Source organism: Grus americana, chromosome 12 (assembly GCF_028858705.1).
Source record: "Grus americana isolate bGruAme1 chromosome 12, bGruAme1.mat, whole genome shotgun sequence".
NCBI classification, from domain to species: domain Eukaryota; kingdom Metazoa; phylum Chordata; class Aves; order Gruiformes; family Gruidae; genus Grus; species Grus americana.
The window spans coordinates 653,695-931,838 of record NC_072863.1 but is presented as its reverse complement, the minus strand read 5'-3'; the positions used below and the strand labels follow the sequence as shown (position 1 = coordinate 931,838).

Genomic DNA, 278,144 nt, shown 5'->3' with positions numbered 1-278,144 from the left:
GAACTCCTTGGTATCCAAAAGTTCGCACACAAAGAGGAGTACAGACACAAGGTAACGAGATGGAAAGAGGGTCCTTGGGAAAATAAAAACACAGATACCAAGGTGCAACGTGTGCTTCAAGTCTGGGCTCTGAAAAACTTCCCTCAGCCACCTGGGATGGCACAGAGATGTGCTGCTGTGTCCTTAACAGTCTCACACACAAGTGGTGGCGCTTCCAATGGCTCCAGAGAAAATGAAAGACCAGCTTGTTAGGCATTAATTTACCCATAGTGTTTGCGTAGTTCCCTTCCTGCCACAACAGAAGCTGTGACATTTGATGTCCCACGACGGACCTCGGTTGACCAGGCTTCTCTCAAAACCAAAATACCTGCAGGACTGAAAGACTTAATCCATCATCGTGCTACTTGGGATGGTGGTACGGACGGAAGAGTAAGCTTCAGAGCTGGAGCTAAGGGTGCTGACTGATGGGATCGGTTGGGTCAGGTTCCCTGGGATTTGGGAGGAAGGTTCAAAGCTGCAGTTAAAAACTGAAAGCTCCCCTTCAAAGGAATTCCTATCTGTCCCCTACTTTCTCCACCCCAAGCCTGCAGGAGATGGTTTCGTCAAGGCTGGGACAGTGGGCAGGAGTCTGATGACAGCTGCAGCCAGATGAGAAGCCCCAGGGTCCTGCAGAAACAGAAGTGCTTTTCCAGACCTTTTCAGACTCTGAGCAGTCACTAAATGACATGCCCAGGTATCAGTTTTGGGAAAGAAAAAGGATCAAAGAAGCAGAAGGAAAGCCGAGAGGTTTTTCGGCAAACAGGGAAGGGATGGTCGCACTGCCAGGCGGAGGGCAAGCTGCCTCGCACACCTCTCGCTGCGGACCGCAGCTCGGGGACTCAGCTGGGCTCGGGGCTGTGGTGTGCTGGGCAAACCCCGGCTGCTCCCCACCCGAGTGCCAAAGCAGCTGGTATGAAAGCACCAGGCACGCGTGGGCTCACCGTTCCCGAGCCTGGCTGCACGTTGGGGGATCTGGATCTCACGCTGGACTTGGCTCCCCTTGTCCTGGCCCGGTAGATCACGGTGATGCTCCGTGTCACGGTGCAGAGAGGAGGGGTCTTCGATGGCATCTCGGTGGCAGAGGTGTTCCCCCACCACATGCTGATGTGGTAGCGGGTCCCACACTGACGCTGCATCTCTGGGGCTGGAGAGATGCTTTTCCTGGCGCTCGTACTCCACCCCAGCCTGTGACCGAAGGGAGGTAACAACCACCTGCGAAACAAAGAGCATTGCTCCCGCTATTTCTGTGCGGTACCCAGCACACGGGCTCGCCACCCTGCTTTGCCACGCTACAGATATAAATGTTTAATAACCAATAGCACAACACTGGCTGGGTGGTGACATACATCAAACCACGAGGCAAACACCAGGCTGTTCCTGAGCGGTGAAAAGCTGCTTCCCTCTGCATCACTTACTGCTTTAATGGATATGGCAAATAAGTCACACCCGACAAGTATAAAAATGGCATTTCCCCTCTGTGCTCTCACTGGGAGGCCAGAGACAGCAGCTCTGACATCACAGCTAATGAAATCAATTTTGCTTTGCGAGGAGGACCAGGTGCTGCCCCACGTGCCGGGCTGTGTAAGGGGAGTCCCGGTCACACGTGGGCAGTGGGACAGGGCTGAAGGTGCGTGCCAGCCCTGCTTCACCCCTTTTCCACCAGCAGCTCACTCCACCGCTCCCCCCCCCCCCCCATTCTTTTTCCATTTGTTTGTTCATTCCTTCTTTATTCTCTGCAATTGTCCTTAATGGAAACAGCATCTCAGCAGAAGTCACCCTGCAGGAAAGCTATAGCACAGAGGGATTTTTGTAGATGGCTTTAATAAAAACATTGAAGGTCTGTTGTTGTTATAGTGCTGTGTGATCCATTAAGTCTATTAAATACAACAGAGGGAAACTGTGAAAAAAGCCAGAGGAGGCCATGATGTCACGAAAAACAAATGAGACGGGGCTGCTTTCCTGGTCTCCTCCCGTTTGATGGTACCACCACTCTGCCCTGCGCTTCGCTGGCCGTGCCAGTGGAGCACGGACCTGCATTTGCTTGCCCTTCATTTGCCACGTGTGCAGGCGTGTGTGTGCTTGGGTTCCCATAAACGTGTAGTTTCTAGATATTAAATCCAGAGGATATTAAAGCCGAGGGCCCCAGGAGATCTGCTCTTCCCTCCTGTATACAGCCTCCTCTGCAGCCCACGTGTGCTGGGTAATTGTAAGCGCGTGTGTGTGTGTGTGCACAGGTGTCTCTGGGTGTACGTATGCTGCCGGTTTTGGTGGCCCACATCAGAAACGGTGACCGGCTGTGCTCTCTGCCCCATAAAACACTCATCAGTTGCAGCCAGAGATGACCCGACCATACGTGTTCCTCCTCTGCCAAAGCTCAGGTCTGACTGCCAGCTTCAGCCTGGAGCCTAAACCAGGCTGAAATCCAGCCGTCAGCTCAAGGACAGACTTCCTGTCCCACTCAGGACAAAGTGGCCATGAAGAGGTGCACAGAGGCAAGTTTTCATTGCTGGGAGCTGGCTGCCTGGTGTGAAATGCCTTCTGCAAAGAGGAGCGGCGGAAGGTTTGGCATCACCACCAAACCTCGCTCGATGACTGCACTGATTAACGACTGTCTGGAAAGTGCTTGGAGATCCTCTGGTGGAAGAGTATATGGATTGCATTTGTATTTAGCTCTTTATCTTTTGCATGCCTCGTGCATCCTAGCTAACGTTGCTCTGATCTAAGCCTTTGTTCGTAGCGAAGGGGTTCAGCGAAGGCCGAGGGTAGGGGGCAGGGAGGCCGGAGGTCCGTGCCGTGCTGTTCACCCACAGGGCAGGTAGAAGGTGCATGGCACGAAGGACTGAAACATCCCACTTGCGTTAGTATGTAGCCATCGTGCGTACAACCAGACGACAGCCTGGGAAAATGATCTGGAGGCACACTGCTCCGCGAGCCCAAGGCAAACGGCGGCCGGGCTGGAGCCAGCCCCCCCCGTGAAAAACAAGCCCGGGCCCCCGGCAGCTTCGGGGAGCGCCAGCAGCGGGCAGGCATTCCAGCAATTCCCTGCGCAAACAACACGGGATAATCCATCTATTCTGTTTATTTGCACAAGATAATATTTTGTTGACGTTCGAGAACCTTTTTCCTCTATTCCCCGTTCCCTGGTGTTGCTATAAAACGTTAGCCCCCTGGTCTCACAGCGGCCCTCCGAGTGTCCAACCAGGACGGCTGATGAGACCTGGACAGCAGCATCCAGGAGCGGCTGCAGAGGCGGCCACGCTGCGTTTCGAGCCCAGGCACGCTGAGCAGGGAGACCTGCTGCCGCCACGTCCCCGGCCACCCTCGCCCACCCGCAGCATCCCGTCATCTCTGCAGCGATGCCCTGCCCCAGTGCCGCGCTCCCCCGTGATCACCGCCCGAGCGATGCCCCGGCCCCGCTGCCCGGGCTGCACGCCGCTCGCCAGCCCCTTCTCCCCCACGCCCGCAGCCCGCCTGCCCTCCCGGGGAGAGACCTTTGTTGATATTACGGCTGCTAGACGAAAGTACGGGGCCCGACCAAAGTGCATCCAGAGCAGCGTGATGCTCCCAGCCACGGCCAGATGTGGTTTCTCAAGGAAGAGCACAAGAAATAAGTCATACAGTGATTTTATCCCTTGTGTATCCTCCCACGTTCTGCCAGGCCATGGTTTATGCTTCTGGAGTTGTTTAATAACCCCTCTTGGACCTGCCTTCAAAGAAGGCATCTAATCCCTTCTGGAAACCTTTTAATGCCTTTGGCTACTACACTGCTTTGTGGCAATGAATTACTATGTGACCGGCCAGTCCTTTCTCATCGCCAGGCTTTCTGGCCATTTACCGTCCGCGATGACTTACGAAGGGTACGCGGGCTTTCAACAGAACCCCCGAAACTCTTATCCCCGTGCATCCGCTGCTCCAGTCACCAGCTTCTGTAACCGTACCCAGTGGCTGTGGCACTCGGGAAGCTATAGCCAACGTTTGGGAACAAAGCGGCAGAGAAAGTCTCGGTATGCAGGCTCCGGCATAGAAACAATTTGTAATTCCGCCGCTGTTATTGTCCGGGTACACCAGGGAAACATCGCGTTCCCAGGAAGCTGTGCCACGATGTATTCACAAATATCAGCTTGGGCTTTTCAAGTAAAAAGAAGTAAAAGTAAATATTTCAAAACAATGGATGTTCAAAACCTGCAATGCAAGCTCGGAAGCCTACTGATCAGACCGTGATTTTAAATGCACACGCACAAGGAATTAGACAAAGCGACCCTTCTTGGCTTTATTGGTTGTGCCTTTTTTGCTTGTTTTTCTCCTTAGGAGGGTTTTTTTAGCAGCCGTGCTTTCGTCAGTACAGCGACAGGCCACGAGACGTCGGGACGTGCGGCGTGACTCGCCGACGTTAGCGTGAGATGTTCGCTGAGAATCCAAACCGATTCACTTCCTGACTTCTCAGGGCTTCGGCTCTTAACCACAGCGGTAAATGGCTGTCAGCGTTGTTATCTGAACGTGGCGCAGAAAGCTGTCCTCGCTCCCCAGGCCTGGCTGCAGGGTAGCTGCAGACACACACACCACTCGCCGTTCGAGTACTTCAAGGAAACGTTGCCCAGCCTATTTTTACTCGGTAAATTGAAAGGCTGGGGTGTCTAATTTTGTGCTAAATATACCCCGAGCAGAGCCCAGGGACGAAGGGGCAGGGCTGTGCCGCAGCCGCAGCGCCCGGCTCCGCTCCCACCGGACCGCAGCATCCCCCGCGGGATGCTCCGGGGGCTCGGCTCCCACAGCAACCACGGGAAGCAGAAAAAAACCCAAGAAAAATTCCAGATCGGTCTCCAGGAATCAGCCCCACGTAGCCCCTGAAAATACATTTTCGGTAGAAATATCGCTACTTCCTCCTCCTTTTTGAAGTTACCTGCAGAGCACGTCTGGCTGCCTGGCTGGGTCTTAATCCACAGATTAGGACCCTTTAAACTACAAAGTTTTTTTTCTTTTCCTTAAGCTCACTGCAGTGGACGAAATGCAGGTGTCTCCGTGCAGTTCTGACTCAAAGCTAACTCAAACAGGAGACTTCCTCGATTGCGAAAAGAGTGCTGCCAGAATTGGGTCTGAATAAAGAAGTCTGGTCTTGCAATAACAATATTCACAGCAATAGACTGCATTATATAATGTACTATAATAAAAGATATTACGGTATTACCAAGAGACGGGAATGCAGAGGGAAGGAAGGAACAGACGTGACAATGATAAATCAATCTGGAGAAGAAATACCAAACGCAATATATTCTTTGTCTCCTTTTGTTTGAGACTCTGATAGATGTTTCCAGGTTCAAATAATAGAGCTTGCAGGAACATACTTCTGCTCCTACTCTCCTACTTACGCATTAAGCTGATTTTATTAAACCACTCAGTAAACAATCATCGCAATGCATCTTTCCAATTTCCCCCTGACACGTCTCTCTCTGGCAGCTGCTGTACAGATGTCCACCGCTGCGGAACAGGAGTGGCTGCACTTATAGGTAAGATAATTCATCTTAAAATTGCTCCTGATGAAGATAATGCGGGCCTTAAGGAAGCTGATAATAAAATTGGTTCTAAAGATAGTCAATTAGGGAGCGAATGGCAAAAGAGGCGAAAGGAGACGGAGTCTCCCGGCGTGGGCTGCGGGCTGGCTGGGCTGGAGCAGGCGGGGGGCCGGGGGCAAACCCCCCGCGGTGTGCACCCCCGAACTACCGAGCGGTGCCTCCTGCCCAAGGGAAGACTCCGCCTGTCTTGGGGACTGTTTGACTGCCGTGGTTAGAAGGCAATTTAACTTTTGAGGCCTGGGTTCAGCAAGGGGCTTAATCATCGGTCTCATTTCAAACACTTAAGTAAGTCCATTGACTTCAATGATTTGCTTCAAAGGAACAACCCAGATATTTAAAGTGGCAAGCCCTGCTGAATCAGGACCTTGGCTCTCTTCCCAAGTCTTTTCAGCTGGTCTTCAAATTGACCAATTGCTTTTATGTAGGGCTTTTTTTTTGCTTTTTTTTTTTTAATCTTTGATGCTGTTAATTTACTTTTCTTATGACTTTTAACCAGAGGGAACAAGAGGACTGCGATTTCTTTTTTTTTTTTTTTTTAACTGTGGAAATTAGGAGGAAAAAATGGTGACCTGTGACTGCATCAAAAGGTATTAGGTTGTCATTTCTCATAACGTCTCCCGGAGTTTCACTTCGTCTGTCACGCTGGTCTGGCCAGGCATTTTAATATCAGCGCTAAGGAAAACGATGGCATAACTACCAGTGGTTGGAACTGCTATTTTAAGTAACGTTAATGCAACGTTACTAGAGAATTCCAGGTGGGTTTGGGGCTTCCTCGCGCTGGTTCAGGGCGATGCACGGCGTGCGGCGGGGCTGGCGGGAGGCTGCAAGCTGCCCTGCTCGGCGTGGGCAGCACTGCCTGCTGCCTGCCTGTCCCTCCTGTGCCGCACGCACGGGCGTCTTGGGGACGGCTGGTGGATGGCAGCCCGCTCGGACAGCGAAGGCGAGTTAACACAGACAGCCCTCATTTCTGTGATGGTCCTTGACCCCTGAAGGCTCTGATGAGTAATTGTGATTAACAGCCAGGGGGAAGATGACTGTAACAGACTTTTCTTTTTCCTTATTTATCTTTACAAAAAAGCAACATTTCTTCCCTTTTTTTTTTTTTTCTTTTTTTTCACGAGCTGGGGAAAATATGAATGATTGCCACAGCTCCTTGCAGCTGGTCTCCAGCGGCGATCGGTCCAGCCAGACGAGGAGCCAGAGCCCAGAGCACCGGGTCCCCGCTGAGCTGATGGTACCCACCGGCCGAGCATCCTCCAGCCAGGCCAGGGGAGGAGCAGCCGCAGCAGCGGGGAGCAGAGACGGGCCAGGGACCCGCGCCCCGCGGCAGGTCCAGCTGGGGCTCCTGGCCGCATCCTTGCGCTCCCTGGCTCGCAGGAAGCGGGAACGCTTCCCACACCTCCCCGAACACCTCGACTTACCTAGGAGTATGTCCCCCAGCTTTTCTCCTCCTCTCACAAGGAGGGAGGAGAGCAAACCTCGCAGGGACACGTGCCCCGGGACCCCTTCCCTCCACGCCGTCCCTCCGGCTCGTGCAGCGCAGTGGCCAACCACGCTCCCTTCTCCTCTCTGCTCTTTTCTCTTTCCCTCCTTCTATTTCTGTTTCCACCATGACTTCCCCTCCCTGTCACCTCTATGCATGCCCCCCCCCCCGGCTTTTTTATCTCTGGATACCAAAGAAGATTAGACTTTCTTTAATTACATATCTGTTTGTTGGTGGTGTCTCCAAGCTTCGCCTAAAAGCCGCGTTGGCTCAGATGTTATTGCGTGCAGGCTTTCTGCTTGGTTACACTTGTTTATTACTCGTTCATTAGCTTTTTTACATTGCTGGAGATCTGAGCCACTCACATGGCAAAGGAGGCTCGAAGTGACAGCAGTAAAAGCCTCTGCTAGTGAGATTATAGCTGCTTGCTGGCTCGGATGGGAGAGATGGAGAGGGCAAGGCGAGAGCACTGCCTTTGTGCTGAGCTGAAAGGCGGCTGTCAGTGTGCGTCAGGCAGCCTCCTGGAAAAAAGGAACTTTCCAAAACCCCATGAGAACTGGTTAAATTAACCCTTTCCCTGGTGGCCACCCCGAGAGGCCCCAGGCAGAGGCAGGGGAGCTCTGGGCCCCGCGCCGGGTGGTACGTGTGCGTCCATGCTTGTGCTCAGCCAAACCCTCTCCCCGCTCTTTAAGAACAGGCTTACTTTTCTCACATCAGGACAGAAACTTCAACCTCTTGCAGCGAGTCAAGCAGACAATTATCAGTCCACCATCAGAACAGCCCCTCTGCCTTGCCCTTGTGGCATCAGCTCCCCGAGCTCGCCGTACGTACACGCAGGGCACCCCGCGCCGCAGACCCCTCTGCGCTGGCCTGGTGGCCCATCCGACCCGCACCGCTGCAGCCCCCAGCGTGGTCCCTTCCTTCTTTTCTGCCCTCGTTCCTCCAAGAGCCCGTGGCAGAGGAGCAGCGAGGCGATGCTGAGCTTTGCCCCGCGCACGGCCGGGTGCTTGCCGCAGCTCCAAACAGTGGCAGTGGACAGCAACGGAGCGTGTTTCGATTAAAACCAAATTCTATTTAATTGCAGAGGAATCCTGAATTAATGCAGCAGAGGAAACTAGGTGGTGCAGAGGTCCCAATCGTCTGCTCCATGGCAGATTGTCCAAACCACCCATGGCCAGCCCAGGGACAGCCAGCTCTCTGCGCACTAGCACCCAGTGCAGAAACGCGCCCCTGCCTCGGCATCCCCCGGGCTCCCCGCAGAGCACAGCCGTGGCAAGGCAAAGCTCGTCTCTGAAGTTAGCACTCCTCTGACTCGCACCCGGGGCGTGCTGCAGCGGTGTAACTCCTTAGGACGGTCGGTGTGTTTGCAGGCAGCTCCAGCGGTCCCGTGGGCACCGGGGCAGGGGGGGGAAGAGCCCAGAGATCCCGGGCAGCGCTGCAAGCACCCGGAGCCCTGCTCCCGGGAAAGGGGCTCACTGCTACCGCGGCAGGGGTGTTTACACTTAAACCTGACAGATGGGCCTGGGCTGCGACTGTTTACACAGCATCTCCCGGAGGCAGCCAGAAGGCCCCCGCAAGCTCCCGGCAAGCGCCCGCCTCTCCGCTCCCAGCCGGGCTTCTGGGCTGAGAGCTCCGCGAGCGGGGCGGCAGCGTGACGGGGCTGGTGGTGCCCTCCAAACGCTCCCCGGCTCGTCCCTCCCCATCAAACACTGCCGGCAGCATCGCTGGGGGACTGTCAAATGTCACCGCCGCCTGCAAAGTCCCCAGCAGCCATCAGCTGGTGTACCTCCACACCCCCGGGGACGGCGGCGGAAGAAAGCCCCGGCCGGTGGGGAGCAACGCGGATCCACGGGGCCGTAACCCAGCGCTGGGGCCACGTGCTCCCTGCTCGCCGCCGGTCCCCAGTCCCCGCCGCAGCAGAGGCTCGGGAAGGCTGACTGTTGTCACACACACGACTGTTGTCACACACACGACAGTTGTCATACACGCGACTGTCACGCACACACGACTGTCACGCACATCTCGTGCCCGTCCCCGCGACAAGCCCTCTGCAAAACGCCGGCAGGCTTCTCCGTGCCCACCTGCCCGGCCAAGGACCTTTCCCTTAAGTAAAGAGAAGAAAGGTGCCACGGGCCCGCGACGACAGGCCCTGACGTTTTGTTTCCCGAAGGAGCGTTTTGCGCAGCCTCCCGCCCTTCCCCGGCAGCAGCGGCAGCAGCAGCAGCAGCTCTAATGAACGCACCCACTAATGGGCTGGAAGGGTTTTAATTGCTTCCCTGCCACCCCCGCTGCCGGAGCCGGCGCTCCGGGGCACACGCGTGAGAAAGGTTTCCTTTCACAATTTGCATTGTTCCGAAGGAAGCACATTTTTTTCCCAACTCCTAATGAATATTGCAAATTCCAAGGGCTTGAGGAGATGAATCCTGCCAGGCCGGATCGCGCTCTGCAGAAACACTTTGTCACTAGCTGTTCCCATCATGTGCTCTTTAAAAGCCCGATAAAGTCCGACTCACGATTATGGACAGCTCATGTCTTCAAAGCCCGCACCGACAGAGTCTCTGGTTTCAGGTCATGGAAATGCCACTGTCACTTCAATGTCTGAATGTCCCAAACACGTTGTCAATAGGGATGTGAAATGCCCCGAGTGCAGGGAAAGGGAGACAAAGGGAAGCGGGGCGGTCAGCTGCTCCCCAGCACGCAGCCCGCCAAGCCTCTCGCTGCCCGGCCCCAAACCGGGGCTCAGCGCTACCCAAAAAGAACAGAACCCGTCAGGCGCGAGCAGAGGTGCGTGCCCCGCCACCCAGCACAGGGAGACGGCCCAGCGCGGCTTCGCCCTCGCCCGTACTGCTCTGTGTGCTCGTGCCTGTGCACAGGCGTGTGCATGCAGGCTGCCAGCACGCATCCAGCACGCATCCAGCACACATCCAGCACGCATGCAGCACACATGCAGCACGCATCCAGCACGCATCCAGCACGCATCCAGCACACATCCAGCACGCATGCAGCACACATGCAGCACACATCCAGCACGCATGCAGCACACATCCAGCACACATCCAGCACACATCCAGCACACATGCAGCACGCATCCAGCACGCATCCAGCACGCATCCAGCACGCATGCAGCACACATGCAGCACACATGCAGCACGCATCCAGCACGCATCCAGCACGCACACAGCACGCATCCAGCACGCATCCAGCACGCACACAGCACGCATCCAGCACGCATCCAGCACGCATCCAGCACGCATGCAGCACACATGCAGCATGCATCCAGCACACATGCAGCATGCATCCAGCACGCATGCAGCACACACGCAGCACGCATCCAGCATGCATCCAGCACACATCCAGCACGCATCCAGCACGCATGCAGCATGCATCCAGCACACATCCAGCACACATCCAGCACACACGCAGCACGCATCCAGCACACGTGCAGCACGCATCCAGCACGCATGCAGCACGCATGCAGCATTTATCCAGCACACTGCCATGATGCACTGGCATTTGGAAATTTTTCTGTGTGCCAGTGTGAGCAGTGACAGTCGGAAGCCAGGGTGATGGGCAGCGTCTCGGAAGGCTGTTCAATTTGCACAGGCACGCTAATTGCCTGGGTGGGACATGAACATAAGCACAGGGGATGAGCACGTTAGTAGTAATAACAACCATCCACTTCGCACTGGAAGAACCGTTTCTACCCAAGTTAGCGTGATTTTTAAGGAAAGCCGAAATGGAGTTGGCAGCGCATCAGAGCCCTGTTAAATTAAGCGCTGGCTGACTTTGCTGCCTCGTTTTTAGCTGAACCAGACAATAAGATCGCTCCCTGTCCAGAGGTAAGCCGTTTCTCTGAAGAGAAGGGATGCGAAGGAGAAAGCCCATCGTAGCTCACATAAAGGTCAGGATTCACAGGACCGGAGCGGGGCTGTCCCAGGGTCGCTGGCGGAGCCCGAGCCGGCCGGTGCAAAGGGACAAAGGGACGGTGCCACCGTGGCACCTGGACAGCAGCGACCAGCAGCACTAAGTGAATACTTCTCTCTTTCACGGTGTCGAGACGTCGCGTTTCAGGAGAAATCACTACAGCGTTTGCCATGAGCACGTTGTGTTGTCCTCATCTCAAATACAGGGTATTTACAAACGCGCCGGGCATTAAAGTGCGCGGTACCGTACTTCACAGGGTTGGAGGATGCTCCTGTGGTGCCACTGATACTTACTAGCAAAGTCTACAAATATTTCAACAAAGTCAGTCAAACTCCGGCCCGAGAACCAAAACGTTGTGCCACTGCAGCAAGGCAGGGAAGAGCGGAGCTGCGGGGGGGTCTGTGCCTGCGTGCAGGGGGTTGCCTGTCCCCAGGTCCTCTCGCTCTTCCCTTTTTTTTGGATAATTGACACAATAATTTTCTTCTACACCTTTCTCTGTATTTTAATCACCTTTACCGTCAGGCGCTTCTCGGGTAATTTGAACTTTTCAATCTCGTTGCTGCGCGCGTTCCCCCAGCAGCCTTTCGGGCTCTGTACCAAACAAACACTAAGATTAAAGCTCATTTTTAATCTCGGGTATTTTTAGTAGTGCTTTTGCACTGCTGTTTCTTATTTCTCCTATCCATTTCATGGTAATCGCATCTCAGATAGTTTAAATGCTTTCGTTTTGCAAATGCTCTCCCAGGGAAACAGGAGACAGACAAGTTGTTTGAAAACCCTCAGCGTTATTCACTTCCCAGTTTAATTTTTTTGTTGCTGTTTTAAAACTGTCAGTGCAAAATGAACTGCAAAGGAAAGCAGCTATAGTGGTGAGGAGTAAATAATTATAAACAACAACAACAACAAAAAAAAATCCAAATTTTTCAATACAGCTGAGCACGAGAGAACTTTTCCATTCCCAGGGCCCCACTGGGCAGAGCGGGAGACGCCTGCTCAGCCCCAGCCCGGCCGGGGAAAACGCTGAAGCAGCAGCATGCCTTGACACGCGTAGCGAGCAGCAAGCTTGCATTGTTTCTGTACAAAAGGGAAATATTTCAAATGGAAAACTGTTCACAGAAGGAGATTTTTCGGCCGTTTCTGTTTGCAAGGACACCCAGGGCAGCGCGGCCGTGGCCTCTCCAGCGTGGCCGGGAGAGCTGCAGGCGCAGGAACCCCGGTGACAGGGCAAAGCAGCTCCTTAACAAATATTTGTTTGGCCATTTGAAAACATTTCTTTGAGGCATTCTAATTTTTGTACGGGGAGATTTGTAGCAAAATCCTTCATTTCAATTCTAATGCAATCAAATTTTAAGAAAGAAACAGGAATATTGGTTCCCTGGTTTGTTTGGGGTTTTTTTTAATTAAAAGAAGAAATAGAGAGTAGTAACTGTACACAGCCTCATATAAAAAGCAAATGCTTCAAGGCAATTCCCTTTGACTGAAATTAAACCAGCGATGGGTCAGTTTGCACAGAAAGGCAGCGCTGGAGCTGTCCGTTGGAAAAAAGTCCACGCGGGTTCCCAGCATCGGGGCTGTCTCCACCTGATCCCATTTTTGTCACAGGAAATTATTTTGTATTTTTCTTCACCTCTCGTGCTCGCATGAAGTGGCCAAGAGCACAAAGGGATCCCACTTGGATCATGAAGAAGTCCTTGACATCCTCGCGTTGCCTGGCAGAACAAGGTGCCGCTTTCTGCGAGGCCGCAGCAGCGCTGGGGCAAAGATGAATAATAATAGTTGTTGTTGTCGTTGTTAGTATCGGGAGCAGCAGCCAACTGCAAGGAGCGTGTATTTGTTTCGTTGTGCTCGGCATCGTGATTTATAGTGGTCTGGAGACGGAGGGGTGAGAAAAACAACTTCATTTCAGCAAGAGCTAACATCCACGGAGTGTTCCCATCAGGGCGTGGGGATGCTGCGCTGGTGCCTCCCACGGCATCCTCGGCAGCGCAGCCTCCCGCGGCCGGCCCGGAGTCCCTGGGGACACAACCCCCCCCCCCGGGCCCCGCAAGCCCCTCGCTGCGCCGCGCCGGGCTGCTCCTTTAAGCAGTAAGTAGGTCAGCGGCGGGGGTCCCGGTCCCCACGCTGACATGATCGGCGGCGATGAGGTCGCTTTCACGCTGCTCCGCTCCCACCGCGCGCTTGTCAGGAGCCATCGCTTCCGAGCCAGGGGCCACGAGCCCCGCGCCGCCCCCACGCCCCCCACCCTGGGGGTGCCGGAGCCCCCGGGGAGCGGGGTGATGGGCTGGGTGGATGCAGGGTGCTCTCCTCTCGCCAGCACGGGGGCTGCGTTACCAAACCCACCGCTCGCGGGGGTAAATCAAGCCCTTTGCTCATCTCCTTGGCCGGTGGCATCGCTTCTCCGGCGGGGCGGTTGCCAGCCATTCATCCGCTGCTTCGTCTCATTATCGCTCCTCCTCAGCCAGGGACGTGTCCTGGGTGGGAGAATTTGGGTCACTGGGTTTCACAAGCATTTCCTAGAGATGCCCCAGCACACGTTTAGCGTTTGGTGTTCGGTGCGGGACTGGCTGCCCGGCCCCGCGCCCGGCTGTCTGCATCCTCCCAGCTCCAGGCGGGTGTCACGGGGCTGCAGTGGGGTCTCGGGGAGCCCTCACGCACCCAGGGAGCGGGCAGAGAGAGGGCTGCAAGGGACAGGCAGAGCCGGGACGTTTCTAGTCTCCTCCTGTTTTCTTTTGCACAAGGCTGAATATTTTATCTGGCTGCGTGCATCGTCCCTGAACTTAAAAATAGCTGGGTTCCTTCCTGGTGGAGTGGAGCAGTTTGCTTTTTCTAGATTTATCATGCAGATTTCTCATTCCCCTCACACCCAGTAATTGCTCCCGGAGACAGAAGGGCGAGGGGAGGGTTTCGTGTGCGGATTTGCCTGTCCCTGCACACATGCACGCCATCGAGCACCAACGCACTGCTCCATGCCGACACCACCGCATCTGCGCCAACGGTGCGCAGACACGCGACTGCTGACGCAGCAGGTTTTGGCGTGTAAATGTTTGCCATCTTCGCTCTGTGAAGTTGCTCGGGTCTGACGGGGCGTTCAGCGCGTGGCACTGAAGGGGACGGTGGGTCTCAGTCCCATTCTTTAATAAAGAGGCTCCCCCGTGAGTAACCCCGCTGTGAGTAACCCAACGCACCGGCACTGCCAGGCTGTTAACGGGACACACTGCTCTGCGCTCACAGAGCAGAGAAAGGTGCAACACTCAGCTGTTAAAAATAAATGGAGTTTTGGAGATGTCTCCTGAAGTTTGGTCGATTCCCCTGATATATCCCATTCTCCTTGACTTGCAAATCAGGCTGGGATTGCAGGGGAAAAATCTTCCAACTGACATTTCAGGTATTTCTAGGAGTCATCTGTATCGCTACCCTTCTCTGAGCGTTCCTCACTGCTGTCACAAGAAGGAAGGGACCGAGCTCTTCGCAGGCGCAGCTGCAGCGCTTCGGGTCGGGGACCTGCGCTGATTAAAGCACGCCGGAGCATCTCCCTGCAGAAGAGCAGCCCTGGAGCGGTGGGCTTCTCCCCCCGCCTATTAGCTAGCTTGCACTGCTGCACGACACAGCCTCGGGACAGCACTCGCCCTAATTGCTCAGCCCGGGAAGGAGTTTCGGCTTTGCAGACAGATGAAGTTTGAGCCTTGGAGCTGCAGGCCAGGCTGGGTGTTTGAACAAAGTAGGATGTAATTTCTGTTTTCTCTCCTCGCTCGGGGAGGTCGCTGCCATCTGCGAGAGCCATCCGTGGTGATCCCGCCCAGAGGAGAGTGAGCAGCAAGCACAGACGGACTCACAGACACAAAATCTCCTTTCCCTGCTTCTGGGCAAGGGCTGGGGACGGTCACAGAACGGGGAGGAGGGGACACACCTGAGCTCGGGCAGGGGAGCAGAGCTGTCTGCCGCAGCCGCGTCCTCCCTGCCTCAGCTCCTGGCCCTGCACAGAGGCTGCCTTCGAGTCGGGGCGAGCGAGGAGCCGCAGCCGTTAGTCCACGCTGCATTTCCAGAGCGGGCGGCACCGGTACGTGCACGTGGCTCCCTGCCTGCTCCGGCGGCATTTACGGGACCATCTCGCCAGAAAATGTCGGTGAGGACAGCGGAGCAGTTTGCAGTCTGGAAGCCAGCTCTTCTGCAGTGCGTGGGGTGAAGGGACATTTTGTACCACACGCTCAGGTGCAAACTAGCACCATTTTCACTTGTGTGCTGTGAAAGCTGCTTCTAGAGCACCTACTTGGTAATGCAGAGTGTGAGCATCCCGGCTGTGCTGTTGCGGCTGCTTGGCAGCCCGGCCCATCCCCACCGCCTCGCAGGCAGTCGTGCCTCTGTGTCGCACACGCTGTGCTCTCCAGCCCTGCAGCTGCGGCGAGACAGAGATGGGTGAGGACGTGTTGATGGAAGCCCTTGCGAGGACCCACATGCAACGCCATCCCGGTAACTGGAAGCGGCATGTGCCAGACTCAGTAACCCTCTTGCTGGCTGCACCTCGCAGTCGCTGCCAGAGCTACTCTGACATTCGTTGCCCCAGCTTCTGTTTTAAAGGAATATGTTCTTCTAGCAGTGCAAAAGCCCTCTCCTGGGCTAGAAATGACGGGAAGCCTGGTCTGTAGAGGTGCCTGCGCGGGAACACTGTCCCCTTTCCCTGGAAGCTCTCAGGTCCTGCCACGTCCCGTGCATCCTAGAGGGGACGGCAGGATGGAGCCGGAGGTGCTGGGAGGAGCTGTGCAGCTACACAGCATCTTTCCTAGCTGGTTCCTGGGCATCATGGGAAGTGAAACAAGGTTTCCCTGTGCCCTCGCTGAGCCCACACCAGCACCTCCCCGGCACGTCTTCCTTGACACAAATGCAGAATTTTTCCCTGCCCCTATGGCCTCCGGTGCAGCAGCCCCAGCTGCGAGCGGAGGGGCACAGACACCTTACCCTGGCAGGGAGCAGCAGCGGGGGGGGGCCGGACCACGGTCTTCAGAGCCTGAGAGACCTGAAACTCCAGCCAGCCCCCTCCCCTTCCCTACTCCCCATGAAGTTTTTGCTCTCACAGTGCTGCAGTGCCAAATACACGTGAACCTGGGCCCCACTTGTTTACAGGCTGGTGTGACCGGCTTCCAGGGTGCGTTTATAGAGAGATCCTTGTACGTGCTGCATGTTGGTGAACTTTTCCCTTCCCCCGGCACTCCCGTCCTCCCCCCCCACGTCTCTCCACCATACGGACACAGCTGAGCAGCTACTAGATATTCAGAGCCGTGAAGGTTGATAAACAAAAGTGAGATAGGACATGGCACCAGAAAGACCTCAGCTAATGGAATTTTTAAGCTACTTAATTTGGGGGCTTGTCAACCTTGACAGCAGCCCTTTAATAAATGATGTGTTGTAATTCCCACTGAGTTCAGTAGGTGTGGGGACCAGCGCTCGGCGGAGGGGAACCCAACCGGCTGGGGACCCCCGCACACGCGTGAGCAAGCCGGGGCTGCGGGGACGATGCTGAGCCGGGGGCGGGGGGGGGCAGCTGGGTTGCAGCGGGTCTGGCTGAGCCGCGGGGCTGCCGGCAGCTCTCCCGGTGCTCCCCCCAACTGCGAGGGGAGCCGGGCCGGGGCGGGGGGGGGGACACGGCTGCTCCAGCCCGGTGTTCGGCGGGGGCGGCCTCGGTGGAGCGGCCGTCTGTGCGGCTTTGGCAGTGCTTTGGGAGCGCAAAGCAGCGGCAGAGGAGACCCCGAGGCCGCCCCCCCCTCCCGCTGAGCTGGGCTACCGCCGGCCCCGCCGCCCCCCCGGCACTGCGCCCAGGCGCTGCGAGCTCGGAGCGCATCGGCCACGGCCCCCCCGCCCGGAGCCGCGACCCCCGGCCCGCGGGGTAAATCCTGCCCCCGCCCCGCTCCGTGCTTTCCGCCGACAAAAGCCGCCGGCAGCCCCGGTGCCAAGGCGTGCGAGTGCCATCCAGTGTCTGCGGCGGGCGGCACACGGCCCGGGGGGGCGGCCGGGGGGGCGGCCGGGGGCCGTAACTCAGCGCTGGGGCTGGGGAAGCGGCCGGTGCCCGGCCCTGGGCTCCCCCGGCGGGAAGTGTGCTGGGCCGGGGACCGGGCAGGGCGGGTGGGGCCGTGGGTGGGCGGTGAGTCCCCAGCCCACGGAGGCTGCGGACCCGCGTTGTCCCCGCAGTGTCCCTGCAGAGCCCAGCCAAACCAAGGAGCCAGCAAGTCAACCCCCCCCACACCCCTCCCAGCCTGGGGTGTCCCCCAAAAGGTGCTCCGGCCATCAAGAGGGTATCAGGGCTGCCCCCGGCTGCGGGCAGACCCTCCTCACCGCAGGATGGAGGAGCAGACCCGCACCCGTGGGACGCGGGGAAGGCGTCCCCTCCTTCTGCCATGCAGCCGAGCCCACTGCCCGCAGGGACGGGAGGGACGGGGCGGGTGGGGGGCACTGGGGCGAGACCCTGCAGGCCGGGGAGGAAACGGGGCTTTTCTGGACCCTTCTGCCGGGGGCTTTGCTCCTGGCAAGACGCAGGCAGGGCTGCTTAGCTGAACACATTTAGCAGGGGATTTAATGGGTTCTGGCCGGTTCCTCATCAGTTTGTTGTGGCACATGCTTCCAGCAAGTGACTGAAAATTAGCTTCAGAGTTGCTCTAATCCGCATCTTGGCTGCACCCTGCCCTGGCAGCCCTTTCCCTCGTTCGTGCCTCGAGCCACGGTGGTGCTGCGAGCCGCACTCAGACTCACATCTGTCACACGCAAACCTGCCCATCCATCCTCCGGGCGCTGTGCCTCGCTGGACCGGGCTGGGCTGAAGGAGACAAGCGGTGGCACAGTGTGGTTGTGCAGTGACACACATCACCTCCCAACCCTGTCCGCTCTTTTGGAGGTCTTGCTCTTTATTTTGGGTCCTAAAGGCCATCTTCACTTCTGCTCCGTGGGGAATGACCCAGAACAGCTCAGTTTAACAAAGGTGAAGAGACAAGGAGTAAAGCTGGAAGCAGGAGGTCGAGCAAACCCGCTGGGAATTCCCCATGGGTTTCACTGGGGGGAGGATGCTGCAGCAGCATTTTGGGCAGAAAGCAGTGAGGGGGTAGAAAACAGCACTTGGCCCTTGCGAAGGGCAGCCACGAGCATTGCCCCAGCAGGAGCATGGGGACGAGCCTTTGACCGCTGGCGATTTGGAAACGGCAGCAGAAGCCAGAGCTCCGCACGCGCTGAAGCCGCTGGTGGAGACGCGAGGGGTTAGGCAGAAAGAACCCAGGCTGGGAAAGAGCCAGATGGCAGCGGTGGCGGGAAAGCAGATGGGAGATGTAAAACATCTTGCACATCCAAGAGTGCCGAGCCCCCTCGTCCTCCGGCTGCGTGGAGGGACACCCTGCAGCCCCGAGAGCCGGGGGCCGTGGAGCTGCCAGGGCCGGGGGCCAGCGAGGAACCTGCCCTGGGACCAGCAAGGCAGCAGCACCCAGCACAGCCTCTGTGGGTCTCCTGCCCATAGCTCCAGGCTCCTTCCAGCACCTCCGCCTCCAGCAGCCGTCCTGCTCTGCTGTGCCCTTCTGCTCGCATCTGGCTGCCCTTGGAAAGCCTCCTTCCCCTTGGAAAGCCTCTTCCCATCCCCTTCTGCAGCAGCATCGGGAGAGAGGGCAAATGCTGCTGTGCAGCAGGGACACCCAGAAGCATGGCACCCAAAACCATCCTCCTGTGCACACAGCCCTGTCCCGCAGAGCCCCAGACCCGGCTGCTGGTTGTGGCACTGTTCTCGCAGAGGCCAGAGCTGCAGGGGACGGCGCTGCCACCGCTGACCCCCCCACGCAGCCAGTCCCATGTGTGGCTGAGCATGCAGACCGATGCCCAGAGGGATTGGGAAAGGAGCCTGGCTCTGAGGGTCCACGGGCACAGAGGTGGTGGTAGGAGAAATACAAACAAGAGGCCTGGCAGAGGGAAGGGGTAGACCCGAGGAGGTGGCATAAAGCATTTAACTGCTAGGGCTGGCAAAGAATTGGCCTTGTCCCACCAAAACTCAGCCACCACCTTGCAGAACTCCACTCCAGTAAGACATAGAGGATGGGCTGGAAAAGGATCTCCTGTATCCTTGGGAATGATACCCCATCACCCAACCCTTGGGCTGCAGGATGCAGAGCTGCCAACTTCTCGTGGGTCGTTCTGTGCTTCTAGCCCTGAAGCAAAAATGTCTCCAACTAGAGGTATTCAGCAAAATTAGCTGAAAATCCTGACTAGGTGTGAGACGGCTGAAATCACATTTTAAAGCAAATTTCTCATTTCCCAAATCACTCTTGCCTGCCTCTAGAAATGTGTGCATGAGGCCCCCGGTCTTGTGGGAAGAGGGGAGTTGATGAAGAGCCAGAGGACCGGGCAGGATCAGCAGCACCGGGACCCACACCGGGCTGGGGCCGGGGCCGCGGGGCTCGGGCTGCCGGGCCAGATGGCTCCAAACGCCGCGGGGTCACACCACGCTGTGGTAGATCCTGCCCGGAGCCGAAACAGCCAGCTGAGCTGAGCACTGAATTGCACTCTCTGGAGCTTTATAGCCAGCGAAATTAATTTTTAAAAAGTCCCTCTATGATCTCCGGTATCTAGCGTTTGGCTGAGAAGTCAGATGGTCTCCAGCCGCCCGGCCCCGCGTCCAGATGGCAGGGAAAGGCAGGGGAAACCAGAGCCCGCTCCAGCCGGGGGGGGACACGGGGGGGACGGGGCTGTCGCAATTGCCAGTGCCTGCTGGGAACCCGTGGGAGAGCACGAGCGGAGCAGGACATGTGGGGAAGGACCGAGCTGCTTTGAGGGCAAACGCTCGGACAGCCCAGAGCCTGACCTGCCGCTTGGCTCCTTTGCTTTCCAGCTGTCTGGAAAGGGATCAATCCCCTCCTCGCTCCAGTCTTGCAGCAGAGAGCTGCTGCTGCGTGCATCAGGGACGGCTTTTGCATGGGAGAGCAGCACCTTGCTGGGGCGGGCAGGGGAGAAAGGAGGAGGAGGAAGAGCACCGAAGCAGAGGGAGAGCACACAGGACAGGCTCGGATAGGAGCCCGGGTGGGCAGCTGGACCTGGCAGGACAGCAAAACCCGGTGTATCGGTCACAGCCCCTGTTACCTCTGATTTCCCACGGGGCAAATAGAAATAGGGAGCCCAGGGAGCTGCAGGGCAGGCTGAGCCCCAGCAAACTCATTTCATACAAACCACCGCAGGACAGCTGGGTGCAGCTCCTTGGGAAGGGGCTGGTTAACACCGTGGTGTTCCTCGTGCTGGGGGCGTGAGACCAGGCAGGGTCTGTCGGGAAAAGGGGGAAGGCATCGGTCTGGGCTCCTCCATGCCCTGCAGCCTGCCTGCGATGCCCTCTGGATTTATCCTGGCTCCTGCACAGCCCTCCCAAGGGCGTGCTGAGCCTCCCGCTGAGCCCCCATCTCTGTCACGCTGCCCTGCACAGCAGGAACGGGCAGCAAACCTGGTCAGAGCAGGAAATTTGGGATCTGGCATCTTGCTGCCCAGGCCGGGGTACTGCCCGCTGACCCGGCAGGGAGGTGGATGCTGCTGGGTGAGGGATGCTGCAGCACACAGGGACCCCGCGGGGCTGGGGAGAGCAGCCGTGGGTGAGCCCCCGTGGACAGGAAACACTAGCACTATGCCCTTAAAAGAGATCCAAACCCCTCATTACCCATCGCCTCCAGCATCCAGTTAGGCATTTGCAAATACTTGGGACCAGGGCGGCTTAATTATCATTTCTCTGATTTCCAAGGCACAGGCACCCGGACGGCACATCGTGCATCCACAGGCTCCTCCCCGGTGCTTCTTCAGGAGCCTCACTCCCCAGTGTTTGCTTTGCAAGCTGCACCAGCTTTTCTCCTCTTCCTGCTCTTTGCCATAAACTTTCTGGAGGTGCCAGCTGGACGTTGCTCACCTTGCGGGGGGGGAAAGGCGTGCGTGGGCTCTGGTGACCCGCGGGGCTGCCCTCTGCCACGGGGGCAAAGCGGGTTTGCTGGCCCGGGCACGGGTCTGTCCGCAGCCTTCCCGTGGGTGCCCGGATGGATGGCAGGCTCGATGGGAAATGCCGGCCTCTGCTTTCCCAGCCACGGCGGGTCAGAGCACCGGGAACCGACACTTCACCAGTCCAAGCAATTACTCAGGATTTTATCATTCGAAACTAAAACCAGAGCCTATAAATAACCGGGATCTCTGTCTTAATAGCTGCATTTCAGCGTATTTTTAATTATCATTTTATGAATGGGTGCATTAGAGTATATTTAAATACTAACTTAGCCATGCTGTTAATGAGGCAGGATTGTTATAGGCCAGGTCTGGCTATATATTACGTTGGTATATACATATGCTTCGACATCACATTTAAAAATCAGCCATTTCAAGCGTAAAATTATAATTGGTTTGTCTAATAAAAGGATAAATAAATATCTATTTAACTTCATTACTGTCAAAGGCAGGAGGCTTTTCTCCATTGTCTCCTTAGGGTTTTATGGCAGAAAAGCTAATTAGCTGTAATTGGGTGGATCCGAGGCGAATGCGGCAGGCACAGCAGCGGTGCTGGCTGGGAATGGGGCAGCGGTGCCTTTCCCGGACTGGTGCCCCGCTCTCTGCGGGGACAGCCAAAAGCTCGGGGTGTTTCACTGGGCCGGCAGCGATGCTTCGCTTCGGGACTGCCCAGGGCTGGTTTTGGCACAGGGGGTTCTGGCTGCAAGGGGGGATTTCAACGCTTGCCCTGTTTTCTCCGCAGGATCTCGGGCACGAAGCCTAAAGCCTCTCTGCACCCCCGTGCCCTGGCAAAAGCAGGTGTTAGGGCAGCCTGCTCTACCTCTTTGCAGCTGCTGGAGGACCTGGGGGGGGGTCTCGCTGCCCCCCAATCCAGGCACCCCCACGCTCCAGCCCCTCGCCCCGGCTGATCACAGCTGCCTGCCTGCGGATAAAGGCGCCAGCCAAGACTCCATCGGCCAGAAGAAGGGGTTAAAATGTCCTTTTCGGACAGCTCCTGACCCCAAGGAGGAGTCGCCAGCACCCCGGAGCACCCCCCACACCCCCAGCTGACCTGCTGCACCCAGCTGCTTTGCAGCCCCTGCCTGCGCCCTCCTGCTTCTGCCCCTTCCCCTCTCCCCCGCAGCTCACGGCCCAGAAACCTCCCTCCTGGCTGTCAGGGGATGGAGGAGAGTCCTGCCGGATGGCAGAGGACCATTGTATACAGAGATGCCTGTGAGCATGTGTATAAATTTCCTTTGCATATGTTATTTGACATGAGGAGAGAGAGGAGCAGGCCTGACATCCGTAGCAAATCACCAAGCTGCCAACAAAATCTTTTCCTTTTTTTTTTTTTTAAAGAACAGGAAAAAGATGGGATTTTAATAATTGCACAGCCACCCCCTAATGATGAACGCCGGGCTGGGGGGGAGCGCGCCTGCGCGGGGGGGCATTAGCATGGAGGATGTTGTCTGGGTTTTGCTTATCAGTTCTGCTTGTTGAGCGCGTTCCAGAGATGGAAGAAACGCCAACAGACAGCGTGGAAAATTAATTTTCAATGCCTTTTATTAGCGCTTAAGCCATTCTGAGAGGATGAAATAATCCCTGTTTAGGTGGAGTGGCAAAGGTCCTGGAGGGCTGTCAGGAGGCTGAGTCACTCCACCAGCCAAAATTACCCAAATACATCTTCCCAGTCCTCCGCAGAGGCTGGAAACCTTGGGAGCCCAATGCCCCGCACCCCCTCAGCTCCCGCAGCATCCTCCTGCGCGGCCATTCGAAACGGGCAGAAAGTTTTCCTCCTGTGGAAGGGAGCGAAGAGCCTCGCCTTCCCCTTCCCACCATCCATGGCTGCGTGTCACCGCTGCCACCGCTGCCACCACCCAGCACGGTGACAAGCACCGGCACCGGGCAGGCAGGATCCGCGGTGCCGACCGCTCCAGGAGCCGGTGCAATGCCCCCGAGCAATCCTCGCAGGCGGGATGAATCCGGCCCCTCCTCACAACAGGCACCAGCTCCTGCGCCCTCGCTCGCACCAAAAGCCGACCAGAAGGGCCAGAGCCATCCCCGGGTCTGCAGGTCCTCTCCCCACGGGAGCCACGGAGGCAGACGGACAGGGCTGGGAAATTGCTGCCGCGTGTCCCCGTCCCCAGCAGCCCCAGCGTCGGCAGGGAGGGGACCCCGTCCCCATCCAGTGCTCCCAGCATGGTGGCTGCTGCCAGCGGGCTGGAGGGGCGGCTCTGCGTCGGGACACAAACCCTGCCGGTGTTTGTCCATTCGCCAGGCCCTGGTGAGAGCTTCTTCATGAGGAAGGAAAACAAATACGTCAAGGCTCAAGGAAGGGAAGGGTTTGAAGGGGAGCGGGGCAAGCCAGCAATGGGCAGTCTGTGGCTGCTAAAAATAGGTTGGTTTGCCTGGGGTGTGCTGGCGCTCGCTGGGTCATCTCACTGATGCCATCTGGCTTCATGCTCATTACAGCATCCTCGTTAGCGCGGCAGGTACCTGTCAGGGCCAGGCTCCGGAGGGGACGGCTGTGCCCCGCTGTCCCAGGCAGAGCCAGCAGCCTCGGCCAGGCGTGCAGCGTCCCCTCGCAGGGGTCCCGCCGCTCCGCAGGGCATCCTCATCGCCATGCGTGTCCGGCCGGGGAGCGAGGCAGCCGGACCGGACAGCAGCTCCACGCCGGAGGTGAGTTCAGCTCACAAACGTACCGACCTCTCCTGCCTGGGCTGAAATCCCCGCGCACGCTGCTTGCCCGAGGCTGAGCTTCCGTAGGAAAATTTCAGCCAAAACAGTCCAGCCATTTTCCGGGGTGAGTGGGAATCCTTCTTTTTTTTCTCCACATTAAAAATTGCCGTATCGGTTCACTGAGGAATTAATATGCCTCACGCTCGAGAGCTGAGGACTGCCCTGGCAGAAGGCTGCTCCGGTGTCAGAGATGCGATCCTGCGGGAAGGCCAGCATGGGTTCGGGTAATTAAAACCTGTATCATGACACACGCTCGCAAGAGGGCCGAGTTAGACCTGTACAAATGACCCCTTTTGTTCTTGTAATGTATTCCTTTCTGCCATCTACTTGCCTTTCAGTGCATGTATTAAGCACTAGTAATATATTCTCTGCCCACTTCTAATGAATATTATCTCTGTGCATGCATATGTATGTATACACATTATACACACACCAGCGTATCTCTATATAACATACATGTCTGGATATATTACACACCTGCCCCGCACCCGGGTGACCTGAAGCAGGAGAGGATCTGGCTGCACCAGCTCAGTGCCCAGCACAGGGCTGGGATCCCAGGAGCGATGCTCTGCACCTGCTCCTGCCCTCCTGGGAGCTACAGAAGGGTAAGAGCAATGTGTGTGCCCACCTCGGAGCTGCCCACCTTCCCAGCATCTCCTGTGTGCCCACCTCGGAGCTGCCCACCTTCCCAGCATCTCCTGTGTGCCCACCTTCCCCAGCATCTCCCGTGTGCCCACCTCGGAGCTGCCCACCTTCCCAGCATCTCAGCTCAGGCATTCTCCCTGGGATGCCAGAGGAGGTGGAGGTCTCTCCCCAGGAGGAAGGAAGCTCCTGAGAGCCTCTTCACATGATGAATTTTAACATTTCTTTCCACATCCAGCCCAAGCACAAATCCCTTCAAAGCACCAGCCCAGCGCAGCAGAACTAATTTGAAATGTCACCGAGGTCAAGCCCGGCTTCCCCAGCCATTAACCTGCCTCTCAAGCTACACACTCCGTGTTTATTTACATAGTCGCATATTTATTTAAGCCTCAGATCCCAGATACAGGAAGGGATGGGGGGGGGGGGGCACTTTGCTTGCAGGGCCCCGAGATCTGCTGCTGTGGGGATGGCAAGGGGTGGCTCTTCCGAGGGGATCTGTGTCCAGAGCACGATGGGGAGAACGAGGGGGGGATCTTCACTGAATTGGTTCTTCCAGCCCAGCTTTTCTTCAGTTTGTTCCTGTCCAGAAACAGAAAGCACAGCTTTTCTTTTCCAGGCGGGTCTCTCACAGGCATAAATCAGTGTGAATTTACTCTAGTCAATGATGCTGATTTACAGGAGCTTTGAGCCCCTCTGTATTTTTCAGCCTTTGCTTCTGCTCCCTGATAGATGAGTAAGCGTAGGGACCAGGGGAATGTTTCTGCAGGTGCATTTGCTGCCAAAGTTTAGTCACTTCCCTGTTTTGTGTCCTACTTCCCAACCACCCTGGTTGACCATGACACATGGAGAACATCTGGACCCAAACTCCACCTCATCCCAGTTCCTGTCTCCCTGAGCACTGTCCTTGGATTACTGCAGCCTCGTGCTACCTGCAGGTAAAATCTAAGTCCTTTTTTCCCTGCTCACCACTGCCTGCCCCTCGAAGCCCTCATGCCAGCCTCTCACATCCTCCGCCCCCCAGGGATACGGTCCCTGCTTCTCCCCTGGACCAGCCTCACTGGCGTGGATGGAGACAGCCTGATCTGCACAGGCACTGCCAGCTCATGCGCCACCATAAGCTGTTCCGTGGGAGAAGAACCTCCCGAGAGCACCAGTATCTTCCTAAACGCTTTTCCGTTGGGATGTGCCAATTAGGAGATTGAAACCTCCTGCTGAGACATGCCTGGGACCAGCTGGGACTACTTATGTGTGAGTGGGTGCAGAGCAGGTCTCTGGGAAAAGGGAGACCCAGACAGATGCTGTGGTTGCTGGAGAGGAGGGAGGCTGGGGCTGGGCTGGCTAAGCCAGCCTGGGCAGGATCAGACCCTGAGCTGCTGCGTGGGGGGAGCTGTGTAGCACCGGGGCTGCTTCCCCTCGTCCTGCTGAGCTCTGGCTCGTGTCCCGTGGGTGCTGTGCTGGGGATGAGGTGGGCTTTTCACCGTTTATTCCCTGCGTGCTCCCATGTCCTGTTACCCCCTGGAGCCCCAGGGGGTCGGGCAGGCTGGGGGAGTGCTTCCATGGGGGGGGGGGGGGGCTGTCTCCCCATCGTCCTTCCTGCTGGGCAGGAGTTTGTGTGTGTTGTGAAACACAGCATGACCTTTCTTTTTCTTTTTTTTAAGTTTTATTCTCATTGCTCGCTTGCATGTTTAATTCAAGGCTGTGGAGCTGGCTAGCCTGTGGTTTAAAAAAAAATAATTTTGAAAGCTCTGGCAGGGTATTAAAGGAGTTTGTAGTAACTTGAAATTAGTAGGACTATCTGAGACAGATGTTGTGAATGAGGGAAGAGGAGCTTACTTGCTGTGTCTCCTCTCTGCTGGTGTTTAAAAGATACTAATTTGATGCTTTTTTCTTAAAAATGGGCACCTCTGGGTTAGGATAATGAAAACCCATTTCCCTCTTATGATATTCCAGCACCACCTTCTTTTTTTTTTTTTTTTTTGCTTTCTTCCTCTTCCAGTGGGCCCTGCTCCTCACCCACGGGTGGGCACGGTGCCGGCTGCTGCTGGCTCAGCTCCTCCGCTGCGCCTGGTGCTGCCCCCCCGCCCCGTGCCCTGCTGTGTGTGTCCCCCCCACCCCAGGCCCTGTGTGTGACACAAGCGAACTCGTGGCCAGCTCCATTGCCGGCAAAGCTTTGCGCTTTGGCTTTGGTTTTGCTCGTGGGCAGGAGGGTGCCGCTCCCAGGGGAAGTTTGTTTCTTTGCTGAGTTAGTAACAGCAGCATGTGTAGGGGATGAACAGGAGGGGGAAAAAAAAAAAAAAAAAAGAAAAAAAGTGGGGCAATTCTCCTGTTTGCAAGCTGATGTCTCTGGTGCAGTCAGCAGGAGGATGGGTGGAAGGATCCTCATCGGGGGTGCAGACGCTCCGTCTTCTGCAGCAGCAGCTTTGGGAGATTGGCGCCCGGAGGAAGCGCTGGCTGCGCAGAGCATCTTCCCCTTCGCAGGCTGTGATAGCTGGCCTTCCAACGGTGCCTTGTAATGTAACCTGGCTTCGGAAGAGTGCGGAGCTGGGGAGGGGTGAGGCTCTTAACAAGGTTAACCTGCCGCTGCTCCTCATAAAGGAGGTTGTGGCGGGGCAGGCGGAGAGGAGCCTGGAGCGGCCGCGACAGCGGGGAGAGGGATATCAAACCCTACCAGAACAAAAGACAAGACAAAAGGTTTTGAGGAAAAAAAAGCTTCTCGTCAGCAAAGCTGTCAGTGGGCGAGATTAAAGAGCACCTGCCACGTTCCCCAAAGGTTGTGTTTCCGCTCTCGGAGGCGAGGCAGGAGGGAGCCGTGCGGCAGAGCTGGAAATAGCCTTGCTCGCCGGCCACGTGCCAGGGCTGAAGCAGTGATGCTCTGCCCGTGCCCTTCCCTGCGACCCCAGCGATGCCTCTGTGCAAACCAGGCCTGTGCTCCCCGCGTCCTGCTCCGCTCGTGCCTCCTCCTCCTCCGCGCTCGCAAGTTCCCTCTCATTCGGGTTTTGCAGCCCCCGGCTCCAGGGTGGGCTTCAGAGGCTGCACCCGCTCACGGCCAGCCGGGAGGGGCCTGTGCAGAGGAACCCCTGGTTCTGGACCCTGTATAAACGGCCACGGGGCCCAGCCCCACGGGTGGGAAGCTGGAGTGGCAGCCCGGACCCCCTGCTCTTGGGCGTGCGTTGCACCGCCTGGCAGGCTGGCTCTGTGGTTCGGGGTTCGTGCAGAAGGCACGGCTGCCCGTGTGCGCTGGTGTCCGCGGGGGGTTTACCCATTACTTCATCCCATCAGATGCTCCGGCGTGTCCAGAAAGGTCATGCCTTAGAGATCCTCCACCAGCTGCCTGCAAAGTCAGCCTGACATCATCATCATCAGGACAGCTGGGCTCGGGCTGCCTCGGCTTTTGCAGCTGCTCAGAGGGAGACGCTTCCTGAGGGGGGAGAGAGCATCCCCTTCCCCGTGTTACGGATAGTGGGGCACGGAGGGAGGCACGGCACGGAGCGGATCTGCAGCGCTGCAACGCCGCTCAGACACGCTCCAGGGGCCGGCTGCTCCGGTGGGAGCCGGTGCAGATGGGTCTGAGCCGCCGCTCCGGCAGCGTTTATTAAGTAAACAGGGGCTGGAGAGGACCCAGGGTCACGGGCTGGAAATGTGCAGAAGCTAATCCAGAAAGGCAAGTGTCTGTCAGCCGCTCAGGTGTTAGCAGAAGTTAATGAGAGTCTCGGTGTCTGATCTCTTGCAATCAATTCCACTTCCTATCACTCTGCGAGAGGTGAATATCCATGCTGCTGTGATGTTGTTAACTCCGGGTGACGTGCCCGCTTTCAGCTTTGATGCCAAAGGAAATTGCTGGATGACATTGCTGTGCTGCTCGAGGCAGGGCTGGGGGAGTAAGATTATTCTCCTGGATGGCCCAGCTCAAAGGGAAGGTTTCTGTTTGAGGCACAATCACCTAAGAAAACCGCTCCCTCTCCTTCCACAAAATCAAATCGCCCCTCAGTTAGGAGAAAATGTGCCAGGCGATCAGGGAAGATGGATGCAGCGAGGAACACGTGTGGTGGGGGGACGTGATGAGCTGACGGCTTGTTTACTGAGAGCAGGAGACCTGCCAATTTTTCTTGTCTGAGTGCAGGCTTGTTTACAGAGCCCTAATGCAGGGAGAGGGATCCTTGAACCCGCAGCTGCTGCCCTGGCACCGCGGAGGCCGTGCGGGGTGAGTACCTGGGGCCAGGCAGGATGCTCCTGCCTGCAGAAGGAGGGTGGGCAGGAGGGACCTTTTCGGGGGGCACTAAAGCCTCTCCCTTGCGGAAGGAGCAGCAGGACAAGGGAAGGCACATCCCTAGGTTTGCTCTTTGATTCTTTTCCTTCACTAAAGCTCTGGGATGGATTTTCATTGCTCAGCATCAGTTATTCCTTTGCCAGCCTCGAGATGGGACCCGCAGGCGCTGTGTCGCGTTTAGTTCCTATTGCCCGCTATCAAAATGGACCCAGTGGGTTCAATTCCTGCAAGTTTCCCTAAAGCTGGGGAGGGGTCACTTCGCTCCCCTTGCTGCTGGATGGCACGGGCAGAGCCGGGCAGCGGGGCGAGGGAGCGGCAAGGCACCAACACAGCCAAACCCACCGGGCGGGAGGGATGGGGATGATGCTCCTCGCTGCGAGCTGTATGCAAATGTGACGAGCGGAGGAGATGTGCAACATCGCACCCGGCTGCGGGCTCCTTCTGAAATGCAAATCCCAACAAGGGTCCCGTTGGCGCTGACAGCAGCGTCGGCGTCTGCCGGTACAAGACAGCCGTTCTGTACACAAACCAGCACCGATTTGCTCCTGGTTACAGCTGCAGGTGACACTTGTATCTTTGATCCGAGGAGGGAAAAGCAGGCAGGCGGCTCCTGAGCCCTGCAGGGGTGGCAGGGACGAGCAGGCAGAGACCACGAAGGGTTGGGGAGAACATGTCCGTGGAAATCGGTCACTCTTTGGGGCCCCACTGCAACGTAAAACTCGTGCTCGGAAGGAAACGGGGGATTGATGTCCTGTCCCCAGCCAGACTGATTAACCAAGTCTGTGTCTTGTGACCCTGTCAGGTTTTAGCTATGCCGCTTTGAGCGAAGTATTTTTACTTTAGCCTTTGAGATGTGCCGGAACACTAGCTGGAGAGAGCAGCCTCTTCTGAAGGCAGGCGACTTGGACGCGTTTGTGCCAGGGGTGTTTGACCCTTCCCTGGGGGGGTCTCAAGGACCCCGAGCGATGGAGGACTCCTCCCCACCTCTAAGGTGAGCAAAAGCATCTCCCCTCTTCACCTGGAGATGCGGAGGTCTGGAGGACGGGAGCAGCCCAGAGGTGCCCAGCGTGGCCCAGCCTGCTCCTGCCTGGGGTCGGGCAGGATCGACCTGGTGCCTGACTCCGGCCGGGGGTCCCCTGGGAGGGGGCTGCGTCCCCGTGAGCTGTCACTGGGAGGGGGCTGCGTCCCCCTGAGCTGTCGTCACTGGGAGGGCGCTGTGGCTGGGAGATGCTACAGGTGGGGCTGGGCAGCGGAGAGGGGACAAAAGCAAACTCGTGTGAAGGTGGGGGACTGCGAAAGATGCTGTAAATCAAATCACCTCTGGTGTTATCCGCAGCTCAGATGGCATCAGAAGCGATTACCGTGCCCATGAATGCTGCTTTGTTTTTCACTTTGAAAAGTAAAATTCCTGTCTCTAGAGCCAGAGATCCCAAAGGTAGCAGGAGCGTTGACTTTTTTGCTCCTAGTGGGAACAAGGTATTCTCCAAATAGCTTCAAAAGCAATGATGATGGACAATCTTGACCGTTCCCAGGAGGTTAGTGCGGGTTCTCACTCGCATCTGGTGGCAGCAGCAAATGTCTTGCAGGCAAGAAAGAGAAGGAGCATGGCTTTGCTGCCTGCCCTCCCTGTGGGGCTCTGGGGGGGTGGGCAGGCTGCGGGGGGGGAAGCTGCAGCCCAGGCTCTCTGACGTGCTGGGACAGAGGGACTGCAGCACCCGGAGCAGCCTGGGCCAGTCTCCAGCCTGGGCATAATGTCTGAAACCTCCCTGGCCTTCCCTTCAGATGCTCACTCGGGGCCCGCCCTGGATCAGTCTGCGGAGGGTTCTCCCGGAACGGTCCTTCGGGTAACGGAGTTCTCAAGGAGGTGAGGTGGTCAGAGGGAAAGGTGCTTTTCCATGAAGTGGATCCCAGAGCAGGGCTTGCCTCAGCACCTATCATATCATGCTTGATAGATAGATATTATTATATTTTTTTTTAGAATAATTAGCTCAGTTGGAAATCAGGGCTGCAGCGTTGGGAAGCCCGGGAGGGGAGTGGGGCTGAGCCTGACCCCCGTGGGTTGGCCTCTGCCGGGGCTGTCCAGCCCAGGGACTCAGCTGTGGTCCCTGCCCGTGGCACCGGGGATGTGGTCCCTGCCCGCGGGGGGACGCGGTCCCCTGCAGACTGCTGCTCTGTAACGGCCCCTCTGCCCCGGCCGGTGCCTGGGCGTTGGTCAGTGCCAGCGATGGGGCAAAACTGATGGAGGTGGAAGGTTTGGACTTGGGGGATTTTCACTGACCTGTGACCAAAAAAAAAAAAAAAAATGTTTCAGGCTAAATGTTGTCGTCTGCACTTCTCTCCTGGCAGCCCAGCCCAGCTCAGGACCAGCCAGCAGACGCCATGGTCACAGGACAAAGCATCTTCCCTAGGTCCCCCCAGCCAGGCTTGTCCATGGTGGCTCCTGATGGGGTACTCGGAGGAGCTCAGAGCTCGCGTCAAGTCCAGGTTTCTCCCCAGGGGATGTGGGAACTGCTGCATTTTGGTGCTTTCAGAAAGCTGTTGTTGTGAATCCTACTGTGTGACAGGGGACAGAGAGGAGGTGAGCGGTGTGACTGCTGGGGCTGCGGTGGCAGAAGGCACCCATCTGCAAAGTGGAGCAGAAGGAAGAAGCTGCTGCACAGCCTGAGCCTTCTGCTGCTTTAGGTGATGCTTCGGGCACCCTTGCTTTCCTGCTGCCCGCAACCCGTTTGTGTGTCAGGCCGTTGTCCTTCCTCCCACCCATGCCCGAGGAAGAGCAGGTCAGCGTTGCTGAGAGTAGTAGAGTGGCAGGGGAATTACGGGGTTTGTGCACAGCCTCCGAGCAGCTGAAGACTTTGTGCTGTGCTTTGCTTTGCTTTACCCTGCAGGGTCTTGTTCCTCTCGTAAGTGCGTGTACTTCTCGTAAGGTGCCTCGTGGCCTCAGGGCTTGGATGCTCTCACGTCTCCTGTGGCTGTGGTCTCCTCGAATGAGAGCAGTGAGGTTTGGGTTTGAGATACGCAGCAATGAGCGTCATCTCGCGCTCGCCGCTGCAAAGGAGTGTGTCCCAGGTGTTGCTGCAGACCCCCCAGCCAGACCTCCCCCTCTTTGGTTCATGTGGCGTGCCAAATCCTCTTCTCCCCTTGACGAGCGCTTGCAGACCTGCTCTGCAGAGCCCTGCGATCAGCGCCGGATGGCCCCAAATCACTCACTCGTGCTCGCCGAGTGGTTTAATGGAAATCCAGCCAAGATCATTTTTCTGTAGCCACAGGGTACGCGGTACTACCTTAGATGGCACATTTAGTTTCCGCAGGATCCAGTGAAGCCAAACAGCCCTCTGTCAGCTTTAGGAATTTATGAGACCTTTTCGTGCCTTGGGGAGCCCAGGGCCAAGCTAACACAAGAGGAAGGACCAGTGGATATAAATTACCGTTAGCCCACGCTGGCTCCATTTTACCAGCCGAGAAACCAGCCCCTGGGCTTTGTGCTCTTCGCACGGGCCACAGGTGAGCAGCGTGCGGGTCCCTGAGCGCCGGTTCTGCTTTGGGCACGTACCAGGCTAGAAGGAACGTCCGGGAAGTGTGTGTGGGAAATCTGTGTGTGTGCTCTTCACGTGCCTGTGGACGTGTGTGTTTATAAAAGTGTGTAGCAGAAGCCAATACTTGATCCAGTGCAACCTTCAAGTGTTAATCATAATAAATGGGAAAAGGAAATAATTGCTGTTAATAAAGGGGGGAGGTGTTGTTGCGCTGGTGGGGTGCGAGGTGGTGAGCCCCCCACGCGACCCCCTCCTCTCCCTCCCCAGCCCACAGCCCTCCGGGGCTGCCCCGCTGCTGCTTTCGTGGCTCTTGGGGGTCAGCAGCCCCCGTCCCGTGTTCGCCCCCCTGCCCCGGGGAGGGCTGGAGCCCCGGCGGTGGCTGCGTGGTGCCCGTCCCCGAGTAGGGACCTGTCGCTGCCCGCTGCTGCCAGCCCTCCTATGGACCCGGTGGCTCGGCAGCAAGACCAAGCACTGCCAGAGAGGGCTTAAACATCTCAGTAATTACACCAGCTCCCCGAAGACCGTGCTCTCTTGAACTATAGCCGTTACCCGATGATTCGTAAAGACTCTTCGGGGACTCGGAGAGGACCGTTCAGCCATAATTACCTTGGCTGCCTGCCACCGCCGGCCCGCCGTCGGGTGCCAGGGGACTGCACGGCATCGCTCCAATTAAGCGACGGGAAAGCGCGCGGCGTTCGCTGCTCTCCCCGTGCCGAGGTGGGGAGCGAAACGCAGCCCCGGCGTGGCCGTGCCATGGGGAAAGGGGGACCTGGAGGCTCGTTTTACGACGCGTGCCTATTCCCCGCTAACGAAACGCAAAGAGCGCCTTTTGCTTTTTCCCGTTTTGGGCCCATAAACCAGGCGCTGACAGAATTATTTGGCAGGGTGCGGGCGGCAGCCCGGGGCTGACTAGGTGGCCTTGTGATGCCGGGCTGTCCTGCCCCACGTCCCCCGCAGCTCCCCCGGTTATGGGAGTGTGGAGAGGAGGAGGGGGAAGGAAGGGTGCCTTGCTTTGCGACAGAGGGATGTATAATTTTATCACACGTTACAGCATTTTGCCCTGGCAGCTTGTCACCAGCCAGGCTGTTAAAATTCCCTTGAAAAATGAGGGATCCGTGGCAAATTACTGATTATAGGATAGGACAGGTAATCTGGCTACGTGTGATTGATCGCTTTGATACTGCAGCATTCCCTGCTCTAGAAAACCCCGGCGAGAGATGTAGAGATAGCGCCGTGCCGTATTAACCGCACGGACGGCAGTCAGCAGCACCGGCACGTGGTGACGGGGTGTTCGCAGACAGCAGCAAGACAGACAGACGGAGCACGATGCATCTGAGCCATGGCAGGCGGCTACGAGACGAGAGGACAGATGGGAGCTGATAGTTTTTAAGGGAGCTCCGGGAGTCCTCGGCACGTTTTGTTTGGAGCGTTAATCGTGCAGAAAGCTTGCCGGTTGCTGCGTCCCGCTGCCGAGCTGTGCTCAGGTTGTCCTCGGTCCTTCTGCTTGGGACAGGTACGGGGATGGAGCCTTTGGTCGCTGTGCCACGGCTCGCCGGTGCCCAAGCGCCGGGTGCCAGCAGGAGCCGTGCATTGGTCCTACCCCTTCCCCAGTGCCACATTTTGGGGGGGAGCGGGAACGGGGAATGGGGGGCAGGAGCTGCAGGGATTGCAATGCTTTTACCTGGGCCTTGCGTTACGTCCCTCCCCACCGTGGGGAAGGGGCATCGACAACAGAGCCAAATGAAACGACATCAAAAGGAAGAGCAGGCCTCTTGGAGATGTTGAAATAAGTCAGGAATAAAAGGCACTTGTGGAAATTCAGTGTGCCGTTTCATATATTTGACCACACCAATTCTTAACAAAAGAAAACCCGGGCTCATTACATAGAAACATCAAACCAGCCGAGATAATTATCTCTAATTAGTGCTAATTTAAAAGTGAGGTCTGTTCTATAGCTGAATTGTTGCATATTTCATTAGTTCATTAGATGCTGAGCAGACAACGCAGATAAGAGAATCAGTTCATTGGGATGATACAAATTTCATCCTTCCTTCACCAGAAACAGCTTGGGGGTCCATCTTCACAGCACAAATTACATGCTGGGCCACATAGCCCAAACCAACCACCCCGGATGACTCAGTGGCTCATCCTCTGGGGAGAGTTCACTGAATAATGTCTTAACTTTGCAGAAATTGAAAAAAAAAAGGGAGAGAAACAAGCAATGTAACAGTCAATGTTGTTATCTCGCTGTTTCTGCAAATATCCATCAGTTCATTCCACGCCTCTTTCAGTGCCTGGGTGGGGAAGAGAAATGTCGTGCACTTCAGATTCGTGCCCTGGCCTGGCCTCGCCATGGGAAGAAGACTTTGACCCACGTGGGTGACCCTCCAGGGTTGTGCACACCGAGGTCTGGATGAAACAGTGGGACAGGCATCCATCCTGTCTTGCTCCAGGCACCCCAAGTCTATCCGCTCTGGCCCTTTGGTTTTCGTTCCCACGGCCAGTCTTCATCACCTTTTCCATCTCTTCTTCATCACCTTTTCCATCTCTTCTTCATCACCTTTTCCATCTCTTCTTCATCACCTTTTCCATCTCTTGCCAGACCAGCTTGCACCAAAGCAGGTCCTTCCTCTGGCCACCACCAACCGCAGCCTTCAGCCGTGCCTCGCGCCCTGGTGGGAAGCCCCCCAGTGCCAGGGAGGGTCTCTCCCACGGAGAGGGGATGGGCAGCCATGAGCCTGGCTCCACGGGTTCATTTCTTCCCCGGTTCCCCTCCCCGGGGCAGGGCTTGGCAGCCACTTCTGTTACTGGGGAAACAAACAGCTGGGTTGGGAAACGTTGGATTTTCAAAGCTCTGCTCGGGCTTGCTGCGGAGCTGGATGCCGTGGGACTTGCAGTCATCCTGGAGGGATAACTCTGAGCGATACGTGCAATGAGACCAAAAAAGGACCGTGTAACAATGGAGGTTTCTAACTCAACATAATAAACATCTTTTTGTTGTTTATGTAATAAATCTAAATGCCAACTCTTCCCTGAAGAGCATCTGGAGGAGACAGTGCCGTGATGCTGACCTGTTGCACATCTTCCCCTACGAGCTCCTGGTGCAGAAGCCCCCAGGTTGACTCTGCCGGTCTTGTACCATTTACCTCCCGCACAATCCTGCCTGGCCCAGGGAAGCTGTGACTTATGAAGAGCAAAAATTGGCACTTAAATGTTGGTGTGTGAGCAGGAATAAAGCATTTGACTTTCAGATCCACTTCAAGATTGCAGGAAAATAACCCTTTCCACTGGTAAACTACACATGGGTAGGATCCTTGTGAGGCAATAAAATACCCCTGCTCATCAAACTGCAGGTTTCTAATCAGATTAACCTGACTTTATGAAGCTTTCAGCCGCAGCTGCTGGTGGAGCGAGGGCCCTGCTCAATGCGAGATGCTGCCCAGCAACAGGCAGGGGAACTTTTAATCCTCGAGAAGTTACTGAGCAGGAATACCATAACTGACAAAAGTTACTGCAGGTGTTTGAAGCTATAATTAATCTTTGAGAAAGAGAGGAAAGCTTCAGGTTCTTCGAAGGAGCAAACTTTGGAGCTTTACAGCATCTCAGAGGAGTAAATTGGACGGGATGCAATATGCAAAGGAAGAAGCGCTGCCGTGAAGTGCAGTTGCAGGGGGGTGGGTTTGGGAAATCCGGAGAGGAGACGGAGGGGAAACCCCTCCCGGGACCCTGGAGAGAAGGAACGCAGCAAACCAGCGCAGTGATGGGCAGGCGAGGTAACGACTCGATGCCGGGGGGGGCTGATGGAATCATCCGAAAGTGCAATTTATCAGCGTGCTCCAGGAGTCGGACCCAAATCCCAGCCTTGATTGTGAGGTTCCTGATACTGAAATACTGTTTATGTTCAGAAGTGCTGCTGGAGGGGCTGGACGTGCAAGACTGGAAACAGGAGGGACCCAGGTACGGTACCCAGAAGAATCAATTAGTTAATGGCTGCCGTTACAGACAGACAAGAATTGTGGAGATTTAATGAACAGTAATTTAACTTATTGATTAATCAGAAAGCTTTCCGCTCTCACTAACGCTTGCCTTATTAAGCAGGCATCTCTTTCCTGCCCAGTCCCTGCTCTCCATCGCTGCCGACTGGTGCAAAGAGCAGGAATTTGGGGAGCAGGAGCTCAGGGAACCGGCACAGCGACAGTGACTTGCCCGAGCACCCCACAACACCGTCCCGAGGGCTGCCTTGTCCCTTCTGCCTCTGAGCTTCCCCATCCGCCCCAACAGCTCACCCAGGAAACTGCTGCCTCCCCCACAGAGGTCTGCTTTACAGCACTGCCCCGGCTCACACCGGGGCTCGCCTTCACCCTCCTTTTAGAGCCCTCCAGCACCTCACCAAGCACAGCGCTAACGCGCTCCCTCGTCTTCACTCTGTGAGAAGATTCACATGTACCAAAGCACTTGATTTCACGTAATTTTACTTTAAACCTGTGTATTCTGGGGATGTAATTAGAGAAGCTGCACTCCAAGAAGCCACCACTGGTGCCCCCCCAGAGGACACAGCCCTGCCCAGCAGGTTGACAGCAAAGCCAGTAGCAAACCCCAAGATTTGGGCCTCTGGACTTTGCAACTCTACTATAAAAAAAACCAACCTCAAAGATAGTTTGGATCTGGCTGATGCTCTGCCCTACCTGAAGAGACCCGTGGCTCCCCGGTCCCCATGCTGCTGTTCTTCATCCCGGCAGTCCTGCTCCCCCCGGGGTACGGTACGGGCCCCCTGCGCACCCCCTCACTCTGTGTCTCCATCAGCTGTCACCAGAAGCAATGTTTAGATTTCATGCTCAATATTCCTGATGCAAGTCGAGCATCAAAACCTCAGCAGGGTGCCTGGGCAAATCTAAGTGAGAATATCAGAGGAATCTGTTTCTACAAAGCAAAAGAAATCAACAAAGGCTGTACTTGGGGATTTTTTTTTTTTTTTCATCCTGGACCATACACAGAAATAATAAGTTTAGACTTGGGTTTTTTTATTATTATCACCCTTCCTGATATCAATCTCTCCTTTTCATTATAATAAATATTGATTTGTGCTGTTAGAAGACAACTTCTCCTATCTGCTGCTTATCTTTCCGCAGGCGCAGCGGTGGGGACGTGGACAGCAGGATTCACCGTCCCCGGGAGCACCCGCTTTGCTGCATCCCCGCCACCCCTCCAGTGGCACTGGAGGGCCGGAGGGCCAGGAGGTTTGGGAGAGCTTAAGTTGTGTGTTGGGTTCGTCTGTATGGAGCTGGGCTGCTGAATCACGGCTGTGACCCTGCGGATCTGGAGGGATGGTTAAACCCCCCCAGAGTATTGCTTCCTTCCTTCGCTCGCAGGACAAACGCCTTTATAAACTGCTGATGATGGGTTTTCTTGTCAGTGAACATTTTCCTTCTCCAAGCATCTTTGGGGCAATGGCCTCGTTCCTTTGGTGTGTCTGTATAGTTCCCAGCACGGCTCTTGTGCCACGTTAACTATCTGCCACGTGGAATTTGTTTTGTGCCAGCAGAAGTGCGCTCAGGTTAGTATAAGAAGTGAAATAAAAATAGCTCCTTTCCCCAGAAGAGCTCTCCGGTTATACAAGATGGATAAAAACCCGGAGCGGAGGGCAGGATAACGCCAGGGGCTGGTTTGTGAAGTCAGCCCTCTGTCAGCATCCCAGCACAAGTTCAGCTGTAACACGGGTGTAGGTTTGGAAAAGGGGACAGTTGGGAGAGCCCGGAGAGAAGAGCCTTGGTGGGGAGGAAAGCATCACGCGGCTGGGAGGAGGAGGAGGAGGAGGAGGAAGAGGAGGAGGAGCTGTGCATCACTGAGCACTGGGCTCCATCTGCAGCCAGGAGGAACCTGTGCCCTGGTCCCGCGGGAGAGCCGAGGCACAGCTGGGCACCGTCCTGCCGTCCCCCACGCAAGCACCCGTAGAGCTGGTTTTAACCGGGACGCCGCGGGGGAGGACCCCCGTCACCAGGAGAATGCAGAATGCGTTCTAATGCAGAAAATGCAGCTCCAGCCCAGCAAACCCCTGCGCTGCCTTCGCCGGAGGCTGGGGAGGAGGGAGAGCAAAGAGGGGATTTCTGGCAGCGCAAAGATTTCCAGTTTTGGCTTGGCATGAGAAAAGCATTTACCCTCACACCTCAGTGCTTCCAGACTTAACCATGAGCACAGCCAAAATCATTTTCATGAGATACCGACAAGATTTACATGAATAACAATGTTTTCTTCAAATCCAGGGAGGCTTTTTTAAAGCCGGAGCCTCAGTTCAGAGCACCTGCCAGCCTCGGAGCAACCCACAGGCAATTTCTGCTGGGGAAAAACCAACAACCCTACTTGTTTCATTACCTGTCTCTGCCCTTAGGCGCTCTCAGGCTACACCTGAGCCTGGGGGGCCACAGGGAAAAAATTGTGTTGCACTTAAAAAAAAGTGATTTTTATCAGAAAGCTTTTGTTTATCAGCTTTATTAAAGTGCCATCTCCCAGAGTCGTGGGACCATGAGTTAATTCACTAAAAATACACGTTTCTCACCGTTAGAGCTGAGAAGTTAGCTGAAATGAGGAGAACCCGGCAATGTTTTTTTTGCTTCCCAGGCCCGTGCTTGGGGGAGGCTGGCTTTGGAGACCTTGCAGCCGATGGTACGAAGTTAGGCAATTGGCTTTTACTCCCAAGAAAGCTTTCGGGGGCTGCGCTGGGTGGGGGTTGGTGCTTGTCCTGCAGTCCCCAAAGGAGGGCATCACCCTGTGCCCCGGCTCGGGCAGTGCCAGCCCTCGGCGGCCGCAGGACGAGCTCCCAGCAGCCTGGGCAGAGCGGACCGGGCTGTTAACGAAGTTAATTGGAGGAGTTTTTCCCCCATGAAAGGAATTCTCTGTCGATGCATCCGACTAGGCGTCCCAGCAGGGAAGGCAGCCCCATCCCAGGGCCCCCAGCCCAGCCCCTCGCCTCCCGGACGGGCGCGGGAGCAGGATTTGTAAGCTGTTGACATGGACATCCTGCGTAGGCGATGGAGGCTTTTCTATCGGCGAGCAGACACCTCCAGCAGACGCTTTCACTAACAGATTTATTATTGCTGGTGAGGAAAACGAAACCATGTGGAGCCGGTGTGCAGAGCCCAAGGAAGAAGCTGGGCACTTGGAGGCAGATGGGAATTTCCTGAAAGGTGAATATGGCAGAGCATTAAAAGACAAATAAATAAAAAAGCCTGGCTTTATTCCTCTGTCTCAGCTGTGCTTCAGCTTGCCCCAAAGCCCAGATAACATAGGAGCCTAAGAGCTGCCGTAAAGGGCCAGCCCGGAGCTCCTCTCGGTCTAAACACCTATCCCTCCCCGCACCCGCTACCAGCGGCTGCAGGAAAGGCCCGAGACGACCCATAAAGAACATTGATGGGGCAGCCTGCACAGATGAGAGGTTTCTACCCAGCTCCAGGGAGCTGGAGGATGCTTTAGGAGCTGAGGCGGGAAGGTTTATCTCCCCGTATTTTTCTTCTGTTTGCCTCACCGGCAGTAATACGAGTGTTCCTGGTGAATCCATAGCACAACTATTCATAAGCGCCGTTATGGCTTTTTGTCTCTGAACCATTCTCGCCTGGAAGCTGCAGAAAAGCCGGATCTCACCTCGGCTCACCTCCCTGCAGCAAAACGGGGGCCAAGACCCCAGGAGGTCCCTGGCCAAAGGAGCCCCCCTCCCACCAAGCCTCCCCAGCGATGCAGACAGCCGGCCAGGGCACGGCCGCGGCCAGGAGGGTGGGCATGCCCCGTGCCCGGGTCTGAGCCTTGCAAACAGATGCTGGCTTGGCGAAGAGGAGAGCTGCCTCGTGAATTCCCCATAGCGATGGAATTTTTCCTGTGCATACTTCTCCCCGTGATCATCTCTGCTCTCGCTGCCTCTTCCCTGCCTGCCACATTGAGCCCAGATGTCTCCTTTAAAGGGGAACTGCAAAGTTTTGTTTAAAATAACACTATTTAAAAAAAAAAAAACCAACCCTTCCAAGATCCCCAGCAATTAATCAACTCTACGTGCAGGCTCCAAACTTGCAAACACATCTGAAAGCAAACTACTTGAAGTTTAGCTTCCCCCACGCTCACCTGCCAAGCCCCAGCATTACAATTTCACGTATTCCCTGCCAGAAGCTGATTGTGCCTCCGCGGAAAGCGGTGAGTCAGAGCCGTGTCCTAGCCCAGGCAAGGCTCCAAGTAGATGCAGAGGGAGGATTGCAAGGCGGGGGCTAGTCTGGTCCTGCATTCCTTCGGCACGGAGCTTTAGATGCTTAATTGAGAAAACGGCGAGAGCTGAACGTCGGGAGTGGCATAACCAGAGCCCTGCTTGCAAACCGCCGCTGTGCTTGACTGCAGGATGAATGTTAGGTGCGAACGACGAGAATTGGGTCTTTTTCCCTTACGTATCCCTAAGTCTGACGAGAAGCGGCCAAGGCAGGAGGGGGATCAGCGAGCTGGTGTGCAGTTACCAGCCAGCTCACCATTCTGCTCTTGTCCTCCCGTTACTCTGGTGGCTTCCATGGAGCAGCCCTGGTCTGCCAAGGGACTGCTCTGCCTCTCGTGTGTCCTCCCTAAAACCAGCCCTGCACACGCCGTGGGAGACAGCGGAGACCTGCGGGTGCCCGGGTCCTGCAGGGCTGCCCCAGCATCCTGGTAGGCAAGAGGCGCTTTGCTCCTCATCCTCGTCCCCAAGGGCGAAGGCCTGGGCTCACCAGCTGCGGCCCCATCTCAGCCCGGGATGGCTTCTCAAGCCCTGAATCTCTAAACAACTCCCCTCCTCCCCTGACCCGCTCCCCACCCCCCCGCCCTAAGTTTTAATTTATCAGGAGAATTATTAAAACAGCCATTTCTCAGCTGTCTAACGTTTCAAACCCCTGCTCTCATTCATCTGATAAATATTTACAGAGCTTGACATTGTCTTCAGCTCATTCCCTTCTGCGCCAAACAATTCCAAACACTCGCTTCCCTTCTCCCGCGGCTCACGGAGCAGGGCTGCCCACCCCGGCACGGCCAGACCCACGTGCCCCTGCCTGCACCCCTCCGCAGGGGCTTGACAAGGGGGCAATCACCCATCCCTCCTTCGGACTTGCCTTCCCTCCCTCTGCATGGGCTGCCAGGGCTGCAGGGGTGCCGGTTGCTTGTAGCCCCACTTCCCTGCACGGAGCACGTTCCCCCCCTCCAAAGCAAGTCCCCGTGCCTGGGCCAGCACTGGCCGCTCTGACCCCATCCAACCCCATCGGCGTCACCAGATTTGCACCATCCACCCGTCCCCGCCAGAGCCATCGCCCCGACTCGCCAGTGCCGCATCTTCCTCGGCACCGCCGGCTCCGCGGGGTCACCGCCGAGGGGGACGTTTGCTCGTGGCTGGTCTGTGTCGCAGCCGGTTCCCCGGGGAGCACGAAGCGCTGTCAGGAAGCGGGCATGCACGCCGACACCCGCAGGCGCTGGCACAGGCGTTGTGAGGATGCTGAGCTTAGCGTGCGAGCCTCTGAGCTGCCTGGCTGTTTGCAGAGGTGTCACACCGCGACAGCCGTCACCCGCTCGGCTCCGTGTGAGGTTTCATCTCGTTTCACCAACCTCTCACCACACGGGAGCTGCACCCCACAGGGGACAGCAGCAGTCTGTGTGAACCCGGGTCCAGGGGGGAGCAATGCCCCCCAGGGAGCGTTCGCACCAGCCTGCCCAGCATCTCCGCACCCCAGAGTGGGGTCCCCATGCCCGGGCTCCCCGTGTCTGTGCTCCCCGTGTCTGCTCCCCATGTCCGTGCTACCCATGTCTGTGCTCCCCGTGTCCGTGCTCCCCATGTCTGTACTCCCCATGTCTGTGCTCCCCCTGTCCGTGCTCCCCGTGTCCATGCTCCCCCTGTCTGTGCTCCCCGTGTCCGTGCTCCCCGTGTCCGTGCTCCCCGTGTCCGTGCTCCCCATGTCTGTTCTCCCCATGTCTGTGCTCCCCCTGTCCGTGCTCCCCGTGTCCGTGCTCCCCCTGTCTGTGCTCCCCGTGTCTGTGCTCCCCGTGTCTGTGCTCCCCGTGTCCGTGCTCCCCATGTCTGTGCTCCCCATGTCTGTGCTCCCCGTGTCCGTGCTCCCCATGTCGCAGCCCGGCTGCTGGTCCCCGCGGGGCAGAGACCTGCCCTCCCACCTGCCCTAGTGCAAGGAAACCAAAATCATCCCTTCGCCTTTTAGGATGGGGGGTCGCAGCCTGGCTCCGCTGCAGCCTGTCAGTCCCCTCAGCAGTGCTGGAGATGCCAGGATAAACTGGTGGGACCGTCTCTTCATCAAGCCTGTTTTTGTCTAAATACAGGATTTCATCAGAAGTGAGCACTCTTGTGGAGGCGCATTGATTTCGATGCCATTTTCAACAGGTTAGGTCAAGGATTCTGCCGTCACCTCTGAGCGGAGAGAGGGAGGCAGATGCTCACAAATCAAACCCCCAATTCTTCTGATTTGGAAATGGATGTTTCAACACCATCCCATTCTGCAAGACCTTACAGGAGGTCAGATTTTGTTCCCAGCAGAAAAAACAATCAATTTCAAGCTCTTGAAATTGTTGAGAAGCAGAATTGCCATCCCCTGCCAGTTTGCTCATAACACAATAATTTCTTTCCACATATTTTTTGGGTTAGAGAGATGAAATCTCTTCTGCTGCTGCTTCTCAGAACGTTTTCAGAGGGCCACATCTCAGGTGGGAAGTGCTGCGCGGTTGCTCAAGGAGCCTGAGGTCCCCGACGAGGGGAACATCTCCTTCAGGCTGCACAACAGATTTCTCAGGCAGGCCCAAAAATCCTGCAAGAATCCTAACAAAGCAATCAGCTGGTTTTAAAAAATGCTCTCAATTTTTAGCAAGGGGTTTTGGTGTTTTTCTTGCAAGCAGGTTGGCTGAAATTCCACTCCTTTCATTCCTGGGACCGTGCAGTGACGTCTCTGCAGAATTAGCAATAAATTTTTTCCAGCACTGACAAGCGGCTGGAACTGTACCAGGGGCTGGGACCTGCCAAGCTGCCGGTGGAATACCTGCTCCGAACACGGGGCCAGCCAAGGCAAGAGGCAGCACCCGGGCTCTGGGCTGGGCACCTCGCAGGCATCGTCCCGTGCGAGCCCCGGGGAGAGAGAACAGGGGTGGAGGAACGGGTCCTTCATCCCATACGCTCTCCTCTGCAAACGTTTGGTGGGGCTGGCTGGCCAACACAGCCATCCTCCCGCACGCTGAACCCACCCAGCTGTCGCCAGATGCACGGCCATCAGCTCATCCAGGGGATGCACCATCAGCTCATCCATAGCATCCGCCTTCAATTCATCCAGAGGATTTCCCAGCCATACACCAATCCTCTTTCCAGTGGGTCAGGGAAAAAAAGGAAGGAGAAGGAGTAGGAGAAGGAGAAAGAGAAGGAGAAGGGGAAAAAGGGAAAAGGAAAACAGGGAAAAAAGGGAAAAAAAAAAAAGGAGAGACCACCTTCTTTGAGCATCTCTTTTTCCACATGCATCTACCCAAAAGTCAGTCGACCTGCAGCAGCAACAAGGTTGTGACAGCTGGTGCAGGAGACAAAGTGCATTTACGTGAGGATTTTTTTTTTAAATGCTGGAGGCTTCAGGAGTTTGTGTTTCACTGACCAGCCCAGAGCACCAGCGTCCAAAACCCTTGAGATGCGCTGGGGGTCTTGCCGGCGTTGCTCCGAGGGACTCTCCCAGCTGGGCGCAGGACAGGGCTCTTGGACTACATCTTCCAGACTTCTGAACGGGAAGTTGGGCTGGATTTTTTTTCCAGGCATTCATGCATGGTGAATTGTTAGCTGCAAACCTTAAATTCTCTGCCTTCCCTTACAATAACTAAATAAATGCCACATGCCGGCAGTTCCCCACAGCCTGGGCATGACGCGAGTGTTCGTTACAGACTGCCTGGTACTTCTAAGTCCCTGAAAGATGGGGAATGTTGAGGGAACCCGTGACGTTTCACCCGATTTCAGGAATGTCTCCTGTTACTAGAAAAGCAGAGCGTTTTTCACAGGAAAGGATTTCCATCTTGGGGTCAGCCTTAGCTGCGCCCATTTCCAGGGGGAAGGCTGGTGCGGGGCGCCCACAAGCCCCCCCCATGCTCCCCCAATGTGGGGCTGGTTTTAGCCCTTCTTGCACCCCCCAGTCCTCTCCCTCCGCTGCCTTTCATCCCACATATAATTTCTGTGGCTGAATTAAAAATCCCCCTGCACCCTTCCTCCACCCGCTGCCCCCCCCCGCCCAGCCTGCCTGATCCCCCAACGCCAGCTGCGGGACCCCAGTACCCGGCTGGTGAGGGGGAGCCCATCTGTGGGGAGTGGGAGCTCATCTGGGGCCAGCGGTGGGAAAATTAAAAATGAATATATTTGTGACCAGGAGCGGAGCTCTGACCTCATAATAAGGGGATTAGAGGCGCTTCCCGGCAGATACGGGGGGGCCGGGGTGCTCGGCGGGGCAGCACTGCCCTCCTGCTGCATGCCCCCCCGCCCAGGGGCTGCCTGGCTTGCAGGGCTGGGGGCGGTTTGTTGCTGCTAGAGAAACCCGGGTTTGCTTTTAACGGGGCGTTGCAGAGAGCCCTGGCACGGCCCCACGCCTGCTGGGGTGCAGCTCTGCCCGGGGGGGGCTTCACACTGCAGCCGCGCTCCCCCCGCTCTTCTCTGCAGCTGAGATCCCCTCGCCCGCGCGGAGATGCCGATGCCGGGCTGCCTGCCCATCCGCACACAGCACCCTCCGGGCGTCCCAGCCCCGACCCACAGTCACGGACCACGCAGTCTGCCGCGCAGAGAACACGAGTGGGGAGCTGCACCCCCTCCATGGCCTTGACCTGCATTCCTGCCTTGTCGCCATCCCTCTCCCTCCATCCCCAGTACCTCCAGCACACCGAGCACTCGGCCGTGATACGACACAGCGCTAAAGGGATGTCTGTTGAAATGTGGCTTGGACGAGAACGGTAAAGCCGTATATCAGCATATCAGCAGCCTTTCCACCCGCCAGGCAAGGTCAAAGCTTCGCCAGCAGCCAGCGTGTTCGCGTTGCTCCTCTCCTTCCGCCCGGTGTTTGCCTGGGGTTTGCTCTGCTTCCCCTCCCAGAGCTTCTGCCGGGGCACGGGGTTTTCATCCTTCGCGGCTACTTCTGCCCCCCGATATCTGCTTGCTTCTGCAGGCAAGGGAGAAGGTAAGAGAAGCTGGAGGATTCATTCGTTAGACCTCACGCAGAAGCCAAAACCCACGACCTGGCCAGGTCAGAGGAGCAAACCGTGTCTCGGCTCAGCCCGGGCACCCCCAGGAGCCCCGCAGGGCTGGGGGCAGAGTCCCCACTCCGCAGCCCCCGGCCCCGGGCAGCCTTCGCCCGGAGGTTTGCACAAACCTGCCTCCTCGCTGCCGGCATCTCCTGCAGGCTTCGCTCCAAGGCGCGTTGTCCAACACCAGCTCCTGTCATTCCCCCGCTGTAATTAACTGCAAGTAACATGCATAACCCACTCGCTTACACTTACATCCCTCACACTTATGGCTGGCTGCGTGAAAGGCTTGCTTAGCCGCCTGATTGACATCTAACAAGACAACTGTGGAAACAAAGCCATCAATTGACACATACAGTTTTTAACTGCAGATTGGTATTTGCAGCACTAAAGTGATGTCTCATTACTCTGCTGTAGTGATCGTGTTAAATGCCAATTTAAACCCTGATCACAAAAGAGTGGAGTGCAAGATTCCAGCCTGAGGAGCGATGTATTGCAGGAAAGAAATCTGCAGTCTGCCCTCTACTCCTTGAGTGCAATGCCACGGAGAGAAATGAAAAAGGCCTTTTTGTCTCCTCACCTACCCTCCGTGGGCCAATACAGCCCCCTGCGTTAAACTCCAGGGCTTCCTCCAGTCTAAATTTAAATGGCTCAGGGTTTCCATCACTCCCCTTAGGATACTGTTCTGAAGTCTAAGGAGTTGCTCTGCTGTGTGAAGTTTCCCTGGGAGTCAACCTAAATACTTAATTTCTTCCCCCCTTTGTCCTAATTAAAGCTAGCAAAATAATGAGAACATTATTTACAAATTATTTAAAGCTAAGCTTTGCGCACAAAAATTCTGCGCAGATGGAGCGCGTTTGTGGGGAGCGCGTGCGTGCCACACGCATTATATATGACACTGGCATCGATGTATTATTCAGCCGGCCCTGTTCGAGGACCTTCCCAAACCTTTCTGTGCTTGCACCCTTCCAGCCCTTAGCCAACCCCCCCAGAGACGCCTGGTCAGCCCTCCGGAGGCTTGCCCATCGGCTCGCACACCGCGTCCCCGTGGGGCTGATGCTCCAGGGTACCACCCCGGCCAGCGGCAGGACGCACGAGCTCCTTTTCCACGCACAAAGCAGAGGTCTTGTGCGGAGCTGGTCCGTCCTGGCATGTGTCCGGAGCTCTGTCCCGTCTGCCGCTCACGCCGGCAGTGCTCCCCGGGGCACAGGGTCCCTGCCTGCCTGGCAGCCCACCACGACACTGCGCAGCAGCAGGCTGCCGGTGCGGGCAGAGCCATAACGCCGCGGGGAGCAGCGCCTCTGTCCGGAGGGTAATTTTGTCCCTGTCCTGGAAAAACGCCTTCAGAAGAGGACCGAGCAGGATATGAACGCGTTGCAATCCACCATGTGCTGCCCTTGAGCGGAGAGGGTCTGTGGAGACTTCGGTCATAAGCCCCTCTTTCAAAGGGTTTTATTACATACTTAGTCATAAAACTTTGCCTGGGGCTGACTTGGCAAACAGGGCCTCGGCCCGGAAGCTAAACCCTTTTCATTTTTTAATAACGTTTCATGAAAATCCATTTGGCCCTTTGTAACTCGGACAGGTGGGAAAACAATAGAGCTTTCTACTTCCAGCCCCTCTCGCCGGCCGGGCCGCTCGCTCAGCGGGCTGCTCCGCGCGTGCAGGGACCCCCGTGCAGCCGCAGGCGATGGTGTCACCGATGGTGTAACTGTGCTGGCTCCAGTTTGGCAAAGCCCCCCCTGGTAGTGAGAAGGATGTGAGAGCCGAACACCACATCCCGATCCCCTCTCAGTCTGCTGGGAGTTCGGGGTTGTTTATCCAACCTGGAGCTGGGTGCACGGGGCAGGATGGCTGCCGCCAGCCCAGGCGCTTCCCACACCGCCTCGCCACGGGACCCGAGCTCCCGGCACCTCCAGCACCTGCAAAGCCCCGTCCGTGCCGCTGCACCGCCCCGTGCTCGTCCCCTGGCCAGGTACCCACGTTCCCCCCGGCTCCCCCCTGCAAGCCCTGGTCTGGGCACTCACATCACCCTGGAGCCACCGTCACGAGCGCACGAGGTGCTGCAGCGTGGTCGGGAGCCTGTTCGAGGCAGACAGGTAAAACCGGAGCCCCCGCCGATCGCACCTTCCCCTCTCCTGACGGAAGTTCCTGTCTGTAACGGGGTCGGCAGCCCTGAAAAGCAGTCACAGAGGTGAGGGGCTCTCTTGGCACAGTGGAAGCTGCAACCAACACTCACCTCTCCCGGAGCTTTTGCTGTCCCCCATCCCCAGACATCCTCCCTTCCCTCCTGCCCCGAATCCAGGAGGGTGCCCGGGTGCCCTGGGCTGTGCTCATCTCCGCCCTGCCTCTGCTCGAGATGCAGCGCAGGCTGCAGATCGCTGCGACCACGTCCCCATCGTGACACCCCCCGCCTGGGCACTGCCCCCCCTGCTCCCCACGCTGCTGGGTCACCTGAGGATTGAGCTGCCCCAGGGAGGCGATGGAGGGAGAGACCTGCAGCTGCCGGCGGGCTGACATCAAGTTCAAAGACGTGTTAGATGGGTCTCTTGGCATCAGGCTCTATTTTTACAGCTTGTACGTTAATGCTACCAAAGTTTAAACAATTGCGAGGGACCAGCAGCTTTGAAGGGAAGAACATGTCAGGTTTAGCGCAGCCAGCGTGTGCTGAGCCCCGCACAGGGGGATTTCCCAAAGGCACACAAGCTCCTGGTGGGGTCCGGCAAGGGCAGAGCGGGTGGGCACGGCATGGGGACCAGGGCACGGCACGGGGACCAGGGCACAGCCGACGCGACCGGGCAGCGCAGCGGCACAGAGGGAGGGGGCGATGCCTGCTGCACGCACCCCGGGGAAAGAGGTGCAGCAGCCACGTGAGCTGAGCTGTACGGCTGCACCCCGGGAGCGGCACGGGGGGGGTACGGGAGCGCCCTGTGCCGCAGGGTGGGTGCAGCACGCGAGAGGCTGCCTGCGGACCCTGGACGGGCAGAGGGGATGAGCCCCCCCCCCCATCACCAGCTGCCACGCTGCTCTGCCTGCGTCGCCTTCAGCGCCTGCAGAATGCTGTCGCTGGAGCGCGGCTCCTTAGAGGGCTTCAGGAGCAGTTTAATACCAGATCTGTGTTTGAAAGGTTGGAGTTATGAGTCTGTCAGCATTTCCATTACAGGGCCTGATTAATTTGGGGGGATACGGGGTAGGGTTAGGAGTTGTCATTCCAGATGTGAATTTTTGTTTTAATTCCTCTAAAAAAACGGGGGGTGGGGGGGGGTTTAAATCCTTTAACTTTGTGTTTTCCCTTTCAAAGGAAAGAAAATATGTGCCGTCTGGGTCTGTTTTGTTTTTGCTACAGAGCCCCAAATGCTGTTTGCCAGGTTCACGGCCATAAGTGCTTTCATTTGAACCGGGTTCGCTCTCCATCCTTCTTTAGAGGATCACCCAGATTTCAGCCCGGGGATCCTAACCAGCGTACCAGGGGATCTGCCCAAAACCAGCCCAGACTGGTGGGAAGGAGCCGCTCAGGCCTGGTAGCAGTGGAGTGATAGCACAGCAGAGCAGCGGGTACCTTTTCCCAGCGAGTAACCCGCAACAGAGGGGTGGCAGGTTTGGGGACCCAGCTACGCTAACGAGCGGAGCGTTGGGCCAGGCTTTTGCAGCGTCCGGTATCGGTCACCTCTGCAAGAGCACGGCACGTCCCGTATCGAAGATTCGGGTCTTTGCTGAGCGGCACCTTGCCGGCATCCCCGGCTAAGCCGGCCCCACCGGGCAGCAGAGATGGGGTCGGGAGGCAGCAGTGCCCAAATGGTTGAGAAAAAACTAAACAAACTAAAACTTTTGGTTAAGGGAATGTTAAAATGTGTCCGGTTCTGACCAATGCTTTAGCATTTCTGAAAAGCAAATTTCCAGCACACCATATTCAAGATAAGAAGGGAAGTTTCCCTGGCCAGGGAAATGCAGGTTTCCCCTCCTCCGGCGGGCAGCGGGTGCTCCCGTCCCCTGCAAACTGCTAATTCCCCTGCGGCTTCTGCTGTGTTCCCCATCTCGCTCACACACCGAGTTCCTCATGTTATTTCTGTCCTATATAGGAAGCGCTTTCTGTTACCACTTATGTCTCTCATCCTCCTAAATGATCCCCGGACACCTTTCCCTTGTTTTTGCATCACAAGAAAAGATAGGGGCTAGTACACCTCATTTAAATATTTATATTCTCTGAAACGCCCTGGACGCGGTGTATCTGTGCCGCACTCCTCCTTGCCGAGCAGACCGCGGGGGTTCGTACGCAGCCTCTGGGAATGGTCTGGTCGGGTCAAAACAAGGCTCGGGAGGGCGGCTCAGCTCACCCAAGCGCCACGAAGGGGCACGTCCAGTGGATAAACTTTTTCCTGAAAAGCAGAGGAAATTGCCCAGCTGCCCCGTTCCACTGGTGTGCGGTATCACCGTCCGAGCGAAGCGCTGGAGGCCTCATTGCATAGCTACTCCAGCAAACTTGTCCCTTTATGGGTTTTCCTGGGAAAAAAGCCCTGTCCGAAGGAAGGGAAGGGGCTGAGCGGCACCTGGTCCTTCCCATTCCCGTTCCTCGCTCCCCGGGACGTGCCCTCCCCAGGGGATGCCCCGCTGTGCCTCCACGTGCCATCTGCGAGAGCCGATAGCATCCTACGGCTTTCCCATTAGCCTCCCCGCAAGAGGTACACGTTAAATCATATTTCTATCCCACCCACTGTTCTTAAGCACGTCTAATTTATTAACGCTGTCCTGTCACTTTAGTGGGAGGGCTTCTTGGTTTTCATGATTTAATCATTACGAGGACCGTAACGTTCGATGCAAGCAGTGTGCCAGAGAGATGAGAACGTGTTTTCACAGGCTGGAGAGGTGGGACAGCACGAACCTCATGAAGTTCAACAAGGCCAAGTGCAAGATCCTGCACATGGGTCAGTGCAATCCCAAGCACAGCTACAGGCTGGGTGGAGAATGGATGGAGAGCAGCCCTGAGGAGAAGGACTTGGGGTGTTGGGGGACGAGAAGCTGACCATGACCTGTCAATGAGCGCTGGCAGCCCAGAAAGCCACCCGTGTCCTGGGCTGCGTGTCCAGCAGCGTGAGCAGCAGGTCGAGGGAGGGGATTCTGCCCCTCTGCTCCGCTCTGGGGAGACCCCCCTGCAGTGCTGCGTCCAGCTCGGGGGTCCCCAGCACAAGAAGGACATGGTGCTGTTGGAGCGAGTCCAGAGGAGGCCACGGAGATGCTGCGAGGGCTGGAGCACCTCTGCTCTGGAGACCTCAGGCTGAGAGAGTTGGGCTGGTTCAGCCTGGAGAAGAGAAGGCTGCGGGGAGACCTTCGAGCCCCTTCCAGTCCCTGCAGGGGCTCCAGGAAAGCTGGAGAGGGGCTGGTGCCAAGGGCAGGGAGTGACAGGCCAAGGGGAATGGCCTGAAGCTGCAGGAGGGCAGATGGAGATGAGATGTGAGGCAGAAATCCTTCCCTGTGAGGGTGCTGAGGCCCTGGCACAGGGTGCCCAGAGAAGCTGTGGCTGCCCCTGGCTCCCTGGCAGGGTTCAAGGCCAGGTTGGATGGGGCTTTGGGCAACCTGGGCTGGTGGAGGGTGTCCCTGCCCATGGCAGGGGTGGCACTGGATGGGCTGTGAGGTCCCTGCTCACCCAAACCAGTCAGGGATTCTGGGATTCTATGTCTACTCTGACAATAAAGCAAAGGCAGAGCTTTTCGTGCACCCAGAAAAAGGGGTCTGTACCCTGTGGTGGGTGGGTTTGCCCCACGCTGCTCCGTTCTCTGTGGTCTCGTGCACGTCCGGTCCCGCTCCCCAGCCACGTGCTGGAGCGTGACTTGGAGAAAGGATCCCAGCTGCCATCCCTCCCCGCTGCTGCGGCTTTGAAAGATAATTAAGAGGTGGTGGACTCAGGATACAAGAAATGGGCACAGAGCTCTGCAAAGATAAAAACAAAAGCACCAGGATTTGCTGCAGCTGCTCAGTGAGATGCAGAGGGGGCTGTGCAATGGCAAATTTCCTTTTATTGCCATCTTTTCACTTGAAAAATCTGCCTGGCAGCTTTTCAGCTCTTTGCAGAGAGACTGTTGTTGTTGCTACTGCTGCTGCTGTTGTTGCTGCCAGGAAAAGACTTGCAAATAATCTTCCCATTAAAGCCGACTTGGTATCAAACTTGGTATCAGCATTTTTCAGGGCTGGTGCGGGGGCTGAAGGAGCTGGGCGTCAGGCGTCGAGTGGCTGCATCTGTGCCTCTCAGACCAGCGCTGTCGGCGCTGCCCGGGCTGGCAGGGACGCCGGGGAGCTGGCAGGCGAGCCCGACACCAGCCAGCCCGCCAGCGCTCGCTTTCCTTGTTCTTTCTCCTGCTGCTCGAGCTCTTCTTGAGACCTTGGAGATGTCGCCCGCTCTCCGTCCAAGGCTGGCATCCCCCACGGAGTGCCCAGCACGTGCCCGGTGTCTCTCCCCAGTGCGGGCAGATGGGTGTCTGTTACTGGGGCTCCTCTGTGAGGATCCCAGGGATGGGGATTTTCTGTTCACTGCTTAAGCGAAGGCTGAGCTCTGATTTCCAAAGCTTCTTTGTAATTGAGCTTATTTTCTTCAAGCACCCAGTCTCTGAGCAGCAGGCTCTCTCCTAGTCTGAGCTGACCTTTTCTTTCCTCTTGCAGCCTTCGGCAGAGCAAAGCAGCGGACAGAGTTCATCCCAGGTTAGGCTCTCTGGGCAGCGCTGGACACCAGCCCCTTGCATCCCACGAGTACTCCTGCCCAGTTCACATTTGACACGACAATTAAATTTCTTCCCAAGGAAATTCATGCTTCCTTAATAGGAGCAATAGATTAATTGCTGACATCAAGAAAAACTGCAGGAAAAACGCAGTTAAAGACTCAAAGTATGATCAAGGGAAAGGAAACCATTTCCGAGCACAGGGTATCTCTGGCAGGGATCTGACATTGCCCCTCACTTGGAGGCTGCGCCTTTGCCTCTGCTTACTGAAAGTCCCAGGAGCGGCCGGGCGCGGGGAGGTCTTTCCAGCAACGACCGCTGATGGATGGGGAGCTGCCGGAGGGCAGGCAGGAGGGAGAGGACGGCTCACCCTGCCACCCAGCCGGGCACGACTGCACTTGAGTGTGCCTGCGCCCGTGCCCAGGCGCTGCGGGGCTGCAGGGGCTCTTCCCCCACCTCGCTCCGGTCCCCGCTCCTTGTTCCTTGTTCCTTGTTCCTTGTTCCCTGATCCCCCGGCCCTGGTGCGGAGCGCTCAGCTGAGCTGCTCACCCTGCGGGTGCTCAGCAGCCCGTACCCCGACGCCCCAGCTCTGCTCCCTTGCAAGTGCAAAAGCAGTTCACAGGGCAGTTTTTGCAGCTTTTTAAAAATAATTCCTTTAGTCTCTATTATTTCATACAATTTAGGAGACTAACCGTGGGAATGAAATGTCCCCGGTACCCATCCTCCCCGATGCTGGCGGGACGTGGTTATAGCTAATGCCACGATCAATACATGCCTGGAAGAGAGGTTTAGCGGAGAAGTGCGGATGGGTCTCAGGATCAGCCCAGAGAGCGCAGGGAGGAGAGCATGGTGAGGGCTGGGATGAAGGATGTTTGCTCTTCACTGTGAAAATTAATACCCGGGCTCTTTGCAGAAGAGCGGGATGTGAGCAGGCAGCCGAGCACTGCAGGGTTGCCCGTAAGAGCTCCAGACCCTGCCAGGGCCACGCACCCACACCCGCATCCTCCTCCTTGGGGACAGCTGGAAGGCAAAGCGGGCGCAGATTCGGCTGGGCACCGGGGGCTACTGGGCTTCGCTGGCCCCCGTCATCCCCACGACCATGGGACCAAGGCACGATCACGACCCACACGGGGTTTTCCGATCAGGCGCTGGAAAACCCCCCTGGAAGGTGGTGCTGGGCACAGGGACACCCCCGCGCCGGTGGCTGCAGCCCCCACGGCATGGAGCAAGGCGCCAGCCTGGGCACAGGCTTAGTCAGGTCTTACGGCCTTTTTTTCCAGGAAAATACGGCAGGGAGCAGAGCAGCAAGGGGACGCAGCAAGGCTACGGCAGGGGCTGTGGATTTGCAAGCGGAGTCGTGTCAGGAGGAAGGTGCCGGGGCGGGGGGCAGGAAGGGAGAGAGGCGATCGGCAAGGCTCGCGACGGCTCCGGCACGCCGGAGCTGTTAATCCTGGCTTTACAGAGCTGAGCTTACGCACTGAGGTGACAGAGCCCTAGATAGAAAATGAAATTTCCAGCTCCTAACGCACATTTTTTCCACAGCTTTTGTGCATTTTCCCATCTCTTCTCTCCCTTTTTTCTGCTGTTTTTCCCTGCTTTTGCTGGCCAGGCCCAGAGTGTGGGGAACAGATGTAGGTGGGAAAGGGTAAAGGGGAGGGGGCTTCTGTGTGCAGATGAACTTAGTTGTGGAAATGCAGACAGCATGTGCATTCGCACGTCAGCCTGAAATAAGTGTGTGTTTTTATGTTTCCCAAATGAGGTTGGGAAGTGGACAAATAATTGTTTCAGGGTTTGCTTTCAGTTAAGTGACTTTTTTTTTTTTTTTTCCCCCTGGCAAATTCTGACAACGTGGGAAGCTGGAGCAGCCGGCCAGGTGAGAGGATGCTCAGCAAAGACCAGCACCCCAGCCCAGGATGGGCAAAACCCCACGCCAGGGTCTTCTCCAAGCCCAGCTCTCATTTCTCCTTCCATCGCTGTGGTCCCCATGGGATGGGCAGGACAGGGCAGGTCCCTCTGCCATCCCCAGCTCCCTGCTCTGCCGGCACCGCAGCGATGCCGCAGGGACCGCGGTGTGTCCTGGTGTGAGAAGGACCATCTGCCACCCCCACCTCCTCCGGGGATGTAGTTGTGACTTCCCCAGAGAAGCACCGTTAATTAGCGGGCAGCCCTCGCTGTCAGGGAGCTGCCCGCCGCGGGCAGCGCGGGGAAGAGGAGGAGGCATCAGCGAGGAAGAGAAAACGGGTCATTTTTGAAAGTGATAAATGGGAGGAAAAGAAAGTGGAAAGGCGGACAAGGGGAAGAGAAGGGAACCGATTTCCAGATAAAGTTTTCAGGACACTTAAATAAACATCTCAGCCCACGGAGCAATGGGCGGGGGATGGCAGGAGGGACGTGTGTGAGCCGGGCAACGCTGGGAGCATTTCAGCAGGACACTTCAAATAAACAGCATTTAAAAAAACATGCGTGCTCTCTCTCCCAGGGGTTTTCCTCCGAGATTCCCCCTCTGTAATTCCCACCGTGTCTCCAGCTCGGCCCGAAGCTTGTAAGCATTTCCAGTCCCGTTTTGCCCCCCAGCAAGGGGGTTCCTGGGCTGGGGGAGCCTCGCCACGGCTGTGGGGTCTCTCCCCTCTCCCAGCCCTCGTCCCCGGCGTGGGGAAGAGCGGCTGTGGGTCCCCCGGGGCCCTTCATCCCTGGAAGAGGAGTGGAGGAGGCAGAGCCGTCCCGTCCCGTCACACCCCGTTGCATGCCGCCGCCTCTTCTTCCTTTCAAGAACAAAAGAGCAAAGGGGAGAGCAGAAATTGCCGAGCCATTAAAAACAAAAATGAAAGCCCATCAATGAATTAATACGGCATTAAATGTTAATAATTAGGGGATCGTAAACATTTATGGGAACAGATTAAAGCCAAGTTCTGCTCCATTAAATTGCTCACGTGGCCTCGGCTTTCCGCCCACCTCAAGGGAGGAAGAGAGAAAACGGGGGAGGAGGTTCGCTCACGAAGGACTCCTGCTCCCCCCGTCGCATCTCCCGCCCTCGAGGTCCTCGGTTCTCCAGGGACCCCGGCAGCTCCAGCCCTGCCAGCAGCCCCGGGGACATCCCTGCCAGTGGGGACGGCGGTTCCCACGCACGATGTTCTTCTGAGCGGCCAGGCGGGATCAGCTCCGAGAGGCAGAGCCTGCGCCCACCGAGAGCCCGGCAGCTCCCGCGGTGAGCACGCCGGGATGCGGCAGCCGCTCCCTGCCACGGCAGCCGGGAAGCTCGCCTTGGAAATGGCGTGTTTGGAGCGGGGTGATAATGCCACAATTAATCATCTGCGCTGAGCCCGGTGATCCTTTTTATTTCTTTGTGTTATTTAGGAAGTGTTTGAAGTCAGGTGGTCTGAGATGATGGGGTTAAATGTGCCAGACACAGGCAGAGCATCTCCTGGGCACCTCAACTGCGTTTTCATACGTGCCCATCCCTGTTGGGGTTAATCGCCTTGTCGAGAAAACCTTGGTACAAATACACAGCGAACCGATCGTAGAGCCTTGCACCGCAAGAACGGTATTGTGCGTTTCTGCAGCAATATTTGTAAGAGTCTCTTTTTCACGTTGGTTAAGCCTATAGTGGGGCAGCTAGCGACATCCCCAGAGAAAGAGAAGACAAGTTCTTTGGGGGGGAAATCCTGCCCAGGTTTCTCCTTCTGGCTTTGCAGTGTCCCCATCCCCACTTTGCAGAAGTGGGGGGCCGGCAGTGATGCACCCCGGCCCGGCCGGCTCTGTCCCAGCGTCACGGGAAGGTCACAGCAGCCCCTGGAGAGCGGCCCGGGACAAGCTGTTACGCTGGGCACAAGCAGAGGGTGGAGGCTGGGATTTTTCTATGCCACAGAGAATAAAAATGGTTTATTTTTATCATTTAAGTCATTGTTTTCTTGAGAAAAAGTTTCTTTTTTCTCCAGTGAAGGTATTCTTAATGACCTTTTTTTTCTTCTAACCAGTTTGGTTTTTTTAAATGCCAAACCTTTTCTGAAATACCCTTTTTCAGTAAAATACTTTTTGAAGAAAGAAATGTAAGTAGAACTTAGGTCCCAGCTTGGGATGCCTGGCCCTCAGCCTGCCTCCTTCAGACCCGATTTACCTGCTCACTGCTCACCGCTTCCCCTACGAAAATAACTATTTTTTCACGCCTGTGATGGGATCACGGGAGGAACGTGAGGAATCTGCCAGGCATCCCTGCACTGCTGGGAACACGTCGCAGCCATTCCCACTCATCGTGGTGCTGCCGGAGCCAGCGCTTGGGAAGCAGCAAGCGCATCCGTGGCTCCACGATGGGTCGGTGGGAGCGGGACAGCTCTGCCCGCGTCCAGCAGCTGGGGAAGGAGGAAGGTTCCCCACACCGACACAGCTGGAAAACGTCCCGTTTTGGGGCCGCGGCCGCGCTGGCAGGATGCCGCCGCCCAGCCGGGTGGGATGCGCGGGGAGCCGGCCGCTGGGCTGCTGGAGATGGGTGGCTGGCGGCCGATTCACCGGAGCCCGGTCCTGCCCTCGGCACCCTCCTGGCAGGCAGAGCATGGGAGCGGGCAGCCAGCCCAGCCCTTTGCTTTATCCCTTGGGAAAAGCCCTAGCTGCAGCTTGCATCCCTCGCCGGGGGCAGCCCAGCCCGGTGCGGGTCTGTACGGCCATGGGCAGGCAGCATCATGGGCAGGCAGCATTGTGGGCAGGCAGGGAACGCGCACGGCCCCCCCGGAGGCCCCGCAGCCCATCCCGGTGGGATGGTGTTGTTGTTGGCCGCCCCGCGCAGCTCCGGCCGTGCTGCAGGCTGGGGCTGGGGGTCCAGCGGCAGCGGGGGCCCTTTGCAATCGAAAGCTTCCTGCTGGGGACCCTTCAAGGGCAGCCCTTGTAGCAGATCTAATTATACAAACAATTTTGTTCTGCTTCTCCAAATAAACACAGTGAGGTCTACGGGACACGGCACGATGGGAAATTAGAAACGAGAACGCTTGCTAATGGGCTCCTTAGCTGCAGGGGTAAACAGATTATTTGAAAAGGCCTCGGCCGCCCCTCCGACAGATCCACTCGCTCCTCTCCCCTCTTTCCTCCCCACCTCCTCTCTCTCCCCCCCGTCGCACCAAATATTAACAAAGCTTGCAATTTAATCAAATCTCTGAACTGTGAAAGGAGACTTCTGTAGATTCGATTTCAAGGTTTTTCCCTGTTAAGATTTGCATTGAGAAAATTAGATTAAAATCCTGCATGTAAAAGGAAAGGGGCGGGGCGGGGGGGGACAGGCATAGAAGGGAACTGGGGGAGGAGTAGAGGGGGTGAAGAGGGGCCCCAAATCTGGGCTGAATTGAGAGGTGACTGGCTATGGAGTGAGGCGGGGGACCCCCTCCCCAATACCCAAAGACCAGGGTGGGCTGAGACCCCCCCCCCGCTGCATCGCCCCCATCTGAGAGCTGCTCCAGATCAGGACCCGGGGCCCGAGGAGCCCACTTCCTCCACACCCCCCTCCTCTTGCAGACAAGGGGCTTATTTCGGGCTGGGAATGGGTGACACCAGGACGTCTCCACCAGCACCAGACTGGTGCTTTGGGTGCGGGGAACCACACGTAACACCAGGCAGCAAGCCCTGGGGACAGCCACGGACGGGTGTTACCACCCCACTGCAACACCCTGAAGGTCTGCAGCACTGGGTGTCCTCTCCCAGTGCCAGGGACAGGCGCCAGAAAATGCACCCACACCGGGAGGGTGGTCCCTTTGTGTGGGACCCTGAATTGTCCCCCGCCTGGGAAGGTCCCATGGGTGGATCACAGTAGGAAGGGTTCGATCCTGCACTGCCCGTTATTTACGGGCAGCCAGCGCCGGGGGAGCCGGGTGCCTCGGGGACACCCCACGGTGCTGTGTTTCGGGACACCCCACGCCCGTGAAGCTCAGAGGATGAGGAGGGTGTGGGAGCTGGAGCGGGGCTCGTCTGCCGGTGAAATGGGAGACGCGTGTGCCCGTGCAGTGGGACGCTCTCCCCCGGCAGCAATCCCGGGACTTGCCAGAGCTACCGCATCCTCGTGCCTGGGATGTTGTGGCTGAGCTGGGGAGACCCCGGCGCAATCCCGCAGCGGCCCCGGCTCGCGCAGGTTGTCCGCAGCCCTCCCGTCGTGTACACACACAAATGGGGTCTATCAACACCCCGTCACCAGAGGAAATCTAATTCGAGCCTGAGTCCCTCGATGGCGGCTTGGCAGGAACACGCTGTTGGCCGGGACTTTGTTTTCATTACTACTCCATGTAATTTATAATTGTATCAAAACCAAAGAACTAATTGCAGTTGCGGTCCCACTCCGTGCCTGCCTGCTGCCCGTCCCGGTCCCCGGCAGCAGCGGGATGCAGGAGGGCTCGTCCCGTGCCGGGCGAGGGACGGAGCGTGGCGGCAGGGCTGGGGCGATCCGGGCTCCCCTGCCCGCCGGGGTCGGACGCACGCCGGGATCGGGGGGTCGCACAGCACTTGAGCTGCTAATGAAGCCTCTGAGATGGGAAATTGCTGTGCTTGAATAAAAGTTTTTCTCAGCCAGCTCCACCAGTTCTGCACTTTCTGCATTCTTTTTGGTCACACCGAGATCTTTAAATTTAATTTTCTTTTTTCCAGATTAAGAACCTCCCTTTGACATTTCAACAATGAAATGCGTGGATTTTTCTCTCCAAAATCCTTCACTTTTAAAACGCCCTTCAATCCTACTTTTTAAAAACTAATGCTCCAGAACAAACCAAATATTTCCCTGCAAGTGAAATGTAACATTTCATTAAACCTGGATCAATTCCTTTTTCACTTTTTGATTCCCTAAGACCGAGCCTTTTCCAGCGACAGCTCTCACTGAGGCCCCTCCGCCCCGCCTGAAACATCGCGGCGTGGGGAGGCTCGGGGGAGCAGAAGGTACTTGGCACCCCAGGGAGCGTGAGGGGGGCAGCGGACAGGGGTCCCACTGTGCTGAGAGGGGCTGCGGCAGCGGCCGGCTCCAGGGGAGGCACGGCAGCGGCTCAGCACTGGGACACGGGTGCGGGCGCAGATTTGGGAGGAGCTGGGACCCGCTGGCCTGACGCCCACTCACCGCACAGGCAGCCTGCGTTTAAAGTTTTAAACCTCTGGTCACATGAATTCCTTTTTTTGCCTCGCTTCTTGCCCTTTATTGCTGCTAACACGTCTTCTCTCATCAATTTTGCAGAGCCTGGGATTACAGCGACGATGCGCGTTCGCTGCCACCCCAATGTCACGTCCGAGCTGGTCAGCAGCGACGCTCGCTGGTGGTGGCACCTTCCAACCCACGGCTTCCCCAGCGAGAGCTGCGCCAAAGCCGACGTTCCTCGGGGGAAGCGGAGGGAACGATGCCCCCACAAACCTGCAGGGCAGCATCTTCGATGAGGGGACCAGCCTTTCTCCTCCACCCACCAGCCAAGCCACTAAATCCAGCATTTCCAGCTTGCAGACCCCTGCGCTCGTGTTCCTTGTCTGCGGTCACCCTCCAGCACTTCCCCATCGCCTCTCCGTGTAAGGGACCCCAGGGCTGTTACACCTCGGGGCTGGAGGCGCCGGTCCTGCTCCAACAGCCAGCCCAGGGAAAGGTGCCCACGCCCCGGGCATCGCTCTCCCCTCCTGCCCTGGCAGGGGACGGCCCCGCAGCTCCGGGCACCCGCTCGGGGCCAGGGTCCCTCATCCCGTGCCCCACGCCCAGGGGAAGCAGAGATCGGGTACCGCCACCTGCACCTTCCCTCCTCCCCGCATCCCCCGGGGCACTGAGAAATGCCCAGCGGGGGGTTTCTGGTCTCGCGTGGGGTCCCGCAGCAAACCACCACCCGAAGGCAGCTGGGGGAGGTGCGGGGCTTTCCGGACACGCGTGCCAGCAAAATTCGGGGGGTGGGGGGGAAAAAGAGGGCTGAGAGAGGGAAAGAGGAGCTGTTAAAGGAAACCCAAGCTGCCGACCACGCCAGGGCGGGCGGCTGGACCCGTCTGTGTCTGGGGCTATTGAATCACGGAGCTAAGTGGTTTCCTCTCCACCTCACCGGGGAGCAGCTTTTATGTTCCACTGAAAAGGTATCCTGCTCAAACAAGCGGAGACATAATGGGGAGAGCATCCATTAAACAGAAGGAAACGAGGGCATGTTAGACATGAAATATTCATGGGGGCTCTTGCCAGCTTGTTAATGCATTTGTGTTTGCAAAATACCTCTGGCTCGGGAGCAGGGGAGGGAGGGATGCGGCAGGTCAGAGGGACCCTGGGCCGGTGTGGAGAGGGAGGCTGGAGAGAGGACAAAGGCAGTTTGTGCCTGGTGGGAGAGCGGTTCGGTCACAAAAGACCTGCTCAGTATTTGCAGAGGTAAACAGGGCAGCGAGCAGCTTCTGCTCGGTGCGTCCCAGCCCCGTCGCTGGGCTCCCTGGTGTCAGGGTGCTCGGAGCACGAGCAGCGGGCTCGGGGGGCTCAGGCTCAGCTTCCTCGGCGTTTCGGGGACAGCAGCGTCCCAGGCTCCGCTGCCTGTGCGTCCCGGAGCCTCTGCTGGGAGAACAGCCTGCCACAGAGGCTTTCCAGCATTTCCCCAGCTTCGTGCTACAGAGACCTCATTGCTTCTACAGAACTCCCTTCCGTGTATTTACTGGGACATTATGAGATACCATCAATAATTAAAAATAAACTACAATTGTCAAAATGGGCGAACAAAGTGCATCTGGTGATGAATTGCCCTGGCTATGCAAAACAGTATTTGCTCCGTTGGTTGCTAAGCTGTAGATTTCATTAACTCGCAACGGGTCTCTCAGTCATTTAGCGTAAATTAGGGAAGCTCTATTGTATTGTTCCTACTATTATTATTATTATTATTATTATTATTATTATTGTTTTGTAACACAATCTCATGGATGAATGTCACTCCCAAGAACTACATTCATTCCTCCCGAGCGACGAGCTGGCTGACAGCAGCACGATGCCATCGGGGCTGGGAAGGGTCCCAGCGGTGTCACCTCTGGGACGTGTCTCAGCGCTTTGGGAGACCCCAGGTTCTGGAGCTGCCTCCTCCCACTCGGGCACTTTGCAGGGCACAGACAGCAGCCGTACATCCTTTCCTTGCTCCTTCTATCGCCATCCCCCTACTCACCTTTCTGGGAAGGGTTTTACTCTCTAGCCAGGGACAGACGGATCATGCCACAGCAGCAAGAGCACACGCTGTTGGTATTAAACCAGGACCAGAACGGCCGGTGCTGGCACTCAGCAAAGCCGATCTCAGCTCCCCCAAGGGCTCTGTCTGCAGGTCATGTCCCCGGCTGCCAGGCTGCCCACCTCTCCTTTCACCCTGTTTCGGTGACGGCGTTTGGAGCTGGGCAAGCCCCGGTGTCCCGTGCTGCTCTGCTGCGGGGAGAGGACCCGGTCGGGGGCGACACAGGAGAGACCGGAGGGGTCTTCACACAGAACAGAGTAATTGGCCGGAGCGCCAACAGATGAGCAGGACGGGAGAAAGAGAGCACGTTTTAATGAAGAACAGTTTTTAATGATTGCTGGTTTTCACTCCTAATTAATGAAAGCAGGCTTGGGATAGCCGAGGAGGAGCGAGGCAGAAAGGAGGATTAGAGCAGCTCTGTCGCAGGCGTCGCTGAATTGGCTGGTGAAGGGGGGGCGGGGGGGTGATATCCGATGGACCTGGGCCTAGAGGAGCGTTTTGCAGCGGAAAAATTCAGCATGTAATAGAGCTGTAAAAATGTTGTTCGTGCCTTTGTAAAAATCTCTCGCTCGGAGGAAGAGGCCAGGGAGGGAGAGGGTCTCACGGAGGAGAGGGCAGGCTGGGGGCTCCCCTGGCTGAAGGCAAGGACTGGCAGACAGAGGGAGGGAGATTTTGCCTTGCACGGTGACAAATCCTTCATAAGTGTGAACTTTTCAGACCTCCAGTCCTGGGGAAATGGGACCAAAGTGCAAAGGGGAAAATGTTGATACAAATGGAGTTTGTGCTGTGCAAATACATTCTTACATTGGTATTTGGGAAATGCGATCACAGACTTGGCCAAGGAGGAATTAACAGCAGGTTCAAAGGCGGCTTGGGCTGAATATTTTGTCAGAAATTGCCTATTTCTGTAACACCCGCCTGACTTATCCTGCGGCTTTTGCCTTCTAGCCCTCCACTAATGTCCAGTCCATCGGGGCCCAAAGCCACCAGAAGCATTTCCCAGGCTCGTACCGGTGTTCGTTCTGCCAAAACCCAACCGGACAAAAACTGGAGTGATGGAAATGGCCTGTGGGGTCTCCAGGGGCTGCGAGCAGCCCCCCTCCCGGCGGGGGGAAGCCAGGCAGTCCAGCCCTGATCACCCCCAGCAGAGCTGAGGGCTTTTCGGGAAACCCAGCCTCAATCGCTTCTTGTGAGCCTGCCCTTTCCCTCAGACATAGCCGCACGCTTGGCCCGACACGTAGTTCTGGGCTATTAATCCGTCTCCCCGTTGCAAACCTCCCAGGACTTTGTTTTCTGAAGGGGAAGCGAGTTGATTATTTCAAATTGATGTTCAGGGTCATCAGCCGAGCTCCTTCCCACAGACAGTAACTCCAGCCAGCTCCCTGCTCGCTCCGTGATCTCAGACCCCATCAGCAGGATGGGCTCGTGTTTAGAGCTTCGACATCATCAGGAAGGTTTATCCCTACCCGCCACGATCTTGTGCAGCTCCCCACGGTGCAAATGAAGCTTGCTGGAACATTTATTTAAAATTTCTCTTCCTCTTTGATTCCCAATTTCAGGTCAATGAACTCTAAGTAAATTGGCCACAGGCGCCCGGCAGCCCCCGACCTGCAGCGCTGGCGAGCGCAGCCCCTGCGCCCCGCTCTGCTCCGCTGCGGCTCACCTCCTCTTCTTGCACAAGTTTATCCCGAGGAAAAAGTAAGTTCAGCAACCCCGATGTGTCTGTGGGATTTGCCTCAGCTTTTCCTTGTTCTTCATGGGAGAGAGAGGGAGATGAAACACTCTTTCCCCATGTTTTTAAGAGAATCAATTCTTTTTTTTTTCCCACTTGATATGGTCATGCGTTTCGCTCTCCCTTCTGTTTTATTTTATCCTTCAAATTATAACACTAAAATTCAGAAGGAATTTTTTGCTTGCTGTGAGAACAATGTTCCAGTTGTGCCCAAATCATGCCACAAGCACCTCCTTAGCCGCCGTCCCCCTCATTAGCGGCTTGGAGAAGACCCCGGCTGAAAGGCACTAATTGCAGCGGGGAAGCGGGCAGCCGAGCGAGAGAGCAGCAGCGGAGCAGGGAGGGGTGGCTCTCCCTGCACCCCAAAACCAGGGCTGGCCCCAGCCAGGAGAGACCTGCTCACAGGTCCCCGTGGTTCGGCGGTGCTGGGGACGTGCCTGCCCTACCAAAAGCAGGGACAAGCTGTCCCTGGTGTTAAGTGTCTTAATATGAGGGAAAAAATCTCCCCTTGAAACTCTTTGCCAGCTCCGGAGGGGAGCACCTGGGCTGGGACCCGCCGTCGCAGGGGCTGTTCGAGCAGGAGGTAACCACACACTGCGGCCAGATGTGAATCTGCTCTAATTATCTCCGGCTCATTAGCGCCAGGGCAAAGGCAGGGAGGTTTCTCCAGCGAACGGTGTTGCATCAGGAGCTCGCTGCAAGGCTTTGCCTCTCTGGACCCTCCTCGTCCTTCCTGAGTTGTGCCGCTCCGGGCATCTCCAGCCCTGGGGCTCCCCTCTGCCACAGCAGCTCATTTCCCCTGGAGTGAGGACCAGGAGGGATGGAGGAGCAGGACACCCACCTGCGGGACAGGAGTGGGACCGGCACGATGGGAAGGCAGCAGAGGACGGGCAGGATGCGGTACCCGCGCATCCTCTGTGTCCGGGGGGAACGGTGGTGCTGCAGCAGGACAAGCCTCCGCGCCATGCCTGAGCTTGAGCCCCTGCGTGGCCCTCGTGTGCACTCTCAGGGGTTGGAGACATCCAGCCCGGAGACGTGTCCCAAGCCCTCCCCTGCGAGAGGCACCAGCCTGAGACCTGGGGTGCCTGGACCCCATGGCCAGACCTGGGATGGGGGTTCACCGGGCAGAGCAGGTCCAGATGTGCCCTCACAGCTCACCCCAGTCCCACCCAGGCTCTGTTCTTCACTGCGGGGTTTATACTGTCTTCTTCTCTCTTTTCCTTATTTTTCTTTTCTTCCACTGGTATTAAGAGCCTAAAAATAGCCGTGGTTCCCATCTCAGCCGGTAATGTAAAACCAGGTTAACATAGCCGCGCCGTGGAACAGCAGCCATCTCGTTTGCTCTGAAATCAAATTTATTAAGGCATTAGTCTCTTTCGCTCTCTTTCCCCCCTCTCCTCTCATCACAGTAAGCACAGGTTCTCACACAGCCCTGGCCGCTGAAAGCGGGGGCAACGTCAGGGTGTCGGGGCTGCCGCTGGTGCAAGGGGCAGCCGCTGCCGGGGGCTCAGCGCCGGCCCCACGGGCACCCTCTGCCACGGGGGAAAAAAATAAACCAAGTGCCCCTCAGGCTGGGCAGGGGCAGAAGGCAGCCGGACCCTCCAACGGATGGGAGAGGCTGCAGACAAAACTTGCTGTGTGCTCCGACCACAGGTCGTTACAGACCAGTGGGATCCTTTATAAATTATGAACCGATATTGATTACCTTTGCCAGTAAACACAGAGTGACCTTTATTAAAAATACACGAAAAACGCACTTAGGGAAACTCGCTGACTTCTTGCTACAGACAGATTTACACAAAAAGCTGATTTGTCCCGCAACAGCCGGAAATGTGGTAAATGAGGCAAAGGGTGCTGCATCCCGCTGCCTGCTGCCCGCTGCCTGCTGCCTGCTGCCTGCTGCCCGCTGCCTGCTGCCAGCTGCCCGCTCTGCCCTGCAGCTGAGACCAGACACCGAGAGCTGAATGCGGGTCCCTCGGCCGGGGGGTGGCAGTGGCTCAAGGCACTGTGTAAATCTGGGATTTTGCCTCCGAGCTGCCCTCTGTTTGTCTGATCTCTTGGGGGTTTTGCAACAATTAATTATCTGCTATACAATAGCAAGATCATTCCTCCTGGCCAAGGTTAAACATCCCAGCGCTGCAAAATAGCATTCATGTTAGCTCGAAATAAATCTTGGTTATTCCCTAGGCAATGCTGCTGCTTCTGATTCTTTGACCATAGATTAGAGAAATGGGCAACAGCGCGGCTCCAGACCCTGGGAAGGAGATTAAGAGCTCCTCACCCCTTGGCCACCGCTCGAGCTGTGAATTACTGCCTGGGCCCCTCCTGTCAGCAAATTGCTCGTGACCCCACGGCAGTTTTTGCCAGCGTGTGACTCGGTCTGCAAGCCGTTCAACAAATCCCGGGGCTGGCAAGCTTTACTGCTGGTGGCCTTCGAGCGGTGGGCGTTGGGGCGGTGTGGCCGGGGATGTGGGCGCTGCTCCTGGGCAGATGCGAGGAAGGTGCCAGCACGGAGGAGAAGGGGCTGGTGGAGCCCCGATTGGCTCGGGCTCTCCTTCGTCAGCAGGGGAGTGATCCTGGCACCGAGATGAAATAAGCCTCTGAGGTCTAGAGGCTGCACAGAGAAAAACAAGTAGAAATGGCACTAGACACTCAGATCCCCAGAGTTAAAAGCATCTGGTTCTCTTCCCGAAGGAGAGGGGGAATCAGGCGTGTTTGCTGTCTACTGGATGGTTCATCCCGCTTGCTCTCTCGCAGGGTAATTGCCTGCATACGCAAAGTGACCGGGAGATATGTCTGTCTCTGAGCATCATTTACACACAGCACTTTTCCACGTGGGAATGTGCCCACGTGTGCACAAGTACAGGCATTTCCACAAATAAAAGCATTTTGAGCAAAACCTCTGCTTCAAGAAGTGCATGTGGGATGCTGCGCAGAGGCAGGGAAAGCCCATCCCGGGTCGGACGCGGGCAGCTCGCTGCAGGGCCCGGCTCTGGTGATGGGGGTCTCACCAGCCGGGTGGGGAGCCATGGGAACCGCGCTGCCCATGCTGAGCACCCAGCTCAGGCTCTCATGGGGCATGGGACGCGGGCTGCTGCCCCACACTACTTATGCCTTCCCATCCCGAAATCCAAAATGCCCGCCGGGCTCTATCCCCATGGCAGAGGAGCCCGTTCCATTAACCCCCTCTGGGCTTGGCCTTTTTGGGTGCTCTTCCACTGGGGCATCTCCTGGGCACCCCATGTCCGGACGTGTGGGCTCCCCTGGGGCCAAGCAAGGGCAGGAGAAAGTCTCCGTCCATGCCCTCTGATCTCAGGGGGGGCCTGCAAAGCGTGCAGGCTGCTCTGGCGGAGGTTGCCGGGGGTCGGGCTGGGCTGCTCCAGAGGATGTACGATGCTAAAAAGCCAGCGTGGACCAGGGCCAAGCGAACAAAGGTTTTATTAACTGGAGTGCATGTGGGTAAGTAGCATTGATCACCAAGTCAAGGGAAGTACATTACTCATGGCTTCTGAACAAATGCTCCTGGAGCAAATGTGTCTGACTGCTTAATTGATTTGGGATTATATTTTATTTATTTTTTTCCCTCCACTCTTTTTGGAGAGGCACGGCTAGGTGCTGAGCATCCACCACCTGCACTGTGTGCCTCGCAGGGTTCTCATATCAAAGCATCCCATTTCACATTTTCATTTCCACCTCCCTTATCACCCCCTAGCTCCCAGGAAGAGATGTGCAAGCCAAAGCCAATCTGGTAACATGTTTTGTTCCCAGAGAAAATCTGTGTTAGACTCGCCTGGAAGGGTAGCACATCCCCTACATCATTCACGTATTCCAGCTGAGCTGAGGCACAGAACAGAGCAGCCTTCCCCAGCATCACCCTCCTGACCACCACTATTTTATAATTCATGTTGGCATTACCCAAACAACGTGGCAACATAAGAGCTACGTGCTGGAGCGTGCTCCGAGGCCAGGCTGCACTGAGTCCTGGTGTCCAGCCAGGACCTGGTAGTCGACTGCATTTTTCCTGGGAGGCTGGAGTGGAGGAGCTTTTCCCCAGGCTCTCAGCAGTCCATCAGCCTGACAAGCACCACTGCATCCTCGATTACTGCTGTACACCGGGGGCCACTCCAGCCCATGCTTGTAACCCAGCCCCACAGTCCTGTCGGCAACAAAACCCATTGCACGGCCAATAAATAATTCATACCAGCAAACTGGCTCTGCTCGCTGCCACTACGTACAGCCACAGCCCGGGGTGCCAGGAGAGCCCCGGAAGGACAGAAGCATCCTTCCACACTGCGTGGATGGGACAGGGCTCCTCCGGCTGCCTCGCCACCCTGCCCTGCTGCTCCCGCTGCCTGGCGCTGCCAGGACCGCCGACCCTGTGCTCGCTAACGCTTGCCCGTCTCTGCGCGACCCTGCCTGCAAGGGCAGCTCTGCCTGGAGCCGGAGCAGCGGCCAGCAAGCTGTCTGCTCCCCGTGGGTGGCTCGTGCCGTTACCCTGGAGAAGCTGGTTAACCCACTGGATGAGGATGTTATTGCACCAAATCAGAAAGGTCAGGGTCCGCAGCAGTTGTCTCGCAGTCTGCTGCAGCGAGGCACTGTCTAACCCAGGCTGCCCTAAGGAGAGCCCTGTGCTCGGTGAAAGGCTGAAAACACAGGTTTGGAGAGGGGCCGTGTTTCTTATCTCGTGCGCCAGGTAGCCTTCAAGTAGCTCCTTCTCTTAATCCCATGACCAGAAAGAAGCATTAGGTAAAGGCCAGTGTTGACTCCAGGGCTAACCCGGGTTTCTTTCCCTGTACGCACTCCTGTCCTGCTGAGGGTCAGAAGCTGGAAGGTTTCTAACCAGCCAGTGCCGTGGGACAGCTTCCCCGGAGAGGCAGCGAGCGCACAAAATCCTCAAGTGGATCTAATATGAAATTTAATTAATTTATAAGTGGAAACACGTGCACCACCGCCTGAGGGAGCAGAGGTCTGCAGCTCATCCAGGCCTCCTGGGCCACCGCTCCTGGCCAGGGCATCCTCGGGAGAGCCCTGCATCCCAGCTCAGGATGGGGACTGGGAAGCGCGGACTGGTCCCACAAACAGACCTGCAAGTTTCCCTCACCTTTTTTTTTAAATTCTTTTTTCCCAACATCGGAGAGAAGATGGGTTTAAGGGCTTGTGGATTTTTTTCATATATAAAATTACAAAACAAAAGGTAAATATGTGTATGGTTTTAATGATCAAACATTCATTCATTTTGCACTTGGTTTTCTACCCAACACCCTAAGGAGAGATGATCTTAATAAATATGTAACACAATGATCAGTCTGTTCCCAGGAGCTTGGGCAGATGCCAATACAGGGGGCCGTGTTTGCCTCCTCACCTCTGTGACCTGCACTGCACCGGGATCTAAAATCGGGATGACGGAGGGACAATATTTGCATTTTGAGAAAATTTCCCAACTTCACAAGTTGATTGTCCTCAACTTCCTGCAGAAATCTCTTGACAGAATGGCACTGATGGCAGAAAAAACCCCCACCCTTTTCTCTAGAACCCTTGAAATGTTCCATTTTGGAGCAGTCGAAGCAGATTATGAAAGAAAACAGACTCTCCAATCACAGCCCAGGCTGGAAACAAGCGGATGCGAGCATGAAATGTGATGTGCAATGGGATGAGATAAACTCCCTATCTTGTTTTGGCCCATTATGGCATATTATTCATCAAAACACTTTGTTGAAATCAGCTAGCTCCGGGTTTTGTTAATTGTCTCTGTTTCAAAAAAATCAGACTTTGGGGAAAAAAGTGCCAAAAATAGATGTTTAACTAGCTGCAGCCAAACGGTCCTTGAGTTTAGCCTGTCAGCCCGGGTCGTTACCTCACTTATATCCCCGTGACAATTTGGGAACGGTTTCTCCGAGCCGCGAGTGGAGGGGCGGGGGCGGATAACGCGCTGTCTGGTTAAAACCTTCGGGTTCTTTTCCTGGATGGCAAGAAGCAGCCAGGGTTGAGTCCTCCTCCTGCCAGGAGCGTTATTACAACCTGCCCGGGCAAATTCTTTGCAGGGACAGAGATGATCTGCGTGTCCACAGGAGGGGGTGTGGGGGGTGTGGGGGGGTGTCCCCCGCCCTGCCCCAAAGCTGCCGGAGAGGAATGAACCCACAAACCCGAGGAGCAAACCGCGGGTGTCCGCGCAGCGAAGCGGCGATGCCTTCCCGGGGCGAGGCAAGCGAGGGCAGGGAGCGGGCAGGGAGCAGGCAGGGAGCAGGCAGGGGTCCCTGGGGTCCCGGCCCCGCAGCCCCTCCCAAACATTTCAATGTGCAATCAGGGGCAGAGGAACGAGAGCGATGTTTGAAGGCGCCGTTGATTTTCAAGTTGATTTTCAAGCACCAGTCGCAGGCTTGTTTTGTTTGGGTAAGTTGGGTGCTCCTCGAGTTTCTTAGCAACCCTAACGGGCTGATGCTCTCCGTTCCCCGGAATCGCACGCAGCAAATTAAGCCCCGGCGTTTCTATCCCACCGCCCTTTGCACACCTGCCCGGGCAGGGACGGGCAGCTCCCGCTCCCCCGCGGTGGGGTGCACGGGGAGGGACCCCCGGCATGGTGTGGGACCCCCCGCCTGTCCCTGCGCTGGGGCCAGGAACACCGAGAGGGGCCCAGGTTCCTCAGCAGTGACCTGGGGTCCCACTGCAGCCCCCCACCCATTTCCTACTCCTCCTGCTACGTCCAAGCTTGGCCTCTCTGGAGCAAGGACAACCAGGCAGGGATGTGCTTTATTTCTCACATTCCTCTATTTAAATTTTATGAATCAGTCAAAGCCACGTTTGCTGCTGTTCGTGTTTCTTTGGATCAGGCTCAGAGTGAGGAAGGGCAGCTCAGCAGTCCCCTAAAGCAGCTCAGTGGTTTTACACCACAGCAGAAAAGCCCGTCGGTGAAGGATTGTAAATTGAGTCAATTAGAGGAACCATAAAGGACAGGCCATGCTCATATTGGTGCAGCTCTGGACTTCAGAGGGTTTATACAAAATCACATATTGCCTTTGTATAATTTATTTGAAATAAAAGCATACACGGTCTACCATCTCAGATGTTTGGGGTTTCGCTCTTCTCCCCTCTAGGACAGTGGCTTCAGGCCAGCTGGTTTCCCATTCCATCTTTCATTATTTTTATTGTCCATTTCTCCCCTCTATTAAGGTCAGTCAGATCTCTGCAAAACAAGCACCGAGGGATCGTCTTTAAAGCGAGGGGGAAGTCGCTCTCCACCAAAGCCTGCTCTGTGCCCTGTGAGGGCGTTAGTTTTATCCAGCTGCCCACCTCCCTCCGTCCCTGGGGGCAGAGGAGCCACCTCGGGGCCCCAGCAAAGCCCTCCGGACACCCTCACCCCCCCCGCCCCGAGCTCCTCAAGGCGCAGTCCAAAGGCCAGATTCGTGAAACGAGAGCAAATCATGTCTTCTCCGTTAAGACTTTCCAGCAACCCCACCAAGTGTGCTGCAACAGATGCGATCTGGTGAAAGTCGTTAAACCTCCGTGATGAACCACTAATGTCCCTCATTAGCTCGTTAGCGCTTAATCACTCGACCGATTTCAAAGGGTCCAAAATCTCCCGGCTTGGCAGGGTCACCGGTTAAATCCATTTCTGCCTCTTTGTGCTCTTTCAGCCCAGGGATGCTCTGGTGCCACTACAACAGACATAAGTATTTCCAGGCTCAGTGCAGCGGGTTTGGTTACCTTTGTTCATGAAGTCATCGTGGACCCCTTTCGGTTGTGACCTTTGGGATAAACTTGGGCTTCCACGGAGGATGTGGGCCCTGGGCACGCTGGCATGTCCCTGCAGCGCTGGGGAAAGGAGATGCCAGCCCCATTCTCTGCAAGCGAGGCAGCTGGAGAGGTACAGGAGGAAAGGACCAACGGGAGTTTTTCAGGGAGAAGGACAAGCCAAAGGGTAAAAGTGCGGCGGGCAGGGCTTTATGGGAGCCATGCGGGCTCTAAGCCAGCCCCTCCAGATCTTGGCAGTGCCTTGATCCACCTTTTTGGAAACATATGTGTATGTGTTGTGAGCGTGGGCAAGGCTGCGGCGAGGGAACTCAGCCAGCCTGCATCTTTTCTGTCATCTTCTCCTGCTCCCCTCGCAGCACCGGGCAGCTCCCGAGGGCCGCTGGACGTGACGAACCGGCTGAAGCAGCGACTGCGGGATGAAGCTGGTGATCTGGTTTCAATAAAATCAGCAGATTGTTTCATGGCTGGATGGGAAAGTTGTGAGGCTCCAGGATTTGCTCCTCTGGCAGCTGGATCCTGTTTGTCCATTGCCGTCTCCCCGGACTGCAGCTCCCACCCCACCTTTCTGGAACAGGCTTCCTGGAGAGGTGGTCGATGCCCCAAGCCTGTCAGGGTTTCAGAGTCATTTGGACAATGCCCTCAATAACAGGCTTTAACTCTTGGTCAGCTCTGAAGTGGACAGGCGGTTGGACTAGATGGTTATTGTAGGTCATTCCCAACTGAAAAGATTCAATTCTGTTCTCTGGTTGTGCTGGTCGGAGCACAGCACCTGCCGTGGGACCCAGCATCCCTGAAGCACCGACCCCCTCTGGGGACACAAGACCAGAGCATAAAGCAGAAAATAACGGTCAGGTCTGAGAACTAACTGCTTCTGCTGGTCAGCAGCTTTCCAACTCTCTAGAGCAGGGTGGATGGACGAGAGTTTCCAGGGAGAACGGGGCTCCTGTGCATCACCCTCGCAGGGCATCCAGCTGACCCAGCCTGGGCGCTGGCAAATCCTCTGCCCTGCCACGGGGCAGCTCCTGCGCGGCACTGCAGATGGGAACGATGGCGAGCGCCGCACTTCAGCATGACCTGTTATCTCCGAAAAAAACATCGCTGCCTCCGAGCTCGGGGGTGTTTGTGGCGTACAGGAGGCAGAGATACAGGAGCATCTAGCAAAGCGCTTCAGCGTGCAGCTTGGATGGGGACGTTAAGCACACGCTTAAAGCTGAGCCCATGCTCCGAGGCGCTGCTCAGCCGGGGACCTGGGGTTAGCTCAGACGGAGGCAGCTGAGCGCTTTGAAATATTGGGCAGTTTTCTAGGTTGCATTTAGCCTTTCTCTGTACCTTTAAATTCCAAAAGCAATGTGCCTTCTAAGGAAAAAAACAAGCCTTTTAAAGCAGTAAACAGCTGTTTTCCCTCTTTCTATATAAGAGCAATTTTAAAAAACACTAAAAAATTTAACAACCTTTTTTTTTTTCCGAAGTTTTTTTTGTGAAGCAAGGCTATTTCAGGGGTCTGTCAAGCATAGTCGGTAACAATGTGACATATCCAGTAACGGCATCACCAATAACCAGCTTGGCCTTCCTCCCTAGCTTGGCTTTATTACAGTCCCTAAACTGGCCCGGTAGGAATTTCTGCTCTGTATTTAAATGAACTTGCAGGCAGTAAAGGAGCATGTATAAAGAAAGGGGTGAGTATTATGTCAGGTTTGTGTATTGTAACCCCTTTACTTACAGCCCCTATATCTTCTAAACTCTGGCAGGGGCAGAAGCACTAACTTATTCACTCCCACTGTCTCCATCCCCAAAGTGTGCAGTTAATCCCAAATCCGAGGCTGCAATATCAGCTTTCTGTTCTAGCCAGGACAGAAAAAAACCAGAGCAGGACAGACCAGCTGCATTTAGCGCCCCATCAGCTAAATTTCAATGAAATCATTTTGATGAATTGTTTAGCAAGGGGAAAAAAGCCCCATTAACTGTACATTTGCTGTCAATTAATAGTCTGCTTTTTTTCTCCTCTTCGGCAGGGCACTTCCGAGCTGTTTCATGGTGCAGCAGCCCAGTCCCACTGCCGTGAGCGCGGCTCCTTTGGTCGGCACCGCGGCAGTGGGTGCTGGGGATGGGGGATATGGAGAGGGATGAGCTGCAACAGGGGAGCAAGCTGCACCGGTACCACCCCGGGGAGGATGACTTCTCCGAGCCCCAAGACCTGCTCTGGAGAGACGATGGTGAAGCCGTGCCGATGCATGAGTGTGGTAAAAGCTAATGGTTCGTTCTGCTCCCAAAACCTCTGCGGGGCCGCTCCTGCTCCGGACCGGCATGGGTCTGTGGGCAGCACCCGTGAGTGGCTGCATAGTGTCAGCGGGGCAGGCGAGGCATTCCTCAGCCCCTCGGTTTTATTATTTTTAATAAATTCTCTTTTCGTGTATTTATTTTCTGTACATATCTTGTAAATATCTCTGGAATGTTATCCAAGAGGAATGTTGGCCAATATCTCCCAGAAAACAGATGCCGGAGCTGCTGTGGGGGACAGGAGCAGGGCAGTCCTGTGCACCTCGGGGTGGTGGGTGCCCGCAGGTCCAGGCTCGCCCAGTCCCGGCCAGGGCTTAAAACCAGTAGCAAACACACGTAGTAGGCAACTGCAATGAAGGAAAAGGCTTGGTAAATCACTTTCATTCATAATGACCATGTCGACATGCCCACAGGACGATTCGGGAGCGAGAGGAGGGAGCAGTCGCACAGCAGAGCCCGGCTCCCCCCGCCCCTCTCCCAGCAAGGCACGGGGTCGGCCGCGGTGTCCCCACCCTTGGTGCTCGGCAGCGCAGGCAGCCCTCGAGCAAAGAGCTTCATCGTCTGCTTTAGACCGGCTCCCGTGCTGTAGGCTGTGTTTCACAGCTTCTGGAGGAAGCCCGTATGGTTTTGAAGCCCAGAGCCTGAGGGCCCTCTCATGGAGAAGCTTACGGTACGAGTCCTTGGGCTGCCCGGCTTTATTTGAGTTAGGATGTCCTCCCTCCATTGGGACTTCCAGGATAAGTCACCCTGGGAAGAAAATGTAACATACCCGGATGGTGCTGAGGTGGGCACTCAGCCCTGACCAGCCTTGCAGCTCAGTTCAAAACTCCTCATGTGACTCTCTGACTTTTCTGTATTTAATTTTCTGTGTTTTTTTTCCTGTAATTAATAGAGAAACCTTCATCCAAGTTGAATTTGAATTTAGGAGAAACCAAAGGCTGTAAACATGGTTTCTTTCAACCCATCCGCATTACCTGGACTCAGTCCTGCTAGAGAAGGAGAGACAACCTCAGGAACATGGTTTATGTTTTACTAATTGCTTTACCTGCTTGTTGGACAGCGCAACGCCAGCTCCAGCACCTCCAGAGCAGGGCAGCTGGCGATGCAAAAGGAACAGATATTGAGTGGTAGAAGTGCTTGTGAGCCTGCAAGTTTCTCTTCTTTTCCAGCCGTGCTGACTCTTCCAACAAGCGAGATCAGCCACAGACCCGTCTCACGGCTGGCCGCCGCCGCAGCACGGGCACTGAAATTTGCTGCTTGGTGCAGCAGCTCCGTCACAGGGGACAAAAAGCCCAAACCCACCGTGACAGGCAGCTGCCCGACCCTGTGGGAGAGCAGCCCCACAGAGCTCGCTGCCTGTAACCCTTCAGCCCCAGACAGGGGGCCGAGGAAAAGCTCCTGCTCTCCTTCACCCCCCCTCCTGCGCTACACGCTATCCCCATGGCCACCGAGCTCCCCCCGCACGGCGCCTGCACCCCGTTCAGTGGCACCCGCTGTCTGAGAGGGTTGGACTCCGGGTGGACCGTTGCTTCTCAGATGTGTCCACCCATCACCCCGGCCCAGGATGGGGGGGGGCTGCGGGATGCAGGATGCTCAGAGCCAGCCGCCTCCACAGGCGCTGCCCGGTCCAGCACAGCAAAACCAGAGCGATGCAGGGACAGAGCAAGAGCCGAGCCAGGGCTGTGCTCTGCTCCAGGGGCAGGTACGAAGGCGACCAGCGCTCCCCGGGTCCCATCCTCCAAGGCTTTAGCAGGACGGAGAGAGGGAGGGAGCGGTGCGCGGGCAGGGACGGGTTGGAGGCAGATCGCTCACCTTCGGTGGTGACTTTCCATTCTTTCAAGTGTTTGGGTTTCCTGCAAATAAGCTCTGGATTTCCTGGGGCTTTTTTATTCTTCTCAAACTACCGTGGCCTCCAGCTTGTGCTGGCAGATCCCTGTGCCTGCACAAAATACCGCTGCTGTCAGCCAGGTCTCCAAGTCTGTGCAGGAATCACTACAGGTTTGGGGCTAAAAGCTTCCTTGGGGGATTTCTTGCCCTTAATTTTTGACGTGCACGCTCAGCGTAGGCTTCACCTTCAGAAGCATTTTCTCTGGGTACCCCGCGGCAGCAGCGAGCCCCTGTGCTGGCGGGCAAGAGGGGGTGCACCACCCCACTTTTGGTCCCTGGGCCACGAGGTATCAGTGCAATGAGCTGCCACAAAACCCAGTCTCTGTGTCCCCCCGAGTCACCACCTCAGCCCAGAGGAAGAAGCTAATCTGAGTCTTTGTACGAAGACGGAGTCATGCACCGCTGTGCCACATGCTTAATTATCCTGACTAGAAAGAAGAGCCCTAGTAACATTTGGTCCAAATTAATGATGGTTTGTTTTGAAATGCAAATAGTTTTTAATCAGAGGGGGAAAGGTGGAAATAGACACTACTTAGTTTCTACATTTTAATTTTTTTAATGAAGCCATGCATCTGTGTTTTTTTTAAAATATATATTTCTTTTAATATGGAGAATAACTTTTGTGTGGGCTGAATTAGCTCTAAATGAAAGCAAACAAGGCATAATTAGAAACCGGTTCACTTTTTTTCTTCTGTTTCTTTTCCCGTGTAACGGCAGCACAACAATAAGGTGTGCATCTGGGATGGGAGGGAAAGCACCCCAGGCGAGAGCGTGCCCATCCCCGGGGGTGCTGGCTGTGAGGCTGGCGCGGGAGGACGGAGGGGTGCTGCAAGGCACGGTTTGAAGCGGGACCTGGGCTGGGTTCGGAGCTGGGCAGACACCAGGACTCATCCAGCTGCTTTGAGGCTCCTGGAGGAGCAGGATACGGCCCCTCTCCCCACCGCCAGCAGCTGTGTCGCTGCCCTGGTCCCCAGCCGCCCCTGGCCGCTGGGAGATGCTTCTGCCAAGTGGAAGGAGAGGGGCTGGTTTCAGAGGCAGCTCCACGTGCGAATCTGGGAAGCTCCCATTTGGGAAGTGCATGAGTTTCTCATTTAATATGGTACCGTGCTGCATTCTTTCTCTATAAAGAGACCTCATTTAACTTTAGGCGTGTTTATACATCTAATTAAAAATTGGTCATATTTAATTGATTGCATATATCATTACTGCCGCCTCATTGCATCTGCGGGCACGGTCTAGCAGCAGCCCCAGAGCTGCTTCCCCGCTGCTCGGGCCCAGCCAGTTCCCTCCACTCGCCCTGGATTTGTTAGCAGCGCCCAGGACCTGCCTGGTGTCGCCTCCTGCTCCGCGCTCCCACCGCCCGGCTGCTGCACCCGCTGTCTGGGGAGCATCTGGGCAGCGCGGGGAGGGAAGCGCTTCGCCAGGCGCGCTGTGGCTTCCCTCCAGCACGATAGTGCACACACAAATACCACCCTGGGCTGGTGGTTTCCAAATCCCTCGGGGCTGAGGAGGAGAAAGTCGTTTTCAAGGCGAGGGAGAAGCTGGAGACCCCTCTCCCGTGTTCCTACCGCCACTGCATCTGTGCCGAGCAGGGCGCTGGGGCTGGGTCGGGGCCATGGTGCTCTGCCCGGCAGCTGCCTGCGCTCCCCATCGCCCTGTGCTTGACGCCCCGCACGGTCCCCTCCTCCTGCAAGCCCCGTGGCAAGGGACACGTGGGCTCCTTGGGGTGGGAGTCTGTCCTGCTGCAGGAGCAAGGGGCAGCACGGGCAGACAGCAGCGAGCATCTCTGGGGGACAGCCAGCACCCCGGCCTTCGACAGAGAGCCCGAGCCTTGCGTGGCACGTGCACAGCCACCTCTGCCTGCCCCGCCGTCCTCGTACACCCGGCACCCAGCACCGCGGTGCCCCGGTGGAGGGCGGCCACTGCGGCAGCTGCGGGGCACCGCTCGTCCTCGTCCCTGTCACACCTCTCCTGGGTAATTGAATCAAATTGTCAGCAAAGAGGGGATGATGATTCAGCTCCCACCAAAGGCTAGACTATTACCTAGCAGCTTAATAATGAAAACTGTCATCATTCCTGCAATAAGGAAAGATAAATAAGTTATTAAATGCAAGAGCCTGCCACCCTCCCCGGGCAGGGCACCACGCCAGAGGAATATTAACTTCTGGCCACAGCCTAGCTGTTCGGGGAACGGAGAGGAATACCCTGAGCACTCAGAGAAAGAGCTCTTTCTCCTCCAGCCGGCTTTGAAAGGGCTTCTGCTTGCTTTGTGCTGCTGCTGTGTGCTTGGCAAACCCAGAGCCACCGCTCCGCGCTCCTCCTCAAAGGCGGAAAGATAAATACTGCCCCAGAAAGGGAAACAAGTGGGGAAGACTGAGTCTGAGCAGGGGCCAGAGATGCACGTTATTCAGGCAGGTCTGGCGAGCCCCACTCGGGAGCAAGGCGCGCGTTACCCAGCGCTGTACTGAGCACCTCGGGTGGGACCCTCTGCTGCGAGACACGCGAGGAGGGACCCACACGGCATCACCTGGGGGCAGCTGCTGCGGGAGTGCGGCACGGCGAAGGGGCCGGTTCGGCACCCGCGCTGGACCCAGCTGGGCTCAGCAGTCACCGTCTCTCTCCTCTCCCTGACGGCCCCTGCCAAGCTCGCCTGGTTGTGGCTCAACTTTAGCGCCTGTCACTACGTTACAAACTGAGAGAAAAAGGTGAGAAATAGGAAAGGAAGGAGGAAAGAAGAAGTGACCTTTCTGGCCCAGCTGTATTTTACTGGGAGAAAATCCATGAGCTGTTAAATGACCCGCTGGGAACTGGAAGGAGCGAGCCCTGGTACTGCAGCTGCGTGCTGTGCGGACCCGTAGGTGCTGTTCTGCAGAGCTAGCCATAACAAATGACCTTCATAACACCTTCCCTCTAAAATTCTCCAACTTTCCCACTAATAAACAATGTGGTTGTCTAGGCAGTCCTATCGTTTTATCTAAAAATTGCTCCTTCCTTCCCTGCTGAACAGTCAAACACCTTCCACTGAGCCTACAGCGATGCATCCTCCTCTCCAGCCTTCTTCTGGGGGTGAGTCCTCCCCTGGCCTTCACCTTCTCCTGCCTCCCGACCCCTAGCCCATTGCTGATAGCTCCTAGGGGATTAAAAAGACAAATATTCGCTGATGTGGCACCACTCTCTCTGCCTGGGCTACCTCAGTGCCATTTTTAGCCTCAACACAGCCCCTGGAACGATTTTTTTTTTTTTTTTTTTTTTTTAATCACTGTGTTTACATGCACCTTCTGGAGGCTGCTAAAGTGTCCTGACAAGCCTCTGAAATCAAAGGCTTGGAGCTGCCCCAGGGGCAGGGACCAAAGAGAAACCATCACCTGGGCTCCCGCCGGGATTGCCCGGGCAGGGCTGCAGGAACACGCCTGGCGCGGGCGGGTGGGCTCCCGTCCATGCAACCCGCAGCTACCACCCGCCTTCCGCCCAACCACCCAGGGTGCCGCAGGTCCCGACACGCCGCGCTCCATTCCCACCCCGGCAGCCTGAGCCCACAGACGCCATCAGAGACCACAGGCAAGTTTCCACGCTTGGCCAGAAAAGAATCCATAAAGTTAGCGAACATCTTAAAAAATTAAGCATCTAATGAGCCCCATCCTGAAGCCAAGGGCTTGGTTCCAGCTTGGCACTGGCTCCGTACCGTGCCCTTCCCATAACGGCAGCTGAATCCCGTAACAGCCTCTCGGTGCCTTCTCTGGGGAGCGGGGCTGTGAAGATGGAGCCGGTCCCGGGACACTGCCCCTGCTTAGATGGCAAATAAAGGCACAAGGGCATTGGGGAGAAGTGGGGAAGACGTGACCCAAGCCCTCATGCTCCAGATTATCTCAGCAGAGCCCCTTGCTCTTTGGCTGCCAGAAAAATTTTACTCCCTGAATATCCATTCTCAGGTCTTGCGCTATCGATGCTTATGCTCCCTCTCCCCAGCACTTGGGAGAAGGGGTATCTCTGGGGAAGTTCATTCACCTGCACCCTCAGGCTAAAGCTAAGGGCTTGCCCGTGTTGCAGACACCTTTGTGTCGTGCATCCTCACTGCTGCAGAGCCAGGAGAGCCCCTTTCACAAACGCAGCAGCAGTGAAACCTGCAGGCAGCCCGGAGGGGACCCGAGCGCCAGGCTGACGGCAATTTGTTAAAACGCTTTGTACCTCCACGCTTTTCTTGCTGTTAACAACGCAGCATCCAGCAAGTGGATGAAAAAGACCTCGGATGCACTTGGTCTTGCAGCAGGAGGGGACAGCCTCTTCCCAACCCGCAGCGTGGGGATTTCCCTTGCGTGTCCCCCCCCAGGGCACAGCTAACCGGGGCGGTACCTCCGCTCCAGCCCCCCCTCCTTCCCATCCGTCTGCTTTGGCGTACTGCACCCTGACTCACCCCTCTTGCAGACGTCTGGGCATTCACCCCACCGCTCCCCCGCTCCGTGCTGGACCAGACCCCGTCCCAGGGTACAGACCGGCCTTGGGCTGCTCCTCTGGAGACTCCTTTCCTACAGCCTTCCTTCTGCTGGCCAGCCTTCCGCCGTTCCCTGCCCTCTACTGCTCTCCTGCCGGCCATAAAAATATATAGAATATAGAACATTATTTTATGACGTACTATAAAAAAAAAATAATCCTGGAACTACGAGACACGTGCCAAACCTCAGCAGCACATGCAGGAATGCCTTTGTTCCAGCTATTGCTGGATTGCCTGAGCATTTCCCAGCATAGTTTGAAGGCTTTTCAGGACAGGAACCTTGTTTTCTTGATTTATCTTTTTTTTTCCCTGGCACCGGGCAGCAGCAGCGGTTGGGACTATACAGAGTTGGTGATGCCATCTGTCCTTTACACACAGCCTGCCTGCGTCCCGTCTCCTGAATTGCTGCCCAGGACTGCCCAGATCAGCGGCACGCGGCGAGTTTGAAGTGTGGGTACAGACTGAGCCTGGAAGGGGGGGGGGGGGCAGGGACCCCCCATTTCTCACCGCAGATGCTGTCTTGTTTATTGCTCCTCAGATCTTGTCCCTCCTGTAAGAGCCGTCTCCCTCCTTCCCCCGGGCTGAGCCTGCCGAGAGCCGGTGGCACGGAGCCCCCCGGTGCAACGGAGCCCCCCGGTGCAACGCAGCCCTCAGCTCTTTCTAGGGTTGCGCTGAGGCGCTGGCTCCTGCGTGGCCGCTTTGGGGGACCGCAGAGCAGGGAACCATCTGCGTTTCTTATCAGGGCTCACGCCAGACCCACATATCGCCGGGGGATGCTGACCCGCACCGGTACCCACGCCCCGAGGTGCCAGCTCCACGCCCTGAGGTGCCAGCCCCTGGTCCTCGTTTCCCTTCCCTCCTGGGCTGGTGAAACTTTCTTATAAAACCTGCAAACCAAGCTCCATAAAACTCCCGATTCATTCTGCAGATATTTCCTGTGCTGGGGCTTTCAGCAGCATCTGCTGGTTTGAAGTACACTTTTTATTCGTCCTGGGGGCACCATTACTTTCTGCTTTAGCAGTTTTGCCTGCTCTGTAGTCTCTGCCAGGCTCCATCCACGGAAGAGAAAATTGGTGAAAGAATAATAATTATGATTGTTATAAATATATATTTCATTGCGGTGGCCCTTTGTGCATGTGTTCATCACTGATGAGGAGACCAGAGGGGAGAGCGGGTGATGCTCCGCTCCTAACAGGCTCCCGACGGCAGATGCCGTGTCCTCGCCCAGCCCAGCGGGCAGCTGCCCTCCTCCTCCTCCTCCTCCTCCTCCCAAGGTACCTGCCAGGACACCCCCCATCTCTTCTCCCTGGAGGGTCTCTGGCGGGTCAGAGGGACCAGAGGGGGGGAAGGAGAGAGCCGCTGAGTTGGGGATACTGGGCAAAAAGACTTGCAAAGTGGGCACGGGGAAAAAGTGCACAGTCATGTCTGCTGGAGTCTGCCTCAGTTTCTCGACGGATGTTTGCTCAGCTGAGTGGAAACAAAGGACCGATAATTTCGTCTGTAAATGATTCACATCGGCAACCAGCAGGAAATTTCTCCTCTCATCAGAGAATTATCTGAACAGGGATTTTGTGAGTGAGCGTAGAGGATCTTTCCCCTTCTCTTAGAAGGAAATCTTTTCCCCTTCTCTCACCAGATGTGGACGATCACCTTCTCTTCATGTCCTCAGCCACGCAGCCCCTGCAGACTGAGGATGCTCCCCGGGTGAGTGTCCTGGCCCCTCGCTGCCACTCAACCTTCTCCGCTTTCATTTCCTGCTGCAGAAAGGTTCAGGTATTTCCTGTAGCCACTTTAAGTTTCCTTGAGGGTTTCTTCATTTCATCCTCAATGGGATGGCCTGAAAGCAGGACAGTAGGAGTCCTGCAGAATGGAGTGCATGGGAAGGCTTTGTACAAATCACCATTTCTTGGCTAATTTTTTCACTGGCCTTTCCACTCTGAGCAGCCCTCCCCTCCTTGCAGATCAGACTAGATAATTATATGTGGTCCCTCCTGGTTTTGAAAATCAGTGAATGCAATTCCATCTGCGAGCGAGTCTAATATTACCGCTGTCAGATCTTCCCCACTCCTAGACCGCAGCTCCTGCCAGAGACTGTCCGTACCGCAGCAGCTGCCGCTGGGGCTTCGCTGGAACATACAGAGAGAATGAGCCCGTGGTGGATACTCGTAGCTAGAGCTGGAAAGTCATCTCGGAGGTACTTGCTCTTCCATAAACTCATTTGCCGTAGCTCCTCCAGAGGACCTGGAGCAGGTTGCTGTGGTTTGCCTTTGCAGCAAGACAGAGAAGAGGTGGGAGAAAACCCACACGTGCATTTTTGCCCTAATTTGCCCCTGCCCCATAGCAGCATGCAAGCTGCTCTCTGCTCCAGAGGGGTCCCACGCTGGAGCCGAGCACCCTGACCCGGCCAGCAGCACCCCCAAAAGGGCTGGCAGTGCAGGCTGGGCAGCCGCCACGCACCCTCTCTGCCAAGCACTGGTGCTGGGGAGGGGAAGGGGTGGTGCCCAGCGTGCAGCGAGGTGTCTGACAGGTGCCAAAGCCAGTTTTGGGGACTGGCACTGCCTCGGCTGGGATACGAAGGCAGAGGAGCCCGAGTGCCGCTGGGACCTGCTGTAAAACGCACCCCCTTTGGTTTCAGCGCCTTGAGGAGCAGCCATGGACTTGAGTCCTCGGGCACTAGCAAAACTTTAAAGTTGTTTTGTCCAGAGCTGATGTCAGCCCGTCACACAATGCCCCCCTCTCTTGCACCAGCCCCGCACACAGCCCCTCGGGGAGACGCCAGCAAGCTGCTCCTCCTCCGGCGCAGGAGCGGGGGCCCCTGGAGCTGCCGCTGCCCGTGCAGCTCCCCGCCGGGCACTTGCCAGCGCAGGCTGTCCCCTTCAGGGCTGGCTGCTGCTCACTCCTGTGCCTGACCCGTCCCTGGGACCCGCCCTGGGGTTGGAGGCTCACGCTCAGCCAGCTCATCCGCTCATGCTGAGCAGGTCCAGCAGCTCCCCTGAGCCACCTCTGAAGCCAGGCCAGATGCTCCTGTGAGCTTGGCAATGACTCATCCAACAGAGTCTCTTTCTGTCTCTCCAGCCCTACATTCTGCAGCCTGGGAAGGTGGGAGAAAAGGATGGAAATACATCAACAACTGGAGCTTGTACAAGCATAGCACTAACTGCAAAATCTAGGATTTCTTTTTCCTTATCTGCTGTAAGATCGGTCATAACCTCTGCTGGGACCCTCCTCCCAGCTTGGTCAGAGGAGACAGACCTTTCCTGTCCCACTGTGGGGTCACCAGCTCCTTCCCCGCCTCCCATGCTGCGGTGGTGCGTGATCCCGGAGAGGGGAGCCAGCTCTCTGCAAAGCCAGAGCATCCTGCTGTGGCCATCTCCACACCACGCTTGCCAAAAGAGCCTTCCCAAACACCCCGATATCTGTCTCCAAATGTAAACAGACATTTCCATGGAAAACCCGCAGCTCAGCTCAAGCAGCAGGTCGGGGATGTTTGCTGAAAGCCTGTTTTCTGAGCCCAGAGAGAACCCATGCAGCCCAAAGGGTCTCAGTTTCCCTTGTTTGCACACAAGGAAGCTGTTTCTTATGGTAATTTGTGCTTCAATAAATGTGAAATAAAATTCATTCTGCCCTTTCCCAGCTGGCGTCATCACCATTTCCCTCTGTTTATCACATCATAACCATCGCCCCGGCAACCGCAGCGTGTCCCAGGCGGGGATGCTGGCTGCAGGTGGGGCAAGCACCAGCTCTGCACCCCCAAAACAAAGATCCCACTTTCACATGAGTGTCTCTGGTGGCACAAATCGGGGGGGGGGGGGGAAGGAGGGACACCGGGAAACAAACGTGAGATGGGAGCAGAGCGGCTTCTGAAGAGGATGCTCTTGGCAGCGGCAGGCGCCAGCCCCAGGCAGCCCCTACGAGCTTGAGCTTTGGAGGTGTCCGTCCTGGCAAACCTGCAGCCACGGGCATCCCCACGGCCTAGCTCCGCTCCGGGAAGGAGCCAAACAGAAAACCCAGCTCGGAAGGGAGGGAGTTCGGGCACAGGTTGGTGACCTGGTCCTGGTGCGGGCTCATCTCTGCACCCACTCGTGCTCTCCCGCCTTGCTTGCTCCTCTCTCTGTGCCTCCCCCTGCCCCGTCAAGGACGGAGTTCGTTCCTTTGAAACCACAGTCAGGAGCCCATCTTCAGTGGGGTTCTTCCCTTTTAACCCTGTATCAGTGTGATTTCAGAACTCACTTCGCGAATGAGGTCATTACTCCGGTGAGCCCCCAAAACCCTCCTGCCCAGCACAGCGCGCAGGGCTCTCCCTCCTCCCTCCTCCCTCCTCCGCCGCTGAACGGCAGACGAGCCCGGGGCTGTAAAGGAGAGGTTCCCCGCAGGACAGCCTCCCGCGGTCTCCGCCTGCCCCCCCGCGGCAGCAGCCGGCACGCGCGTCCCGACCCACGCCCCGACCCACGCCCCGACCCACGCCCGGACCCACACTCGGACCCATGCCGGGACCCACATTTGGACCCGCACTCGGACCCACACCAGGACCCACACTCGGACCCACGCCCACCCGGAGGACCTGCGGCCGCTGCAGCGTCCAAGGCAGAGCCGGGGTGAGCCCCGGTTCCCACGCTGCGGCAGCGGCTGGGGGGACCCTGAGGGGGCCGGGGGCGAGGAGGGGGCAGGGCTCATTAGCTCCTTCACACCCGTGAGTTTTAATGACGTTAACCCTCAGGTGCACAGGCGGTTTCGGTGTTCTGGCTAGCTCTCCGTGGAAGCAGTGAATGTGGTTTTCTCAAGAAAAAAACCACATCAAACCAATCTAGTATTTCTTGCCGTGACAGAGCAACAGCCTTGTGGAGAGAGAGAAGCAGGAGTTGCCCTGTATTTTGACTTTAGTGCCTTTCGATGTCGTCTCTCACGGCACACTTGTAAGCAAGGCGGAGAAGAACCGAACCGATTAGGAACCGGGTGCTGCCTGCGACCTGCACTGCTGCACAAGTCACCCGGGGTTCCTGTCAGGCGGCACGCGTGCACGGAGCAGGGCTTCAGGAGGGCTGGCTCTGGGCTCATGCAGTCATTAATGGCTCGGTTGATAGAATGAGAGTCTGCCTATTTGTTTTGCATATGTGATGGAGTAAGAAGGACACAGGGATAGGATTTGAATTTGAAATGATCTTGAGAAATAGGAGCAACGGTCTTGGGGGAAAAGTGAAGCACAGTTCAACAGGAGTAGATGTGAAGTTCTGCCCTTAGGAATAATCAAGTATGCAGAAAGAGGAGGGGGACTGACTGGCACAGCAGGCTCTGAGAACTGCAGCGAACCTCCACCGTGCCACCCTGAGAGAGAAAGTCAAAGGTTGCCTGAGGTGCCTAGACACCAGCGGCATTTTTGAGACACGTGGAGTATAGGCTGTCCTCCACTTTGCCCAGGAGATGTGTCAGAAGAGCAATTTGGGGCATAGCGATTGGAGACAGATGGGGAAGAAGGCCAGAGAAGAACGATGAGAAGGACCAGAAGGAAATGCGGAACCGCTGGGGGAGATTTACTCAAGAGAGAAGGCTGGAGGGGGCACATCATCATCTTCAAAGACATAAGCTTTGGGGCTCATGCCAACCTGGCATCTGTGGATGAGGTGGGTCCTACCTGTGTTGAGAACAGGACCTTCTGGAGGGCTCCAGAGCTGGCCTCAGCCAGGCCCAGCCCTGCCGGCAGCTGTCGTCTCTCCCTGCCCCACGCTCTGAGAAGCCTGTGGGCACCAGAGCCCCACGGCCACATGCCCAGGAAGGATGCAATGACTGGCCCAGCAGCCAAGGGAGGGGTTTGAATGCCGGGGTCCCCAGGGGACCCTTGTGCAAGGCTCTCAGTTGGCACAGTCAGCGAATGAAGATTAAATAGCCAAGTAAAGTTGCTTTGCCTCTTATCAAAGCACTGTTGCTCTCCCCTCTGCTTGCAATGACTCATGCTCTGCTAGAGCACTTTCCCCAGCCTCATCTGGGATGTATTACAGCCTTGGACCCCACTCTGTTTCCTTACAGATGTGGATTGTCCTGGAATGTCTGCCTCCTCCTCCTCCTCTGGTGTTTCTGCTCCTCAGGTGTCCCCCTGCCCAGCTAACAAAGCAGTCCCCTAAGCCGGGCTCCCCAGGAATGCCAGCTCTGCTGCTCGCTGCCACCCAGGGTGCAGGCATTGCATCCCTTCCCTGGACGCTTCCTCGGGGGGACTCCCCAGGCATGAGCCCGCACCCCACGGGGGAAAGGTGGGTGGGAGCAGGCTGGGCCATGCTGTCAGCCCTCTTGGAGCCTGCTCCTGCAAGGAGAGGGGTCGTGCCTGCACCTGAAAGTAGGCGTTTGTCCCATGAACAGCAGAGCTGGCGTGGGAAGCCAAACCACCCTGACAAGAGTGAGAAGCAGCTAGGAGCCAGTCGGGGATCTGGCAAGCCTCAGTCATCATAAGCATGAAGGGAGAGAGAAATTTTGCCACTAGGTATGATGCTGAGGTACAGCAGAGGTGAGGAACCACCTGTGGTCCCACCTGGAGGTGAGCAGGTCCCCTCCCTGCAGTGAGCACCCACCACAGGCATTTCTGCTTTGGCAAGGCAGCCCAACTGTTTGCAAAGAGGGTGCTCCCGAAAGGCTCCCCCTCTTTCAGAAGCCAAAGAGGCCTGTCCGTGCCCGTTCCTGCCCGCTGGCCCCAGCTCTGCCTGCACGGGTTCTCCTGCGGGTTTCAGAGCCGTCCTCCTCTCCCGGGCCAGTTTAATTCTGACCTGCAGAGGGGACGCAGGAAGACATTCTAATTCAAGGCAGTGAGCACAGATTCATTGGGTCTTCATTACAAGCTGCCAGCTGACATTTGGGAGGGGGTGATCACGTACCCCTCTGTTTAGTAAGGTTTAATTTAACTGTCTCAGAAGCCCATATGTCTTTCAGTGCCTGGGACAGTGGTGACTCAAGGAGGCAGCAGAGCTAAATCAGATGCCAAATACTGATTCCTCTGCACATCCCCAGGGACTGACAACTAGAGTTACTCTCACCATCTGTCTTCCCACATGCAGCCCCTGGAGAAGATGCACGCTCCTTCAGCTAACAGTGAAGACAGCTAAAGGACAAATGCTTTCATTTCCAAGCGCATGGATTTTCTGTTCAGGTATTTCAGGAATGCTCTGCGTTAGGGAATGTGTTTTGTTCATCTCTGTAGTGGGACTGCTGCACTGTGCTGTCGTAGCAGGTGTTGCACCGTGCCCATGCTTCACGGTGTGTCACAGATGGATGGACCGACTCCTCCACGTCCCCTGCCCAGGGTATCTTTCACAGAGGTGTGTTTGTGCTTTGAGATCCTCAGAGGAGAAATGTGCAAAAGATTGCATTTATTGTTTCTCTTGCTTTTGCACTTACACCAGGCAAGCTTGGAGACTGAATGGGTTGGCCAGAAACTTGGGACACATGATAAAGGCATTTTCTTTCTAGATAGGACACATCTTCATGGGAATGAGTTCAGTATTAATAAACCACCAACTAGCAGCCAAGTTTGTTGTATTAACTCAAAAGTAATGAGGTCGTTGTGAATCACTGGGAGTCTGGGACACAAGGGTAGAAAACAGCTTGGAAAAATACTAGATTAGGCCAAAACCTGGAACTGAACCCTTTTTCTTTCTTTACGGTTGAAACTATTTAACAGTTTATATTCTTCACATTAGTTTTCCATTTCAAGCTTCCAAGAAAATGGGAGGGGAAACCCCGGGTACCACAGAAACCTCCCTGGCCCAGGGGGGATGCAGGAGCTGGCAGAGCCAGGGGGGTCTCGGACAGGTCTGGCCTCAGCCCCCCCACCCCCCCCCGGGCAAAGGGGGGTCAGCGCCCTGCCCCAGCTCTGCAGGGACCCGTCCCGAATTGCCTGAGGACAGGGCTGTTGGTGCTGCTGCTGTGCCGGAGGACCTGAGCTGGGGAGGGAGCGGGCAGTGAGCTCTGCCATGCTGCCTGATCTTGGACTGCAGGAGGAGGAGGAGGAGGCTGGGGTCACCTCCCCGATCTCCCCAGCCGCTCACCTCTACAGCAGCAGTCCCAAAGGCTTTTTATTCCTCGAGGGGCAGTCGGTGGGCAGGGCACCCACGAAATGCGGGAAAAACACCCGTTTGCAAAAGTTTGTCCCGGCTACAGGTGTCTGGGGACTTCGGGGAAATAGCTCGGTGGCGGGGTGACATCCGAGTCAGCCGAGTTCTCACGGAGAAAGGGAGCTGCGGTGGGAAAAACCCTTCTCCCCAGCTTTGCATATTCATTTATTATGATTAACAGGCTAATCCGGTGCCCCTCCCTACGCTCGGACAACCTCAATACTCATCCGCACTTTGAATTACCTTTTTCCCTGCAAAGTCTGGCTCTTCAGACCACCCACAGTATTGCCAAAAACTTCTTATCCCCCTGCCCTTGCTGTCTCCCAGGGAGCTCCCTCCCTCCCTCCGCGCGTCACCCTGAGGCGCCAAATTCGGCTGGGAGCAAAACCGCAGCTCCAAACACTGCTGTGCTTTGGGGGAGCCCATCCCCAAATCCAGAGAACCCAGCCTGAGCTGCTCTCTGCTTGTCTCCACACAGTTGTGCCCCTGCCACACTCTTCCTCACCTCTTCTTCCCGTACTCACTTTCCGGCAGGTTTTCCTCATCCTCCTCATCCAGCCACCCCGGACCTCTCTTCCTCACCACCCGCAGATGTGTGAGAGCATCTCTGTTCGCTCGGGCACGCCAGGGAAGGCGGCACCTCATCTTCCTCCCGTGCTCCCTGCACAGGAGCTGCCTCCTGCACTCCAAACAGAGCCGTGCCCTCCCCAGCAGACCCTTATCCGCACCCAAGGGCTCTGAATACGCTTTCCCTCAGGTGGTCACACCCAACACACACACCCCCCCCCGCACCCCCCCACCCATGTATTTCGCTGTGCCGTCAGTGACAGCCAGGGCTGACGCAGGCGTTGCCCAGAGCCAGCAGAAGCCTGCAGGCAGGAGCACCCCAAGGGGCGGGTTAAAGCCCCCAGAGGCTGCCGGCAAGGCGTTGCCCCGCTGCCCTCAGAGCTCAGGAACAGCCCATCTTTGCTCTAGGAGCGCTCTCTGGTAATCCCAGAGCAGTGGAGGTTAATCCCTCTTCTTGGGGGTGAATCGGGAGAAGGAATGTATCAGCCCTTCCAAACTGGGAGACAAACCCGTTGGATCGAGCATTCGGAAATGCCCTACTCGGACCATCGATGTTTTATTCAGCGCTAATTTGCAAGTCTTTGCATCCGAGACGATACCGAAATCACTCTAGTTTCCAACAATGGCACAACCGGGGCTCACGCAGCCGTGGAGGCAGCTTCTCTGCTTCCCCGCCAGCTCGGCTCCCACGGCATTTCTCAGAAGAGCAGAGAACAATTCTGCAAAGAACGAGCTGAAAAGTGACATATTCACCCTCCTTTGTTTTCACTCCCATCAGCCACAATCGTCCTCTTCTCTGCAGTTCCTGAAAGGCTGTCGTTGTAATTAACTTCGCAGGAACATGTGCTGCAAGTTCTTCAGCGAGGAGGCAGGTGAGCAGATAAACCTGCAGGAAGCCAAGGCCGCGCTTTAGCAGTACCCATCCTCAGGGCTCCGCTCTGCCCGGTGCGAGCCCGGGCACGGAGCACTGCTGTTCCCTTCTCCCCACTGTCCCCAGCTTGCGTGGGGCTGGGCCCGTCACAGCCGCCTGCCCGGACCCCAGACCCGAGGCTTCAGCTGCCGCTGGTCCCCCGTCCCTGGGGGGTCGTTTGTTGCAGGTACACTTTTTATTGGATTTTGTTAAATTAAGCGTATGATCCTATGTTATCTGACCCGGCTCTGAAATCTCCCAGGCACAAGTAAGCTCTGCTGTCTCAGCTTTTCATTTACATGTTTATTTACTGCCTTTCAGATCACCCGGTTTGCACTGTGCAGCCTCTGATGAATAAATAACCAGTGCCCTTGTAGGCCAGATTGATTAAATGTATTTAATTAATGAGCCCAGCTCCCCTTGAGGACTCTCCCAACTAAAATACTGAAACCAGCCTTTTGTATATGACACCGCCAGGACCCATTGATTTGCAACAATATGAAAGAGGAATAATTCAGTAACTTCATTGATGCCTTAACAAGGACATCCCCGAGGATGGGGAAAGGCTGCCGAGGGTTTGGGTCACGGGCGGTTCACACACGGCTCGCTCCCCCTCACCGCTCGGCCACGCGACGCCTGCGAACGTCTTTATTTCTGGTGGCGATGGCTGGTTGTCGTCCCCTCGCCGGCTGTCCACGCGCAGCTGGTGGGACCGGGTGTTGGGGAGCACATCGAGGGCACGCAGGTACTGGAAACAATGGGGAAAGAGCAACTGTCCTCCAAGGGAAAAAATAATCCGCTGCAGGTTCAGAAGGTGCTTTTTCCTTCGCTCAGGCCAATTAATAGCTGTTCAGGAGAACAGGCAGGCAGCGGTACTGTACGAAAGAAGTACAGCAACACTGCTGGAAGCCAGGGCAGACGAGACAGAGGAAGGCTCCCAGTCCTTCCAAAACTGCCATGGGCAAAGGCTGGAGGAAAGACTTCACCAGAATCATTTTAACTTGTTTCCTAAAAGACAAAGGTGGTGTGGCTGGGCCGGGGCTGGCTGGCGTGGCTGGCTGAAGAGGTGCTGGGGCCCTCTGCAGTTGTGCAAAGCAGGGTGTGCCAGGAGGGAGCTATGGAGCCGTGTGTGCAAACGAAACAGCGTGGAGATGTCTGGGAACCGAGGGGAAGGGGAACCGTGGGGCGGCCCTGGCCCCACTCCCACAGCACGTGTGCGTGCACCCTGGTGCCCCGGACATGGAGATCTCCCCCGAAGGGGAAAGCCCGGCCTGGGCAGACCAACACCACTCCCTGCTCGCCGCCCGCCGAGCTCAGAGGATAACTGCTCCCCAGGCAGCAGGCAGGGAACACGGACGGTGCCCCAGACGTCAGACCTGAGGACCTGTGGCCCCTGCGCCAGCAGAAAACCCACAGGAGCACTGCACAGAGCTGCGATTCAGGCAGAGGCAGCACTCATTTCAAGAACAGGGGTTTAAGGAGACGATGCTGCCTGCAGTCAGGGTGACGAGGCAGCCTCCTGCCCAGCCCCTGGGCTCCAGGGAGGGAGGTGGGCAGTGGGCAGGATGAGGAAATGAGTGCAGGGAGGGGTTTTGGCCCTGCGCTTTCTTGCTGGCAGATGCCTGACCTGCAAAAGCTCAGGAGCTGCCTTTCCAAAATCCACCCCTGAATCTTCTGCCCTAATTCTCCATTAGCAAATGCGATGACAGGCAGATGTTAAGAGCTCCCCCAGGCCACTCCTCACCAGGCAGGTTGCTGAGACATCACGATCCAGGGCTCAAAACCTGTTCTGAGCAGCTCTGTGCACAGACACGCAGTGATTTGTACCTGGGGACGGGAGTTGCTGAGCTGCTGCTCCCACGGCAGGCTGTGCCCAGCTGCTGGGTACAGTGGGGCTGCAGTGGGGTAGGGACCGGGGACCACAGGGGATGCTGCAGCCAGGGTGGCAGAGCTTTGCCGGGGCGTGCATAACATCACCCCGAGAGGAGATAGCTGGGGTTGTTCCTCACCAAGGTCAAACCTGGAGGTTTCTGGGAGAGGGGAAGCTGGGGCAGGACTGAGGAGCCCATGCTGGGCAGGGACAGGGAGAGCTGCCCAGGGCCAGGCTACGCGGTCGTGTGCTGAGGGCCGTGTAGCTAAAGGCGACAGACCAGCTTCTGCTCACGGGCGTGTGGTCAGGGTGTTCGAGCAAGCTGGCTCTCCGGTCCCCAGCTTTCCCTGTTCAAAGGCAGATGGCAGAGCCCGCCAGCACCTCACCCTGCTGCAGACCTTGCCCTGCCAGGCTCAGCAGCATCCTAGAGAAGATGCCACATGGGTTTATTAATTAGTCCATTAAATTATTGCTGAAGCTAATTGAGACCCACACGTTCCCCCTCCAGCTCCCTCCCCACCGGCCGGCAGCTCGGGCAGGAAGATGCGGCACTACGAAGGATCAGCAGCGTGCAGCTAATTAGCTGCCGGTGGATGCCGTTGGGAGCACCGGACGCCAGGCGTGCCGTGTGTCCTCCGTGCCGCCTGACACAGACGTCTGCCAGGCTCATCTCGGTGGCGATCATCAGGTTTTAATTAGTCTCAAACACGATTCCTGTCACAAACACTCTGCTGGGGGTTGTTTGTTTTAATTTGATCAGGGATAGGCAAAGAGAGGGGGAAGAAGGAAGGTAATTAAATTTGACTAAAAATCTTGGAAAGCTATTAAAGCGGATGTTCTCATTTGCATAATCCGCTACCAGCAGCCCCCAAGACTCCCCCCCAACACCCCGGTCCCGCCGCCCCTAGGTGGCACTGCCCGCCCGCGGGAGCCTGCGCCGAGCCCGGGGGTTACGGTAACCCCGGCTCGCTGTTAGCGAGTGGGGGGGTTCATGTACCAGCAGCTGGGTGGTTTCTCTCTGGAGCCTGGGGCGTGCGGAGGGTCCGTGCTATAAAACCCCCGAGGCGCCCGGGAGCAGCCCGGGTGGGTGTCGGGGTGCTGGCCCAGGGACGCGGGAGCGGTGCCGGGCAGAGCACCGGGCAGAGCACCACGGCTGCAGCAAGGCCAGCGCGGCTGGCTGTGGCCCCAGGTCCGGCTTCGGCAAGGGCAGCGGCGGGTGGGTGTAAATCAGAGCGGGCACCTCTCCCCGGAGCCCCCCCTTTGCGCAGCCCTAAGCAGCTCCTTGCGTCCCTCTTTGTGTTTCCCTACTTGTGTTTCCCTGTTTAACATGGAGAAAATACTATTCCTAATTTCCCTGCTTGGCTGTCCATAAAGCAATTATCTGATAATTATTTCTGCTCGTTGGCAAGTTAGTTCTAATGATGTTTGCTAAACATTTGATTATTATTGTTAACACTGCTTTTGCATGTGGAGTCAGGGCTGGTATTGCTGGAGATGGTTTCTGGGAGAAGTGGGGTTTACGGGCAGGTGCTTTGTTTTATAGAGAAATTGCAGTCAGAGCTAGAATTTGTGATGCTGTTAGGGTTTTCTGGTTATACAGGTAAAATAATTAAAGTGATAAGCCTACACTGAGTGATAAACAGGGGTTTGATGATTGATAGAATTAGACAGTAAAAATCCTGGACAGTTTGGGAAGAAACGCTGAGAGGAGAGGGAACAGGGGTGTTGGGGGAGTAGAGGCAAGGAGGGATATCTCCTGTCTGTCCCTGGGCTGTGCAATTGCAGCCAAGCAAAATCCTCTGGCTGTTTGCAGCAGGAGTATCTGCCCCCAGCCCCCCAAACCCATCAGTGGCAGGTGCCGGTGGGTGCAGGACACAAGCCCGGGCTCTGGAGCCAGCCTCCCCAAGCACCCGGTGCCAGCTGAGGGCTGCTGCTCCCCAGCTGAGCTCCTGCCAGCCCAGCACATCCCTCCGCCCTGCCTGGAAGGGGAGACCCGCAGGGGACCACAGCGGCCAGGAGAGCAGGCTCAGCGGGACCCCGACTCCTTATCCTGGGCTCTTCTTGCCCCCGCGACTCCTGCAGTGAGAGGGAGCGATGCGAGCAAAGCTTGCGTTCGTTTAGGCAGCTAAGAGCAAGGGGCAAAGCCTCTGTAGAAAAGCACTGTGTGGCGCAGGGATGATCCCTCTCCTCTGATGCCCCGGGGCTCTTGGTATAAGGCCCCGATTACAGAAAATCACCCAGAAAGGCCTTTAATAGCAGGGTGGCTTAGAGTGCAAAGGCATTTGCTGGAATAATGCGGAGAAAATGGGAGAGACGCTTCATTCCAGCCTCCAGGTGGGCTCGGGGGAAAGAGAAAACGCGGTTAGAGACACGTCGCTGCCCGAGTGGCCCCGGCTCTTATTTGGCTTGGAGGTAGAGCCCACCCTCGCATCGTTTGGCATTGCCCCTTCCCCACAAACTTGCTGGGAGTAAAACCTTTGCATGAAGGAAAGAGAGAAAGGACAATGTGGAAATGGAGCTCCTAAGTGCTGGGAAAGCCAAGGGGTTATCGGTACCAGTCCAGGTCTGGCAGAGCAGAAGGGGCTCTGGCAAGACAAATATTATACTAAAGAGAGACAGGAGAGCATAAAGAGGTTGAGCTATTACAGGAGCAGCAGAGAATGTGATGTGGGCAAAACGTAGGGGGCTTTTAGCAGCTGAGGACAGTTTGAATGAGCCTGTGCTGGCTGCACAGGTTGTAAAGGATGTGATGGTGGGGCATCATGACCGCGCTTTGCAGCGTGCGCAGGAATAGAAGGAAGCTGAAATGCCACCCGCTCCAAGCTGGTGTCCAGGGGCAGCAGCACCTCTCTGGAGAGCACCCGAGGAGGAATGGCCTCTTCTAGCGGCACTGTGGAAATCGGGCCTCTTCCGCCAGCACGATAAAGCTGCCAGTGCCAGAGATAAAAGACTGGGCTCACACCGGCAGCACGTTAGGAGCCTGTCATCTGACAATTCTTATGACAGCACACGTTACCTTTACGAGGTGACACGGTGATGTTCCTTTCTTAAAAACAGGAATGGATTGCATTTATCATGGCCCCTAGCAAAAATAGGATGTCACAAAAATGAATTGCGCCTGCGAGCAGGGTAACATCTGTCATTACTGTAGATGTGCCTCAGGAGCGCCCTCGGAAAGAGTCCTGGCGCTGACCGCAGCAGTCCTGAGGGCACTGGGAGGATGTGCTCCTCTTTTATGCCTTCTGCAACGACAGCACAGGATCTGCGGGACATTGTCCTCCTATTTAAAAAGTCATGGGACTAATGACATGTTGGCTGTCACTAAAAGGAGAGCTGGAGCATCCTCTGAGCACCTTTCCCCAGTCCACGTGCTGTTGCTTTCGCTACTGCCATGTGGCTGAAGCATGAAGTATTTGCAGCATGGCTAGAGAAAAACAGGCATCATCCAAAAGTCCTTGCTGTTGCTAGTCCCCCTATCCCCTCAATACTCAGCTTCTCTTGTCCATCTCGCAGCTTTCCTTTGATCGCAGAGTTATGGGGCTCCTGCCGAGCTGTTCCCTGCCCTCCTCCGGTGGCATTTTCCCACGGTGGAATGTCGTCTCTGACGCTTTCTCCTCTGGACTTTAGTGTCCCCACCTGCAAAATGGGGGACAGCAATTGCTTCTTACTCAGCCATGGGAAAATGAGGTTTTACACAAGCCTTCGTTATTGCTCCTCAGCCCCAGCCGGGGAGGGCTGCCGATGGGGAAGATGCTGTAATTCCCAGTCACGCAGCAGCAGGCAGCGGCACCTCGGGCTCCCGCTTACAGGGGCTGGCTGCGCTCTGGCGGTGATGCAGCTTTCAGTCACTCTAGCAAGGACTGGCAAAAATTGTCGTCTTGCTTGTGCAGGGAGGAAACCCCTGCCCAGCGTATGTGCGCACCTCCCTCGGCACTTCCAGGAGTATCATCCGTTGCTCGTAGAAAAAGAGACGGAGCTGAAGTGGTGCGAGCTGTGGGGCATCTGCCCAGATGTGCAGGTGACTGCACCAGGAGAGAGGCAGCAGAGGCTGAGTCCACGTTTCCCGTAGCTTTGGGGAGCAGCAGTGGGGGCAGCAGTGCTGCTGCTCAGCCCAGGGAGGACTTGGCTGAGGCTGCTGGGCTGGATATGGCCCCTCTTTGCTCCGGGCAGCAAGGAAGGGCAGGGCAGCTCCACATCTCTGTGCGTGGACCTGCTGCTCCACTCCCATTTCTCTTCTGTGCTTTCAAAGATGATAAAGAAGAAGAAAATTTAAAAAAATAATAATCTAGATATCACCACAAAACCCACTTTCTACTCTTCTCGGTATCTTTTTTATTTTCACGACAGGCTTTCCAAAGCAGTGCAGCCTCCAGGTTTGGGGAACGGACGGCGGCAGCAGCCGCTGTGGTAGCCAGGCGAGGCAAATCCAGAGATGCCTGCTGGAGGACAGGCGACGTGTGGGAGGGAAAGTGCAGGGCACTGTGTCTTTTTAGGGCAGGAGGGAGCAGGGATTATTTACAGGTGACTCAGAGCAACTGCAGGTCACGGTATTTCATCCCAGACCAGCTTTGCAGAGAAAGGAGCGGTCCTCTCCTCGCTGCCCCTGTTCCCAGGGGTATCGGATGCTGCCTCCGATTGTCCCTTTGCAGTTTCACGTGAAATCATTAATTTCCACTTACCTGACACACAGTTGTTTCTGGGAGCTGTTAACTGGTCCATATTAGAGAAGCGAACAAGGCGATGTGTGTGTGGATGGACTGTCCAGGGGGAAGATCATGTACAAATGTGTGCATTGTTAATTATTACTGTGTTTTCTTACAGTTCAGCAGGGAGAGGTTTCTCCTGCCCGTTTGCTTGTTACTTGGCAGGCTCTCAAACCTGTGGCCTTCTTCCTCACTGTCCTCTTCTGCCAGCTAATAAATGAGTTTTTTAGAGGAAGGTGTTTTCAAGTTCACTGCCTCTAGCTCCTCTTCGCTGTTAATACGGCTGATGATGGGATTGAACTTTGCCCAGGTTCCTTTTTTCACCTTTCGAAGCACCAGTTAAAGTTGTATTTTCTCCGATTTGCCCTCTTCTCCATCTCCTTTCCGTCTGGAGGCTTAGATCCGGGGACACAAGAGGAATGCAGGGACCCGCCGAGGTGCCTCCGCGCTGGAAGCTGCGGATGGATGATCTGTGTAAGTGGGCTGATCCCTCGGGAGCCCTGCTGCCTGCTGGGACCGCTCGCTGTCCTGCGGGACACGTGGCAAGTCCTTCTGCAGGCTGGCTGCAGGGGAGCCCAGCCCCAGGGGAGCCCAGCCCCAGGGGAGCCGTGCCCGTCAAGGGCATCGCTGCAGCGCTGCGCGAGTTCGCAGCATTTTCTCTTATTTATAAATGAACACGTTTACCAAAAAAGTTCTGCCACCCCAGGGTCAGGCAGTAAAGATGCCTCAGTTTCCTTCTTGTCCTTGAACCAGATGCCGTCCATTTGGCAGGGATGCTGAAACCATTGTGCCTGTCGATGTGACTGCTGCACCGCACAGGCGGCGCAGGCTTCGTCCGGACAACCACAGAGGGCTGCGGGATTTAATCAGGACTGAAATGCGCGCTTCCAGCATCCTGCCTGGCTGCAGACATCGTCCCGGTCTGATGCACCCTTCATGTCTCACCAGCAGCGCCCCGTTCCCGCAGGGTTTTTGGTCCGTCTGAAGTCAGTTGTGCAGAAGGGCCGTCGGCGCAGGCTGCTGCTGCGGAGGGTCCATCCTCCACCTCCTCCAAAGCCAGGAGCGGAGCCCATGCCTGTCGCTGGCTGCTGAGGCGTTGGTAGGAGAGGGGGGAGATGCTGGGCAGCCCCAGACATTGCACCCACAGACCAGGGATGTTTCAAAGGCTGCTCTGAGTTTTGCTCTGAAGCTTCAGAGCTTTGCCTGGAACCACCTGCGGTTCGGGCACAATGCTGCTGCTGGCCCCGGCGTGCTCAGGTTTGGGAGGGAGGGAGGGAATCCTGCCTGCCCCTTCGGCAGGAGGGTGAGGATGGGCAGATGGGTGGGAAGACGCTGCTGACTTAGGGAAAGAGAGATCAGCTTCACATCTGCCTCCTCTGCTCAGCCCTGTCCTCCGGAGGCCATTTCTCCAGCTGATGAGCGTATTTCTGTATTATAACACTGAACCGCGGCTGTTCTGCTGAGCTCAGCATCCCACTTCCCGGGCTGGGAGCAAGGCAGCAGGCTGTGACTGTTAGATGGATGAACAAGCCCGGTAATGGCCCCGGACTAACAATTTCATCCAAGCGATCCAGTCCCACAGCAGCCAGATCAACTGCCGTGACAAAGGCAGGCGCTGCCCGTGCCTGGCCGAGAGCAGAGCTGGGCGTGCGTTGCACACGCAGCTGACACCAACCTGCCCAGCGCCCATGGGAGAGCGGAGCCGGTCCGTGACACGCAGCTCGTGGCCTCGGATGCAGGCAGAGACTCACCTCAAATGGAGGGGAAAAAAGCAGCAGAGAAGTCAGGCCTGAGTGAGAACCGAGGGATTTGGCACGAGGAACTTGTGGAAAACAAAGTAAGAGGGAAAAGCTGGCTTGATTTGCTCAAAAGTAACATTATCCAGGGAGGCGGCAAGGACAGCTCCGGCGGGGAAGGCGCTGTGCTGGAGCGAGGGCTGCCCGGCAGATGACTGCAGAGCTTTTGCAAAGAGGTTACACTTTTAAAATCCCGGGATATAAATCTGTGCCATGCAATTGCACAAGTCCTCTCCGAGCCCCTTGGGGCTCTGTATCGTAATGTATTGCTGGGCTTCACAGCCCGGAGATTTAATGCATGTGGGGAAGCGTCCAAGGCCCATACATCATCTGGGTGGTTGGTGGGAGGTGAGTCCCCAAGAGCTGGACAAAGATTGCTGCCAAAGGGCGGAAATTTTTTGGCCCATTAACAAAGCTCACGTTAAGAAATACAAACTTGGTGTAAAGATGCTGACAGCCTGCAGGAACATGGGGGAAGAAAGCTGAAAGGCTCTTGAGAGCACAGAAGGTTGGTCAAGGGCCAGAGCATGGAACGGGCCATGGCGATGCCCCGGAGAGGTGCAAGAACAGCAAGTTGGATGAAGAGCCATGAAATGTGGGGTGCATAGAAGGGAAGGTAGGCACCCCTTGGCCTCTGCTGGGCTTCCTGAGGGGAGCGGGCTCCGTCGCCGGGTTGGAAGCAGGACGGGATGCAAAGCTGGATGCCAAAATCCTGGCCCAGACCTCTGTGCCATGAGGAGATTGCTGGAGGTGGGTTCCTCGGCTCAGGCGCATCGTTTGCCGTTGGGGGTTGTAACGCTCAGGCGGCTGTTCTCGTGGTGCACACGCAGCTTCGCACGGGGACCTGAGGCACGCTCCGGGAAAGTCTGCGGAAGAAATGTTGTCTGTCCCTGAAACACACTTTGATTTTTAGAATGTTGATGTTTTTCCCGGCTGCAGGCTGGAAGGCTTTGCGATCCCTGTCGCCTGGCACCTTGGCACCCTGCAGCAAGCGCCCAAGCTTGAACACGAGGGCAGAAAAGTGGGTTTGTCTCCTGACACCGAGCCCCCGTCCAGCCCTCGGGACCAAAGCGAGTGCTTTGAACTGCAGCAGTGGAATTGCAAAGCCCCTGCAGAAGGTCTAAGATTTGCATGCACAGAACTTTTTTTCCAACAGCTTCTTTCCTCCTGTAAAAATGAAATATTTTGCCTCTCTTCCATTTCCTCTTCCCCCACCAGCCTCACCCTATCTGGCTTTTAGCTTCAAAATGCCATTAGACCCTAAACAAATTTGATTTAGAGCCACAAATACCTTATGTCATGTTCTTTCGGAAGCTGTTCCCCGCTCCCTCGCACCGTGGCCGCGGCAGGGTCAGCTGACGGCTGGAGGGGAGGTGGCGGCGGGAGGGACGGCTGCGTTTCTGGGACCCCGTTTCCTTCAGCGCGGAGGTAAGGGGCGTCAGGACAGATGACAACCAGGAATAGGGACAGAAGCAGTTGCTGGGTTGTTTTAGAAGCATCAACAAGAATTTTGATAAGCTTTAAATGTATTTGGAGGAATGTGCAAATAAAAGGAGGACTATGTAGGTCATTTAATCCCACACACTTATGTCCTGAAGTTGAGGGGAGGTGGGACAGTAGGTCCTGTGACCTGAGTAAGGATTTGCTTTCCAGCAGCAGGGGAGGGGTTAAATTTTTACAGATTTTCTGGGCCAGTAACGAGCGTTTGGAAATGCTGAGACCCGCACTTGCTGCAGATGGGCTGGGAGCTGAGCAGGGAGATCAAAGCCGTGGTGGCAGGGGTTTGCTTTCTCTGGGACCCCCCCCCCCAGCCGATTCCTCACCCTCCTCCTCAGGGCTCCGGTGAATTTGAGCCGGAGAAGCTGTTTTATCCCACCGTCCTGGTCCACAGGGTTTCACGACCCACCGACCAGAGGCTCGGCCACGCGTGCAGGGCGCGGGGCTGCGGAAGGGCCGTGCCCCCGGCCAGCAGCCTGCAAAAGGGGCAGCCGTGCCCCCGCTCGTCCCTGGCTGCTTCGGAGCCACCGATGGGCACGGCCAGGCTGGCTGGGGACAGCCCCCGCCGCAGGAGGACCTGTGCCCAGGGTGGGCTGCGCAGCATCCCCCTCACCCTCCTCTCTGCTCGCCCCCGGAGTGCTCACGGGATGAGGACACGGTGGGCATGGGAGCAGCGGGTGAGGGGAAGGGGCAGGGAGGGAGACACAGCACGGGGATGGGGACAGGGGGACCGCAGCATGCGTGGCGAGAGAGGGAGGCCCCGGCCCCTGCCCGCAGCCCACCTGGACCGCAGACCCCCAAGTCCGAGTACCCCGAGGTGTGCTCAGATGAAGGCTCAGGGCGGTGCCTGCCTTGTCCCCGTTGGGGCTGTGTCCCCCCACCACGCTGGCTGGCTGGGGCGTGTAGTGCAGGGATGGGCAGAGATCCCTGTGGGTGCCACCGCTGGGTCGTGTCCATCGGCCGCTGGACACGGGTGGGTGCAGGTATTGGCTGCAAATCCAGCAGAGGGCCCTCGTGGGGAGGAAGCATCCTTCCTCCTCCTCCTTCTCCTCCTCTTTCTCCTCCTCCTTCTCCTCCTCCTCTTCCTCCCCAGGCTGGCCCTGGGCTCCCCTGGGTGCCCCGCCAGCAGGTGGGTGAGCTGCCCCGGGGTGGGGAGTGCAGGCGAAGGGCTGCACCCTCCTGGCGAAGGACCGGCTTCGTTTCCTTCTCTTCTTCCTCACCATACGCATCCCCTGGCTGGATTTTATGTGCAGAGTCCCGCACAGGCTGCGAGGTGCCGCAGATGCGACTGCCGCTGCACCAGCACCTTCCCCGGACCGGTGATGGAGGCAAAGCGCCTGGCTCTGCAGGGACCGGTGACAACCTGTAGCATCCCCGGTGCTGGCGTGCGTGCTCCCGGGAGACGTCAGTGCGTTCGTGGACGTTAGCAGGAGAGGACCCGCAGCATCTCCACATTCCCTTCCCTCCTCCCTCGGCCGCCCAGCAGCCCAGACCGTTTCTAAGCTGCCTGGGGCCGGGGACTGCCCCGCCAGCAGCTGCTGACATGAGGCTGCTCCTGATCCTTCTGCCATCGCTTTTCTACACTGCTACGAGTAAGTGGCTATCTTTGCAGGTCACGCCATCCAAAGTGGGGAGGAAATCGGGCCGTTTGGGCTGTTGAGGGGGGGAAAGCGTGGAGAATTTTGTAGTGGGAGTTTGATTTAGATCCTGGCACGTGCCCCAGGGATGCTGGCTGCCTGAAAACAGCCGTGCTCCGCCAAGAAAGCGCTGTCCTGGAGAGTTTGTGTGCCCAGTACCGCGGCTCCTGGCGCTGCTTATTGTTCGCTTTTCCGGCCACCCGTGTTACCTGTAAACCCAGAGGCAGCTGCGGGTTGTGATTCTGCCCTTCAGCCATGAGAAGGGAGCGAGCACGGCAGTGGAGGGGCAGCAGATGCGGCCGCCGCGCCGACGTTACAGTCTGAAAGGGGAGGGAGCGGTGGACAGAAACCAGATTGAGAAGCGACACTTTTTGCTGGAATTAGGCAGGGTGTGGCGGAAAGGCAGGAGCCCTGCGCTATTTCCATTTTAGTCTGGTTTGCTGGGGTTTACTTCTGTGGATGGCAATGCAAACTGCTCCCTCCCTGCCCGCCCTGTGCGAGGGGGGGGGTTAAACCTTTCTCTCTCATCAAACAGTTAATCATTTGTGCTCGTTTAGAGTGGTTTGCTTTAGGTGCAGCTCAACCCACCACAGTACGGGAAGTGTACGGGGAATTGTGTGCGGTGCGCTGTGTGAAGGGGGTTGCGGTCCTGGGGGGGCGGTGGGGATGCCCCGGGTGCTAGAGATGAACGGGACGGGCGATGCATCGCCCCCGGCCACGTCCTGCGGCTCCGGGACTTTGCTGGCAGAACTTGCCTGTTCCCTTTGCAGACAGGCGATGCGGTCCGAAGGCATGCTTCTCTCAGCCTGTTAGTTTCTAGAGAATTTGGTCACGGCTGTTTTCCTGGCGATGCGTGGGCTTCGTTTACAATCCTGGGTGGCCCTCACGAAAAGTCGAGGCAGATGCTGAACTTAATCCCGGCTACTTTTGGCTGCCTCCTCTGGCTGTGCTTCCTTCTGCGGCCCTGCAGAGCCGGGCAGGAAGGTCCCCGTGCGGCACGGTGCCCGTGCCCACCCCGTCCTGCCTCTGCCAGGGAAGGTCAGTTTATCTAATAGGCTGCACCATCCAAAAATCTGCTCTTTTCTCAGCGTTACACCTTGCCCGAAACACACGCTTTTCCCTGGCTTTGGGGCTTTTTTTATTTCACCTTCTCCTCTCCTGTCCCAGGTTGTTCCCTGATTTCTGTCCTGCACAGTCCCTGGATTCTCTAGCCCTGAGGGGGTTACAGCAGAACGAGGTGCTATGGGGGTGGCGGGAAAGCATCGGTTTGGCTGGGAATCTGGAGCTTCAGCATCGTTCCTGAAAAAAAATGGAAGCTATCTGTGTTTATATGTATAAATATGTATATGTATAAACTCCTCTCTCAGTATTTACGTAGCTCCATATGCAGATACGATCTCTGCAATAGGGACCCGGAGGCCCTGGAAAGGTTCCTGTTGCCTTCTGTGGGTCCTACATAAATTCAGACTAAGAAAACAGCCAGGAACCTACGTGACGTGACAGTACACAAGAGAGCCTCCCTGGATAACCAGAAATGGAACCAAGACAGGAAAAAATGGGCACTCGAGCTCAGGTCTCAGGGCTGGGGTCAGGTCCACTTCCATTCACAGGACTGGGAGAGGGTGAGGGACACGCTTCCCTCAGCGGGGCTGCAAGGGAGCAAAAGCCAGGGGTCCTGCACCATCCCGATCCCCCCGATTTGTGGTTTTTTACTCTTTCATCACCCAAAACGCTGTCTTAAGGAGACGCGTTTTTCCTGACAAGCCCACCCCCTCGCCAGCCGCTGCCTCTGCTGCCTGCAAGGGCAGGACCCGACGGCACCTCCAACATCTCGTTTCTCCTGCCACCGCTCCGGTTTCTTTGAAGAGGCTTCCCACTCGGCAGATTTGCACTGAGATGCTCTTAACTGCCCTTAATCTTTGTCCACCTTTTATTTCACTGTTGAGGTGTTTGCCTTGCAAGGCTCCTGCGGAGCTGTGCCAAAGCGCAGCTCCCAGCAAGCGTGAGCAGGCGCTGGCCAGCTGAGAGAGCAGCCGAGGGAGCAGCAGGACCACCGTGGGCGTGCTTAAAGCACGCACGCATGGAAGCACATTAAATAGGTCAGCAAACTTGATTCTTGGTGGGTCGGCTCGACCCCGGCGCGTGGTCCTCCAGGCAGACTGAAGGCTGTCTTTGGGGGTGCGTGGGGATGTCTTTGTACTGCCTGCAGCACGGCAGGAGCTGCCCCCGCACCTAAAGCAAACCGTCGCCAGCGCGTTTTGCGTGCAGGATGCTACGAGGGAGTCAGGAGGTCCCCGTGCACACGCTCACGGGGGTCCTGAGCAAATACCAGCTCTCCTGCAGTAGCAGGAGCCCTCCCGGCATTGCCCCCGTGGGCTGTGGCGGGGTCCTGTGCAGCTCCCGTGCAGCGCTCACTGTGAGCACCCACGGGGAGGGCTCGTGCTGAGGAGCAGCTTCCAGCTTCTCGCAGGTACTCCACGCTGACAGAAAGCACAGGCTTGAGCTGTTTTGACACAAACGTCACTTTATTTAGTTTTTCGCACATGCTTTTATTATTGGGTGTGATCTGCCAGCATGAGGTATTTTTAATAAACATGATAAAACTCTTTTATTGAAGCATTAACACTCAACAGTTCTATTAGAAATAAACTTACACTTAAACTTGGCTCAAATTTTTATTGTATTCGCTGCCTCGGAGAAACAGGTTCTTAGGAAAAATCCAAAGGAGCGGTCACACACGACGAGTTTGCATTTGTCCACCTTGCAACGCATGAATTTTTTAGATCAATGCTTGTGCGTGCCCTCTGTGAGATATCCACGTACCAGAGCTTTCCGCTGGCCTTTATTCCCTCCCTGGATGGAGGTCCTTGCTCTGCTGCTGATTCACACCCGCCTGAGCCTCCGATGACCGATCTCGACCTGCTGGCAGAGAGCAACTCCACGGGCACCAGCCCCGCTCCTTGCAAAGCCTTTTTTGTACGCTGCTGCAGTGCTGGCTTTAATCTATAAACCCAAATCTTGCAAAATCCCTTCCCCTTCCAGCTCACAGTTGAGGTAAAAGGTTTCTCCTTTCCCCGCGCTGCCCCGGTGTCGGCAGCAGCCCGGCGCTGCTCGGTCTGCCCGGCCGGGAGCAGGCGGAGGCGTTGGTCCATTTGGGTGGACCGAAACTGGCTCTTCCCGGGTGAGACACGGCCATGCGAAGCGACTCGCCCGTCGTCATTGCAGGAGGTCTCTGTCTGCATCTGTCCTCTTGGAGAGGTTTGGCTTCCTAGAGCAGAATCACGCCCAGAGGTATTTAAAGTCACTGAGACTCTGCACTGACGAGAGGTCTTGGATGAGGCTGTCCCAGAACGAGCCGTCTCTGGGCAAATTCCCCAGGAAATGTCACCGGAGCAGGAGCTGCCTGCGCTGCCTGCACCGCTCACCGGAGAGACACGGCCACGTGCTGGCTCCTGTCCTCCTCCTTTGGGGTATGTGTGATGTCATCACGGCGTTTGCAGGCTGGGAAGACCCCCAGCACACACGGCAGCCCTCACCCCATCTCTGGTGGCTTGTCTGTCACAGCCTCGACTCGTGCCTGTCGTGTTATCAGAAGAAAATAGATGTTTTTGCTCCTGGCTAACGAAACAAAAGATCACGCATAACCGAATTTTCAGCAATAAATTTTTGCAACATTTAATAGCAGATATGCTTTGTAATGTCCCGGGCAGACAGCAATTTGTTTGACAGTTGTTTCAGTGTTCTGCAGTAGCACGTGTGATACCCCCGTGGGTTTAGACACATCTCATACAGAAGTATAGCCACAAGCATTTACAGAAATCTAAAATTACCTCCTGGTTTGCAAAAAGACTAGTCAAAGGCAGGCGCTTCCAAACCAGAGGTCTCTGGAAGCCCAGTGAAGTTGTACCAAGGCTACAACCCAGATGTTTCACTCTGGGGCCGAGGAGACGTGGCCCTTTCCGGCAGCACGGTGCCCAGGAGCTGCCTGGAGCTGGGGTGAGCCCAAGGGGTCCCAGGGGAGACAGAGCCGCCCCCGCCAGCCCCCACGTGCTGGCAGCCTGCTCCTGGGCAAGGTGGCGGCTCAGCCTTCAAAACCTTACAGAAATGGGGAGTCCCTTGGTGCCCCAGGCTGCCCAACGCGTGGGACCTGGGGGCTCGGCGGATCAAGGTGGGGGATGAAGAGGAGCAATGGTGTGGGTCTGTTAAAAATGCTGCTTGGACCCGGTTTATGGCTTCAAGTGGATGGAGATCCCTTCCAGAGGTGCTTGGGATGGCTCCAGTTTTCAGGAAAGATTTATGGGGCCACGGTAGACTCTGCTTCAAATCTTAAACCACTTTGAATCATGTTGATTAAAATCATCGGGTTCTGCATGGATTTGGAGTCTTGATTTTCCCCAGAACACCCAGATGTGTCAGTAAATCCTGGGGCAGGCTTGCGGGACCCCCGGCTGGTCAGAGATGTCCGGGCAGGGATTCAGGCAGTGCACGCTGTTTACGTCTAGCTCGGCCAGCTATCGCAGAAAGCAGGGATATTTCTAGGCTAACAGAAACCTTCCCCAGGTCCAGGCATGACCTGTCTGCAGGAAAACCCCTCTGGTGTGGACGGGGCACCCGCAGTTTGGCTGCCGGGCGGGCCGGAGGGGACCGCATCCACGTGATGCTGCCCACCATGCGCTGCAAGCCCCCGCCGGTCACCCCTGCATCCCCTCCATTCCCGCATCACGCCGCAGTGCCGGCTGATGGGATGGTAATGGGGGAGCGTGTGAGTGAGGCAAAGTGCTTTTAATTATAGCATGCACCATTAGCCATTAATAGCCTGGCAGTTGGAGAAAATCCTGAGCGACAAGCTGGCCCCCCCAGCAGTGTTCCCCGGTGCCTGATGGCTGCCGCTTCCCAGGGTCCTGATCAAAGCGGGCTGTGGAAACGTTTAGCTGGATCTGAAGCGTGCCTCTGCCATGGATAATTGCAGGATGTTAATGAACAAGGCCCTGGAGCTGGCTGCCTCTGATGGCTCTGATGGAAAGGGGTCAGCAAAAGGGGAGCCAGAGCTGCCTGGACAGCTTTGCACCTGGGGATGGGGCTCTGCCTCGGGGACGGGGTGGCCTGGGGGGCTGGGGAGGAGAGGTGGGGTGGTGGGTTTCTCGGGCTCTCCATTTCCACGCACTCCTTGGCAGACCTGCCTCTGCTCAGATCTTCTGGCTCCAAGGCAGCGTTTTGCTAGCTGAAAGTGCTTGGAAGGCGAGGGTTTGGGTCCCTCTCTCCCCCGCTGCACACCCATGCCTCCTCGGCGGTCCCCGACACCCCGCAGCTCACGTTTGCTCCAGCCATAGCGCGGTCTCGCAGGGCACTGGTGTGGCCACGCTGGTCCTTACCGACAGCACGGGCACCCTTCAGCCCCACGCTGCCCCGAAAGTCACTGGAGCTGGGCACAAAGCAGGATGCGGCCCCAGGAGCTCTGTGCCCTGAAGGCAACAGTACAGCATCTGCGAGGGGTCTGGGGGTGGGAGGTGCTGCCCCAGCGCTGAGCATCTCCTCTTCCTTCGGCAGAGCCCCCCCTGGTCCTCTCCCGGCGGGATGGGCACGCGTGTCCCTTGGGGCAGTTTCCCTGCGGGAACCTCTCCGTCTGCCTGCCCCAGGCCCTGCACTGCAACGGGGAGGACGACTGCGACAACGGGGCTGACGAGGAGAACTGCGGTAAGCAGCCAGCCCCTCGCAAAGAGGGATGCCCTCAGAGCGAGTAACCCCCGGACCCGGGAACGCCAGGGTCCAGGACCACGAGTGCATTAAGGCAGAGGTTGTTTTTCCCCTGGGAGCAACGACAGCGTGAGGAATCCTGGATCTGCTTCGTTATCCAGCTGCTTCCCCGGCTCTTGCATTTGCACGCTGTCCCCGCACAGTGGCCATGTGTGCCCCGGGGAGGAGCTCCTCCGTCAGGGATTCTCCCAGGCCGGGGTGCAGGAAAACCCTTGTTGCTACAAGGCTGGGGCAGTGATTTCTGGGCCGTGGTGGAGGGGCAGAGGGGCTCTGCCCTGCAGTCAGGGCACGTGGGTTCGGCAGGTTTAAAGAAACAACGTTAGTTCCTTTTTTCGCACAACACACAGTGACACTGTGGAGCTCTTTGCTCAGGGATGCTGAGTCCAGGAGTGTGAATGAGTTGGACAAATTCAGCCCTTCTGGGAGCTGGTTGGCTGAGCGGCTTGGATGCAGCACCTGGCTTGGGGTACCCTTAAAGTGGGTGAGGTGGGATGCTAGAAACAGAGGAAAGAAAATTGTATTGTGGGTGCACTTGGAGATGTGCCACAGGGCCGGATGAATCCCTGCTCTGCCCTGGTACAACTGTGGGACTCGGAGCCGCATCTCAGGCTCCGTGCGATGCAGGACCCTCTCCCGAGGCCGCCAGGGTTTGGCTCGGATGTCCCTGCTGAGCAGGCAGTGCCTCTAACGGTGGTCCCCGCTCTCTGCCCCGCAGTGGATGACAGCGGCTGGCTGCAGATCTTGGGCGACATGCTGGCCGCGAGGAGCGGCAGGACGGCGGTGGAAGACGGGGGTGATGCCTGCTGTAAGCCGTCCTCCCCAGGGCCGGGCATCCTTCCCCACCCCACGGGTCTCCCCGGCCCCGCACGGGCCCCCTGTGCCCTGCCCTCAGCCCGTCCCCTCTGCTTGCCCGCAGGGCTGGAGCTCTTCCCAGAGCGGTGCCGGTGCTGGGGAAGGGCTGTAGACTGCACCGAGCGAGACCTCGCCACTGTCCCCCGGGTCTCCCCCAACGTGACCAGGATGTGAGTAGCAGTGGGTGCATGCACCCCTCTCCCCCGGGAGAGGCACGAGCAGGGCACACGCTGCCAGCTGGCAGGAAAACAGGCTTAGAGGCAAGGAAATAAAATCCCTGGCTTTTACTTGTCCCTGGATCCAAAGAATCAAAGAGCCCTTTCTGTGCAGACGCAGCCCTCTGCTGCTCACTGCAACTCTCCCACAAGCAGTGTTGTGCTGGGAGCAGGCAGCTGCCAGATCCTGCCCGCGGTGAGGACGGGGAGCCTGACCTTGCTGCCACACCTCCACCTGGGATGCACAGGGACGGAACCTGGGGTGCCTTTGCACAGACGAACCAAGGGCTGGGAAGGGAGGAGAGCGTGAAAAAACTCATCTGCAGCAAATAATGCTTGCAGATTCAGAGGGCAATTAGCAGTGTAGTGTTAATGAACAGCAGCTGCCCTGCATTTTGTTTGTATTGCACGAGAAGAGGAGGGTCTGGTCTTCACTGTTCTCCTTTGATAAAGGCCTCTCCTCTGTCCTAGTCTGCTGGCCCTGGGTTTGACTGTTTCCCTTCTAGGGACCTGAAGAAAAATGAAATCAGTTCTCTGCTGGACAATCAGTTTGCCAGGTACAGGAGCCTGGAGAAGCTGTGAGTATTGCCTTTCTTGCTCGTATAAAAGGGGAGAGCAGTGGATGTGCAGGTCAGCAGTGGTGGGGCCATGCATAGAGGAGCATGTGCTTGTTGGGACAGCTTTGCTGGGACAACGCACCCTGATGGGCCACTCTGCTTGTCCAGACTGGGGCTTTTTTCAGCTCCTGGAGCCCGTGGTGCCCACTGAAGTCAGCAGGCACCTGCTATGGGCATTGCAAGCTCCTGGTGCGCTGCCCCTGCCGTACCGCTCCTGATGGGTGCGTGAGCAGGTCGTGGAGCAGCACCCGTGTTAGCTGATAACCACCCGTGTGCACACTGGTGTGAGGTGCCTCACGAGCAAGCTGTCCTGCTCTGGAGAGCTCGGACCCTTTGGTTGCTCAGTCCATCACCTTTCCAGGCTGCTGCACCTGGGAGTTCAGGGAGGGACCCTGTGGAGAGGGGCACGTCCCACACACCCTGAGAATCCCTTGGAAAACATACTTCAGTCCCTCTTCTGTTCGGTTTTTTTAAATAGGTTTTTGCAAAACAACAAGATCAGGCTGATCTCACCCAAAGCCTTTGCTGGACTTTCTCAGCTTAAAATGTTGTGAGTAAAGGTGTCTGGGTGTCTGTGTTCCGGGGCCCTGGGGAGGGGAGCCCTGGGACAGCCGCCGTCCTTTGCTCCTCTTGGCACGAAGGCTCAGGCACAGCCGGCTCGAGGTCGGGTTCTGAGCCCTTCTTCATGCTCCTGCAAGAGTCTGTGTCAAGCGTGCTTTAAGCTGGCGTTGCACGTATTTTGGGTGAACACAGGGCAGAGCAGAGGCATTTCCCCTCCTACAAACACAGCCGTTCCATCCCCACGTTTTCCAGCCTGAGCTGGGATCCTGTGTTTGAGCTGTGAAGGGAGATGGTGCCCGGCGCACCCAAAGCCGGGGGCAGCTCGGGAAGAACAGCTTTGGCAAAGTGGGATGGCTCGGCAGCGGTATCCGAGGATTGCTCTCCCCCTCTGCACTGGTTCCAGGTTCCTCAGCCACAACAGGATCGTGCAGCTGAAGCCCCGGGTTTTTGAGGACCTGCATCGCCTCGAGTGGCTGTGAGTTCTCCTCCAGTCCCTGAAGGTGGGACTGATCCTGACTCTTCCTTGCATTTACCATAATTTCATTTCCTTGGGGTGGGGGGAAGTAGGCGTGATGGTTTTGGGGTGTCTGTAAGGAGCCCCTGATGGGCGCGATGCCCCTCTGGGTCTCCACCTCCCCGCCTTCCCACCAGCCCTGGGGACCGGGGCATGCTTCACCTCTGCTGCAGCTCTGTTATGAAACTCCTGTTTGAGTTTCCTTCCCATTACTGGGGCAGGTTTAGCACGGACTGGACGTGGTCTTGTCCAAAATCTCGTTATGGCCGGCTGGTGCCCACAGGTGCTGGTCGTGCCACGCTGCCCTTGCTGGTCCGGAGCTGCGGCAGCAGGGTGCGGTGACGGGCTTTGTGCAGAGGCAGCCTCAGCTCCCGGGCTGGAGCACCGCAGGGTTGTGTATAAAAGGCTTCAAGTGCACTATTAAACGTGGAGATTTGCAGCTCCATCACCTTGAAAAATATAGGGCTAAATTGAAAGTACAGCTAATATCCTTCCCCTCTGTTTATTCTCAAAGGCTCTGTTTGATCTGGGCCCGTGCTACAGAAGAGAAACTGTAAAGGCCACTCTACAAGATGGTTCATTCCCGTCCTGCGTCTGCAGGAGCAGCTGGGGCAGATCTGCCACCCCCCAGGCTTGCCGTAGGATCAGCTCAGTTATTCCTTAAATCAAAGAGGGAAACCGGAGGATGAGCAGCTTGCAGAGGGTGGTCTGTGGTGCAAACAAGCCAGAGGACTTTTGAGAAGCCAAGCACAGCCCTGAATTCCCCAAATGGTTTCTGATTTATCTTTATTTCACAGCTGAAGAGAGGAAAAATCCAACAGACCCTGACTGTGAAGGAATCCAGACTCTGCAGCTGGATCTAACGCTTCAGCCAGGGCTGCCTGGGCAGGATTCGAAGCGGGGGACCCAGCTTCAGAGGGGCAGCCCCCCGCCTGGGGAGGGGTATCCACAGAAGCTTGCAGCGGAGGAGGGATGGAGCCACCTTCTGCTGGGGCAGCACGCAGCGCTAAATGCGGGGGGGGCTTCTCCCTAATGGGAGGGTCCTGCTGCCTCCTCACCCTCTCTGGGTCCCCTCGTCTCACTTCTCCCCTTCTCCTTCCAGGATGCTGGACAACAACAGGATTGCCCAGATTGTCCCTGCGACGTTTGCGGGGCTGAAGTCACTGTATTTCCTGTAAGTAGGGGTGTGGGCAGCCCCCCCGTGGGGTTTGGGGAGACCCTGCTCTGTGGGTATCTGCATGGTACCTTCTGCACCCCTTCTCCAGGCAGCTTCTAGCCTTTCTCGGGGCATGTAAAGGATGCTGTGCCTTCCTCGCCCTCCCCGGAGCACGAGGGGTGAGGGTACAAGGGAGAGGTCCATCTCGCTCCCGTTTCCAGGAGCTGCAGGGGATGCCTGACCTGGCTTTGCTGGTGCTGCTGCTGCTTCTCTGTGCCACCTCCTGCTCTCAGCATGCTCTAATTAAAACTGGTGTTAATTGCTTTTCTTGGGACAGGCAGGTCCCTGTGATATTTGGCCTGAGCAGAGCCTCAGCACTTGCTGATGAGCAGGACGGGTAGCAGTGCCTGCGATTTCGGTTGCTGATTGTTTTCCTTGAGACCGCCAACAGGACCCGATGCTTTCCCAAACCGCTGCCCCTCTGCTGGGTGGCTTCACCCCAGGTCATCTGGAGCCAAGGGGTTTTTAAGGTCCAGCCATTTCCAAGATGGAAGTACAGGATAATGAAGTTAAAAAAACCCACACAACCAATTTTGCAATCGCTATAAGGTGACTTTAACACCTTCTCCATAGTCTGGAATACAGCTCGGAAACCTTGGCAGCAGCCTGGAGTCAGTGTTAGGGGGGGAAAACCACACGTGTGTGTGAGTGCATGGACACACGTACATATGCACACACATCTGACCACGTTTTAAGCTATATTCCCTGGGCATGCACCCGCAAGGAGTGTGCTGCGGCCACGGCTGCTGGTCCAGGCTCGCGCCCACTCTGCTGGAGATGTAACTGCTGGAGTTGGCTGTAAAAGCCTGAAAGTTGGTTTTCGGGTGTGCGGGACTTGGGTAACGGCTGTGCTGGGGACAGGGGAGCCATGGGCACAGAGGGCAGCTGGGGCTGGCAGCGGGCGTGGGGAAGAGGGGCTGTGACGCCAGGATTTTGCTCCCCCGCAAAACCTGGGTCATGCTTGGTGCCCGCAGACCTGTCCCCGGGGAGGAGCCGTGCCGGCTGCAGTGGGACGGAGCTCCCCTCTGCCACGCGCTCCCACGTTGCAGGCAGCAGTGCCGCTCTGCTTGGTGACGTGCTCTGTTTATCCTTCTGCATTTTTGCTAGCAAATCAAATAAACTAGAACTGCGGACACAAAACGTGCAGTGAGGAACGCTGTGCACACAGGCATGTGCAAAAGTGCTGGGAAAAACACCAGCGGGAGTTCAGGCTATAAATTTGCCTTTACTGGCCGTCACTCCAGGGTCACTTGCTGCCGCTTTCACGCATTGTTCTGCTGGTGACGTGTCCATCGCAGCTCACTGGAGAGCATCTCCCACAGCAGCTGAATGTGCCCTGTATCATTTCCTTTATACCATTCCTAAAGAAGGTGAATGGAGCTCGGCACTGCTGTTAACAGCTGCCTTTGCCTGGGGTGGTGGCAGCAGAACTCGCTCTGTGTTTCACGTGGCCGCTCTGCGTGGGACTGGCACTGGCTGCACCACCGGCCCTGAGCCCCCCCGGGGTATCCGTGGGAGCAGCAGCAGGACCATATCCATGCTGTGTCCCAGCAGACATGCGGTGCCATGCCCTCCTTTGTCCTTATTGCCTCCCGACCAGGTACATGCTGAACAACTCTTTGACTCAAATCCCCAACACCTCCCTCTGCACTGAGATGCCGAAGCTCAGCTGGCTGTGAGTACCCTGCCTGCGGGGCGGGCAGGGGCTGCTGCTCCCGCTGCCCAGGAAGGGCTGGGAGCATCCCGATGGGGATGGGGGCAGAGCGGGAGGTGAGGGATCATGCTGGGCAGCCCCCAAGCACGGCAGGGATGCGGGGGAGCCCGGGGAGGTGGCAGCCACCATTGCCTTTCTGCAGGGAGCTGGAAGGGAACAGGATCCGGGCGGTGCGCAGGGCTGTCTTCCAGGAGTGCCACGACTTCACGGTGCTGTGAGTACCTCGGGGGCCCAGCTGTGGTCCCCCTTTGCTGGCGCAGACCCCGTCCCATTGCGGGCACACGGAGGGAGGAGGGGGGATAGGCAGCGATCGGCTGGGGCCCCCGTTTCCCGCTGCTGTGGGCTCACTGAGGGGCTGCTCTCGCGTTTAATGGTTTCAGCCCTGTTTGTACACAGCATCAACAGTGCAGTTGGCTGCACAAATTTTGTAGGGACTTGGTCAGCGGCCCCAGAGCCTTTTCCAGGGGCCCTGTGCCGGAGGATGGCTAACCCTGGGTTGGGGGGCTGGTGGGCTCATCCCAGTGTCCATCACCAGCCCGTGGGGGCTGTCCAAATCGAATGGGGACCTTCTTCAGGTGGGAGATAGGGGCAGGACAGGGCATGGATAAAGTTTCCTATGGTAAGCAAATACCAGAGCTCGCAGCCGGCCCAGGCCCTTCCACTGGCATCCAAATCCCCTAAAAATATCCCTGAGGAAGGCCATAAAGCTTGTGAGATGGCTCTCCACATGTCAAACAGCGTCTGTTTCCTCCCCCCTGCTTGGAGCCTGCTCCTGCCCCGTTCCCCCCTGGCCCCAGGGCTGAGCTCCCGCTCTCCTGGAGCTGAGAAAGGCAGAGGATTTGCATCACGATACACCGGCCTCTCCCAGGGTCTAGCTTTCCTGCACACGACAGGCATCTATCTCCCAGAGAGAGCTCTGCGGCCCCCGGAGCCCCAGCAGATAAGGACGGGAGTTGTGCACCGTGCAGGTGTTCTCCACCAGCACAAGGCTGCCAGCGGCCACAGGACCACGGCGGGAGAGCAGAAGTGGGATGGGGAGCCCAGCCGCGCTCCCGGGGGTCAGGAATCGTGGTTACCCGGAGCGCTGGGAATGCATTGCAGCACCCTGTGCCAGTGCTGCCGGATCAGAGCAAGTAAATCCAGGGCTTATCGGGGCAGTGAGTGATACGTGGCTGGGAGGGGATGGGATCGTCTCTGGCAGGAGCTGCTCTCCCCTCTCCTTCCCCAGACATCGCTTTCCTGCGAGGCGCAGCAGAGTACGCCCCTGCCTGAGGGCAAAGCAGCACCAGCACCCCAGTGCTCGTCACTGCCCCGTGCAGGAGCAGGGTACGTGGCTGGCAGAGCAGAGGGCTTGGGTGCTCTGGTCCCACAGCCGCTCCCTCCCCTCGCACAGAGGTTTGCAAAGTGCTCTTCAACTCCCTGTAGCTCCTGACAGAGGTCCCGGCAGGTGGAGCAGATGCTGAGCAGTGCATTTGAAAGTCGGGCCGTTGTGACAGGGCGATATTACACCCCGTGCCCACCTCGTGGTCCCTGGCCAGGTGAAGAGCAGATGCCCCAGGCTGGCCCATGGAGATGTGGATGGGGTGAAGGTCCCCTTTGCAGTTTTCTGACAGTCCCTGAGGTCTGATCCTGGTCCTCCTCTGCCCCCACAATGTCTCTGATGATGAGTGCTTTGGAAAGCTCTGCTGTGACTTCCCAGCTGAAGAATGCTGCACAAAGACCCTGATCCCCCATCCAGCCTTTCTTGGAGAAGACCCAATAGGCATTTAATCCCCCAAATATGCACCCCTTCTTTTTTCTCCCTCCAGTGAGAGCTGCCCGCAGCCCCCGGTGCCGGGTGGGTGGGTTGCTGCCCCGCTGTCCATCCTTTCTCCCGCGGCCGAGCCCGCTGGCTTTGATCAGCAGCGTGTTTCCCGGGGCTGTTATGGCAGTGCCATGGAAACGCCCGTACGGGCAAGACGGACGGTGTAAACACACCCTGACGGTGACACCGGCACAGGAGGCAGCAGACGAGGCAGGGGCTGGCGTTCGGGTTCTGTGGGACGAGCCGTCCTGGCCGGACTCCCCCATCTGCCCCCCGCCCCATGCCCAGCCGTGCCGTGAGCCATGTTAGAGCGGGCTGCCCTGCTCAGCGTCGGAGCTCAGCGGAGCCCGGCTGCTTGGCATGAGCCTCCACCGAGGAGCACCGTGCCCAGGTCAGGGTGCTCACGGGCTCTCCCACTGCTTTGGAACATGAAGGCCTCCCCCCAGCCCAGGGGCTGGTTTGTGTTTCACCGGTCTGGGTTTTTTACTTCTGAGCGCTTTACCCAGCTCTGCTCATCTCCCACGCCTCCAAGGGGCTCTGTGCTGAGCTGTGGGCTGGTGTGAGCTGGACCCTCGTGCCTGCGAGCAGGGTGCGGGTCAGCCCTTCCCCACAACAGCGGAGCATTTGGCCGTGCCGCCCCCAAGGCGATGGCTGCGGCTGGGTGCGTTTGGGAGGGACGCGGCAGGGCTGGGTGCACCCTGCAGGTGAACCCCGTGTGCCCCCCGGCTGCTCACGGCCAGTCCGGAGGTCGGACGATGCTCCCAAAGGGTGCGTGGGGCTGTGCCGTACCCACGCGCTGGCCCCTTCCTTCTTCTCCAGGATCCTGCGCAGAAACGCGCTCCGGTGGATCCAGGACGGGACGTTTTCGGGGCTGAAGAGGCTGGTGGAGCTGTAAGTTTCCAGCCACAGCCTGCCTGGACCCCCCCCCTTGCCTGCAGGCAGGGGCAGGGCTGGGGGCCTTGGGGGGGTGGGGGGGGGGTGAGACTTGGTACCCTCAAGCGCCGCTCTCCTTTGCGCAGCGACCTGTCGTCCAACAGACTGGACCGGCTCCCCTCCTCGCTGTTTTGTGGCCTGACTGAGCTCCAGCAGCTGTGAGTACCGGGGCTGTGCTGCCCGGGGGGGCCCTGCAGGACCCCTGTCCCCCATCCTGTTGGAAGCTGTCCTTGCTGCACAGCCTGTTTGCTCGCCAGAGCTGGGGTGGCCCCAGCAGGATGGGCTCCCTCCCGGGGGGGTGTCTGCCCGCAGCACGGTGCCATCACAGACCTGCTGCTGCTTTGGGGCTGCAGCCCCATCCCGGGGAATGGGGAGTGCAAGGAAGATCCACAGAAACACACACACACACACACACACACCCACCCCCCCCTTTGCCGTCGCTTCCAGCTACTCTGATAGCTGCAGGTGGGAAAAACACCGAAGGCTTGTCTCTTTTCAGGAATGTTTCCTACAACCCCTTGAGAGAGCTCTTCCCCGGGCAGTTTGAGAACCTGCCCCAGCTGCGGTCTCTGTGAGTCCCACACCAGCCCCGACCCTACAGCGCTGCCTCCGTCTGTGGCAGCCCAAACCCAGCCCGGGGCCGCCCGCAGCCTCCCCTGCGCTGCTTTCCTTCTGCAGGAGCTTGGAAGGGCTGGAGATCCCCAACATCCACAACCTGACCTTCCAGAAGCTGACCAACCTCTCCCACATGTGAGTGGGGGGAGCAGGCGGCTGCTCCTACCCCGGCACCCGTGCCTGGGGGTGCTGGGTGCAGGGGGGGGGGGGGGGGGCAAACAGGTTCACTCCTACCCCCCGAGCAAATTATTTCAGCCCACTGGACGCCCCCGAGCATGACGACACTGCTTAAATCCCCTGGGGCAAGAGGGTCTCCCCTAGCTGGGGCTTGTTTGGAGCACTTTGCCGGTGCGAAGGCAGCGGTTTGCAGAGGTGCGGGTGCCCCATCCGGGTGCGTGTGCGATACAAAGCGTGATCCGCGTTTCTGAAGGCGCGTGCTGCACAGGTGATGTGGGCAAGGTAGGCTCTGCCAGGCCAAGGCGTGCTAGGCTGTGTGCTGAGCGCTCTGGGCGAGTAAGGCCATCAGAGGTCCTGCTGCTTGGATCTGAGAGAACGCCCCAGGAACCCCAGGGATGTGCAGACAGACAGGCTGGACAGGCATCACACACAGGGTGCAAACCGGACCGTGCCGCCAGCTGTGAGTGCTTCAGCTTCTCTTTGGAAGGAGAAAATAAATCATTCATTTTCTCCAGATGACATACACATTTTAAAGTACCTGTAATGAAAGACAACTGTACGTCTTCCTTTCCGTAATTGGCCTACTTGCGCTATAAATATGGTACATCTTCTACCTGACTTGCTAATAAGCAATCATTTTCTCTCCTTTTATCTATAATTAAGCAGAAATGAACATCACATTGCCATTTTGTAGTCATTTTCTAACATAGAGTTTTGCTAAGTTTATATGGGTTGACTTTTACAAGGCTTCAAAAGATTAATCTGAAATAATATACCGGGGGGAAAAAACGTGAATCCCTGTTAATGGAATTTGAAGGGTCTGAGTAAGGGATTGAATTTTTTAAACGTCAGTTTGTGAGAATTTCCACCCAGACAGGGAAAACCGTGGCCGAGGGGCTGGGGGGAGCCGGCGCGGGCAGGCAGAGCGGGGGGTGCGGGGCAGGGGGCTGTGCACACCGGACCGCGTTTGCTGCTGGTCCCGGTGCAGTCAGGAAACCTTCCTCCCCCCTCCCTGACAGCTACTTCAAGAAGTTCCAGTACTGCAGCTACGCACCCCACGTGCGCAGCTGCAAGCCCAACACCGACGGCATCTCCTCCTTCGAGAACCTCCTCGCCAACATCATCCTCCGCATCTTCGTCTGGGTCATCGCCTGCCTCACCTGCTTCGGCAACCTCTTCGTCGTCTGCATGCGGTCCTTCATCGTCACGGAGAACAGCCAGCACACCATGGCCATCAAGTCCCTGTGCTGTGAGCTGGGTGGCAGAGGGGCAGGGACCGGGGAGGGGGGCACAGGGGGAACGGGGCGGATGATGCCCACCAGCGTCTCCCCAGGGAGGGGCTGCCTGGCTGATGCCAGCCCTCCCCCGTGCAGCCAGGCCCCTCTGCTGCCGTCTTTCCCTTCCTGCTGGTGTCAGGTGGGTTCTGGGCATCCCTCTGTGCCTGGGACCTCTCGGCCCCTGCCCGCAGGTCTGTGCTCCCGGGCAGCAGCAGGCAGCTCTTCGCGCTATGTATAAACACACGTACGTCCTAAAGCCAAAGGCTGCCCGGACCCACGATGGCTTTATGGCCGTGGCGTTAATGCGAAGGGCTATGTTTGCCTGCTGGTGCTTTTTTTTCTCAGTGTACCTCACCTCCCCCAGGTGCAGATGGCCTGATGGGCATCTACCTCTTCGTCATCGGAGCCTTCGACCTCAAGTACTCGGGCGAATACAACAAGCACGCGCAGGGCTGGATGGGCAGCCTCCCGTGCCAGCTGGTGGGCAGCCTGGCCATGCTGTCCTCCGAGGTGTCGGTCCTGCTGCTGACCTACATGACCCTGGAGAAATACTTCTCCATTGTGTTCCCGTTCAGCCACCACAGAGCTGGCAAGAAGCAGACCATCTCTGTGCTAGCGGCCATCTGGCTTCTGGGCTTCTCCCTCAGCATCGTCCCCCTGTGGTGTAAGGACTCCTTTGGGAACTACTACGGGAGGAACGGGGTGTGCTTCCCGCTGCAGTCTGACCTGGGCGAGCGGCCCAGTGCCCGGGGCTATTCCGCCACCATCTACCTGGGTAAGGCCACCTCGGGACTTGAGACCCAGGGAGGGGGACGATGTGGGGCAGGACAGGCTTCCGTGGTGGGCACGGGGCTGCTCAGCCCAGCCGTCCCCCTCCAGGGTGCCACGAGAGCCTGCACCACCTCCACGAGCGGGATGTCTGACTTTATGGGGGACTGCCATCCCTCTGGGACCCTGTTAGATGGGGGTGCCAGCTCTGCGCTCCATCCCGGGCTGGGGAGGGTCCTAGCTTCACCCCAGAGCTGGCCAAGGCCATGGGCACCGCTGGGCTAAGGCTGGATTTGGGACTAACCGGGGCTGCTGAGATGTCTCTGCCCCCTCTAGCGATAAAAGCAGGAGTTGTCCTGCTGCCGATCCCAGCTCATGAGCTTTGCACTCTGGCTACGCTCAGAGCGAGCTTTCTTCCTCTCCAGGCTTGAATCTCGCAGCCTTCATCACCATCGTCTTTGCTTACTCCGGCATGTTCTACTCCATCCACGTCACCGCGTCCAAAACAGCAGAGAGGGGCGTCTGCTCCCGCGAAGTCGCCATCGCAAAGCGGTTCTTCTTCATCGTCTTCACTGATGCTCTCTGCTGGATACCCATCTTCCTCCTCAAGCTGCTCTCCCTGCTGCGGGTGGAAATACCAGGTGAACCCCCCGGTGAACCCCACTTCCCCACGAGGCCCCAAAGCAGAGCCCAGCGCTGGCTGCTGCCCGCCGTGAGCCCCTGGGTCAGGGACCCCTCGAGTTTGGAGCTCTCTTCACGCACACAGGGGCTGCGAGGGAAGACAGGCAGCGTCACGGGGTTCCCTGGGGCCCTGCCTCTCCCCAGGGAGCAGCAGCCATGACCCCCTGGATGGGGAGGGGGGGGCTGCCCTTCCAACCATGGGCCCCCCAATGGCATCACCCCTCTCCGCTGCGTGGGCTGGAGCGGGTGGGTTACCCCGGGACAGGGGCAGCCCCCCCCCGCAGGTGCCTGATGTCATTCCCTGGTTGGCACAGGCACCATCACCTCCTGGGTGGTCATCTTCATCCTGCCCATCAACAGCGCCCTGAATCCCATCCTCTACACCATCACCACCGCCTCCTTCCAGGAGAAGGTGAAGGGCTGCTTGCAGACCAAGCGGCTGGAGCTGCACGAGTCCCGCAAGAGCTTTACCCTGGTGACGCTGCAGGCCAGCAGCGCTTGACCCCCCCCCCCCCTCCCGGCGGTACAGGGGTGCCCTTGGCTCCCCAGCCTGCCCCCCGCTCCCGCCAGCCCCACAAGAAAGCACACGGCTCGGTCTGGGATGCTTCGTGTTGGAGGGGCGACCAGCGGTGCTCGCTAACCATGAAGGTTTCCTCATCAGCCAGCAGCTATCGTTAGTACTTTATTAATTACACGGATGGGAAGAGCAGCCCCCATCCAAGTCAAACACTCTGTTGCAGTTGCACATGATACAAAACAAAAGTCCCTTAAATACAAAATACACGTCTTTTAAGTGAGCATCACCTGGCGCTGAGCTCTGCCGCCGGAGTTATATATTAATATTCCAACTGTACAAGTATTTATAGATAGAAACAAAGAAACGTTTTTTAAAAATATTAGGAGAAAAATCACTCCCCCAAATGTTAGTTATATTTTTATATATATATAAAATATATATATAAAAACACAGAACACAGGCCGGGTTGCTGCATTTTTTTTTTTCTTCACCGAAAGAGAGACATAGGATGTGTTACAGCCAAACTGACACTGGGAATCGCTCCCGCGCGTGGGTCGTGTTGCCTTCCAGTTGGAACGACGTCGGGTAACTTGGGTCCCTGCCTGAACGGAGAAACCAGGTCGGCTCCCGGGTGCCATTAGCTACATCGGACGGTTCCTCCGTGGAGGAGAGGGAGGGAGGGACGGGGAACAGACATCTCTGCACCCGGGAGGGGTGGGGGCTTTGCCCCCTGTAGCTGCCCAAAGAGGGGCGAATCCAAGCCCCGTCCACCTCCCCGCCACCCCACCTCGCTGCAGGGGCCAGGATGGGACCGAGCCTGGCCCCAGCAGCTGGCACGCGCTTGGCCCAGCTTGGGCTACCGTGCTTTGCTTGCACTGTCCCGTCGTTAGCTGGGACGAGCACGGCCCTTCTGTGCGCTGACGCTGTCTTGGCCAAAGCTTTCAGCCCGGAGCGCTGCTGCGGTGCAGCACCGTGGTGCTGGGGGGGCTGCTCTGCCCCCCTCCCCTCTCCTTCCCTGCCCCCTGTAACTGCCCCGGGGCCATTGCCCCTTCCCAGCTTGCAGCCAAGGGAAGGGCAGCCGCTCGGGGCTCCAGGCACATCCTGCCCCCTCCGCAGGAGAGGTAGGCTGCTTTCAAGGGACGGGCTGGGCTTGGAACATCGTCCGTCCAGCCCCCACTGAAACCTAGCGCACAAGGGAGGGCTTTTAGCCGAGTAAGTGCAAGGCACAGGACTAGAAATCTTTTTCTCCTCCTATGAAATTCAGCCCCAAAGGTAACGGCAATAGGTTCCCTCTGCCACGCGGCGAGGGCTGGCACTGGAGGCACACCTCAGTATCCAGCTGCAGCCCCCTCCTCCCAGAACAGCAGCCTCTTCCACTACCAAACAGGTTCTCGGTGACACGCTGGCTGTCCCGGCCGGGTGACACCGCACACCCACTCCACCCCTCACTGCCCACCCTTCACTTCCCCGCTCGCTCCTCCCCGTGCTTCGCTCCGCACGCCTTCGCCCCCGCGGCCGCTGACGGCTCGCTTGGGGGGACCCAGCTCAACCTGGGCCGGCTGCTTCCCCGCTCTGCCCGCAGGCTGCCCCTCTGGGGGTCACCCCCACAGCCCCCTCGTTCCTCGCCACCCCCTCCTGCATGGCTTCGCCCCCGCGGCCAACCTGCTGCGCAGCGCGCTTGAGCAAGGGGCGGCCGAAGCAGCAGCAGGGACGGTGGGACGGGGAATGCCTGGCCCAGGGTACAAGGACGCTTATAAATATGTGCCCACGAGTGCACCAGCCTCTGCCCCCCACCCCTCCACGGCCAACTGCCTGCACCGTGCTCCCCTCCGAGAGCCCCAGCCCGGATCCACCGGCAAGTCCACGTCAGACAGGACAGAGCATCTTCCTGGCGCCTCAGATCTTCGTCTCAGGGCCGTTGGGAGTCAGGGATGGGAAAGAGTCTCGGATCCTCGCCAGCTCCATGGCGCAGAGGTGGCCAAAGACCTTGTTGTACCACTCGGGAGACCGGCCCCTGGAGAAGGGAAGAGGCAGGAGGAGGGTGAGCGGCAGAGCAGACCCCGGCACGGCCATTCTTGCTCCGGGACAAGCACCGAGCGCAGCTCCAGCCGTGACAGACTATGAGCACTACATGGCAGAAAAGGGAACGTGCCTTCCCCCCTCCCCACCGCAGACTTGTGACGAAATGGGGGAACATCTGTGAGCTAACGGGGCTTGCGCCAGCCCCGCCTGCCCCTTGCACCAGCCCGTCCCTCCAGCTCTGCACCCCAGCGCAGCTCACCGCAGCCCTGCTCCAGCCCTGCAGGGACCCCGGGGTTTCTGCAGAAGCTTTAAGGGACTGGTGCCGTACCCGGAGCCACTGGAGGAACTGCAAGACCGAGCTGGTGGCTCCTTGCCCAGTAACCACGGGGCAGGTAAAAGCTGGCCCCAGAGCAGCACGCCGTTCCCTGGGGGCAGGCAGGCACCCCACTGCGCGAGCTGCCAGGCCACGGGCAGAAGGATGGGCAGCTCCCGTGTCCCCCCCTGACCTGCTGCTCGGTCAGCCTCCCCGGCGGCTGGTGCACCAAGGGCTCCCCTCACCTGAGGTCGGCTCTGCAGATGTGGGTCACTTTGGAGCGGCCCATGGCGCTGGGCTCAATGAGGTACTGGGACGTCAGCACGACGGCTTTGACGCCTCCCTCCGCCGGCAGCTTGTCGTGCTCCACCGAGATGGAGATGAGCAGGCAGGCTCCCCGCGGCAGGTCCGTGTGCCAGCGCCTGGGGGGGACAGAGCAGCCCCGCTCAGCTCCCGTCCTGGCGTGCCCAGACCTCGGGGTCCACAGTGGGGGGGGAGCCTGTACAGCCCAGAGAGGAGCAGCCAAAGGCAGGATCCCCCAAACCGAGACCAAACCCTCCCGCTCAGGTCCTTCCCTGCCCTCACCGGAGCACCACGCAGTCCCTGCGCGGGTGGGGTGCCATGCTGTCCGTGACGTAGTGGTAGACCTCCATGTTCTTGTCCAGGGCCTCCACCACCTTGCTCTGCAGCAGGTCCTCGTCCCAGAGGTGACGCTCCCGAAGCACCCTGTGCAGCACCGTGGCGGGAGGGGCCTCGACCTCCGTGGAGACCTTCCACAAGCGCAGAGGGTGCCCGTCCCCAACCTGAGGGGCGAGGGAAGGGTCAGGCAGGCTGTCCTGCAGGACCCCCACACTGCTAACCCCCCGAGTGGCTTTACCGATGGCTCCCACCACCGTGGAGCAGCACCGTCACAGCTGCTGGCTTAGAGACAGGATGGGACGGGCACAGCCAGCTCCTCGGCTACCACCACCATGGTGGGCTCTCTGCTGGGACTGCTGGGCACAGAGCTCCCCCCATCCCAGAGCTGTCCATCTCTGAGCCCCCGCTCTGGCCAGCAAAGGGGTTGCTGATCCCTCCTCACAAAGGGAACAAGCGCCGAGGTTGCTGCCAGGTTCGCAGGTGGCCGCGGGACCCGTGGCTGCCAGTGGTCACCCCGTACACATTTCCCCGCAGGACATTTACCTTTTTGCAGGAGAGCTCCGTATTCAGGGGCCCCGGGGTGCTCAGCCACCCCTTGAATTTTTCTGATGACTCTTTGAGCAGGTTCTGCACACACTGCTCGAAGTAGGACTGTAAATCCTTGCTTTCCCCCTGACACACGAAGTCAGCCAGGGGATGGGGGTAAGCATCTGCTGCCATATATGAGCTGCTCAGCTGGAGCAAGATGTCGTGGGAGACCTGCAAGCCAAGAGCAGACAGACCTTCAGAAAGTCAGAAGGATCCTACATGGACTTTGTGAGCAGCCCTGGGCAGCCAGAAAAACCACAGCTCCTCATCCCACCACGGAGGGGGGAAGGATGGACACAGCCTCCCTGGACACAGGTCCTGCAGCTTGCGACCCGCACCACCACGAGATGCAGCTGGGCTTTGCTCTCGAGGCTGACCGGCCACCGGCCCCACGCTGACTCCACAGGACCAGCACCCCACGGGCGAGGTCGCGTCTCCCACGGGCAGCACCCAGGGAGGACAACGCCGGGCTGCGCGCACCGCAGCCACCCACCTGGAAGAGCTTCTTGCAGTCGGTGATCATGTGGGAGAGCCCCTGCGTCGCAGCCATGTTCTCGTTGAGGTCCTTCTGGTCAGGCTTCCCCATGGTGCCCCTCTTATGTATCGCCCTGCGGGGGAGCAGGCAGTGCTGGGACCAGGGGGCATCCCGCCCGCCTCTAGCCCCCCCATTGCTCTGCGTTGCAATGTGGGGGTCCCCCCAACTGCAACGCAAAGCAGAGCAATGCGGGGGCCGTGTGAGCATCGCGTTCCCACCATGCCTTGCCCCAGCCCCGTGGCCTCCTCCCGGGACAGACGGGGAAGGGGCGAGGGGAGACGGGGGCTGCGGAAGGCTGGGGAGGCCAGAGCTCCTCCGACCCTTACCTCGGCGAGGTGCTTTCCTTCTTGGACACATTGAGGTGGAAGATGGAGGGGGCCAGGCACACGGCCAGGTTCCCAGCCGTCATCTGGTTCTCCTCGGCAGAGGCGATGTCGCTCAGGAAGTAGAGCAGGGTCTGCAGCACCTCCCGGTTCTCATCCGGCATGAGGATAACGGCCGCCTGCACCGCCTGCAGCCGCTGCTCCTTCGACACGACTGCGAGCACGGGGCAAAGCCGGTGGTCAGCAGGGCCATCCCCACAGGCCACCTCCTGCCTCCACCATCTCTGTCCAAACGGACAAAGAGATGCCTCCTCCTCCTCCTCCCTGGGAGACCCCGACGCTCATCCCCAGCGCAGCGGCAACCAGCCCCAGCCCAGCGCTTACACTGGTAGATCTGCAGGAAGGTCTCCGTCAGCTTGCTGGTGAAGATGGGCTCTGGCAGGTCACGAAAATACTGCTTCAGCAGGTCAGCCACGTCGTACGCCGACTGCCCGTCGTAGTTAACGTTGTCGGGGCTGGTTTCGTTCATGTGCCGGAGCGCCTGAATCCGGGACTTCACCCCCGACTTTCGGAAAATGCCAACCTGCCGGCGAAGAGCGGGTCGGTGCTGGAAGGCAGAGCGGGCACCGAGCCGCCAGGCGCCCAGGCGGACTCCCGTGGGACGGGCAAGGAAGCCCCTTCCCCAAAGACCTCGCTCCCCCGCAACCCAGAGCGGAGTCCTGAGCGAGGGGTGGCCAAGGAGACACCGGTGGGTGCGGAGTCCCCACAAAGAATCTCACCCTCCCGCTTCACCACAGCCAAACGCTGCAAGATGGGAACGAAAAGTACCCCTGCAAGCTAGCTTTTCCCCCGAATCCCAGCGCTGCTGCAGGCTCGGAGCCGCCCCGCAGGCACGGCCGGCGGTCGCAGCATCACCTGGTCCAGGCACTGGCTGCGGATGTAGCGCATTGCCTGCTGGATGCTCTGGGGCAGGGGCTGCCCCGTCCGCTGCACGTTGATGATGGGCGGCACCCCGAAGACCAGCTTGTCCCGGTAATCGGGGACTTTAGTCCGCTTCATGAACTTGGGCACAGTCCTGCGGGGTGGGACAGACAGACGTCAGTGCAAGGAACGGCTCCCTCAGCACCACCGCGCAGAGGGGAGCAGGACCCCGGTGACACACACGTGCGTGCTTCTGCCACGTTTTGAATACAAGCAAGGCAGCTTTCGAGAGGAACTGCAGCACCTTTTAAGCCAAAGCGCTTTCATGCTTGGCTGCAACAGGAAACCACTGTCCTGCTCTCTCACATCGCTGCAGCATTTTTAATGCCTGCAGCCCTCCCGGATGCAGACGATGCCAGAAGTCCAGCTGTCAGCCCCCAGCTCACATTGCACGGATGCCCACAGCCACGCAGAGCAAAGCCACCTTTTGTTTCAGCTCCTTCCCCTCGCTCTCCACCATCCTCGCACCCCGAAGCTGCACAGCGCAGAGCCGCAGCCCGCACCCACCACGCGGGCACCGTCCCGGTCCCTCTCCCCACCAGCTCACCACGTCCAGGCTTGCTTGTGGGGCACGGAGTACTTCTCCATGATGGCTGTGAGACGGAGCAGGGAGCACTTCTGGAGCAGGTTGAGCTGGGCAGAGGACTGGCGGTTGATCTCCAGGGAGGCAGAGTTCAGGCTGGGCCGGTGCGAGTTCTGGAAACTGTGCCAACGCAGCTTTCTGTGGGGAAAGGCCGGCGGTGGCGGAGCTGGAGACGCCGGGGAAGAGCCCTTCCCTCCCTGCGGCACCGGTGCTTTGGGGGAAGGCACGGGCACGGCGGCCGGGCTGAGCCCAGGGACCCCAACGCCAGCCCAGTGCCAAGAGTGCTGCTTCCTGTCCCCCGGGTGCTCACAAACCCGCTGCGAGAGGTGCCAGGGAGAGCAGGAGAGACGCCTTCTCTTGCCTCAAAGGACTGCTCCCTCCCCCAGGTTCCCCTGAAACAACCAGCATCCTTTCCGCCTGCACTTCAGGCTCACTGCACCTGCCCCAGCACCCAAGGGCCGTGCTGGGCTGCAGCCCCGCCAGGAGACCTGCGGGGACCTCAGACGCTCAGGGTGACACACGCCTGCAGGACCACCACGTAGGGCAACACCGCGGCAAAGGGGACACCTCCAACACCCGCCTTCTCAAGAACAAAAGACACCTCAACGAGGCAGTGGTCTCTCGGGAGCCTGCTAAAACCCTTCCGAGCCCGTGCTGCTCCAGGGAGGCTCCTGCCCAGCTGCTCCGCTGCCTCCCCAAGCCCAGCAAGGGGAGGGACATTCCCAGCTAGCGACAAACCCCACTCCTCTGTACCGCTCCATGCCTGCCTGCAGGCACGTCACCCTCCAGCGTCAGCCTGGCAGGGGCTAGAAAAGTCACAGAATTCAGCAACGGCTGGAGTTTTCTTAGGGAAAGCACAAGGGAGCACTAGCGCACTGGAAGCAAGTGCCTCCTTCATTTAGACCTGTTATTAGTAAATGAAAAACCATTTAATTAAGTGTCTGTGCAGGCAGAGAGGTCGCAGCCTGCACAAGCAGGCAGCAGTGCAGGCAGCAGGGCTGGCAGTGGTGCTTGCAGCCGCCAGAGTGCACCAGCACCCCACGCTGCGCTCCCCCTGCCCGCACCGCACCGCACCGCGGTGCTGGGCCATCAGCATCTCCTCCCGCCGCTGCACCAGGGAAAGGGCGATTGTCAAGGCAGGGCTTGCAGGGCACCAGCCAGCGCCCTCCGGCAGCGGCCCCGGTGCTGCTCCCCGAGCCACAGGCTGTGCATCCCTGCTGCAGAGGCACTCGTGGGACGGGCTCACGGTGGTCCCCGGGCTGGCAGTACGCTGGCAGCTCCAGGACCAAGCCCTCCTCAAGAACGGCGGAGGGGAGGGGGAGCAGGACGCAGCCGCAGCCCACACTTACCTGCAGGGCCGGGTGAGCGACGCTCCCACGCCCGAGTCCCGGCGCTCCCGCATCTCGATCTCTTCGGCCTCGTTGAGGGAGTTACCCGTGCTGTCAAAGTCGCTGGCAGAGGTGCCGACATCCGACATGGACCGCTCTTCGAAGTGCAGGTTGGAGGGTTCCCCTCCTGAGTCCGACTCCTCCTCCTCTTCCTCCTCCTCGCCCCCTTCCTCCCCAGCCAGGTCGGGGGAGATGGCTTTATACCAGAGCTCCACCTTCTGCTGCAGCCCCCACATGTGCTGCAGTATGTCGTCGAGGTTCTCATAGGTCACCTCCCCGTCGTCCTTGCAGAAATCCTCGCTGCTGCCGAACTCCGGCACGTTGTCGTACACGCTGACCCGGCTGCCCAGGGAGCTGCAGGAGCCCCGCCGGCGGCGGCAGGCGAAGCCCCGCGGGGAGGACGAGCCCTCCACGCTGCTGGTGCTGCCACCCCCGCCGCCTCCCGCCCGCCCGGCGGGCGCGTTCCCCGATTTCCAGTGGGTCAGGGAGCTGCCGCCCAAGGGACACAGGCTCTCGATGGAGAGGGATTTGGGGAAGGTGCCCGGCTTGTGGTCCTGGGGGATGTAGACCAAGCAATCCCCCCGGTGCGCCGGCCGGTGCTGGCACTCCGCAGCAGCCCAGTCGCCGCTGGCTGTCACAGCTGTTTCGTAGTCCTCCAGGTAGACTCCGCTGCGTTTCAAGTCAGAGCTCACCTTGCTCCCACCTGAGCCTAGCAAGCGGTTAGTCCTGTACGATACCGAGAAGAAGTGTTTTTTGCCATGGAAAGAGGCAGATATCCCTCTCTTAGAGGAGTTGGCCTTGGTGGCTGCCAGGTCCCCGTTAGCCTTCAGGGAGCCCCATCCTGACGGGGCCGTGATGCTGCTGTGCGGGGCCACCTTCTCCTCTGGGTCTGCTTTCTCTTTGTCCTTCCTTCGGAGGGACTCGATCCTCTTCAGGAAGCTGCGAGACCGCCGCTTCTTCGGCTTCTCCTTGGAGCCCTCGCCATGGCTGGAGGACTGCTCCGGCAACGAGCGCTCGCTCAAGCTGCGGCTGGAGGCGGCGACGGCGGCGGCACCGGTAGGGGACGGGGGGCCAGGCAACGCAGCCCCGACGCCCAGTGTGCCGCCCGTGCTGCCGGTGCTGCCGCTGCTGTGCAGGGACACGGCCTCCGGGTTGGTGCTGAGGTCCGTGAGGACGCTCTCACGGCTGGAGGCCAGCCGCATGCTGGAGCTCAGGACCTCGGAGCCCTGGGAGAGGACATCGACGGACCCCACCCGCGACCACCTCTTGCTGTCCCTCTGAAAAGCCCACCGGTCGCTGATGGCGCAGAGGTCTTCCTCCTCGGAGTCTTCATTCTGCAGGTGGTCGACAACAGGGGACAATTAGTCAGAGTCAGAGGGTCGGCGCGTCCTCCTGCCCCGCTCTCCTGGGACCAGCACCCCAGCAAAGGGCACAGTCCACAGAACCCACCCCGGTCCCCTTTGGCAACAGAGGGCTCCAGGAGCCACCAGGCATCATTTTGCCGTGCCGAGGGCCACGCTGCACTGGGGAACGGAAGGTCCTGCTTCCAGGATAGAGAAACCTGGTATCTCCGTCTCTGGATAGCTCACAGGCAGCCGGCACATCCCTGCAAACCCCCGGCCACACCCCGCAGCGCAGCGAGGGACGCAGGGCAGCATCCCTTCCCCAGCCAAGCCAAGGGCAGCTGGAGGAAGCAGGGATACGCCCAGTAATGATTTCCACATGCTAAACACCAAGCCGGTCTGCATTTTAAACGTGTTATGCAGTAAGGGAAATACAGAAGGTTTTGTTATTAATATGCCAATTTGTTGCTTGTGACACACAGGCCGGTTCCAGGTGTCCCTCCAGGGTCAGGCTTCCTCCTGGAGACGTGCTGCCGGGGGGTCTCAGACCCCTGGCTCCGCAGGGACCCCGAGAGTGATGCTGCAGGTTGCAGGCACACAGCCCTGCGCAGACCACTGCGGCTGTCCCAGCCCCGGTGTAACAACTCCTGCGGTCCGACCGCCGCTGCCAGAGCCTCGGAGAGGTGCAGGGGCACAGGGCAAACACCGGCACCCGCTAACGCAGCCCGGCACCTCCGGGGCCGCGTCGGTGCTGGGAGAGAGGGAAACAAATCAACCAGCAGCGCCGGGTGTTGCTCCGTGCCCAGGGCAGCCCGGGAGCACACCAGCGTTATCACTGACCGCACCGGCGCGCACACATTCCCCAGCACCCCTCGGCCCCTCGCCTGCCCTTCGACGCCCAGGACGTACCTGTTTACGCTGAAAGTGGACTTCCAGCTTCATGGAGGCGCATGTGTTCAGGGTCATCAGCCTCCTGCAAGGAACCAAGAGAGGCTTTACCCCAGTCCTGGCCCCTGGTGCGCCACACTCCTTGCATTTGCTTTTTTCTCCCCCCCCCTTAGAGCCCTTGTTGTTCGCTGTCCCCTGTCACCCAGCAGCTGCGGCTCCAGGGATCAGAGGGACACGCGGAGCCCGGCGCAGCTCCCAGCTTACTCCCAGGGGAGCGTGACGCCCCAAGCTCCCCCCGTGATGGCACCCCGTGCCCCCGCACCCGCCCGGCACCCAGTCACGCGCGCCTCGGGCATCGCAGCGAAGGGCGTGAAACCGCTCGAGCGCACGAGTTCCTCAAGCCCTTGGTCGTGCACCAGCGGGGATTTCACAAGCGCGGCCATCGCGGCGGCACTCTGCTCCCTCCGCGCAGGCAGCCGCGGGCTTGGGGAGACCCCTTCCCTGCAGCACGGCTGCCAGGCGCCCTCGGGGCAGGGGCCCTTCACCCTTCTCGAGCCTACAGCTTCAAGTCCTGCTTTCCTCCTTGCACAAGTGAATGAATCTCCAGTTAATCCACTTTAATTAGCACCTTCGTAAACGCTACAAGAAGCACTTTTGTTCCAGCATGCAAATACACGTCTGCACAGCCAAAACCAAACCTCAGGGACATTTTACCAAAAATTTGACTAATGCCCCTCTTGCAATCCCAGTAAAAGCCCCTGACCAAGAGCGTGGTCCTGCGGTGCACCCTGTGGCAGGATTAAATGCATAAAGTCCGGCAGAGGGAGTGAGGAGAGCACGTGTGGAAGGAGGAGAAGAGAACACATCCAGGGGATTCATTTTCTTGGAAGAGCTGCATTTTCCAGTGTCCTTCCAGACCTTTTCGCTAGGCAACCATTGCACAGGGCCACCCCAGGGGTCCCTGAGACAGCCCGGGGGCCGGGGACATTGCTGCCCTGCGTGGCCCACCCAGCTGCCCTGCTCCTGCGAGCGGGCAGGGATGACCTGCTCCCAGTTATTACAGCAAAACAATCTCAAAAGCTCCCATGGCCGGCCAGGCAACAACAAAAGGACCCGAAAACTCAGATGGGGAGGGATGGCGAGAGACCTCTCATCACCTCCCACCCTGCTGGGACCAGTGGGAGGGAAAACTAGGGGTTCAACGGGCACCCGGGATGCGGCGCCGGGATCCCCTCCTGCCCGGCACAGCAGCCTCTCTGTTGGGAAGACAAATAAGTAACAGAACGCTTTCCCATCCCTTGTCCGCTCCGTTCGGCAGCGGTGCGCGTGGGAGGGACTGAGAGGCAACGGTCGTGTCTCAGCGTGGAGTCAGCGCGGGGGCACAAGCACGGTGATGTGGCCCAAAAGCCAAAGCCGGGCTGAGTCACCGTGTGCCAGCGCGACAGACGGGGACGGGGTCCCTCCTTTTGGGTGCCTGCTCTTGCTCACGCTGGGGGAGCTCCCCCCGAAACACACGCCGCCTCCCCGCAGCAACACAGCCGGCGGCACCTCCCCGCGCTATTTTCAGCCCTGCTGCCGCAAGGAGTAGCGCGTCCTGGTGGAAAGCGTACGGCAGGGCTGCGTTGCCAGGCGGCGGGATGACTAACGTCACGCACGGCCAGCGAGCGCCTGTGAGCGCAGGAACCCTGGGGCAGAGCAGCCGCCCGAGCGGTTGTTCAGGAGGGAGGGGGGACCCACCAGCACAGGCGGCCCCTGCGCAAAGCAAATCACGGTGCGAACCGACGGCTCCCGCACCGCCGCTGCCAGCGCCCGCAGCTCCTGACGACCCCACAAAGCACTGATTAGCAGCACGCAACTTCCACGGAGCCCCTCGCACTGCGCCAACGCTCAGCAAATCCCTCGCTGCGCGTCTTCTCTCTTTCATGAGCGGCGCGCGCCTGACGACCGAGTGAAACTCTGTCCGCAGAGAGGATCTCACCCACGGGCACTCTGACCTGAATCCGCCTCACGCCATCAACCGAGCAAGACCCCTTCGCTCTGATGGGAAACCGGAGACATGGTTTCCAAACTCCATTTCGTTCTCAGAGACGTTATGAAGCATCCTTGCAAAATAAAGCAAATAAAGCGCGCCCTGGGCAGACACGGCTGCCGTCCCTGGGGACCGCGGCTCGCGAGGTGCCACCCAGGGCGGCCGGCGGTGGGAGAGGAGAGCAGGGGTGGCGGGGACAGCGACACCGGGTCCCTCTTTACACGTCTGCTCCGTTTGAGAGTTCAGCTCTGACCAATCCATTTTTAATCGGGCTCTACAGGCCGGAGTTACCCAAGCTTGAAATTGAAACATGGCCCAAAAGCCACACAAAGAGAAGAATTATTCCTGGGAAATGTTTCCATTCTCCAGGAGCTCTGTGGGTTCAAAATAAAAACCGCTGCCGTTTCCCTGGCACCACCCAGCGATGCTGTCCGATTCAGAAGACTAAAGCATCCAAACTTGCAGAGGGAGCGGGAGTGCACGAGCGGGCTCTGAGCCACAGCCGGGTGCGAGGCAGGCACCCCACAGCACCCACCGCCTGGGGCGAGCCCTCGCGCTGGCTCCGCTGCCCGTGGCCGCAAAGGGGTGCGAGGGAGCGTTACCTGCACAGGGATTTGAGGGAGTCCTGGTCCAGGAAGCTGTGGTCCTTCTTCACAGCGCCGATGTCCAGAGGGAACAATGAGTCTGGGGAGCAAAGCAAGAGGAAAATGAGCGGCTGTTTCTGAGCCAGCCGCTCCGCCGGGCACAAGGGATGGTGGTGAGCGTGGGAGGAGGGAGATGCTGTGAGGAGCAAGAGGAAGAGAGAGTCGAGGATGGAGAGCTGGGGAGAGGAGCGTGGGAGGCTCCTGGGCCGTGGGTGCGAGTCAGAAGCAGCCAGGAAGGCCGGGAGCATCGCATTGCCACCGGGAGCTGCCGCCCGTGACGGCCGTGGCTGCGGGAGGGGAGCCTGCAGAGAGGACGGTCCTACCAAGCCGGCCGGGAGGCAGCTCTCCGCGGGCAGGACTCGACCTGGGCTCCCGCAGCAGTTCCTCCTGAGGGATCACTTTTTGCAGCCCTGGGAGGCAGCCAGCAAAGAGCAAGACCCAGAGGGGGCTGGGGCCGCCCTGGTGCCGTGGCGGTGAGCGCAAGCCGAGCGCAGAGGTGGGAGGGATGAGCCAGGCAGAGGGCTGGACGCAAGCCCCACTGGGCCAGGAGCAAGAGGGCTTGTGGCAGCCCAGATGCTGGGAGGGGATCTGTCTCGTGCAGCAGATACCCCTTGCATCACCCCCTCAACCGCTTCCCTCTCGCAGGACAAACCACCCCGTCACTGCGCCGGGGACCTTGGTGTGCCCAGGACAGTTAAAACCCATGGAAAAGGCTCCTGCTGGGCCGGGGTGCTGGGCTGGGGTGCTGAGCTGGCTTTAGCACGCAGAGAGATGAGCTGAGCACATCTGGAGCTCGGGCTGCCCCTCCTCGGGGGTGCCGCCTGCATGCACTGCAGGGGGCACAGGGACCCCCTCGGCTTCTCCCCTCGGCACCTCGTGGTGGTTTTGGGAGAGTGGCCACCTCCCTAACGCTGCCCAGGAGACACCCTGGTGTCCTGTAAGGGACCTCAGACGAGCGTTGATCGTTATTCAGTGACTCCCTTCTCCCACTGATCCCCCAGGGCCAGGAAAGCCTCTCGGCTCCCTGGGGAGAGCTAAGAGCTGCCAAGAGGTCTCCTGGGGCAAGAAAGCCGTACCAGTATGGAGGTACAGTGGATCCAGCACCTCATTCATTCCCCCCATGTCCCCCCAAGGCCACGGGTCGGGTCTCCACCGGCAGATACGCTGGCTGGCCCCAGGGCAGTGGCTGGAGGTCTCTGGGCAGCGCTCTTTCCCGGTACGTTCGGTGATGGTGGCGAGGTGCCCGCGGGCCTCCATCCACTTCCCTGCTCATCTCCATGTGCTCAGAGCCAGCTCTGCTGGGACCAGCTACGAAGGACCTGGACCATGAACCACAAGTGTCTAAGCCTGGCTGCTAATGAAGCTACCGAGTGCAATTACCAAGGGGACGCCGAGCCCTGCCAGCTGGGGAGAAAACCAGAACGAAACACTCAGAGGATGTGGAAAGTTTTGCTCAGAGAGGCTGGAAAAAGGGTCAGTTTATTCATAGACTCCAGCACCCAGCACCCGCTCCTCACCGCCCCGGGCTGTGAGCACTGGGGCTGGGTCTCACCTGCAGGAACCTGACCGGTCCTTGCACGTGGCCGTGCTAGGAGCTGCCCCCTAAAATAGAAACCAGAGGCAAACAGGCAGCCTGTAAAGCCATCACCTGGGGGGCAAGACCGTGGCTCCCGCGCACGTGTCGCAGGGGACGGTGGAAGTGCCCAGCCGAACAATAGCCATCGCTGCGGCCCGCCGGAGACCAGGCTTCCCGCTATTGTCCCGGCCAGCCGGGGCCGGCTGCAGCCACCGCTCCTCGGCACCGGCCCCCCCGGCAGGGACCAGCGGCCCCACCATGGGTTTGAAGTAAACACAGCTGAGCCGAGGCGAGAGCCGCCACCGGAATCGCCCTGCAAACCGCCCCTGGGCACGTGGCAGAGGTGGGAGCGGGTCTGTCGGAGGCAGGGGGGGGGCTGCCCAGCCCTCGCGCCCCGGGAGCCGTTGCAGCGCAAGGACCCGGTCTGCTCCGGGCAGAGCTTGCTGCGCACTCCGAAAGTGCCGAATAGCGCATCGGGGCAGGGCAGGGGCCTGCAGGACGTGTCAGCCGGGAGGGAGGAATCGCTCGCTGCGTTACCTACACCGGCCGCCTCTGCGCTCCCACCCACGGCAAAGGCTCGCTGCACGACCCCAAGAGCCGGTGCGCTCCAAAGCCTGCCTGCCCTCGGCCCCCGCAGCCGCGCCGGCACTGCTCGCAGCCCTGCCTGGAGGGGAAAGGTCGGGAATGCAGAAACCTTAACGGCAGGGCTGGCTCTCCAGGCCATCGCCAAGTCCGAGGGCTTCAAGTTTTAATGCACGATCGTATAATTAGTAAACAACCCTCTCCGTCCTCTCCCCTCCCCAGAGCCTCGTGAGCTCTCCCTGCAGCCACCCCGGTATTTGGTGAGACCACGTGCAGAGCCGGGACCGGGATCAGCAGGAGGAGGCAGCTCTCACCTTCGTAAAGCTGGGCATACTGAGGGAACCCCGCCGCTCGCAGCCAGTCACAAGCTTTCTTGGCTTCGATTTCTGAAAGGAAGCAAAGAACCAGGCTGAGCATCCCACCCGGCAGCAGCGACGCTCCCCGGAGCGGCCGCCCGCTCCCCCCAGCCCCCGTGGCACCCGAGCCCGTGTTTCACGTGTGCGAAGCAGAGGAAGCGACCGGCTGCAGAAAGGGGAGCGGGGGCGCGGGGCCGCGCTGGCGGGCAGCGATGGCCGTGTGCGGAGGGGGGGCTCTGCCCAAGGGAGCAGGAACTGCTGGGCTTCAGCCTCTCCGCCAGCACAGGGCAAAGAGGAGGAGGTAACAGGAACGACAGGACCACAAGACGTAATGTTAACCTCCCGATGAAACGTTTCATTTCTGAACCCACCAAACCAAATACAGTACTCTGCCAAGCAAGAGAGGAAGACCATTATTTTTAATAATTAGTTCAGAGCTCATCAAAGCTTAGGGCCAGTCGCTTTTGCAAACACCCTCCAGAAAAGCCTGCTGAAGAAACCTTTCCTTCTCCTCCTCCTCCCCACCACCCCGGACCACCCCACCTCTTCCTGCAAGCTGGCATTCATCCTGGCAGGCACCAAAACCCTGCTACCCTACACCCCCTGCCTGGCCGGTTCCCATCCCTCACGCATGGTCCAGCTATCGCCCGGATGAGCCCATCCAACAGCCAGCGCTGTTTTCTGGGAAAATTCTCAATTTTACAGAACTTGAGAGAAAACAGCCCAAAGCTCACGTAGCCAAAGCAAGCTGCTGCCTGGTGTCGGCAGTCTGTCCGTCTGCTGAGATTTATACTTCTGAGGGTGACAAACATTTGACCTCAAGTGTAGAAAATGCGACGGCAGTTTCAGGGTCTCGCCCGTCCCTCTCGGAGGCACCACCCAGCACAGACTGGACTGAGGCCGGACCCACCCAGAGCGAATTGCAGTGAAACACCCCAATTTCATCACCATCCACAACAGCCTCAGCAGAGAGCTCTGGCTGCATTTACAATTACAAAACTACAGCAGGGGAAAAAAAAAAAAAAGCCCAAAACAAGCAGTTCAGTTAAGGACGGGACCAAACCAAAACCCTGGACCCAAATACTTCAGAAGTTTTGGGAAGAAGGTTTGAAATAAGCATCTGCATCTGGGTCCAGGCTGTGCAGCTGTTCTTAGCCATGCCATGAACCCAGCCAAAATCCGCGGCTGACCCCTCCTGCCCTCGACAGTGCTCAAACCCAGTAACCCCAGAGCAGAACTCAACCTTGGAGCCCGACCGGGTCAGCGCAGTCCCCACGGAGCACCGCACTCCTCCCGTGCACCCCGGCACCTCTGCGGCAGAAGGCGCACTGCGGGAGGGCACCAAGACTCGTGGTCCATGTGAACGGTCTTTGGTCATGGCAGCTCCGGAGAGCACATCCCTCCCGTATCCGCAGGGCGGGCAGGGTCCAAGGACGGGGATTTCCCACAGCCCCCCGGCCAGCGTCCTGCCAGACGCCCCTCCTGCTCCTGCTCCTCCACTCACAAGGGAGTCGCTGGCCATGGGGCCGTCGCGGCCAGAGGCTGCAGCTCAGGGTGCCCCCAGCCCAGAACAGAAACGCCAACCTCCCAACCTGCTACTTGCCCCAGGACGCTCTGTCCCCCCGCTGCCCACCGCCCAGGGAGGGAAGGGTCTGGCCCCGGGGAGCCCAGCGGAGGGAAGGGCAGCCAGAAGCAGAGCCACATGCCGAGCTTACCCCTGACGGCGGCGGGGCTGAACCGGTAGAAGAGCATGGCCGGGGCGCCGATCGGCACCGCTCAGCCGGCCGGAGTGCCACCCAGCCGGGGGCCAGGGCTGCGCTCTGCAGCAGGATGCTCCGCGCAGGACTGAGCTCGGCCGCCCATCGCCCTGGTGGAAACGAAGAGTCGGAGCACGACATTTCCTTCCCCTCCGCCGCCTCCTCCGGGCGCAGGAGCTGGCGGCGGGGGGGTGAGGGGGAGCGTACCTCTCCTCACCCTGTTTTGGAGCCAGGTCCCAGGCTTCGCCCACTGTGGCAAGTCCTGCATCCCCCCGTGGAGCCCCACGCAGCGGGGAGCAAGCCCACCAAGGGCAGGGGGGCTCTGCCCACCCCAGGCAGGAGCCCTCCCCACAGCAAAGCGCTGGCACAGAAAAGGTTTCCAAGTGTCCCTGTCCCGGACGGAGCCGGCGGCCAGCTTCCTCCTCCCGCCGCCCTTCCCACAGACGTGCTTTCCCAGGGAAGCGCAGGAAAGGACGGGCAGGCAAACCCACGCTCCTGCCGAACACGCAGGCGGGTGGCGAACCGCCCGCGGGGGCACGGTGGCGGCAGCAGCACCAGGGCCACGGCCGGACGCTGTGCACGGGGTCACCCGTTGCAAGCCGTGTCCCCAGCCCTCCCTGCCACCTCCCCGGGAGCTTCACTGCCAGGGCGAGGTGACGGGGGACCCGACCCTGCACTGGGCAGCCGGCGGCACAAGCGCCTGTCTGCAGCCTCTGCGGGAAATCCAGCGCGAGCCCCCGAGGAATGCTGCCTGGAGACCCTCCGCTGCCTCAGGCTGGGCAGAGAAGCCGTGAGCAGCACCGATGGAGACGGGTTTCCAACAGGGCTGCATCTCCAGATGTGTGCATTCTCCGATGTCTAATAAAGGCTCATCACACACTACACCCACCCCTCAGCAGGGCTGGGAAGAGGGTCTCATTGGCCTCCTCTGGTCAGCAAACGATTTTCACCAGCTCATAGCAACTTAATATCTTTGCGATCTGTAGTTTAAATGTGGCGGAAATGATCCCATCGGAGTTGCGCTGCGGGAGGAGCAGGCACGCAGACACGGGCAGACAGGCACACGAACACGCACAGAGCCCACGGTTCCCTAAGAAACAAGGGGATGAACCCCACGGAGCCGCCTTCCCCCTGCACCCCAAACCCAACCTCCGAGGAGCCCAAACACGCCCCGTGCACGGGTACCCGCTGCCGCAGCACCGCGTGCCAGCCACGCACCGGGTGCACGGCTCTCCCCAGCACCGTATGGCTCCTCGCCGAGGGGCGAGCAGCAGGTGAAGATGGGACGCAAGACGACGGCAGCGCTCCCACCCAGGCCTTCACAGAGGGCTGCGGCAGGGGAGGAGGCGCTGGCGGGTTCCTGGCATTTTCAGCTGGGCTCCTAAGCAGCCTCGCACAAGCCTTCGCTGTCCGTGTGTCTGCATTACCCCCCGCTGTCAGTGCCACCATCAACCTGCCGGCCACCGTCACCCACATCTGACAGAGGAGTGCAGGCACCCACACAAAGCTCCTAACCAGTCTCAGGAAAGCAGCCAGACAGGTAGATGAGAGGCCCCGTCACAGCTCCCGCTTCAGAGGAAGCTCTCCGTGTGAGATGAGCCCTCCACAAACGCCTGGACGTCCCACGGGGGGAACCAGCACCAACACACTCCCTGGAAAAAGCTCCTGAGGGTGCACAGCCCTTACAAGCCACCAGAGAATCCCCTCCAGGCAAAGCTTCTGCCCTTCTCTGGCAGCTGCTGAGGCTGGATGGCGTTTCCCAAGGAAAAGGCATCCACGGCCGCTCTCTCCATCTCCTGTGCCCAGCACAAGGGGCACACGCTGTGGCCAAGTGCCACGGTGGTCCCTCAGAAACGCCCCGAAGTCCGGCGGGGGCAGCTCCACCAGCTTGGCTGCTGCAAAGCAACCCGGGGACAGAGGGCACTGCTGGCGGGCGTCTGCCCAGACGCACCGGGAACCCCGACCCACCGGGAACCCCGACCCACCGGCACCTCCGGGGCGAGGGGAGGAGAGCCAAAACGGAGAAGGAGAAGAGTCTCTCATTTTGCAAGTGAGAGTGGAAGAGAAGGATGCAAACCGACGTGAAAGTGGAAAAAATGACAAAATTCCCCCCCCCCACCTTCCTGCACCGTCACTGCACCGTGGCATTTCCCTGGACGTAACTCGCCAGCGGGGGAGCACCGAGACCCACGCCGGGTCCACAGTGGCTCAGACAGGAGCGGCTCCCGGCCGTGGGATGGCTGGAGCCTGACATCTCTCCCTCAAGTGCTTTTGGGGCTACAGCTACCCCACCCCTGACCCGCACTGGCGTGGACGGGGGACAGCCCGGGAGGTGCAATAAAAGCTCTAACACGAGCGAGCTGGAACACCGGAGGCAAACGTAATTATGGGCAGGAAAGCCGCTTCCCAGAACCCTGGCTCTGCACTTTCACTTTAAAAATCAAAAATAAAAATCGCGCAGTCACACTCCAGGATCCAGCTTCTCGCAGCAAGTTTCCAAATTCCCCATAAAAAGTCCCACACAGCCAATTAGCGTGTGAAAAGAAAACTGCATCATAAAATTGCTCATACGTTCCCTAATGGAAAGCCGTGAAACCAACTGCCCGGCAGATGCGGGCGGGAGCTCCTGCTTTTCTTTTCGGTGTGTTTTCTTTCCATCTCGCCTTAAAATAAACTGTTGCCTACAACAGTGAATATGCAGAAGTGCAGCCCAGCTTCTCTTCCCAGTCTGTAAACAGAAGTACTTGCCTACTTTTTACCGAAATGACAGAAAAGCTTCTAAACCCGGGGTACGTGCCTTTACTGCTGAAAACAGCGAGGCTCTGAAACGACAGCTTCCCATGGGAAACGCGCATCCTACTGCTGCTGGGGGTGCTGGGGCATCGCCCGCGTACGTGAAGGTAAAGAGGAATTACCTGGCTGCGACGCCCAGCGCTGCGCTCACTGAACTCAGCATCGCCTCTCTCAGCCGAGCATCACTCAAACACATCCAAGGGCCAATTGCGGACCCATCCGTGCCGACGGAAGGCACCTCTCCTCTTCCAGCTCCTTAGAAGGGGCCCCCGGAGGAAGCCCCCGCGCTCCCTCCCACGCTCTGCCAGGGCTGCACCCGCAGCCGGGCTCCCTGCCCACGCTGACCTGGGCTTTCGGAGCAGGAGAGGCACGCCGTGCTTTGCACAGCCACGGGCATCCCCCGTCCACGCGCAGTTTGGCACTCAGCACCTATAAATACCGGTTATCTGTTTCCAGCTCCCAGCACCATCCAGCGAACCGCAGGGATTTCAAAGCTGCCAGCACAGACAGGGCACACAGATAGGAATGAGAAACGCGGTTGGACGCTCTCCCAGATGCAGCGGGTTTCCATAATTAACCTTCACGCAGTAAATAGGTCTCACAAGTTTTGGGAACTGCTCCTTGCTACGTCGCCAACGAGGAATTGTTCAAATGCCTCCACCATCCCCGGCCCCAAAACGTCCTGCCTGCTCCCAAGGGCATCGCTCCCCTGAGGACAGCACCACGCAGGGGACCACGGCCCATGGAACCAGAGCCCGCCACCGCCCTGCTCACACCCCAGAGAGCCACTGCAAGATAACACGGGGAAAAATCCGGGGGTAAAAACGCCCCTAGAGGCAACGCCAAAGTCGCTGGCCGGTGTCTGTGGGTGTCGGTACCCGAGCGCCAGCTGGTACCACCCAGGCAAGAAGCCCTCTGGCCACCTCCCTGCCCCACGGCGAGGAGACCGAAGCCACCGGGTTTCTGGATCACCCCGCGCACCACCCTCAGAGGTCACCCCAAGCTCCTCCGTCCCAGCCGCCCTCCAGCCGGGTGCCCCCCCTTCCTTCCCCATCGCCCCTCTGCGGTACCCGCCTTCGGCAGATGCTCACAGCCGTCCTGCTCAGCGCCGCGTGCCCGGACGGCAGCAGGGCTGGAAGCCGCAGCGGGCAGCAGCTCCTCGGTTAGGGCAGCGGAGAGGAAGGAAGGGCCCCGGGACGCCAGACAAATTGCTGCTCTATTGTCAAAGCAAAGTTTCCAGGTAACAGAACAGGCTCCGCTCCGCGCGTGCCCCCAGCCCGGCGCAGAGGCGGCAGATGCACGGAGCCTGCCCCAGGCAGCACCGCAGCCCACCCCGGGGAGCGCTCCCCCCGCCTTATCTCTGCCCCGCTCGCATCTCGGCTCAGCTCCAGGGCTGCATGTAACCACAGTTATCAACTGGATGTGACAGCTTTGGTTTCCTCTCCTGCAAACGAGCCTAACTGTAGTCTCGTGTCTGTTTTATTCTGTTCTAAAGAAAGCTAAAACACACTCGCTTTGGGTGCAAAGGGCTATAACCCACCCGAGCTCTGCAGTGCAGAAGTATGACTGTACGACAACAGCCACGAGGAAGTCCTGAGCAATGCAAGAGCTCGGCTCTGCACCACGCCCAGCCGAAAAGCAGCTTCTCCCCTTGCAGGCTGGCACCCGAGACGGGACCTGTATCCGATCTGCACGGGGAACACCACCACTTCCACAAACATCGCTTCGAGCAATTCAAATTCACGTTTGCAGCCTTTGCTGTCTCTAATCAAGCTGCAAGGCAGACGCTGCTCCTGCCCCTCGCTCGCAGGCAGGAGGATGTGGCCGGTCCCTGGAGCTGGTGGCTGCTCCTCTCTGCACTTTGAGCTCGCCAGCAGCACGGCGGGCGGGATGAAGGCAGACCTGTGCGTAAGCCAGGTGAGGCATCCCCTGCGGGGCTGTCCCGCAGGACGTTATGGGTCCCTGCTCCCCACAGGCATCTCTGCTCTCGTAGCGCCTTTGGCCGCCTCAGGACACAGTCCTGGCCTCGGCTGCAGGCTGCGCCGGGAGCACGAGCGCTGCGGTAGCTCGGGGGTTAAACGTGCCACGTTCAAGCGCTGCAGCTGCAGAGCAGATGTCTGGTGGGAACAAGGGAATGGAAAGGACACGGATAGGAAGAGAAACAAAGGGCCAGGAAGGTGAAGACCCTTATCCGTCCTCCTTGCCTCCCCCACCTGCATTTTTGCAGCTGCTCTGACCCCCGAGGAGCCAGGGACGGGGCAGGAACCCGTCCCCTCCTGCACCCCGGAGAGCGCAGCAGCCAGCCCCCCTCGCGCGGGAGGCTTCCACATCTGCAGAAGGCAACGGCAAAGGGAGCTGAGGGCAGAGAGAGCCTCCGGCTCCAGCCCACCCCATGCACCACCCCGAGAAGGTCCCTCAGCGCCAGCACGGCCGCCGACTCGCCTCTGCGCAGATCTACACTTGGGCTGAAGTTACCGTCTTCTCTTTGGCGCCAGTGACATTATTCCCTCCCCGGGTTCCAGGCTGGTGTTCGCTCTGCTGAGCTCCCTGTATCGCTACAAACGCACGTCTGTCAGCACGGGAAAGGGAGAAGCTTCCCAGTGAAAATAAGAGTTAAAAGAAGGTGCTTGCGTGGCTGAAGCACCCAGCAGGAACAAGTGATGCTGATGAGAGTGACCGCACCGCAGCGGCGGGTCACTAGCCTTCACCAGGCGAGGGGCACCGAGACGCTCCGGTACAGCCCCGAACAGCTGAAAGATGGCACCCAACTGCAGAGCTTTGCGGGTCCACCCGTGTTCCCCCTTCCACACATTCGTGCCCCCACAGCCCTGCACCTGCAGCCCCGGCGAGCAACCGCTCAGAGGGAGAAGGGCAGCCTGCCCCATCCAGACACAATTACTGCGTCCACAAAGAGCACCGAACCTACGCTGGCACATGTGCAGGCGTTTCTGCCGTTCAGGTGGCTGGGTGCTCTCATTTCTGCTATCGGAAACCCAGACGAGAAGCAAGATGAAAACAGCTACTCAGATGATGCTGAACAAAATTAATCCGTCTTGCCCATCCTGCATCCCACCCTTTCTAAAAGCACACTGTTGTCTTCCTGTTGATCATCCCACGGGTCTCACAAGCGCTTTGTTTGGACTAACGGACGCCGTCCCTCCAAGGGAGCCCGCGCCGCCGGAGCTCCCCACCTGACAGCCTGGGTAGGGCCGGGGCACGGCATCCGTCGGCCGCTGCAGGTACTGGCCGAGACCGCACCTCCCCATGACGAGGGATCGCATCATGCACTTCTTCACTCTGTCTGTCTTTCCGCTGCTCGGAAGAGCGTTAGATCCAGCACCGACAAAACGATGCACCCGTAGCCTGCCCCCGCTTCGCGCACGCTCTGAGGTCAATGTCCGGAGAGCGGCATCCCGGTGCTGCTTTCGCCACAGCGCTTACGCCACGTGCAGCACGAGACCCAACGCAAGCCGTCACCGAAGGTCGAGGCAAAGGAAAACGACAACGGTTTTGCTAAAAAGCCGGAATCAGCAGGAGCTCTCGCCGTTGCAGACAGCTCTCGGCTCCGTAACGCAGCACCTGCAGCTGATGCACATTCACATCTCCACTCAGCGCAACGTGCTGCAGTTTCTCTCCCGCACTACGTGCTTAGGAGCTCTCCTCAGCTCCCACTTTCAAATCCAGGCATTAAAAACAATTACTTGCTTAATACATGAGGGAATTTCCTCCTACTTTTATGCTTTTATTTAGAATAAAGACTAGTGTGTGTTACCAGAGGAACCCCACGGAGCAGCACTCCCTCGTGGTCTTTCTGCAGCTTTTTCTGTGTTGCGCAGAATTACAAACCCATCCAGTTCCCAGCTGAGGAATGCACAGGCTCCTACGGCACTCGGTGGGAGTCCTGCAAGCCCTGGGGGCTCCGGTGAGCCCAGAGCCAGACTGTCACACCTGGTCCAGCGGCTGCCCCACCGATGGCCCGGCACTGCCACAGCCCCGGTACAGAAACGTGTCCTCGCAGGAAGAAACGAGCACTCAATTCTCAGCAGAGGCGCCAAGGGTTGCGTTAGGGCTCTTTTCTTCCCTTTTTAAAGACAGCGATACAAAAATAAGCCAGAATCAAGTGATTTCTCCAGCTGCCTCCCCGATCCCCCACTGCAGACTCGGGAGGTGATCCGCAGCCATCCCCCTCCTGCCTGCCCGCAGCCCACCGGCGCTTGCCTTGCTCAGACGGTCACCAACTGGTCCCTGCGGCTGGTCCACGGGGAGCCGTGCGAGCAAAGGCTTCTGCACGGACACCGGCACGAGCTAATCGTTAAACTTGTGAAAATCCCACGTCAGAAAGACCTCTGCAAAACTCAGGCTGTTAACACCACGAAGTCCTGCACATGCAGATGACCACAAAACCACCCCGCAGGCTGCAAACAGCGCGCTCGAGGGTCGTTTACAGAACGGCCCTCCCGGTCTGCGCAGCGGTCCCCTCCCCAGCAGGGACATCTCCCCGAGTCCTTCCGGACAAAACTACAAATCAAGGTGTAAAACCAAAAAAACCAAGTTTCCAAAAGCAGCCAAGTTACATTTCTCACGTGAACGCGGGTCTGCGTACGCTCGGGCAGGGACTTCCACGGGACCTCCCCACCCGGAGCGTTCGGGGCTCAGGAAGAAGCCGCGGTCCCTCTTGCTGCGCCCAGCGCCCACCAGCATTGCCGGGGCATTGCTCACAGCGCCGCTGCCAGCGGCTCCGGGGGGCACATGTGTCCCCCCACGACTCGCTCCTCGCAGCCCCAAAAGTCCTCTCCCCACCCCTTTCCCCCCGTGCCCTTCTTTCCCCTCGCTGAAACCCGCGTTTCAGTAAACCAGCGCTGGCAGGCGATGCCACATCCCGCGGCAAGGCTGGCACCGGCACCACCACGCTCCCGGGGCTCCCGGCCAACGCCGGCTGCCGCCCTCGCTGCCTGGCAGGAGGCGGGGGTCAGGCTCACGGAAAGGCGTTTTGGCTCGGGCTCAGGAAACAGCCGAAGGGCTGGAGGAGCTGGCGTGTGGCGCAGCCACCGCGCTTGCTCCGGCTTGGCTGACTCTGTGAGAAATAAGCCCAAATATTAAAAATGCTGCAGATCTATTACGCCCACCGCATCTTGAGCGGGAAGCAGGGGGGTTGAATGAAAAGCCACGCGCAGCGCGACTGAAACCAGCCTGTACTTTGTCGCATCCATTTCCCCTCTCCTTCCCATCACGCGCAGCCGCACCCCCAGTACTGGTGCCTTCTTCCACCGGGCTCGGGGCTCGCCACGCACCGAACTGCGGCCCCTCTCCGAGCTGGCACGCTCCCGTCAGGGCAGAAGCTACAGATCATTTCAAGGGGGAAAAAAAAAAAAAAGGTAAAGGAAAATCTGGTCTGTTTTTCAAGAAAAGAAAAAAAAAAAAAAAGAGCTTAACAACAAAACAAATTACACCTCCTAACCCTTCCCGCACCCTGCTGCGTAAAAGCCAAAGCAAACTGACTCACTGCAAAGGAAACACTGTTTTCAAGAAATCTCTGACAAGAAAAAAGGTGATTTTACAGAGTTTCCCATCTCCCCCCAGAAGAGTGTTTGCTGGCTGAAACCTTCTACAGGGTGAACGCACAAAGCTGGGACACGAGCAGACTCACCATGGCAGAAGCTGTTAATCCTGGCTTTGTTCATTGGAAACCGTGGATTAAATGCAGAAAAAAATATCAGCATGACCACCGGCCTCCTCGCTCCCCCAGCTCAGCCACCCCAGCACCAGCCACTGGAGGCAAGAGGACTCCGGCCAAAGACCTTCCCGCAGGCGCTCAGCTGGCGATTTCCGATTTTTCCACGCAGGCCAACTGTACCGAGCTAATAAAATCTGCCCTCATTGACCCAGCCGTCTAATTTCTCGTTAGAAGCAAACAGGACATCCCCAGCCACGCAACGGGCTGAACCGTTCAAACAGCGGGGGTGGGAGCCGCCGGGGAGCGTGCGGAAAAAAGCCAGAGCGGGAGCGCAGAGGCACGCAGGCAACGCCGCTGAACTGCTCCCAGCGCTCCGTGAGCCCTGCCCGCGGCGGGACAGGCTGGCTTCCCCAGGGCAGCCGCGCCGGTGGCCGGCGGCATTGCCATCTCCTGCGGCGAGCGGGCACGAGGCACCCCGGAGCAGGGACACCGAGGTGGCCTGGCCTGGCTGCGGCCGGCCGGGCGCGGGATGCCCGTTCCAGCCAGGTGGGGTGCAGCTTTCAATTGCAGCTGGAAAAATTAGGTGCTGAGATGCTCCAGTGCGATACTTCCCACAGGGATGCATTCTGCCGGCACTGGGCTCCGGAAACGGGACTGACTGGGAGCGCGCAGCACTGTCCCGCAGTAAGCCGGGAGGGAGGAGAGCGATGGAGACCACCGAGACCCCCTTTCCCATTCCAACAGAGGTTGCCTGGTGAAACCACCGGCCGTGACCCTCAGCCGAGGGGCTTCTCGTGGTCGGCTGCTCGCAAACCGTGGGAGCTGCCAGCCCGTCGCAGCCAGGCAAGCTGTGCGTGAACGCAGCCTTTCCCGCGAGCAGGGGATGGGAAAGCTGGGAAAACTGAAAGCAAAGACTGGTCCATCATTAATTTCCCAGCCCCTCAAGACACCAGAGAGGACTAAAAGCTTTGGAAAAAGAAGGTTCAGGGACGAGACCAAGAGCACCTGCTATCCAAGATACGTAGGCTTAATTGTCTAATTTTCTACAGATCCATGGTCTGTGCTCACCCCATCGCTGCCTCACCTTGCCCTGGGAGTGCTCCTTCCCTCCGCGCAGGCAGGACTCGCCTAACCTTTGCAGGCAGAATGAAGCTGAGGGAAACGGCATGGTCCAAATGAGAAGCTCTGGTTGACACGGGATTCGTCTCCGTAATGAAAAGCACATTGTCTGCAACTGCGCTTCCCCGAGTCGGTGCTTTTGGCATAAATACTTTACAGAATGAGCTGTGAGATCCCCTCGGTTGAGCAGGACCTGGCAGGGGAGATCCTGGTCCAAAGTGCAGAAGGGGACAGTTGAGGGGAGCAGGCTGGTAAACACATCTGCGAGCAAACCTTGGAAAGGAGCGGGATGAAAACACCCGCGGTCGCGACAGCAAGGGCGTCCAGCTGACAACAGCGACCGCCTTGCAGATGGGGAGGCGTCTCCGCGGCCATCCAAGTCACCAGCGACCATGTGCAAAATTTCCACCAACACGGGAGGAGTCAAAAGCTGCTTCCAAATGTGATCTCACGTCCCAGCGATGCAGGGAAGTACCGGGCCTCAGAGACAGCCGTGCTGCTGCCCTTCAGCGTGCTTTAACGGAGGGTGCCTTGGCTGCTGCCCAGTCCGGCTCACAGCGCGCACTCCACTGAAGCTGCTCAGGGATCCCACGCGGCTACTTTGACACGGCAGGTTAATGAAATCCTTGAACCGAGAGGTCTTGATCCTCTGGGGGCTGAAAGCAAGCACTCCCCTTTGCAAAGACAGTATCGCGAGAAAGAAGGCAGCAGCGGATTTAGCCAACTGATAACAAATAACAACCATCTTTTGGAGCGAAAAAGGCCTTTCTGAGCACACGTGACAGTGAAGACACCAAACCCAGCTGACGCTGCAGGTGCACGCTGGAGATGCAGGATGGTGGTGGCCAAGGCTGGCTCTCCACAGGGGACACACGCCACCCACACTCACGCCAGCAGTGGGACCGGGTCCCAGCCGGGGCGAGATGTGCGGGGAGGCACCCGCGGGTGCCACGCACGCATCCTGCCCGCTGCAACGCCCTCCCCCTCAACAAGGGGATTTTGGTCCAGTTCTCAGGAAAAGCCTCTTCCACCACTATCCCTGGCCGAACCTTCCTGTCATTAATGCTACCGCGGCGCCACAGAAGGAAACCAGACCGTAATTTCCAGCTGCAGCAAAAGAGCAGCAGCTGCCTCCCGGGTCTCCACTCAGCCAACATCTGTAGGTGGGAGAGAAGGGAGGAGAGAGCCTTTGCTGGCTCCAAAGCGATGGGAGAGGCAGCCAGGCGTCCCCTCGTCCGGAGCAAACTGAAACGCTGCCCAGCAGAGGAGGCCGAGAGGGTCCCCGAACCAACAGCTCCTTCGGGGGCACAGAGAAGGTCCCAGTGCCACTGTCCCCTTCACCCGTGGGAGACAGGGGGGGCTGGCACAGCCCATCCAAGGGGCTCCCTGCGCGTCCTGGGGAGCTGCTGCCCGGCGAAGCGAGGGAAGGGGGCCCCAGCGCCGGGACAATACCTGGCACGGGGACCTGTGGGTTGGCTTGTTAGTTCCTGCTCCTCCTTCTCCAGCTGGTCTTCTCCTGGTCTCTCTGAAGCCTGGCTGCAGGGTGACAGAAGGAGAGCTGACGTGTTTACCAGACATCTCCTGATGCAGCTGATAACAAGCGGCATTGATTCAAGCCAAACTCTCCACCACGTCACACCATGGGCTTCAACACCAGGTTATTCCTTTCTCGCCTTGTTTCTGATTCCCGGTAGGAAACACAACAGGGCTACAATAGGTATCCCAAGGGATACAGCATCGCAAAACATCCCACCCACCCCTCAGCTCGCTTCCTCGCACCCTGGTAGGTAAGACAGAAGAGGCCAGCGCTGGAGGCAGGACACCGTGGTGGCTTCTGCCTTCTCCAAAGTTCTCCAAACCCAGGACCCTCCAGACCGAGCTTCAGCAGTGATGAAAGCACAGCTAACGAGTCCATAATCAATCATCACAAAAACGCGGAGGTCAGAGCGAAACCTTAGGACAAGGGTGGAAGTGGACAGCAGGGACCTGAGGTTTAGGGAGGTCACCCCAGCCAAGCAGGAGTCCCCACGGCCCTTCCTCTCTCCCCACTGGAAGGGGACGGTGTTGGGGCTGGAGTCCAAGCTCAAGGCTTCCTTTGCTTTACGAAGCTAACGGGAGCCGCTGGAGAGAGCGGGCCAACGGGCTTTTTGAGAAGTAGTTTTAAAGGATGTCACAGTTTTGCAAAGAGACAAAGGAACATTTTAAAAAAAATACAGAAGTCTCCTTGCCAGGAATGTGGGGAATGTCAGGGAATATTACAAAACAGGATGCAAAAGCTGGCCTCAAGCGATGTCGTAGACTCATATGCTGGCCTGGCAGTCCAGATGCTGAATCCCGATGGAAGACGACCCACGGGAACGGCAGACTCGGCTCACCTGGCGAGTGGTCCCGTCCGCCTGTCTCCCACCAGCGAAGCCAGCACAGCCGCCTCTGCCAGCCAGCCCTTCCCGCAGGCATGCCTTCCCACAGCCAAGGCGCAGTCTGAACGTGCCCTTTACGCGTAACACCGCGCGTTCTGGGGAGCTGAAGCGAGCAAAGCCTCGCGGGACACGGCCGAGGAGCCCGTTCACGTTACGGCAGAGGGAAGATCTGAGGATCCACAGAGGGAAAGGGACCGGTCCGTAGCCGAGGGGGAGTCCTGAACCCCAGACCTTTGCTGTAAGCAAGAGGAAACGCTTCTCGGAGATGCTTAAAATGGCTCTCTTCTTCAGATTCGTTAATGACCCAAGTGCTTCCCGGCCTTCCCATGGATTTACAGGCACATGAGCTCACAGCCCCTTGCACAGCTATTCCGGCTCAAGGGACGTTATGACGCTGAACGCGTCGGGGTCGGTGCTGTGGCTGCAGGCAGTGATGTCAGAAGCAGAGGAAGACCTCCCCAGGGTCAGGCCACAGAGAAGCCCACGGGTTTGAAGACAGCAGGAAGCCCTAATTCAACACATCAACCCTTTGCAGCAGCAGCATTAGAAAACAGAGGCCAGTTACTGGCAAAGCAGCGCCTTTTGGCAGGAACGGGCATGTTTTTTCCAGCTTCCCCTCCGTGTGAAAGCCCCTGTGTAAGTAAAAGAAGATTTGTCACAGCAAGACCTACTCGGGGTTTTCTTGCCCTGACAGCACAACGGTCACGTTTGCGCTCGCAGCTGGACACGGCGAGGAGGAGTCTGCTGCTAACGGGAGACAAATTCCCCTCCTGACGATGGGCTTACGCAGGAGACCGGGCTGATGAAGGCTCCAGCCCACTTCCGATGCTTCCATGGCGGTGAAGCCCTGCTCTCCGCATCACTTCGGAAGAGCCCCGGCTCCAGAAGGGAGTCCCGTGGGGCGAGGTACCCCTGCCGCAGCCATTGCCCTCTGGGGCAGCAGGACCAAAGCAAAGGCCGTCACGGTGCTCAGGTCTCCTTGGCTTGCGGGAAACCGGCTGGGAAGAGCCCCGAGCTCGAAGCCCGACGACCGCGTCTTGCAGGGTGAGGGACCTGGGCAGCAGCATCCCCTTCCCCACCGCGGAGGCTGCCTCAGCACCGTACAGAGGCACTTGGCACGGCAGTATTTTACATCTGTAAACTTCCCTGGTAGTCATCTGTGTGTCTTTCGGAACAACGCCTTAAAATGTTTATATCTTCTCAAGCAAGCATTAGTCTTCAGTCTCTCCAGCGTGTGGCAATTCTCCTGTTGACGTTTCTGAGGAAACCTTTGCCTCAGAAAACTTCTACCTTGGAACTGCAGGCTAACGTCACTTGTGGTAAATCAATCAGCTCACATCCTTCTAAAACTCATCCGTGTCTATTTTTATGAGTCGCTAATTTTTGACTCACGCATGTTTTCTGAAGGGACTCAAAGCTCTTAATTAACACACGGCGTTCGCAAGGGGTTAGCAAATCAAGTGCTGAGCTGCTTTGAAACGGCAGGCTGCGAAAGGCTGCTCCGTCCCTCTGTGCGGGGCTGGGCAGCCTCAGCACCTTCAGGAGGTCAGCAGCACCAGCCACCGCGGCCGCTCGCTACCCAGCCCCATCCGAGACAGCCCGAACCTTGCTTTTGTCCAAAAACACGCAAGTTGCAGCAGCTGCATCCACGGCTGCTCGCCTGATGCTCGGCTGAGCGAGCTACGGCCACGTGCACAGGGACGGGCACGCTCCAGCACCCTGCCCGGCACGCCGGCTCGCACACGCAGATGCACACGCGCGCTCGGTGACATTGGCCCGTGACTGCCGCGGGACTCGCTGCCCTTGCCTGCCAGCTGCTCACTGAGCGTTTCGTTCCTACCTGCCAACAACCTGCCTGCAGAACCGCAGAGGGTCACAAGGTGCCTCCTGGCACCACGCGGGACGGAGGAGCCGATCCTCGGTCTCCCTGGCTCTGGTTTCCAGGGCGATCCCAGAGAGGGGTGTGGGGTGCAGCATCTCCACCAGCTTCCCCTCAAACCAGCCCTGCTGAAAGGCGGGGGTGCTCCAGGTCTCAGCGCAGCCACTGGCCCACCCTGCCAGAGGAAGAGGGCAGGACCAGCGCTTGGTCTCCGGCCCCCTGACACAACCTTAACTGCTGATTTACTCCACCACCATCGTCAGACAGGTTGAGATGAAGCTACCTGTGCTCATTTGCCCTTATTTGCTCTCCTCCTTTCCAAGCCCTGCCTGCTGTTCCTGTTTTCCCCTCTGGACAAGGAGCCGTTACCGGGTACATTACACATGCCAAGCGGCTGGGCCAGAGACATAACAAGGCAGTAACCAGGAGATGTCCACAGCCGCCCCACGGCACCCAGGACATCCCCCGCCGGCTGCCGGCAGCTCTGCACCACGGCAGGTCCACGGCACCGACCCACCGCCTCGGCCGGGCAGGGGAGCGGCGGCAGCGGCGATGCAGGCAGGAGCTGGCCGGCAGCCCGCGGTTCCTCCTGCCTGCGGCTGGCACAGCCCTGCCCGCCGCGGAGCCCAGGCAAGGCTGGAGACGGGCGAAGGGGAGCAGCTCGCGTTAGGAAACGGGGAAAGCGCTGTCAAAGCCGCTAGTGCATCGTTCGATACCCCGACGGGCTGAGGAGCCTGGGCAAGAAAGGAGAGCGCCTCAGTAATCCGCAGAACACAGATTTACGCAACGCGGAGGTATATTCATCCGTGCTCTCTCCGTGCTGCCAGGAGCCGTTTACGAGCGCAGCTCCTGTTTGGGGAGCAGCACGTACCACCGGAGAGCAGGGACCTTCCCCAGGGGAAGCAGGTGGGAAGGCGAGCGGCTCTGCCAGCACGGCCGGAGAGGAGCCCGAGGACACCCGAGATCTCTGCGCTCGTTCACAGCGAGGACATCGGGGCCACAGAGGCTTCGGGTCCCACGGAGCAGGACCCCATCCCGACCCAGAGCTGGGCGCTCGGGGAGGAATGGCCCTGCCAGACAGATGTGCTTAATTCACCATGTTTTCCTCCTCTCTATGGAAACAAAACGTCAGTGAACCTTATCAAATACTAATCATCGAGATTTCCGACCTCATTATTCTCTGCCTTCTCTGACGGCTGCGGCCATAGAAACAGAGACGGGGGCTCCCTTCGCAGGACCCTGCCTGGAGGACTCAGCCCACCACCTCCAACCCAGAGGTGCCAGCCCAAAGCACAGCTCCGATGGAGAAGGGGCAGGGGCTGCCATCGCAGAGCGAAGGGCTCGCTCGGGGTTTGTGTAGCCGAGAAGGGGGCAGGAAGGAAAAACGTCAAACCACGGAGCTCTGCCAAGTGCTTGGCGCTGCTTCCGGCAGCAGTTTTGCAGAACTTAATGAGCAAACATCTGTGGCTTCACATCCCATATAGAACATTCACAAAAACATGCTCCATTCATGCAAAAAAAAAAAAAAAAAATTAATTAAAAAAATCACTGCTGCTTAAGCAGGTGGGAAAGCTGTGGAGAACAAGAGCAGTAGAGGCAGGCATGGCCGGCGCAGGCAGCAGCAGGACGGCTGTGCCCGAGCTCCAGGGACAGCGTGACCCCCGCCACGGCTTCCTGCGCTGGAGGAAGAGGTCTGGGGCACACCCAGCTCCTCTCAGAACAGGCTCTACCGACAGAGAAAGGCAATCCACCAAAAATTCGCCTTCAGCCGAGTGCCAGCCTGCCTCCACCTCCCTGCTGCCCAGGGTCCTTCAGCCGCTCGCAGCCTGCCCGTCGCTGGCCACGTACCACGTTCTTCCAGGTCCTGGGTCACGGCAACAGCATCCGTGTGCCCAGGTAACGGAGCGTGAGGCACAAAAGCTTCGGCTTACCAGCCTGCTCTGACCTTCCTCTTTCTTCAGCACTTCTGCAGCCCCACGCCGCACGTCCTGCCACCACCACAGGGATCGCTCCCGGTGTCCGGACTGATCAGGGAGGACAGGACGGGGGATGACGCGGGCACCTCGCCCACCTCCTCCAACCTGCATGTGCAGGAGCGTGAACACTCCTCACCTTCAGCTGCAGGAGTAACCACCCAGCTTCATCTCCGTGTCACCCACGGGGCTGAGGCACCCAGAGCAGCGCAGCAGCAGAGCAGAGGACCATGCAGACCAGGATTTGCTCCCAGCCGTGGCCAAGAGCATCCGGCCAGGGAGCAGCACCAGGCCGGGACCTGCAGCTCTTCTTCCCCAAAAGCCCTCCCAGGGCTCTGCGGCACGGTGCTCCCCGCTCCCCCCAGACGGTCTGGGAGACACCTCAGGCGCCCGGCACGCACGGCACCGGGGCCCACCACCAGGGAGAAGGATGAAAAGGCACGCACCCCTCGCGTGGCACGTGTCCTGCTCTGGGCACCGCGTCTCACATCATCCCTAAAAGCGTCCTTCAGAGAATTCATAAACACAACAGCGCACGTTTGTTTTCACGATGGGGGTCTTGGAGGACGGCAAACGTCAGGGCCGTACCAGCAGGGAGGAGAGGCAAGGCTGCCCCAACACCCACATCTGTGCTGAAAAGTGGAATTTCCAGCTTTTCACCATCAAAACACAGAGTCCACCCACCACCCGTCTTAGCAGGCGGTAATGGGAAGTAAGACCAGCCTCCAGTTTCACCAGTAAACACATTTGTCATATTTGTAGCAGCTATTCAAGAAGCAGGTCACTATTGTCTTCAGGCACGTTTCCTATTTAACCATCCTACAACAAAAATCAGTGCATACGTTTCTGCTTTCGTGATCAAACGTTTAAAGCCAGAGCTAGCAGTCAGGTGGCACCCGCCGGCAGGCACCCCAGGGTGCATGTCCAAACCCTCTCTCTCTGCAGTGCCTACGACAGATTTAAAAATTATGGAGCTTCTTTTGTGCTGGGAATAACCCCCATCACACCAACCAACACGGCTTTATTTTATTTACCCTCTCCTCCCCGGTTCCTTCCTGGATTGCAGCCTGCATGTCGACCATTAGACCAGCAGCCACCTTTGTACGTGGCCCAGCACAAGACGATCCCGGTTTGCAACCAAAATGTGAAAGAGCGGAGCTTGATACCAGTGCTGCGTTTTGTAACTGCTCTCTGTGCCGTGTCTCGTCTCCATTCCAACAGTGGGCATCCGGTCGCAGCCCCACGGTCTGAATCCCGCTCAAACACCCGGGATCCCACGAGCAAATATCTGCAAGGTGGATATCTGGAGCATTTTGGCTTGGGGCGTGTTGGAACAGAAGTGGCACCAACTGGCCCCTCCAGACAGAGTCTTGTTGGAAGAGCGGACACGTACCGGAAAACCTGAGCATCCCTTGCTGGAGCGGTGGCCAACCAAGCCTGCACCCCAGCAGCAGGCAGTTGCCTTGCTAATCCCTGCAAAGAGGCAGCCTCCAGCGAGCCTCCCACACCGTTTTGGAGGATATCTACAGAATACCAGTGTTCCCAGACCAGCCTTTTCACGCTGCCTCGTGGCCAGCAGCATTTCGTGGCTGGGACCACCGCTCCTCGGGTTGCCAGAGCTGAGCGACGCTACCAGCGGCCCCGGCAGAGACGGGGCCAGGAGCCAACGCGAAACAATGAAAACCATTTACAGAGCAGGAAGCTGCATCTGCTGGATGAAACGCTATCTTCAAACAAGACGTGTTTGGATAACTCCAGTTTCATAACTCGCCTCTTCCGATGTTAGGAAATCACAGTAATAAAAAGAAAACAAAATGGGGGAGAAGAAACTTGGCATGGGGAACAATGGGAGAATTGCTTGAACCACGGTGCTGCCTCGGAGGTGAGCCCAGCCCGCTGCGTCTCACCCGGCTGCAGGCTCCCAGAATAAAGGTCTGATCAAATATCAATGGGAAAAGAGTTAACTCTGCACTACAGACATCAAGAGCACAGTAAATTTTGATGATCTTATATATTACTGTGATTGCTTGACTGGTTTTTTTGTTTTTAATGGAAATCAAAGCCATCTTGGGGGAGGGAATAGAATTAGCGGTGGTCAACAACGAGCCTCAGAATTTGGGGTCCAGCAGGACTTATCTTCATCATCCTAAAGGTGATGGAAGGGATGGTCTTAAAGGGTGGAAGGGGATGACAGGTCACCTTTTCTTGACATTTTCCGAGCACACAGCTCCTCTCTGATGGCTTTTGCAGACAAAGGAATAAACAGCCCTCACTCCCCATCACCCCACGAGGTGCAGGGAAGCAACAGCCCGTGCTGGGCAGGTCACCCCGCGGTTCAGCCATGCCGCACCGGGCGGCACAGCACGGCACAGCACAGCACGGCACCCCTGAGGACAGCCCGGAGCAGATAATCCCCCTGCACAGTAATTCCATTTTGCAGAGGAACACAGTGCACCCGCTCGGCCACCTGCTCTGCACGGCCCCCCCCGCTCCGAAACGCGCCGAGGGGGCAAAGCAGCCAGCAAGGGGGGTGCAAAGGCAGGGCTTGGTATGGGATTTTGTTCCTATTTTTAAACACTGAGGTTTTAATGTAAATCAGGGCTGGCTGCTCCACCGACAGCTTCCCGCCGTCCTGTTTGCTCTGACCCATCTGCGCAAACGGGTGTTTCGGGTCCCCGACGCCCCGCGCACGACGGCTCAGCCCCACCGCGGGCGGCAGCGCTGCCGGGGGCCGGGACACGCAGGACCCCGCTCCTCACCCCGCTCCAAGAGCTGGCCGGGCCCGTGGCCACTGCTCCCACGGCTGTCACCTCAAACAATTTAGGACAAGGAGCCAAAAGCTGAGGTCACTCGGCTCGGGCCAACGGACCCCTCCCCAGCACCCACCTCCTCTCCCCACCCTCCCCAGTCCAAATATAAATTTGCTTACAGGAAATGCCTTAAAGAAAAGGCACCTCCCTGAGTCCCGAAGAATGCCCAGAAAATAAACTGTCTATGGACATGAAGGAAATGGCTTTTTTTTTTTTTTTTTAAAATCACACTGCAAAGCAGCTTTAACCCTTTCAGTCCCTGCTGCAAACTCCGCCACCCGCATTCCTCAGAGAGTTTCGAGGTGTCTATGCTCCAGATTGGCAACGCGAGAGGAGCCTCCGGCCAGAGGTCCCACTGTCCTTGCACCACCACTGGGTCTTGACCAAAAATGGCCCAAAATCCATACCCCAAATGCAAACTCTCTTTCTGATAAGGAAAGCACTGGACCCTCAGAACAGGCTCACAGCCTGGGGCCCACTCTTAATTGCAGGTAAACACAGGCTCCATTCCCAAAGAGAAGGAACTCGCACGGTTGTTCGCACTCCTCGAGGTCACCTACAAGGTCCCCACGGAGCTGTGCCGTTCTGCAGCCAGAAACGCGGTTCCCGAGCTTCCCGCAGAGGGCAGGGACGGGGTTCCTGCAGCGATGAGAAAGGCAAAGCATCCCGGGCCAGCCCCCAAGCCCCGGCAATAGCAGCCCCAAGCCCAGCAGCTCCTGCCCCGTGCAGGCATCGCACCGCATCTGCTCCAGCCAGGCTGGGGAGCAAAGCGACGCATGGAGGCTTAGGAAGTAGAAATGCTGTTTTCATACCAACGTCCCTACACAAAACACAAGAAAGAAAGAAGAAATCCAGGAAATCCAGGACACAGAGAGGCAGCTGTCTCAAAGCAGTTGGTCGAGGAGGCTCCAAGGCAAGCAGCCCAGCGCGGGGAGAGGACAGCTCACCCTCCCCAGTCCCTCCCGGGGACCCCAGGCAGCGCCGCAGCAGACGGAGCATCCGGCATCCCGGGAGAGCCCTCCGACCAACGTGCTGGCGCAGCGGCACCGGCACCGCCGAGGGCACCGGGCGCTGCCAGGGCTGCTGGAGAGGAACGGTAACGGGGCAGGACCGATAAATAAAACTTGGTGGCAGGATTCGGCAGCATCCCCGTGCACTCACAGGTCACAACCTACAGAGAAGGCAGCTCTGTTATCTCTCTCCTACAGAGGAGAAAGCCAAGGCAAAGCCTCTCCTGAAGCAGAGTCAGCAGCAAAGCCAGGAGCACAGCCCAGCTCCCTGCACTCACAAAAGCGCTTCCCTTGTCACCGGACTGCAACGCCTCCCTAAACGTGCCCCTTAAAAAATGTATACTCAGGGCTTTAAGTCTCAGATGCACAAAGTAGTTTGATACAATTCAGCTGCTGCTGCAAAATGCCTAAAATACTTGTTGCTTTTTTTTTTTTTTTTTTTGAACAGCAGCAGCACTGGAAAAGTCACGCTGCAGAGGTGTGTGCAGGCCCTGGGCGTGGGAAAGGAAAGCAGCAGGGTCAGCTTCCACTTGGCTGGAAAGCAAGTGTCTGTCCGGAGCACAAGTCAAGGGTTCAGCAGGAGATCACGCCTGCCTCCCGTGAAGGGAGATAATTTCTGCTCAGTCCATGATTTTTTGCCTCACGTATTGAGGTATCCAGCGCGAACAGCCCTGATCCCTGCAGGAGGAGAGCCTGCACGAGCTGGCAGTTATCCTGGAGAGCAGTACCAAGTGCTCTGGAGAGCTCTATAGGAGAAGGATGCTTCTGCAATGGCTGAGCAGGGTCCAAGAGAGCAGGGCTGTTCCTCTGGCTTTGCTGAGACAAGCTGTGCAAGGAAATCCAGTGATCAAGTAAGCATTTTGGCATCCAAAGCCTCTGGAGATGCCCACGTGGAAGGCGTTAAGGAAGAGCACACCACGCAGCAGACCCAGCAGATGTCCCGTCCGGCTGACGCTGGCAGTTTTGAGGATGGACGTCTCCAGCAGCTGAAGTTTGCAGCAATGTGAAGGGCACAGAGACGTGTGCTGGAGCACAGCCCCGGCCGGCCGGACCGGGGGAGCCCCGAGCGCTCCCACCACTGCACTATGCCTGGCATACCTTCTACTGGGACAATGAAAGCACCTCTAAACTTAAACAGTCTGCAGAGCAAAACCACTGCGTGAGCAACAGGGCAGCTGGGGTTTCACCTCCCTCAGCCTTCGGGGACGGGGAGCCGCGGTGCTGGCCGAGAGCCGCAACTGCCGCCCGAGCAGGCAGCGAGGGGATTTGGGACGCTGGTGCCGCTGCCCCATCCCTGCCCGCTTGGCCCCACGTCCCCGGCACGCCAGCACCCGCGCCGGCAGGGCACACCCAGCACCTCGGCTGAGCAGCTCCGGCATCTCTACCACGGGCACCCTCACCGGCCATGGACTCTGTGCCGCGCTCAGGTGCCTCTGCCACGGGACCGTAACTCCTGCCGGACGGCATGAGCAGCCGGGGGGAAAGGTACCGACCTGCCGTCTCACATAGAACATCTCGGCTGCACTTAAGTCCTTCAAACTGGTTTTTTATTTAGAAGCCCGTTATTTTTAACTGGGGGAGAACTACTGCTTCCTAAACTCTTGCTGCTCCTGAGACACCACCGTAGCTCCCAGGACTTCACCCCAGGAGCAATCATCGCACACGGCTCGTGTGCGGCCGCAGCCATAGAGGCCGGTGCCTGCCGTGCCCGGGAGGCTCGTGCCGGTGGCTCTCACCAGGGAACAGCAGGTTCGCTCAGGAAGGCGTACGGCGACGGTAGGGCAATTCTCCGCCTGGGAAACAAAACTGAAACGCCAGCCCTGCCTACCCAGACATCCTGCTCTTGCCCAACGGCACTGATGAAACGAGGTCAAGTGCGCTCTGAGTCACCCCTGAGCATCACCGTCCCGCAGCCCCGTGACACCTCTGCCTGCCGCTGCCCTGGCCATTTCCAGTTTCACTGGGAGCGGCAGAGGGAACTGACCCCCAGCCCCCCCTCGCCAGCCCCCCCCCACCAGCAAACCTCCACCTGCAGCCCCAGGAACCACCCCACCTCCCTCCCCAGCCCAGCCCGCTGCCCCCAGCCCGGGGCTTGCAGCAAGCCTCATCCTCTTCAGCCCTTTTTATTATTTTTTTTAATTCCTTTTTTCTTTAAGTGCTCTTTCTTGTCCCCTCCCCCTGCCCCCAGCCCCAGGCTGAGCTGCTGGCCACCCCACCCTGCCGACACGGGACCCTGGTGGGAAGGCGGGGGGGCAGGAGGAAGGGGGACAAGTCCCTCTGCTTCACCCCTGCACAGCCCGCAGTCGCACGGGAGGCTCGCAGCTCAGGGACGGATCCCTCCACGCCTGCAGACTTACTGCCCTGGCCCCACAAACGCCCGGTTTCCAGCTGGCAGCCGGCCGTGGGGACGTCGCTTTGACCTCGTCCCCCCAAAACGGCTGGAGCACCCGGCGAGGGGTGCGGCGGAAGCGTTTTGTTGCCATTCCTAGAAGGAGTGGGGAGAGAGCGTGACTCCTCTGTGCTGCACCAGACAAAAGCGCATTCAGAAACTGAACTGGTGCCCTTGACAGCAGCAAAAATATTCCTGTAAAATTCATTGCGGGGGGCGGAAAGAGCGGGCGAATAGAAACCCCATCATGTACCTTTGCAAATAAACTGTACTTGAGCAGTGACACACTTGCGGACGGGTCAGAAGGACCCTCTCCCACTGGCACCCGCGCACGCCTGCACGGGCAGCCCTGGCAGCGTGCAGTCCTTGAACAGTGGCATTAATCCCTCGTGCCCCAGCGAGCTCTGAACACGGGCATCAAAGCCCGCTCCCCACGGGAGCCTGTGACCGGCCCGGGAGGCGCAGGCTCTGCAGGCCCCCGTGCACATGTTGCACTCAGATGCTTTTCACTCCCAGATAAAGGGCAGGAAATCCCCCGGCACACCCCGGCTCCGGCACGCCGGGCCCCTGGGGTTCAGTGGCGTGCCGTCCCGCCGAGCTCCTGCTCCCAATTAAGCAACGGGAGGCCCAAGCCTGGGCTGCAGGGTCCATGGAAATCCAGATGTTCACCCTGGGACCGCACTGCCCTCCAGCCCGCACCAGGAGCTGGTTGTCCCGGGAGTTATCCGGACTCCTCCGTCAGCCTGGGCGCTCCCCTCACATTGGACAGACCGGGAGCAAAGAAACGGCAGAGGAGGAGCACACCCCGCTGAAGGCTCGTCCCCTCCTGCAGCACCCCGGGCTGTGACACCGCACACCTCTGCCTGCGTCCCCCACGGCAGGCAGCCCGGTGGGGGCAGAGCTGGCGTTGGATGGGGCTGAGCAGGTCCCCCCCACTCTGCTGCTGCTCCAGCTGCCACCCCCACTCCTGCTCGCGCCCCACACACAGGTCAGCGGACCCGAGGTTGCCATTGCATCCATCCCGGTGACCGCCCCAAGCCCCCGCTGCCTTCCCTGCACTGAGCGCAGCAATCGCAGTAGCCAGCATTCTCCCGCTGGCTTAGCTCCTAACCCCACACCCCTGCTAGACCCAGCTCTACTAGGCTCTGCTAGGGACCCGCCTGCACCTCAGCGGCTGCAGCCCACATGCACGAGGCGTGACACCAAACCGCAGCCTGGTCACACTGGCTAGCGGGTTTTGGTAGCCCCGAGCTCCCCCTGACCGTGACGCAGGACATCTCGGTGGGACCTGGGAGATGGACACAAGGAAGCCGCAGAAGGGCACGGCTGAGCTCAGCCGGCCACGGGACAGCACAAGGAACTCAAGCTGGCAGCGTGCCTCTGTGCAGCGCGATACGAAACGGCTGAGCCCCTGGGGAAGGTTCCCCGAGCCGCTGCGCCTGTTAATGCCCGTTCCCAGCGCCGGCTGTTAACGTTTACTCTGCCTGTAACTGGCACTGGGTGACAAGTGCCCTTTTCTGATAAGGGATCCTTCATCTTACTCGACAAACAGCTCCGCTGCCGGGCGAGTGCGCCCACGTGGCGTGGGGACCCTGTTGATTATTAACCGAGCGGCGGAGGGAAGAGCAGCGGGCTGGCCAGACAGCCACCCGCAGCCGTCACGGCAGAGCGACCAGAGACAGGGGCCGGACGCCCCGGACCCCGCGGCAGCCGCATCCCACGGGCTCAGGGCTGGCATCCAGGGTCACCCCGGGGAGAACTGGGCAGAGGAGGGACGAGCACGGAGCGGGGCAGCGCCAGGCCAGCACGGCTCTGCACCTCCGACAATCCCTTCTGCAGAACTGTGCAAATAAACGCGCCAAATTAATCAGAAAGCAAACAGACAATGAAAACTGGCAAGTCATCACTTCCTGCACCTAAAAACTAATTTCTTGCTGGAAATGTAGGAAAAGACCCTGTCTCTTTAAATTTCTGTGCCCAGCCCCGGCAGCCTGGAAAAGTTAATATAATTATCCGGAGGTGACTTTCAGAAAGGCGTGCACAAGAAGGGTTATTGTGGCTCAATCATTAACCGGGCGTGAGACCCCCGGCCTCGCTGGAATGTGGCCGCGTGCTGCCACCGCTGCTGGTCCTCTCCGGAGCGTGCGGGAGCTCGGCACAAAGGTTAACGAACGGCTCCTCCGAGCCACCGGCCCCGAGGAGGCTCCGGCCGCTTTCCAGCACGCCCCTTCTCCCAGCACTAAATCCAACCAAACACCTCCTCCACGCTTCCCGGTGGGGCTGGAAGAGCGCGTGGATAAAGGGAAGCTGAGAAACAAGAAGACCCGACTTCCACGCAGACGTTCCCACTGCCACACGCGCCTCAGCTCCCTCCTCAGCTCGCCCCAGCAATGCCCACAGCACCCCCGGTTTGGGGTGCTGCTACTCCCGGTGGCTCCTCTCAGCTCAGAGTGCCGCTGCTGCGGCAGCACCGGGACCAGCACGGCGTGGGACGGGAGGCCTGGCAAGAGTAACGGCATCCTAGCCTCTGCGGCTGGCATGCTGCCCCTGAAAGCCTCTTACACCCACAAAACCAGCTCAGCTTACACCCCCGGCTCTGGCAATAAAGACACTTTACCGAACCTGGCGGGCAGAGGGATGGAAGGACATCCGTTATCACGCTGGCTGAGACGGAAGGAGATACCGGTGTTACCCCCTGCACCGCTGAGCCCTGGCGCAGGGCAGAGGTCCCGCCGTCCCGCAGGACCCTCCCCGGCTCCCCACGCAGCCAGGGCCGCAGCCACCGCACCGGGAAGCGTTTCCTGACTCCGCAGCCTCGCTGCCGACACACTGCCTGTATGTGGGGGATTAAACTCCCGCGTACATCTGAATGAAAAAGCCCTTCCAAAGCCACGCCAAGTGCAAATTCAAGTCCACAAACTGTCTCGAGCTCTTCAAGGAATGAACAGTTTAAGGAAGGAGGCTCGGTTCTCCTCTCTACTGAGCAAAGCTGGGGAAGCGCCTGGCTTTGAGCAGCTCCCGTCCTGCCTCCCCGCCGCTGCTGCCAGGCTCCGCTGCGGCACAGAGGGGCCGGCAACCTGCCCTCAGCAGCACCCGCAGCACCCGCGGGGCTCGGTGCCCACCGACTTGTCGGCTTGTTCCTTGGCTGCAAAGTCACACAGCAACCTCTGCTACACCCTCAGGGAAAGGGCAACCTTTCTTTCCCCTACTCGACTTCAGTTGACTTTGAGAACCTTCAAATCTTTTTGAAATTAGTACAAAAAACACGGGGAAGTACTGAAGTGCCCTTAGGCATAACCATATTTTGTACTCTTACGAAACTAAATTGCTGGCAGCCTGTCCCATGCATACGCTCAGGTTTGGACATTTGAGGCAATGCAGACAAGGAATGCTTAACAGAAGCACAGTTGGATTTATTCAGTTGGTCTTTTATTAGAAAAGTATTTCTCGGAGGAAGCACAAGCACATGAAGTGAATGTGAGCACCTCCTCGGAAGCCAGGTTTGATACCCGCTCTGCACTGGGACTTGATGTTTTGTCACATAAGGAAATTACCGACGAGCTTTTGGCATAAGGGTGGGAGCTAATTCCTTCCCTACGAGAACGGAGAGCGGCTGACTGGGTTCGAGCCGAGCCGCGCTCCCTGTGCGGCTCGGGGCGAGGAGCAGACCCCGCTGGCACACACACGCAGAGAGCGGTGGGGGCTGCTGCGCCCGCTCCAGTGGCACTGCCACCTCTCAACTGTGCTTCAGTTAGAATGTAAACAGAAAAAAGCACATTCATTGATAAGAATTCAAGCATGCACATGGAAAAGAATGCAGACTTCTGCCAATAACATCACGATATGTGCTCTGACATCCTGGGACTGTACGAGGGGCTTCAAAAGAAGAGGCTCCTCTGCTCTCTGCACCAAGGAGCCGTTCCAAAGCACAAACCACAAAACCAAACACACAAAGAGCTGGTGTTTTAAGTTAGCCACGATCAAACAACCCCCGAAAAAAACAGCCTCTCACCTGGGCAGCACGCTCTGACAGATCAGTGCTAGTTCACAACGTGACCAAGCTACACACGCACGGCAAACCCATCCATTTCTACCAAAGACAAAGGTCTCCAAAAGAGGTGATCCCCTGGAAACACCTGCCCATGCCACCGAAAGCCAGAACGCAGAGTCCAGCCTCCCCCCGCTATAGCGCAAGGGCCTGATTCAAAGCCTCCTGACGTCAACGCAGTTTTTCCATGAACTCACTGGCTCTCTAGATCAGACCGCAAATCTCCGCTTTCCTAGTCACTGGTTTAACCGTCAGTAATCCCAGCTAGAGGGGGGATGAAGAGGAGCCCTGAGAAAAACTGGGCAGCCCAAAACCCACAGCCAGCCCATTCACATCCCTCCATGGGTTTAGCGATGGGTCTGCTGGCAGCAAACGGGTCGGCCGCAGAAGGAGCCAGGCAGCCTCACGCTCTGAACACGGCAACTCGGATGGAAGCAGCAGACTCTCACCCACACACTGCTGTGACTCAGCCCGGGAACGACGGGGATCCAGTAAGAGCTTGAGTATGTCAGGAAACGTGTCCCAGCTCCGAGCTTCTCCTCCTCCTCCTCCCCGGCTACAGCAACAGCCCCCTCGTACCGGCACGGTGTCTGCCTGCACACACAGATACCCCATGGCGAACGCAGATAACCCACCTGACAGCATCGCCCTGCTGCTGGAAGCAACTCCACCTGGCAGCGTGGCCTGGGCAGCATCCTCTGGAGCCGGATGCAGCAGATTGCCGGGCGCTATCTTCCGAAATCCGCCCCCTTCCTCCTCCCCCCCCCGCCCCATCCATCCTCCCCCGCAGGCGCCCAGGGGAACCGCAGGTCTCTGATTTACCTTCAGGCTGTGCTGTGCCTCCGTCAAAACCCCGGGGGGGGACTGCCGAGCCCCGGCGAGCGGAGGAGGAGGAGGAGGAGGAGGATGGGGGGGCGGGGGGCCCCGCCGCGGGCAGCGGGCGGGCTGGGGCTGGGGCTGGTGCCAGCCGCGGCTCCGGCTGTTGTCGGTGTGAGCGCGGCAGGTGCGGGGCTGCGGGGCGGGGAGCGGGGCCCCTCCGGCTCGGCCCGCCCAGCACCGCCCCCGGGCCCCGCCCCGGGCCCGCCCCGCAGCCCCCAGCCGAGCACCCCGGAAGGGACAGCCAGCGCTCCGGGGCCAGGAGGAACCCAAAGCGGCTGGTCCCCGGCTGCGGCCGTGCGTGCGTGGGCAAGCCGAACCGCCGAGCCACACCAGCTGCAGCCAGGGGAAGGGGCTGCCACGACACGCGTGAAACTCAGCACGACCCCAGCCCCCGTCCGCATCCCGCACTGCTCCCGTTCCCCCGCTCCGTTCAGCCATCTCCCTCCCTCCGCTTCCAGAGCGGCAGCAGCAACTGCGGGGCCTGCGCTGGCCCGGCCCCGCGGCGAGGGCACGGGCTGCAGCCCCGGGACACGGACACCCAACAGCTGCAACCTCCCCGCCGGGCTGAGCACCCGTGGGGTCCCTCGGGCTGTTTCCCCCCAAAGACGAGCCCCGGGACAGTTTTTGCACAGATGCCCAGCTGTCCCTAGCTCTCCCTGCCCACCAAACCAAGCAGGCGGCAAAAGCAGGCGTGCGAGCCGCAGCAAGGCGCAGAGCAGAGCGGCTGCTCCCGTGGGACCTGTTTCCCAAAAATCCCCCTCACGCTGCAGGGGATTTTCTTGCTCAGTAGTTACTTCTCCAACAGTACAGGGAGAGGAAGATCCTTCCCTCAGCACACACACGTCTCACGGCCAGGCTTCTGGATCCCAGACCCATGTCACGTCAGATGGGACCAGCCGCAGACTATTTGCAAGAGGGTGAAGAAGAAAATGGAGAATAGGGTCTGGAATAGAGGGGCTAAGAAGAAAAAGTAGCATTTAAGGTGGACTTGAGGGAGGAATTTGTTTGTGGGAAACGGGAGGCAAAGGGGCTGGAGGTCAGGAAGCACCAGCCTGAGCACGGAAGGAGGAGGAAAGAGGCAGAGCGAGACGGAGGCGACAGGACACCGGGCAAGAGGCTGGATAGTGAGCACAGATACAATGCAAGGAGAGACAGGCAGCGATGCGATTTGGCGTGGGGATGGCCAGAAAAGCAGGAGAGCGAGTACATTGTAGGGATGCCACAAACCCACTTTTCTCTTGAAATTACTGGCAGGGGTTGGAGGGTTGCCCAAGCACCCTAACATGTGAAGGTCAGGGGGAAAAAAACCCACAATTTTTTCCATTGTTTTCACAGTCTGAGAGGCTTTTGATGCACATCATCTTCCTTCCTTCCCCAGCCCCTGACCCTCCTCCCACCAGCCCCCGACTGCCTCTGCTCCCCCCGCCGCAGCCCCTCAACCAGCCGCCTGTACACCACAGCCCTCGGCCCTGGAGGGAAAGGGCTCTCAGCAACGGGGCTCTCAATGAGGCCCTTGTTGACTCCAAAGTCCTCCTACAGCTCTGTGCGAGGGAGCCTCTTGCCAGCCAGAGACCGGGGGGTGGGCAGGGGGCTCCTGCTGCTGGAGAGCGAGCAGCCGGTGCCACTGCCACGGTCAGCCGTGGTGAAGGGAGCGGCTGTTGATCTACGCCGGTGGAGAGGTCGCTAAAACAAGGAGTGACGGAGGCTGCGAGCGCCCCGCTACAGAGCCGCAGGCAGATGAGGGGTCAGAGGGGAGGTCGGGGTACCAGGAACCCAGCTGAGCCTTGACCCCCAGAAGTACCGGCACCCACAAAGCGCTGCTCACCAGCTCCTGGGGAGGGTGACAGAAAGGGATGGAGGGGAGCAAAACCTCTGGAAACAGATGACAGCTGCAAAGCCCTGTGGTGCTGACCGCCGAGCCAGCCCCCCCAGGGGACAGCCAGGAGGGCTACGTCACTCTGGCTACGTAAGTGGGAAGGCGGCAGAGGCAGAAAGATGCAGCACTGCTCCCAGCGCAGGGCGGGCAGAGCTCAGGACACTTCACGCTGCCGCAGGCAGCCCGGGGCTCAGCTCTCACCCAGCACCGCCGTGGGGCAGAGCCGGGCACCAGCACCCGGGCCGTCCCAGCAGCATGGTGACAGCCAGTGGAAAAAGCGCTTGGCTCAGAGGAGGATTTCAAGTATTTTCCACTCATTTCCTCATGCAAAGCGGGAACGGGGAGGGTGTGGGGGCAGAGAGGCAGGAAATGTCCTGGAGACGCTGAGCTATAAACAGGCGGCAGAGAGGGCAGGACCAAAGCGGCCAGTCCCACGTGGACCCCGTGGGCACACACTTGCCCCGCTCACACCGGGAAAGCCGAGGCCGGGCTGCCGGGGCGGATGCCGGGAGGAGCAGAAATCGCGCATACTGCGCGCTCCCCCCGCGCCGCCCCATGAATGGGCCGCATTCACGCCCAGCGATATTAATAGTTCCCAGCATATTGCCGAGGAATGGCGGAGCGCCCGCAGACTCACCTTCGGGCCGCCCCGCCGCCTGCACAAGGCGCCCAGTGTGTGCGTGTGCACACGCGTGTGCTCACGCGGGGCACCCAGCAAAGGGGTTAACGGTGCCGGCGTGCCTGCAGAGGAGCTGCCAAGCAGAGGGAGGAGGGACAGAGCAGCCTGGAGCACGCTGCCCTCCGGGGCAGGGCAGGGACCAGGGCTGCCGGCCAGAGCACGCTCTGGGGGGAATGGGGGTGCCCTGCCCACCCCAGATACCCACCTCCAGCCAGGGGAGAGGGGCTGTTTAGGGTGGCCCAAAGGGCGTTGCTGAGAAGGGATAGGAAAAAATCCAACAAAGGCCCTTTTGGGCTGGCTGAATACTAGGAAAAAACGTCAGGAAGGGTGAACAGGCTGGGGAGCTGCCTCTTCCTCCTCCCGGCAGGGAGGGTGGGGGCTGCTCAGGACACCCAGACCTAACCCAGGAAAGCTCCAGTAACAGGCTCAACCTTGGCCAGGTCCCTACAGGGGACTGTAAACAGGACCCGAGAAGAGCTGCGTGCACCCCAACGCACCCCAGGCTCGGCAGGCAGACAGGGCTGAGCGAGCGGAGCCACCTCAGCCACACGCACCAGGGAAAGCCGGGTTGAATCCTGACCCTACCTGTAAAGAGCAGCGTGCACGTCCAGCCCAGCCCAGCCGCAGACTCGAGGTCAAGGCATTTTCAGGCGAGCCGTTCGTTCGTGCTGGCTGCTGCTGCCCGTGCTGCCTCCTCGCCTGCCAGCGCTCCAAACCCTGCCCCGCTCTGGGGAAAACTGGCCGGGCCACAGGGCAGCTCCAGGCGACGGCTCATTCGGAGGGACAGATTGCCCCGAGAGACGCACGCTGAACCCCTCTGCCGTGGCTGGGCAGCTCAGACCGTGCTGATGCTGAAACACACCAATTATTTGGGCTGGGTCCGCAGTTCCCCAGATCAAACACTCCCCAGCACCCGAGGACAGAGCACCTCAGATGCAAAGGGCACACGGACACGGGTGGTTTATCCCGCCCAGCCTTGGGGGGGTAAGGGGGTGCTTCCACCCCCGGCTGCAGCAGGAAACCCAGGCGAGGGCACTGGGAGACCCACGCTGCCCCGCCACGGCCTCCGATCGGGTCACGTCAGACCTGCAAACCCCGCGAGGGGGCTCCGCCAGGTCCGTTACTGGTGAGCAGCAATTTCCACTGAAGCACTGAAAGGCTCCGCACCGCCCCGGCAGCGCGGCCGCCACGCGTGACCCCCCCACGGAGCGGAGCAGGAAAGGGCGCCCTCTACTGGCCACGGCACGCAACGCCCCACGCCAAATGAAAACACCCTGGAAAAATCGAAACAAGCCAACGACTTAAAGAATAATAATAATAAAAAATAATACGAATAATCCATGGGAAAAGCATCTTTGCTGCAGTTGGCCACCCACCGTGAAAGGAAAACCCACGCACCCACAGTGAACACATCCTGAGCGGCCCCGAGATGGCCATTATCTGCTGCTCTTTTTCCAACAACCAAAATAAACAGGAAAAAGAAAGTTAAAATTTTCTTTCAGGTGTATAAATAAAAACCAACCACAGAAACGAGCAAACCAGAAGTGGGTGTCCTGGGGTAAATTTACGCACCCACGTATGCTTGGGGGACTCCTGCTCTGCTAACGCAAGTATTACTCACGTTGCATAATTTTCCACTGGCGCAGATGGAGAACCGGAGACACCCGCGACATTTTCGCGTGAACCGGCCTCACCCGGGTCTAACCCCGCATCAGAGCTGGGCCCAGCCCGCGCTTGCTGCCCGCTCCCGCCCCGGGGTGCCCATTTATCTCCCCATCCGGCCACCCAACGCAGAACGCCTGTTTGCTTTTCGCAATCCCCAGCTGTAAAAGCCACGCACAGCGCTGCCGCCGCACCCTTCAGCCCTCCGGGTCCCCGTAAATCCCCGCGAGGAGCCCCAAGCCCAGCAGAGCATCCCCGACCCCTGCGAGCAGCAAACCCAGCACGGGTCCCGCTGGGGTCTCGCCGCAGTGGCGCAGGCGCGTTGGTGCCCTCGCAGAGCACGCGGCTCCCCGTGGCAGCCACCTGCGCGGGGTCCCAGGGCGTTACTCAGAAAGAAGGATGGCCACTAACCCGATTTGGCACCGTGCGTCCTGCTCAAGGCCCTAACGTCCTGCTCCCCCCCTCCCGCCCGCTTCAGCACCTCTCTGCAGCGCAGATAACCCAGAGACCGCCTTTGCCACATCCACCTTGACCCCAGCTCACCCCCGCTGCATCCCTCCTGCGAGGGGTCAGACCCGACCGCGGCAGGCCGAGGAGGAGGAAGGGGAAGCACGTCCCGAGAGCCAGCCCTGGCCGCTCACAGGACGGTTTCTGGGGCCGTGGGGATGCTCCAGCGCCAGTCTCCACACAGAGCCCCAGCACCAGCGCAAAGTGAGCAAACTGGCTCCAGATGAGGAGGAGGATGGCTTCAATATCGCTGTTTATGAAAGGAAAAGCAGTGGGAAGAAGTTAACTGGCACACACGAAATGGCAGATGGAGCCGGTGTCGCCAGCTGCACGAGCACAGCCGGCAGGATTTCACCAATACTGAATTCCCCAGCTTCCAAGGGAGGAGGGCAAGAGGGAGGAAAAGAGAAACTCAGAGGCATACGCACAACAGCATCATTCATGGGAGCTGATTTGGTGCAACAAGGGTCCTGTGTCTGGCCCAGAGCTCTAGGCAATTAAAACAGCAGCCACAGATCTCAGAGAAACAGCAGGAATTTATCTGAGGAATCCAGATTATGTGGCCACTGCTGAACCAGAGCAAAAAGCCTCCAGCTCCTGGAAGGTAAACACGTTGGCGAGCAGCGAGAAGCAGCAACCAGCTCAATTACCCCAACTGTTCCTGCTTCGCCCACCCACGCCAGAGCCGCCTCCCGTTACATCGACGGGGGATTACTGCTGCTGGCCCTCCCTCCGCGCAAACATTACCACCAAGGGGACGGTGAAGAACCAGGTCCCCAAATCCACGCCACGGACATTGATGTAGCTGGCAGACCAAAGAGCAGCCTGGCAGAGGAGATGGTGTTGTGTTTGCAATCAGGGGGTCACAAGACAAGTGAAAAGCGACAAGATGCTGATTAATCTCTTGGAAATCTTACTGGCACGGCTGGCTCCTGGGAGCAACTACGTGCCCTCTGGGAGACCCTTGGAGAGGATTTGCAGCTGCGCTCCCAGCTCTTGTGCAGATGGTTCCAGAACAACCTCCTGCCCGCTCCGTCCCCTGCCCCGTTGGGCTGACAGCCCCTGGCCACAACTCACCCCAGCGTGCACCGAGGTGGGCAATGTCACTGGCACGGGGTCCGGCAGCGGGAGCTCTTTGGAAAACTCCAATTTCCCCTCGCCTATGGCAAACTAAGCTGACCTCCCCATCCCTGAAGAAAAATCCATGTTCACCCGGTCTGTTTTGGACTATTCCCAAAGAGATTAACAGCAGGAGGAACAAGTCTCCAACACAAGTCTCAGGGCAGGTAAAGATGTAAATATTCACTGAGTATCGCAGCTGACTGAGAAACCGAGCCAAAGCAGTTCCTCTTTCACACAACCCAAAATAAATTGCTTTCAGGATTGCTATCCGCACACCGTTATCGCAGGCATCTTTAAAAGCCACATCAAACCAGTTTTAGTACTAGAGTTCCAAAGGAAGAAAAATTCTGTAGGCATTTTACCAGTCTTAATAAAAATAAATTATCAAATACAAAATAATGCTTTTTTTTTTTTTTTTTTAAATGAAAAGCGTGGGGTTCTTTTCTCCTGACAGCCCCTCGGGCAGGTGATCTGCTTTACCAGTTGGCTCAGGACAGACACCACTTGGCTTTGGGACCCCCAGCTCCTCACCCACCTGGAGATGGGCTCGGAGTGAAGCCCGCCCCGCCCCCAGCATCTTCATTCTCCCTCAGTGTTTTCAGTAGCAAAGAGAGACCGGGGGCTGCAGTAGCATTTGGACATCCCCGCTCTGTCACACCCCGAACACACAGACATACAGCCCCTGGTACGAAGCCGGCAAACGGAACAGGGTTAGTACCTGCAACGTTAAAGCGACAAGGCTGAAGGCTCTACCTCATACAACATCCTTATGAGCCATTATAAACACATTAAACCTCTCCAGCACCGCAGTTTTCCTCGGGGACATCAGCAGACACGACCTGTCCCTCCTGCCACACCAGGAACACCCGCATCCGCCCGCCCAGACACCACAGGCAGCAGAGACACCAGGCCAGAACATCCCCAAATCGGCGCTATTTTGGATCGAAAGGAAAGCAAAACCCCAGCCCCTCTCGGCCCACGATTTCAGGCCGCGCTCTGCCTTTTGCATCCCACCCGCGCTGACTCCCACGCAGCCCACGTCCCACCGGCAGCCCCTTCCATCGCTATCTGCAGCAAACGGCGTCCTCGGGCTCCCCGCAGCCCCGGGCCGGGCTGACACCCCCCCCCCCCCCCCAGCAGACAGCAGCCTGAGATGCGGAGCGAGGAAGAGGAGGAAGAGAAGGAAGAGGAGCCGGGGGAGCTGCGGCAACGCTGGGGCTGCTGTCCCTAAGGCAACCCCGGGGCTCTGCCGGGGCTCCCGCTGCCCGCCCTCGCCGGGGCAGAGCTGGAGGGGACGGCAGAGCCACCCGGCCCCGGTCCCTGCCCGCCACTCACCTGCTCGCCCCCGCCGTCCCCACCCGCAGGGAGTCGCGGCGCGGCGGAGCCGCAGCCCCAGGGACCGCCCGGAGCCCCAGCGCGGCGCCGACCCGGCCCCGGCCCGGCGGCTGCCCATCGCTGCGCTCCGCGGCGGAAAGGGCGAGCGGCGGCGGCTCCTCCCCCGCCGGCGGCCGGGATGCCCCGGGCCGGGGCCGGGCAGGGTCCGGGCAGGGTCCGCACACCGTCCGCACGCCGCAGCTCCGGGCCGGCGGGCAGGGGGAACGCCCGCTCCCTTCCCGCTTACTTCCTTCCCCCCCCGACGGAGACTCACAAGCAGTTTCTCCGGCGGAGGAAGCCGCTCGCCCCAGGGGAAGGCTCCCGCTCGCTCCGTGCCTCCCGGTCCTGCACGGCGGCCCCTCTCCCTCTGCCGCCCCGGGGGACGCGTCCCGCAGCATCCCCTTTGCCGGCCCGGGGGGGCTGCCATCACCAGAACGCTCTGCTGCTGCTGCTGCTGCCCCAGCTCGGCTCCTACCAGCGCCAGGTGTCACGGTCAATGTGATGATGATTCACGCGTCCCGCATTTCATCTGCCTCCACCTAAAACTGAGTCAGCAACGGTGTGGGCCCACGCAGCATCAGCGTACCTGGGAACGCTCTCGCTGCCTGCCTCTGCTCCTGAGGGCCGGCTGGTATTCAAAGCACCGCGGACATTTCAGGCAGGATTCAGAGTCTCTTCGTTAAGAAGAGATGGAATTAACATGATCAGACTGGCCTGCAAACACCTCACACCTTTTTTTTTCCCATCTGACCTTTCACGCTTTGAAAAGAAAACCACACGAGTATTACAAAGCACCCACAAAAAGGCCCCGTTTGCTTGCACAGCCTGGTGCCTCCTCCATTTACAGCAAAGTTCTCTCCAGAAGTACAGACAGGTTATTTCAGACAGAGGAAACACTGCCTTTCTTTGCATTTTTAATGCAGCTTACATGGCTTTCTGTCGGATTGCAACGCGTTTTCTCATTATAACTTCAGGGAAGTAACCACACTCAAAACTTCCCTCTTGATCCTTCTGGCCTCATGCAAACTACCCAGAGGCTGCAAATATAAATGTACTGTCTTGCCCGCAGTTTCTTTCCAGTCTGTCTCAATCGCTCCTTGCTGCCATGGGAAAAACTTGGCGACATACCGGGCACAGGGCGGCCAAAGGGGCCTTTTCCCAGCTCATTCTCTGCGCTTCCCAAGCGCCCTGCAGCCCAGCCGACACCAGGAAAAACCCTCTCTCTAACCAAGGCTCTTCCTTTCTGGCCTTCAAAGAAAATCACCCAATTCGTGATAGGATCCTGCTGTTCAGAGGGGGGAATCTGCATTTTGTTAGCTACAGGAAACAGAAAAACTTCCAGACCCTGAAATTAAAGCCCCGGAAGGACAGAGGAGATGAGCTGGGGGATGGGCATCGGCTACTGCAGCAGTCGCTGGGCTTCAGAGTTACAGCAACGTTTATAGGCAGAGGGGGAACAAGGACAAGAACTGGCCTCATTTCGTGGGCTGGAGGGGCCCCTTGCCTCTGACAAATAGTTTCCCCATGATCATTCATTGGAAAAACTGAAGTGTGGCCAAGTTGGTTTTGATTTTCTTTTGAAGAATTTTTTCTCATTTCATGTTTTCTGCCTGTTTCTCAGGAGCCAGTCACGGTGGCACGAGCGCTCAGCAGCCTGCCCATCCCTCCGGGGGGGAGGAGAGGGGCGACTGATCCACCAGCCTTTGCATTTTTGCCTAAAGAACAAAAAGGTGACACGAGAACAAACCAAAAGTGTTTAAAATTGCTGAAGGCCAAGATATTAACAGGAGTCCTTTGCACGCCCCTATCACTGCCGCGGTGGTTCCCGTTAATTAACCAAGGATGTAATTACATGCACGGCCCCATGGATTTACGTGGGAGCTGCCTTTCCTGCAGGCACTTCTCCCCGGGGCTGCAGAGAAGCCGCAGCACGAAGCAGCGGCTGCCGGAAAGCGGCTGGGTGTTACAGAGGCAGCGCCAGGGATGGGCAGCGCCTGGCACAGCACCGAGACGGGCGTTTTATTGAAGCGGGCAAAAGGCACGTACCCATGAATATCCCCGGGCAGCGACCCGCGGGGGCCAGGCAGGAGGAAACTCAGGGCTTGCAACCCTGGCTCTGCCCGGAGGCTTTAGCACCAGCCTACCTTCTAGGGGAAATTAAAGCAATATGGGTAAATACCTATCAAAGAGCTCAGCGGCTCAAAAATAACCTCAGGGGTTCCCTGAGGAGGCTGAAAAGGAAACGCTGGAGATTGTGCCTCAAGCCTGAGGAGATGCTGTCCCCAGCTCCCGAGAAAACATCTGATGGAAAGAAGCATAAACTGTTTGCTTGCTCTGAAGCTGCCCTGGCAGGGTGATTTTTAGTGTATATAGTCTTGTTTAGGAATTATCTTTTTACTTTTTTTAAAAAAACTTTTTTACTACTTAGAGCTAATCAGAAAGCATTTTACTCTAGCCAGACAGGGGATCGATTCCCAGCAATAGGACCGTGCCCAGGAGTAAGCCCACAGAGGCTGCAACAGAAGGAAAATGAGAATATTTGAGAAACAATCCTCTTCCTTCATGAAAAGTAACCAAGAGAGCGGCAGAGCCCGTCTGAGCACGGGTCGGGTACCGCTGCTCCCAGCCCAGCACCAGCAGGGCTCTGGGTCAGGGGCTGCCACCCGCCCGGGCGGGACCCAACATTACTTTGGGACCGGGTCAGCGTTTCAGCGTGATTCACCAGCCGAGCTCGAGGCTGACCCCGTGGGCGGGCAGGGAAGAGGAAGGAGCAAGGCAGGCTCCTTTCCATCACATGTCACACCAAACCCACTGATAATCACATTCTGTTCAGCTTTTCTACTTCCCACCTCCGCGATCAGGATCCAGACCCGTGACCACATTTTCTACCGCGCATCAGGCAGCGATTTCTCAGGGGGTTTCAGAAGTCCCCAGAAACGGGTCCCTGCAGCCCCATCCAGCACCCCACCCCAAGCCTTCAAGCCTTGAGTCTCCTCCAGTCTCCTCCCTTCCATCGATGCTGCAGCCAGAGCGCGGCCCCGGTGCCCCAGGCAGCGACGCTGGTCCTTGCACGCCCGCGTGCCCCGGCACGGCCACGCACCCTCGCAGCGGCCACCCTGCCAGCCCCCTGGTCTCTCTCTCTTTCAACCCCTTCAGGCAATGACAGAAAAACAGAACCTAATCCCCATCTTGTCCCCCAAAAAACAGGGCACTGAACATGCGGGCACACGCCAGCCGAGGAACGAAGGGCTCATGCTCGGGCTAAAAACCACCAGAACCAGCGCAGGAGATTTTCATGTAAAGAGAGAAGAATAACTCAGCTGTGACAACATATCAACAACAGCTAAATTTAGCGGGTTATTTTTGGAGATCCAGATGCTGGGTAAATACAACCTTATTATTTCACGCAGGGGCAAAAGTTCAGCAGAGTCCCTCGTGCTGCTTTTCTCTATTATTTCACCACATCCAGCCGCAGAAGCCCACTTTTGAAATACCGTAGTGTCATCATTGCCTGGCTGCACTGAAGGAAGCCGTGAGCTCAGTCCCTGTCCCTCGGCAGTCAGAGGAGGCCACTGCTTAATGACATTTGCAGAGCGTTCTCCCCGTCCTACTTTTGGAGGGATCCGATGCTGCTGTCGGCAGGAATTTATTCGGAGGATGCAGTTTTTGCGCGCACGGCTGGTGCGCGAGCCTTTCCTTTCCGCTTTGTCCAGAACAATACATGGGAAGTGAATGTCAGAGAGGAAGCGGAGGGTTAGGAAAACCATGGAAATCCATGGAAACCCGGCCCCAGCTGGGACTGCTCCGGCGGGACCGGAGGCCGCCAGCGGGCACCGTGTCCCACCCGGCCTGGGGGTGCCCGCAGGAGGGGACCCGCATGATGGTGGGAGGTGGGGTCCTGCCGCTGGGCAGGGGCGGTGGGACGGTGGGGACACAGCGCTACCGGCTGAGACCACAGCAAAGCAGAGCTCACCGCAGGGTCGGGGAGAGGGCTCTTCCTCCGGGTAGCACACTGCACAGTTTGGCCTGTTTTGTCTTAAAAATCAAAGTTCTGGGGTTTTTTTTCCTTGAATTAAATTGTCTGAGAGAGAGGCCGGGACCCTGCCCGTGGAGGCGGGTTGCTGGCGATGACTGTTCACCAGCTTCCTCAGCGCTCGCTGCCGGCACCGGCGATGCCGCGCTGTGCCGAGTCCCCGTGTGCTCCTGCTGACGCGTTACCTCCGAGAGGGCAGATGAAATCCAAGTTGTTTTGCACCGTTACTGCTGAGGGAGCTGAGCATACCCAGCTATTTTAAACTGTGGGAAGCGGCAGTGGCTTCGTACAGCGGGCGTTCAGCGAAGCGGCCGTGGCAGCACAGCCCCAGCTCCCGGCTGCTCCCAGGTCTCTTGGCACCCACTCCAAAGGGATTAAAAAATCATCAGGGAGGTGAACGGTGTCTCCTGGGCCCATCGTCTGAATGTTTCCTTAAGCGATCCCCATGTGTCAGAGCACCTTCCAGGGATGGTCAGCTAAGGGGACAGCAAGCAACTGCCCGAGCCTCTTCTCTGAGCTTTGAGAACCCCAGCAGAGGTACGAACCGACGGCGGGCTTGCTCCAAGTCCAGCGTCATTCACTTGAAAGGGAGAGCTTCAGCCCCGCTCCACCGGGCACCACGCTGCTGCGATTGCAGCGATGCCGAGGACCCCGCTACGGCTCCAGTCGATGCATCGAATCGCAGGTGCCCACGTACGTGAGGGCTCCCGCTCCTCCTGCCCTCGGACCCCTATGCAAGTGTGATGCTGTGGCAGCCGAGCATCCCTCCAGCAGCGCAGAGCTCGTCAGGCTGGGACACGGACGCGTGGCCAGGAGGGTGCGGGCTGCGATCCTTGTCGACATAGCTGGGCCTTTACCAGGAGAGACTTGGATTTGCCAGGAAGTTTTAACCAAGGGGAAAAAGCCTATAAAAATACTTCCCCCCCCCCAAATCCTAGCCACAGCTGCGATCTGCTGGAGTCTTCCCTGCCCCTGCCCTCGCACAGGGCTCTTTAACCCTTTTTAACAAGCTCTTGATATTCGTGTTGCTAATCTCTCTGTGAAAGGGCAAGAGAGACCACCCAGGATTACCCCTGGAGCTCCCTTCACAAAGCACCTTTTGTTGCCCAGAGCTTTCCCGTGCTCCCGGGCTGGGCTCAGCCCTCACCTAACCTGGATGAAGAACCCCGGGTCATTGCCCTCCAGTCCGGGGAACTGCTGGGACATCCCCGGGTGCATCCCGCGGGTCCCTGCAGGGCGGCATTTCCCTTCTCACAGCGCCGGAGCCTGCGGCCGACAGCGCGGGCAGCACCGCTCCTCCGTGCCGAGAGCCGTCATCTGGGGGGGACCTGTCCAGGGGTCTGTGCGGCCGCAGAGGAGCTCACAGGGCAGAGGAGCGCTCCAGGGTCCCTCCGCTTCCAGGGCTGCGGAGAGCGAGTGACCGCAAGCTGACCAGGTTTGCTGCTGGACGTGTTGCTCAGCAAAGAGCCTCCGTTACACCAACCAGTGAAATTATAAAATGCAGGACCTCTACCCATCCTCCCCCGAGCTGGGCCACGCTTGGCAGCGGGGCTGTTTCTCCGGGGTGGAACACGAGGACGAAACGAGATCCAGAGCGTGTCTTCGCAGCCGGCAAAGCGGCAGCCAGGACCGGCAACGCCATTTCAGACAGGTTTGGCAGCGGGGCCCTGCGGCGTTCTTAGACCAAGCAGCTGGCTGTGCCCCGTCTCGGAGCCCACAAGCCCTGTCCCCAGCCCCACAGGCACACACCACCTCCTCCTCCTCCAGACCACCAGCCTCCAGCCTCCCTGGCACCTACGAGCCCCCACGAGCAGGGTGGCCCCGACCCCCAGCCTCTCCCCCCGCCTTTGCAGAGGGACGGTTGGGGCAGAAGCAGCCCACAGACACGTGCACAATAACCACAGATCAGCCGGGAGCTGCACCGCGATTCCCTCCTGCCCGGCTTTCCCCGGCGAGACATCTCAATCACGCAAAGCTTCGGGGGCTCCAAGCCGGGGGAGACCCTCCTTCCTACGGCACCGGCAGTTTCAACGCCCTGGAGCTCCTAATGAGCTTATCTCTGGAGCACAAAGTCGTTCACCACAAAGAGGAGAGGAACTGAAAAGGAACCAGGTGGGAGCAGAGCCGCTGCCGGGCTGGGCTGTGCTGGTGGAACGGCTCACCGTGTCGGCACGGCTACGGCAGCACACGCACGCCGGCGAGGGGGCTCACGCCTCTCTGCAGGGCTGCTCCGCACACGCAGCGGCCAGGATTTCACACTGCTAACTGGTGATTACTGCAACGCACGGCCAAGCCGCGTTCGCAGCCAGGGTGGGGAAAGGATGGGGCGAAGGAGGGGCTGGGCACATCTTGGGGGGTCCCTCCTGCACTGCTGGGGCTCGGTGGGTGCCCTGGCTGGCACTGCCTCGCGCTGGTTGCCATCGATGCCCCTTTGAAAAATAACAGTTTTGGGGGAAAAATCATACTGGTGGCAGAAGAAACCAGAAGCCCAGCAAGGGGACGGTCCTCCTCTTCTCATAACCTCTGCCCACCCCGCAAGCGAGGGCATTCCTGCCCCAAAACACATTGTCGCAGCTTACCTGCATCTTTTTTATCTTCTAGCAACGTGAAACACTGTGAAAAGAAAGAAAAAAAGAACAGAAATCATTTTGTTATCTTTTTGATTTGCACAGTCATGGTCTCCTACCGCTCGCGTGTGGGCTGGGTCCCCACTCCAGCCTCCCCTCTGCCAGGAGAGGAGCTGGGACCAGCAGCGCGGCTCTGAGGACAAGCAGAGCTCTAGCAAAGGCTTGTCCCAAGGGCATCAGCCCCCCCCCCCCCGACTTTAAAACATCGGTGCCAAACATGGCCCAGAGCACTGGGCAAACGTGGTGTGCCCAGCGTGTGCCCACCCCCGCGGCTCCCTGCCTGCTGGAAGCCATCGGAGAAGGAGCAGCAGCCGGGACCGGGGGCTCTGCATCCCCGGGGTAGGAGAGGGAGCCGTGGACAGAGGGACCTTTCTGCCCGAGAGCTTGAAAAGGACAAGGATGCTGCAAAATCGCCAGAGGGAGGACAGGGAGGCGGGCAAGGGCTGTCAGACCCACAGCAGAGCATCAAAACGGAGGTTGGGAGGACGCGGTCTGTCCCTCCAAGCGTGCAGAGCACGGTGCTCTGCTCTGCGCCGCAGGTGACACCCGTGAGCCACCCGCACACCCCGCGCCGTGCATCGCACTCGGGTCCGCTCCCGTGCTGGAGCTGGGTCTGGCGCTGAGGAAGCCTCGGTGGGGCAGACCCTCGCTCCGGAGGAGGAAGCACCAGGCTGGGGTCCCCCTGACCATGTCCCTCGGTACTTGTGCGGCTGCACAGACGGCAGCGGAGATGTCCACCTTCTAATCGCATTAGCAGGTCTGGGAGCAGAGTGCACAACGGTGTCGGCAGGCACGGAAAGCCAACAATAAGGGAAGGGAAAAAAAATAAAAGCTGAAAAAGCAGGCTGGGCTCTCGCTCCCCAGGCCTCTGCACGGGTGCAGCACCCAGGGTGGGGAAGGGGCCACCAGCACCACACACAGGGGCTGCCCCTCGCCCGGGGCTGGACTTCTGCGGGACAAAGCCAAGGGAAATGGGATTTACAGACGGCAGAGCCTTGCCAGCACACAGGAGACGACAGCGACTTGCACAGAGGTGGAGGAGCGGGAGGGTGCCGGTGCTGTGCAGGTCCCCAGGCGAGCGCAGAGCCCAGGACCCGGCCCGGGCCCCTCTCCGGGTGCAGGCGAGCCCCCTCCAGCGCAGCCCCAGCCCCGCCGAGCGGGGCCAGAGGTGCCGGCAGGGATCGCTGCAGGAATGCAGCGTGCTGCTGAGCCGGCCTTTCCCACGGGCCCCCCGGGACCCCTCTTCCTGCCGGGGCAGCGGGGCTGGGGATGACCCGGGGGGTGATGGGCTTAACCATCTCCCCGCTGCAGGGCTGCTCGGGGCAGTGCCTGCCCGAGAGGGGCCCAGCAGCAGCGCCAGGGTTATCGCTGCAACCCCACAGCGTGCCTCTGTTTGCAGGGGGGACGTCACCGGGGTGCCCCGGCATTGCTGAATCTGTTCCTGCTGCAGAGAAGGCCAGGGAGCCGCCGCTCCTCAGTGCGTGCTCGGCTCTGTCCTCCTCAGGGACAGCCTGCACCGGTGCTGAGCCCTGATCTGGCAGCGTGTGGGCAACCGGAGAGCATCAGAGCCGAAAATATTTGGACAGGGAGATGCTCACCGGGCCCCCTATCATGCCTGTTATCACAAGCTCTGCAAACATCGGCCTTGCAGCCGGTAGATGCTCACAGAGTGGGGCAAGGTCTGCCGGGCGATGAGGTGAGGCTGCGCTCCCGGGCCATAGCAAGGGCAGGGAAAGCCAGTCCTCGTGCCAAAGCAGCTTTGGGGAGCCTCCTCTTCCCCGCCACCGTGCCCTGGCCCTAACACGGTCTTTTTCCCACAGCCACAGCTCCACCTCATTTAACCTGGAAAGCTTTAATCCCACAGAGCGAGCCCTGCACGTTTCTCCCTCTTCAAGAAATTCCCCCGCTGTTCGGAGCAGCTGAGCAACGCGGGCACGGGGAGGAAAGCGGGACACCGGGCTGCCGCAGAAACCTCAGCCCCGCACGAGGCCATCGGTGCTCGCCGAGGGAGATCACCACTTTGCTCACACCTGCTGAAACAGATTTTCTTTCTCCCCACGGCAGGTAGCTGGAGGTGGGGAGCCAAGGAACTCTCACCCCTGTTCTCCAGCACTTGTTCTCCTTGGGCAGAGCCCATCCCTTCTAAGCACAAAGCCCAGCTTTCTCCTGGCCAACATCTTCTGGAGCCTCCCATTGCCTGGAGCTTCCCTTCTCGCAGGCCCTGGCCGTGACACCTCCGTGCCCGGGGGTGACGGTGGGGAGGAAGAGCCCCAGAATCGAAGGACAAATTTACTCCCGGACCCGTGAATGACTTTTGCCCACGCTCAGTCCCCACGCCGCCCCAGGAGCGGTCTCTGTCTCTGTGCCACCACGGGCACGATGGCAATGACAATGCGCGGCTCCCAGGGACGAGGAGGGTTAACAATGACGCGCTAAGCTCTCTGGAGACAGCGGGGACAAGACAGCTACTAATATTATTAATGAATTTCACAAATGTCATTTTTAGACTCAACTATTTTAAGCTTTGCATTGAACCCCCTGGGGAACAGCGTGCATTCCACATCCATTGCACCACGGCAGATCCACTCGCTTGACACGGCCCGGTGTACAGCACCGGTTAGAAAGGGATTTTACTGCTTTTTCCAACCTGAAGCTCCTGAAACCCATACTAACAATACCTCCAAAATCTACCCGGCACACCTACCACCGCACTGCGCGGGCTGCGAGACAATAAACCTAACACAACAAACAGGGACAGCCAGAGAGAGAGTTGTGCATTATTAAGGCGGCAGATGAGGAATTAAACCCAAATGAAAAATACCAGATGCCACGAGAGCCACTGCTGCAGGAAATTAAAAACTCGGGGCTCTCGCTATTCCTTTGTCATCCCGCTCGCAGCCGCCCCGTCCCTCCAGGTCAGCAAGGCCAGACGCGACCCGAGCCCGCAGGCGAGCCCCGGTTTGCAGGGGTGCCCCGGTCCCCCCCGCGCCGTGCACGGCAGCACCCGGCTCGGTGTGTGCAGACCACGCTGGGGGTGGCAGCACGCCCGCACGCACACACAGCGCCCATCAATGACCGCATTATAACCACCGGTGCTGCATCCACACATGCACACCGCTGCGTTCGGCCGGCGCAGCACCGTGCCTGCCCGCGGGGCTGCCGGCTCCGGGACACGGGGAACGCGGCTGACGGGTGAGCACAGGGCGCACTGACCAACGCATCCGCGTACAGCCCATCCAAAATTAACCTTTCACGTGCGCGTGGGGCGCGGGCACGACATCCCTCTGGAGCAGACGTCAGGCACCGTTTGCAAGCCCCAGCCCCGCTAGAGACGCCTCCCCCACCGGCCCTCCCAGCGGCTTCTCCTGGAATTAGGAGGGTGTCAGAAAGATGGACACCATTAAATAGACAGTTCCTTACCTTGGCTCTTTTGAAGCAAGCCCAGAAAAAATCCAGCAATGGCATGATGGGCCGGGTGGGGGGCAGGCACGGAGCCCCCCTAGACCGCGGCGCTGCCCCTGGCACCGGGGAGAGCCCACCCCAGCACCCCCATGGCTGCTGCCTGCGGCACGGCGCTGGGCAGAGCCCCAGTGCGGGCAGGAGCTCGGCGCAGGCAGGCAGGCAGGCAGGCAGGCAGGGAGGGAGGAGGCAGCGCTGCCTGCGGAGGCGGGCCAGCGATTCAAACCCTGCACCGTTATTCAGTTGGTTGCGAACAGGCTTGGACGGCGATTGAAATTCCCTGAAGATTGCGAGTTTTAAACAGCTCCAGGCTTTCCTTCCTGCCTCGAATGCACGGAGCAGCGCTCTGTTCCCAGGCAGGGGGAAGGAGCGAGGGAGAAGAAACACCCCCCAGGGCAGACGAAATGGGAGTTGCGCTGTCAAAGGCACATGTAGGACGTTGGAAACCCAAACCCCAGACGGTTTAGGTTTTCACTCCAGCTCCAGCTCACCAGCAGCAGTCACAGATACGCTCGTGAGGGCTCCCGGCGCTCTCCCCTCTGAGCGACAAGCCGTGCCCACGCAGTGACAGTGCCATCCTTGGACACCCACACACCTGCACACCCAGCCTCACCAGGGAGCGGCGGACACCGCTCGGCCAGCCTGCAGGTGTGACCCCAGCAGGGAGAAACGCAGGGGAAAGACCCCCCCCACCCCCCCCCGTCATCAGACGTGACCTAGCGTTCACTCCGACTATTCACAGCTCCTTATCTTCCTTCCACAAACATTTGTGCAAGCTTAGCGTTTGTTCACAAGAAGCACCACAGTAAAAGGCAATGCCACAAACTTTTGTGCAAGCCATCCGGTGCACTGGCATCCTGGCAAGAAATCTCCTGTAGGCACGTAAGAAAAGCCCACCAACTGCTGATTTACGAGATTATTTTAGAATAAGCAACGGCGCGTTGATCAGCAGCGATGCCCGGGCTGAGCCACGCTCCCACAGGACACTTGGTGGATGCCCAGCGAGCTGGTGGCACCGCTCCTGCCCACCACCCACCCCACGCTGGCGTCTGGCTCCACGTGCCCCAGGGCACGATCCTGCCCGTGCACAGCCCGGGCCCCGTGCGCGCTCACGGCAGGCGGGTGACGTGCCAGCGTGCAGGAGCGCGGTGGCTCTGCCCCAGGACCAGGCGCCATCTGTAGCGCGATACCCCAGCAGTTGGTGTGCGGCAGCTGAGCCCTCTGCCAAATGTCAGCGCAGGCGGATGAGGCCACGGCGCTGGGGCCCCCCGAAGCAGGACCAGCACCTCGGCAGCCCGCTCCTGCCTGTCCTGGGGCCACCTTCACTGCTTTTCCCTGCCTGTCACTGGTGCCCTTCCGCCTGCCCGGCTACGTGCGTGTGGTGGGCACCGAGACAGCCTCGAGATGCTGGCGGAGGGGACGACCATCGGGAGAGGAGCAGAGGAGCGAGCAAAGCACGAGCAAGCCACGGTTGGCAGGACCTGGGTCGGTGCAAGCACAGGACATCCCACGGTGTGCGGCAGCTCCTCCCAGCCATGGCCACCACCACCGCTGAGCCGAAGGGGCCTGCTCAGATCCCAAATCTCCGTTACAGCCGGACGGGTGCCAGCCTCGCTGGTGCTCTCGGCAGTGAAGCAGAGTCAGCGGTCACAGCTCCTGGGAAGCAGGAGCGGAGCGATAAGGCAAAGCCAGGAGCACGGAAGACCATGACACAGCAGAGCTGGAGGAGCTGCACCCGCCTGGAGAAGATGGCATCGGGCACCCACAGCATCCCGCAGACCTGACCCACACCCCGGCCCCCCCCTCCACGGCACGGCCCCGGCAGCACCGACACAGGCAGCGTCAGTCCCGGCACTGGCTCCAGCTGCCTCCTTCCATCTCCCCCTCGCTCATTCCTCAGCGGCATTTTGGCACCGCTCCCGGGCTTGGCACCGGCCGCAGCTCCTCCGCCGTGTCCCCAGCATTACTGGGCCAGCGCAGAGGGCTGGGGGCACCGAGGCACAGCGTAAGATTTGTGTGTCGGCCTCTCTTCTCCTCCTGTAAACGCCTGGGGCTGGGAACACAGTCTCACCTCTATGGGACACATGCCCGGGGTTCACCTTTCCTAGCAGGCGTTTCACCCGTAGGAGGGTGCACATCGGAGGGAACGCCAGACGCTGCTGCCTGAGGGACAGCCACCCTCCCTAACTCAGTCACTGCTGCCTCGAGGGCCACGGTTTTTATTCCGAGGACTTGCAAATGCTCCCCCGCGGTGGACGAAGGCAGCCGGGACGAGTGCCCGTATCCAGACGTCCCCATGCAGTTCAGCAGGTACCGCTGCCGTAGTGTCGAACCTGCCAGGGACCCCCCGCGGCAGGGCCACCGAACGGCATCGCCACCGCGGGATCCTGTAAACGGGGCTCCTGGCCACCGTCACTCCGGGCAGCCCGAGGAAACTGCTCAACACTCCTCAGGGGCATCCCCCTCGGAGCAGGGCAGAGCCAGGGTGCACGGGCAGAGCTGGCTGCGGAGAGGGGGCCGTAAGAGCAGGGCGCGCTGCCTGCAGAACACCCTGCCGGACCAGGAAGCGGGCAGGGAGGGACACACGCGTGTGCACGGGCCAGCGGGTACCCAGAGCTCCTGCCCTCGGCATGGCTTTGGTACAGGAGACGCGCTCCCTCCTTTCCATCTCTGCCAGGGCTGGGGCTGAAGGCAGCCTGCCCAGGAGGGACCGTCCCCGCAGGGACGGCGGCACTGCCGGGCTCCTCTCCCCATCACGGCATCGCCCGTCAGCACCGCGCGCTGCTTCGGGGGGCAACTGCCCATTCCAGGTAGCGCAGGCAGCACGTCAGGCAGCAAACAGACGTCGGCACGGTAATCGCGACAGACCGACGGAGATGGCTCTGTCCTGCCAACACCAGGAAAGTCCTTGCGGGAAGGGGGCAGCCCCGCAGCTTCACCCACAGCTATAGAGCCCGGCAGAAGGGCACTGCCAGAGGAACGACCCCGCCAGCACCTCGCTCGCTGCTTGCTCCGGTGGTGTTAAATCCTTCCCCCACTTCCTCCAAAAGCAAAAAAAACCCCCCAAGCTAATGCAAATAAAAGCAAGCTGTCTCCTTCCCAGGGCCTGGAGACAAACCACAGAGGTTTCTGCATACTTGTGTAGCTTCTTCCTTCCTATCCAGTCATCCCAAAAGCATTCAAGTAATTTTAAATCTAGGATCCTTCCTCAGCACACCAGGATACCATCCTCGGCAAGAACGGGTCCTGGGGACTGGATCCCCCGCGAAGTGGCTGAAGCCCGTGCACACCAAAGCGGGTGTCTCTGCCAAGTGACGCCAGGACACGGGCTCCGCTGCTGTGTGGCTCTTCCCAACATTTCTAATGTACCTGCTCCACACACATCTACAGGAGAAACAAAAGCAATTTCTATCATTACTTTTATATATATATGTATCACTATGACCTTAGGCTTACATGGGAGCCCATCTTAAACTCGAGTTAATTTTAAAAGGCTGATTCTAAGGAAAGCTCCACGCTTTACAGGCTAAGAGTTTCCCACACGCAGATGCCATCCGTGCCCCATCCTGCTGCCCAGAGCTGGGACGGACACCGGGATGCTCAGCAACCGGCCCCAGCACTGTGACAAACATCTTGCTTGCTCCGTAAGCCAGGGGACAGGGCCGGTGTTTCGGAGGACAGGTACAGCCTCTTCCCACAACAGCTCATCCCCCGGAGGATCCCATGCCGCCTCCGAACAGGCCTGCGGCCGGGAGCTATTCCTGTCCCATCCATGAGCTATTGCTGTCACGCCTGTTGCTCAACAGCACCCAGGCGCGGTATTAATGACAGCTCGAGGCAACGTCCTCGTCGGCAAGAGAAGCCACCGCTGCTGCTGGTGCCGCTGCCGAGGGCTGCTCTCACTTCTGCGGGAAAACATGGGGTGGCTGAAGAGGTGTGAGCGGGGGGAGGCTGCGCCTCGCCAGCGAGCAGCCCCAGCGAGCCACGAGCACGCAGTGATTTTCCACTCGCTGCTGCGCGCAGGCATTTCCCCGAGGTCAGGAAGGGAGCAGCTACTGCAGCGCAGGCGTTTGCCCTATTAGCATAGCGGGAACAGTAACCCTTTTCTTTTAACGACGCCGGATTGCTGGGCGGGCGCTGGCGGAGCAGGGCTGGCACCGTGCGGGTGCTGAGAGAAGGAGGGGTGAAGGTGAAAATCCTGCTGCCCACGGGAAGCATCACCCAGGAGGCTGCGGAGATTGTGCCTTTGTCATGGTTCAGCCCCGGCCGGCGGCTACCGAAGAGGCACGGGGCACCACAAGAAGCCGGAGACAAATGCCAAAGAGCAGCAGCAGACGTTCCCCGGCCCCGTGCTGCTGGTGAGGTCCCTGCCTGCCACCACTGCTTGTCCCTTAAAAAGTTCTTCATTAAAATCACTCCCAACATGCATGCTCCAGCCTGCAACGGTGCGTCTGGGAACATGACAAAACAAGATCTGAGTAATTTTTTTCAACAGATGAGAGTCTAAACTCCTTGGCTTTGATTCTGAAAACAAACCATTCCAACAGATGTGGTCGCTGGGGCCAGGTACCTAATTTCATCACCCCTAACGGGGCTCCTGGCCTCTGCTGCTCAACCAGCCGTTGCCAGACGTCCCGCTGGCGGTGGCCCCGGCCCAGCCAGGCAGGGAACCACGGCTCTGCCACCCACCCGCCCCGGGGAGCGGGCAGCCCCACTCACCAGAGCACCGCCCTGCACGAGGGCACGCAGCACCGGGACGGATGCCACGGGGCAGCGACCAGTAAGGGAACAGCTTTGGCCAGCGCAGGCTTGGTTACGGAAGATCACCATCCAGCGTGATCAGCCTTGACACACGCACGCGTGCAAACAAAGAGCCCATTTAACAATAAAGGAGAGAGATTTCCAGCGGAGCAGTTGCTGTGTCTACTCTGAGGTGCAACAGAGAAGCTACGAATACGCAGGCTGGCGCTGTGACCAGGACGAGGGAAGTGCCCCGGCACACGCCGCTCACCTGGCAATCCAGCCCGTCCCTTGTGCTGCAGCCACAGCACCAGAGGTTTTCCTCCCCGTAAGCGAGCCGGCATCAGCGGCAAGCGGCTGCGGTGTGCTCAGCCGTGGGTCCCATCCGGACGTATAAGCGGGGTCCTGGGCTGCGGGCAGGACGCGCTGGGGGTGAGCGCTGCCTGCAAGGGAGAACGCGGGCAGGCGCTCGGCTGCCGGGATGCCACGCGCTGCCGCAGGCTGCACCAGAGCCCCAGCACCGTGGGAAAGCATCCCTCCCTGACGCACAATTAGGCAATTACTTAATCCCCACGTGCCGGCTCCTGCAGCGAAAGGAAACACGCGGGTGAGCAGGGCAGCACCCCTGTAACCCTCCTGGGGCTGAGGGCGTAAATCCCCCATCCCACAGCAAGAAAGCAGCCAGCCGGTGCCACGGGCACCCCACAGGCACCCACAGACAGAGGGGCGGGACGTCACCCTCTCCCAGCACCGCCGGCACTCGCGTCCTGCTGATGCTTCACCCTCCGCCCCCGGGTACATTTTCCCAGCCCACGCTGAACCCCCTGGGGTGACCTGAGCGATCCCTCCCTTACCCATGGCAGCAGGAAACGCCCCCCGTCCCTGTCCCCTCCAAGGTCCTGGCCAAGGCTGAATCTGTGCCTTTCCCCACGAAGGATGGTCGCGTTTGTAAATACCAGTGAACGTGTCTACAAATACTGATTTAGTTAGTGCACACACAAAAACCAAACAAACTTTTCAGATGACTAGACCTCACAGACTCACAAAACTCCCCAATTTCACGGAATGAGAGGTGACATCACTGAAATACGTAGTCAGTGATGTTTTTATGGAATTTCTGAAGCACAAGGTGGGGAGCGCTCCTGCCCCGATTCACTGGGACTTCTGGGGATCTCCAAGCCCCCAGCTGTTAGCCAGAAAGTTTGAAATCTTCAACAACAGGAGGTTTGCCCCAGTAAATGCCATTAACATAAAAACGTTAGCCTTGTTAACGAGAGCGTCTTGGCTCTCCCCCGAAGTGGGGTGCCCTCCTCCCCGAGGCCAGCTGCTGCACACCCAGGGCTGGCCGGGACCCCCCCCACCTCCACCCCTCCGGGGCCGCAGGCGAGGACAGTGACACCACCGGCAAAAAATAACCTCCCGACTGCGGCGGGCAAGGCAGCAATAACCTGCAGGCAGCGCGGGCGCAGGGCCGGCGGCAGCCCTGGGGGTGATGGGGCCGCGGCCGCGGTGTGCGACCGCCGGGAACGCACAGAGCCGGGGCACTGCGGAGGAAACGGGCGCCTGGCTCCATCCCTCCTCCCGCTCCTCCTCCTCCATCCACCCGCAGTAGCTACTATCCGTAGGGCACACACGCTCTCAGCCTTTACGTTATCATTTCCAAATCCGCGAGCTCAGCACCCGAGCCCAGGTCGTTCCTCGCCACGCACCCCTCGCTCTGGCTGTGTTGGAGTTGAAGTTCATGATGCTGCAGAGCCCGGGGCTTGCGATCAGCGGAGGGGAGGAAGCACACTCTTTAAATGCATTTGAAAGAGCATGACTGATGTGGTAACGTTTGAGATACTATAGACAAGTTACACAATTTACAGACCCCCAAGTGATACAGAAGAAAAATGGCTTTTTTTGAGACCTGTACACCTAACCAATTTTAACTCTATTTAAATTCAAGCACCTAAGAGTGTGCACCCAGGAAGAGTCTACAAGGATTCCCGTGCAAGACAGAACTCCAGCAAAAACTGGCTGCTATGCCATAGCGTTCATATATTTCTTTTTATCCTCAGGATGCCTATAATACAGGCTGCATTTTTACATGTAAAAAAGAGTGGCATAAGCAGAATGCTCGCAAGGCAGCTTTCCCTTCCCACGGGAACATTACGGAGCTGTAGAGCCTGGCTGGGCCATTAATCCTCTGCCCCAAGGCAGGCGCCAGACCAGCGCAAGAATTGCGAGCATCCCTTATTATTAGCAAGAGCAGGGAGGCTCCTGCGGCAAATGCGAAGGAAAGCAAAGGGCTGTGCTATTAACAGCCAGCAGACAGCCCGCGTCCCAGCCATGGCCTGACTCTGTGCGGGGCTGTGGGGAGCGGCGGTGCTGAGCGCCCGTGCTGCCCGCACAGCTCAGGCCCAGAAACGCAGCAGATTTAGCGGGGGGCTGCACGGGAGCCCTTCCCCTCTGCAGCCAGCCTCTCCTGCCCGCACCGGGGCGGCAGAAAAAGCAAATTAATCCCCCTCCTGCCAAAGCCAAACCCTGCCCGGCAGCGGGGCTGCCCGAGAGCGGCACGGGGAGGGCTGGCATCACGCGAGGGGCACCGGCACACGCGTGTGCGCACACACACACGCAGCCCGCAGCTGGCTGGGTGCGAGGGACACGCTCCTGCCGCTGCCCGGCTACCTGCCTCTGAGGGCCAACGCGCTCAGCAGCTAAAAACAATAATCACGGGCAACAGAGATACATCTGCCTTTCAGGCTTGCACAATTAAGTGCCATTTAATAAATTAGATTTGACCTTGTCGTATATTTTTGCGCATAGTTCTAGCAACAGCTGTTGTCTCTGGAAGATCCCAGCCCTAATTCTGGCCAAGGTTTGGGATTAATTAACAAGGCAGAGGAATCTCTGTCAGGTGCAGCGCCCCGCTCCCTGCAAGGGAGGGCAGGTCTTTGCAGGTTTAACCCTGCGCGATAATTCCCATACAGCCTCCTCTCGCTCACGCAGGGCTGGACCATCCACGTACCAAAAGTTTTGCACACCCGAATTCAGAGGCAAACCCTGCCCAGCACACCTTCTCGTGCAGAGCGCAGTGCCAGGGACGCAGCGGCTCCGCTCACAGGATGCCGGTCCCCGGACACAGCACCGTTTCTTCCACCCGGTGCAGAGCCAGAAGCAAAGTTCCCCAATGGCTCCAAGTGTCGGCACGTGCAGCCCCGGCGCAGGCAGCAGCACGAAGGCGGCAGGACCCAAAGGTTTCTGCGAGCTGCCTGTGCCCAGTTTGGCTCACTGGGCTCTGCCGTCACGCTCCAGCACTTTTGCCACCACGAGCAAAGGGCTGCCTGGCCAAGCGAGCCTCTTCGCCAAAGCACCGAGGACCGCGGCGCAGAGCCCGGAGGCTGGGACACGCTCCCCGGTCATCCTCACGAGCCCAGCGCTGCTGCAGCAGCCGCGGTCAAACCCCGGCAGAGCTGGGCTGATCCTGCAGACACCCCGAGAGCAAAACACACCAAAGCTGGGAGGGGGCCCAGGCAGCCGGGTCGGGCAGGCACGGAGCAGGCGGCAGCGGCACGCTGACGGCACGGTGCTCTTCCCCTTCGGGAGCCTCGAAGACATTTAAAACAAACAGCATCAGGCACAGCTGCTCTTGGCACCCTTTCAGTCAAAATCGCCGCCGCAATGATGCCCTGTCTTCGGGCCACATGCTGCACGACTAAGGAGAGACAGTCCTTGCTCGGGGACAGCAAGCGCCCATCCCGCACCCATGGGTGCCGCAGCCCCAGGGGTGCTGCCAGGGCTGGATGGAGCCACACGCTCTGCCGCAAACCCCCTTGGGTACGCCGGGAAAACTCAGAGGCAGCTTCAGAAAACACTTGATGCAAACCCTCAACCCACACAAAAGCATTATTATTTCGCAGCAAATTCTTTTCTTCCCCCAGCCCTCCACGGCCGCGGGGGCTGCCAGGTTCGTCCCAGCGAGAGCGTCCTGCCCTCGGCCCCGCACCGAAGGGCTGAGCTGGAGCGATGTGCTCCCCGCTCCGACGCGAGGCGGGAGGTAGAATAGGAAAAGCGAAGGAAACGAAGATTAAACGAGCCGGATCCGGGCAGACAGCGCTGAGCCCCGCAGCCCGCACGGCCGCCCACCCTGGAGAGGGCTCCAGGGGCCACAGCAGCAGGGACTTGTTTCAAACCCACCAGCTCAGAAACATCCAAGCCCAAAGTTTCACAGTCAGGTTCAAGTCCCTTAACAAAACACAACCCCGGAACAAGAGCACCTTTCCTTTCCGCATGACAAAGATGCTTTGAGGCTGCTGAGCCTGAGCCACCTCCTGGGAGCCAGCAGCCTCCTCCCATCCCCGCGCCCGTCCTGGCGCCTTTCCCCACGGGTGCCCGACCACACCATCCCTGCTGGCCTTCTGTCACGGCTGCTGTGAAGAATTCAGAAGCCCCGAGAAAGAAAGAGGCAGCAACCTCATCCCAGCTCTCAGCCGCATTTGTTCTGCTAAAAGAGGACTGAGTTACGGGGAGAGGCAGGTTCTAAATAAGTGCACGGTATAAATAATCGCGCCATTTATGAACCTGAGACAGTAACACAAAACGCCAGAATAAGACTTGAAAAGAACCAGAAAACACAATCCAAGTGAAATCCAGCAGTTCTTGCTGAGCTCTGAAATTTACCCTCTGCCCTTTTCTTGCAGAAATCAGTGAGCTTATCACAGACTCCTGCCTTGCGTCGGGCGGCACCAGCGGCGGCGGGAGAAGCACGGAGCCACCCGGCAGCAGGAGAAGCACGGAGCCACCCGGCAGCAGCTCCTCTCCTTCCTCTGCACGGGGCAAAGTGCAGCAGGCAGAGCCAGCGCCAGGCAGGAGTGGCACCTGCCGGGAAGTGAAATATGGGTCACGGTCCAAGGGACGAATTTCCCATCTCTTGGGTTGCACGGGGAAAAAAAAAAACAAGGAAGCATCCCTGTCCTATATGGGGGGAGCAGGGACCGCTCCTCCAGCCAGACACTGTCAGGAGGTGACAGCCCCTCTCCCGGCGGGGAGCCCGGCTGTAAGCCCAGCTGACTCCCGTAAGCAGTTCAACACCTGCCAGGGATAACCAGAAAACACTTGTTTAGCCAGACCCAGCCTTCTCCTTCCCTGCTCCTTCCTCAGAGGCGGGGGGAGCTTCAAAGAGCCGCCCGCCAGCGTGGGTGGACCAGACCAAGAGCATCCCAGATCCCTCCACGCCAACGGCAGCCCGTTGGTCCCAGCTCCCTCCAGCGAGCCAGCTGCCCTCGGCGTGAGCGGCAGGAGGATGCCCAGGCTGGAATCCAGCCATGCTGCGCTGCCGTCCCGCGCCCCAGCCCATTTGAGCCGTCAGGAAGGCAATAGCAGTCGGTATATTTTAAGTCTCAGCCTGTGTGGGGGCTCAAGTGGCTTGCAGGGACCCCTGGACTGTAGAAGGGACCCCAGCCTGGTGCCCGTCAGCAGGGGGAGAAGCAGCAGCTCTAGGTAGGGATCTGCTAATTTTAAATCTCATTGCCCTGTAGATGTTCCTTTGCGGCACCTGTCTTGCTAAAACAAAGAATGAAGCAGGGCATATATATACGTACACGCACATATCTGTACACACACGCACACATACTTATTTCCATGGCAGGAAAAAGTGCCGGGTGCTAGAGAGGCACAGGAGCAAAGGCCAAACAAGGCTGAGGCCGGGCAGGAAAACTGCACGGCGTTCCAGCAGCTGCAATGGCGGAGCAGCCGTAAATCAGCACCCAGTCCGGCCGCTTCATCGTAGCTTCAGTTACGAGAGAAACAGAACAGGGTTGTTTTGCACAGGAAAGCAAACCAGCAGGCCCAGGCTGGCGCGCGGCAGGATCAGCGTGGCGGGGCTGGAGCTGCTCGAGCCCCTCTGCCTGCTGCTTGCTCTGCCGCGGGGACGGGGCTGGTCCGGCGGCTCCGTGTGCAGGCACGGCTCTTCTGCTCCAGGGGCTCCGGAGCCCGTCAGCCATCTGCAACCAAAGCCGCCAGAGCCCTCGAGGGTAATTACGTTCATATGAGTTCCTTGTAAACAGGGACTTACGAGGGGGGAACAGAGATCTTACCTGGAGCACAAACAGGACAAGCCAGGAGCCCACCGACCCACAGCCGCAGGAGAAGCCTTGAGCAAAGCCCACGACCGACCAGACCCAAAGGCGGGGGAAACCCACTGGCACCAATTCCCCAGGCCAGAGCTGCTGGTCCCAACAGCCCCTCAGGGACACGTTTGGCCCTCAGTCCCCTGATGCTCTCCCTGCTCTGCTCCACCAGCACCCCAGGGCGAGCAGGAATCCGGTTCCTGTTTGGGTAGAAACCCCGCAGGGCGTAAGACTGACTGTTAAAGGTACGGAGTCAGCTTCACACGCTGGAGTTGAACTGCACTTCACCGGCCCGAAGCAGCGGTTAAGGGCATAGAGCAAAGACATCTGCCAGAGCATCCCAACCTCAGGACCAGCCGGGCACCTCCAGGGTGCAGGTGACGGGGCGCAGGTAACGGCCCCCACAGTCACCGCCGCTCTGAAGTGCCTCAGCTCTGGTTGTGAATATGCCTAAAAGACAGATACACTTACCAGCGGGCTGGGCCATGTCTTCATTTCCCCAGGAGACAGAGAGAAGGCATTATCCTCATCTTCCTCCCAGTCCGGGGTGTTGCGGTCTCTCCCCAGGTCTGCCTGGAGCAGCTCGAGCAGCCGCACTGGATCTGTTTCATCGTGCTCCAGCACATGCCCATGCTTTGTCTGAGAACGTTCATCAAAGACCAACACTTCACCACTGCTGAAAAATTTATTCTTGCCTGTAACATCCCCTCTGTGCCCGGCACGGTCCTCCGTGAGGCTGATGAGCCTCGGACGGTGCCCCCAGGTTCTCCCGGGGAAAGATCCACCCGGGGAGGGCGAGGAGCTGTCATCTATGAATACATAGTCAGGCTCATCCTCAGGGCTGCGCTCGCTGCTCCTCCGACCGAAGAAGCCATAGACACCTTCCTCATCTTCCTCGTCTACTGAAGAGCGCCAGGTCAGAAGCTCGCCCCGCTGGCCTGGAGATGTGGGCGGCTTTGCTCGGCATTCAGCACTCCTCACCTCCATCGTCCATGGACAGAAACCACCGCCTGACAAAGGGAAAGCTGGCAATGCAAAAACATAACGTCTTAGCAAGACCCACCCAGAAGATGACATTTATTTTGTTTTTCCTCGCTTTCCATTCGATTGGAAATTGATGTAATTGTCCTTACTCCCAGGCATGCCCATGCTTTACTCACAGGAGCATCCAGACCCTGCACCACTTGTTTCTGAGGCTGCAGCACGTTGTAACGCTCAGCTAGCCTAACCTCCATCAGGCCACGAGGAGCTTTACACCACCTCGTCCCCGTGGGAACAACGGTAACGAGCAGTAGCTGTCCATTCTGCAGCAGTTCCCTGTACGCTGTCTGCTAACACACCTCCTGCAGAAGAGGTTACCTCCGTGACATCACTGGGACCGCTGCCCAGCCTTTCCCCAGCTTTTTTTGTATTCTTCATTTCTCTCTTCAGATAGGGAACTCCTTTGCCCTTTCAGAGGGAGCTTGTGTTTGACGTTATGCTCTTCCCACTGCCAGCAACAGAGCACTGAGGGAAGAGATGGGGTTTGCAGGGGTCTCGTTGGGACACGGTTCACCCGGGCGCTGCCTGAAGGTTTGTTTCAAGCCCGTGCAGCGCGGGAGACGCTGTCTGAGGCATCCCGAGAGGAGCTGGGGCCATGCCCCCGCGTGTGCAGGAGGAGTTCAGCCGAGACAGATGCCGACCGCTCCGTCTACCCCCGCCCAGGCACGGGCACAGCGGCAGCGCCGGGAGAGCTCGTCCTCCCCCGCCGCCAACACTGCAGCAAGAACAGAGCGTCAGGGTGCTGCTGCCCACGTGCATCTGCCTCGCTGGCCCTAAGGCTCCTATTGACATTCAGCTCCCCGGCTTCGGTCCACAGCACAAACAGCAACTTATCGGGCCCAGCAGGCTGAGCGCGCCAGATGTGCGGAGGTGCCAGGCACGGGGAGGCTGCAACACATGGGACAAAACCGTCCCTGTTTGCTCTCCCGTACGAGCAAATGGCTTTGAACTCTGAAATGCAGGCAGAGGGTGACAAGGTTCAAGGAAAATAAGCAAGGAGGAAATAACGAAGCTATCCTTCCCACATCGGCAACTGCGTTTCTTTATAGCTTTTTATTCTCGCTACGATCGAGAATAAAATCTAGAGCAAACCCTGGAAACAAGGGTTTCCTTACTCCTGTCTCCCAGGGACCCACCCCCTGCCGTGCCCACGCCGAGCCCCCGCGCAGCACAGCCATCGCCCCCCGGACAAGGCGACAGCAGCGCAGCGACCCTTCCGTCTGCCGACGCCAGCAGCCCCACGCGCACGAGCTCCCTGCCGCACCGTGCCTTCAGCGATGTTATCCTCCCACATCTCCGCTGAGATACCTGCTTTGCTCGCCGCGGCGCGCCCCGTCCAGCTCCCCTTGCTGCCTGCAGGAAGGCTCACCCCACCGCGCTCCCGGGGCAAGCGAGCACCCCAAAGAGCAAAACCTCTGCACGCGCGCTCCCGGCACGCAGCCTTGCCTCTGGGCTGAGTACCGACGAGCTGAAGATTTAGCAGCCTCCGGCTTGACTTCCAGCTCCTGCAGCCATTTCATCAGTCCCCTGTCAAGGCAGGCAAAGGTCGGGAATCACGGGTTCACCGTGCCAGCAGTCAACAGGTCCGCTGGATGAGTTACTCCCTCCTTTCACCGGGAAAGTCCTTCCCTTGGCTGCTACCTACACCATTCATGTGCCCTAACACACAATCCAGCAGTAACCTTGCCAAAAAAAAAAAAAAAAAAAAACGTTAATATTGATCAACATGAGTGGTAAAGAAAGTTTTCAGAAAACAAACCCTAACCCCACAGAAAACACAACATTGTAGCCACTGGAAAAATCCTAATATTTTTAAGTCCTTCATCACTAGTCTTAAACTTGTGTTTAAGTTACACTCTTCTTTTTGGAAGGAACAACCCCTCTGCTCAATAAGCGTCAGCAATGGACCATGCGCAAACTGCTGACAACACGGGGGAGTCTCAGACCAGTTCCTTCAGGTGCAATAATTTTGCTTCCAAGAGAAAGCTAAATAGATTGCAAACCACTGCTTCTGCAAAGAGGTCAAGGTTTTGGACACTTTTGATACCCTTGATAACATCTCTTTTACTAATACGCAAGGCAAGCTACTTGGATTACTCCAGCATGGCTCCAAAAGCAGGACTATTTTAAGATTTGCTACGCACTTATATAAGCCCAGTTTTAAAGTGTTAAGCATCTAGTAAGCCCTGACTGACTGTACAAAATAACCTTAAAATTTGCCCACTTTTCCACCCACCAATGACCTGGGCAAGCGTAAAAAATTGCACTGAGCGATTGCTCTGTGATATGAAGTGTGAGAGGATGGTACGCTTCAGAGTACAAACACAGTAATTGACTAACAGGTGGAAATAATCCAGGAGGTCTTAATGATTTCCTACGCACAATTCTAAGTGAAGTTACTTTAACGCATATCTTGATTTGTTATCACTTTGGGGGGAAAAAAAAAAAAAAAGAGACACGCTTAGTCATTTCCCCACTGCCATAGCAAATAGGCTTTTTAAAAAAACGCCCCTTGTAGAATGACAGTAATCTTGCTCAAAATTGCAGAAATATTACAGAAAAGGCAGGCCCGGCAGCACGCGCAGGTCAGGCACGACAGCACGCGTCTCTGCCCGCGTCCGTGACGCAGCTCGGCGCTCACGTTCCCGAGGCTGCCCGCGAGCCTTGTCCAGATGTCCGGATGTCCAGACACGGCACCGGAGCGCTGCACCCCGGATGGCCCCGGGAGCAGCAGCAGCAGCCTCGGGGAGACACAGAAAAACAGCCGAGCAGTAAGGGACGGCGAGGTCCTGCCGCCCTCTTGTGCCCACCGGGGCGTTTGTGGCCTTCTCCAGCCGCAGAGCCCCGGAGCAGGTTTGTTGGCCATGTCCCCGCTGCCACCACCTCCGGGAGAAGGCTCCTCCGCCAAGGTGCCGGGCTGCGGCAGGAGAGTCCCCGCTGGCACCCCTGGGTGCTGCAAGAGCTCGGACATACCTCAGGTGATTGCCTCAAATTCCAGTACCGGTCAGCGCTGGTTTTTAATTGCCCTTCACATATTTGGCCACCTTCCTGCCAAGTTTCTGCTCCCTCTTTACCCGCACCTTTCGTCCCCCCGTACCTCCATCGGGCGCACCCAGCCCCGGTCAGCACCGCCAGGGCAGACTCGTGTCAGTCTGGGGCTTCCCCAGACTCCTTCCCTCCCTCCCTCCCCTGGGCTGCAGGCAACGAGAGGGGCTGCCTGCTCCAACGCCGACTGAAGGGTAAGGCAGCACAGCTCTCCGGTCCCTTAGCAGTCTGGGACCAGACAGGAGCACCAGCAAGGTCGAAGGACGAGCAAGCTCCGGGAAAACACTGGCACGACTGGCCAGAACATAAGAACATCAATACCTACGTGCACCCGTAATAGTGGTGATGCTCTTCTAGCAGAGGGAAAAGGATTTATACCTCACCAACCTCTGCCGACTCCCCGGTGCCCAGGCACACGAATGAAATGCCCAGCAGCATTCCGCAGGCACAGCAGCGGAGAGCCCAGCTGGTTTCCCCCCTCCGCCTTTGAACATGCTCCAAGCTGCCGCCGGCCGAAGGTGCTGCCTCCCTGCCTCCCTCCCACCCAGGCGGCCCCGGGAGCTCTGGGGGGGACGTGCTGCTCTGCACCGCTAACCGGGCGCGCACAGCGGTTCTCATCCACACATAAGATTGCCCACAGGTCTTTCAGCGTGGTTTAATTTATAAATTTTAAAGTTAAAACAAATACATTTTTTCCACTGGCATTAAATAGATCAAAATTAAATTCAGATTCAAACACATACAACAACTTCATTTGATAAACAGTATTAAAAAAAAAAAAACTTAGTAGGAAAGCAAGCCTGGTTTATGCATCAGGAAGTCATTCACTTTCCCTACAGAAAAGTTAAAACGCTTCATCAAAGGCAAGACACCCGCTTTTCTCCTTGCTACCCTTCCCTCAGCCGGCTTCCAACAAGAAGGAAGAGACCTCTTCCCCTTGGAAAGCGTGACAATCAAGTTATCTCATACATTTCCCTAACAAATTAAAAATCTATGCCGCAGTTATAAGGATCGCTCACCTGCGTGCGTTTCTGGAGGAACGTGTTCAGTAACTGGCTGAACAGGAAGAAGGAACTGAAGGGACAGGCGCTCCCATGTAACACCGTCATTGGAAAGGACTATCAGCAACAGGAATTCCAGGCACTCTGCGAATATCAAATAAGCTCAAGGCATTTCACTTGCCTAAACCTGAATTTTTTCAATCGTGCTGCCATGTGCCCGTACCTAGCTCCCTTTGGGAGCCACCCGTTTGCCGAGGGGCGAGCCGATTCCATAAACGCAGTGGCTCTACAGAACGTCAGCGTTTGGCTGAGGAACAAATTCCAGTTTTGGCTTCTTAATTTTCTGAAGTCATAGGAGAAAGTTAATCTTTAATCAATCAACCTCGTTTCCTCTGGTGCTCATCACTTGCTCTGCCCTTCTCAGCAATTGTATTCTACTTATCAAAAGGGCCAAGTTTTTTCAATAGATTATCACTTTCAGGTTGAAAGGCCAAGCCACTCTCAGTGAAGCTCTTCCAGAACCGATTATCACATTGCAGTGGGGAAATTATTGTTGAGCAGATACGCTTAAAAGCACACAGTGTGTCGGCATCAAGCACATCTCACCCAACAGACAGCTGAGAGAAGCAAGGCGCCACAGCAACTAGAGCTGCTGGGCAAGGACATGAACGTCCTCTACTCTCTGCTAGAGGAAACGACGATTAAAAAAACTACCACACACAGGATATGTAACTTTATTCAACTGAAGGCATGAAAACTCAGAAAATCTAGTTTCCTACCTGTATCCTGCCAGCTAAAACCTTAGGGCAAGTTACATCTTTAGCGATAGAAATCCACGTAAAGAATTTACAGCTTTAGATGATGGCTTCCATACTAAAGGATTGCCACGAGTCAAAAAACAATCAATCGCACCTTCACAACCAGCACGTTTCTGCCTATTCTTTCCGATTAAAAACACCTCTCGACTAAAAACTTCGGTGACCGGTTGAAAAGTAAATCTAGTTAATATAAAAATAATTTTATTTTCTCTTGTATAAGCCAAGAGCAAGGTTACAGAACAAAGCATCATGAGACTTGTATCTAAGTCAAAAACAAGCAAGGAAAAAGCTGGGATTTTAATTCCTCTTAAAAATTATTTTCCTTCTTTTCAAAAAGATACTGCATCAATTAAATGTTACTCCAATTATCTTTCAGATATATTATCAGCTTTAGTCACAAGACACTAGAGACAGAATTCCCAGGATTTCTCTAAAAGTACAGTCAAATTCCCGTACTGCAGCAGGAAAGAAAGATTGGCTCAACAAATCCCACTGTAGCCATTACTAGCACTTTACTAGCAACTTCCCTTGAATATTTCTTTTCAGCTTCATAAAGCTAAACTAACATTTAAACGGACAGAAAACTGTGTACTGAAAAAATCACATTCTATGCCAGTAATAATTTAACAGAAGTTTAAAAATTCCCTATTTCTATTTTATATCCATGTCTATGAAACGCTACAGTTCCCCTCACGCCGCCTTCGCAGAGCCACGGCCAAAGCAGCGAGAACGGCCGTCCCCTTCACGCGCCCACTGGTAACGGCGGTTCTGCTGCAAAGCTGGCTCCCTGCCGAGAGCAACTGATTTTTCCTTCCCTCTTCTCCACACTCCCAGAAATGCAAAAATGTACCTTCACCCTGCACATTTAGGAATTTCCATCCCAACTACCAAATACTTATAGTGTTTATAGCAGAAACTGCACTTTTATATATAAATATAAATTAGGTATATTTACACCTCAGCAGGAGCCACATACATCCGTTTCAGGTCAATGTGCATTGCTAGAGGAAAAAGGAAATACGATGCTCATTTTCAGAAAAAGTGACATTTTTAACAGCAGCTTTTTCACCCCCAGATGTTTCAAAGCTCTCCCCTTGGATGGCTTACTGAAAATAATGGACGCCAGAAATAATTTCCATACAGTTTTCAAAGAGTAACTCTCCAGGTCTCAATCCCCACGCTGAAATATCAGTGACACACTCGTATACCCGCACGTGGGTCTCCAGGCAAGGTACAGAAATGCACCTACAGGGAACTGGAGAAGAAAGCCTCCTCCCCTTTTATAAAAAGTATTAAGCAAAAAACCCCAAACCAAACAAAAAACCTATAGAAAAGTTTCCCGCATCTCACTGTAAGCACAAAGAAACAATACGCACACTCGTACGCGTTTATGTTGAAACGCTGCCCATGTAAACAACCAGATGAAAAGTCACATCAGAGCAGTTGAACCGGAATGCATATCCTACTTCACAGCAGCCACCACCTGCATCATCAGTTAGTTTCCTTCCTTCAACTCATTTTAGAACTTTCAGGTTTAAGTCCTGGTGTGGTACATTAGCACCCAAATATCTTACCGTAGCAAAACCTCAACTTACTTCACACAGCCTTTTTTTTTTTTTTTTTTTAAAACATATCTATATACTTTACTTGGTACTCCCCAGACAATTTTCCAGTCTCAATATGCAGACACACAACCAAGTCCCTGTTGCAAACCAGCCCTGACTGTTTCTCCAGGACTTGTAACTCTCTAACCTGCGGTCACATGAAAAGATTTGTAGTTATCCAGTGTAAGCACGCTCCCTCTTGAGCGATACGCGGATTAGTCAGTGTAACTATGGTGCTGAAGGCATTTGGCTGAAACACTGCTTTCTAGACATATGAAGGGATGAAACATAAATAATGAACATGAGCAAAGGCAGTTTCCTCCTGCCCAGCTCCAATTAACTGCAAAACGGACCCAACTTCTTTTCTGCTGAAATCTGATTGAAGTGAAAGCTCACAGTCCTGTGATGCACTTTATATACATTTCACCACTCTAAGTGAATGAAAAAGGAGTCAAACACATTTCTTCCCTACCCAACACATAACAGTGATGAAGTTCTATTATTTCATAAGGCATATTCATCTTCAGGAAGAATCCAAGCACAAGCAAGAACTCGGCCAAGTCGTGCGATCCTATAACTTCATCTTCATCTACCCGACGTCCTGAAACTCCAGGATCTCCTGCTCTGTTCCCCAGGTACAATAATCCTTGTCACAGCAGGCGTTTTTTATTTAGCACAACTAAAGAGTAGGGCTAAATAAAAAAAACCCCTCAGCAGCTGGACCCCTGTATCTTTCAAAAAGAGGGACACACAAATGACCAATTTTTGCAGTTCTCTGGCTTTATCCCATAACCTGCCTTTTTACAATATCTATATATATAAATTAGAAAGAGATAAAGCCAATGATTAACTGCAGTGTTCATGAAAAAACTTCAGTCCGTATTACACAGTCTTGTCTGATCGGAGATCACTGAGGTGTAAAGGTGAGAATCATCCAGCTGATAACGAAGTAGAAGAGGAAGATGGGGTACACAACAAGAGCTTTGCGGTTTGGAGGCTGACTGTCTGCCAGGAAAGCTGTGGATGCTGGTGAAAAAGAAAAATATTGAAACGTGAGCAGCATGAAACTACAAGTCTAAGATCCACTGCAGATGTTAACAACCCTGAATTAGATCTGCATTACAATTTTGTTGGAAGGGAAAACAGAGTAATCCATCACTCAACACCAATGGTCTACAATCACCAATTAAAACTGTCTTTATCATATAGAAAGATAAATGCTGATTAACATTCTGTAACAAGTCAGACTTCCAGATTAAAAACAGGAGAAATAATGAAATGCATCTGTATGAAATTAGCATTTTCTAATAGTATTTATACAACAGATCACAGAGAACCCAGTACTCTCACATAGGGTTTAATACTAAGTTATTGTCCTTTGCCAAAGGTGATTTGCACATGACCGTGAAAATCAACGGGAGCAGAGGCTGAATCTCTGCCAACACAAGGCCGGGAAGAGCTATTTCTACAATACTTCAGCAGCCTAGGAAACACCTTGACCTACAACCCCCGCGGGCGTTACCCAACGAACACATGCAGATCTACCTCCTCAAGCATCGCGCTACGTGGCACACACAACAGCGTTACGATGCAAGGAGGTACTCACCTAACGTTGACCAACCAAACATAGCTACTACTACAATTAGACGTATGATGAAGCTGATGGTCCCAGAACCTGCCAGCAGTACCAGCCTGCACACCAGCATGGCCACTGTCAGGGGCAGGACACAGTAACCCAGAACGCACAGGCTCTGAAAGAAAGATCTGGAAAGAAGAGACAGAAACGGGAAAAAGTAGTCAAACCAAAGCACTGCAGAAATTCCACGCACGGGAGCATTTTAACTGCTACTAAATGAACCAGCACTCACATAGTTCCTCCAAGAAGCTTTGAGTTTAGTGTGATGACAACCGCGCCAAACCAGATGATGACAAAGACCTCAGCAAACTGGGGCCCTCCATCGTCTTTGCTATCTGCTGATCCACCCTGAAGCATCCTGTTGTGGGCAACAAGTAAAAGGAGTCATTAGCAATTGATGACTAGGGTTTTCTACACTTGGAGTAGATGACAGAGCAGGAGCCTGAAACATTGATCCCCAGTTAGGCTGCAGGCCAATTATTTTTCATCTGTTATTTTTAGTAGTATCCTCAATTTTGCAAAGGAAAGAAAAATGGTTGTAGCTCAGTTGAGGGCATTTAAGTCCATTTGTTTAATTGTTTTGAGAACAGTGTAAGCACACAGAGGAGAATAAAACCATAAACAACAGGCTAAAAGATGAAAATTAAAGTACCAAAAGTTTGGTAACCTCTCAAAGCAGGCAGTGTGGTGCATGATAAAACATGAAAGCCTGAAGGAAAGCTTGTAATAACTAGAGGACATAAACAACACAAAGCCTGGAAAGTTGAGCATGCATTGATTTCAATATTAAAATTACAGTGTGTACTTCTGCTAAAGCTTTACAACGTAAAGGTGCTGGAGCGTGTCCAGAGAAGGGCAACCAAGTGGTGCAGGGTCTGGAGCACAAGTCTGTTGAGGAGTGGCTGAGGGAACTGGGGTTGTTCAGCCTGGAGAACAGGAGGCTGAGGGGAGACCTGAGCGCTCTCTACAACTCCCCGAAAGGAGGGCGTAGCCAGGTGGGGGTCGGTCTCTTCTCCCAAGTAACAAGCGATAGGACAAGAGGAAACGGCCTCAAGTTGTGCCAGGGGAGGTTTAGATGGAGATTAGGAAAAACTTCTTCACCGAAAGGGTTGTCAAGCACTGGAACAGGCTGCCCAGGGAGGTGGTGGAGTCCCCATCCCTGGAGGGATTTAAAAGACGTGGAGATGTGGTGCTTGGGGACGTGGTTTAGCGCTGGGCTTGGCAGTGCTGGCGTAACGGTTGGACTTGGTGATCTCAAAGGGCTTTTCCAACCTAAACGATCCAATTATTTTACTGCATAGTTTCCGTACACTGAGAACACAGGTGTGCCTCAGTTAGTTGGTAGATCTGACCAACATTTCCATCCTACCACATATGCTCCAGTGGAGCACCAGAAACTCCTGGGAGCCACCATCATCTCCCATCTAAGATCTCCTACAACAGCCTCTCTTTTTCCATCGCTTCTCCAGGATATGTAGCGGGCACAAGAGTCAAAGCCCTGCAGGCTAAAGTCAAAGTCAGCCAAACGCATTAGAATAAAGGACAACATGAATCGGGATACCTTTCGGTAAAATCATTCTTAAGACAGGGGACTAGGAAAAGTTCACCCTTAAATCTTAAGTTTAAAGAATGGAGATCAATGGCCTTGAAGTGTAAGAAATACATTTCATATGAAAATCTAAACAGGCAGTGTTTGCAGAACGCCAGAGAAGGACCAGATGAACTCGATCTCAACACATGTAATCAGAAATGTTTAATTCCTCATTTCTCCAACATAAAAGACCATAAAACCCCAAATCTACCCACTACAAGTACTTACAGTGCAAGCGAGACACAAAGCACCAAAGGGCCCCAAAGATCCCCTGTAGGTAAAGGAAAAAATAAAATCATAAATATAGAATGCTGCTCATTTTCCCGAGAGCAATAAAGCACCTTTTCCAACTCCGATGTATCATTTTGCATATTATACTTCCTCATACTTTTGTTATTTAGCATCTTCTATGCCACGTTCTATAACACAATCTACTCAAAGCCTGCCAACTGTTAAAGCTACGTATTCTACGTATTCTGCCACATGTTCCACTTTTAAAGAGCTTTGGTAATGCTCTGATTTCTCACGTTTGCTATTCAGCATTCTACAACAAGAACACAAAACAGGCACTTCTAATCCCTGTTCCGCTGAACTCTTCCTCTCCCGTGTAGGCACAGTCTGTTGGCAAAACACCCTTTCAAGAGTTTGAAAATCTTCTTATACGTACAGTCTCTGAGAAGCGCACTACTCTTTTTCGGATACATGACATGAACAAATTTCTTCCCAACGGCTTTCAGATCCCTCATCTGAAACAAAGAAGCAATACTTTAATTTATCCCTTCATAAAAATTACAGTTCACAGCTAAAAGCAGCAAGGCAGAAGTAAAGGAGTATTGATGGTGAATCAAGACAGGATCCAACCCAAAAATTTCTGTAGCATCCTCTGTAACAAACAATGCCTACTTTGTCTACATTCCTTAACAACCACAATATTATATCCTTTAATAACGCTCAGTTAAGCACAATAATTTGTTTGCTCCTCTACAAAAAGAAAATTAATGAAAAATCCTATTAGCCAGGAGAGTTTTCTCCCAAGCTGCATCTGAGGCCTTTGCAAAGATTTTGACATCACAGAGAAACTTTGGGGCTGTAATTCAGATATTTTTTGACCCACAAGAATTCATTTTACATGGCTAGTTTAAAAAAAATCCCCAAACTTACAATGAAGTACAAGTAAAGTAGAGCTATGCAAGAAAAACCCCGGTTTTTGCATAACAGTTGGCCACAGATATCAGCAAAACACGTGTTTTACTGCAGACGGAGGCACAGACTCACAATAGTATCCCTAACAGGCTCATCCAGCGTGGAGTAGTCTTCATCAGGAGAGCGAGATCCGACAGGAACAGTAATCTCCCCCTCCACTGGAATATCTTCTGATATCGACACATCCGCGAGACCTGCAAACTAAACGGTTTTTAAAAGTTTTACAAAGAAAGAAATACAAACCAGCTCATGCTCACTTCAGATGTTTTCCACCTGGTTTTAGGATGAAAACAACTGCTCAGAATTCAAAGACACTACAATTCAATAACATGGCCGACAACAGAGCTCAGACCCTGTCTGCTTGATTTAAACAGCTCACAGTCTGGAGACGAGTAGATACGTATAAGCGAAGCATTTCTGTAACCTGCTCTGTCCTCTATTTAAACAGCAATAACCAAAGGATGTAAAAAGCTTGTTTGTGGTTTTTAAGCAACGCAATGCCCGATAGCCGTACAGCCACAGCAGCGCACCCGAGTACGCTGTCTTTCACAGACTCCATGGGAAACAACTCACGAGACGCTGTACAGACATCTACAGCCCGAGCACGAAGTCAAGGCTGTCGAGGCCGAACGACAACAAAACTGGTTTCCTCCACCAAAGCGGAAGGTTGAAGCACTCCAGGTCCCGGAGATGGAAGCAGAGAACAACAGCCCGACCAATTCTACAGCAAACTCCGGGGCAGGCGGCAAGCAGCAGGGAGGGGGCGGCAGGAGGCCGACGGCTCCCGTCCCTGTCCCTGCCCCCCGTGCCAGCCGCGGCCTCCAGCCCCCGCTCCCGCCTGCTCCCCCCGCACCCGAGCAGCGGCCTGCCCCTGCTTCGGGAAGGGTGGGCCGAGCGCCCCCGGCCCCGCCAGCCCGGCCGCAGCGCAGAACCGCGCCCCCCCGAGCCCGGGGCACCCGGAGCTCCCGCGGCGCCGCTGGGCCCTCTCCTGCCCGGCACAGGCGAGGGCCGGGCGGGCCGGGCGGGCCGGGCGGGCCGCCGCCCCCCGCTGCCGCAGCCCCAACCCCGCAACCGAGCGCCGCCACCGCCCCGCCTGCGACCCTCCGCGGCCCGCCAGAAGGGACCGGAACCGCCCACCCGCTCCCGCCGCCCCACTCACCAACGGCCCCGCCGCACCACTCCCCTCCGCCGCCGCCATCTTGGCTGCCCAGGCGACGTGGAGGCCGTGCTTACGTCATCACCGCGCGCGGCGACAGCCGGCGCGTCACGCGCCGCCAGGGCGTCCATGGCAACGCGGGGCGGCCCGCCGCCTCCTCCGCGCCCGCACCCCCCGCCCCCGCCCCGCCGGCAGGGGGCGCTCTCGCCGCGCGCGGCCGGTCTGGCTCGAGGCCGTGACACCGGTAACACCGGCCGCAGCCCCGCGCGCGGCGGGGGGGCCCGGCGGGACAGGAGGCAGGCAGAGCAGGGGCCGCTGCCGCGATGGGACCGTAACTCGGGACGGTGAACGGGCACAAAGACTGAAACCCGGTACCGAAAGTGAAGCGAAACCCGCCTTTGAATGGCCTCCGGGGCCGTTCCAGGGCGACGCCCGGCGGTTCCCCCCGGCAGAGGCAGGCCGATCCCTTCCAGCCTGCCGGGGAGAAACCGAGAAACGTTCGTTAGTGTTAATAAAGCGGACACCGGAGAGAGAGCCGGCACAGAAAGCCCGGGGCTCACGGTAACGGGGGAAGGGAGCCCCGAGCAGCGATGAGCGGCGGAGAGAGAACAATGGCGAACGCGGAACGGCCGCAGCCCGCACCCGGACCCGGATCCGCGCCGGGAGCGTTGGGCCGCGGCCGCTGCCTGAAGAGACCGCCCGGCAGCACGCGCTGCCGCCTCTGCCCGCACCGCCGCCGTCACTTCACAGCCGGTCGCGGCCGTGGCGGGGGCAGGGGCAGCCGCACCGCGGGCAGGGCCGTGCCTGCACCCGCCCGGCAGCCAGCACCGCTCCTCCCCGCCCGCACCGAGCGGGCTGCCCGGGACCGGCCCCGCCCGAACTACAAGTCCCGGCAGCGGCACGGCGGCCGGAAGCGGGGGGTCGGGTGGGGCGGGGGTCGCCTCAGCCGAGCGCCCGGCCCGGCCCAGCCCGCAGCCCCCGCAGCCGTGCGAGCCCGGCGGTCCCGGCGGCGTTGGGGGCGGTGGCGGCGGCGGTGTAGGCCCCGCCCGCCCGAGCCTCCCGGGTCAGGGCAGGGCCGGGCCGGGCCGGGGGCGGTGCCCGCCGGGGCGGGGGCATGGCCGCGGCGCGGGGCGCCCGGGGCGGGGAGAGGGCGCCGTAACCGCGCTCACCCGCCCCGCAGCGCGGCGGTGCCGGCGGCGGGAGGAGCGGCCGCCGCGGAGCCATGGGGCACCCGCCGTTGGAGTTCAGCGACTGCTACCTGGACAGCCCCGACTTTCGGGAGCGGCTGAAGTGCTACGAGCAGGAGCTGGAGCGGACCAACAAGTTCATCAAGGAGGTGATCAAGGACGGCAACGCGCTCATCGCCGCCATACGGGGTGAGCGGGCGAAGCGGCGGCGGGCCGGGGGCGGCGGGGGGGGGCGGCCGGGCCGGGGGCCCGGCGGCCTCCAGCCCCGGGGGAGCGGGGAGGGGCGGGGAGGTGCCGGGGGCCGCGTCCCGCCCTTCACCGGCGCCGTTTGGTGCCGCCGGGCCGGGCCGGGGATGCAGCAGGCAGCGGCTCTCTGCCCCGGGCTGGGCGGGCTTTCTCCCCGAGCATCGCGCTGCAGACGCGTCCCGGGGGCGCAGCCCGGCCCGGCTCCCCGCAGAGCCTCGTACCCCGGCCCTTGGCAGCCGCCTTGGCGGCGGGGAGGGCTGGCAGGCCGCGGGCAGCCAGCTGCCGGAGCCGGCCCTGTGCGGGTACCGAGCTGCGCTGGCCCCGCCGGGCTCCCCCAGGCACCGCCTGCATTTAAGGAGAATCATCCCGGCTTTGGGGAAGAGGCTCGGTTATGTTGCTTGACCAGAGACCGGGTGGAGCGTGGCCGCGGCAGCACGGGTCACCTCCTCGCCCAGCCCTGCTTCCCGGGGGCCGCTGCAGAGAGACAGGGCTCTCCGGTCCTGCTTTTGTCCTGGGTGCTTTATTTATTTTTTTTTTTTTTTAAACAATGACGAGAATTCTTTACAATTAAATGTAGGCTCCAGTGTTGACTTTGAGTCACTTGTTCAGGAGTACTGAGACCATCAGAGGTACCTGGACCCGGTTGTCTCATCTGTAACCACGCAGTCCTGCGCGCTTAACGCTTCGCTGACCTGTCTGTCTGCTTGGAATTTTTTTTGCCTCCGAGAGCTGTAGATATACTTTCCCGGTGTTATCTCTCACATCTTCTCCGCTTTTATAAATGTGCATGAAAATACGGCCAAAAGGGCATGACAGCACAGCAGCTATGTGCTGCGCTTGCATCAGCCCAAGTGAAGACAAATAAAAAAATCAGCGGGGCAGACTCTGATTATATGCTGTTTTTCTTGCCAGCTGGTTGGTTTTTAGTTGGTATTAATAGGTTTAGCTGCTGCCCTTTTGTTAAGAATAATTCAGAGCTTCCTCGTTATCAAGGCCATGACTGGAATAGCCTGTGCTTGCCCATCTGGAAAACAGTGAAGACAAAAGCTAGTATGACTGAAACAGCAGACGTTACAGGGCTGTAAGACACTAAAATGTACTACAAAAAACCCCCACATCTCTGCTCAGTCCAGGGGAAAAAAAAAACCAAAAACAAAAAAACAACAACAAAAAGAAAACCAACGAGATTTTAACGAGCCTGCTTGTTAATGTAAATACTCTGCTTTTTTTCATCACTTTGGTCAAAACCGTTTCCCTTTTTAATGTTTGTAAACCCTAATGCTGCACTCGGAGTAGGGATGTGAGGGATTCTGCTGGCTCAGCAGACGCATCCCAGTGAGACTGGCGAAGGAGGAAGGAAACTGAGTACACCCAAGCAGCACAGATAACCCCCCAGGACTGAGGAACCCCCAAATTTCTGCCTGAAATGCTGTGGGGTGTTTTTGTGCTGTTTTCTTTTTGAAGAGTGCAGCTGAACCAGGAGGCAGGGGGTGGCTTGGCAGAGGGGGCTGCTGGGGGGCTGCTGGGGCTGGGACCTGCCTGGGCCTCTGTCAGCTCTGGGGAGTCACCCCCTCCCCTTTACTGAACAGGTAACTTTAAAAAACTTGTAGGCTTTCCTCTCTGGATCCTGTCCACGTGGGACTGTGGATAGGAATTGGGGGCTGCGTGCGTCTGCTGGCTGAGCACGGCGGGCTGATGGTTGGTCGGTCAGTCCCGCTGCCCGGTCGGTGGCGGTGACGGCTGACAATTCGCTTCCGCCCCTTGGCAGCGCTGGGGATGGATCTGTCCCTCAGTGGCTGGGAAGCAAAGGTGAGAGAGAGAGTGAGATCCCTTCGTCAAGGGTTAATTACAATGATTGTTCCAATTGGATCTGGTCTCTGTCCTCCGCCTTATCCTTTTAATGGGTGAGGCACCCTCTTGGTTAAACCTTTGGCCAAACCGTTCCAAGGTATTGACTCACTGCACTGAGTGCAGACCTCTGGTGACTTCACAGATGTGTATATTGTCTGTGTGTTTGCTGATTAATTAACGAATAAACTCCAACGTGAGATTTAAAGCAAATCAATCCCCTGTTTTGCTCAGACTCGTAGATGTGTCAAACAAACACCTGCTGTCCCCAGCTGGTGGGCTCTTCAGCATGACGTGGTGATGGAAACTGCTGAACAAAAGGCTCGGGCGCAGCACCGCCTGTCTGGATACAAACACACGCATCCGCGTGAATTATGCAAGCACAGCAGCGCTCATGCAGACCACCAAGAAAAGAAATGCAGCTCCCCATTGCGGGGAGATAGGGTCTGCTGGGCTTTACGTGATCTGCCGTAAACACAGTCCACACTTAGTCTCAAAAACCTGAGACTGCCCAAAGTTGTCTTTTATTTTCCATTTGCCAAGTAACAGGGAAAAAGTGAGCGTGACTTTACGTGGAGCTCTGCAGGACCATCAGTTCATGTGCTGGATGAAGCCTGGTGGTTCTGAGTTGTCTGTGACATGAGGAGCACGCGTGTTGTTTTCTTGGTTGCTGGTAGTGTTCTCGTTGAAAGTGTCCGGCCAGTTGAGGTTGTTTCAGCCTACCTGCTGGGTAGTAAAATATTAGGAGTGTTCTAGCAGAGGCTCTAGAAGCTACAAAAGAAAAAAACCCGCTTGGTATCACTTTATTATTTGAGCAGCACAAGCTAGGCATCCAGCGTCTAGTACGTGCTACTTCAGTGACTTCTATTTGGAGATTTTTGGGATGTCTTCTGATGTTTTTGTAGCCCTTTTTCTCATAGATTAATTCACTATAATCATATTTGTAGCAAATTAATATGTGAACTTGCATGCAAATTTTTTAAACAAGTCATTCAAGTACCATGAGTAATATTAAATGCTTCCAGTGGTATATGTCTAGCTGGTAGGTGCACTGTTTTAATTAAATGGATTGCTTTTACAAATGCACGTCCTCCCTTCCATTTCCTGGTTTTAAGCCCTTCTGCTCCATCCCATCATTGGTGATGGTCAGCGATGGCGAGCGGTGAATCACTGCGAGTGTGACCTGGCTGCGATGTGCCGCGGGGAGCGGTTTTAAGGCAGCCACGTCTTTACTCCAGACTTGTTTACTGGTGTTTATACCCCATGGTCTTGAGGCTCGCTGTGACCTGGGCCCTTCCTCGGAGGAGAATTCCTGTTGATCTGGCTGAAGTGTCATTTAATCCCACTCCTTAAGCGATTCCTATGTGCGGCATGCACGAGCGGTGCAAGTGCCGGCGCCTTCTCAAGGAGGCAGGTGAGGGCTCGTGGGGATCCTGCTCGTGGGTGCCCACTGGCTATCCTGGAGAGGAGGAGAGGCAGGTCCCCCCTTCCCGTGGGAGATGTCCCTGTCAGGGTTTCTGTCTGTTGATGCAGCTCCGGAGCATTGCTGCTGCTGAGCCGAAACTGCCACCCCCGAGCTCCCCGATGGGGAGGCTGGGGCGGTGGGTCCCACGGTGGGGGAACATGGGCCTTGGTGAAGAAATTCATCTGCTTCAAGCTGCCACTCCTTTGCAGGAGTCTGCTGACTTCAGCTTCCCTTCACATTTCTAACGAAAAGCTGAACTTCCCTTCCCATCCCTTCCCTTCCCCATTCCCGGGAGAGGCTGGAACCACGGCCAGAGAGCCGCAGGGTAAGAGCTTTCCCAGGCAGCAGGGCTTCCCCACCTCTTGCTCCTCTGGAGGGAGAAGCAGGAGGGAGTACCGTGCCCAGCGCAGTTGTTCAGGGGCCAGTGTGGAAGCCGTCCCTGGAAAGCCCTGCTGCCGTTGGGTTTGCGGTGGGGCAGAGCCCGGAGCAGCTCCCGGCGGTTAGCTCGGGGTGGGGAGCGGGCTGAAGAAGGGCTTCCAGCGGCAGCCGAGGCTCCTGCCGCCCAAAGCACGGGCGGCAGAGGAGGCTTGTCTGGGGGCTGCAGAAAGCGCTGCCCCAGCCCACGCGACGGGAGGGCACGTGCTCGTGGAGGTAGTCATGCTGTCCTGCTCTGCGGAGGAGGGAGGCGTTAAGGGGGACTTCAGCTCCCCTTGGTCTGCTGCGTGCCTCGGTTTCCCCTTCTGCAGAGCGGGTAGGGCTTCAGGGCTTTGCCTGAAGTGGGGGGCTGTTACCCGAATGAGGGGTGCCCTTCGGTGCCTTAAACTCCTCTTGCCTTTCAAGGGATTCAGAGAAACTGGTTCCACCCGACTCTGACGTGTTACCAGCTGAAATAAATAGATGAAATACCGCAGGGACAGCCCTCCCGAGTGCTGTGCAGCTCCCCACGTCCTGGTGGGGGTCCTTGTGCAATTATAGTCACACAGTTGCTGCTTTAAGTGTGGAGTTTTTCTCTTGCAGACTGACAAACCTCTGACAGTTGACTATGCGTGGGACACCGTAAGATGACTTAAGTATAAGGTTGTGCCAAATGAGAAATTAAACTGACTAAAGCAGATAAAAATATTGTTCATCGGTAATAATCTTGGGCATGAAAGCCAATGGTAGCAAATAACTTACTTTGAGACAGAAATGTGAGTTATTTTTGTTGTAAAGTTGGCTGCATCCCTTCTTTTTCGTGCCAGGAGCACGCAGAGTGGCTGGCAGTGCCGGTCCCATACGTTGTGCTGGCAGTGCTGAAGCCTGCCGTGGCCGAGGAGGAAGAGGGGCCGGGGGTTAGCCTTCCTCCCCGGGGCTGGGGTGGCTGCCCATTTCTCCGCCCGCGGCGTGGTTCCTCGGCACTGCTTCACTCGCCCCCGAAAGCCCAGCTTGGCACTCCTCGCTGGCCCCCGCGGAAACTGCAAGGGCTGCCTTGCTCGGAGCGTGCCGGGCTGGCGTCTGTCCGTCTGTCCGTCCGTCCCCTCGGGCTGGGCACCGGGGATCCATCCCCGGCAGCAGCTCGTTTGTGTCGCGCAGCCCCGTGCCGTGGGAGCCAGCGCTGGCGTCGCAGGCAAGAGTCGCTGCAGGCTGCGTGCGCGAGGCCATGAGCAAGGATGTCGGACGTAGGTGACTGTGTAGCATCACAGTCATCGTAAGAGTGGCTTCTTTACATCATTTTCTTTCTGTGGCTCAATACGGTGGGGTTTTTGGAATCTCTCCTGCTCGCCGTGCTCTGCTACGTGTGTGGTAATGCAAACCCATCTATTTCCTCCTGCTCTTTGATCTTCTCTTGCAATTATATATCAAACGGAGCTTGAGAAATGTCAAGTTGAGGCTGTTTTTATTAATGTAGGAGTGCTGCTGTGGTGTAAACTGCCCTTTGAAGCTGGAAGAGCTTTGAGTTCCCATGCAAATGTTGCGTACGTGGTGTTGAACTTGATTTCTGTACTGCGTGAAGCTTTGCAGATTGCTTCTGGCTTTGCATGTCAGTTAACCGGCCTCCCCGGGCAGCACGAGTGTTTTATCCTGGAAGGATAACATCATAAAGGAGGGTGTCGAGGCGCCTATGCCTGCGAAGCACACGGCAGTCTGTAACACAAGGGACTGGGTGGGCTTTTCCTCTAGAACGGGGGCCCAGGGAAGGTCCTGCCCTCATCCTCTTCCCCGCAGGTCCAGCACCGTGGTGCTGTGCGTGGGAACTCGCTTGTCGGGTCGGAGCTCCGCGGTCCTCGGCATGGCAGACCTGTTCTCGACCAGTTTCTGTGCTGCTGTTAGGAGTGGTGCTCGAGGGTTGAATGCTTTGGAGGATAGAAAGCAGAGAGTCGACAGAGATTACAGCAGCCGGTTCCTGCAGAAACCCCCTGTGCTGGTTCATGTAAAGTCTGTAGAGACAAAGGCCTGAATCTGTTACTAGAGTTTGTTAGAGCCAGATATTGGCTTTTGCCTATGTCCAAACGAACCTAAAGCTCCTCTGGAAGAGGAACGAGTCTGTCCCACGCGTGCCCTTCTGCTGGCGCAGGAAAGGCTGCAGCTCTCCAGGCAAACATTAGCTCTGCGCTCCCGGCTGGGCTTGGCATCGAGGCGCCTGCATTAGAAATATCCTGTCCCACAAAGACAGCTTAGTTGTGAGCCAGCATATGGCACGTTAATGAAGATGTGCACAGAAATCGTCCGTGTGGGTACACAGAGGCCTTCTGTCTTGTGGAAAGCTGCTCGTTAAACTGCCCAGTACACCCCGGGGAATCTGGGGTCCAAGCAAGACTCGTATAAGCAGTTTCTCTGATGCCACTGGCTAGGCGAGCGTGAAGAGGCTGTTCATGTGCCTGGGTCCATGATGCAGCTGCTGCTGAGCGGGTCTGACTTCTCAAAAATCAGCGTGTCCTCTTCTTTCTCCTCCGGTTGTATCCTTGTGCTCTCCTGATGCTGCACCCCAGCAACAGCCAGTACCTTGACTTGCACGGGTGCAGGATCAGACCCTGTACCTGCAGGCACAGCTCTCGAAACAAAGAATTGGTGTAATCAGATGAATAAGGTCTCAGTGGCCTCGTTAGCTGGTCTGCTGTCCCTGTGTTTGGATATGATGTTTGTCGTTACACCAGCTTAGGGGTGCGCTAATGGGGAGAAATAAAAGTGGCTTCTTGGCTGTTGTCTTGCTTGGCTGCAGAGCTCCACGGGGAGCCTGAGCCCGGAGCTGCAGACAGAGCAAGCGACTACACACTGTGGCCTGGAGCGGGGCCGAGCTCGGCCGGGTATCAGCCCCGCTGCCTCCTCACTCGCCTTCCGAACTAAGGGCATTTGGGAAAGCATCGCAGAGGAGAAACACAGACATAGACCTGTTGCTTGTTCCGTGATGCTTTCCCACGGCAGCAGCACTGGCATCTTCTGTTTCCCTGTGGACCTGTTTTTGCCCCCATGCTGGTGGCACTGGGAGGAGCTGCCTTGGGCTGACTCTGCAGGAGGCACGGCTCTGCTGCACCGACACCTTTCTCCTGGAGCACATTACACCGTAGCAGTTAGTGTTAAGCTGTTTCTGGACTTCAGCAGGGGAAAAATGACTTGCTGGAAAATACATCACTCCCCTCTAGCAGTAATGTATTCTCCTTGTACTTGTCCTCTCCTTGCTGGTCTCCTCCGTCCTCGCTGGAGGTTTCATCCAGTACAGACTCCAGCTACTGCTGAGAACTTTTAGAATTTTCTCCCAGCTTCTCAGGTCTACTCGTCTGAAGACATCAAACCTATATCCAGTTTAAAAAGTCTCAGTTGTTTAGGGTGATGTTGTGTGGACCTAGACACCTCCTAGACCTAAACCAATGACAGTAAGTTACAGACATGGAGGACATGCTGATTTAGCCAGGAGCCAGGATCCTCTGCAAAAGAGAAGCGTGCAGTAATAGAATGAAAATGTCTTCTTGAGGATTTGGAGACCTGTGTGCTCCTGAGTATCACTGTGCTACAGTGCTGCAAACCGTGGTTTGCACCATCTCATGCAAAGGTGATAGCAGGAACACCTGGAAGCTGTTCGCACAGAGTCCTTGGGAGGCCTTGAGTAGATAAACTGTGGGTGTGTATCTGTATGCGGGAGAGACCACGGTATTCTGCAGCACCGGTAACACACAGTACCATTTACAGAAGTGATACTGGAAGTACTCTGGTGTCCTTGACCTAATAGGATGTGCATAATGATATCCCCCAAATGTGATTCCTTCCACTGAAAAAAATCACATCACCTTTTTTTCCTCTATCGGCCTTTGAGCAGGGCAGGAGATCAAATTCCCCATGCCCTGCAGCAGGTCCGAAGCAATACTCGACTTGCAAAAAAAGTTTCTGCGCCTGTACATCAACGCAGTGGACTTCAGCCCATGTGCCACTGGCACCACTCTCCGTGGTGAGCATCTGCACTCTGCGGGCGTCCTCGGAGCAGGTAGGAAGAGGGGAGTCTCTCTGCAGCCGGCAGACGATGAAGCAGCTCGTTTTCCTGGGCTGCAGGCACTGTGCACAGAATCTAGGGCCCCAAGTTGGTGCAAATCTAAAACAGACGCGCTTTAACCAGAAACTAAAAAAACAATAGCAAAAAAAAAAAAAAAGAACAAAAAACCCTTCCAAAAAGCCAACCCTTCCCCCAGCCGACAAAGCCGTATCTTCAGACACAGGCAGGAAAGATGAGGAGCACGCACAGTATCTGCCTACTCCAGTTGCGAGGCGTATCTTACCCCTTGTTTCGGGACTCCTCGATGTGTCTGTGTTAGATTTTGCTGCAGGCCAGAGCAATTTGCTCGCCCTGCGTGTTGGTGCCGTCATGTTTGCTTTGCCGTGTGGCTGACGCGCGGGGCTGGGTGCCTGCGCAGCCGCGGCTCCCACGTGAGCTGCGTGGTGCCGGGTTCCACGGGGAGCACCCAGGCGGCCTCGCTGCCCTCCCTGCGTGTCCCACAGCTGGCCCGGTGGGGACCCCAGCCTCATCCCCGGGAACTGCTGGCTTCTGCTGATCACAGCTGCTCTGTCCGCATCCTTGTCGCCTGCACGAAGGGTGCCCAGGGCTTGGTTTGCTGGTAGGAAGCCGAGGGCAGGAGCATCTCCTGGGGTCGTCCCCAGCCCCTGCTGCAGCAGCACCACGCGCCAGTCCCCTCCCTGCCAGCGCGGGGCTGCTGAACGGGCTGGTCCAGCTTAAAACAAACCAGTGCGCGGTATTTTGTGATGGTTTTTTCCAGCCCCGTCAGCGCCCCGATACACTTCCTGAAAGCTCGCCTGCATACGTCGGCACAAAGGGCCAGGGCAAGGGGCTAAGTCATTTTCATGCATTTAAGTATATTTTTTCTTTTGCTACATGAGACATGCAGAGAGCTTTTCATCCATCCTCTGTTGCCTTTCCTGGCTCCTTCCCTGGGAGGATGTGGGTGTTATCCATGTTTTGTAGTGTGTCTGACAGCCCAGGGGCTCGCAGCAGCGCTGCTGCTGACCGGAGAGTTTCCTCTTGACTCACCATGCGAAGACTTGGCTTTTCTGGCTTTTTTCTTGAGAAATTTTTGGAATATTTTATACATTAATTCTGTTGGTGTCACACCGATAACTACAGATGTGGCACCCCATGTTCTCCCACAAGCTTTTCACGGGTGGCTTCTGTCCTGCTGCGTGCCAGCCCGGCGTCGTGGGGCGGCCCCGGCAGCCCCGCTCGTTCCGCAGCCGGACACCTCCCCACGGCAGCGTCCCGGCAGCGTCCCGGCTGTGCTGCTCCTCGGCCCTGTGCCACGTTGTACCTGCCTGGAGAAGGTGGCTCTCGCACCGATCTCTGGCTGCCTGGCTGTGGATCCGTTCTGCCCTTCATGCTGCCTCTGAGACGTACGACGTTTCTGCGCAGTTTGAAGGACTGTGGGGTTTACAGGAAAAAAGAACAAACTTCTTCCCCACGAGCAAGCAGTGCTATTTTACAGATGTTGAACGCACCGACATGAAAGGTCTTTTGAAACTGCTAGTGAAATTCAGCAGGCGGCAGTTATTTTCCTTAGTAAGCATTAAACAAACGTTTCAAACTGTGTAAACCTATTTCAGTTTCTGATACATATGAAGAAAAAAGCTTTTGGAAACTTCTCATTTTTGTTTTGGTGATGGTGGACTTTTCCACACAGGCTTTTGTTTCGCCCTGCAGACTCCTCACCCCAGGTCATGCTGGCTTTTCCTTTCTGGGGCACCTTCAAAGCTAGCTTTGTCGCCGCTGTCCTTTTTTGTCACCAAACCCTCCATAAGGTGAATGTGCAGTCACGAGTTGTTCAAATGACGATAAGAGCAGCTGAATAGCCTAAGATAAAGTTTATATTTATAAGTAAAGCCTGGAATTCAGGTTGCTCTTTGCAGTCTGTTTTTTATCCTGTTCCTTCAGCCAAGACTGATTATGAAGTGCTGAGGCTAGATATTTTTAAAACAAGAGTAATTTTATTAATTGTACTAAACCTCGTAGCTGTGAAAAAGGAGAACAAGGGACATGGCGTGTTCCTGTGCCGTCAAATGATGGACTGGGGCATTGGGGTCCCTCTGTGGTGGAGGCAGAGAACCAGACCCCGAGTCCTTGAGGGATGTGGGGCTCGCAGAGGTGCCCAGAGTGGGGGGAGCTCTCAGCGAAGCCCACCTAATGGTGCTCCGCAGGGCGGGTGGGTTCGGGCCGTTCCAGCGCAGGTCGGGTTGAAGGTGCCCGGGGGCTCCCAGGCGGTGCCGGCTGGCGCGGGACGGGCCGTGTCGTGTCCTTGCCGGCAGCGGCTCCTGGCCCTGGAGCAGGAGGGATGCGCGTTCCTCCCCGCACTGAACCGCTTCGGATCGCTCGTAAGCCGCTTGCGAGTCTTCCCATTGCACGGCGTGTGACTCATCTGGCCTCCTGCCTGGCCCTCTCTGCACCCTTGTCGAAGGAAACTCTGAAATCATCGCGTGCCGGGGGAGCGAGCTGCTGGCTCTGCTCGCTCGCTGAAGCCGCCTGCAAAAGTGGTTGGTTTTCACTCGCCATGCTCCTGCCTGGGAAGGGTGGCTGCTGGAGAGCTGCAGTGAGACGCATCTGATGGCTCTGCAGATCATAAGATATCTCTGTGGGGATTGCTAATGCTCTGCCCCGGATAAGAGTCTGTTGTTTTCGTGTTTGTTTTCCCTGTGTTCGTACTGCTTGTACAGCAGGGAGCCGCGGGTCTTGGAGCACACCCTCTCCTGCTGCTTACGCCAAAGCAGCCGTGCCAAAAACTTGCTCGGTTGCTCTTGGAGCCGGGGAGCTCCGGGCAGCCTGAAGCGCCACAAGGATTTGTGCAGCTCTGCCCTGTCCTCACTGACCAGCCGCTTTGCACGAGGTTCTCCTGAGGCCCCGGGAGCTGGGCTGCACAGCCCCTCCTCGACAGCTCGCGCCTCCCGAGGAGGAAATGAATTTGCTTTCCATGGCTCCGCTTTTTGGCTTTTTTGTTTTTCAGAGAGTCTGTCCTTTAGTCAACATCCCTAAGCCCTGTCCCCAGGGTTGGGGAAAGCTGTTAGAAAATGCAGCTGGCCTCCATGGGACGGTGATATAAGCAGGTATATAAATAGGTGCAGCAGACGGAGCCGCCTGCTAGCCTCACCCTGCTTCCTGCCGCCTGCTTGAGTCGCAGCCCCGGTCCCCGCAGCGATGCCCGGCTGCCGCAGCTCACCTGGCACTGCCATCCCCGTGCCCGTCGGCAGCCTCGGCGTGCTCTGCTGCCAGGGGCGGGCGTCCCGTAATGGGTTTGGGAGCCGCTGACCACCCCAGCACGGGAACGCCAGCACCGTCATCCTCTGCCTCGCGGAGCTGGGCAGCATTCCCCTCTCCTTCCTTTGCTCGAGTTTGGTGCGCTCCAGGGCGGTGCTGAGCAGCTCGCTGTTGTAGTGACGGTTGGGTTTGGGCTCCGGGTGGGCTGACGTGCGTCCGGGTGTAGCAGCAGCCAGCCCCCGCGGTCGGGTTTTGGCCCATGGTGGACCAAAGGGCTGCAGCAGAGTTTCCTCCTTGGTGAATCTTCTCTGCATCTGCGACCCTTTGAGCGTTTTCTCAAAGAATAGTTATTCCTGTCGGTGCTCATCTGAGTGATTAAACTGAGTTTTATATTGGAAACGGGCAGTGCGGCGCTCGGTTGTATCAGTGAGGCGCAGAGCTCGACCGTGGTCTGCGTCAGCCGTGTCCTAGAGCTGTGCTGAGCCCCGTGCTCGCAGGCGTCGCTCCCTGCACCCTTGGGTGCTGTGGTCAGGTGGTCCTCATGAAACGTGTTTTCCTCTACATCAAATAAATACAAAAAATAGGAATTCACTACATGGTCAGGCTTTGCCGGGAGCTGAATCGGGCATGAAAGAATTCCTGTTGTGAGGGTTTGGGGTGAAATGACGTATGAAACGGGCTGACTGCAGCTGGTGGAGGGGTGTTTGCCAGCCCCTTCGCTCTTCTGGGGCGGTGGGAGCTCTTCGTAAAGCACCTTGTCCCTAAACTTGAGTTAAAATGAATGGAGAAAATTTGGTCATTTCCCCTCTGACATACTGGATGGATGTCATGGCATATGTGATTGAGACAAATTATAGTTGTATTTCTTAATGTGCATTTCAACACTTTTGCTGATTTCTAAGGCTGCTAATCTTTTTTTAACTTCCATTTCAGTTAGCCACGTGTTCTGGGCTGTCTGCCTCGTGTCTTTTTCCAGTTTCGCTGAAGGAACTCCTCCAGCTTTGCAGGGCTGCGAGATCGCTTGAAAGGCCAGAAGAATGCCAGAGGTGAAAAATTGTCCTGCGAGGAGTTCCGGCATTCAGCGTGTAGTTTTACCTCTCGCTCGTTGTGGGGAGCGTTACGTGAAGCGCTGGTGCCAGCGGTGGCTTTGCCGTGCCACTATCCGTGGCGGGGAGCACGGGGGTCGGTGTGCTCCGCTGTCCCTGCCTGGCCGGGCTGGGGAGGGGACCGTGCTGGCACGGGGATCGTGGCTGTCCTGGTATTTCAGAACCAAAATCATACGAATGGGTCTGTACGCTGTCCTTTATGAAAACATTAAAAATACAGCCTCAAGTGCCGCTCTCTGGGAAACCAGTACAAACCAGAGGGTGGCACTGGGGGAATGGTCTGCTCCGCGTCTTCGCGTTAAAATGTGGCTTTGCTGCGTGCTTGTCATCCTGGTCAGCGGTATCTATCACTAGGAAGGTCTAGGGAGGGAAACTTACACTGGATAATCAGAGGCAGGGGCAGAGTGCATCCTTGTCTGCAGAAGCCACAACCTGCGTCACTCCTGTTTTTCTCCAAAGCAGGCCAATACACCCCAGAACCTTGCTGTCCTTCCGACCTTGCTTGTTTGCTTTTTGTGTTTGGTTGGGTTTTTGAGGTGATACGTTGCCTAAGTTCTGAGCTGTTGATGAGGAGACCCGCAGTCCCCTCTGCTCGTGGCAGCAGAACAGCCTCTCTCTGCGTTTTAACTTCCTTGACCTTTGCTAGGTGTGATAATAAGGCTTGCCAGCTTTTCCCGAGTGTGTCAGGTATGGTATAGCAGGTTTCCGTCAGTCAGTGAGGGAGATAAGACAAGCATAAGGAATATATGAGAAATGTAAAGAATTGCTGTGTTGGTCTTTTTTTTTCTTTTTTTAATTGAACAGTAAATAAGGAAAATAAGCCTGTCGAGCAAGTTTGTGCACTTACCACAAGGTTGCCTGGGCAAGGAGGAGAATTTATGAGAATGAAGAATTAGGTTTAGGACATGAAGCAGAAACTAGGTGAGGGAAAAGTGGCAGGGTGATGTGTAAGTTTAGGTTATGGTACAGAGGGCAGATGACCAGCTCGCAAAGCAAAAGGCCCTGGGTAGGGAGAGTTACTGAGAAATGTATTTGTACTTGAACCACAGCCCTGCTCTTCTCCCTGGAGTCTGTGCTGGATCGACTGCAGAAGTGAAGTGGCAGTTTATAAAATACTCGGTCAATAAAGGACTGATTAGAAAAGATAAATAGATAACAGAAGTATTAGACGTTCAGTAAATTCCTTTGCAAGAGATTTGTAAAGTACAGCTAACTATAGCAAGTTATTTTTAGAATTTCATGCTAGCCATTTACTTCTGGCAAGTGGAAAAGCCATGTCAGTGTGTGAAAAATGGCCTTTGTAAAATGTGTCAGTATTTCTGAATCCCCACAGCATCCGGACAGCCCTCAGGGACCCTCGTGAACAGCTTCCCGGGGGTTAATGCAGAGCACTGTCTGCGCTGTACCGGGCCATTTTTTAATTACCTCGTGGTAAGCATCTCTCGTCTGTGGAGTAACAAGAGTGCCGTTGTCCTCTCAAGACACTTGTGTAGATCTGGGACTACCTAGAAGGCTGACCGGAAGATTATTTTTTTTCCTCATCTGAAAAAGCTAACTTGTTTTTGTGTTCGAGCAGCTGTGGAGTATTTAGGAGCGTTCTGTGAGTCAGGGCTCATTACTCACGTTGCTAATGGCACATCTGGGCTCAGTCGGGGTAACTTCATTGATTCAGGGTTGAGGTATTTTGGTGGGACAATGTTTGGGGACTTCATGCAGTTAGTACACGCTGCGTAAATACAGCAGCTTGGAGCAGAACCCGACCCCTTGGCCAAGCACTTTGTGTGTCGGCTCGTAAAGCTTTGCTGCGAGTACAGAGAATCCCCTGGAAGCGGTGGGTCGGGTACCGCATCCAGAACCTCATCTCCGGGCTGGCGGCGTGGATGAACTCCATCTCCTTCCTGATGCAGCTCCCTGGGAAATTCTTCAGTGGGAGTTGGTAACAATGGGCACATTCTTTTCCCTTCAGGGATCGTGGCCCTCTCTTTTGCATGCTGGAGGAAAAATGGTATTTCTCATGTTCTGCATGTCCCGTTGCTCAGCTCTCCACGAGGAAGTAGAAAATGTTCCGTAGTGACCAGGCCTTTGGAAGAAATTTAGTTGCATCCTCAGCTGCTGTGCATCAGGGTCTTGCAACATTTCCCTGAAAAGAATGGATTTCCAGAGTTCAGATCTTAACCCTCAAATTTGTCCTTGGCTTAAAATGCTCTTATTTAAGTACAGAATGAACTTCTATTGTCTTTTCTTTGTTTGCTTATTTGAAAGAAAAAAAGTGCTGGTTTTGATATTTCTGTTTTCAAGCTGGAAAAGAGGAAAGCAAAATACAAAAACGGAGCTCGTCCTTACGTTCGATCTGTTTATTTGCATTGCCATAGCTCAAAATTGGTTTGGGTTTTCCTTTTCCAACTTTCCAGGAAGATTTTGACAGTTACAGGTAGTCGCGGGGATGGATTGTCGAAGCTGTCGGTACGTTGCTCCGTGCAGGGCAGCCCCGCGCTGCGGGCGGTCGCTTCCCACGCGGGCAGGGTTGTCCCGTCCCTTCCCGGGGACACTGCAGCTCTCTTGGCTCAGCTGTCCGTGCTTGTGCCTCTTTGGTTTTAGCCCCGGTTGGAGTCAAGTTAAATTAAGGACTGCTTTACTCGAGAAATGTCACTGGCCGATGGTTGCTGTGGTGATGGGGTGTGTGGTTTTTTTTTTTTTAATTTTTGTTTTGTTTTCTCCTTAATTTGTGGTGTGATGCGCAGGGAGCGGTGCGGGACTGAGGATAAGCCAAAGACCTGCCGGAGCCACTGCCCGTTCGGCCCCGAGCTCCGGGAGGAGCGGCAGTTCTCCCCAATTCCCAGGGAGAAGTGGAGGTGGTGGTGGTGCTTTACTGACTGCCCGCCGCACAGCTAACGAGCGTGAAGTGATCGGGTCAGGAGGGGATGTCAGGTATGAGTGACCTGCGTGAGCGTCCCGGTAGATGCGGAGCCGATGCCCTGCGACTGCTCTCCTACACAGCAGGAGGGTTTTGCTGTTTTGTGAAGTGTTTCTTTCTAAAAATCACACTGCTTTCTCTCTGCGTCTCCGTTACACTCCGCGTCGTGTTGTGGTAAATGAGGCAGCCCGAGCACGGCCCTCCCTTCCCGGTGGTCCCTGTAGCTGTCACCAGCGGGTCGTCACTGGCACTTCTGTTCCCATGTTCTTGGGGATGTCTTCCTCTCCTGGCAAGGGAGGACCTTTGCAATCGCACAGACAGACACTTAAATAAGCACGACCCTCCTCTGAGGAGTGCAAAGCTAATTAAAGGTGTGTGTCTGTGACATCCCGAGCATCGCGGACCCTCCAGCAGCACCTCCGCCCCGTTCTCCAGCTGCATCCGCTCGTCCCCATGGCAGCACGTGGTGCGGCGTGGGGCTGCGTCCCCCCGCGGGGCTGTCCTGTGGCGATGGTTTCCTTCTGGTTTAAATGCTGAGCGTTGGCGGGGGGGTGGAAAGCAGAACCACAGCCTTTTTTAGGGGTCCTGGTTGTCATCCGTGCTTTTGCAGAAGTCCATGGGTTTTGCAAAGATAGCAAAATTTTTTTGTTCGTAGTCTTCAGTTGCTGTGAAAGGTTGAAATGAGAATCCCCGCTAGGTCTTTGCTGAGCAGGCTGTGGGGCACATCCTTGAATAGCTGCAGTCTCTGGAGGTGTGTTTATTCATACATAAATAGAACCAGAAGGTTCTTTGTGTACCTCCCAAGACCAGCGCGGCTGTACTGGCACTCCTTCCCTCCCTCCAGCCAGGCGCAGCTTGGCTGGGGTTGTTCTGTGCGGAGAGATGGGACTTTATTTTTACTAGAAGAGTAAATTATTGTGACCGCAAATTGTGAGAGTTGGCATCCTTACTGTAAGGAGGAAGAGTCCTAGAGGATTCCTGATCGAATTCATTGTGGTGCGTTTCCAGAGAAACGGGCTGGGCTGTACCAAGAGCAGGCAGGGTCCGGTGGGGCGGCTCTGCACGCTGTTTGCAGTGACAGCCCTGGCTTGCAGGCACGGCGATGTTCCTTCGGCGGCGGTCCGGCTCTCCGCACGCGTTCCTGGTGCTGCGTGAGCAGGGCAGACCCTGCAGCCGCCTCTCCAGCCTGCACCCTCTCCCTGCTGCCAGGATTTGGTTTAGGGGAAAACTGAGTGCCTGTTAAAACGAGAGGGAATACGGGCTTATCTCTCCCAGCGTGGAGACGTAGCCCCCTTTTTCCACGCAGCTGATCTCTTCCTGCCCAGCTCCAGCTGCTGACCGCGGTGGCTCCTTCCTGCTGTCGAGCTGCTTTCCTGTGGCCGTGGCTCTTCTCCCTGTCCCCCCCACCTCGTCCTCGTCCCCGTCCCCTGGTGTCACCACACCACCTTTCGGGTGCCACAGAGGGAAGGCACGACTTCCCACCGCGTGTCTCCGGTGGGGATGGTCTGCGTCAGGCCCGGGGGCTGCCCTGGCCGCTGGACCCCGCAGGGACACAGCCCCCCGGCGCGAGCATCTTCTCTTCCCGCGGTGGCCGGTGCCAGCAGGCACTGCTGCGGCAGGGTCAGCTGCCAGCGTCGCCCCAGCGTTCCTTTCCCGATAAACACCCCATCACGATAACGACGCCCGTAGTACCGTAGCAGTGCCCAGTGCTGTCCTTCCTGCCTGTACACATAGGACTTGTCAGAAGCCGGTGTTCGGCCAAGGCCCTGTACGTGTACGAGGACGAGTCACGCTGGTCCGTCGGAGTCTGGTTTCCATTAAACCTCCTCAGGAGCCACGCCAGGCGTTCGCAGCACTGGCTCTCCCTCCGGCTCGTCCGCTCCTTTCCTAACCCTGCATCTTCCACACTTGTGTTTCCCTGGTGGGGTCCGTGCGTGGTGCCAGGCGGCTGCCCCGGCCACCCCGGGGATGTCACCTCGGCGTGGGACAGCGGGGATGGCACGGCCGTCAGCTGCCGTTAGCTCCGGGCAGCGGGGTGAATGCAGGGGGATGAATGCACGTGGACACTGCTCGCAGCCGGGGCTTCCTACACCTGACTTTGCTGAAGGTGAGGATGAGGATGGCTCCCCAAAATGAAAAAAATCCTTGTCCCAAGTGAAACCAAACAGCGGTAAATTGGTTAAGGGGTATGCTTTTTTTTTTTTCCACTGTTAAGCTCATGTGAGATGTGGTTTATAGCACGTCCACCTGGATTTCCTTCAGCTAGAAAACTGGCAAACAAACTTTCAGGCCAGGCAACATTTTGAAAGGAAAATGTAACTTAAATCAGCTATACCGTTTCTTTTTTTCTGACTAAAATATACTGTGTTTGGCTTTTTCAAACCCTTCTGTGCTATTGTTCTACCTCTGTTTCTATGAAACCGAAAGGGCGAGCAGCCGGCCAGGGACCGTTTCTCCGGTGCTGGGGCTGAACGCTGTGCTGACACACGCGAGGGAGAAGCGGTGCCTGCAAACCCAGCGTCCCCGCCAGGCGCTGCGCGTGGGAATTGTGAGCAGCGTCCGGGCTCACGGGGACTCACGCAGCCGGAGCTGGCTGTGCCTCGTGGAGGGGGACGGACGGACGCCAGACAGAGGGATGGACACCGACCGGGGCAGGCAGCGGTGGTGATGGATCCAGTGCCGTGCTGGGGGTGTGTGGGGGGGTGGGATGCGAGGAGCCGTCTCGGGTGCTGCTGGCTTTTGGAGGGGCTGCTCAGGGACCCGGCGCTGGGTCGGGGTGGGCAGCGTCCGAGGAAGATGATGAGGGTTTGCAGGGGGACGAACAAAGATTCCCCTGAGCGGCAGCTGAATGAGAGCCTCCAGCCCCGGCCTGAAGCGAACGCTGCGGGGACCGAGTGTGAATTATTTGCTGCAGTTTTCCGTCAAATCAATGACATCATTCTGTGCTGGAGTTCACCCATTTACGCGCGCTCTCAGCCCCCCGGCAGCTGTGCTTAAATAGCGACATTCAGGCCTGAATCTGCCCATTCAGGAGCAAAGGTTTGACCCCACGGAGGAAACTGCTGAATGAGGCTTTTGAGGGGAAAGCGGGGACTGTCTGCGCTTTGGGGCTGTGGTCGCTCGGGGGTCCCGGGGTGCTCCTGGCCGGGGGCAGGGGACGCAGAGCAGCCCAGGCGCCTGCCGGGGTTCCATGCGGCCACTTGATCCCTTTTCCCAACGTCCAGTTCGGTGGCGTCTGATTTTTCTCTCCCCTTCATAACAGTGTTTCAGAAAGCCCCATGTTTGCTGCCGTGGTGATGAGTTCTTTTGTCACTGAGTCTGCAGCGGAAAAGAACACACAAAAATACACCCAGATCACCATCTTCCTCAGGCTAGAAATGCAGGGGGTAGCCTATACTGTGCAGACACAATTCCTCACTAATTCACACCTCATTTTTGGCTGTCATTTCCCCCCAGATTTTAACAACTGATGCCAAAAGTGATTATGCATGTCTTATTTTTTTAAACAAACAGGCAAATTAAAAAACCCCACCCCTGCACCCGGAATTGCTCTGTTAGAGCAATCTTTTCCCTGGTTTGGCAAAGCAGGGGTGTGCGAGCCGGTTGCGCGTTAACGTCTGTGCCGTCACGCCTTCCACACTTGTAGCTTCCTGAATTTCAGAAAGCGTCGTCTCCGGTGCACCCCCCCAAAGGAATCCAGCCTGGGACTGTGCCGATAGCTGGAGTCCAAAATTAGGGAAAATAACAACATAAATCAAAATGTAAAATTATTCCTTTGCTTTTGTTTTATTGTCTACATCCTATTCCCTAAGGTCAGGCAAGCTCAGCCTCCTTCTCTTTGTATCTCGGGTATTTGGTGTTGAGGAAAGACTGACCCCCCCAAAAGTGGCGCAGGAGGATGCGGTTGATGTGAGGCTGTCACATCCATCACATCTCCATCTTCTGCTCTGCCAGCGGGAGAAGGACCCGTTTTTCCTGCGGAGAAGCGTGACCTGTAGCCGTCACAGCTGTCACCGGGTGGGTGATTTTGGCATTGGGGTCTGTGGTGTTGCCGCTGCCCCGGCCCGGCTGCGGCTCCTCTGCCAATGTCAGCGGACGCCTCCGCAACAACGGAGCCACTGACGAAGCTGTGAAGCAGCCGCACAGGATGCGAGGACACAAAGGATCCTTTTGGCTAGAAACTTCTCTGGAAAGTCCAAAAATAATTTGGGCTGAGCTACCGACCACCATCAGGAAGCGTCTTTGCTTCAAGACCGAACGTGTCTTCACCAGCGCGCCAGGAGCTGGTCCCAGGGCCGCCGGCACAGCTCGAGCCCTCGGCTCGCCGCACTCAGCTGCGGCACTGCCGCACTTCTTTTAGGGCTGTTTGTGTCTGTGACCCCCGGAAGAGGGGCAGCTACTTTCAGTCCTCTCTTTTTCCCCGTGTTTATTTTCTGACTCTGCAGATTTTTCTCCTGTATAACGAAAAAATTGCTTTGAACAGTGACAAGCCTGTCTGACAGCCTCCGTGCTCCGAGGGGCTGTGCCAGCGCGTGCGTGGCACCGGGGCTAGCTGCTTCTCTGGAGCTCTTCCTGCGGCAGAGGTGCACGCTGCATTCGGAGCTGGTGTTTCGCTGCAGGGGACACGTGTCGGTGTCTCTTCTGTACGTAGCAGGACACGAGGCTGTTGATCGGCTGTTTGCATGATCGGTGCATCCATTAGTATTGCAGAAGCACTTTCAACGGCACTGCGAAGGAAAAAGAAAACAAAACAAATGCTCTCTGCAGCCTCTAACGGTTCTTAACATTGCAACATTTTCTAACGTGCTTTGAATTCATGATGGCTATGGATTTTTCTAACCAACTCACTGTAGTTTTGTTCCATTCAGGCTAAATTTCTAAGACTTGTCGCTTCTGTGTAACAATTGCAAAAATACCTAGCCTTATTGCTCTGTCCTTTTCCAGGTTACTCATCGGCAGTACAGAAATTCTCCCAGACTTTGCAGTCCTTTCAGTTCGACTTTATTGGCGACACACTAACGGATGATGAGATTAATATTGGTAAGTTTCCTTCTTTTTGATGCAAACTTTCAGTAAGTGAGAAAGTCTCTCCTCTAGGAATTTGCTTGCACTAACGGTTTTAAAACAGCGTGAGGACCCGGGTTCCTCAGATGCCAGTCAGCTATTCCATAGTGTTATTTCACGAAGTTGAACTTTCACGGGTAGAGTTTCACATTCCCAATTCAGCGGATAATTTGCACGGAGGTTTTCCATGGCTCCAGCCCTGCTCTGTGCTGCCAGGCGCTGGGGAGGATGGTGGCACGGCGCTGGCCTCCCAGCAAGTCCCACTTCCCAGTGCCACCGGTGGACTGGGAGCACGCCTGGCCCAGAACGTTGGGGTATCTCCCGATCCAGGTGGGTGGTGCTCCTAAAGCTGCCTTTGCTCCGCAGGGAACGCATTACAAAAACAAAGCTGCCCTGAGAAAGGGACCAGGCTGCAAACTGCTGGGAAAAATGAATTGCTGGATGTGTCATTGTATGGCAAATAATCACCAGTCTCTGCCTTTGCGGAAGGGAAGCCTGTGGCACGTGTGTCGTACTGCTCCCCACGCTTCTGTGTCGGGATTAGCAATCCTGAAACCGTTTCACGTCCCTGCCAGCCTGGTGCAACTGTGCAGGTTACACAGCTGCACCCAGGGAGCTGAAAGAAATGGCCTAAATGCCCTAAACGCAGCGCTTTTCAAATTAATCCTGCTCTTGGCTTAGCTAACGCTGTAGGACGGGCTGGTGCAGGGGGGTGGGTGTTGCGGGGGTGGCAGCCAGCAGGAGGGGTGGCAGGAGAGCCTTCAGCCCCTGGCCCGTGGGACGAAGCCCTGGGGACGCCTGCCCAGGCTGAGGGCACGGAGCTGCCCATGGCAGCGGCACAGGGTGCTGGCCAGGCTGCTCCTGGGGCTGAACTTAGGAAAAAAGAACAACCACAAAAAAAAGCGCTTGTCAGGCTGTTGTTGAAGAGCTTCTGCAAGCGTGATATTGCTGATGTCAGGTCTCGGCCATCCCTGAAATGGGAAGGAAGTAAAGCCTGTTCTTTGGGTTGTTTTATTTAAAGCAATTTAAAGCGGATTGCTGCTTGCCCTTCAAAATCTGATTTCCTTTATGGAAAGTCTCTAGGTGAAACCCACTGGAAGTGAGTCAGCCTCCAAATCTAATGGCAGTAGAGGTGCTGAACTTCCAAACACATCTGAACAAGGGAGGGGAAAACGTTGCCTTATAAATGCCCCTCCTGGGAGCAGAGGGGTCTGAAGCAAACAGCCGCCCAAGGAAAGGAGCGTCCCTCCCTCAGCTGGCCGGGACAAAGCTCTGACGTCCCCTGCCCCTGCGCGGCCTCTCCGCCTGCCTCTGCACGCCGCTCGTGCGAGGGGAACGGAGCCTGCCAGCGGTGAGCCGGTGCGGCAGGGCTGCGGTGAGCCGGTGCGGTGAGCCGGTGCGGCAGGGCTGCAGCACTTGGCAGACAAGGAAGCCTGCTGGAAATGGCAGAGGTTGAACGGGGGGATTGTGGGCAGAGGAGAACAACAAGAGATCACAGCAAATGTAAAACACTCTGTGGTGAAACGGGTGCGTTTCCCTACTTCTGTTTTTGTCGGGGAATATTTGTTTTGCTTTTTCAAGACGAGGTCCCTGGTTTCCCCTGTGAAAACGCCCGTGCTGTGTTCCTCCTCCACACCAAACCCTGTAGCGCCTGCCAGGCCGAGCCACTTTGCAAGGCTCCCTTATTCCTCAGACAGCAGCAGGGCGTTGACATCTCCTGCAAGGGTGCCAGAGATCTGCGTGGGAGCGTAGGAGCTCATTTGATGTGCAGGATACGGGAATGAAGCGAAACATTCACAAGCGCTTCTTACCGTGCTTCAGGGAACGTGTTTGATCTGTAAATATAACTGACGGCGCACTTCTTAACTTGTTACGCAGGCGGCGAGCAGGCTGACACCCCTGCACGTCAGGTGGTGGCTTTGAACACCGCGAGTGTGAGTCGGGACGCAGACCCCCGGCTGATGTTGTCTGTCCTGAGCAGCGCGTTGCCCCGGGGATGTTAATTGTTGCAGGCGCACCCGCCATACACAGGGGCCGGGGTCCCTCCACCGGTCACCCGTGCGGGACCCGCGTCGGCAGCTCCTTCAGAGATGAACGGAGCAGTGACATCAGATGGCGTGTTCCTCCCTCCCAGGCACAGGAACCTGAAATCCTCTGGGTTTAAGCAGCTGATGTTCCTGGCATGCTCCTGGCCGCGGCCGGCTGAGTCACTCCAGGCAGTTCCCAGGTGTGGCTTGGCAGGCAGCGGTTGCAGGCAGCCGCCCTGCCCTGCCCTGCCCGGCTCTGCAAGGTTTGCAAGCGTCGACCCAGGCCAGTAGCGCGGGTCCCCCCGGTGCCCCTGGACAGGGCTGCTCTGGCAGCAGGGTGTAGCCTGAGCCACATCTTTGTGGTGCAAGGACAAGTTCAGTGGGCTGCTCTGCAACTGCAGCCAGGAAATGTGCGCCTGGACTCTTCCTGTAGAGCAAGAAAAAAAACCACCTAGTGAAAATTTTAGGCACTGACGTTTTCCCTGTAAGTTCAAGGCTGGATTCTCTTTCTCCCCGTGATAATTCCTTTCCTGGCTCAGGCTCCCAGCGTCTGTGCGCACTTCAGGTTTCACATCGTCCTAAGTAACCACAGTGAAAGTCGGCGTGTCGGCCCTGTGGTCGAGCGTAATAAACTATTAGGACATTGCATGTGCCGGGCTCTGAAGCCCTCTCTCTGGAAGAGAGCTCGGAGCTTACTGACTCATCAGGAAGATTATGTTTTGATGATGCCAGCTGAGGAACTGTGTCACGAGGCTGTGGTTTTTCCCTTTTGTGTCTGTCTCAGCAACTGCAGAGTGAATCCTCTGACACTGGAAACTCGTACTCGCTGGCTGTGCAGCAGCGTTACGGCTGGGTTTTAGCAGAAGGACAGGTACTTCTCCTAAGGTACCGCCTGTGGATGAGGGGAGAGGGTCTCAGCTTGCACACACAGCACAAACACATCCTCTCCCCTTGTTTGTGGGATGAGCTGTTGCTGTACGTGCCCCGCCGTACGCCTGGTTTGTTCCCTCGTGTGTTACCCCTGCCAAGCCAGGCGTGCCGGAGCTCTGGATGCCGTCCTGCTCGAGAGCTCTGGTGTCAGCCGGGCGCTCCCGAGCTTCTTTGGTTCATTCTCAGACAGTCTTTAAATTGCTCAGCAGTGGTCAAGTGTGTCCGCATGCTTTGCAGCGAGTGCAGGGTCTGAACTGCGAGCGCAGGAACTCCTGCAGGTTTTACACCATTTGTGCTTTACACATGGCGATGGAAGGGTGAGTGCGACGCCGCCGGACCCGTCCCCAGCGCTGCTCCGTGCTGGCAGCTGTAAGCCAAGCAGGGTGCTGCTCCCGCAGCTGGAAGGTGGTGAGTGGCACCGTGGGAGCCTTTCTCACCTAACTCCCCGGTCGTTCCCAGCTACGTGGGGGCATCAGGATTATTCCCCGCAGGCGTTCCACATGCAGCCACCCTGTATGCATAAGCAGATGTTTGCCCAGCCTTGCCTTCTGCCTCAGCGAGACCTTTGCGGTGCTGTGAAGGCTCTTCTGGGGAGAGGGGCTTTCTCCCCTGCTCCAAATTGAGCCCCTTCCCACGTGCTCCTTCGGTGGGCAGAGAGGAGGGCTGGGCGTTCCCTCTCAGGATAACCCCGTTGGTGTGGGGTGCCAAGTCTCTTCTTTTTCCCCAGGCTAAATAAGCCTTGTTGTTTCAGTTTGTTAAAGGAAAGGTTTCATATTCTTTGTGCTGTAGTTGGACTCCAAGAGAAGTGCTGATCATCGAGATCTTTTTTGTTTAATTTTTAACATTTTGGGGAACGGTGTCAATGTCTGTGACCGTTTCTACTCCTGCTGCCTTTCCTTCAGAAGCACACGGACTTTGTGCTTCTTGTCGCTGAAGGTAATCTTTGTTGTTCCGGGCTGTTTTCATTTTACAGACTAGTCTTAGTCCTAGAAAGCACCTGCAGCTCTTCCCAGCTGGAGCAGAGGTGCGGGGCCCGTTGCGGCGCTGCCGGCAGCCGTCCAGGCAGGACAGGCAGCTCCCCGTCCCACCGCAGTCCCCGGTGCGGGCAGCTGCCCCTTCCCTCGTTTGCCGCCTCCCTGCTGCCGGCCTTACCGGCTTTGCAGGACAATTCCTAATGAAAGCTAATTAACACCATCTTCCCTTCCCAGGGCGTTATCTCCCCGGTTGCTCTGGGCAGGAGGCCCTCCTCTGCAGGGCGTAAATAAATACCTCTCGTGGCCAGCCTTCACCCATGGCCTTGGCTAACTCAGTTTCTGCTGAAAGGGGCCACCCCTCCTCCGTTTCCTGCAAGCCTTTAGACAGCAACGCGGGGGCGTGCAGCCAGATTCGCGTACCCCAGCGTGTGTCCCATGCTCCGGTGGCACACCCCAGCTCCACTGATCAGCCTCTTCTTTTCTTTACAGCCGAGTCCTTTAAGGAGTTCGCAGAGCTGCTCCACGAGGTAGAGCTGGAGAGGTCCATGATGGTAAGATGATCTGGTAATTACTGCCTCCTCGCAGCGTTTAAATGCGAAGTCGTGGCCAAACGGCCCCACGTGCCTTGGTGTGAAGCTTTGCAGCGGAGGGAACGTGCTTTGTACCACATCGGGTCTGCGGTGCCATCGCTGTGGGCCCCGGGCAGCAGGGGGAGGTGCTGGGCGGGGAGGGGGAGAGGTTGTCCCACGCAGCGTCCAGAAGCTCTCCTGCCTGCCCGGCAGTCGCACAGCCCCAGGACCCGCCAGCTGCAGCAGCTTTGCTCCACGGAGCCAACTGCGGCTGAGCTGGTAACAAGCTGGGTTTGGGGTGAAACAAAGTGTTAAAAAATAAGAAGCAAGAGGTATTTTTAGCTCCGTTTTTGCCGGGTGTGAGCCCGCGGGTCCCGCTGTGCCCCTGCCCTTGCCGGCACAGCTCCTGCAGAGCGATGCGCTGCCTTCAGTCTCCCGCTGCGTTGTGCCCTCTGCCTCTCCAGAGCTCCTCCAGAGCCAGCGTTGGCTTCCCGTTGCACTCCTAATTCCAGGAAAAACACGAAGGTTAGGCTCGGTAGAGAGCTTTTACAGCATGCCAGGAATGTGCTGCTTGGCTCTGCTTTCCTCTGCCTCGTGCAGCGGTGAGAGCTCGTGCCAGGCTGCTGGCTGGGCCAGCACCGCAGGGGTGGCTGCGCCGGCGGGACGTCACCGTCCGCTCTGCGGGTCCGCAGGCAGGCAGGGAGCGGGAGGCAACCAGTCAGAGGCTGGGGGAAAGCTGTACGGGATTTCTTTATTAATTGCATCCCAGGTACAATGGCTCCTTTGGCGCTGGGTAAGTGGGTGGAAGGGATCATTTCAGGGATCATGGATGCTTCTAGGGATGCTGTCCAACTTTCTGAAATCCTTTTTTTTTTTGCCCCCCACTCGTAGGACCAGTCCTTTACAGTAGCTCACTCAGAAGGTTTCACACTCTCACCACGTTCATCAGATTTAAACCCAAAAGGGCTGTGGCAGTGTAGTGTCGTATCCCCTTCTCTCCCCCTCTCCCATCTGGAGCTCGGGAGAGAGCCTGTCGCAGTAGAAATGGGGACGGGAAGAGGTAGCAGGACATGTCCCAGTGCCAGAGTGGAGCTGGAGCCAGTGATACAAACTGGGGTGGGTTTGCTGTGGATTCACGGAGAGGAAGCGCAGAGCACGTCCCAGGAAAGCATCTTCCAGACATGGGACAGGACTGGCAGAGGCACCGGCAGGCTTTCCTTTTTCCCTAGCGGTTACTGTTCTTCTCTTGCTGTGACAGATAACCTGCTGTCATTCTTCTTCTGGCTGGATCTCAGGAGAAGGAAAGTCCAGCCCTGTTGTTAGTGCTGTCTGTGGTGAGAAACACCAGACCATGAGAAAGCCGCGGCAGGGAGGTGACCCCAGCCCCCTCTTCTGCTCGCGTGAGCTTGGGGCCTTCATCACGCCTCCTCTGAGAAGCAGCTCCTGCCCGTCGTGGCCTTGCTGAGCTCCTACGAGGTGTTTGGCGTTGGAAAACAGCTCGTTTCAGGACTGCGCAGCCACTTTCTGGCAGTGCTCTCACCAGCATGAGCATCTGCTGTGTTTGCTGGGAGATGCTGGCGACTCGACACGTCCCTGCCTCTGGGCTCTCACCCGTCACGGCTGTGCATTAAAGACAAGGGCGGACACTGTGTGGAAAGCAGGGCTGGTGCAGCGGGGTGCCTGGGTGGCCAGAGGGAGCGTGGCCGGGCTGGCCGGAGCAGAGGAGCCGGCAGCAGTGGCGGGGGGAAGCAGCAGCACGTCTTCTCCCGTTCGAGCAGGCAGGCGGCTCGCTGCAGGCAGGGACCCAGCTGAGCCGACGAGTCTCCGCTGTGCTTTGAGAATGTATTTGGTTCTGGTTTGTGCTTCTCGGAGACGTAACCAAGCAGCTTTATTCTGAGGCTGGAGAGGCCGGCAGGGACAAAGCGTGCCTTGGCACGGGCGGGACCGCGGGGGGACCGGTGTCCCGGGGGCGGCTGCTCCGCAGGCTGGTGCCCGGGGTCCGGTGGGAGTATCACAGCGTTTCGGGCAGAGGGCCATGGCTCCTCACACAGCCGTGCAGGGAAGGTGGCGGGCTGGGGGGAACCCACCGTCATCTACAGGATGTCCCTGAAGCCTGGTGTGCCGTGGTTGGGGTTTTCTGGTGGGGAAAAGTGGGTACGGATGGGTTAAGTGACTTCCCCTACGGAGAGCAAGTCTGCAGCCAGAGATGTTAAAATCTGAGAGCTCTTGGCTTCTAGCCCTGTTCAGCCTCTATTTAGGAGACAATTAATCTGCGTCCTGTAATCAAACTGTTTCTTTCTTTGCGCTGTAGGTCCAGAACGCCAGTGATTTGCTGATCAAACCTTTGGAAAACTTTCGGAAGGAGCAAATAGGGTTCACCAAGGTAAGGCTTGTTTGTGTGTGGGTTTGGTTTAAACTTGAACAGGTTTGTTTTCTGTTACTGTGTTTCGATTCAGTTTTTTCTCCTGGATTGTTGTTGTTGTTGTTTTTAAAAAGTAGACAATTGTTGTACTAGGCTTTGACTTTGTGCCTTCAGAAACTTCCCCGTTTAATGCTGGCTTTCAGCTGCTGGCGCGAGAGAGTCCGTGCTGTGACTTTTAGTCTGATTTTTCAATCATAAGAGGCTCCAAAACCTTTTCCTGAATTCTTTGGGTTCTCTTCTGGCCTAATTCCAGCACTGTCTCCATCCTGAGCAAGGCGTGCTTGTTTCGACCGGTGATCAGGAGGTATACTCCTTGCTTCTTTCTCTCCTCTTCCCTTTGTTCATTCAGTGCTACTGAGAATAAAATAATTTCTTCGAATAAGCATGTGTTAGAGCGGGAGGGAAAGAGAGGCAGTCAGAACTTGATTATAGTCATAGGGCTTTTGTTATGAAATATTTAAATAAAGCATCTAATGAGTCTTTCAGATGGACTAAACTTTTAAAGAAACAAACTATAAAAAGCAAATCCTGCACATGTTGAGCAGAAAAGATTATTTTTCCCTTGTCTGCTATCGAGAAGTCCAGGTTCCACGTTACTCGGCGGCAGCTTGAAATTGGGCTGGCTCTGAACCAGCCCAGAAATGGAGATGTTTTGGAGAACGCTTGGGGCCTGGATTCAGCCCAGCCCATCTGGAGTCTTTGACGTTTAATAAATACAGGATTTGAGAAATGATACTTGATCGCCATCCTGCCCTGCAGAATCCCCCTGTACAACGGTGCGTGTAGAACGCCTCTCCGAGCAGCCACAGCGGCATGAGCATGGTGAAGGCGGTGGCCGCGGCTGTCAGTCTCGTGCCGGCGAAGCTGCCTGCGGGTATTGCAGCAGGCATCGGTGCTACCAGCACATGGAGGAACCTCCCTCCGTGTTGATCCGTCCGCGTTCACAATAGGGCCAGCACATATTTAGAGAAGAGTCGTGGGGATGGAGTCATGGCGATGAGGCCAAGCTCATTTTCCCCTCTGTGTTTATGGAACACTTAAGAGGGCAATGGTCTGCAAATGCTAAGATGACAGTATTAAAGCGTCCTTCGGGCTCTTTTCTTCTTGAGTAGCCCTTAAGGTGTGTACGGATTACTTTGTCTGCAGCCCGGAGCGTGCTCTGCTCCAGAGCCGTGCCGCCTCCCGCCCACGGGTCGTGTACCGTGCTCCTGCTCCGGAGCTGGCCGGTGCCCGGCTGGCAGGCACATCTCTCGGCACGGTTGATGCCACATCTCTCGGCACGGTTGATGCCATAGCCCCGGGAGCGGGGGCTCCAAGCCACGGATTCACCGGTCAGCGCACGGCCCCTCCTCGGTCCCTGCTGACAGGCGGGCAGAGTGCGCCGGGTGGAGGCATCGGGCAGCCACCGTGGCAGGACGCCGCTCAGAAACGGTTAAGAGAGGTGGCGGAGGGTGGGGATTCGTTGCAAGTGGCTTGGAGGTCTTTGTGGTTGGCTTTGGGGTTTGTTTCTTAAGAGGAACTCAAACTGCAAAGGTGTCGTGGGCACCTGGGTGAGAAGAGGGCTCTGCCACGGCTCGGCAGAGGTGCTCGCACGCAGGAGCTTGCAGGGCAGCGCCTTGCACCCGGCCATGTGCGCAGGCGTGCCCACGTTGACGGGACACATGGGGAGGTAACGCTTTCTGCAACGCCGCCCCACAGCCTGGAGTGGGTGCGAGTTTTGGAGCGAGCCCCAGCCCCTTGCCCTCGCCTCCCGTGCTTTCCTGGCAGGAGCCAGTGCTACGCCGCTGGCCCGCGTCTCACCGGGCTGCGTCCCCTGGGTATCGCCTCGGGCACAAAGTCTTCCTTCTCTTGCCAGCCTGCAGAGCTGCTCCGGGCCATTCGCGTCCCTCAGCAGAAGGCGTGAAATACAAATGAGGGCTCCTTACAATGGCACTCTGTCAGCGAGGGGTCCCTCGCCGTTTCTGCTGTGCCTCCGCTGACTGGCATCACCCATGTAGATCCTTCCTGATTTACGCTGGGGGAGAGAGGCTGTGGAGCAAACCGGAGCCGTGACACAGAGAATTTGTGCCCTCTGCTTCATTTCCCATATTTTGGCAGTCGCCTTCTGAGAGATGTTTTCTGTTCTCTTTGCAAGATGCTGAAGCCAGATAGGAAGAGCCTTTGAATTGGGTCTTTGTGATGGCTCTGGCTGGAGAGCAGCCAGTCAGTCTGGCTGAGGGATCTGAATCTGCATTAACCCATTTTCCCGGGGATGAATGGAGTCTCCTCGGTCAGATGGTGTGCTCCCACGCAGGGGAGCCCCCAGGGTGTCACTAGGACCCGCCGCAGCCACCCCCCTCCAGCCACCTTCCCCTGCAAGCCACAGACCCATGGGACCGCTGCTCATCCTGTGACTTGTTGGTAAATGTTTGTACATGTAGACATCAAGAATAAAAGCAGAGGATCTGGGATCCCCTGAGCTGACCCATTTCTCAGCCCTGGCACCTTACTCTGCTCGAAAGCTAAAGAGCCGGTGGGAGTTCCCGGCTGGGGGTGCAGCCCTGGTTTGGTGAGTGTGTAAATGAACCAGCCTTGCTGAGACTGCTGCGAGCACTGGGAAGGGCACGGACGGTATCGGGGAGGCGCAGGAGGGAGTGCGTGGGGTGGTCTGTTTTTTCATTTCACCTTAGATCATGTTCTTGGAGGCTGGACTGCGTGCACGCAGGCTGTGAACCGGTGGATTTTGTGCCGCGTGCCATCTCCGTCTGAGTCCAGGCGAGCCTGGGGAAGCCGTGCCTGCCCGTGAGGTTTGCAAACGAGCAGAGCAGCGTCTGGGGTGGTGGAGTTCTTGATTAGCAGGGGAAGGAGGGGTAATTGGAGAGATGCGCTCACTGCAAACAGGAATGTAAAGCAGGATGGTTGTGGCCTGAAGCCCCAAGTGAGCACGGTGGTACTTGGCGCCCGTTCCTCGTGACCTGCAGAGCTGTGCGCCAGAGCGATGCCTGTGTTTTGGCGGCAGATGCAGCTCTGCAGCAGCCCAAGGACAGCCCCTCCTTGTCCTCTCGCAGGACAGACCCCTCGGCGGGGCTGGGGCTGAGCTCGGGTGCTGCCGCAGCAGCACAGGGACAGTGCCGGTCCCCCCTCCCTGCCAGCAGCCCCCCAGCAAAGCCCTTGGCTTTCAGCTCTTGTGCTGCGGGAGAGCTCTGCTCTGGGGCCGGGGTACTTTTGTTAGGAGCCTTGCTGCAGTCATTGAGTTTAGGAAGATTTGAATAGAAAAGGTATTTCCAATTCCATTTGGAAGGAGACACCTTTTGTTTAAAAAAAAAAAAAAAAAACAAACTCAAAATGAAAACACAAAGCAAAACAAAAGAAAAGTCAGAGGGGAAAAATTTGTTTGGATTCATTGTAAGCTGTTGGAGGAATGTTTACTACGCTCTGGGTTAAAATGCAGTGTTTTTTCAAAAAGTTCTTAACCAGGAGATAACATGTATTCCTAAAAGCACTTGGTTAATTCTGTTGTTAATATTTCATTAGTAATAATTTTAAAAGAAAGGGAAGACAATAACTTCTTGTTTTCATCTCTGTGGGAGCAAGATCCAAGGAGCATTTGAGAGAAAACCGTGGGTGAGGGGAAAAGACCAGGTTAAATTTAGTGTGGTTTTACAGAAATGCTCTTTCTACACCCCTCAACAACATTATATTTTTTAGAAATTATCTTTTTTTGTATTAACTGCTGATGCATCATAAAAATTAGTTAAACTCAGGCATGAAGTATTTTTTTCCATGTGGACGTATTTCTTTTTCCCATTTTTTTCCCTCCGCCGTTTGCCAGATGAGGCTTCAAGCCGAAGCAGAGCCTGCCGCCCATCTCGTGCCTTCAGCTCCTCTCCAGCAACAGCTTGTGACTTCCCCAAACTGGGTTGGGGTTTGCGTTTATTCGGTGCTGTCTTCTTTATTGAGTGATGGTGAACACATCACTGTGTGCATGACTGCACGTCCGTGTCATAAGCGTGGTAGCTCTGCTGCGCTTTCCGCAGGATTATTGTTGCCTTCATCAAAAAGGGGCACACTGCAGTGGGAAATGCAGCAGGAGCGGATTCATTTCATATTTACAGGCTTCCACCTTGCGGTGTTTCCCGGGCTTTGCTCAGGGCCGCATCACAGCTTTGCTCTGGGGAGGCAGCAGGGACGAGGACGTGCAGGCAGGGACAGGCAGGGGGGAGCCTGGCAGCACCCGGCGCCGGCTGCGCACCCGTCTCCCGTTGGTGGCCGGCTGCTCGTCCTGCTGGGTGCTGATCCTCCACCCGAACCCCTGCAGGTGTGTTCAGAGGTGGAGGCTCCCGGCAGCAGCGTGTTTCATTTCGTTTTTCTTTAAGACGAAGAGAAGGAGCCACGTGAGCTGGGCTCCTCGCTTGCAGCTCACTCTGCCTCTTCTAGGATGGGAATTTCAGCGGATCCTAAGTAGCAACCAACGGTTAAGGGAGAGTTCTGGCAAGTCTGTTTGCCCCCTCTGCCCCCCGTCCCGGCTGCTCCATCTCTCGCTCGAGTCGGAACTGAGCGGCTGCCAAGGGCTCCGGCGCTGCCCCGCTGCCGGCAGCGGCCGGGTGCAGGGCAGGACCCCGCGCACGCAGCGCTGGCCAAGCTGCCGGTGGATCGACCGCTGGGCCGGGCAGCTCGTGCTGTTCCCAGGACTTCTGCTCGCTTCTGGTTAAAGCAGCTTCTGCTGAAGCTTGGAGAGCGAAGCTTTCGAAGAGCACCCTCCTCCACTGCTGTGCGACTCTGCGTTTGGGTGAAATTGCCTCGGTTTCTCTTGATGAGCAAGTAAATGAAAGTTGGGTGGCTTCTTGGACTTGGCAAATCTTAATGGGAAGGTGAGGGTGTTCTTTGCTGAATATTCATGAGGAACTAATTTGTGCTCATGTTTCCAGATTGTGTTTCAGTCTGGGTGGTTTTTTTGTGTTGTTTTTTGTCTTGGCTTGCTCTGTTCGGCAGCCAACAAGCTGTTAGAAGCCTTGGCTTGACAATCAGGAAGGATTTGTAGTTCATCCTTCTGCTTTTCAGTTATATGTTAATTAGCCAGAGTGGGAAATGATTGGCAAGCCCCCTTTTAGTGGCCAAAAATGCTGTTCTGCGCTGTGTTCCTTTCTGCACAGCAGCAGATGTCCCGCAGGAGTGAGCCACACTTCACACGCTGGTGTCCATCTTGGCCGTCGTTCCCGATCCCCGGGGAGAGCTCGGTGCTCCGCACCCCCAGCGTGGCCGCGTGTCCCTGCCTGCCCACGGGTGCTGGTGGAGAAGGAGGTGCTTCCTGAAGGAGTTGCTGTCTGGCCTCTGAGCTCCTGCTGCAGAAAAAGTTCTCCCATTGCTCCCCCAGGCTTTTTCTTCCTTTTCACCTCCCTTTGCTCTGCAGACATGACCTGCTGCTGCGGGATGGGCTGTGTCTTCCCGCAGGGCGCTAGCAGCAGAGCTGCTGTGTGGATCCCAGCTCCTGGTCTCCCTGCAGTTGCAGCCTCGTATTCTTGTGGCCATCTGCACAGGCACCACGGCCGCCCACAGCGACGTCACCTCTCCTGGGGACCAGATGCTCATCTCGCTGGGAGCCACGGGCTCCCCAGCTGCTGCATCCGGCGGCGCATCCCCCTGCTCTGCCATGCCCGGCCGCGGCAGCACCAGGCTGCTGCTCCCTGCTCCCTCGCCCTGTGCTTTGCCGCAGCCCCTGGGGCAGCCGCCCAGCCGGAGAGCGGGTGGCGGAGGGCAGGAGAGGTTGGTCCCTGCTCTGGGCTGCAGCGTGGCTGCCGTCCCTCGTGGCCACTCCACCAGCGTGGGGATAGCCGAGTCACTCTACGTGTGCTGCTCACCGGTGTGGAGAGGCAGGACAGGGTGCCTGGAGCGGTGCCTCGAGCGCGGGAGCATGCTTCGGCCCCTCTCCTGCTGCGCCATCAGCTGCTCGCCCTGATGGAGTGGGGCTGGCACCGTCCCGTGCTGTGCACAGAGACCATGTCTCTGCATCACCTCCATGGGGACAGCTGGGCTCTTGGTTGGGTTCGGAGCCAGCTTTCCATCACCGGGGGGTTTCGGGACCTGCTGCCAGCATAGCCATCCTCGCCAAGATGCAAGAAGCCGGCAGCAGGAGAGCTGTGAGCTGCAGACCCGCAGCACCGCTCTCGATGCAGCTGTGCTTCCCTGCACTTCTGTGGCCTTGGCACTTGGGGACTCCTCGTTACGGAAATGAAAACCAGCCTGGCTGCGGTAGACGTGGCATCTAATGGCACAGACAGACGATCCAGAAGCGTGACCTTACAGACATGGTAATCGCTGCTTCACAGACGGTTTTGCTTCTGGGTTTGGATTTCCTTATCAGGGGTGTCAGTCACGAGGGTGGTGTTTTGTTTCGACAGTCCTTCCCGGCATCGACTCTGCAGCTGCGGTGCTGCTTAAATTTGGTTTCACAGTATCCCTGATGTTGCAGAGGGTGATACCAGAAGATAAACTTCCCTTCAGGGGTCTTGTCATTACAGGGTCGCTGTAGGGCAGTAGGTGTAATTACGGGAGTAAAAAGGTTTGCTGGTCTAAGCCCGCCCTACTCCAGAGAGTTAAATACAAGCAGGGATATTCGAGTTGGCACCTCTGCACTTTTCCATAGTAATTGTGCTTTCACAATAGCGATGTGCAAGGATTAGAGAAACAGGACTCTCGTGGGGGGTGAGAAGTCCTTTTTGTAGGAGGGCAGCCGGCAGTAACGCTCATCCGCCCGTTGTCTGAGGCGCCTTGAAGGAACCGGTGTCCACCAACACCGGCCGGGATGCTGATGGCAAGCTGCTCCTCCAGCAAAGGCCGAGGCGGCTGTTGCCGGGAGATCCGACCGAGCCGTTGCATGTGAGTGCCTTTGCCCTTCTCCGACAGATGCTGGCCACGATGGCAACGTGGGGAGCTGCGCACGCTTCGTGTGCTCCAGGACACAGACTGGGTAGTCCTTGCAGCTGGAAAGGGGAAGCAAAACTTCATGGCAGGAGAACTGACTAGAGAAAGAGAAAGGACTTTATTTAGGAAACGCGGCTTCAAACTTTGCAGTCGCTGCTGAATTCATGAGGAAAATAACTAATATCGACCGGTCTGGCAGAGTCCTGCTGCTCTGTTTTCTGGTGGCATTGGGGTGTGTTTGCTTAACGATGAATTCCTGAATGGGGGCAAGAGAACAGGATTTCAGGGCTTTTAGGAGATAATTGTTGAAAGATACCATTAATTCCACAGGAGGCTGGGATTTCCTGACTCTACTTTCTTGCGCTTTCAAAAGCTAGACAGAGCATTTGATCATCTTATACGTACCCTGTAGTATGTATACACTAGTCCTCAGCTGCTTGGGCCTGGCATTGAGGCTGTTGCCAGGCTGGAATTTCCCTATTTTAGCAATTTAACTGCCTCTCAGCCATCACTGACGGCTTGGTTACCATCTGATGTAGGTATTCGTCAACCTGGCTTCTACTCATGGTTGTTTCTTGATTGCCACAGTCCTCCGTGGTTTCACAGTCGTCGTAAGGCGTAAGCACACAGCCTGGTCCTCAGCTCAGCTCCCTGCGTTCTCTCTGGGTTTCCTTCTTAAATGTCTCCTTTTGCGCTCGTTCTACGCATTTACCCATTCAGGTTTGCCAGTGCAAACAACCCTTTTTGCTATGTGGTTCCTTCAAAAGTCTTTTTTTCCTTAACAAGCCAGTCCACCCTTGGTGTTCGCATGCCTGTGGCAGGCATGTTTGAGAGGACAGCAGGTCAGTCAGAACCGGCCCAGCTGCAGGACCTCCGAGGGGTGAAGCCTTCACGCTGTGCATCGTAGGACAGCTGTCTTGAGGCAGCGTTCCCCTGGGCGTATTCGGGCTGGGCGCTGTGCAGTAAAACTTGTGTAAGTTGTGACTGCAAGGTTTGTGAGCTCTCTTTCCACCACTGCTAACAAAGGGACGATGACTTCCCTCCCACGTAGTGCCCATCCAATCTTCTGCTTTCGTCCGGATACTTTTCAGAAACACACGATAAAAGCTTCCAAACAGAAAATTGCCAAACTCCTGACAAATCTCTTCTTATCCCGGACATGTCTTTGATGTTAAAGTATTTGCTCAGTTGTTTCTGAACTACGTGAACAGCACATAAGCAAACAGTGCCCAGGTTTGGGACGTATTGATACGTCCCAAGTTTACTTGGCATTGAAGAGATTGGGAGGGGGGAACAGTGCCTCCTCGGTGGGACTTTTGCCACAATGCTGACATGATAAAATCTGTCAAGTTCCTGTGCCACAAAGTATTGCCAGAGCTTGGTCGTGAGGCATAGCTAAACCCAGCGTAGGCAGCGGACTGTGAAAGCAGCAGATGGAAGGTGGTCTCCTGTTCTGGTTGGGTCAACCAGAATTCTTCCATGGGAATACTGAATTGCACAAAAGATCTTGGCGTTGTTGCATGTTCTTATCTGGAAAACACTGATAACTGGTTCCGTTTTAACTCTTGCATCCACAGGAAAGAAAGAAAAAGTTTGAGAAGGATGGTGAGAAGTTTTACTCTATGCTGGATCGCCATTTGCATTTGTCTTCCAAAAAGAAGGAATCCCAGTTACAGGAGGTGAGTATGGGGTTTTCTTCAGAGTTGGGTCCAGAAGCAACATCACCAGCTGCTCTAGATCTTAAAGAAGGAGGGAAAGTCGTCCCTTTCAGTAACCAGTTGAAACCGATAAGCAGTTAAATCTACCTAAAGCCTAGATTCTCTGGATGAGACCAGGGAAATCGAGATCATAGTTCTCCTTAGCGTGCTGAACGGCAGTAGTGGCTGTATGCGTTGCCATCGCTTGTTCTCTCCCTTAGTACCGGGCAGTGACCAGTGATGCTGGCACAGCTGGGGGCTGACCCCCTTTCACCTGCCTGGGGACCTGATCTGGCTGCAAAGTAGCTGGTTATGGCTATTTTTGCCAGCCTGGCTTCCTGCCCAGCCCCTGGTGTTTGCAGGGGTAGTTGTGGCAGTGAGCGGCAGGCGGAGGGGGATGCCCCTTTCCAGCTCTTGCTGCTGCCGGACATTCTGCAACAAGGAAGGAAAGAAAAGCAAAGCCCCACGTCAGAGTAGTGGGGTCAAATCAAATCTGTCAAACCAGTTGTCCTATCAACCTACAAGCATCTTTGCAGGGCAAAATTTGTGTAAGCCGCGGTAACACAGCACGCCACGGTGTCCTACCTGGTGCTGCAGCTCTGGAACCGCTGGTTTCGGGTCGCAGCAGGAGTCAGGCGAGAGGATCGTGTCAGTGGCCTTGTCCTCACCGGTGCAGGGCTGCGGGTGGAGGAGGAGCTTGTGCTAAAATAACAACTACGCTTTGGGAAAGCCTTGTCCTTGCAGAGTGGGGCGATGTGCTGGTTCCATAAACAGAAGGGAGCCAGAAAAGGGCAGACCTGAGAAGAATGGCCGATGTTCCAGTCTTCTGGTTCTGTGCAAAGTGTTCCAAACCTGGGCCAGAGGCCTCCCTCCTTTGGGAGGCTTTTTCTGCAGTGAGGACAACTATTTGTGGGCCGACAGACAAATGCTAGTCAAATGTTGTCAAGCTAGATGTGATGTATTTTCTTTTTTCACCTGTCCCTCTTTCTTCCAGGCTGACCTTCAGGTTGACAAAGAGAGACACAATTTCTTTGAGTCCTCCCTCGAGTATGTGTACCAGATCCAGGAAGTACAAGAAAGCAAGAAATTCAGTATTGTTGAACCGGTAGGAGCTTCCTCTGCTTTCAGGCCTTATTGTTTGATGCTCAGATGCGCTGACTTGCTGACAGTTGCAGGAAGGGATGAGTTACCAGGTTGGATTTGGTCCTGGGGACTCTTGTGGTGGAGCAGGAGTTAACACTGCATGCTCGGATTGCTGCAGCTTAACAGCCTTAGTGGTGTTTGCTGGAGCACCATGAAGCCACAGACTTGTTTCTCATTATCTGTAAGTTAATCCCGAGGAACAGGCTGGATGCCCTAGGTAGCTAGAGGACTTATCCTAGGAATAGGAATTATCTTGGACACCTTGTGTTTGGTAAGCGTTCGCTGTCTTCAGAGGGAGAGAGTTGTTATCCAGTCCACTTTTCTGCATGGCACAGGCTGCAGCGGTACCAGCGTGGGGCTGGTCCCCTGTGTGTGGGGACCCTGTCCTGGGTGGGTGGCTCTGCCCTGGCACCGGACGTGGATGAGCGTGGGATCATGTAGGTCTCGTGGACAAGCAATCTGCAGATCTGCTCTTGTTCTCCCAGCAAGGTCTTTCATTTCGGGTGTGTTTTATTAAGACAGATGTGTGGGTGGCAGAGCTGGGCTTTAGGGACATTGTCTGCATAAGTCATACTAAGACTTGCATCACTCCAAAATTGTAAGAAAAAAATCAATTTGTATATGTAATTTCTGAATTACAGAATTACTGTCTATTCTTTCCTCTGATCAGAAGTATAGGAGAGAAGATTAATCTGTGTCCTTTCCCTGCTTTGCAGGTGCTGGCTTTTCTCCACAGCCTCTTTACTTACAACAACCTGACGGTTGAGCTCACGCAGGATTTCCTCCCTTATAAACAGCAGCTTCAGCTCAGCCTGCAGAATGTGAGTTCCTGCCCAGCTGAAGTATTTTTTGCATGTGACTTCTATTCTCATTTGTATTTAATCGCCTCTGGTGGCAAGGCTTTTCCATGCAAAACAGACTGTCCGTGTTTGCATTGTGGGAGGTGCAGATAAAGTTATTTCCTTCTCAATTCACATGTATTTTCTCCTCTCCTGCACAAGAGAGTATGCAGGTGCTGTTACAGTGCTTTTCTCTGTCTAGAAGGGGCTATTGCAATTGTGTCATTTAACCTTGTGCATAAACAAGCCTGAGAATTTCTTCCAATTTCATGAGATTGAAACTGTACACGTCTTCTAAAAAGGCCTCCAGTCTTGATCGTAGTGGTATCGGCTTACTACGTACTTTGGTAAGCACCTCCGTTGGCTAAGTATACTCCTGGGGTAAAAGATCTGTGTCCTCTTTCTTTTATCCTCAGTTTTTCATGGCTAGCCCTCGTTCCCATGGAACAACAGTCATAAATCTGTGGCAAGCTGAATTTGCTGCTGGCTCGTTAATTGGTCTAAGTGGTGTTCTATAAAAATGCCTTGATTTTGTACCCTGTGTTGACTCTGTAAAAATGATTTCATGCCAAGCAGCGTAGCGTGATTTTCTGAGGAATCAACGCCTTAGTTTTGTAGGAGAATACGCCTGTTACCTAAACAATGGTGCAAAGAGAAGTTCAGGTGCTTCCTTCTTCTCCACCTAGCCTTAAAATGTGCTAAGTTTCTTTTATTGAAAGAACAAGTGTCCTCCCAGTCGTGACTCCTCAACACCGTTTCCACGTTAAACTTTGTCTCTTCAATCATCTTTAAGAGCCCAGTGTTCTTATAGCTGGACTTTTCATGTGAGTTTGTGGAGCGGCTTCTGCATTTGTACGTTGGGGACCGATTCATTTCTGCCACAGCACCTAAAACTTGACCAGCAATACCTGAAGCTTGCTCTTTGCTGATGTTCCAATGTGCTTCCTTTTGTTTTCTCTTAACAGACAAGGAATCATTTTTCCAGCACGCGGGAGGAGCTGGAAGACCTGAAGAAGAGGATGAAGGAAGCCCCCCTAACCTGCAAGTTACCTGGGCAGCCGACCATTGAGGGCTATCTCTACACTCAGGAGAAATGTAACGGTTTTTATATGCATCTGAACGCCTTAAAGAACACGGGAGCCCGGGCTGCCCGGCTCATAGCCCCGCTGCGTTGGCTGCCGTGCAGTGGGCTGTGCTGCACGGGGTGCCCGGGAGTCACTGGCAACTTCAGCTGCCAGCTTTCTCAGCGGTGGCACAGAGCTTTCTCTGGGTTACGTGAGCCGTGTAAGCAAGGAGCTAATTGCCCTGCGCTCAAATTAGATGAGATTTATTACTCTGTTGTAGTGCTGGAGGGACGGGAGCTCTGGCAGATTGCGCCTTGGCTGCGTTTTATCAGGACAAATCTGGTGTCCTGCCCGGCTTCCCTCCCACAGCGTCTCTGAGGGCATCCGAGCACCGCTAAGTGTTAACCGGCGGTGGGAGTTAAGCTGCTGAGAGCAAAACTTGTTGTGATTCTGTGCGGAATCAAATCAGACCAAATTCAGTCTTCTACAAATACTCACTGTAGCTTTACGTGGCCATGCAAGTATGAACACTCGGGGGACAAAAGCCTGAATGAGAGCTGTGGCTTCTGAGTCTGCAGACAACTCACTTTGTGAGCAGTTCGTTTTTGGATTATATATACAAATATATTTACACATATATTTGTATGTATGCTTATCCTGCTTTTAAAAGAAAACACACTGATAGTAACTTTAGTCCATAAACAACTGTTGTGTGTTCCTGCATGCCAGTGACCATTTGCTGCCTCTATTTATGTTTCCCCTATAAATTCAGTTTGAAGAGAGTTGTTCCTCCTGACACTGCAACTTAAAAAAAAAAATAAAGTATCAGTTGAAGTATTGCATATAAAGGGGTTCAGGTAAGACAACAAAGAACAGTGATGATAAATCTAGTGTGGTGTAAGTAGGAACTTCAGAGTGTTTTAAAGATGCTGTTGTCTTTACTACCAACTTTCAGCAACAGGGAAAAATAGCGGTGTCTGTGTGAAACAGGCATTCAAGACACGTAGGATCCTGCCAGTGTCGGTCATGGCTGGACTTGGCCGAACCGGCCTGGCTGGTGCCCAGAGTCTCACAAACGCCCTTTCCCCAGCAGCGGTTTGGGAGGGTGCTGGAGGTGGCTGCTGCCCGTGCACCTCTCCTCCTCTCGCTCCTCCTGGCTCTTGTCTGTGCAGATGCTGGCGAGGGAGGTGTCCCCGGGGCCGGTGGTGTCTGTCCTGGAGGAGCACAGACACGCAGGAATCACTGGCCGTGCCCCGCCGGCTGCGTCCACCCATGGCACCGTCTCTGACTCCAGCTTCCCGTGTGTTTCCGCAGGGGCGCTGGGCATCTCCTGGGTGAAATATTACTGTCAGTACGAAAAAGAGGCAAAAACCTTACGGATGACGCCCATGGACCAGAAGCCTGGAGCTAAGCAAGTGAGTTGGTTTCTTGGAGGAATGTCTGCAAACATTGACCCAGCTGTCAGGTCTCACCTTCTATCCATCCACGTCATCTCTGTCTGTAAGCAAACAGACGTCAAAGTGCCACGTCCAGGCAGGAGAGGCCAGCCCCGCCGTTGGGAGCGGTCGTCTGGCAGCGCCGGTCCTCATGACATGCTGGCGGTGGGCTGGTCCTAACGCCGCGGCTGTGGAAGGGCTCCTGCCCACCGAGCAGAGCGGTGGTTGTGTCCCCTCCCTGCCTGGCCACACAGGCGGGTGGGTTGGGGCGAGTGTGAAATTTCTGCCTTTCTAGACAAGCTAATTATTATATTTACCCATGCAGATGGGTGGTGAACCTGCAGCGTGGTTTGCACGTAGCCCTCTGGCAGTGATTGCAAGTACTTGAATTACTTGAGTTATTAGACGAGTGCTTCCAAAAGCAGTATTTCTCTGCCTTTGCATGCCTGCACAGTCACTGGTTTGTGATTTTGATTTCTGTTCTCAGAACTGGTTACTTGTGAGTGGGACCGGTGTTAGGAGAGGAGGAGAGGGCAGTGGTTGCAGCTCCGAACCGCAGTAAGGCAACGATTCGGGGAACTGCTGCTTTCACGAAATGCTTTGGTTCTTACCAGTGTCTGGGAGTTCCCTGCAGCTCCTCGGTGTGACAGAAGGGGGGTAGGATGCAGGCGTGGATGACAGAGTACAGCAAGTGCGTCCAGCTGAGTCCACCCACCCTCCTCTGCCATGGAGCGACGTTCCTCCGGGACTTCCCAGTCAGGCGTGCTGTGCTCCAGTTCGTGATCTCATGGTCTGTTCTTTGGCAGCCCTCTGCACTCTGCAGCAATAAAATAAAATGTATTTTTTGGAAGCCCTTGGCAGAGACTTTGGCAAAGAAACGTCCAAACTATTGACTGGAGAGATCTGTTGTCATCTATGCTGTAAACATGTCCAGTAAGGCCAGTTGATGCGGGTAGTGGCTTGCAAAAATGTAAATTATTCCCCAAACTCTTGCAGTCTGGTAATCTGCACCTTCAGCTCGCAGGTAGCCACACAACCTCAAACACCACGATTACAAGCAGAGCTCTTAAAAGCCCCAAAGAACCTGCACACACGCACAACACAGCCAGGAGATTATCACCACGGCGTGTAAGCCGGACATTATCTTGGAGGAGGCTGTCCTTGCTGCTGAGCTGCCCTGGGTCCGCTTGATCCGCTTCTGCCAGAGGTCTTGCAGACTCAGCCCTGGGGTCTGGCTGGCTGTGAGCTCTCCTGGGCCTCCCTTCAGACTTCTGCAAAGTCGTGGAGATCTCACAATCACGTTACAACCTGACTGCCGTAGAGTCAGTTAATGCCCCTATATTAAGGCACACGAAGACAAAGGGCCAGCGCTCAGCCCTGCAGTGCCGGCCTCTCTTCAGAGTGCATCTGCTCTAGATTTGGTCAGTTAACTTTCTTTTTTAACGAGGTATTTTGTGTAAAGCTGTTTGGACCATGAATGCTATGGATAGTTGGTGGCACTGATTAACGTGATAAAAATTAGGACCCAGCTGTGTGAGATAACGGACAAGCACAGCCCTGGCCTCAAAGACCAAGCGCCCACCTCCCGAGAGTTGCTGGCAGCAGTGTTCCCGCTCTGCGGAGGCATATCGCTCCTTGCTGAGATATTTAGCGCTTGTTTGTGGGGTAGTGCCATGAAGTCTAGAACAGTTTGTGGCTGAGGAGAGGAAGCCTGGCTCGCAGAGCTTCTGATCTGCTGACAGTGGGAAGGACGTCTGTGCTCCTGGTACCAATGCCATCGGGTTGGCACCCGCCGGGAGCCTGGTGCTCCGTGGGCAGTGCTGTGCTAGGCTGCAGCCCAGGGTGCTGAGGAACCCCAAATCTTCTCCTGTGTTCCGTTCCTCTAACCTTGGCTTTCATTTTCTCTCCTAGGGCACCTTAGACCTGACACTGAAATCCTGCGTAAGGAGAAAGACTGACTCTATAGACAAAAGGTTTTGCTTTGACATTGAAACTAATGAAAGGTGAGCTGCTCAGTATTCACATGGCCTCCAAACCCCGTAAACCTGGATGGAATCGTTCTCTGCTGTTTATTAAAAACAACCTTTGCTTCGTTTTCCTGCCTGTCCCCGGGTGAACTCTGCGCAGGTCTGGGACCATCACGCTGCAGGCGCTCTCGGAAGCCAATCGAAGGCTGTGGATGGAAGCCATGGACGGGAAGGAACCGGTAGGTGTTCAGGGAGCTGCTGCCCAGCCGTCGGTGTGCTGTCGAGCAGTGTCCTCTGCCGGCGGGTCCCGGGGAGGAGCAGTGGCGCAGCTCTGTCCTGCAGCTCTGTTGTGCAGTCCTGCAGCTCTGCAGCTCTGTCCTGCAGCTCCGTTCTGCAGCTCCACAGCTCCACAACTCTTCCCTCACTGCCGTTGCATCGGTTCAGCCGTTGCATGTCTGGAACGGGGCTTTGTGCTGTCCTGCTTGCGGCACAGCTCGCAATGGGGATTTCGGGTTTCCCCCTTTAAAGCTCTGGTCCGTTCCCTGGTTGTGCCAGCCTGCCCGAGGACTGTGGCCTTACTGGGTCTGGGACACTCCATATTTCTGCGGCTCACGACTCACCCTCCAACCTGTGGGAGGTGATTTTTTTTTTTGTTTGTGTCTGTCCCTGCTCTGAGCAGTGTTTGTAGAGTCTGGCCCATGGGAGCAGGCACGCTGCACCAGTGTTTGCCCACCTTTCTGTGCCTGCTGGTGTTCCTGTCCTTCCATCCGAGCAAAGCACAGACTCCTGCACTTTACTGAACGGACAGCAGGATGTGCAGTGCAGGAAAACCCGTTTCTGGCAGCTTGAATTTTTAAAAGCAAGCAAACAAAAAAAAATGCACAACCCCTGTGTGCCAGACTGTCCAGCTGCCATTTTTGCAGGGTGCCTAGAGGACAAACAAGCTTCCTGTTCAGTTTTTGGGAGACCTCTTTCCTAGAAATAGGTGCTCCAGTGAAATGTAGGTAGTCAGCAAAAACCCATTTATTGTGTAGATAGTGGCATCTTGCTTAATTATAAAATGGCATTTATTTGGGACATTGTCCTACTGTTTGTGATTGGCTTTGGGTGATTTATGGGGGGCTGCATTTTCCTTTGAAAATAAATATCAAATGATGTTGCATTATGGTTTTGTTTCTTCCTCCCTCATTCCCTCCCCTTTTTCAGATCTACCACAGTCCCATCACAAAACAGGAAGAAAGTGAGTCACTGCTGTTGCTGTTCCTCTGAGCTGTCGAAGCTGTCCGGAGGTCGGGCAGTATATTTCCTTGCAGATACACTCATCCTCAGTTTCTGCTGAGTAGGCTGTTTTCCCTCCGTGGCGGCAGTGTAACTTCTTTCCCTTTCATCACAGTGTCTGATACTGATAAGAATGAGTTGCAAACGGTAAAACTTACCGATTACAATGTGCAGTTTTTATTTAGAGAGAACTAGCGGGATGCGGAGTTCAATTTGCACCTCTAAACCCCAAAATAACAGCGGGGAAAAAAGATCAGCAAGAGATTTTGAGGACGTTTCCCTTAGCAAAGATTATAATAGAAAAACAGAGGTGGCAGTTAGTTCCCCGGAGCTCCCAGCCCAGCACCTTGTCCCGTGTCTCCCCTTTCCCAAGCGGGGTGTACCCATCCTGCTGCCCCAGGGCAGGCTGAGGTGCTGCCGTGGAGAACTCCGGGCTTCGTTAGCTGGGTGAAAGCTTGCATTCTGTATTTTAGAGCTTACTTTTATCAGCGCTTTAATTAGCGGACTTTAATGAGCGTAGAGGTAGCATTAGCAGAGGCATAAGCATGAAACCTGTTGTTTGACTGTGTTTGCATTACACGCCTGGAAGGAATGCGACTCGTTTTGCAAAAGTAAATACACTCTTTTTAATAGATTAGAGCTAGAAGGACTTCAAGTCGTGTCACACCACTCAGTATCAAGTACCGAGTGGATCTGTGCTTAAGGGTGTCTGCTCATTCCCATGTTAGAGCTAAGATACGCATGAGCTTTTCATCGCTGTTGCTCAGAGAGAATAGTTATAAAAAACTTGCTGAAAATACAGTGATTTCGTAGGATTTGCCATCACAGCCTGTGCTAAGACTGGAGTTGGTCCAGATGTGTCCTGTGGCCGTCTTTTCCAGTAAAATGTCAATTTACCTTAAAAAGATGAAGAAAGAACCAAACACCCACACTCCCCCAAAATAACCCAAACCCCAAAAATTCCAAACCAACAGCAGCATAGTCATTGAGGAGAAATTCAGTATAAATGTTTGCACTGAGCAGAAAGATATTTCACATGGCTTGGACAACGCTTTCAGATATCCCAGAAAGATTAGCAGTAGTAGTAGCGTCATTACAGAAGCTGAAATACGTGTATAGAAAAAAATCCTGACTTTCTACCTGGCAGAGATAGCCTGTGGTTAATTGGCTGGAACAAAAACCTGTGCTTTGCTCAGCATATCAAGCTGTATTGTTTTTGCTCTTTAATCTAGTCAAGTAGATAAGCAGAAATTACATGATCCTATGATGTGGAAGAGCTTTAACTGCAGATTTTGCAGCACCCTGGAAATGATTAATCAACCCCTTATCAGACACAAATTCACATGTGGCGGGACTCTGATTTATGCTTTTATTATTAAAGACAGGGGGTAGGGAGCAATGCTGTAACCCAAAATAGACTCAAGGAAAAATGGAGAACATACGGAACTAATAATTCCTTGTCGGGATTTAAAGAACGCCTGTGTTTTCCTGGAGGGATGTACACGATGCAGAGGCAGGTGTGAACCCGGCCGTGTGCCGAGCAGGGTCTGGGTGCGGGCAGTGTTTTTCCGCAGGGAGCCACGTGCCGGTGCTCAGGCAGCTCACGCCACTTCCCTTCTTTCACACAGTGGAGCTGAACGAGGTCGGCTTCAAATTCGTACGGAAGTGCATCAACGCGGTGGAAACGAAAGGTAAGGTGCCCGCCATGGCATCAGGAGGTGCCGCTGTCCTGGTGTTGCTTCCTGTGGCCTTGAATTATATCGTATTTTCTGCAGTATAGTGGTGTTAGTCAATGAAACGAGACTTTGACTTTTGACTGAAGAACGCGTGTCAGAGGAGTAGAAATCCTGCGCTGTTTGCAGTGTCGTTACACCAAATCCAGTTAGGATTGCATTTACACCTTTATGCTGCTTTCATTCATTGGTTTCTTGTCTTTGGCTCTGAGGAAACTCCTTGTGAAGCAGGAGGAGAGCAGTGCTGGAAGTCTGTCTGTGCTGGGGGGACAGGCAGGGGTTATCTGGGGTGCAGCGTTATTCAGGCCGGTGTCCATGGGCTTTGGGAGGAAGATAAATCACTCCGTGTGCTCACACTCACCGGTTGTGCTGGTGGCTGTGCTGGCCGTGGCGAAGCGGAGCTGGTGCCTGCAGCCCCCCCGCCCTGCCAGCAGCAGCCCCCCTGCCTGCAACCCCTCGCAGCCCCCCTGCCCTGCCCGCAGCCCCCCTGCCCGCAGCCCCCCTGCCCGCAGCCCCCCTGCCCTGCCAGCAGCAGCCCCCCCGCCCTGCCAGCAGCAGCCCCCCCGCCCTGCCACCCCTCGCAGCCCCCCTGCCCTGCCACCCCTCGCAGCCCCCCTGCCCTGCCCGCAGCAGCCCCCCTGCCCTGCCCGCAGCCCCCCTGCCCGCAGCCCCCCTGCCCGCAGCCCCTGGCAGCCCGCGGGCGGTCCCGGGGCAGAAGCTCTCCTGCGGCCCGGAGCGTGGTTCCACTAGATGGGGCTTGTGGACCTCGACCGGCTGGCAGAGCCTGGGCTAACGCTCTTTGCTTTCTCCCGCTCAGGGATTACAACGGAGGGCGTCTACCGCACTGTTGGCAGCAACATTCAGGTGCAGAAGTTGCTGAATGCCTTTTTTGGTAAGAATTAATTGTCCCGTGCAATTAGATTGTCCTGGTTTGGTATTGTTTAAGAGGGGCAGAGAGGAGTGGGTTTCACAGCACGGCTCTTGGTCCCTGTGGCCCCTCTGCTGCAAATCTGCCCCTTCTTTTGGGGCTTTTGTCTGCAACCCACTCTATTGCCTCTCCCTTCAACCCGCATTTATGTGTTTGTGCTGCAGCCTGCATTGTACGTTAAGTGAGCAGCAGCGAGATAAAGCGAGGCAGTGACCCTGCAGCAGCGGGGACAAGCCTTCTCCCATCATGTGCTAAAAATATTCAGGCATTTTGGAGTCACGTGCCGGGGACGTGTTCCTGCCGCAGGCCAGGGGTGCGGGACGTTGGCCAAGGAGAGATGAGCCCTCGCCCTCTCCTCTGCTGCCGGCATCGCCCGACAGTCGGGCAATGGCAAGAAGTGTTGGCCACCCGGCCATCGCTACTCCTTTTCCTTGATAGCAGCCTGTGTCCCCATTCTTTTTAGGCAGTGCAAATGAGAACCAGACCTGAATTAGCACTCGTTAATTAGCCCGTGGGATCCTAAGGGCCTCTGCATTCGGCAGCCCCTCCTGCAGCGCTGCTGCCGGGGAACTCGCCCGGCCGATGCTGTTCATGGGGAGGCCAATGTCCCACAGGTCCGGCACAGCCACCTCCTACACCAGCCCCCGCAGACGAGCTCGGGGGGCCCTTTTCCCCAGGGGGGTGTCGTGGAGGGCCGTACCGGGAAGGCAGCCTCCACAGGGAGACCATTACCCTGGCTTAAGGTTTTCACGCGGAAGGACTGGGATACCTCACTGTATGCAATGTATAGGTTAATAAGTCAATGTATGCGTTTCTGCTGTAAGCCTTTCTGTGCGCTGCCTCTTGTATTTCGTACCAGCATGTGAGCTGGTGGGCAGTCGTCATAGGAGAAATGGTCGCGCTCCCTGCAGCAGGCTGTGGGACTCAGCAGGTTGCTCCGTGATGGGACAGGCACTCCCGGGCTGGGACCTGGCCGAGGCCGTCGTGCCCCTGCCCTGGTACGTGTGGGCCCAGGCAGGCAGCGAGCCCCGGGGTCACCCGCGCACCCAAAGGCTGAGCCGTTCTCGCCGTCCCTGCCCGAGGGGCTGGGGCACAGGTAGAAAGTACGTTGACATTGATACCTGCGTGCCTCGGGCGCGCACCAGCTCCCTGCGCAGACATCTGATATTGATGTAGTATTCAAAGGCTATTACTATTGTTTTTTACTATTGTTGTTGTTTATTATGACAGCTGGTTTGTGCTGATGTATAGCTGTACCCAGTTCCCATGGGGCTATGGCTTCAGACAGCAATGTGGTTATGCTTGCCTGATGACTAATTACCTAGCCTAAGTTTTTATTGCTTCTCGATTCTCACCCTCCCTGTGAGTAGCTCTGTGGTTTTTCTCCTCTGAACCCCACCAATGAGTGGCTTTTCATTTTATTTATTGCCACCTCCCTGTGTACAAACTCACGATGGAAAGTCCAACAACAGAAATAACTGCTGCAGAAGGCTTTCATCCTGAACTTCAGTAAGGAGATAGATAGAATTTTTAAAATTTTATTTTTATTTTTCGTCTCTAGTCCTATTTCTTTTTTAAAATAAATCATGCAATTTATTTCCTTAGTCCAGCTGCCCCCCATCCTCCAACCATGTCCTTTACTTCCTCCTACCACGGAAATGATGCGGTTGTTTGGTGAGGGTAGGCAGGAGCAAAGTGTACCTCCACGCTGCTGTGCCACCTCCTCTGAGCTCCCTCCTCTCCGTGCAGTGAGAGGGAATGTTTCCAGAACAGCCTTTGGGGGAGTAGCTGCGAAGGAGGGATTGGAGCTGGACGCTTAGATTACTTTGGGTATCAGAAAGCTTGTCTTGGATCTGTTGAAATGTGTCATTTCTGCCAGTCTTGGGTGTGCTGGGAAAAAACAAGCTATAGACAATATGCCCCCACTAGCTTTTCACCAGTGCTTAAATGTTACCTTCTGCTTCTTCCTTTGTCCCTGATTAGCACTGCTCCACAGCCTTTCGAAAATACTGATGCTGGTGCTGTCGTTCTGCCTTTCCCAACCATGAGAGTCAGCAGCTTGCTTCATGTGCTGCTGCAGCTTGGTTTGTCTCGAGAGCATACCCTCCCCAAGAGCGTGCTACTTATTAACAACCTCAAAACAGACCTTACTTTAAAGCCATTTTGTTCTTCGTCCAGATCCAAAATGTCCAGGGGATGTGGATCTCCAAAGCGGCGACTGGGACATCAAGACGATTACCAGCTCGCTGAAGTTCTATCTCAGGTAGCATTGCAGGTCACGCCTGCACCGAGTGGGCAAAGGAGCTCGGGGCTGATCCAGGTGAAAAGCGGACTGCTCTCCCAGATGTTAACATCTGGCTGTTGGAAAGGACAAAGTGACAAAGGCTTTGGGAAGAGGAGTGGATTTTTTGGGGGAGGGAGAAATATGCCTGTTGTAGAAACCCCACATCCTCTGGGGAAAGCTGTTTAAATAATACTGGCTGGGGGGAGATGCCTCTGGGAGCAGGCGGTGCTGGGGGGCGAGCAGGTTTGCCCAGCGGTCCTTCGAGATCAGTCCAAGTGGGTCACGCTGCCCTGCCAGAGCTCACTTTTCTTTCTGGTTGTTGCAGGAACCTGTCTGAACCCGTCATGACATACAAGCTCCACAAAGAGTTGGTCCTGGCTGCCAGTAAGTCCCGCAGCTGCCCTGCCGATGGTCCCCAGCCAGAAGCACTTGGCAGGGATCTGCCAGCCCAGCACCGGGGTGTCTGGCCGCTTCCCGCTGTCAAAGGGAGTGACCCTTTTCCAAGTGCTTACCTGTGCAGGGGAGGTGGTGGCATTTCTTCCCTTCTTTCCTTTGCTATTGCAGCGCCCTTCCCTCTGACAGGGCGTCCTGCTCTCGGAGGGTCTGGAGAGCCAGGAGATGTCAACTAACCTGAAATTAGCACAAGTGTCCCAGAAGAATTGTTTGTCGATAGTATCTTTATTTTAAAACCTGTGAGGGAATGGGATGTGCTATTGCCACGCAGATAGATAGGTGCTCCCTTTAGGTCGTGAAATTTCTCCTGGGATGTTGAATCCAAAGTGTCTGCCAGTACATGAAAGACATTTTTCTGCTGCAGCTCTTGGGACTGAGCCGCAGGCAGCGCTAACGGGGATCAGCCAAGTAACATGGGCATACGGACAGGGCATCACCTGTGCTGAACCAGCCAGTCCTCGGCTGCTCTGTTGTTGTGACCGTTTCAAATAAACCATAATAATTTGAAGTGGCTGCATCCTGAGAGTGTGCTGAGAGTCAGCGTGCCCAGATGGAGACTAGAGGGGGCTGGTCATCTCCCTCGGTGTGAGAGGGCTGGCGTTTGGAAATTCATGGCACGCTTGGAAACACTTTGGATTAAAGCATCCCTCACACCCCCCTGCCTCCTTGAAGTCAAGGGAGGGTGGGTGACTGCTGCTCCTCGGTTTGGACCTCTGGAGAATTAATAATACATGTTCTTTCTTGGAAAGGAAAGTTTTCTACCACCTACTGATCGTGCACAAGCCCAAGATTTATTAGTTTCAGAACTGGTTAAACCAATGATGACTGGGTATGTGCAAAACCATAATGCCTTCCCTACCCTCCCTCAGAAACTTGCACCATTAAGCTTCCCAGCTACCAAGATCCCACACTATTCTTTTCACACCAAGTATTTTATTGTTTCTTGATTATTTATGCTTCTAAGGGTGACCCCTTTGGGTCAGGGACTCACTTTTTTTCCGGCAGGACATTTTACCGCGTTGTTCAGCGTTACAGCTATCTGGACTGATAAGATACCCAGCGGAGAGGCCGTGTGCTCCCCGGTGTGCTGGTGTGTGGGGCGAGGGTGCGACGGGGAGCACCCGGCCGTGCCCAGCCTGTTTCCCCGGCCGTGCTCAGAGGCAGAGTGTGACCCTGAGCTCCCTTTCAAGCTTCATTTCTCCCTCTTTCCACTTCATTTTGTTTCTCACAATGATTACCCTGTTGCTATGTAATCTCACTTTCCTTCTGCTTCCCATCGCCAGGTTTGGCTAGCCAGCCCTACGTTGCAGAAGGAACAGCTCCCACAGATTTTCTTTGGCTTTATTTTTCTCTTAGGTATTTACTTTGAAATGGTGGTGAGCACAAACTTTGCTTTGTGTTACTTTTTTCCAGAATCTGAGAACCTGGATTACAGGCTGGGAGCCATTCACGCTCTGGTCTATAAACTACCTGACAAGAACAGAGAGATGCTAGAGCTCCTCATACAACACCTCGTCAAGTAAGCAGGCATTTTTCTCTAAAGCCAAAGTAAGGGGAATAATGGAATCAGGAGAACAAGCCTGGTTTTTGTGGCAGGTTTGCAAAGTTGTGTCCACCACGGTCTCCTAGGAATTTACAACTGCACAAATGGTATGATTATCCTTGCTACCCATTGCTACCCATATCTTTCTAATTGCCACTTTCATCCCCTTTCTGACAAGCACCAAGCGGGAAATAATTTTAAAATGAAAATACATTCTGGCAGCAGAGCTATAAAGTGTCCCCTCTCACTCCAGTTAACAAGACCATTAGATCTGCGGTTTGGGAGCAGCTGTAGGACCTGTGCCTATGGGCTGAACGTGAAGCATGCTTCGGTTTTATCTCCAGCTCCATGGATTCAATGTCCCGAGCCCTTAGGGCAGCGTGAAGGCTCGAGCGTGTCAGTCTCTGCTCTCACACGGGTGTGTTGGATGCTCGGTGGCACCGAGCAGCTTCCACCTGCTTCTGCCAGCGAGCCACTGAAAGAGTCTGTAACAGCACTGCGTTGGGAAAGGGGTGTTGTCCTGCCTCCCTGTCCCACCGACTGCGAAGGCTGGGGTGGAAGCTCTGCCCCCTCCACCCCAGGGAGGAGCAGGGTGCAGCAGGGAGAGGGGCTTGTGATGGGCCACGCTGAAGCTCAAAAGCAAGGGAGCAATCTGTGTGCGGGTCAGGAAGGACCGGGGCTTGCAGAAGCAATGGCTTTTGTGTGACAGGGCTTGCTTTGCACCTTCGGAGAAGTTGTGTTCAAAGCCGGGCAGTTTCCAAGAGAAGCAGGGCTGACCTGGGATGGTCGCGCCCTGAGACTCGAAGGCGAGTGCTTGGCCCTCGGTGCCATGGCCCCTCTTTGGGCGAGGAGGGCTGCTCGGATCCTGCATGTCTGCGTGGTTTTAGAAACCCTTCTGCATAAGTGGCGGGGCTGAGTGTCTGATGTGCTGTCCGATGAAGCTAACGCTGTACTTGGTGGGCACTGTGTTTATTTCTTAAAGTGTTTATGCCTAAATTCTGTTCCCTCTCCCCTTTGTGGTGACAGAAGCATCTTTAACACCTGAGCTGCAGGGCAAACCCAGAATTCATGGCATGTCAGCATCAGCGTCGCTCCCCTCCGGTCCCCTTTGGGATCAGGCAGCGCCCACCGAGCCAGCCGGTTCTGCAGGCAGCGCCCGGTGCTGCGCCGCACCTCACACGTTCCTCCAAAGCTGAACAGAGGGCTGCTGAGCAGAGCCAGCTCTGTTCTGGGGAAACGGTGGTTCTTTCAGAAAGAAGATGATGTGTAGAGATTTATTGAAAGCCTCCAGAGTGTGCTCCCTACGTTCAGTCCTCCTCCTTCAGAGAGAGGAAAAATTAAAGCCAAATGTCAGGATATTCCAGTTTAAATGATTCCTTTTGTGTATGTGTTGCACAGATGATTCTTGATTGCAGAGTTAAAAGAGGAGCTAGGAGTGGGTTAGGGATCAAATAAAAATGCTGTCAGCGTGTTGCTGACAAACAGTTATCCTAGGCAAACGTGCATGCCATAGCTAGGGACGTGTTTTATCTCTGGTAAGGTTGGGAAACAAATTCTGCTGAAACAAAATGAAGAAAATTGAATGATTGATTCTTACTGTATCCTTTTTTTATTGTTTGGAATCAGATCTGTTTGAAAAAAACCAAACCAAACGTATTCCTTCTTTCCCTCCTCTCCGCAGCATATGTGAGCACAGCCGAGAGAATCTGATGTCACCGTCTAACATGGGGGTGATATTTGGACCTACCCTCATGCGGGCACAGGAGGACACCGTGGCGGCGATGATGAACATCAAGTTCCAAAACATAGTGGTTGAGATCCTCATCGAGCACTTTGGGAAGGTACGACTGGCAGCCCCGGAGCGCAGCTCCTGCCTGCTCCATCATGTTCGTGCAGACTGTTGCTGTGGCAACGATGTCGAGCTCTGGCTCCTTTTCCTGGAGTCTCTGTAGGGGCTGGGAGGGTTTTTATGTAAGATGCTGTTCTGAAATGCTTCAGAAGGAAACAAAAAGTGTAGCAGGTATGTTCTTCACTGGTGCCTTTAGCTGAAGGAAATCCTGAGTCTAGGCATTTTTGCTTTTCTTTTTAAATAAGAGGAACCTTTAGTGAAAAAGCCCTATTCTGTGCCTGGACATTACAGGATTTTACGCTTTGCTGAAGGCTGGAGCTAGACCAGAGCATAACTGGTTTCAAGGGGCACAGTCCAAGATGAGACACTATACAACTGTTAACAGAGGGGGAAAAAACCCAAAGCAGACAAGTGTTGAAAGGGTGATGAAAATAGTTGAGCTGCGCATACGACCTGTTCAGATCCAGGGCGCTGCACCCTGGCGAGGGCTGCACCAGCATTCGCCTTCGTGGGGTCTTTGCTGAACGTTGTGCTCTGAGAGCGTTGCCTAAATGCACGGCCTGGCTCAGTCTGCTCGGGTGGGTGCTGAAGATTCACGTGTAGACAACAGCTTTTTGTCGTGTGGTGGTTTGTCTCCTGATGGAAAGCAGAATATTCCACTGTCTTCTGAATTAGCGCTTTCTCCTCGTGATATCTGATATAACGGCTTAGGGTTTTCAGGGTGGCTGGAGGATGGTAGAGCTGTATGTTAATATTTAAAAAGTCGAGCAGCGTTTGCATTCAGATCAGCGAACCAGGGACCAGAGTGCTTTCCTCATAACAGCACTAGGTTCGAAGGAGTGAGTTTGGTCCTTCGCCTCTTCATAATATTTTCATTACAGAGTGACCAAACAATCTCTTACGTCTCAGAGGTAGGGAAAGTCTGAGGCCATCCTTTGGAGGATGTAGTTTGCTGTGAGGAGGATGGAGCAGCGCTCCCAGCAGACAGGGCAGCACACGTGCAGGGGTGAAGCTCCCTTTTCGGGAAAGGAAGAGGAGGCCGAAGCTGAGAGAGCAAGGTTTTTGCAAAAGTGGATGTGGAGTCGGAGCAACCAAACGGGGACCAGATGGATCGCGTGGGAGTCGGTCGTGGTACCGAGGATTGGAACCAGAGAAACGGGATGAAAGCTCAGAGAGACTTTTGAGTGTCTACACAAGGAGCTCATGAAAATCACCAGCCAGTTTCTTCGTAGGTCTCTGCAAATGCTTTAAATAAGTTCCCACAGCAAAACAGGGAATCGTTTGTGTGCTGGAGTCCTTGCACCACCAGAGCTGAGCCTCTGTCCTCCCCTCTTGCAGAGCCTGCGGTGCAGGCTGAGTCAACACACCATTTACACTGCCACCTCTAAGAGCTGGAATCAGATCTTTAATTAAACCAGACTTCTCTTTGCTTGCTTTTAATTTCTTCAGCGATAAGGTTAAGTTAGTAACATTTATTAGATTGAGCTTGTCAGTTCAGCGTCAGTGCTGAAAGTGTCTTCAGCTCACACATGAGCAAACACTCTAAATGAGTCTGGAGGAAGAGAGGGATATGGTTTATATAGTGCAATTTGAAGACTCCGAGGACAAAGTAACTATTCATGAAGTCTTTGTGGGTAATTACTGTTTCCACAGCTTATATTTCAGTGCCGTGGCTAAATTAAAGAAGTTGATCACTCTGGAAAAACCTTCTTCACTGTACAAACCTTCTAAATACGAGGGTCTGTCAATATCTTCATACCTTCAGGTTGTTTAACTTGGATTTTCATTTAGAAGGCAGAAGCAAAGCAGGGGCTGCACCCACATCTTGAAAAGAGTAGTTTGTGGTGGGTTTTAGCGTGCGTTTCAGACGTTGAAAAGCATCTCGTGAAAACAGCATCCTGCGGTACCTGTATAAGCATCCATGAGGAATGTAACACTTTTTTTTTCTTTAAAAAACAATATTGGACACTCGTCAATATATAGGAATGAGGTTGGTGTTTCAAAAAAATTGCTGCAGGTAAACCTTTGCCATTTTAATAATATGTGAGCTGCTGCTTTTAAATCATGGGCTGTTAATGTCACAGCAAATTCCTCTGAATCCAGGCAGGGGGAACGCCTGGTTCTCCTTGTGTTCTGGAGAGGAGAAGACGTCCTGCCCCTGCAAAGGGCAGAGCCCCTGTTGGCATGAAGCATCAGCAGCCACGGCGCATCACCGAACAGCGAAAGAAAAGCAGCTGAAATGACCAGATCGGGGTTTGGAGCTCGCCTGGGTCGTTGTTCCCCCTCTCTCCGTGCAGAGTAGGGCAGACTAAGTCAGGAGCAAAGCCTGAGTACCAGCGCACGGTATTTATGCCGAGCCTGCCGAGTGAAAGCCCGGGCAGAGTTAGGCTGGGTGCGGTTCAGGTCCAACCGCAGCCCTGCGCTGGCCAGGCAAGGGAGGCGTGGGGAGCCGGGGTGCTGGTGCCCCCCTCGCCGTGGTGCACGCCACGCGGTCTTGGGGTGACGAAGGTTAATGTGCAGATGTGCTTTTCTCTCTCATCCCCCATCTCGATTTCCCAGAACTGCTTTTTGGCTGGGAGAAAAAAGAACATGCTTTTGGTTTAAATAGCAAAACTGGCATACTTAATCAAATCAGAATGGTAATTTCTTCATTTAAAAATTTTTCTGGTAGACGCAATAAAATTGTTCTTCCATAACAAAGTGTGCATCACGGGAGCGGTGACCCTGCTCATCGGTTGGGTCTGGCGTGAGCTCTCCTCCCCTGGCCTGGAGCCGTCTCCTGCCGATGGCCAGGAAGGGACCAGCTCCACGTCCTCCCGGGACGGGCAGCGCAGCCTTGGGTTTCGGCAGCCCGTGCCACCCCGGCCATAGTAACTCACTCTTTAAGGCCTGATATAAAATCAATTAATGTCTGTGGGAGAAACACTAGAGCAGTTGGGTTTGGTCCTTAATGTGGTGTTTCAGATCTTCAAGAGACTGCCCGGAGGCTTAATTCTTATTCAGCTCTTAAAAAAAGCACTGACATAAATGAGAACCTCTAAATTAAACCCAACCAAATAGGTGCCATATGTCCAGTGAGAAAAGGAGGTAAAACTCCTTAGCAGCATTGTTTTTATGCCAGTATTTCATCCAAGATAATTTCATAGTGCCACACACTTCATTGTAAGCCAAGAGCTGAAGGTTTTTTAGTGTTAAATCTGAAACAATACAGTGGTTTGTTCCGGTGATTTTGTAGATTGTATCACCTCGCTGGTGTGGAAAACTTGGTGTTTCTCAGAAACTGTCAGCATCAAAGCTTCCTTCATATGCTCCAGGATAGTTTGCTTCTATACATTTTGTCTGGATTTGTGATTTTGCTGCATTAATTAGTTTAGCCCTGCAACTGCTGCAGCGGGTGTGCGAGGTGCAGGGCGGGCGGTCCGTAGGAAAGCCCATGGCAGGACGCGTCTGTAGAGCATCAGCCCTGCTCCAGCCCCTCTCTAGCCCCGGCAGCCGGGGCTTTCCCGGGTGCTGCCGACCCTTGGGAGCGGCTGGTGCGCAGCCCTGTCCCTCTCCGGGGAGCCTGGAGCTGCCGGGGTCGGAGCTGGGGTCCGGGCTGGAGCAGACGGCGGCGAGGGCCCTGCCAGGCTCTGGTGGGCTGCGGCTGGCGGGGTGCTTTGGAGCAGCCCTGGCTTTTCCAGCCCTCCCAGGTCAGCCGGAGGGCGCTCGGGCCGCAGACGGCAGCCGTGCGTGCTGGAGAGCAGAGGGGAGCAGGGCAGCCCTTGGCAAAGGCAGCTCGGGGCCGCTTGCCGGGCAGGAGATGGGTCTTTGCTCCTGGCGTGGCTCAACCGCCAAACTCCTTCCCAGAGCCAGGGAGCTGACGGCTCGGAGCGCGGCTGTGGCACGCTGTCCTCGGAGGGCTGCCCGACACGCCTGGCCGGGGGGTCCCGGACCATCCACCTCTGTGCTGGGCGGGCTGGTGGACCTCCGGCCGGAGGTGAGGCAGCAGCTCCTTCGTGTGGGGCTGGGTCAGCTAAACGTGTCTGCCTTTACAGATCTACTCCGGCCCCCCGGAAGACACCGCTGCACCCCCAGTGCCTCCTCCCAGAGTGGCTGCCCGGCGGCACAAACCCATCACCATTTCCAAACGTCCTCTGAGGGAAAGACCCGTCTTCTTCGGTGCTTCTCTGGAGGAAAGTGGAGGTCAGTCCAGCTCCTCACTGATGCCTTACCTGCCTCTCATCCCTCCTCTTTCTTTTAACGCCTGTCCTGGAGCAATGCAGATAGCGATAGCAGGACTGCGCTTCCCGGGCCGTGAACACGGCAGACAGTGAGGTCTGTTGTTCAGTGAGAAAGGAAGGCAAAAAACCACTCACACATAGGCTGTATCATCTCGCAGCTCAAACTCCACAGGGTTTGGGGTTTTTTCTGTTACTTGCAGCGTTCTCCGCTAGCTAAACTAAGACTGGTTCTTGCATATGAGAAGCCCAGTGGAGAGGTTTTGCAGCTTCAGAGGCAAAAACGCGAAGTGATGGAAATACAGCTGTGGAGCAGAGTTGGTGGGATGGGAGCGAGTGTGCCCGGGCTGGGGGTGCTGTGTGCTGCTCGAGCCTTGTTCGGCCAGAGCACGCCGGTCCCGAGAGAGTCTGCAGGGCCGGCTCTGCCGCTGGCGATTTTACATCCAGAGCAAGAACACCGCAGTGCTTTTTCAGGACCCAGTGATAGCATTTTCTAGACCAAGCACAACTCTGCTGTTAAATTCATTTGATTGTAAGGAAGTGGTAAGGCCCTTATTATCATGTTGAAGGGCACATCAATTTAAAATCAACTTTTTCTCTGCACCCGATTTGCTCTAATTGTCATTGCAAGCTGTGCCCTAGATCAGATCATCACCAAAGCGATGAAAAGTCTTTGTTTCAATTTTCAGAGCTTTAATGATGTTTTAGGCTTAATACTATAAGTGTACTTTTTGGCACGGGCAAAACATGATTGATTCAAATTGCTCTTTAGAATCACGGGACTGCTCATGTAGTTAGAGATGGCCTTGCATTTAAATGTTTCTCCGAAGCGGGAGCAGAAGCCTTAGCGTTTGACTGCACCAAGGCAGCAGGGTGCAATCCATTTCATAGCGCTGCTGCTGCTGCTGCATCCCGTGCGCAGGTCTCTAGCACAGCAAGGGGGGGGGACACATGATTTTTGGAGAGGCATAAATGCATGGTACAAAACTTCTCATGAGCAAGAGTACTGGAAATTTAAAAGGCGGCCATAAGTATATTCTGTTGTATTCAGTGGGGTTTTTATTCCTCAGCATTTGCATGAGCCGCTCGCTATTTGCATTTTGCTCGGTGAGGAACCGTCGCTGCCAAAGCAGCCGTCCCCTCCAGGCTCCCCGCCACGAGCACGCTTGTCCCTTGGTTCCGCAGGAGCTGTGCGGCTTTGGGGGGGGAGAGCTCCATGCTGCTGCGGGGCAGACCGCGACGCCTCTGTGCTGTTTCCTAACTGGGCGCTGTCTGTCCCCTTGGCTCCACAGCGGACCGGCACGGCCAGACCCCCAACGGCAGCGGCAGCGTCGGCGCAGAGGCCCCCAAGCCGCTGCACCGGAGCCGCCTGCCCGCACCCTGGCCGGGGGGAGACGATCCGGGGCGTCCCCCCGCCGAGGGCCGGCCCGACCCACGCGCCGAGGCGGAGGCGGGGAAGCTGGTGGCCAGGCTGCAGGACGGAGGAGCGAAGCCGGCCAGCAAGGCTGCCAACGGCGTGGTGGCCAGCCCTGCCCTGAGGACCTCCACACTCCAGGCCAGGAGACCGGCTCCCCGGCCGGGCATCTACGGCAGAGAGGGTGAGCGTGCGCCCGGGGCCATGGCTCGCGCGGGGTCCCAGCCGAAGCCAGGCAGAAGGAGCGCCGCTCTCCCAAGGACGGCTGGAGGTGCCCCAGCCATCCCTCCCCGCCGCGCATCGTGCGCTGCGGTGGCGGCTTCTGGCCTCGAGTCCTGTGACGCCGCTTGGCGAGAGCGGCTGGGAGGCAGAATAGCTTGAGATGTGGGCACGGGCCTGCAGCCCCAGGGTTTGCTCCAGCCTTGGCCTCCTGAGCTGCCCCCTGTTATTTCAGACAGTGCTGCTTACCGGGGCTGCGGCTGCCGCGGGGTTTGGCCCAGCCTGCGGACCCGGTGCCGGTGCCGCCGCTCGTCTGCTGAGCCAGGCAGGTGCCTCCAGCGTCGGGTGAAGCTGCCTTTCGAGCGATAGCTGAGCCTCTGCTTGTGCTGAGCTCAGCCTAGTGCAGTGGGGTCATCAAATCCAGGCTTGAGTAGTGATGTAAAGGTCATTAAACCCATAGCAATTTGTGCCCAGTCCAGCCAGGCACGAGCACTCTGGATTGTCAGCGCTGAGACGAGGAAATGGCAAAAGTCACTGTCACGTTTTAATTTCTGATGGTTTTATCTGTCAGGCCCCCTGTGACGCAGCTTCTGGCTTAGCGAGGCTTTACTGGGAACGTTTATTTCAACAGCGTGTCTGTTAGTGTTAAATAGAAATAATGAATATTATTTGTATCCTAATAAGCTTTATACAGAAATTTATTACAGGTAGAAATAATTAGTTTGGAGCCAGATCTGGGCTGGCGTTGCCCCTTTGGGTGGAGGAAGGCAGGTGGGAGTCTGTGTATCTGCGCATCTGCAGGTGTTCTCCCCGCAATGCCAGGGAGCCGTTGGCAGGACAGCACGAGCTGCTGTAACAGCAGGCATTTGGTGCTGAGTTTTATAAAATACTCAAGGCGATGGTCATAATGAAAGAGGCATTGCTTCCTGCAATTTGCCAGCTTTTCCTGTGCGCTTTCCAGTGCTTTTCAGATGCTTTCATATCCTGACAGCCTCGCAGTCCTGTATTTAAAAAATAAAAACCAGGCTGCATTCCTGACAAATGACTCCCATGCGCAACAGAGAGAAAGAAGGAAGGTCCGACTGGGCAGCACAAACATCAAATTCATCTGACTGACAGTGCTGGCTTAATTTAAATTTGTCGCATGAATGGAAGGTGGAAATCTGCTTTTGGAAGAATAAGATAGCTTTTAAAGTTGGCTTTTACAGCAACACTTAGTGCTTCCAAGTTTGATGGGTTTGCATTATCACACGTAGCGTGCTGACGGCGTGTCCTGGAGCCACAGCGTAATAAAACTGCCTGCGCTGATCCTTGAACGTATATGCAGAAGAACACTGAATTAGGAATAAAGTTATATTACATCTGTGTTGATACTTGCAAATCAGTGCTAGAATGCTGTATTGAACTTTAATGTGCACGGTTTGGGGATAATTTTGAAAAACTGGAAAAAACAAGAGGAAGTATAGGCTGAAGGATTAGAAAACAGGCCTTTTACTGAGAAATTCAAGTTACACAGCTCGCCAAGGAGAAAATGTAGGATCAGGATTTACAAATGCAGGTGTGGAAGAGAGTTGGTTAAGGACCGGTGTTTGTGCTAGCACGTCAGGATATAATAAGGTTCAGTAACGAAGGGGATGACAAAGGCTTGGTTAAGTAGTTGCAGCAATCAATTATCTTACCAAATAGAAGAATCTCTTTGTCTTATTTCTAATCAGAAACAGGACTCCAGCAGTGGAAATCAGCAGGGCAGGAGCCCAGCCCTTAGGTGGTTTAGAGCCAGAGGGGATCTCAAGGGTTGCTCCCCTGCGGAAATGTGCCCCGGAGGTCTGGGTGCTGGAGGGAAGGTGCGGGGTCACCCGGGGCGTCAGGGCTGGAGCGAGCACGGCCTTCAAGGGTTAAGTGAACAACGAGGTGGGCTGGATCTCGGGGAAGAAAAGCGGCTGAGGCAGGAACTCCTGCAAGCAGAGCAGAAAGCCGGGGGAAAGGACAGGTAGTGCCACAGTCCCAGATAAAACCTCGGAGGAGCAGCAGCCCCGGACCGCAGGGATCACCAATTTGTGTTATTCCTCTCGCTTTTGAAGAGCGGCACTCCACAGGTTTTGTTTAAGAAAACTTGTTCCCACGCAATAGCATCTTTGCGATCAGCAATTATATTGAGTTTGTCATCGCCGGGTCCAGCATCAGCCCCTTTCTCGTGCCAGGAAGGCTGTGCCGGGCAGGCAGAACGGGAACTGCCTTTTCCTCCGACTCTTCCCCTGAATTCTGGCTATTGGCCACTGTCAGAGAGAGGATGCTGGGGCGGACGGACAGAACTAAGCCCACTAACTTGTTTAATGCCTCTTCAGAAACATCTAGCCCTCTGCCAAAGCTTCGTACTCAGTGTTTGTAATCTTCAACCTTGCAGGCGAGTACGACGGTGTCCCTAAGCCACGATCCCATGGCGATAAGCCCGTGATAACGCGTCCCCCCGTGAGACCTCCGGACCCACCGTGCAGGACTCCCGTCCCTCCGAGGCTGGAGCAGAGGCCGGATCTGATAGCAGGAACAGCAGAAGAGATGCCTTCGTCTGTGTAAGTCAGCAGCCCTCGGTGGGTGCTCGGTACCCGGGGTGGCTGCCGGCACCCGGGGGGGTCTGCGGGACGTGTGGGGGGCCGAGGTCAGCCCAGGCGGCAGGAGTAGGAGCTGGTGTCACCTACCAGGAATTTTGGAAGAGGAGAAACACCACGTTGGTTTCCAGTGCCGCTGGCGTACAGTGGCTGGAGCCCGTGGATGTCCCCTTTGACACCGGTGCAAGCGCAGGTTTGAACATCATGTCGGAAGAGCTGCGCAGAGGGCACGGCCGGGGAGGGGAGCAAGGCCATGGCACAGGCAAACGCGCAGGAAAAACAAAGCTCTGAACCTTCTCAAGTACAGCCCTGGGGCTGAGCTCTGTCACATCACCTTCTCTGCTATTCCTCATGCCAGTGAAGCCGGAGAGCCCTTCCCTGCCTGGCTCTGAGCAAGCCTCTCAAATGAGATGCTTCCCGGGAAGGACAAGATCCAACTTGGATCTCTCTTAAGGAAATTGGTTGGAGTTCAGCTTCATCATCAGATTTCTTTCAGATTTTAAAGAGACAGAAACCCCGCTGGCTTCAATGGGAATTAAAAAAGGAAAAAAGGGTGACTAAACGCGCGGGGGCCTCAGCCCAGCAGCCAGGACAGGTTTGGTGCGGAGGCTGTAACCTGGGCACTGCCGCAGAGCTCGCTGCTCCATGCATCCAGCAAAGACACGTGTTTCCCTCCCCTGCCATCCCAGCAGGGCAGCGCCCCGACTCTGCGCTAACACCCCGCACCGCAGCCGGGGGTGTGCAGGGCCCCCCCGGGGCCTCGTCCTGCCCGTAGTGACACGAGGTGCAGAACCATTTGCCCTGAAGTGAAGTGCCTCCGTACCGGGGAGGCTGCGCAGCCCGGAATGCCAATCTCCGGCAGCGGTGCCGGGGGAATCTCCCGCGTGGGAGCAGCCCCCGAGTTCGCTCTGCGCCGGCCCTGCTCTCTGCGGAGAGCCCCCGCTGAAGCCGCGCTTTAAAACTGCAGGAGAGGCCATAAAAAGTGATGGACGTGGGTTTATAAAGCAGCATATAGGACTAGAAGCAAGAGCGTGGCAATAAGCAGTCTAGCCAGAAGCGATCAAGGGCTGCCTGGCCAGGGGAGAGCAGCTGGCAGCACGGGCAGCGCGGCTGCCGCCTCGGCAGAAAAGGCATCGTTCAAAGGTGATCGTCTTCGATGTCTGCTAATGCCGCTGCTCTTTTCCCTGGCACAGATGAGATCTAATTAGCAAATTGCCTTATCGGATAACTGGGGTGACCTCTCTTGTTCTCTTTGCAGGGTGGCCTCTAGGACAAAGTTCTTTGAGACAGCTTCCCGAAGAACAAGCAAGTAAGGCTGGCAGCGAGGGGTTGGCACGTAAACGAAGGCAGCTCTGCTGCACGGGGTGCTCCCTCTGAAGCAGAGCGAGTCCCCTCGGGAAGCTCCAGCCCCTGCCTTTCTTGCCTCGTACTCGTGGGCAGAAGATGGGTCTCAGCTAAAATGCTGGAACTAAACAAAGAGCGTGAAGTGTAAAATGTGAATCCAGATACAGACTTGATAAGTTAAATGTAAATCTGCTAAGTGATAGACTTATCTATGGATTTCTTTTATCATGTGTATGGATCTAAGTCAGCGCAGTGCCCGTTGTGCTTACTTCTCAGCTGTTGCAAAGAGCAGAGATAAGATCACGGGAGAGATGAGGAGGGCTGGTTAGATCACAGCAGCTGATCAGAGATGCGAGGCCAGGGAGTAGATGGTCCTACACACAATGTGTGTGCAGGCGTAGCTCCACGCAGAGAGGTACGGTGCGATGGAGCGATAGCTCGGGCATCGAAGCCTTCGGGCGGGCTGGGATGGCAGGGCTTCGAATTGCAGGCATCGTGGTTTGTGGCAGCAGATTGCATTTGCAATAATATCTGCTCAAATAAGCTTCCGCTTCCCGCTTTTAAAGATCACCAGCCTCTGCCAAAAGCGCAAGCTGGTTTGCGTGTAAGTCTGATAAATGTTATCTGTTAGTGTTGACAGTGAGTTCACTTGTTATACTGAAAAATATATCCCTGACCTGACTGTTACTCAGCCCTCTATTTAGCTTTGGGGATCTGAGTTTGAGCTCGCTTAGTGCGTTAATTTTTTTTTCCTGTATTCTTCTTTTTCCTTACGTACAGTTCTTCATCACCACAAGGCAGGATCCCAGGTGATGACAGCTGAGGCTAAAGGTACGTGCTTATTACAGTAAATCAAATAATAAACCAAAAGCACGCATGTAACACAAATTCAGCATTTGTGGGTTGGTTGGGAGTCCAGTGGAGGCAATGGGAATCTCGAAAGGAAGGTCAGGAGAAAAGTCCTTCCTGTAGGAGACCCTTGCAGAGGAAGGATAACGACTGGAGGAGGTCCAGGTTCTTCGTTGGGGGTGGTGTGGCAGGGTGGAGTGAATCAGCTTGCTCTGCCCTTCCTGAGCCTCCTCGCTGCAGCGCCCAGGGTAAACGCGAGCGCTGTGCGGCGCCGGGATCTGGGCTTGCTCTGGTTGTGGTTTTGCCATCGCCGATGGATTTACACTGCCGCACAGAGCATGTGTGTTTTCTTCTTCCAGACTTTGTAACCACCGCAGCCCGGCTAGGCCCAGGAGATTTTCTGTGCTTGTGAAACGGAGGTGTCACAGCTAAGACTTTTCAGTTCCAGTGCCCCTGGAGAGCAGCTATCTTACCGGACGATAATTTCAGAGCGTGCTGTCGTAAGCGGCTCAAGAAATTAGAAGAGAGGGAGAAAACGATGGAGAGAAGACCCTACCCGGACGTTTGTGTTGAACTGTTCCCAGTCCTTCCGCCGCTCCTCTCTGCAGGCTGAGGGATGCTCGTGCGTGTCCTTGCAGGTGACCAGCAGCACTTGCAGGGCAGAGCCATCCGGCCGACGGGCTGTGGAAGGGACAGCGGAGGACGGGAGTGGCCATTTTCCTGCTCATTTTTTGGGAAATGCACCTTGGCAAGGGTGATCTCGGGCAGACGTTGGAGTTGAAACGCAAGGGGCTGATTCCCCGTGCCTGGATGCCAGGGTAGAGCGACTGGAGTTTGGGTTGGACCCCTTGCCACGAGAAGCTCCTTCCTTTATGTTCTGTTTTCCTCGCTCAATAAGCTATAGTGTGTTTGTCAGTGTGTAGGAGAGCAGTGTATGTTACTGGAAACGCCGCTGGTGCTAAGGCAGGGCAGGAATTGGCTCTGCGGGAACAATCTTCGTCTCCTCCCTGGCATCAGCGTGCTCCTGTCCTGGGAGACCGTGCCGGCAGACAGGGCTGTGCCAGGGGCTTTGCCTGAGTGGGACCACATCCCCTGCCTGCGGGTTGGCTTTCCAGGCAGTGCCGGTCGGGTCAGCAGCCCCCGAGAGCGCAGCTGGGAGGAGGTGGCAGCAGGCAGTCTTCCTCCTCCTCCTCTTCCTCCTCCCACGTGAGCTGCTCTCCCACCAGATCTGCTTCCCACAGGCCCACCGAGAAGTCTCTGTCCCTGGGGTTGTTCTGGTGAGCCAGGACAGAGGTGGTGAGGAGCTGAAACTCACTGAATATGGGTCAAAGCCCACCATTTTTCTAAGAGGAACCCAGTTTCTTGTTCGCTTGTTAATTCATTTCCAATCCAGGAGACGTCCAGTCTCTTTTCCTCGGCAGCAGCCGTGCAGATGATGCCCTTTGCTCTGGAAGGGTTTCTCCTGGCCAGCACCACCCCCGTTAACAGTAGAGGCTTATTTGTGTTTCCAGCTGACACCAGGGCTCGGTTCCTGGGCTGTAGCGTTTACCTGTAAATAGGCACTGAGCAGCTTCCCTGCTCCCTCCCACCAGCCCAAAGGCAGCTTCCCTGTTTTGAATGATTTTTCCTTGGGTGCTGGGAGCCTTCCCAAACCAGGGGCCAAACACCCCCGTTAGCTGCTTCCCGGGTGCTCCATCCTCTCGAGCGCGCTTTGTGTCCTGCCTGGCGCAGGTTTTGCGGGCGGGATGCTGCCGCGGTCCTTCCCGAGCTGTCTGCTGACGCTTGCGTTGTGTGCGCCCGTCTGCTTTATTGCTGAATGTAATTCTGGCCTTCACTGGACACACGCGTGTCGTGTCAATGGTGCTTCCGCTCCCTCGGGCTGCTGCGGTGCCCAGCCGCTCGCTCCTGTACTCCTGCTTTGAACAGTGGCACGTAAAAGTGGCTTTAAAAAACCAGAGAGTGATATCGACACCTAGACTGTACTTCACACACCGGCATCTCAGGGCTTTTCAAAGCGACGGTGAGCCCTTTCTGCCGCACCCTCTGGCGAGCAGCCGGGAGGTGCGAGCAGCGCCGAAACAGAGCAAGTTGCGTTTTTCTGATCAGGTACCTAAGAGAGCAGGTAAAGCTGTGAGCCGGCGGGTCTGAAGGAGGGGGAGAGGTGCTCTGACCAGCCCAGAATGGCTCTGGCTGCCGGTGGAGCCGCCTGCCTGCAGCCCCCGGCCAGCCCCGGGCTCCTGCCGTGTCACCCCGGGGTGGCTGTCCCAGAGGCGTCGGGCCGGTGGCTCCTCCAGCGGTTCCCAAAACACCTTCCCCTTTGGTTTTAAGTCTGACATTGTGAACAACGGAGGGCAGCGGCTTATTAGAAATGTATTTCATTGTGTCCTTTTAAAGTCCTCCGTCACCTGTGTGTCAGTGCTGGCTCTTCCTCCTCCGCGCACGCAGCCGAAGGCTGGGGACCGGCGGTGCAGCAGCAGCAGGGTGTGCGGTTGTGCTGGTGGAGGGCTGTGGGGCACAAGCCCTGCCGCGGTGCCACAGGCACCACACGGCCGGGACTGCGGGACTCGCCCCGTGCAGCGCGGCAGGGCCCCCGTTCATCAGCCCCCGGAGCCGGTTTGTCATGTAAAAGCGTAGATTACTTTGAGTGTTTATAAAGTTTCCATGAAGTCAAAAAAGGAAGAGTCCACGTGTGCTTTTTTCCTTCTTTAAACAACGTCCCAAAGTTGCACTCGCTGCGGCCGTCCTGCTGCATCCCACTGCCCGGGTCTACGGGCGGTACAGGACCCGTCCCAGCACCCCGGGGATGCAGCCGACCTCCCTGCGCCTGGCCAGTGCACGCGAGTGTGCGTCGGGGCAGTGGGTTTGCACAGGGGTGGGTTGTTCTGCCTGCTACAGAGAGACACGGTCGATAGTATGTGGGTTTTAAATGTTTTCTCATTTCTAACTTCAGCTCATTGATTCTTGTTCAGCTGCCTCTATCAGCATAAGCACCTTTCTACTTATTTATGATTACTGCAGCCACTACACCGACTTCTTTCCGTCCGTCTGGCATCTTTTTCCTCTCCTCGTGTCTGTTTTTCCCATCCCTCTCAACTCTGACGTTGTGATGTCGTGCGCTAGCGTTTGGTTTTCAGGTGCCTTGCTTTTATCTAACAAAAAGACCTCTCACAGGAGAAAAGAGCTTTTTCTCTTAAATGGGAGTCTTGCAACCTGCTTTTGAGCCTGCGTTTATGGCGAAGTGCCTGCCCGAGGTGACCACGCAGGAGCTGGCGGCGGCGTGGGAGGTGTCAGGGGAGGAGGGTGCTGCTGGGGGAAGCGTGGGGCGGGCGAGCCCCCCTCTGCCCCACGCTTCAGCAGCCTGCACGCCGGCCTGCCCTCCCTGAGGGGGAGATGGAGCCTCTTTCCATGAGATTTCCTAACCACACTGCTCGCTGCTTTGTTGAGAGATTTATTTTTATTTTTCTTAACCAAATAGCACGTGGATGGAAAAGGCTGCAGCAGCTCAGGAACCGCTCCGGCAGCTTGAGATGGATGAATTCAGCTCTGGTGTCTCTGAGGGTCCTCAGCTGAACAACGGGGACCGTTCTCACCCGCACGCTTTTTAGGCTGCTAATTGCTGCATTCTTTGCAGTATCCTTGCTGCAATTATTTTGGACCGCCCCAGCCCTAGTTCAAGGGTGCTGAGCTTTGCAGCATGAGCTCCAGGTTTGCGGGGCTCAGAGCAGGTCTGTGCCTTGCCCCTTGCACCGTCCCCACCGAGCACGGTCCTGCCTTCCCGTCCCTGTTCAGTGTGGCAGCGGGGGGGGGGGCCCAAGACCCCCTTTACAGCGGCCGGAGCGGTCATGCAGCGCTCCACGGCTCCGCTGAGGGGCAGCTGGACTGGGGTGCCCCCAGCACCCCCAAACCACCGCGTCTCACTTCCAGCCTCAGCACTCGCGGGTGCCCGTTGAGCCTCTGCACAAGGAGCAGGAATGGGAAAGGAGTCCCCAGAGCCCCGTCCCCACGGCAGGATTTACTGCACCGCTGTGCGTTTTGACAGTCTTGGCCTTTCTTCTCTTACCAAAGAGGAAAATCTCCCTCCTGGCAGGGAGCACGAGTGAAATGCTGATTTCTTCATAGCTGTGCTCTGCCCTTAGCAGTGGCTGAGCGCTGGCTGACTCGCACAGTTGACGCGTGAGGCTCATGGCACGTAACATGCAATGCTTCCTTTACTCCCTTTTTGTTTTTCCCCATCTGTTCAGCTGGAAAAACTAATCCTAGTAACATAAGCTGGCAAGAGCCCACGGTCCAAACCAAATTACTACAGCGCACGACAGGACAGGGAGCCTGGCAGAGAACTCTTCCTCAGCTCCTCCAGCCTGATGCTGCAGCGCGAGCGCCTGCAGGGCTCAGACAGCAAAACCGCTCCCTGCTCCCTCGCCAGGGCTCGGAGCAAACCTCTAATTAGGAGAGCTCAGCACGTAGGCGGACGCTCAAGCGCGGGCCAGCGGCTCGGCCGTGGGGTGCACGCTCTGCCGCGGGGGCAGGAGCAGGCAGGTGCTGGGACATCACCTGGAGATGCCCCGCGGGTCCTGCCTGCCGCTGGCACAGGCGATGGCACGACCGTGTGTGTCCTTTTACAAATTAACCTAAACCCACCTAAACCACAGCTAGGTTTTGATTAACCCCTCCGAGCGGGAACACAGACTCCATTTCCCTCGTGATTAGAACCCTTCTCCCCATTTTCATCCTGGGAGTATTTGGGGCTGTTATGGCTGAGTTACCGTTGGGGTACGGAAGGACGGGATGAAGGTTTTGTCAGCAATAATTTGGGGAGGGAAATGTTGATAACGCGACGGGAGGCGCTGGGCACCGCAGCACCCAGGAGCAGGGGCTGAAGAGCGGGGCCGGGGCCGGGTGCTGGGAGCGGTGCAGGATGCAGAGAAAGGCGGGATAAAGCGCGCAGGGGTGGGTGGGCTGGGGAGCGGCCCCATCTGCCCTCCCCTCACCAGACGAGCCGCTTGCGGCACCGACCTGCACCCAAAGGGTCCGGCTGCCGCGGCGGGTACGGTGGGGCTGGCAGAAAAATCTCACCGCGTGATTCAGCCAGAGTCGCTCAGGCTCCGGGCTTGCTGGTGAAGCATAAAATACTTCAAACTAACAAAAGATCCTTGTTAAAGCTGGAAAAAATCAAACGGCAGCATTGCAGAGCGGCAGCCGCCCAGGGGGTCTGGCAGCGGGCGCAGCCCCACGCGCAGCATCCCCGGGGTCAGGTCCCACCCGTGTTCCCCGGGGGCTGCTCTGCCTGGGACCCACACGGGTCTCGATGCCCAGGCAGCACGAGCTGAAGCAGCAGCTGGAGGGATTTTTTTTTTTTTTTTTTTTTCCCTTTTTCCTGGCTCCTTGTTTCTCTGAAAAGTTTCCTTTCGGGGCTGTAATTTTTCCAGGGACAGAGGCCTTCAAAACAACAGTGCTGCAAAGAAAGAAACTATTTTCTTTTCCCGTTAGCCCTTGTAGTAAATGACTATGGATTGGAAGAAGCACCGAGGCACTAGCCCAACGATTCTGGTGTCCCAACCCACAGGTGCGTGGTTTGCTTTCTTACGGAAAACGTTTTGATTTCATCTGAGCAAGAAAAATATTTTCCAGCATAAGTAAAACCTTGTAGGTTTTTACGCAGAGAAAAGATACCAAAACAAGAAGTTTCAAAGCTTGAGACTGGGCCTCGGTGAGGACTTCCCAGAGGAAGAATGTGGAGAGGTTAAAGGCACACTTCAGTAGACACATCTATATGATAAATTTAGAATTGAAATGTACTTAGTGGAGCACTGACATCTTAAATTTATGTGCTGCACAGAGACCCATAAAGGCGCAGGAATCCACCCACGCAGGACTTCTTCCAACATCAGAGTCTTAGTTTTAAGCTCCATAACTCTCTCTGGCCCCACTCCCTGCACAGTTAACCAGCTGAATGCTCTGATTTAGGAGCAGCTTTCTACACCGGATGTTTTCTTGGCAACCGTCAAGAACATTACTCGGCCTATACATCCATAAATCAAGAGTCGGTCCGCCAAAAAAATCCTGCAATTGGCTTAAATAAATCAGGAGATGCTTTGAACCAGTAAAAGCTGCAATGGTTTTTATTTTCCTTATATTTTCAGAAATTTATGGAAGAAGTGCTTTCACAGCCTCTATCGGAGGCAGAAGTTCTGAAGATTCTTGAAATCGTATGTAAGCCGTTGCCATTCCCATGGAGGCTTAGAGAAATATGCCCCTTTGCACCCCCCCGGCACGTTGCCCCCCAGGACCTCCATCCCCTCACGGGTCCGGCATCCTTTGCTCCGCATCCTGCGCACCCTGGTCCCTCGCCGGTGCCTCAGCCCCACGGGCTCATCCTGGCACGGTGCTGCCGTGCCGTGCCCCTGTGGTCACTCTGCTCCGGCAGGGACAGGACGCGGGGCACACAGGGTGCTGCTCACCCTCGCCTTGGCGTCTACCCGCCGGCAGCGGTGGGAGGCGGCAGCAATTTTGGGTAAGGAGCAAACCCCGGAGTTGGCTGACGTTCCTCGTGTCAAAAGCACACGAGTCGGCGTGACCCCGCTGAGGTCTGCGGTTGCTGCGTGAGCTGACGGCGCGGGCGGAGGGCAGAGCAGCTCCCGGCGCCTCTCCCAGCTCTGCTCGGCGCTGTTTGCTCAAGTCAGGCGGGACGCAGGACGTGCCGAGACACAAACTTCAGCAGTACCGTGAAACAGGCAACTCCGGTCATCAACCAGGCGAGGTTCTGGTGGCTCCAGCACCCTCCAGGGAAGCGGCAATGCCTTCTCCGCACTGGATGCTCCTCGCCCGGTGCATCGTGCACTTGTGCTACAGATGGGCTCTCCTGGGGGGTGACATCCTGTGCAGGCAGCCTCTGCCCCTTCCCTGCTGCTCCCCGGGCAGGGATGGCGTGAGCCGCAGGGGTGCTCGCGAGCCGCCCCGCAGAACGGGCAGGTACAGAAGGGGGGCAGGGGGCCGGGGCCCCAGCGTCCCCCCCGGAGCAGCCAGCCTGGGGGCTGCTGCAGCCCCACTGGGCAGGGCATGCATCCCCTCACCAGAGAGAGATGGTACACGGGCAAACCTGATGGCTTTGCCCCAGCTCAGCAACCCGCACTGACGATGCGTGCTGCCGGCCTCGTTATTCCTCTCCACGCTTTTCCTGACAGCCAGGATGACTGCTGTGCAAAGCTGGTGTGCGCACACACAGTTAAAAAAAAAATAAATAAACCAAACCACCCCAAAAGCCTCGTGCCGGAGTCCTGGCACGGACAGCGTGTCGCTGCACTCCCACTCCCGCGCCAGCTCTACGCCTCTCTCCCGTTAAAACCTGCACCTTAAAGCACTTCGTGGTGCTCCCCAGGCTCGGGGCTGGGCCGAGCAAACTGCTGACCTGGGCAAGAGAGGAGCAGCGAGCTGCAAGAGCCCCTCGCACCTCGGGCGCTCCAGGGCCGCCCCGGGGGGCTCTGCCACCGCGCTGACCACAGCCCGGGTACCGGCGGGGGGTCGGGGGATGGCAGCAGCCCAGCTCTCTCTGCAGGCTCCAGCTGAAGCTGCCCAGGCCGCCAGGGATGGGAGACCCCGACCGAGCGATCGGAGCTGGAGGAGGAGCAGGGGAGCCCCCGCCGGCGTGGGGCACTGGCAGCAGGCGGGTGTCCCGCGGGGACGCTGGCCGAGCGCTGCTGTTGGCGTGGGTTTGGGCTGTGCTGCTGACCGGGGTCCATCCACACCTCCTGAATAATCCGGCGTGCGGAGCATCCCCCTCCACCGCTCGTTGGGTCGGTGCAGCCCAAACCTGATACAACTGGAAGGCACGCAGGGAAACGGCCGCCAGTGCAGCTGTGTCGGTGTGCGCAGCGCTCCCAGGGCCCCCGGGGAGATAAACCGCTGTCGAAATGTGTGTTTAAAGCACATTATCATTTTAGGAAACGGAACAATTTTTCTGTTTTAAAAATTTCCCACTGGCTGTTCTAAGGACAAAGGCAAGCAAACTGCTTTTAGGGCTGCTTGACATGAGAAAGAAGAAAAAAAAAAAAAAAGCAAAAGCAAGATTGATTCCTCACTCGGCTTCTGCCGTTGGAGCCCATCCTGCAGCAGACGGGCTCCCCGCTGCTTCATCAGGAGAGCGGCCGTGCCCGGGGCAGCCCCGCTCGCTGACGGAGGCTGTCAGGAAAGGTCCCGCTGCATTTGTTATCGCCGAGGTCCAGCAAGGGCACCCGGCAGCCTGCCTGGGACGGGGCGATTTGCCAGCTGGGCCAGGAGGGTTAGGGCCAGGAGTCTACAGAAAAATGTACCTGGCAGCGCGAAGTGGAGCTCTGCAGCCCTCCCAGACCTCCCAGTACGTCCTCCTCCCCGCTGAAAAGTGTTGCTTTTTCTAAATTGGAGGGTTACTGTGCATATCAAGTGGGCTTCTGCTCCAGAGCAAGGCCATTGCCAAGGACGGAGCACTTGGCCCGAGCGTTTCTGCCTTCGCTCTGGAGCGCTGACCCCCCCATCTCCTGCGCCGTTAGAAACACTCGGGGCTATCAGCAATTCCCAGGTCGTGCGTAGGTCACAGCGGACATCACGGTGGACGGATGCGCGATGTGCCGCAGAAATGGCGGGACCCTAACAGAGCGAAGTGAATTTGTGCTTTTGGCCAGCCCCAGCCCCCCGCTCGGGCTCATTTCCCTGCTGCTCTCGTACAAGCAAACGCTGTGCAAGCCACACCAGGCTGGAGCCCGTGAGAGGACCGAGGTGTAAGACCGCAGCCACGTGCAGGACCAGGTCCGTCACCCCGGGACGTGTTGGAGCGGCGGCTCCTGCATGTCCCAGGGGACGGTGGTGGCCAAGTAAAAGTTTGAGGGGGGACACTGGGGCCAACGTGTTGCCAGGTATCGGAGGCGGCACCGCAGCCCGTGAATGGCAACAGATTTTTCAGTGTCGCTCACGGGTGAATTTTGAGAGCAACACATTCGTTTTTACGGGCGACTCAAACAGAGGGACGGGACCAGGGTCTCTGCAGACGACTACACACGACGCTACTGCACGCGGGCGAGGGTCTTGGCACTGCAAAGTACGTCGTGCTTCCGGGTTGCGGGGTAGCGGTACCTGTACCACTGCTGGGCAATTATACACTAGACATTGGCAGCTATTTGGGGATTGATGAGGTATTATATTTTTTTTTTTTTTCCAAGCTCTTTGGTTTGTCTCACAGTGAATAAAATCTTGACCCTGTGCAGTATTCACTTCTGTGCCTTGAATTAATAAGTGGGCTGATAAGGAGTGCTTTTTATTACTTGGAGAGCGCAGGTCAATTTTATAAAGAAGTTCCAGCAGAATGGATTTACAACTGCTCATAAAGATACTGAAAACAACAACAAAAGGAGGAGGACACTGGCCTTTATTAGCTCCTTGCTTTGAGAAATACATTAATCAAACGAAATTCAATTTAAAAGACCCAAAGAGGCATATATGAAAGGATTAGTCAATTGATGTGTAAATGAATTAACAGTTCAGACATGTGATTAACAGCAAAATCTGACTGTGAAAAACAGCCTATGAATAACCCAACATACAGCCTTGTCCACTGAAAAATGACCCACTTTTACTCCTGGCGTCTTCAATAGCTAATATTCATCACACTGGATAACATTGTTCATGCACATAACTGAAACAAAAGCCAAATACACGCACAGAGCAGTGTTCCAACAAACGAGATTCTGCCTTTATTGCACTTAGAACAACAACAGATTTTTAAGATTACAAGAAGAGCTGAACACCAAGCGTGAAGGTCTGCCCTGTGGCACAGCACAGGCCGAGGGCTCGCGTGGGACCCAAGCACGGACTAAACCGGTCAGAAAGTGAATATTTTCATTTCCCAGCGTGGAATTGGTTTTGCCTTTATCCTGGATGCCAGACAGGCTCCTCTTTTTGGTTACGAGAAGAGACATCCTTCAGTCCCGCACGGTGACTCCTGAGTCACGCTCGTCTCCTGGGCATCCTCCGCCGCATCTCGCCGGCCAGGGCAGCGGGTGTCACTGCTCCCCAGTCTCGATGACGTCGTAACATTGTAGGTCTCCATTTTCCTTATTCAATGTATTCAGTTCCAATTAAAGAAAAAAAAAAAAAAAAAAGACCAGTGGCAACAATCCAACCAACATCCTTCTCTAGAAGCAGAATTTGGCCTCAGATGCTATTAGTTTGGGCAAACCACTGCCAGTTCTGAAAGGCGACTGAAAAAGACTACAGTGCTGCAACCATAATACAGCTGCAACCATAATAAAATGATACGTGTACGCTTCGACATCGCTGCACATCTGGCAGAGGATACAGGTTCGCAACGCAGCAGCAAAGTCGTGTCCCCCACCCCGAGACAGGGCAAAGGCT

The 278,144-nt window shown here is 56.8% G+C and overlaps 4 protein-coding genes and 2 long non-coding RNA genes across 13 annotated transcripts; 3 read left to right on the top strand and 3 right to left on the bottom strand.

Moving 5' to 3' along the window:
- Positions 1-28,166: 28,166 nt before the first annotated feature.
- LOC129211936 (uncharacterized) lies at positions 28,167-30,456 on the top strand. Its single transcript, XR_008579011.1, has 3 exons — positions 28,167-28,564; positions 29,433-29,621; positions 30,413-30,456. It is a non-coding gene; the product is annotated as an uncharacterized LOC129211936 (long non-coding RNA).
- Positions 30,457-38,758: 8,302 nt separating this feature from the next.
- On the bottom strand, positions 38,759-45,654 carry LOC129211935 (uncharacterized). The gene is made up of 3 exons (XR_008579010.1): positions 45,534-45,654; positions 45,038-45,323; positions 38,759-39,337 (listed from the first exon to the last, which is right to left on the bottom strand). It is a non-coding gene; the product is annotated as an uncharacterized LOC129211935 (long non-coding RNA).
- A 54,741-nt stretch (positions 45,655-100,395) lies between these two features.
- Positions 100,396-118,689, top strand: LOC129211659 (relaxin receptor 1-like). The gene is made up of 18 exons (XM_054839090.1): positions 100,396-100,444; positions 106,037-106,183; positions 106,959-107,048; positions 107,160-107,265; positions 107,817-107,888; positions 108,406-108,477; positions 108,892-108,963; positions 110,105-110,176; positions 111,819-111,893; positions 112,075-112,146; positions 114,556-114,627; positions 114,756-114,827; positions 115,169-115,240; positions 115,348-115,419; positions 116,481-116,710; positions 117,103-117,513; positions 117,932-118,147; positions 118,502-118,689. Exons 1-18 carry the CDS (start codon positions 100,396-100,398, stop codon positions 118,687-118,689), a joined length of 2,160 nt encoding a protein of 719 aa, XP_054695065.1.
- Positions 118,690-118,838: 149 nt separating this feature from the next.
- Positions 118,839-191,511, bottom strand: STARD8 (StAR related lipid transfer domain containing 8). Of its 6 annotated transcripts, none has more exons than XM_054839746.1 (15): positions 190,906-191,511; positions 176,078-176,111; positions 133,453-133,524; positions 130,939-131,020; positions 128,329-128,392; positions 126,038-127,410; positions 124,653-124,826; positions 124,040-124,199; positions 123,509-123,707; positions 123,128-123,338; positions 122,760-122,874; positions 122,222-122,437; positions 121,625-121,842; positions 121,285-121,461; positions 118,839-120,718 (listed from the first exon to the last, which is right to left on the bottom strand). In XM_054839746.1, exons 1-15 carry the CDS (start codon positions 191,509-191,511, stop codon positions 120,601-120,603), a joined length of 3,819 nt encoding a protein of 1,272 aa, XP_054695721.1. In that variant the 3' UTR covers positions 118,839-120,600. The 6 variants fall into 6 exon arrangements, with proteins under 6 accessions (XP_054695721.1, XP_054695723.1, XP_054695722.1 ...); XM_054839748.1 differs by lacking the exon at positions 190,906-191,511 and adding an exon at positions 179,546-179,741 and having other exon boundaries at positions 118,841-120,718; XM_054839747.1 differs by lacking the exons at positions 176,078-176,111; positions 190,906-191,511 and adding an exon at positions 169,427-169,632 and having other exon boundaries at positions 118,841-120,718.
- Positions 191,512-196,243: 4,732 nt separating this feature from the next.
- YIPF6 (Yip1 domain family member 6) lies at positions 196,244-203,664 on the bottom strand. 2 transcript variants are annotated; one of them, XM_054839744.1, is made up of 7 exons: positions 203,533-203,664; positions 202,446-202,574; positions 201,838-201,916; positions 201,399-201,441; positions 199,812-199,937; positions 199,550-199,707; positions 196,244-198,969 (listed from the first exon to the last, which is right to left on the bottom strand). In XM_054839744.1, the coding sequence occupies exons 1-7, from the start codon at positions 203,569-203,571 to the stop codon at positions 198,851-198,853; spliced, it is 693 nt and encodes a 230-aa protein (XP_054695719.1). In that variant the 5' UTR covers positions 203,572-203,664; the 3' UTR covers positions 196,244-198,850. The 2 variants fall into 2 exon arrangements, with proteins under 2 accessions (XP_054695719.1, XP_054695720.1); XM_054839745.1 differs by lacking the exon at positions 203,533-203,664 and adding an exon at positions 202,947-203,387.
- A 910-nt stretch (positions 203,665-204,574) lies between these two features.
- OPHN1 (oligophrenin 1) lies at positions 204,575-270,445 on the top strand. Of its 2 annotated transcripts, XM_054839742.1 has the most exons (24): positions 204,575-204,905; positions 224,960-225,055; positions 229,500-229,561; positions 231,891-231,962; positions 240,479-240,580; positions 241,593-241,703; positions 242,458-242,562; positions 243,546-243,675; positions 244,959-245,059; positions 246,992-247,083; positions 247,208-247,286; positions 248,254-248,287; positions 249,954-250,016; positions 250,876-250,950; positions 253,165-253,249; positions 253,596-253,654; positions 255,137-255,242; positions 256,948-257,107; positions 261,150-261,297; positions 262,625-262,930; positions 265,370-265,535; positions 266,830-266,880; positions 267,696-267,746; positions 268,124-270,445. In XM_054839742.1, the coding sequence occupies exons 1-23, from the start codon at positions 204,752-204,754 to the stop codon at positions 267,736-267,738; spliced, it is 2,400 nt and encodes a 799-aa protein (XP_054695717.1). In that variant the 5' UTR covers positions 204,575-204,751; the 3' UTR covers positions 267,739-267,746; positions 268,124-270,445. The 2 variants fall into 2 exon arrangements, with proteins under 2 accessions (XP_054695717.1, XP_054695718.1); XM_054839743.1 differs by lacking the exons at positions 204,575-204,905; positions 224,960-225,055; positions 229,500-229,561; positions 231,891-231,962 and adding an exon at positions 234,419-234,549.
- The last annotated feature ends 7,699 nt before the right edge of the window (positions 270,446-278,144 follow it).

What these genes read in the sequence shown, in the direction of transcription:
- OPHN1 (XM_054839742.1), top strand. Translation starts at nt 204,752, where the DNA reads ATGGGGCACCCGCCGTTGGAGTTCAGCGACTGCTACCTGGACAGCCCC. An exon ending in CCATGGACGGGAAGGAACCG is followed by an intron (nt 247,287 to 248,253) that starts GTAGGTGTTCAG and finishes CCCCTTTTTCAG; the next exon opens with ATCTACCACAGTCCCATCAC. An exon ending in CAACGCGGTGGAAACGAAAG is followed by an intron (nt 250,017 to 250,875) that starts GTAAGGTGCCCG and finishes TCTCCCGCTCAG; the next exon opens with GGATTACAACGGAGGGCGTC.
- LOC129211659 (XM_054839090.1), top strand. Translation starts at nt 100,396, where the DNA reads ATGAGGCTGCTCCTGATCCTTCTGCCATCGCTTTTCTACACTGCTACG. An exon ending in CTGACCAACCTCTCCCACAT is followed by an intron (nt 115,420 to 116,480) that starts GTGAGTGGGGGG and finishes CCTCCCTGACAG; the next exon opens with CTACTTCAAGAAGTTCCAGT. An exon ending in GGCCATCAAGTCCCTGTGCT is followed by an intron (nt 116,711 to 117,102) that starts GTGAGCTGGGTG and finishes CACCTCCCCCAG; the next exon opens with GTGCAGATGGCCTGATGGGC.
- STARD8 (XM_054839746.1), bottom strand. Translation starts at nt 191,511, where the DNA reads ATGTCATCTTCTGGGTGGGTCTTGCTAAGACGTTATGTTTTTGCATTG. An exon ending in TCCACTTTCAGCGTAAACAG is followed by an intron (nt 127,411 to 128,328) that starts GTACGTCCTGGG and finishes GACCACCTGCAG; the next exon opens with AATGAAGACTCCGAGGAGGA. An exon ending in CGGAGCTCTCCTGCAAAAAG is followed by an intron (nt 121,843 to 122,221) that starts GTAAATGTCCTG and finishes CTCGCCCCTCAG; the next exon opens with GTTGGGGACGGGCACCCTCT.
- YIPF6 (XM_054839744.1), bottom strand. Translation starts at nt 203,571, where the DNA reads ATGGCGGCGGCGGAGGGGAGTGGTGCGGCGGGGCCGTTG. An exon ending in GTGGTGCGGCGGGGCCGTTG is followed by an intron (nt 202,575 to 203,532) that starts GTGAGTGGGGCG and finishes AAAACCGTTTAG; the next exon opens with TTTGCAGGTCTCGCGGATGT. An exon ending in AGCCTGTTAGGGATACTATT is followed by an intron (nt 201,917 to 202,445) that starts GTGAGTCTGTGC and finishes TCTTTGTTTCAG; the next exon opens with ATGAGGGATCTGAAAGCCGT.